We start from the raw sequence: 288358 nt of genomic DNA, 5'->3' as shown, positions 1-288358 counted from the left end.
TATCAATCAAAGCTACAAACCTTCATTTATTCCGCCATCTAAACTTCTTGAAGGGGCTGTCTTGTAGATGTAAAAATAAGCTTAATGGAACTTCCATAGCCCATCACAATTAGTAGCCTACAGGTACTTCCATAGCATCACAGCTAGTCCAGGTCTGTCTTACTTCCATAGCATCACAGCTAGTACAGGTCTGTCTTACTTCCATAGCATCACAGCTAGTCCAGGTCTGTCTTACTTCCATAGCATCACAGCTAGTCCAGGTCTGTCTTACTTCCATAGCATCACAGCTAGTACAGGTCTGTCTTACTTCCATAGCATCACAGCTAGTACAGGTCTGTCTTACTTCCATAGCATCACAGCTAGTACAGGTCTGTCTTACTTCCATAACATCACAGCTAGTACAGATACTGTCTTACTTCCATAACATCACAGCTAGTACAGATACTGTCTTACTTCCATAGCATCACAGCTAGTACAGATACTGTCTTACTTCCATAACATCACAGCTAGTACAGATACTGTCTTACTTCCATAGCATCACAGCTAGTACAGGTCTGTCTTACTTCCATAACATCACAGCTAGTCCAGGTCTGTCTTACTTCCATAGCATCACAGCTAGTGCCTTACAGTAGTCGAGTCGTCTTGAGATAAAGGCATGGATCCGTTTTTCACTGCCCTTTTGATTTATAAATGGTTGTACTTTAGCTATGTTTCTAAGGTGGAATAATTATATGTTTGTCACCTTGTTGATGTGTGATTTAAAGCTTAGGTCTGAGTGTATTATAACACTTGTAACTTTGGGTTGATCCAAGGATTAAGTTGCCCCATATTGCTCAGCAGCATTTCTCTTTTTGTTATAGGGCCGACTAGTATATTTCAGTTTTGTCCTCATTTCATTTTAGGAAGTTGTTGGTCATCCATTTGTTTATTGCTAAGAGACAGGCAGAAATGGAGTTAATAGCTGTGGGATAATTTGGTTCAGCGGAGATGTACAATTGTGTGTAATTTGCGTAGCTATGGAAACATATATTGTGTTTTCGAATGATGTCCCCAAGTGGCAGCATGTAGTGAAAATAATAATGGACCAAGGCAGCTCCCCTGTGGAACTTCGAAGTAGATGTCATGTTTCTCAGAAGCATTATCGTAGATGTCATGTTTCTCAGAAGCATTATCTCCAAGCCTGACATGATATTTTCTCCCTTTGATATATGTTCTGAACCAGTTTAATACATAGTCAGGCCAACTAACTTTTCTAAACAATAAATTAGGATATAGTCAATTGTGTCAAACGCTGTACTTAGATCTAATAGGACGATAATTTAGACTTTATTTGCATCTGAGTTTATTCTGAGGTCACTAATTATTTGAGTAAGAGCAGTTTCAGTGCTGTGGTGTGTTCTGAAGCCTGATTGAAATTCCTCCATGATGTTGTTTTCTTTGAGAAAGGAGTTTATTTGTATTGAGACTATTTGCCGGCATTTGCCAAATATGCCCCAAAACTATGGAACACGCTACCAACACACATCAGGAACGCTAGCTCCATACACATTTCTAAAGGAAAATTAAAAACGTACCTATACAGTCTAGTGTACCATGCCTTAGGGAAAGCGAGTATCTTATTGAAATGTTTTTATTATTATGTGTTTTTAATTTGATGTATTGATCTTTTACTGAAATGTGTTATTTTACTGTGCTTTGCCTATTTGCGGTACTTTTATTACTGTTGTCTTATTAATGTGATGCTTTACATATGCGTATGTTTGTGTACAGCACTTTGAGCTGCATGACATGTATGAACAGTGCTTTATAAATAAATCTTTACTTACTTACTTACTTACTTACTTACTTACTTACTTACTTACTTACTATTATAAGTATCTTGCTGATGAATGGAACGTTGGATATCGGCCTATAGTTGGTCAGTACATTACTGTCTAGTTTGGGTTTCTTTAGTAAGGGTTTTACGATGGCTGCAGGCAGAGGTCAGAACACATTATCCAAGCACGAGATCAGGGTGAAGAACCAGGTAACGAGAGACCATAGAGAGATGCCCGCTCAGCCAGTTGGTCCTGGGGCTCTGCTCACAAACACAAGCAGAGCCACCAGACAGAAACTACACTGGACTAAACCAAATTATAGGAAAACAAAAAGAAAACTATCTGACACATTGGAAAGAATCAACCCAAAACCAAAGCAAATTGAAATGCTATTTGGCCCTAAACAGAGAGTACACAGTGGCAGAATATCTGAGCACTGTGACTGATCCAAAACTAAAGACATCCTTGACTCTATAGGTATGACTGTGAGCACAGCCTAGCCATCGAGAAAGGCAGCCATAGGCAGACCTGGCTGCCTATTGCTTAATAACAGCGGAGCAGTGCTGCCGTTGCTTCCGCGTTTTCCCTGATTGGCTGCGACACGCCCCGCGGCAGGCGCTGCAACCGCAGAGCGGAGCGGAACGGCAGAGCTTGCGGAATTATGTAACCGCCCTAATCCGCCATGATTTTCATTCGGCGCTCAGCTCACCTGGCAGCGCAGCGGTCCTGCGGTCCCTTGTTGACGAGTTCGAATCCCATGACATTTTTTTTTTTAACATGATTTCTTTTTAACGTGTATTCTTTCGCCGGTTAAGGTTAGGCATGGTTAAGGTTAAGGTTAAGGTTAGGCATTGTTTCGGAGTTGGTTAAGGTTAGAACGGTTAAGTTTAGGCGCTGTTAAGGAGCTGGTTATGGTTAGAGTTTGTCTTAGAGAATGGCAATATTCTTTCTATGGTTAAGGTTAAGGTTAGGCATGGTTATGGTTAAGGTTAAGGTTAGGCATTGTTTCGGAGTTGGTTAAGGTTAGGCGCTGTTAAGGAGCTGGTTAAGGTTAGAGTTTGTCTTAGAGACAGCCTATTTCCGCACTGCCGCTCTCCCGCGTTGCCGCGGTCACATGGTCAAATTGTCACATTCTTGCACTGCTCCGCTGTTAAAAGACCTGCCCTCATTCATCAATGTGTGCGTAGAACTTGACCTATTTCCACACGTAAGCACGGAATGTAGAACTAGTGTACGCACAGGGAAGTCGGGATTCATCACACGGTGCGTACGCAGGCTCTATGCTCCTCCGTGTTGATGAATACCACTTTGTTCTACCGTCAATGCTCGTGCATGATTATCCATATATGGTCATGAAAATGAGGAAACACCCCCCATGGGATGTGAAATAATGGACGGACCCGAGCGGAACTCTGAGAAACTCCACGAAGATTGTTCACTGCTGTCGAACCAAGAAGACACTATCGCGTATTATGGGATAAATAAAAGGCGGACTTGTAAACGGTGATGTCAGATATCAACGGCTCCCTAAGACCATTGCTGCAATTCTGCCTGGACAGCTCAAAATACTAATAAAGACCGTTCGTTGACCACTGTTTGGCGTTGGTTGTGTGTCATTATAACCGTGCTGTAATATGAATGCCTTTATTAGTTGTGTTCGATTGGCTATATGATTTTTAGAGGCATCTATTTTGTTGTCGGCTAATAAAGACCGCGCTGGAATATGACTGCCTTTTCCCGTGTTGTTTGATTAATACCCAGGGATTAAAGTTCTCCTAAATTTTATTCCAAATCGCGATGGATCTCCCGTAAATTTTCTACCTGCTGCATATGATTTCTAGAGGCATACTAATCTTACACCCGCTAAGTTCCTAGCTTTAAGAAAGACACAAGAGTGTAGGTTAATTTAACCATAATATTTATTACATAAAAAGGAGTGGACAACATTACTATAAGCCCACTTCAACCTCATGCTCAGGAACCCCAATCAGTCTTGACCGGGCAGGGTTTTATTCACAGCAACCTGGTGACACTTCACACAATGAAGGAGAGTAATATCAATTGTCAATAAATAGCATGTCATACAATCAATTGTCAATAAATAGCACTTCATACGATATCGATTGTTAATAAATAGCACTTCACACAATGAAGGAAACTTTATCACACATCAATAAATACCACGTCAAGAACTGTATAAAAGGGGATGTCAAACTTCTCACAATGAAGTAGACAGACATCCTACCACTCTGTGATTCAACTTGTGCAAACTGTGCATAACCACGGCATCCATATGATAATGGCACACTAAGCCTGCCCGTGTTCACGTCTGAGAGAGGTACCTTGTACATGGGTTGGTGTTATGGTGGGGGGGAAACGGACACACAAATAAACATACATGTAAAGAAAACTAATCCGGCCCAAGGGCAAGACCCAATTCTTTTTGCCCGTCTACCGGCCCATTGGCCCGGGCGGATTAGACATTATATTAAACTACCAAACAATATACTAAAAGTGTTTCACGACAAGAGCAGCTGGACCACTGGTGCTCTGCCGGGAAACAAACACAACAGTATTAAAACACTTTATTATTAAAACAATAACACGCATAATTATTAAACAACATTACATGCTAAAACAAAGTACTACATTTAAAATACCTGGTTCGTCGGTGGTCCTATAATCCTACCGACTACTTTCAATCCCGCTGGGAACCAGGCAAGTGATCTGGAACAAACACTCCATGTCACACATATTGCCGAGCACCTTAAAACCTGCTATTCCTATACCATAATACTACCACTGCCTACCTTAGCGTGTAATGCTTGTTCCCGCATTCCGGAGTGAGGTGTGCACCTACCTCACTGCACCGGCCGCAACAAACAATTCCAACTAACGTTCCTCCCGCAGGTATCCCCCTATAACGGAACCTGGCTCATTGAGGCCCCTCCTCCTTTCTCATTAATGCCACCCGTCACATACACCCCCTCCAAATGTATCGGCGTCCCGACGATATACCAATACAATCTACTACTTGGGGAAAACCTTAAACTGCAGATTTAGGGAGTCTAAACGGATTATCGTGTTTGCCTGCAGTACTCCTATTAGACTTCCTGAGGCCTTCCACCACCACTGGGAAATCTGTCTCCAAGTCACCATCCCCTCCTTCCAACACATCATCCTCTGGACCAAGCTCGGATTCTGACATTGACCCCTCACTATACGACTCCAACGGCCGTCCTTCTGTCAATGTAACATCTGTATCCTCCACCCCATTGTCTCCTCCATCCCCCTGCTCCTCCTGCTCTTCCCCCAAATCATGGCCTGTATCAGGCCTCAACCCACCTATGGGCATACCTCTCATCTCAGTCCGGTGGACATGCCGTACCGGACCATCCTGAACTGCAGGGGTGATGGAGTAGACTACACCACGTTCTGCGGGGCACTGTACCACCCGGTAAGGGGTCGGTTCCCAGACATCCTGAATCTTGTTACGACCCTTCAGCCCATGGTTACGGACATATACAAGGTCTCCCTCCCCTATAAATGGATCTCTCACTTGCTCTTCCTGTTTCTTATCTCTGTACTCCCTCCTTGTAGCCAGGCGCTGTCGTACATGGCTATACGCTCCCTCCAGTGACTCCTGGTGCTCCTTTACCCAGTCCTCTAGACCCTGCTCTGCCTCCTCTAACCCCTCCCCTAGCAAAAAATCCACAGGGAGTCGGGGCTCCCGGCCAAACATTAAAAAGTAGGGAGTCATGCCAGTGGACTGATGCACGGTGGTGTTATAGGCATAGGTTAACTGAGGAAGGTGCCGCGGCCAATATCTCTTCTGGTCTGGGGGCAGTGTGCGCAACAAATCATGTAATGTGCGATTATATCTTTCACACTGACCATTTCCCTGAGGGTGGTAAGGGGTAGTACGAGACTTGCAAATCTTGTAGACCTTGCATAACTGCCTGACCAACCCACTCTCAAAGTTTCTTCCTTGATCTGAATGGATACGTTCTGGAGGACCAAACAAATTAAACCACTGTTTAACCAGAACATCAGCTACGGTACTGGCCCGCTGATCCTTAGTGGGAATGGCCTGGGTGTATTTGGAAAACACATCTGTTAAGACCAGCACATTTTCTCTTCCATTTGAAGCTAGTTCCAACATGGTGAAATCTATAGCCAGGATTTCATGTGGCCTAGAGGCCTGTAGAGTGTAGACTGCCCATAACTGGTTTAATTTTTGGCTGTACAGCTTTAGCCAACACACATCTCCCACACTGCAGACACCATTTCTCGACATCCCTGTACATATTTGGCCAGTAACACCGCGAACGCGCAAGCTGCAACGTCCGCTCCACCCCCTGATGCCCATGATTATCATGCAGCTGAGTGAGCACATCTTTATGTAAACACTGTGGTAGTACAAGCTGATAGATCTCCTTACCACCATCAGGAGATTTACACTGTCGATACAGCACTGTCCCTTCCTCTCTCAGGCGCCCCCATTGGCGTGCAAGCTCCTTGGTACCCTGGCCAAACCTCTCCCTCTCCTTTGCATCGGGTGGCCTGGCTTTTCTCCAACAGGCCAACAGTGGTCCAATAACTGGATCTTGTTCTTGCAACACGGCTAGACTCTCCTTGGAACAACCTGGAAGCACAGAAATGTCAGACTGGATGCCAAAGAGCCCTTCCTCCCAAACATCTTCCTCCTCCGAGGCCTCAGTCGTACTGGGCTCCCTGTACCGGCGAGACAAGGCATCCGCATTACCATTCCTAGTCCCAGGACGATATTTTAAAGTAAGGTTAAATGGAGCCAGCTCGCCTGCCCATCGTTGCTCTACTGCACCAAGTTTAGCTGTGTCTAGGTGGGTAAGTGGGTTGTTATCTGTATATACAGTGCAGGAACCCCCTAACAGATACCCTCTGAATTTCTCCGACACTGCCCACTTAAGAGCAAGAAACTCTAGTTTCATAGAGCTATAGTTCTGCATGTTCTTTTCTGTAGGTTTAAGTGCCCTACTAGCATAAGCGACAGGCCTGAGCTTCCCTCCATGTTCCTGGCAAAGTACTGCCCCCAACCCCGCATGACTAGCATCAATCTGTAACACAAATGGCCTATGAAAATCTGCATAGGCCAACACTGGTGCAGAGATCAGCGCCGTCTTTATCTGGCCAAAATTCTCTTCACACTCTGGTGTCCAGACCGGGGCCAGTGGCTTCCTGGGAGTCTTACCCTTTTTTATGCCTGGGGACAATTGTGCTGCTGCATGATTTAAAGGAGCAGCCATCTTTGCAAACCCAGCTATAAAGCGCCGATAGTAACTAGCAAACCCCAGAAAAGATTTGAGCTCGGCCAGGTTAGTGGGAGTCCGCCACTCCTTCACAATTGCTACCTTGTCCGGGTCTGTTGCCACTCCCTCAGCCGAAACTACATGGCCCAGATATTTCACTTGCCTCTGAAAGAAATGGCATTTAGAACCCTTTACCTTGAGCCCCTGCTTCTGTAGCCGAGAGAAAACTTCCTCCAGCCTCTCTATGTGCTGCTGAACAGAGGAAGAGAACACAATCACATCATCAAGGTACAGTAAAACAGACTGATAACGGCAATCTCCGAACATGCGCTCCATAAGGCGTTGAAAAGTGCTAGGAGCATTGCACAATCCAAATGGCATCCTATTAAATTCGAATAGACCGAATGGAGTACAGAATGCCGTCTTTGCCCTATCCTTTTCCACAACCTCCACTTGGTTGTAGCCACTGGCTAAGTCCAGAGTTGAAAACCATTTAGCTCCCACCAGTCCATCTAATGACTCCTCAATCCGTGGCAAAGGGTACGCATCTTTCCTAGTCTTAGCATTGAGGCGACGATAGTCTACACACATTCGGTTTCCGCCGTCTTTCTTCTGTACCATGACAATGGGTGATGCATAAGGGCTACAACTCTCTCTGATGATCTGGCTGTCCAGCAGTTGTTTTATGTGGGCCCTCACCATATCATATTGAGACGGGATGATGCGACGGTACGGCTGCCGTACAGGAGCATCATCTAGCAGGGGGATCTCATGCTGAATCAGATTGGTACAGCCCAAATCAGCTTCACTTTTTGCAAACAGACTGTTATATTTATTAATCAAAGCTGCCGCTTGTTGTTGCTCAGATGCATCTAATCCCTCAAAAGAATTAGGCAAAACCCAGTCAGCCCCCCCCCCAGCTTCAGTTCCTGGAAGGGACACAGATGCTGTGCACTCATTGTTAATCACATCCCTGCGAAACTCAACCTGAGGAGCTGGTTCTGATACTATAGTTACCATGCTCACCGTAGCGATGACCCTGCGTGGGGTTAGCCAAACATCAGAGTAGCCCACATTAGTGATTGGTACATATGTTATCCCTGCTTCAGCTGTCACTAGGGCAGGTGAAACCAACAGCCCTTCTGGAAGTACCCCCTCACCTGGCCGTAATGGCTCCACCAATAATTCCATGTGCTGCTGTGAATGGACCTTAGGACATGTTACAGGGACCATTATTAATGTACCGGCAGCTACACAAAATGGCCGCTTACCTCTCACTCTGACTCTGAAGGGCTCAGGGGAATTGGCCATGGTCTCCTCCACTTGGCAGTGTCTAAGGGCTCGTCTCCATTCCGGGGCCTCTGTCACTCTAGGATCCTCAAAAAGACTGGAGCCAGACTGTACAAACAACTCCTGATAAAACCCTTTGATTACATTCATACCCAGTACTCCCGGGGTTAACCTTTTTTTATGCTGCATTTGAGGGTCATCTGCATCTCTTACTACCAGGACACCCCTGCCCGTGATACATTTTCCCAAAATCGTGATGTCCAACTCCAAATAACCCAGGTATGGCAGCTCTAGACCATTTCCTGCCCGAAGATCTAACCATGCACACTCACGTAACTGAGCATCGGTGAGGTGACCAAAATGTTCTTTAAAAAAACTCTCAGTCATCGTTGTGACCATGGACCCAGTATCCAATAATGATGGAACCACAATTTCCCCCATCTTAACCTCCACTACTGGACATTCACTCACAAGTGTCGACATAACAGATGGATTTCGTCCTGAATTAAGCTTAGTCTCAGGGTTTATATGACTTTGCTCGGTAGTAGTGGGCTCTCGTCCCTCTGCTTGGCCTGGTCCCTTTTTGGGCTGGGATGTTTTTGGGAGAGCTGCAGTGCAGTAACGTGCTATATGGCCCCTTTGATCACACCGAAAACAGATAGGCTTTCCATCAGGAGCAGGAGCTCTTCTAAATCTAGATGGAGGTTGAGCCCCACCTTCCTGTTTGAAGGGCTGCAATGCTTTCATTAGCACATCCAATTGTCTCTGTTGAGCCTCAATGAGGGCTTTCAGTTCAGAATAACTTGATTTATTTTCAATTGGCTCGCAGGACACTTGTGCCTGGACTTCATTCGAAAATGGAGGGGAGTGATTATCCTTTTTAAATGACCGTTTTTCACACTGCGCTGTCCACTCAACAGCCTCCCTCCGTACATCCCTAATTTTCCAATTAGGGTTCACACAAATTTTGTCTCGTAATCTTATACTCAAACCATGGTCCTTGACCCCCTCACAAAATTGGTCACGCAGGTCTCTTTGGGACTTAGGATTAGCCTGTGCGTCTGTTTGAACAATCTGATCCATTTGGGACATAAGGGCATGGGAATAGTCCAACAATGACTCCCCCTCACGTTGTTTGCGGTTAAAAAACCTGCGCTGAAGAGAGATTAGAGAGTGTGAACATCCATACACTTCTCTCAATATCTGAATTATTCCACCAACAGTCTCTCTCTCTTGTTTGGGAAGATATTTAACCTCTACCCGGGCCGCCCCTTCTAAATGGTTATACACACAATTAGCTTTTTCTTTTTCAGATGATTTTAACTGGATATGGTTCTCAATCAGTTCAATCCATTCTTCCAGGGTAGGAGAGTCTGCGTTATCCAGATTGCCCGAGAATTTGGGTACCTTTTCACTCTGCTGGATGTACACCAACCGTGTTCCCCCTTGAGCTTCTGCAGCTGGCTCCACATTGTCCCCAGTGCTGCTCGAAGCTCCTGGTTGAACGTCTGGCTGCAGTCTCTGCAACTCCTGCTCCAAATCCTGTATGCGCTGCGCCATCGCGTCTGGCTCCATGGCCTATGAGAACTGATGAGAAGACCACAATGGCCCTGGATCCTCTCTGCTGCGTGGCCCTGGCCCACCGCTGCTCTTGCCGTTTCACGTGCTCAAAAATAAGGAAAAAAAACATGTAATCCGCTTCCCCCATGAAAAGATAAATGCTTACTTAGCTAGGACTACTGACTACGCCAAATGTTACACCCGCTAAGTTCCTAGCTTTAAGAAAGACACAAGAGTGTAGGTTAATTTAACCATAATATTTATTACATAAAAAGGAGTGGACAACATTACTATAAGCCCACTTCAACCTCATGCTCAGGAACCCCAATCAGTCTTGACCGGGCAGGGTTTTATTCACAGCAACCTGGTGACACTTCACACAATGAAGGAGAGTAATATCAATTGTCAATAAATAGCATGTCATACAATCAATTGTCAATAAATAGCACTTCATACGATATCGATTGTTAATAAATAGCACTTCACACAATGAAGGAAACTTTATCACACATCAATAAATACCACGTCAAGAACTGTATAAAAAGGGATGTCAAACTTCTCACAATGAAGTAAACAGACATCCTACCACTCTGTGATTCAACTTGTGCAAACTGTGCATAACCACGGCATCCATATGATAATGGCACACTAAGCCTGCCCGTGTTCACGTCTGAGAGAGGTACCTTGTACATGGGTTGGTGTTATGGTGGGGGGGGAAACGGACACACAAATAAACTTACATGTAAAGAAAACTAATCCGGCCCAAGGGCAAGACCCAATTCTTTTTGCCCGTCTACCGGCCCATTGGCCCGGGCGGATTAGACATTATATTAAACTACCAAACAATATACTAAAAGTGTTTCACGACAAGAGCAGCTGGACCACTGGTGCTCTGCCGGGAAACAAACACAACAGTATTAAAACACTTTATTATTAAAACAATAACACGCATAATTATTAAACAACATTACATGCTAAAACAAAAGTACTACATTTAAAATACCTGGTTCGTCGGTGGTCCTATAATCCTACCGACTACTTTCAATCCCGCTGGGAACCAGGCAAGTGATCTGGAACAAACACTCCATGTCACACATATTGCCGAGCACCTTAAAACCTGCTATTCCTATACCATAATACTACCACTGCCTACCTTAGCGTGTAATGCTTGTTCCCGCATTCCGGAGTGAGGTGTGCACCTACCTCACTGCACCGGCCGCAACAAACAATTCCAACTAACGTTCCTCCCGCAGGTATCCCCCTATAACGGAACCTGGCTCATTGAGGCCCCTCCTCCTTTCTCATTAATGCCACCCGTCACACTACAATCTATTTTGATGTCAGTATTGGGTAGCCTATATAAACAATAATAGAGAGCATATACAAGAACAATGAATCTCACTGCATGTATGATGTAGCCTGCCTTTCAATACATGAACTTGAATTCCATCACGTTTGTGTGCGGGACTCACAAGGCTGTTGTCACAATGGGTGGTACCGGTACAGTAATAAATACAGTCCACACAATATCACGATCCATGCCATAGCCTATGTTCTATTAGGACATGATCTGTGACGACAAATGTTCTAGAATGTTTGAAGATATCATACTCTGACAGCATGCCTATGATCAACAAAAACGCGAACTTGAATCCCATCATATACATAGTCTGTCCACTATCTGGTGGCATTGCAATGCGTTTTCTATTCTTTCTTATACAGTAAAAAGGGGGAAGAACACTATATTCATATGACTTGTATTCTGCTTACAGCTTCGAAATTCCACTTGTTTCGTTTAACGTAAAGCCTTTTAAATATAATCAAAACGTTCCCGTGTTTCTGCGGTCTGCGCAAAATAATAACGAGTTGAGCTTTATGATTTATGATGAATTGAAAATGGGGGACCCTGATGTAAACAAGACGAAAGTTGGTCTGCATCCCCAATTAACAATTGTATGTACTGAGCTGTACTGTACTGTACCCATTCTGCAATCTGTTAATAAACTTTTCAATCAATCAATCAATCAAGCTACGCGGAGCGCAGTCAGTCAGTAGCCTACACCCCGTATATTCCGATAACGCTATATAAACCATGCTGCATTCATTCTGAGAGAAAGATCTATTATTCCAAATGCTATTTATAGGGTTTTGACCATAATTACACTACTGTTGCTATTTTACAATGAACTATAATGAACTACGGTTCGTACAGAACATGCCAGTGTTATTATGCACAGAAGCTCATTTCCTTGTTGTAATAATATATTCTACCACTGGGCGCCAGGTACGCCTGGTCTGACCTGTGCGTAGATGTAAGCACGGAGTCAAGTTCAAATCGAAATTGATGAATCCCACTCTTTGCTTAGAAATGATCGTACGCACAGGGTAAGCACAGATCTGTGCGTAGAACACGTTGATGAATGAGGGCCCTGCTGGCTCCCAAGAGAAGACAGACTGTGCACCCACTGCACACAAGAAGAGTGCACTGCTCACTCAGATCTGCCGATCAGCACCTCCTGGTGGTCCCCAGGTCCAGGCTAAAAACAAGGGGTGATCGAGCCTTCGAGGTGACAGCACCAAGGCTCTGGAACGCTCTCCACCTGGACCTGCGAACTGCCCCCTCTGAAAACTCTTTTAAAAAACAACTAAAAACACATTTGTTTAGACATGCCTTTGGTCACATAGGCACTCTTTCTTGTCCTCACTGTTCCTATAGTTTTGTTTTTAATTATAGTGACTGATGATTTTATCTAAAATCTTTTATTCTACTTTTTATCTGGTTTCACTGCTGTCTGTTGTTGTTGTCATTTATTTCTGATTTTGTTTTTTATATACTAAGCTGTAGTGTAAAGCACCCTGTGCATTCGTACTGTGAAGGGTGCTATAAATAAAAGTAATTCATTCATTCATGCATTCATTCATTCAAGAGGTGGAAACCGAACTACACTTCTTAACAACCTGCCCACGATACCAAGACATCAGAGACATACTATACATCCAACGGAATACAACCACCATAAATTCCTTCCTTCTACCGATTTCTTCTGATTTATCTGTTTTGCTTTGTTTTAACACTGGCTTTGGCAATGTAAACGTATGTTTCCCATGTGAATAAAGCCCCTTTGAAGAGAGAGAGAGAGAGAGAGAGAGAGAGAGAGAGAGAGAGAGAGAGAGAGAGAGAGAGAGAGAGAGAGAGAGAGAGAGAGAGAGAGAGAGAGCTCTGATGGTCGTCCTTGTTAACGCGGCCCTTGGTCTTCCAAGGGGGGACCCTGGTGGAAACAAGACGAAAGTCTTTCTCTGGTCTGCATCCCCTTAACAATTGTATGTATTGAGCTGTACTGCACTGTACCCATTCTGCAATCTGTTAATAAAGTTTTCATTCATTCATTCATTCATTCATTCATTCATTCATTCATTCATACGGTAGGTGGCGCTGTCTCGAAAAAAACGATGGTCTCCGGGGCTGCAGCCACATGCTACGTTCCCTTGGTTCAAAAGAACCGGATCGTTTTTGAACCGTTGAACGTCGCGTTATTTCTAAACCTAGCCGCATTTCTGGCAGACGCTCTCTGATTGTCACTGACTGACGCTCTCTGATTGGCCACTGATGAATGAATGAATGAATGAAAACTTTATTTAACAGATTGCAGAATGGGTACAATACAGTACGGCTCAATACATACAATTGTTAAGGGGATGCAGACCTGAGAAAGACGTTTGTCTTGTTTCCATCAGGGTCCCCCATTTTCAATTCATATAGACATTTATGACATACACAACATACATGACATTTATGGCATAGGGACATATAGGTATTTAGTACTGATACATTTGTGACATAGGCGGTATTCAAATATACAGTACTGTTACCCCTAGATCCTGACAGAGTATATACATATGATGGGGAGGGGACTGTACATTAGGAGGGGGTGGGTGGGTGGGAGGGAAATATACATACGGTGGGGAGGGAATATATACATGCGGTGGGGAGGAGACTGTCTATTAGGAGGTGGTGGGGGTTTTGGGCATTTACGGTGGCCAGTTTCGAATTGCAGCCTCCCGTAGGTGCTCTTTAAGGGCGGTTTTGAATGTGGGCAGGGATTCACATTCCTTTACAGCTTTGGGTAGGGCGTTCCACATTGTTGTGGCATAATTGCGAAACGTGTTTAGTCCCTTGTTTGAGCCGAATCTGGGTTTAACATGATTTGTTGAGCTTCCTCTGGTGTAGTGGTTGTGGTATTCACTGACCTTTGGGAAGTATTTTGACATGTACATGGGCACCCCGGTCGTATAGTGTATCTTGTAGACCAGGCCCATTGCAAGTTGCTGTACTCTGTCGTCTACTCTAAGCCATCCTAGGTTGGCAAAGTGGGCAGGGGTGAGGTGGGTTCTGGGGTTCAGGTCAAGTAGTAGTCTGACCAGTTTGTTTTGTGATGTTTGTAATTTTGTTTTAAGCGCCTTTGAGGTGCTTTGGTACCATGAGGTGCACGCATAGTCATAGTACCCTTGAATGAGTGCTCCTGCCAGAGTCTTCAGGGTATTCTTGTTTACCAGAGAGGAGATCCGGTACAAGAATCTAGTTCGTTGGTTGACTTTTTTTATTACATTGGTTTGATGGTTACACGTTTGATGCGTTTGCCCAATCGCGTGACGAGCTGTGTCTTTGTAATTTCCACGTCCAACAGCCTGCAAACTACCTGGCGTTCTATCGCCATGCTCTAAGACAAACTCTAACCCTAACCAACTTCGAAAGAGTGCCTTAGCTTAACCGTCGAAATAACTTGCCGTCATGCTCTAAGACAAACTCTAACCTTAACCAACTTCGAAAGAGTGCCTAAGCTTAACCAGTGTAGAAACAGGCGTCGGCCAATCAGAGAGCGTCTCCGAGAAATGCTGCTACGGAAAAAAAATAACGCGTCTGGTCCTGTTGCTGCTGCTGCTGCTGCTGCTGCTCTCCTCTGTCCTGCTCATGTCCTCTAGTGGGACTGACATCTGAGCCCCGTCCTCCTGGTGATGGAGGCTCGTCAGGTAGTGACTGAAATGTGTTTTCTAGCTGTATGTCTTCAGTGTTTGAGGGGAGTTCTCCTCTTACTGTGTTGTTGTTAGCAGCGCCCACAGCTGCTTCTTATCGCTCGTGGTGGTTGATGTTGGCCTAGTTAGCATAGCCAGTCATTAGCACTCTCTCTCTCTCGTATTTGTTTTCGGTCTTGCTCCACGTTCATTCCAATAGTTATTTTCGTTACTGATAGTCGATTTCCTTCTGTAGCTGGAGCTAGTATTTTCTTAGCTGGTACCTCTGTATCTGGGGCTAGTGTTAGCTTAGCTTGGGGTAGTGTCGTCTGTAGATGTCCACAATAGTCTTTACAGGGGGGCATATCCGCGGCGTGATGTCCACTTAAAAAAGGAAACTAAAATATAATTTGACATTCTTATTTTTTAGCTCTTCCAGACATGTAAATGAAAAACAATCTTGTTTTTAATACAAATCGACCTCCTGTTCACTTCACTGTAAAGTGCCACGTTTTGATATATTGAGCTTATAAGGGGACATGCATTATAAATGGCTTTTTCCAGTATTTAGCATTGTATTATAGCAATAGGGGTTAGTTAGTATCAATGGGTCTATGTCTCTAATTACCATATTGGCTCATCAGTCTAGTCTCGAGTTCACGAGATCTTCCCTCACTCAACTAAGCTGTTCTGATTTGACGTTATTGCTGACGTGAATAGGGTACTGATTTGCATAACATCTATACATAGGTTGCTTCAAAGCATGCCATCTTTGTTAGCGGTTGTTATTGGAATGATTGATTGATTGAAAATTGTATTACCAGATTGCAGAATGGGTACAATACAGTACAGCTCAATACACACAATTGTTAAGGGGATGCAGACCAGGGCCCTATTCCCCGTACCTGGTTCAACTAAGTCGATCAAAAGTCCCATTATCCAGATTCAATTAACCCGATGTTTGAATCCGGGCTTTCCCTGTTCCTCGAACGCTGATTCAGTCTCGTTAATTCAAACCAGACTTGATACTCGGGATAAGTACGCGCGGCCGCCTCACCTGAAAAGACAGCAGGTGTTGATCGCAGAAATCCTGATTTTCTAACGGCATTGATTGAAAACTTTATTAACAGATTGCAGAATGGGTACAATACAGTAAGGCTCAATAGCCTCGCAGACAAGTTAAATGCATAATCTATAGGCTAATGTTAAGTCCCTCATTACCCCAATCAATCGGATTATATTTATTTAAATGTGCCTGCTGGCAATAGGCTTAATGGAATGAATAATCGAATGAGATCTTGCTAGCGAAAATAATTAGTTAAACTTTCAGAATAAGTAGATACAAACAAGCCAAAAGAGTATCTAATTGATACGAATTAATAGATACTTATGAGGTTATCTGTACTATATGCGCTCGGCTTAGGTATCATGTACTTTATATATAAACAGTTTTCAAGGCGCGACCCCCAAAATAACGGTGTCAGAGAGGCTTTGAGGGAGGCTATACAGTTTCACTATTCAGGTTTTAATCTGTTTCGGACATCATCCATACATGCATTGAATTGATTAACCTTTGGTTTATACCAGTGACACCTCATGTTCATCATCAGATAACAGTGCTTGAACAGATAAATGCATTTTCTCAAATTCATTTGTCAAAACGTCAACGGCTCATTCAATTTCTCAAATCCGTCAAACAGCGCATCTCATCAGACATTTTAATCCCAGTTACAATATCACAATAACGTGTGAGTGACAGTGATACAATTCAACAATCCACAGATTCAGATTCCTCGTAATTCATATTAGAGTTGTTCCGATACCAGTATCGGAAATGCCGCCGGTACTGCCTAAAAGTTTGACCATTTCTCAAAATTTGAAAATCATTATATAATAAAACACAGAAAAGGATCACCAAGTTACTCTGGATAAAAAAACCTTTACAGACAACATTGAGACAAATCTTCCTGACACATCTCCATCCAAACTCTTGGAAGAACTCATTGCAATCTCATCTGATACCACCCGGAGAGCTAGTTTCAGAGTGTGGTGCTGAGTACCAAGTATCTCATGATGCAGCAGTTAAGGTGTTGAGGGCTGTCTTAAATACTTCGAAGCTTCGTTCGATGGCACAAGCTTCGAACATTAAAAAAAAAATGTAAAAAAAATAAAAAATATAAATTCTTTTTCATTTTTTTTCAATTTAATTTTTTTCATTTTTACTTCGGTGTGTGTGTGTGTGTGTGTGTGTGTGTGCATGGGGCCATTGGGTGGGGCCGGGGGACAAATACACTGGAGGAAAGTAACCCAGCTCAGCACTGCCCAAATTATATCATCACTATTGCCTGTTTGAAGGATATCATCCTCAAACACATATACACCACCTACACGCCTATTCTCAGTCCTTGCCCCACAATGGTGGAATGAACTACCCACCCCAGTTAGGACAGCCGAATCCCGTCCAATCTTTCGCCGTCGACTAAAGACGCACTTCTTCAACCATTATCTGAAATAAAATAAAAAAAATAAAATAAAAAAAATCTAACCCTAACTAACCTTACTGTCATGCACTTGTCCTAATAAACTAACCTACACTGTAGCACTCAACACTTTGATGAACATTGTTGCTCAGCTGATAGAGTTGTATCCTTCCTGATGACCTGTCGTACAGAACTTGTAAGTCGCTTTGGATAAAAGCGTCAGCTAAATGACTAAATGTAAATGTGAATGTAAATGCCTTGTAGAATTCCACACATAAGAAAGAAAGATACTGGGATGAATAAACAAAATAGGAAATAAAATGTAGAAATGCATGCAATACATAAATAAATATGAATCTCCATATATGAAATAGAACATTTAGATAAGGTGCTACTGAGATGTTTTGGTGAGTTCTTTGTTTTTTTGTGGAAGTAGCCCTTCTTAAAAATGCATGAACATTCACTGATAATTGGTCTGTAGTGGAGTCTACAAGGTCTACATTGCCAGACCATGTAGAATCCGGACCTTGTAGACTGACATAATTCTGTGCATAGTTTAGTCTACACAGGCCATATTTCAAATAATCAAAATTGTAACTGAGGGGTACAATTCCCTGACTGTATTGATAAGTATGGTATCATTAAACTACTACCGCTTGATGTACTTTAACTTCTGGCCATACAGTACACGATATCTAAGTATGATGAACACTTTCCCACATATGAAATCAGGTCCACACAAATATAACAGTCGAAGGTTTAATATAGCAAAAGGTATATACAACATTCACTTAATTACATTTATGATTTGAATGCACTTGTAAGGCAAATGAGTATTCGTAGGCAAATCAACACTGAATGTCCAATCTCTGGTTACGCAGGAAGCAAGTATACAACCTGGTTCTTTAGGGAACTATAGCGATGGTACTTAAGGATTATAGCGGGATACTAAAGGGGTCCTGCTGGTTGTAAGTCAGTAGGGGGGGGGGTTTAGAGAGCCGTCAGCTGCATCCCATCTGGCCAACGATTCCTGGGGAGAATTCAGGTACAGAACACAGTGCCCGCAGGATCTTGATCCACAGATGAATACACTTGGGCCCTCTTGTAGACGGTAGCTGTAGGCTGTAGGTCCACAACGAAGGAGAAGCGAGGCGGCCTCGGTCTGGGTTGAACGCCGTCTCACCTGGGCTCCTCTCGGGGGTAATTCCAACACTCACCGGCGTTGGCTGTTATCCGCTCCACAAATCAAAGCACCCAAAGCAAATAGATATTCCATGCCGTATAGGCTCAGCAGTCGTCCGGGTAGGTAATCCAATGTGCAGGTCCACTCGTCCTCGCCCAGAACTCCTCGAATGAAAGTAGAGTTGTTCCGATACCGATACCAGTATCGGAAAAGCCGCCGATACTGGCTAAAATGCTGGTATCGGTATCGGCGAGTACCCTCTAATGCTGCGCTCCGATACCATATGACGTAATTTATCAACAACACTGTGGTCTGTTGAGTAAGCATTATAAAACAAACGTGTGCTTAATCGATTAAAGTGTCAATGCCATTTGTCATTTTAACAGCAGATACTTTCTTAAATGTCATCGTCCCGACAGAGCGGTGTTGACGGGGAGCTCATGGGTTCGCTTGGTGGCTGGTGTTATTAGCATTGAACAGCTAACCGAAAGCTAGCTTTAACATTACCTTGGCTAAAGTTGGGGCTATTCATATAATCCAGCAATAATGGCTGCAGACCTGCAAGCAAAGTACAGCAAGTTGGCAAAGGAGTATTCCAAGTTAAATCACAATGTCACCAGTAACGTTAGTCTTCTATGGTCTTCCCATATACTGGTAGCTCATGCTAGCTAACGGTAACGTCGTCATTGCACAATTGCACGTCGCGTACACAATTAATGACATGTTGCGGACAGCCATATCGGCGACAATGTTTAGCTTTTAGTGCCAAATGATAAGAGTCTGAGGCGGAGTCTCAAAAGAGAATGTTGAATATTTATTGTGCAAAAATCACAACAGATCCGACTGCTACTGAACGGAGCCTTGTAGACAGACTGAGTAGGGTATATCTGCAGAGCCAGTGGGTAGCGAGTGCAGCAACGTATAATGTCCGTGTGGATCATTGGAGTAGGGTATATCTGCAGTGCTGAAGCCCCATACTCATTGATTAATGATACTAATACAAATCTATACAATCACCTGTTGTTGAATAAATACCATTACTTTCTAGTTATGACTAAAAAACAGTATATATAAAACAGTATTTGTAAAAAAAAAAAAAAAAAATTATATTTATAAAAAATTTATATAATATCGTTTTTTTTTTTTTTTTTGTATGCACTGGTATCGGATAAGTATCGGTATCGGCCGATACCCAAAGCTTAGGTATCGGAATCGGATCGGAAAGGAAAAAATGGTATTGGAACATCTCTAAATGAAAGCACCACGCGTGGTCTGCCCAGCCTGGTTAAGACTCTAGATAACGCGAGGAAACGATGGGGGTGCTGCTCACTTTAGAACTCTAACCGAACGATGCACCATACATAATAGACTATTATTAACTTAATAGAAATACGTCCCACTCGACGGTACAGTGCCAAACTATGACAATTCAGCTATGAATTTACATGAGGTCTCAATGCCTATTCTGGGGCCAAATAGGCCATACTGCACCACACGTGGGTCGTGGGTGAGGCTTCACGTCTGTTACTAGGTTGGAGGGTAAAGGACTAATGGACTAAAAGAAAGTTCTACTTTACTTGCGCCATATTTATATGCACGGTGAACAAATAGTACCATTCGTATTTCGGTAGCCGTATTCCTACGCGGAACCGGGGCTAGTTGGGACATGTTCGTCGGCACTATTGAACTTGACTCAAGGGGCTTGTCTGCTGGCGCCAGGTTCTTGTCCAATAAGAGAATGAACTATTATGGGCTGTAGTAGACTAAAGGGATATTCAGTGTATATGTACAAAGAATATACAAGGGATATCAAACGATATACAAATACTATTAAATATATATCCATAAATAAATATATATATTCGGTTTAATCTGATCCTTCACAACAAAAATCTTACTTCATTCATCTTAAACATTCTTGATTTGGGGGATTGGTAGTTCCCATGAAATCTGAAGTTGTTCAAACGACAACAGCGATCCACCTTGAATTAAATCACACAGCCGTGTTGGCTGCGTCACAGTCACGAAAGGGGCTACTTAATTAATTAATCCAATCCACTTTATTTATAGAGCACATTTAAAAACAACAAAGTTTACCAAAGTGCTGTACAAGTCCCACAACATAAGATAAAAAAAATAAATATATATATATATAAAAAAGAAAAAATTAATACTTTTTTTTAAATTCGAAGCTTCGAATTAAAATCGAAGCTCGGCCCCGAAGCTTCGATTGCCAAAAAAAAATTAGAAGGTCAGCCCGCCCCTAGTTGATACCATTCAGCACCACATATCTGTGTGAAGCTGGCTTTTTATCCATGACAGCTCTGAAAACAAAATATAGGGCCAAGTTGAGCCTTGAGGATGACATGCGTGTTGCCTTGTCAAAGATCTCCCCACGTATTGACCATATTATTAGCCAGCAGCAGCAGACCTCGCATTGAGCTAGAAATGTCCACTGAGTGAACGAGTGCTTATTTTCTGTATTTATTTATATTTTTTGAGAAATGGTAACTTGGTGATCCTTTTCTGTAAAAAAATACATGATTTTCTTTTCTTGAGAAATGGTCAAACTTATCCAAATATGCTATTTTTATGGAGAACAGTGCAGCTGCAACAGATAGCACTTTAGTGATCCTTTTCTGTATTTAAAAAGAAATACATGATTTTCAGTTTTTGAGAAATGGTCACACTTATCCAAATATGCTATTTTTATGGAAAAGTGTGCAGCTGCAACAGATAGCACTTAAGTGATAATTTTCTGTAATTTTATTTAAAGAAATATGCTATTTGATTTACTACTACAAGCAGTGTAATGTCAACAGTACTAAGCCATTTAGACCTGAAACACCTGTTAATAATGCATTATATAGCCTGCATATACACACAAATGTGTTTCCCGGTTTCTTAAATAAACATTATTTTGAAAGCAAGCACCTTTGTCATCATTGTAGCAAAAAAGACAGGACCGGAAAAGTCTTTATCGTATGTAGGGGTTCCCTGGAATATTTTATTGAACACAGGGGTGACTTGGCAGCAGAAAGGTTGAGAACCCCTGCTATAGGCTACTCTTTGTTGACATGGATTAGGCTAATTAGCTTTAACAATCCTGATTCTTGAGCCTATTTTATTCAAAAGGAATATTTGATTGATTTAAATATGTTTATAGCCTATACAGGGCTCCAGAGTGCAACCATTTTAGTTGCACTGTGCGACCTGAAATCAGTTCAGTGCGACTTAATGTTTTCCCTTGTCGTACTGGTGCACCTCCCAGCAGGTCTGTCTGTGTGTATCTGTGTGTGTAGCGTCTTTCGCCCCGTGGCCATGTGCGTTCTCAAAAAAAAAATTAAAAATCTCTGCCTTTGATTGGCATAATGTGCATTCTGCAAAGACCAGCCCTGATCTGCCTCTGATTGGCTCTCATCATCACCCTGAAATTCGCATTCGCTGAATGACGGGCTAAACTAAATGAGCATCATACCATGTATGTACAGTGTACAGTTTCTATGCCTAATGTATATACTCTTTTCTTTCTGGACTCTTTTTGTATCACAAATACAGTACTGTAATTGCAAATCTGGTATGTCATAAATGTATAGATGTAGCAGTACTGTCTATCTGTATGTCATGTATGTCATATATGTTACGATGAATTGGAAATGGGGGACCCTGGTGTAAACAAGACGAAAGTCTTTCTCTGGTCTGCATCCCCTTAACAATTGTATGTATTGAGCTGTATTGAGCTGTACCCATTCTGCAATCTGTTAATAAAGTTTTCATTCATTCATTCATTCATTCATTCATTCATTCATCAACTTTCCGAATTGAAACGATAAATAAGCACATCGTCTCATACTGGTTTCATAATACAATGTTTCCGAATGGACGTTTGGATTAAACAAAGTGTATGCAGTGATGCTTTCCCAGCGGAACACAAGCTGCTTAGCGTTACACAGGTATGTTATGCACGTTAATTAAGCTTTGTAACATTAGAGCGCAGCTAACGTTAAGATAGCAGGAGCCGTCGGCCAACAAAGTTGTTTCAACAAATGTATTCACAAAATGGATTATCATTCAAGCCTCCCGTGACCGTAAAACGTTTATTTTGTACATTATCTAACGTTAACACGAACCTAAACTAACTTTAGGTTAGTTGTAACGTTAGTTTAGGTTCGTGTTAACGTTAGATAATGTACAAAATAAACGTTTTCCGCTGCTATAAACGTCGCACTTTTATTTTGAAAACCCCAGAAAGGAAGTCATTATATTTGCTTTACTGACCGTCCTGTTCTGTGTTAGCTCCGGTTAGCTACGTGCAGTAGTTAGTATTATATTATCAATACCAGCCATTGGATTACTGTTTTCTAAATTGGGGAGGCTTTTAATCGTCAAGGTAAGAGGATTTACTGTCATGGTATCCATAAACTTAAATCGGTTCGGATCCTTTGAATGAATGAGAATGTCCACAAACACGGCTTCACGTAGAAATAACTGGCTGCGCGCAGAGACGAGTGCTTAGGCAAAAAATAGTTCAGAGTATATTTGCTTAGAAAACGTAATTGTCTAATTCAATTATTTTTTATTTCTCCACGTGGTAAATACACAGGTCACAACATGTTTACATGAACGTTTTGGAGTTGTATTTGGAGTGTATTTGGTGACTGTATACACTGTAAGGAAACGTCAGGCTATTGTCCCCCCCCCCACTTCCAGTGATGAAGCTAAGCTACGCTAACGGAGCGACTGTTCCCAAAGCTAAATGCACGCACAGAGACAAAAAAGGTATGTATCTTCTTGTCTAACTTCAGGGAAGATGTTAAATAAGCTAATTTCCCAAAATGTTGGAGTTTTCCTTTAAAGTTCAAAGCTCAATTTATCAAAACGTGGCACTTTACAGTGAACAGGTGGTCTATTTATATGAAAAACAATAAATAGTTTTTCATTTAAATGTCTGCAAGAGCTCAAAAATAAAAATGTCAAATGATATTTCCGTTGCCTTTTTTGAGTTGATCTAAATGTTACTGATTGTGTTAAATGGGCATATAATATTGTCTCATATCGATCGCAGGCACCTGAATCTAATCGTATCGTATCGTGGCAGACTTTGTGATATCGGCAAATATCGTATCGTTGTCCAAATAATCGATATCGTATCGTATCGTGATGAAACTGGTGATTCCCACCCCTAGTATCGATACAGTATCGTGACGCAAAGTATCGCGATACTACTACGTATCGATATTTTCCACCACCACTAGTGTAGTGGTGTTATGATTGCTGTTTCCGGCCGGTCCACCATCTTGAAAACGCAATGTATTTGCCCATTTCTAAATTGTCTCGTTTAAAACAAATAAAGCATCAACATTTGCATGGTGTACCTTTCTGTGCATATTCATCCACAATCTATATCTCATCATGAAAATATTCGCAATTTTATTTTTATTTCAACCAAAAATGCTTAACAAATAATGTTAGTGATGGAAGGGAACTCATTTTGTATTTTTTTTGTATTATCTTTTTCCCCTTCCTTTTTCCATTTTTCTAATGTTGGACTACGTACCTGTCTGAGCGCAGTGGTTACCCTTTTTCTACTTACAATGACTCTGCTTTGGTCCAATCACATTCCCCCTGCGAATCAGAGGCAGAGTAGGGCGGGTCTTCACGACATGCTTGGTAGTCTCTCAGCGACCTGCACTGCAGATACACCCTACTCACCTGGGGCAGTGTAACGCATAATGTTTATATATATCTATGGTGTAGCGGGGCTCCATCCTCTCGAGTCTACTACACTTATTAGTAAGTAACTTACTCTCATGCTCGCCCGCACACAGTCTCACACACACACGCTCTCTCTCACGCTCGCACACACACACGCTCTCTCTCACACACTCGCATCTCTCATGCTCCGCTGAGAGTTGCGTTTCTGTTATGTTTTTCCGCTCGCGTCATCGATCGGTTTTCACAATCAGCGAGTAGGAATCGGAATTCCCCAATCTCATATTTATACTGATTATCGGCCGATACCGATTGCTGGCCGATCGATCGGCGCATCCCTAGTGGGTAGTTGAATTCCACCATTGTGGCGCAAGCACTGAGAAAAGGCAGGTTCTCCTTGATGACCCTCCCGGAGCTCGGATAGGAGTGGATCTGAGATAGGGTTGGGTACCTTCACATTTGAACCGGTACCTGTGAATCGATACCGGTACCCAACGGTACCTTTTTTTGGTACTTTAGTCTCTAAAATGTAATCTACCTACCTCAGTTATATTTAAAAAAAATCCAAACTCCAAATAACCACACTTTCGACCGTTTTCGGCTTGCCATTGCCCCGACTGCTTTGTTGTTGAATCAAGTCAAATCCTAGGTAAGCGTATATATTGTGCGTGTGAACGTTGGCGTGAAGATTTAAAAAAAAAAAATAAAGTAAAAATCGTTTTTTTTACAGTACCGAAATGTGACACCGACGGATCTCACGTGAATCGGTACTCGGTAGTACCGACGTGATTCGGTAGGTAAAAGTACCTAATTCGGTACCCATCCTTAGTCTGAGATGGCCAGAATATGCAGAGCGTAGGGGTCTTGAGGGTGTGTAGTTACTAGTTAGAGACCATTGACCGGAGGTAGGCGGGAGCGGTTCCCTTTGCCGCACGGTATGTCCGGTCGAGGGCCTTGACGCGGATTTGTGCAGCAATGGGGAGCCAGTGCAGGTCCCTAAGAAGTGGGGTGACATGGGCCGACATTGGTAGGTTTGAGTCTCAGGCGGGCCGCTGCGTTCTGAATGAGTTGAAGAGGCTTGGTGGCAGTGGCCGGGAGGCCAGCAAGCAGTGCGTTGCAGTAGTTGAGGCGGGAGATGACTGTTGATTGGACGAGCAGTTGGGTGGCTTCTTTTGTCAGGAAGGGGCGGATCCTTCTGATGTTGCTCAGCAGGAATCTGCAGGTTCTGGTTGTCGCTGCGATGTGAGCGGAGAAGTTCAACTGGTCGTCGAGGACAACACCAAGGTTCTTGACGGTCGGGGATGCGGTCACAGCTGCATTCTCGACTGTGATGGAAAGGTCGGTCAGGGGGGAGGATTTGGCCGGCAGGTGGAGATATTCTGTTTGGCTTAGGTTCAGTTTGAGGTGGTTGGTCGTCATCCAGGCGGAGATGTCGGACAGACCGGCCGAGATCCGCTCAGAGACGTGGATAATTGAGGGAGGGAAGGAGAGGAAGAGTTGAGTATCATCGGCATAACAATGATACGAGAAGGCATGAGACATGATAATGTTACCCAGTGATTTAGTGTAGAGGGAGAAGAGAAGGGGTCCTAGGACCGAGCCCTGAGGGACACCCGTCCGCAGGGGGCGGGTGGCCGACAGGGTCCCTCTCCATGACACTTGGTAGGAGCGGTCATTGAGGTATGATGTCAGCCATGTCAGCGCAGAGCCAGCCACTCCCATTCCTGCGAGGGACGCGAGGAGGATCTGATGGTTGACTGTGTCGAAGGCTGCAGACCACTGGGAGAAAATCCAGTTTGCGGTCCGTGAAGAGAGCGTTCTAGTTAAAGGCCTTGTTTGACAGCGAGCGAGACGAAGTGCCTTAATTTTTATTTAGTTTACACTCAGGATTATTATAAAGTAGTCATGGATTATGTGGTTATTTTGTAGACAAATGTTTCATCCAATTTACAGAAATTGTACTATATCATGATATATATTGTGAAATTTCCTTTTTTTTTTAATCCTTTTATTATTATTTTTTCCAACATGAAACAAAACATATCACAATACAATAATAATAATAATACATAAAAAGACATCCCAGGACAATAACTTAACACAATAATTAAGTAATAATAATAAAATAGACACTAATTGAGACAGACTGTACAGTGATCAGCCACGATCCCCAACCCTCGAGGACCCGGAGTCCGGCGCCCCAGCGAGTCAAAGCATCATGCCTCTTTAACACCACGACCCACCGAGGCCCCGAACCAGCCCCCCCACCCCGAGCCCGCGACCATCCGACCCAAAGCCAAAGGGGGCCCAGAACATACACATAATCAATTATACAAAAAACACAACAAAAAGGACGTAAGTAAATGGCGATAAAAGTCAGAAACGAAGCCTCTCGATGTCTCTTTGCAGGGCACGAAATTAACTTTTTGACTCACCGGCCAGTGGCGGGTAGATGGGCAAAATCTACCCGCCAAGCATATTTCTTACCAGCCAAAAAAAACGCATTTTTGTGTCACATATATATTAAAAAAATCAGTACATTTCAAGTAGATAGGGTATTATGTTGAAGAATACACTTAAATAAGAGGCCAGAGTAAAACTTTAAGCAAATTATTTTAATATATTTATTGATGATTGATTAATCAATACATGTCAATTCAATCTTAAGCTTAAATTGTAACCTACTGTTAAACATCATCAGACTCCTCACTCTACCCTCTTTGCAGGATTTAACAGAACATAATAAAATGTGAAGGTTTTATTATAAAACTAACTTAAACCTCCTCAATCATGTCCTCATCAGAGTCCTCTGGTTTTCTTTTTTACTTTGACTGTGAGAAAATAATAATCACACTGCTTATAGCAGACTTAATGATTTTAGAATATTTCAGATAATGAAATGAAATGGTCATCAACTATCCAGTTAGTATTTATAGTGTAAATACAATACAATACAATACAATAACGTTTGGCTTTAAATCATATTGAACGTAGAGAGAGAGAGAGATGCATAGGAGCCTCATATGGGTTCTGCGGCCCTGCAGCTGGACACTATTGGGAGAGAGAGAGAGAGCCCCCGTCTGAGCAATAGTATGCAGCCTCGTATGGGTTCTGCGGTCCTGCAGCTGGATGCATCTCCGTCTGAGTCGCGTAGTTGATGATGTCACACACACTAGACTAATATGTAAACAGAACACACAGAGCCTGGTGGATGCATGAAGCGATATAAATAAACCAATAGCCAATAAATGTGAAGTTATCTTTGAACCCCTGTTGTCAAGCCTTGTTAATATAACCCCTTTCCTCACTAATGGAACTGGTTTTGTGGACTCGCTGACGGTGCTTTGAGCGTTTCCAGGATTAGCAGCTAACGCTAATTAGCTTAGCTTAGTTAGCTCCCTACAGTGCAAGCAGGCGCCACGGGCAGTCAGGACAGAAGAGTAGTGGATGTGACATCGGTAAACAAGCCACAAATTAGGCCTGTCGTAAGACCAAAACACATGCAGTTTTAATTATTTTACATGACTATTTTGTGACTCGCCACATGGCGGACAGACCTCTCAGTGGCAGTCGCCAAACCTAAAATCTGGTCGCCAATGGCGGGTGGCGGGCTTTAATTTCGGGCCCTGTCTCTTTGTCATAAAATAATTTGTGAAAGCGGTGATGCACTAGTGGAACGTCCCATGGAACGCCATGCGCCTTCAGAGCTGCTCTTATTTGTAAATAAAAGAAAAAGGATGTTCCGGGGAGATCATATCCGTTGAATAGATCCTGGAAAGAGCGGAGACCAGAGTTATCGAAGATATCCCCCAACGTGTGGATGCCTTTCTTTTCCCATCTAGGGTACCTAATAGGTTGTTGTCCAATAAGGAGAAAATTGTTATTAAATAGAGGGGAATGCGTGTGCCATTGATGGCGGTTCGTTTTAAATCAAAACTCAAATCCCACCTATATCACCTGGCCTTCCCTGACTCACTTTGACTATTGCCTTACTTGTTGACGTGTTGTTCTGTTTCTCCTTTGTCTATCCGATTGTTTTTTTTTCTGTTTATTTTATACTTTTCTTTGTTCTTAGCTTAGCTATGTGAAGCACTTTGGTTGACAAGCGTCATGTTTAAACGTGCTATATAAATAAATTGTATTGATTGAGTACCCACTTTCTGGGTGTCACACCAAGTCTGGATCACATGTGTGATAAGAGGGCCAAATCGTAATTTGCATTGCTTAATTGATATGTTGGTTTACACAATATCCTGAAGTCTATATGGGGACCCCATCTTCTCCAATGGTCGCCAAGATACAGCTGCTTGAGCGTCAAACCAAGTGATCAGAGGTCTCAGAGAGAAAGCTTGAAAATAATATTTAAAGTCTTGAAATGCTATGCCCCCATCGAGTTTACTCCTTTGGGCAGTTGATCTCTTCAAGCGCGGGCATTTATTGTTCCAAGCGAATTTATATGAGGCAGAGTGCAATTTCTGCCAGTAACCAACAGGAGGAGGTAACGGGAGCATGGAGCTGGCTAATAGTGGGGAATATTTCAATCCCGAGACATTTAAAGTGCTCCACCATAAGTATGTTTGCAGGTAGGATGGTAGCCTTTGCAGGCTCATTAAGTAGAAGAAAAGCCAGTTGATCTCTATCATGCTGAGTAGATGAGGTAGAGAGACGGAGGGATTCTGCATAAACAGGAGTACATCATCTGCGTATAAGCTGATATGGTGATGTGTGCCCTGAATTGAAACAGGAGATATAATTTGGGATTGTCTTATGTATTGAGCTAGAGGTTCGAGGGATAAGGCGAAAAGTCCGGGACTAAGAGGACAACCCTGTATAGAAGAGTGCGAGACAGAGAAGAGTGGCGAACAGAACTTCCCAGTTAAGATCATGGCCGAAGGCCCTGTGTAGAGAACTTTGATCATATGAATGAAACCCTCACCCAACCCCATCCTTCTAAGAACTGCCCACAAGTAAGACCACTCCAATCTGTCAAATGCCTTCATTGCGTCCAAGGACATGACCGCTGTAGGAACCAGCGTTTCCGTTAGCCGGTAATTACCGGTATTTGACTGGCAAAATATGTTGAAGTCAGAATATTTAAATATCTCCGGTCATAATGTCCGGTGGAAATAATTCCTCTAAGCACAATTTTATTATTTGAATTGTATTAAAATAGGCTAAAATTAAATAGCCTATGCGATGAACGAAACAATCATTACATTTGTTTTATTGTGCTTCGCTCTAATAAAGCGCGGATGGCGCCGCTCGGATGTGAATCTTTTTTTTTCTTTTTTTGAGCCTGTCTGGCCACCATAATAACGACAAACAGCTATACGAGCGAGAGAGAGAGATGGCCAAACAAGCTAAACTTAACAAATATTTCATGAAACCAAGCACAAGCAGGTCTAATAATAATGACATTGACAACGAAGATGAGTCTTCTGAAGTCACAGAGACCGCCGATGCTCCCGCGGAAAATAAACAAATGTCGAGCGTTCAGGCGGCGGCCCGAGTGGAAAGTTAAATTCTCCTGGCTGAGGTACGACATTATAGTCTAGTAGTCTAGCGTCTATGATGTACGAGAGATAACATTGATTGAACGTACACAAAGTACACTTTATTGATTGAACCACAAAGAGCATCCCCAGTCTGCTGCTACCGTTGCAAGCCTCGCAGACGTCCACCTGTTCCAATGCAATGGGGATCTAGTCGCAGGTACAAAACGGATAGGCAGAACGAGACGGGGTGAGTAAGTGTTGACATTTTTTAATCATAATGCAACTGTTGGTTGACTGCCGTGTCACATAGTAATGCATATAATTGATTATAACTAAATGTAGGCTATAATGAAATCAACAAACGCATTACGAGCATGTGGCTCGTCCTCTCGCTCTCTGCATGCAAACGAGGCAATGTGATGATCAACTACAGTTTGCTGTGTGTGAAGTTGAACATTATGATATGCGTGACGTGTCTGATACAACGAGGTGAAGCGATGTCGACTCGAGATTCATTTGGGGGTGCGTGTGACAGCTGCTGCAGTGCGAGCCTGCGGCGCGGGAGCTTGATGCTGGATCAGCGTATCGCACTAACTTGGGAGGCGAGAGATAGTAATTTGATTCTGCAAATCAATTTCTCATTCTTCGCTTGATGTAATTAATACAAATGTCCAATATAACGGAATTCGTTAGCTCATAAAAATGTGATTATAACAGACTGCTGTTTAAAACTCTGACCGGAATTTCAGGAATATGTCCGGGGATAGAAATCTTGCAGGTCACCCAGACCGGCACGAATATGTTCTAACGGAAACGCTGGTAGGAACTGCAACATCCTTGCTGGCATCAATCACGTGCAGTAATCGTCTGATGTTGTCAGTAACCAGGCGGCCTCTTATGAAGCCGGTCTGATCAGGGTGAACTAGAGATGTCATATGCTTTTGAAGTCGGGTGGCTAGAACCTTGGCATATAGCTTTAGATCGGCTCCGAGGAGACTTAGGGGCCTGTAGCTGCAACATTCGGTGGGGTCCTTATCCTTCTTGAGTAAAACAGATATAAGCGCCATATTGACATCTTTGATTGAGTGTAAAATCATTGAGAGTAATAAGGGACAGAGTACATCCTAGAATGCAAGATAGAGTTCCGGTGGAATGCCGTCCCATCCGGGAGCCTTGCCCCGTTGCATATCCGCAATTGCCTCTAAGTTCAACTAGCATGATAGGTGCAGCTAACAGCTTAGCACTATCTTCCGAGATCTGTGGTAGGTTGATTTGATCAATAAAATCCTCCAGCTTGGTATGATCAAAGACCACCTCTGACTTGTACAGGTTGGAATAAAAAGAGTGAAATGTATCATTAATCTTTTTGGGGTTGGTGGTTACCTCCCCCTGTTGGTTCTTAATGGAAGGGATATCCGCAAATTGCTCACTGGCACGTATCTTCATAGCTAGTAGGTGACTAGGCCTGGAGCCGTGAAAGTAGTAGTGCTGTCTTGTTCTGTGCATCTGAAATTCAGATTGTTGTCTTAAAATGGAGTTCATCTCTTTTTTCATTACCTTAATTTGAAGCTCCAGTCGACTAGAGTAGTTGTGCTGCAATGAAGAGATCAACGTGGATTGAAGCTTTTCCAATTCCACCAGCTTGGAGAGACGTCCCTTGCGGAGAATAGATTCAAAGAGAGTAGTGTTACTTCTGATAAAAACCCTGTTACGACCCCTGTGAGTCTAAGGGTAAAGGGCTGTAACATAACAGTTGGTTGACAGAAAAGATGGACCAGGTTTGTAAACAACAATGATATTTATTGAATAGAGGCAAAGGAAGCACATGTAGCTCAGGGGTGAGCCCAGGCCAAAACAACAAACAAACACCACTATACTCCAAATAAACACAATCTAATCTATGGTAAAAGAGATTACATTACCTAAACTACTCTTACCTAACCAAAACAGGAGAAAACAATGTCCAAAGGAAATGGCAGCTCACCCCATCTGTGCTTCCTGAGAAAGAGAGAAAAACACATTAATTATACAGAAACAAAAGCAGAATATATACAAAAACAAACTATGGCTAACGATGCTCTCTCTGTGGCCATACACACACAAGGAAATTACTACTAAGCACCAAAGGCAATAAACAAAATGCAATACTGTCAAAGTTACAGGTTTACCAAAAACACAACATGCCTAGCCTCATGCCAGAGAGAGAGAAAGACTGAAGTGAGAAGCCATGTTTTAACAGGTGTGGGGTGATCCATGATTGGGTGGTGTGGATTGAGTGTTGGAGTCTGAAGCCATCCACCAATCGGTGCTGTATTGCAATAATGGAAGAATTGACCAATGGTGAAGGGAACAATGGCTGGAGGGAGGAAACAAACAAAATGGAGAACACACACACATGGAGACACACACTGGGGAATATATACATTGGGATGTAACACCCCCATACATAAGACAAAAAACATGCCTACATAAACTACCAACTAAACATGTTTTTATTTTTTTCTTTAACAACGAGATAACATCCCCGAGATAACATGCACTCCAAAACAAAGAGCTATGAAAAAACTAGCAGCAACATAAAACGAGTCCACAGCAACATAGACCGAGTAGACAGCAAAAATAGATCAAGTCGACAGCAATATACAGTAGAACGAGTCGACAGCACGAGAGATTTAACTCCGAGATAGAGCATCCGCCAACACATTCTCAGACCCCTTCTTATGCTTTATGCTGAGGTTATAATTTTGCACTATGAGCGCCCAACGCATGAGGCGCTGATTGTGGTTGTACATCCGCGACAGAAAAACCAATGGGTTGTGGTCGGTGTATACTACCACTGGTAATACGCTCGAACCGACATACACCTCAAAATGTTGCAACGCATACAACATAGCCAAAGTCTCCTTTTCAATAGTGGAATAGTTTAGTTGATGTTTGTTAAATTTCCGGGAGAAATAACAAACCGGGTGACTGACACCATCATGATCTTCCTGTAATAACACCCCTCCAGCTCCCACCCCGCTGGCATCCACCTCCAGCTGGAACGGCAGGGAGAAATCTGGAGCAGAGAGAACAGGGGAACTGCATAAGAGAGCTTTAACACTATCAAATGCATTTTGACAATCAGCTGTCCAAATGAATGGTTTGGACGGGCTACACAGGCTAGTGAGAGAAGTGACGACAGAAGAAAAGTTCCGGCAAAAACCACGGTAATACCCAGCCATCCCAAGGAATGTACGCAATTCCCGCCTAGTAGTAGGCACTGGAAAAGTTGTGATTGCAGATATTTTTGCATCCACCGGACGCACTTGGCCTTGTCCTACCTGCTTACCAAGATAGGTAACCGTAGCCTTGCCGAACTCACACTTGGCAAGGTTAAGGGTCAGGGAGGCTCCAGCTAAGCGGTCAAAGACAGTTTGCAAGGTTGTCATGTGGTCACGCCAGTTGGTCGAATAGACAACCAGGTCATCGAGATAGGCATTACAATTTGGAACACCAGCCAGGACTAGGGTCACCAGTCGCTGGAAAGTGGCCGGGGCATTACGCATTCCAAAAGGCATTACAGTATATTGCAAAAAATTGTCAGGAGTAACAAACGCCGAGATTTCCGAGGCACGGGGGGTCAAAGGGACCTGCCAGTAACCCTTTAACAAATCTAGTTTGCTAACATAGGTGGCAGATCCAAGGTTGTCAATACAATCTTCCATGCGGGGCAGTGGGAAGGAATCAGGCACGGTGACAGCATTTACCTTTCGGAAATCAGTACAAAATCTAGGAGTTCCATCCGATTTGGGAGCTAACAAGCAAGGTGAACCCAGGGACTGCAACTTGGCTTGGCTAAACCATGTTTTAACAAATAGTCAACCTCCTGTTGCATCATGGCCCTCTTGGTGATGTTAACACGGTATGCATGTTGCTTGATAGGCACAGCATTGTTAACTTTAATATCATGGGCCAATACAGAAGTACAGGAGGGAACATCACCAAACAGAGCCATGTAGGCCTGAATCAAATTTGTGATGTCCTCTCGCTGCTCCTCAGGTAAGTGTGCTAAGTGAGTGGGCAGGTTCAATAACATCTCAGTGTTGGACAATCTAGCACCCTGATGGGCTGCATTGCGCAACTCCAAGCCATCTACATCCTCACCACTAACGTCAGGAGAGTCCGGAACTATTGGAGTTGAGGCAACAGCAGAGACGGCCAGTCCGGCTGTCTGGTCTGAGGTCTTCACCTGCACACTATCTCTGGAAAAATATGGTTTAAGCATATTGATGTGGCAAACACGAGAGTGACGTTTACGATCAGGGGTGCGAACCACATAGTCTGTATCACTTATCTTCTTGTCTATTGCATACGGTCCGGAAAAACGAGCGGAAAGAGCAGAACCAAGGATAGGTAACAGGACTAGAACCTTATCACCTGGCTGGAAAGATCGAGAAACAGCTTTCTCGTCATAGTGCCGTTTCATAGTTCTCTGGGAAGAAGAGAGCGCTTCTTTTGCGAGAGAGCACGCCTGATGCAGTCGCTCTCGAAACTGGCTAACAAAATCTAGAACATTAGTGGGTGTGCTGGCACCCTTTGACATGAACCGTTCTTTAAGAACTTTCAGAGGCCCTCTAACAGTGTGCCCAAAAACGAGCTCAGCAGGACTGAAACCAAGAGACTCCTGTATGGTCTCTCGCGCAGCAAATAGAACAAGGGGGACACCCTCATCCCAATCTTTCTCTGTGTCTAAGCAATATTTACGCAGCATGGACTTTAAGGTCTGATGCCACGTTCTAGAGCCCCCTGAGTTTCAGGGTGGTAGGCACTGGACACTATATGTCGGATACCCAGGGACTGTAACACTTGCTCAAATAACCTAGACAGGAAGTTGGTGCCTTGGTCCGTTTGTACTACCTTAGGCAGTCCAAACGTGGAGAAGAACTTCGTCAAAGCCTTAATTATTACAGGCGCTGTAATTCTGCGAAGAGGGATAGCCTCAGGGAAACGGGTGGCGGTACACATTATTGTCAACAAAAACTGATTGCCGGCTTTGGTCCTTGGCAACGGACCAACACAGTCAACTATGACATGTTCAAATGGTTCACCGACCGCTGGTATAGGACAGAGGGGAGCAGGTGGAATTACCTGGTTTGGCTTTCCGGTGATCTGACAAGTACTACAGGTACGACAGTACTGTGCTACATCGGACTTCAAACCGGGCCAAAAGAAATGTTGAAGTATTCTGTTGTATGTTTTAGTGACTCCCAAGTGTCCAGACCAAGGGTGGTCATGGGCCAAGAACAGTACATGCTGACGATAAACTGCAGGGACAACAATCTGATAAACAGTGCTCCAGTCTGGTACCTGATCTGGTAGCCCTATCTCCGATTGTGCATGCTCTGCCAGTCTAGTACCATGGGACCTCCATGTACGCATCAAAACTCCTTCATCCACAAAATAAGAATGCAACTCTCTCCTCTGTTCTGTTTCAAGAGAAGAGAAACATTTTGCAAGAGAAGGGTCAGCCTTCTGGGCAGTAATTAGCATTTCACGAGTAACGGGTAACTTCAATGCGTCGGAACTAGTTACAGTTGTCTGTGGGGGTACCTTACTATGAGTCGGTGGTTTGTCAGCGGTATCAGAAGTTGGAGCCAGCAACTCCTCCCTGACAAAGGCTGAAGCAAAAACAGAGTCAGACAAATTAATTTCATCACCTTTTTTTTTCAATTGAGCCCGAGTGACAACACTTGCAGAAAAAACTTCAGGGAAGTTCTGTGACAAGTCATCAGGCAGAGAATCTGTGTCTGGGTGATCCAACACTTCCAGCACAGCGTTCACCTGTCCTCCAGCTAAATCATTTCCCATGATAAAGGAAATGCCTTTAACTGGCAAGGAAGGTCTCACCCCTATTTTAAAGAAACCAGTGACCAAATCAGATTGTACATGAATACAGTGTAACGGGGCTGGCACGAAACCCATCTCAATACCTTGAACTAGGACACTAGAACCACAGGAAGATTTCTCAGACAGAGGTAGTACATCAGAGAGGATAAAGGATTGTGAGGCTCCAGTATCTCGTAAGATCTGAACTGTACACTGATCTTTTGGATCCCCTGTCAAGGAAACTAAACCCTTGGAAGTAAATGGCCTGAAACAAGGATCGAGAACATTCTGATCATTGTGCATCTGTTGATCGGAATCAGGTGCCATTTTAATCAGACCAACCCCTTTGGGTTGTCTAAAGTTCTGAGAGGACGGTTGCTGCTTACGTTTCAATGTTAAACAGTCAGAAATAACATGACCAGATTTATGACAGTAGTAACATGTCCGCTCATCTTTTGAGCGTGGAGGTGACATTTTTGGTCGGGGGTGTGTGAATTCTGAATGGTTGGGGACAGAAGGTCTCTGAGAGAAATTATGGGGGGGAAACGAGTCACGCCTATCTACAAACACAGTTTTATGGGTTAGCGCAAACTCATCAGCTAATACAGCAGCTTGCTGCAGAGTGGACACTTTCTGCTCACTCAGGTAAATTACAATACGCTCTGGCAAACGATTCTTAAACTCTTCTAATAGAATGAGTTCTCTGAGAGAGTTAAGATCTGAGGCCTTGCTTGCTGCACACCATTTATCAAAGAGAGTTCCCTTCTCTCTAGCAAACTCTACAAAGGTCTGGTTGACAGCTCTCTTGTGACTGCGAAACCTCTGCCTATAAGCTTCGGGCACAAGCTCATATGCACGAAGGATGGCAGCCTTCACAGTATCATACAATAGACTATCTTCTAGGGAAAGTGTTGAACAAACCTCTTGGGCTTTACCAGTCAATTTGCATTGAAGCAACAAAGGCCAGACCTCTCTTGGCCAGCGCAATGAAGCAGCAATACGCTCAAACACATTAAAATAAGTATCAACTTCGGTCTCTCGGAACGGAGGCACCAAAGCAATGTGTTTACTTATATCAAAAGTGTGTGATGAATAAGCTGTGGAGGAGGACATACCCGGGCCTTGTGGAGGAGTCGGTGTAGCAGAGTTGGATCCACTCCTTTGGTCTCCCAGCTCCAACTCCCGCAGTCTGAGCTCTTTTTCCACCTCAAGCTCCAACCTACGGATGTTAATAGCCCTTTCATTTTCCGCCTCAAGCTCCATTTTACGAAGCCGATACTCCGCCTCACGTGCTTGTGCCTTCTCCTGAGCCCCCATCTGGAGACGGGCTATTCTAACCTTGACCTGGGCCCCTTCTCGAGACCCAGTTGACACAGGAGAGGTCAAGTGAAAATGTGGCAATGTGACGTTCACACCTGCCTTTTCAGCACCATGGGCTTGCTCCTCAGAAGGCGGTGCTTCTGTAAGTTCACCAGGAGGACTTGCATGTTCATCAGAGACCGCAGGTAAAACAAGCGTCCCCTGCTCCAACAGCTTATCTACCACAAGACACCTGATATCCTGCTTAAGATGCTTTTGTTGAACCGAGAGTTGAAAATGTGTGGCAATCTCCACTAAGTCTGCCTTGCGGCAGCTATCTAGCGCTTCCCAAGTAGGATTGCTCAAGAATTTCCCCAGATCAAAAGTACTAACTGCCATTATTTTTTTTTACACAAATGCCATTTTTACACAAATTAATTAATAACTATACAAGTGTAAACAAACACAGTTCACCAAATCCATCAACCAACAATTGAACACGGGTTACAAGATCCAGGCAGAGCCCCCATTTATGTTACGACCCCTGTGAGTCTAAGGGTAAAGGGCTGTAACATAACAGTTGGTTGACAGAAAAGATGGACCAGGTTTGTAAACAACAATGATATTTATTGAATAGAGGCAAAGGAAGCACATGTAGCTCAGGGGTGAGCCCAGGCCAAAACAACAAACAAACACCACTATACTCCAAATAAACACAATCTAATCTATGGTAAAAGAGATTACATTACCTAAACTACTCTTACCTAACCAAAACAGGAGAAAACAATGTCCAAAGGAAATGGCAGCTCACCCCATCTGTGCTTCCTGAGAAAGAGAGAAAAACACATTAATTATACAGAAACAAAAGCAGAATATATACAAAAACAAACTATGGCTAACGATGCTCTCTCTGTGGCCATACACACACAAGGAAATTACTACTAAGCACCAAAGGCAATAAACAAAATGCAATACTGTCAAAGTTACAGGTTTACCAAAAACACAACATGCCTAGCCTCATGCCAGAGAGAGAGAAAGACTGAAGTGAGAAGCCATGTTTTAACAGGTGTGGGGTGATCCACCAATCGGTGCTGTATTGCAATAATGGAAGAATTGACCAATGGTGAAGGGAACAATGGCTGGAGGGAGGAAACAAACAAAATGGAGAACACACACACATGGAGACACACACTGGGGAATATATACATTGGGATGTAACAAACCCTTAAAGGAAAACTCCAACATTTTGGGAAATTAGCTTATTTAACATCTTCCCTGGAGTTAGACAAGAAGATACATACCTTTTTTGTCTCTGTGCATGCATTAGGCTTAGGGAACAGCCGCTCCGTTAGCGTAGCTTAGCTTCATCACTGGAAGTGGGTCAGATTTGTACCCTGACGTTCCCTACAGTCACAAAATACACTCCAAATACAACTCCAAAACGTTCCTGTAAACATGTTGTGACCTGTGTATTTACCACGTGGAGAAATAAAAAATAATTGAATTAGACAATTACGTTTTCTAAGCAAATATACTCGGAATTTTTTTTTGCCTAACCACTCCTCTCTGGGCGCAGTCAGTGATTTCAACGTGAAGCCGTGTTTGTTGACACTCATTCATTCAAAAGATCCAAACCGATTGAAGTAAAGACTCGCTGGGTACTGTAAAGACGGTTTGTATCCCTGCTGGTAGAGGGGGCCCATAACATCACGGTAGCGGGAGCGTTGTTCCACCACTAGACTCCCGAATATAGTCTCCTTGGTTCTGAAGCGGTGTAGGCAGGCAATCACAGCCCTGGGCTTGGAGCCGGGGTCTGGCCGGCAGCGATCAAGCTCGGGCGGTGTAGCAAGCACTTCCTTGCCCAGAATTTCCACCAGCATCTCGGCAAAAAAAATCATTGGGTCAGTCACTTTGAATAGACTCGTCTAGTCCTATTATTCGTATGTTTGACCGACGGCCACGCGACTCAACATCGATTATCTTGGTCTTCACTTTGGCGTTGCCCTCCTCCAGAGCCACACACCTAGCCTCTAATTCCACCATCCTACCGGACCATGTATTTAGTCCATCCTCCATGGAGGTCAGACGCTCTGCATGGTCAGCTACAGACATCTGGAGGCTATCCAGTTTGGAGTCGACCGAGGCGGCGGAAACTCTGAATTCGAGCGTGAGGTTCTCTATTAATTTGGCAATGCTCAACAAATCCGTCGGTGCGTCGTCACCTTTAGTGTCCTTCCTTGGCCATTTCGATGCCATTATGCCTATCCCCTTTAGTGTCCTTCCTTGGCCATTTCGATGCCATTATGCCTATCACAGCCAAAATGAATGAGTAGAAAAATATCCAAAGAAAGTATCAAAATAATCAAATCAAATAGACAGTATCAAAAGAGGCTTTTAGCGTAAGTTTGAAAAGTAGGGGAGTTGCAGCGTGAAGAAGCGCTTCTACTACATCCTCAACCGGAACTCCATATGAAATTTCCTATAGCTTGATATAAGGTTTGATCCATAAGGTGACACTTAAATCTGTCATAACCCGAGCCTAAAGGGGCTTTAGTCCCGGACTAAATTTAAACCGATCTTAACCATAGCCATGATGTAACCACTCCTGCTCCAGAAACTGTTGACCAACTGGGGCTTGAAACAAAGTGGTTTAAGTCTAGAACTGTACCACTCAAATCATGATCCAATTCTTTAGCGGAGTTCTCACTCGCTGTCTCAGCAGACATGAAGCGCGCACCGCGCACTGCTGCTACCCCTCCCCACCTGTTTCTGTATGCCTGCATGTAAACAGAGGCTATTGCCTCCGAGTCACCGTGACGTTAGTTAGCACTGCTGCTCCTACCCCTGTATGCCTGCATGTAAACAGAGGCTATTGCCTCACCGTGACGTTAGTCTAGTCAGTGTGGGACCTTCGTGAGATAACGTTAGCTACCGTTACAAAATGACCCAGTCAACTATTCACTTAGTTTAATACACGAGGCATTGTGTAACGTTATCCAGCCGGCTAGCTACGGATAGCTCCCGACATCAACAAATCCTCCAGCAATAGTCCAGTGCATAATACCTCCGTTGGCTAGGTAACTAGTCACTACGAAATGTCGCAGTAAACTAAATAGTTCACTGAGGCGTTGTCCCAACGCCATCCAGCAGTAACTACAGATAGCTCTTGGCATCAATGTCCTACAACAACAACATGCGTATTCGAGTCCCTGGTTTACATCGCATGAGTGAGGGCTGCTGACTAGGGTCCAGGTGCAGCGCCGGAGAATTCTTTTGCATGCTGAATGTAGCGTTTAGGGTCCAGCTGCACCCCCGGAGAATCCTTGCTGGAGCTGGAGGCCACTCGAGTATACACACAGACAGTGGAGCTGTTTGCAGACAGCGAGGTGGCGATGTCTCGCAGATAACACAATCACAAGTATGATTATATAATATATATATTTTATTAAAAAAAAATCTATATAAAATAATAATAAAAAAAAATGTTATCAAAAAAAAGTTGGCGGGTAAGAAATATGCTTGGCGGGTAGATTCTTCCCATCTACCCGCCACTGGCCGGTGAGTCAAAAAGTTAATTTCGCTCCCTGATTGAAACTAACGCTGAATAAAATCACTAATTATCTTTCTCTCCTTCCTCTGACACTCTTCTCCATCCAGATAGCTGTCCTGTCAGGCCTGGGAAGAAACCAAGAGGCTTAGATGGAAGAAAAGGTCTCTCCTGTGACCAGTGTGGAAAAAGCTTCAGGTCAAAGATGAATCTCGATAAACACCAACGCATTCACACAGGAAAGAAACCCTACTCCTGTGACCAGTGTGGGAAGAGCTTTAGTCGGGGACATCATCTGAAATCACACCAGAGAATTCACACAGGAGAGAAGCCCTACTCCTGTGACCAGTGTGGGAAGAGTTTTAGTCGGGGAGATCCTCTGAAATCACACCAGAGAATTCACACAGGAGAGAAGCCCTACTCCTGTGACCAGTGTGAGAAGAGCTTTAGTCGACTGGATAATCTGCAAAAACACCAGAGAATTCACACAGGAGAGAAGCCCTACTCCTGTGACCAGTGTGAGAAGAGCTTTCGCCAACTGAGTCATCTGAAATCACACCAGAGAATTCACACAGGAGAGAAACCCTACTCATGTGACCAGTGTGGACGGGGCTTTACTCAGCAACATGATCTGAAATTACACCAGATAATTCACACAGGATGGAAGCCCTACTTTTGTGACCAGTGTGAGAAGAGCTTTAGTCGACTGTCTAGTCTGAAACAACACCAGCTAATTCACACAGGAGAAAAGCCCTACTCCTGTGACCAGTGTGAGAAGAGCTTTAGTCGACTGTCTCATCTAAAATCACACCAGAGATTTCACACAAGAGAGAAGCCCTACTCCTGTGACCAGTGTGAGAAGAGCTTTCGTCAACTGAGTCATCTGAGATCACACCAGAGAATTCACACAGGTGAGAAGCCCTACTCCTGTGACCAGTGTGAGAAGAGCTTTCGTCAACTGAGTCATCTGAAATCACACCAGAGAATTCACACAGGAGAGAACCCCTACTCATGTGTGACCAGTGTGGACAGGGCTTTACTCAGCAACATGATCTGAAAATACACCAGATAATTCACACAGGATGGAAGCCCTACTTTTGTGACCAGTGTGAGAAGAGCTTTAGTCAACTGTCTAGTCTGAAACAACACCAGAAGCGGCACGGTGGTGTAGTGGTTAACACTGTCGCCTCACAGGGTTCGATTCCCGCTTGAGGACCAGGTTTCCATGATGCCAGGTACTCAGGTGGGGTATCTCTCAGGCCTTTCTGTGTGGAGTTTGCATGTTCTCCCCGTGCTCGCAAGGGTTTCCCCCCCGATAAGATAAACCCAATGGAAAAACATGCACATCAGATCGCTAACGCTGTGACGTCCTTGACGAAGACAGACAGGAGCACTTGGATTGGTCCCCGGGGCGCAGCTCACGTTGACGCCCTATCTGCTCCCGGCTGCCCATGGGGGGAAGGACAACGGGATGGGAAAAGTGCAGAGACATTTCATCTGCGACTCAGTGCATGTGTGTGTGTGTTCCTGTGGGTCGCCCATCTCGCGCGTGTGTGTTAAACTGCATGACAAATAAAGACTTCTAGTCTAACAATTATTATTATTAACAACACCAGATAATTCACACAGGAGAAAAGCCCTACTCCTGTGACCAGTGTGAGAAGAGCTTTAGTCGACTGTCTCATCTAAAATCACACCAGAGAGTTCACACAGGAGAGAAGCCACATTGTGGTTTGTGTGATAAGAGATTCAGTACATTAGCATGTTTCAGAAAACATGAGAAAATTCACTTGAGAGAGAAGATTTTTTAATTTAATATAATCGATTAAAACATTTTCAAATCGATGCAGTTGAATCGTCACATTAGAATCGATGCATTGTTACACCCCTAACAACAACAACAGTTGTGTTTCTGTCGCTCTGAGTGAGACAGTGTGGATGTTCCTGGGACAATATGTCATTGATATATGACTGAACACACATTGTTCTATTGTTTTAAATACTGGGATCATAGGATCTTTCTGACCTCAGTATGGGGTGACCAGCCAAAAGCCAAGCTAGTTAACAAGCATGTGGTGTACACACTGGAGAACTGCTTCTGGTGTGGACTTATATTTTTATGTGGACACTAGTGATGTATTTAACTAATGTCACACATATTGTCAACATTCCTAGTAGGACTTTTTTTTTTACATTCATAAGAAGAAGTGTTTATTTTAGAGTAATGTTCCGTGTATTGTCTTTTTCTAGATGGTTTTTCTACATCTAACTGCTTGTGGGTTTATGGGAATTGCAGAGCAACCTGTTGCTAACTAACTATTTTGTCATTATTGTGTGTATATTGACAGAGTAATGGCTGTAGTATTGATGAAACTATGAAACATAGGGTTGGAATCAATTCACTTTAAATTCAATCAATTAACATCTAAACAAATTGTTTACTTTCTGATTATGGAACATCCATTCATATTTACTTGTCATTAGTTTGGATAGTAAAACCTTTTCATGACAGAACGTGTACAATATTTTAAATAAAATCTACATCTTCAATTAAAAAGTGAATTGATCCCAACTTTGAAACATTCTCATTAGAATATATGATATGCGGAGGCGGTTAGGTGGCCGAGCGGAGATTGCGTTCGTCACCAACCCCGGAGCTGTGAGCTGGGGTTGTCACCAGCTTGGCTGGCCGTCTGCACTAATACAATTGGCTGTATTAGAGGGTGGGAGAAGCTGGCGGGGTGGGTCCGGGTCGTTGTAAACAGCGACTCCTACAGTTCGGTCGGGGCGCCTGCTAAGCGCGGATAGGACTTGAGGGGGATAGTGTGATCCTCCCACACGCTACGCCCTCTCGATGAGAATCCGCGCTGCCAGGTGAAAAGAAGCGGTGATTGGCTGGACGTGTGTCGGAGGAAGCACGTGGTAGCTTCCACTCTCCCAGATGATCTGACTGTGGGGGGTAAGTGCGCAGCGACCAGGAAGGGACTGGGAATTGGCATACGACTAACATTGGGATGGGAGAAAATCGGAGGAAAAATGGAGGGGGAAAAAGACCAATAAAAAAAAATATATATATATATGATATGCAAATAATAGGGATGAATTGTAAGCGTCTAGATAAGTGGGACGTGGGAATTGATCTCTTAGAAGTAACTGTAACTCAGAAGTATGAAAATGAAATATTACATTTTAACCTACTTTGTATGAAAGGCTTAATCTTCGTGCAACAATGATCATTCTTAGAAAATGTTCTGCTGTTGACTAGAAACACCTTCAAACAATATCTGAAATAATAAAGAATTTAAATCTACTACCTATCTTGCTAATATGTCTATACTACTATGCACTCAGAGTGTAACACTCAAGCTTGATATTATTTGATGAACAATGCCACTGACCCTTGGCTGCCACAGATGTACCTCCTGGTGACATGCCTTTCACAAGTCGCTTTGGATAAAAGCCTCAGCTAAATTGTGAAATGTGAGAATTCAAAACTTCATTGTCATTGTTTATTTATCCTGATGAGTCACTGAGAAATTAATCTAATAACTTTTTTCTCCCTTTTTTATTTTGCCTGATGTACATTCATTCAGTTGAAAAGATTGCTCCAGGTGAAAAGTCTAGACCAAAAATACATGAAGCAAAAGTAGAATCCAGTAGAAAAGTAGAATCTAAAATCAGGTAAATCTTTTAGGAAAATAGTGTTAAAACGGTTCTGTTAAAACAGATAAGGAATTAGAGAGTCTCCCCAAATGTCCTTTACCCTCCAAGGGCTGTACCGACCACCAGACTCCAAAGCTATATTTTCTGACCAGCTGAACACCATACTTGGAGAGTGCAACTTTGATAAATAAGTACTTTCGATGGGAGATTTCAACATAAACTGGGAAGATAAACGTGGTAGAAAATCCCTAAAAAAATTATTTTGTTAAGGTGATTAAAGGGCCAACTAGGGTAAGACCCAAATCGACCTAGTGTTTAGTAACAAGCCAGAGAGGATTACTAAATCATTACATTTAGTCACTGGCCTATCTGACCTTAATGCTTGTATCTAGAAAACTGTTTTAAAGGGGACATGCATTGCTATTCCTAGCACTATTTGGGCAACTTTACACAATTCCTGTGAGTCTATGGAAGACATCTGTAAGGTTTATTAAAAAAAAAATCATTGTTTTATATTTCTAATGGAGTACTCAAAAGCATCATTTTCCAGCCTCAAGATTTCAGCCTGTTATTGGCTGGGCTCCGCCCATAAGCACTTTCATTAACACAGTCTGCGAGTGGCAGACAGAGAGAGAGACACGGAGCACTGTGTAAACAGCTGCGTGTGAGATACGCAGGTCCCCTTCTCTTTCTCTCTCTCCCTCTCCCGTTTGAGGAAGTCTTCCACTGTGCGCTATAGCTATAGACGGGGCGTTAGTTATGCTCCCGAATCGAGAGAGATAGACCGAGAGATGACAGCGCGACGTGCGTGTGTGTATGTGTGCTCTGTCGCGAGGGTCTATCTGTTTCTCCCTCTCTCTCGCTCGCTCTCTGTCAAACCCTGTTTGGTGCGCTACAACCACAGAGCCAATCGGATCACTATCCGCTCCATCCTCGCCACGTAACGTCACCATGCGAGTCAAATCAGAATGACCTGATTAAATGGAGCAGGAAATGAATAGGGCTGTCTTAAATGCTTCGAAGCTTCGAACGTTCGATTCGATGGCACAAGCTTCGAACATTAAAAAAAAAATCGAAGTTTAAAAAAAAATATATAATTTTTTTTTCGAAAAAAAAATTATTTTTATTTTTTTTTACTTCGATTTGTGTGTGTCTGTGTGTGTGTGTGTGTGTGTGTGAACTACCCATCCCAGTTATGACAGCCGAATCCCGTCCAATCTTTCGCCGTCGACTAAAGACTCACTTCTTCAACCATTATCTGAAATGATAAAAAAAAAAAAAAAAAAAATCTAACCGTGACTAACCTTACTGTCATGCACTTGTCCTAATAAACTAACCTGCACTGTAACACGCAACACTTTGATGAACATTGTTACTCAGCTGATAGAGTTGTACCCTTCTTGCTGTCTTGTCGTACAGAACTTGTAAGTCGCTTTGGATAAAAGCGTCAGCTAAATGACTAAATGTAAGTGTGTGTGTGTGTGTGTGTGTGTGTGTGTGTGTGTGTGTGTGTGTGTGTGTGTGTGTGTGTGTGTGCGCGCACCTTGTAGAATTCCACACATAAGAAAGAAAGATACTGGGATGAATAAACAAAATAGGAAATAAAATGTAGAAATGCATGCAATACATAAATAAATATGAATCTCCATATATGAAATATAACATTTAGATAAGGTGCTACTGAGATGTTTTGGTGAGTTCTTTGTTTTTTGTGGAAGTTGCCCTTCTTAAAAATGCATGAACATTCACTGATAATTGGTCTGTAGTGGAGTCTACAAGGTCTACATTGCCGGACCATGTAGAATCCGGACCTTGTAGACTGACATAATTCTGTGCATAGTTTAGTCTACACAGGCCATATTTCAAATAATCAAAATCTTACTTCATTCATCTTAAACATTCTTGATTTGGGGGATTGGTAGTTCCCATGAAATCTGAAGTTGTTCAAACGACAACAGCGATCCACCTTGAATTAAATCACACAGCCGAGTGAAACCTTGTTGGATGCGTCAGTCACGAAAGGGGCTACTTCATTAATTAATCCAACCCACTTTATTTATAGAGCACATTTAAAAACAACAACGTTTACGAAAGTACTGTACAAGTCCCACAACATAAGATAAAAAAAAAAAAAAAAACATTAATAATGGTCCCTGTAACATGTCCTAAGATCCATTCACAGCAGCACATGGAATTTTTGGTGGAGCCATTACGGCTAGTACACAGATATTTATATTTATACCTAGGGTAGGGTGGCCTTCACATATCTTGTAGTACAAGGGAGTCTGCATATTTCTGGAAAATACCCTTAAGTCTGCAATGTCACCGTAACTTGGTTACTGGTGTGATGGTTACTGGTGTGATGGTTACTGGTTGTGATGGTTACTGGTTGTCATGGTTACTCGGTGTGATGGTTACTGGCTGTCATGGTTACTGGTTGTCATGGTTACTGGCTGTCATGGTTACTGGTTGTGATGGTCACTGGTTGTCATGGTTACTGGGTGTGATGGTTACTGTTTGTGATAGTTACTGGTTGTGATGGTTACTGTTTGTGATAGTTACTGGTTGTGATGGTTACTGGGTGTGATGGTTACTGGTTGTCATGGTTACTAGTTGTCATGGTTACTGGTTACCCCATAAATGAGATGGGACTGATTTCAAAATCTCCTCTTTGTCAGTGAAGTACTGTCTGGGTCTGCTGGCTGGGACACCAAGGTACACTGGCAACTGCACCCCCTGGTGCCCCCACGGTTGAAAGGCGAGAGGGTGCGCCCTATTGGTGCTCTTCCAATGGTCTAAACTTGACCATGTGCCCCCATGGTTGAAAAACGTCACGCTAAAGTGCCCTATTGAGTGGAGAAAATGAGAGGACGTGCCCTATTGGCTGCCCTTCACATGGGAAAACATAGCAAGAAATTAAATAACGTGTCTTAATGAGTGCTGTTAGTGGATCAAATGTGATGCATCTTACCAGGGCAGGCTTTCCCAAAGTGGGTGCCATGATGACGACAGTCTAGGGGTGTTGCCAAATAGTTAAACCCTGCTTATATTCAAAACACATTATATGGCCATTAGCAAATACATTTTTGCAAGGGATGGATGGGCTAATATCTAGCTAATATTTTGATGTTTCTCGATCTGCACTGTCCCTATTTTTCATGTATTCTTTAGGTTAGGTTAAAGTAAGTTAGTTTAACTGTATTTGAAAGTAAGGGCGGCTACGTGGCGTAGTGGGCAAGGCGCTCGCCACGAAATCTGGAGACGCTGGGCTCGCCTGTTCGAGCCCAGCGCTCCACATTTGCTTTCAGTTTAGCTGGTCGTCCGTACTAATACAGTTCGAAACAAGGCGGACATTAATAATTAATAAAATAATAAAAATTAATCAAATGTTCAATCAATCGGGGAACATAGGACCCGGGGAACATAGGGATGACCCCTTCCGGTGTGTGTGTGTGTGCTAACCGCTAAACATTGAGGATAATTGCATGCCAATTAAAGACCTCTGAACAGGTCCTGCATTATATTGACCGCCTGGACAATTATTCTCAACAGAAAGTTACCACTGGGTTATAATAAAAACAACAACAAACTGCTGGCTAACACTAACACTCACTTTGTGTGGCAAGTTAACTACTACTGAATTCACACACTAGCTCCCCTAAGTAACGAGCTAGTTCTTTCATTAACGTAGTTATAGTAACTGTCAAGACTGAGTTAAACACACCGGCTTAAACCAATATGTGCCTTAATGGACATGCAGAGTGATTTTCAAATGACACTTTTCAGTTACAGTAACAGTCATGTAATCTAATGTTGGGTCAACCATATTTTTTCACATCATCTTCTTGAATAAAATGTAGCTTAACGTATAGCATGAAAATAACCAACATATTTTCTTTGGAGGTGTTTGTGAAATAAACATGGTTCCCTGTGTGTTTTTATCATAGAGGTGTGGTTATACTTTTAATATGGAATGCCTAGACTACATGTAATCTTAATCAAGGATGAACACATTACATACATGACGCATCATAGCTTTTTGCTCAGTGATGGGGTCCCATGTTGTGCAGTAGGTGCCCTTTTTTTTTTTCTTTTTGCCCTTCAAACAGCCTGAGTCTACCACTGCCAAGGTGCGTTATTTTTTTTCCTAGCCGCATTTCTCAGAGACGCTCTCTGATTGGCCGACGCCTGTTTCTACACTGGTTAAGCTTAGGCACTCTTTCGAAGTTGGTTAAGGTTAGAGTTCGTCTTAGAGCATGACAGCAAGTTCTTTCGACGGTTAAGCTTAGGCACTCTTTCAAAGTTGGTTAAGGTTAGACTTTGTCTTAGAGCATGGCGATAGAACGCCAGGTAGTTTGCAGGCTGTTTGACGTGGAAATGGGCAAAGACACAGCTCGTCACGCGATTGGGCAAACGCGTCAGTGGCCAATCAGAGAGCGTCAGTCAGTGCCAATCAGAGAGCGTCTCCGAGAAATGCGGCTAGGAAAAAAAATAACGCTGCCAAGGTATGTGTCACAGAGTCAGGAAGCACTTTCACAGAGTCAGGAAGCAGATCCACAGAGTCAGGAAGCACTTTCACAGAGTCAGGAAGCACGTTCAGAGTCAGGAAGCACATTCACAGAGTCAGGAAGGGTGTCCTGTAGTATATGCCACAAGTATCAAATCAAAATGTATTTGTATAGCCCAAAATCACATGGAATTGCCCCCATGGGCTTTACAGGTCAAGAAGAAATAGGTCACAATAGATCCAGAATAAAAACTAGGGATGCACCGAATGGGAAATTCTTGGCCGAAACCGATACCGAAAATAGAAAACAGTTGGCCGAAAACCGAAAGCCTGAAAATGATTAATAGAATAGATTTTTTTTACCAATGTTGTGGAACATTATGATTATGGAAAAATATATGATTATGGCAAAACTTAACTTAAATAATAAATAACCACCATAAAATCCACATATGCAACACCCCCAGACTTTCCCCAATAAGGAACGACTCACTAAAACCTAGCAATAGGAAAAGAAGCACCGCAGGCTGCATGGAGGAGAGAAACCTCAGATGGCTGTTCAAAGGGGGATCCCCCATCAGGATGTCTGTGATAATATAGTGTTGCTAATATGGATGATAGATGGATGGAGAATAGAACAAGTGAATAATTGGTATGTATATATACATGTAATGAAACACATACAAACAAACACACATATTTAGATTTGATGTTTTTTTTTTATAAATTTCTTTTATCCATGGGGGCTATTCCATGTGATCTCTGTTATGGGGGGTGTCGGGAGAACCCAAGAGCTGAACACAAGGCACATGAGAGTGAGGCGGTTTAGGTTATTTAATGAAAACCCAGGGAAGGACAAGGGGGCAGGTACGGAGAACAGAGGTCAATACGATATATCTGTGTTGAAAACAACAAGGACATGTGCAGCAGACATGTCGACGAAGAAGTCATCAGACGTGTGGTTACACTTTAAAATATGCAAAGACAATGCCCAAAAAGCCGAGTGCCAGATATGCCAGAAGAAAATGACATATCACAACTCTACAACAACTTTGTCAAATCACCTAAAAAACGTAAGTATCGTTGTACACGACGGCGACGCCACACAAAACATTAATAAGGCTATGCCTATGCTGCTATGACTAATGTGTTACCAAGTTGGCTAATTTAATTGTAATCATCTGCTTTTGTAGGTGCATTGTCTGATATAATTATAAATTATAAATTAAATATAATATAACTGTTTGCTTGATAGACGAAGGTTGCAACATAATTATGTAATGTCATGTCGTTGGCTGTGAGAGCAGCCCCACTGCACCCAGGCAGCGCAGCCGAGTGAAACCTTGTTGGCTGCGTCACAGTCACGAAAGGGGCTACTTAATTAATTAATCCAATCCACTTTATTTATAGAGCACATTTAAAAACAACAAAGTTTACCAAAGTGCTGTACAAGTCCCACAACATAAGATAATTTTTTTTAATTAATATATATATATATATATATATTTTTAAAGCTCCGAATTAAAATCGAAGCTCGGCCCCCCGAAGCTTCGATTGCCAAAAAAAGCTTCGAAGGTCAGCCCTATAAGCAATACACTAATGAAGTACAAGGTGTGCCTGCTCTGTAGTCTGTATTAAAACGAAAGGAACATGCCAACATTACGGGAAATGCGCCTACAGTCTTCTCCGGAGTCAGATGAAGAAGATGGATAGCTATTTATTTTCTGGGCAGGTTTCCATGAGAGGAGACGGGTAATCTGTCAGCTGGATGCATGGCCCTGGTACTAGTCAATAGTTCTCTATGTAGCTGCACTCCTGTCTCCCCCTTATATGAAGCGCTGTCACTCGAGTGAAAAGGTGTTTTTCATTAGGCACGCGCTCAGGCTGAGACTTGCTCGCTAAGCACTTACCGTATGTATGGGTATATGTGTGAAAAAAGTCTTAGTATGCACTCTGCTACAAAGGAATCTACCTTGCCTATATTATTACCTACTATGCAAGTCTGTAGCACTCAAGTTCGACACTGTTTGACGAACAATGTTACTTACCCTTAGCTGCCAGAGTTGTACCCTTCCCTTCCTGCTGACTTGTTGTACAGAACTTGTAAGTCACTGCTGGCGGGACAAAACCTCATAACTCATTTTTTTTTTATATAAATCAACTCCGTAGATCATCCTCCATATGTGTGTGTGGGTTTTACAAAGTTTAAACAATGGGAAAGCATTAAACCGATCATCCGTCTAAACCTCCTAACTCTATTCACCCTCAAATCTGTGTTCGTTTTTTTCATCTGCTGAAAAGTTGGGTTTTTGGAGTTATGAGGTTTTGTCCCGCCAGCAGCAAAGTGCTAAATGACTAAATGTAAATATAAATGTAGAAAATAAGACAATTTAAAGGCGTAAGAAATTCACAGAAATGTGGTTTATTCTTAAAAAAAACACACTAAAACATTGGTCCACAAGTAAGATACTAAAAAAATATCACTTAAAAATGTATTCTCCAAAAAATTCGATTATAAATTACATTCTACCTTTTGTAAGTTACATTCTACTTTTTGTACATGATCTTTAAAAAACACAAAACAAAAGCACAATTTGTTTAAAAATTGGATGCAGCCCATGAACCATTGAACAGAACATTATACAGTCTGACTGCCGTGTTACTTTGGTGTATGTTTTTTTTTTTTTTTTTTTTTTTTTTGGACCTGGCTGACACCACGGTTCTGTGTAGATTAGAACCAGACATGTGTGTAAGCCAGGGAGTAAGGCTGGTACTGGGAATGCTGCTCACCGAGTAACAGTATTGAGCTGTGAACTTACCCTGCGTCTTTCAGGTCCTCCTAATTCACACATCCATAACGTAGACACTGTCCTGTTATTTGGTCTAGAACTAGGTTACGGTACACGATTTCTCAGCCAGATCAAAAATATGTAAATAAAGTATGCATCAACCACAGGAAAAAGGTACGTAATGTACGTTATGTTATAGCCATAAGTAATATATTTACGTTTCGTATCGGCGACAGTTAAAAATAAATAAATACCGGTAAGCGTAATTATATTACTAGGGCTGTCAGTTTATCGCGTTAATTAGATTAATTAATTACACAGCAAATGATTGCGTTATGAAAATTAACTCAATTTATTAAAATAATAAAATGTATAATTTCTTTTTTTAATCTCATTCATTCCATAAGAACGTAGAATAAACATTTACAGACTTTTTTTTTTTAAATGGCCCATTTGCATGTTCTTGGTATCTGATTCTAGGGACATCTATGGATCTCAGGGAATGTATACCCAGTGTCAGAAATACTGTGTCTGTTACTAGGATTGAGTAAATTGTAATGAACCAAATGAGAATATCAATACAAAAAAAAATTCTTTGACTGTGAATAACACCATGCTAAAATGTACCAGACCTGAAAAATCTTAGCAAATGAATAAATGGAAGATGATTAAACAGAAGGTTTTGTAGATACAGTACTGAATTCTGCCATCCGGACACATGCAATTTGAAATATTATTTATTATATATATAGAATATTAGGCCTAAAATGGTTATGCGATTAATTAGATTAATTAATTACAAATCCTGTAATTAATTAGATACATTTTTTTAATCACCTGACAGCACTATATATTACTTGTATATATGTATATAGACTGCATTTATATAGCACTTTTATCCAAAGCACTTTACAACTTATGTCTCACATTCACCCATTCACTCACACATTCATACACCAACGGCGGAGAAGATCATGGAATGAGTCAACTTGCTCATCGGGAGCGGTCAGGGGTTAAGTGTCTTGCTCAAGGACACTTCAACACGCTGCCGGGAGGAGTGGGAATCTAACTGTGAACCTTCTGATTACCAGATGACCGCTCCATTTCCTGATGAACTGTCGCCATTATATAACACAATGTTCATTATGTAATTTTTTTGCTGTGGTCAATTTAGTACTTTATTTCAGTTTTCTGATGAGACCGTGTTGGATTTCTACAATGCTTCCAAACTCAAAACTTCAGTTCTGTTGTCAGGTAGATACAGTATTTGAGTCTGACTGTCAAGTTTAGCTTCACTGTCCTGTATATACCAATATGTTTCTGTTCTGTAGCACATTTTCTCTCAAACATCAGTCTGTGAGGCTTTGTGTAGCTATTTACGTTGTATTCTATGCGACTTGATTTTGCTTAGTTGTGTTACATCTTAAACAGTTAAAGTATTTCATTATTATTATTTAATTTTATTTTCTTTTTGCATACCATGTGGTAGCACTTCATATTACGGTACAAGAATTGCAGGAAAATTACTATGCAATAACGGAAATAACATAATTACTACAGGGTTAGTAATTGAGAAAGCACTCGTCCGTAATAACTCATTATCAGATCCTCCCAGAAATTACCTTCCATTTTTACAGTAATTACCCTGTAATTTGTGCACTGTAATATTACAGTAAGTGCTACCAAACAGTTCAATTGACCAATTGTTGCATTATCAGCCATTAGCAGGCATCGCTTATATACCGTGATGATGCTGCTACTGAGGAGGTATTTGCAGGGATTCTCACAGCTCAGTATAGTGACTCAGTGAGTCACCTTCCCTCTACCACAGTAGGCTTGGACACTCAGGTGTTATAGCAGGGTTTCATGGGTCGCAGGCCTGTCTCCTACGGGTCCGTACTAGAGGATGACATCTTTTCGGGATTCCCACGGGATGGGAGTCAATTTCACTTTGAATCGCGTGATTGGGCAGGACCGGGAGTAAAAGTCAACGGGAGCAGAAGGGAGTGGGAACTACGACAACAAAATCAACGGGATTTGGACAGGAGTGATCATTTGAACATATCTCACCCTCGTAGTTTTCATTCAGTCACAAAACACTGCAGCACAAGCCAAACAAACTACACCGGAAGTCTAGTACTGCATCCGGCATGCAACCTCAAGCCTGTTAGGTTGAGCAGAGCGAGAGTAATGGAGGTGCGTAATATTGCAATAAAAAAAAAAACGGGAGTGGGATGGGAGTGGGATTCTATAAATATTTGGCTCGGGATTGGGACGGGATTGAGATCAGTCCTCTGTGGGAGTGGGATTTTTTTTAAACTCATTTGGGATTGGGATGGGATTATTTCTGTGGGAGTGGGAAGGAGCGGGAGTCAAAATCCACTCACATGTCAGCCTCTAGTCCGTACCTGGTTAGACATATCGGTAGGTTTTAATGTGACTGGCTCCCAGGGTGAGGCCACTTTTCTCGGTTCAGGTCCCTCTGCTGGAAATGTTTTAAAGAACCCACAGGTTTTAAGGCTTTCACATTGTGATCTACAGTCTTGCGGCTTCACAGGGTCTGTGTGATCAGCACTGATCACTACCACGGTGTTCATCTGCCAAGCACACGATTGGTGATTATCTGGAAAAACAGAGAGAGGGTGTCGATTCACTAATTAGTCTCATCTGCCGTGGGATCTAGAGATTCCTCACAACCAAAGGAACTAGCAGGTACCTCAGATTCAGATTATTTTATTGTCACAGCTTTTTTAAATGTACATACATTCAGAAAAAACCGTGAGATGCTTATAACTATATAACTATAAATGTAAACTATAACTATAAACTAAATAAGCTATAAACTTAAATGGTAAATGGCTGCATTTATATAGCTTTTATCCAAAGCGCTTTACAATTTCTTCTTCACATTTTACCATTCACTCACACATTCACACACCGACGGCGGAGGCAACCATGCAAGGTGCCGACCTGCTCATCGGGAGCAGTTAGAGGTTAAGTGTCTTGCTCAAGGACACTTCGACACGCTGCCCGGGAGGAGCAAGAATCGAACCGGGAACCTCCGGATTACCACACGACTGCTCTACCTCCTGAGCCACTGTCGCCCCCTATAAACTAAACATAATACACAACGTATATTCTATCTATACAAACTATACTAACTGTATAAATAAACTATTAACTATAAACTAAAGATAATACACAATGTATATTCTATATACAAACTATACAATACAAGGTATATGTTAGCCACAGTGTGTGCTACCTACCTTATTGTAGAGCTGAGCGTTGAGTCTGTAAGAGCAGTACTGTACTTTCTTCCTCTCCTCGTCTCGCCTCCTCTGCACCTCAGGCAGCTGCTCGTAGATCCTGAAAGAGGACACGGTTAGATACTGACGGGAGCCGGCGTGTTTTCATGTAACCTTGGAAATCATATTCTGCACACGGCACACCTCGTCACCTACCCCTTCAGTCTGGTCTTGTTTGCTATCATCCTACAAGCACTACATTCACCTCTCTGACCTGACCGCCTGTGTGTGGGGGGGGGGGGGGGTTAGTTGTGGCAAAGAGTACATTCATGAATATTAGTATTTGTTAGCATCTTGCTAAGCGTGGAAGTGGAAGTCGTTAACACTTCCGGCGCCAACAGCAGAGGGCGCTGATGGCCCTTCAGCGTCAGTGCTTTATCCAATGTAGGATAGGACTTATTTGCAAGTGCTTAAAATATATCAAATATAATAGCAATAGATCTAAATAACACGGTGATCGTCAGTGAGTTGCTTCCAGTCAACATGCACGAAACAGATAATTTTTTCATACATACATTTCCGTTTTATACCGTGATGAATATGAATATATTTCTAGAGCGTTCTGTCTCATCTCAATAAACTCCAGCAAATCGAGCTTCAATGTATTTCGTTAGAAATCGTGCCATTTGTCGCTTGATTTATGAATAGTTTTCAAATAAACACTAGATTATCGATATTATATGTGTCATCATGGGCAAACAGAAGCGGGGTCTGAAAAATGTGCTTCTCCGTACTTTGGTCGGCGCGAACCACGCATGCACACACACACACACAGCGGTGAAAGGAACATCTGATTAACCCAAGATTGGTAACATAGATTCCTTACCTCACATCTGATGTAGTGCAAAAAGATTAATCCAATTCCTGATCGCCATTCCAAATATTGATCGTGTTTATTGATCCAACGTTATATGTCCAAAACACATAATCCACGCTGCTCCGAGTGTCCCCAGTCAATGTGTTATAACGATACTGCATGCCCGAGAAGGAAAACCGGCACCGGACTTCTTAGATTGATGCACAGCCCCAGCCAGAGGGATTCCAATGATGTGCAATACCATCCGGGAGACGTTAGGTGGCGGTATTTGCCCTTTGCGAGCTCAGACCCATTCCCAATGATAACGTCAGGCTGGATGGATGAAAAATTTATGGATATAGCGAATAAAAGAAATATTGATTAAAACCCGGGATTTCTCGGGTTTGGCGCCCAGAGCATGGCGAGTTAACCCGACTTATCTCAGGGTTGGCCTCCAAAGGGTTAAGAGGGCATGAAGCGTGAATATATATATTTATTTTTCATCTACTTTTTCTCCCCATTTTTCTATTTTTGGGGTTGGGTAGGTGTTAAAGGAAAACTCCAACATTTTGGGAAATTAGCTTATTTAACATCTTCCCTGGAGTTAGACAAGAAGATACATACCTTTTTTGTCTCTGTGCGTGCATTTAGCTTAGGGAACAGTCGCTCCGTTAGCGTAGCTTAGCTTCATCACTGGAAGTGGGGGGGTTTTAGAGCCTGACGTTCCTACAATGCCCTACAGTCACCAAATACACTCCAAATACAACTCCAAAACGTTCCTGTAAATATGTTGTGACCCGTGTATTTACCACGTGGAGAAATAAAAAATAATTGAATTCGACAATTACGTTTTCTAAGCAGATATACTCTGAACTATTTTTTGCCGAACGACTCGTCTCTGGGCGCAGTCAGTGATTTCTACGTGGAAGCCGTGTTTGTTTACATTCTCATTCATTCAAAGGATCCGAACCGATTGAAGTTTATGGATACCATGACTTAAAATCCTCTTACCTTAACGATTAAAAGCCTCCCCAATTTAGAAAACAGTAATCCAATGGCTGGTATTGATAATATACTACTAACTACTGTACGCTCGGAGCTAACCGGAGCTAACACTAAAGCTAATATAATGACTTCCTTTCTGGGGGGGTTTCAAAATAAAAGAGCGACGTCTATAGCAGCGGAATACGTTTATTTTGTACATTATCTAACGTTAACACGAACATAAACTAACTTTAGGTTAGTTGTAACGTTAGTTTAGGTTCGTGTTAACGTTAGATAATGTACAAAATAAACGTATTCCGCTGCTATAGACGTCGCTCTTTTATTTTGAAACCCCCCCAGAAAGGAAGTCATTATATTAGCTTTAGTGTTAGCTCCGGTTAGCTCCGAGCGTACAGTAGTTAGTAGTATATTATCAATACCAGCCATTGGATTACTGTTTTCTAAATTGGGGAGGCTTTTAATCGTCAATGTAAGAGGATTCCACGTAGAAATCACTGACTGCGCCCAGAGATGAGTCGTTCGGCAAAAGATTGTTCCGAGTATATCTGCTTAGAAAACGTAATTGTTGAATTAAATTATTTTGTATTTCTCCACGTGGTAAATACACAGGTCACAACATGTTTACAGGAACGTTTTGGAGTTGTATTTGGAGTGTATTTGGTGACTGTAGGGCACTGTAGGGAACGTCAGGCTCTAAAACCCCCCCACTTCCAGTGATGAAGCTAAGCTACGCTAACGGAGCGACTGTTCCCTAAGCTAAATGCACGCACAGAGACAAAAAAGGTATGCATCTTCTTGTCTAACTCCAGGGAAGATGTTAAATAAGCAAATTTCCCAAAATGTTGGAGTTTTCCTTTAAGCAACATAATATTAAAAGCTTCATGCCCCAATGAAAGCAGAGAGATGTTGAGTTTCCTCACAAAGGAAAACAGCTGAACTCCTCCCATCTTCTGCTTCCATGTTGGCTGAGCTCCAACACAGCAAACCAAACCATCAGACAGCTGTTCTAATCTAAAACCTAAAGTACATCTAGCTGTACTTAATGGATTGGTTGATAAGCCAACTTGCGGTAATACAAACACAAACCATCTGGTTAGTTTTCTCAGGACATGTATTGGTAGTTATAAATAATAATATAATAATATATATAAATAATAATAATAAATATATATATATATTTGTTCCTATTGTGATTTGGGTGCTTGGCCTAATACCTAGCCTATAATCACAGTAAATAATATCCTCCCGGGTATCGCTGCCATATTGTCTTCATTATTTACGTGTGCCTAATTATTTATTCAAAAGCATCCCTAAAGAAGCAAAACACAAACGCTAGTGAAAAAGTAAACAACATTCATCAAACGTACTGTTTTGACCTCTGAACCATCTCCTTCCTTGGGACGGCCCTCCTGAACACGCCTTGAGAGAGAAAGTACAAAATAATTAGTTCCAGTTGTTCCAGTGTACATTCTTCAAACCGGCTGTCATTATTATTAATTACGTCTTCATTGCATGCTTTATTAGGCTTTATTATTCTAATTATTATGCTATTGAGAGACAATGGCAAAATCGTGACTTCAAGATTATGACATATTTTTATCATCTTGTAATAAAATAATCATGGTCCTACTCCTATTTAATTCAAAATGGTATTTTCTTTTACTTTTTAATACTGCTGCAAGGAATCTTTTTTGATGAACTTAAAGAAACACGCTAACATTATGGGATGCTTAGGGCATTTTCACACCTAGCTCGTTTGGAGCTGTTGTTCCGCAACCTGGAGCGTTTACCCCCTATTTCGGTTCAGTTGGGCATATATGAACACAGCAATCACATTCTGTTGCGGAACAAAACAAGCGGGCCGAGACCACCTAGAGAGTGTGGTCTCGGCGCACTTCCAAACGAACCCGACGCGACTCGTACGCTGTGAGAATGCAATCGACTTAACAAACCAAAATAATAATAATAATAATGAGTCGTGGGTCAACGTGGAGCAGCGATGAGGTACACTGCCTCGTTGATATTTGGGCAGACGATCACATTCGTCAGATGCTGGAGAACACGCACAAGAACACTGAAGTGTACAGAAAGTTTAGTGACCGAATGAGGGAAAGGGGCTTTGAATGGTCTGTCGAACAGTGTCGCGCTGTTGCTGCTGCTGCTGCATGTTGTTACAGCGGAGATACAACAAGCAGAGCAGACCCTGAAATGGTGTTTGTGTTGCCGGGTGTCAGTCAGCTGTGTCCCCGCCGCCGCGCAGGAGAGGAGAGCCGGGGTCTGTAGTGACGCTGCAACAGCAGCACCGTGCGGGACAACGCCTCCTCTCTCTCTCTCACTGACTCTCTCTTTGTCCGCGGTCATCAGTAAAGTCAGGCTCGAGTCAGATTCAGGGTTAGGGGGGGGGGGGGGACACACCCCCCAAAATCTGACCAATGAGTGACAGTTTGCTCATGCATGCGTTTGTTTTGGTCCGCTGTTAACACAGCCGTGTGAACACAAACGAACTAAAGGACAAGTGCAACAATTGTATCATTATAGTCCCTGTGTCTCCCTGAATCGGAACAAAGCAAACGAACTACAGGTGTGAAAACACCCTTAGAGTCTTCTCCAGAGTCACACAAAAAGATAGATACCAATTTCCTGTTCAGTAGAAAGCTATCTTAGCATAAATTTATGGAAGTGGATATGGACCACTAGCCTAGCTTAAAACTCCGGGAGAGGTGTTTTGGGCCAACAGCTAGGCTCGCTGATCCGCTTCCATTCATTTGTGCTAAGCTAGGCTAGATTGCAGCCGGACAGCTTTCTACTGAACACACAGAGAGGACACAGAAATTGGTATCTATCTTCTACTCTGACTCTGGAGAAGATGGTAAGCGCATTTCCCATAATGTTGGCATGTTCCAAAATATACAGCATGTATGTATATACTGTATATATATATATATATATATATATATATATATATATACACCTTTTAACTATATTGATATATTGAGGATGACGGTATAGTAAAAATCCATACCTTTGCATGGATCCATGACGGTATACCTTCACACTCCTACTGTATCATCATCATCATCACCTACTGTACATTCCATGTCTTAACTGTACTCTAGACCTCCAGTCTCTCCTCCGTGTGTGTGGCTGTGTACCTGCGGGCTGAGGCAGCCTCCAATGGCCTCCAGGGTGGTTGAAGAGCTCCTCTTGCTCCCTGGCGAAGACGAGCCTCCTCTCCACCACCTGCAGGGCCAGGCGCTTCAGCCTCTGCCTGGACCGGGAGATGAACTCTGGCCGCCGCAGCTCCAAGGCCTCCTGCAGGAGGGAGAGAGGAGCCGGGGACTTTAGTGAAGTTCAACGTCACTTTATTTGTCACGCGCAAATCACGCAAATAGAATAGAATAGAAATACTTTATTCATCCCAAGGGAAATTTGGCACTACAAATCGCTCACAGTAAACAGTAAACATTTGGGTAGACAAAGACAAAAGTCACGAATAAGAATAAAAATAAGCCTAAGAATAAAATACGGTCCGGGATATACATTTCCTATGTTACATTTTAATATAAAATATACACTAAAATATACAGTAAGTGTCAAATTGTACAATGTCGGTTTAAAAGTAAAAGTCCAGGGCCCTCATTCATCAACGTGTTCTACGCACAGATCTGTGCTTACCCTGTGCGTACAATCATTTCTAAGCAAAGAGTGGGATTCATCAATTTCGATTTGAACTTGACTCCGTGCTTACATCTACGCACAGGTCGGACCTGGCGTACCTCGCGCCCAGTGGTAGAATATCGTTACTACGCATAAGCACTCCTCAGTCCTGCATTAGTTTCAAGGCGGAAATAAGCTTCCGTGCATTAGTGTTCAACTTCTGTATGACCCGTAATTCATTATAGTTCATTGTAAAATAGCGACAGTAGTGTAATTATAACGGGCTCACACGCGAACAAGAGGTTGGCCTGCTTGTTTGGCACGGGGGGGCAGACGCAAAACACCAACCTCCAAACGCGATTAGATATTGTTTCAAATAAAAAGCAAACTATTTTGTGTGTCATGTTTCCAAATAAGATTGGTCACGAAATGCTTTCTACTTCAATTTGTTGGTTAGAATAGATGACCTCCGTTGAAACTTCACTGAGACTAACAGTCTATTTGTGAGCTCCCGCACAGATGTGGTGATAATAATAATAATAATAGCTTAATTTTATATAGCGCCTTTCAAGAGAGCCAAGGTCGCTTTACATAGATAGGGGGGGGGGAATAACAAAGTAACAAACATAGTGGACAGACACACAACATATATATATGATGATGGAATTCATTCAAGATCCTCCACCCTCGGGTCTTTGCCACCGCGGCACGGTCCATCGTGATATTGGAGATGGATCGACCAATAGACTGTTACTGTAGCTGTCAAAGCTCCATCACAAATGCAGTTATGTGAATAGAAAGGGATTCCACTCAGTCAATGTTGCGATGCGCATTTGCCTGATACATGTTATTGCTGGATGCCGGGAGGAAGGCGATGCTGAATGTTTTCAATTCATTAAATAAAACGGATACTTTTTGCAAGGGTTTACTGACTGTCATACAAATGATCAACCAACTACATACTGTAACTTTTCAGTGCACGTTCTTATTTACATTGTGACAACAGCCTTGTGAGTTCCCGCAGTGACCCGCACACAGACATGATGGAATTCAAGTTCATGTTTGTATTGATCACATATAGGCAGGCTACACATGGCGTATCTGCTGCATACATGGCAGTAAGATTCATTGTTCTTGTATAGCTCTCGTATTATTGTTTATGTAGGCTACCCAATACTGACATCAAAATGGATTGTAGTATGCCTCTAGAAATCATATGCAGCAGGTAGAAAATTGACGGGAGATCCATCGCGATTTGGAATAAAATTGAGGAGAACTTTAATCCATGGGTATTAATCAAACAACACGGGAAAAGGCAGTCATATTCCAGCGCGGTCTTTATTAGCAGACAACAAAATAGATGCCTCTAAAAATCATATAGCCAATCGAACACAACTAATAAAGGCATTCATATTACAGCACGGTTATAATGACACACAACCAACGCCAAACAGTGGTCAACGAACGGTCTTTATTAGTATTTTGAGCTGTCCAGGCAGAATTGCAGCAATGGTCTTAGGGAGCCGTTGATATCTGACATCACCGTTTACGAGTCCGCCTTTTATTTATCACATAATACGCGATAGTGTCTTCTTGGTTCGACAGCAGTGAACAATCTTCGTGGAGTTTCTCAGAGTCCCGCTCGGGTCGGTCCATTATTTCACATCCCATGGGGGGTGTTTCCTCATTTTCATGACCATATATGGATAATCATGCACGAGCATTGACGGTAGAACAAAGTGGTATTCATCAACACGGCGGAGCATAGAGCCTGCGTACGCACCGTGTGATGAATCCCGACTTCCCTGTGCGTACACTAGTTCTACATTCCGTGCTTACGTGTGGAAATAGAAATGTTCTACGCACACTATTGATGAATGAGGGCCCAGGAAGATAGTAAAGTGCACATTAATCAACATATTCAGTTTCCACATCAATGTAAATGTGCCAGAGTTAGCTAATGAGCTAGTTTTCATCCGTAGTCCCTGCATGTCTTTACGGTGTGGGAGGAAACCAGAGTCCCTGCCTAACATGCATGTCTTTATGGTGTGGGAGGAAACCGGAGTCCCTGCCTAACATGCATGTCTTTATGGTGTGGGAGGAAACCAGAGTCCCTGCCTAACATGCATGTCTTTATGGTGTGGGAGGAAACCAGAGTCCCTGCCTAACATGATGTCTTTATGGTGTGGGAGGAAACCAGAGTCCCTGCCTAACATGATGTCTTTATGGTGTGGAGGAAACCAGAGTCCCTGCCTAACATGCATGTCTTTATGGTGTGGGAGGAAACCAGAGTCCCTGCCTAACATGATGTCTTTATGGTGTGGAGGAAACCAGAGTCCCTGCCTAACATGCATGTCTTTATGGTGTGGAGGAAACCAGAGTCCCTGCCTAACATGCATGTCTTTATGGTGTGGAGGAAACCAGAGTCCCTGTCTAACATGCATGTCTTTATGGTGTGGAGGAAACCAGAGTCCCTGCCTAACATGCATGTCTTTATGGTGTGGGAGGAAACCAGAGTCCCTGTCTAACATGCATGTCTTTATGGTGTGGGAGGAAACCAGAGTCCCCAAAGGAAACCCACGTGAACACAGGGAGAACATGCAAACTCCACACAGAAAGGCCCACTATACTAACTAAAAGCGATATAGTATTTTATAATATCGTCACCTTCTTGAAATAATGTCTTAAGTCATCTTTTCAAGTTTTGAAAAAACGGAATAAACTGAACCAAATATAGAATATACAGTATGATATTTATTAATCATTTCACAACTGGGTAGGAACAGCATGATCTTTTCAATTAAGGATGTAGGCAATTTTACCAGAGGTGGCCAGCATCATGAAGAGATGAAAACACAATCGTCCTCAAAAAGTGACATAAGCCATTATTTTGAGACGGTGTCGATGTCTTATTTCATTACTACTGGTCAAACTGTGGGAGTGTCTGAAGACTCAACCCACCTGGAGGGAGACGCGGACCAGACCAGAGGAGGACGTCTTGCCGCTGGACTCTGGTTCAGTGAGGATGATGCCGTGCCTGGAGGTCTGAGGCCTGTCGCTGGGCAGTGCGTCTTCCTGCACCCGTCTCTGTCTGAGGGGCTCTCTCCAGGGGTGGGTCCTCCTGTAGAGCTCAAACCAGACGGAGCTGGGCTTTGGATCCTCCTCTGGCTGGTTCTCCTTCCGGGCCTCTGCCCTCAGCTCCTCTGCAGGGACGAACCATGACACGCCTGGAGGGGAGTAATGGTGAGGTTTGAAAAGACTTTCAATAGTGTACGTTGAAGAAAAATAGGGTATCTGCAGGGTATTCAAACGTTTTTAAAAGTATTGAAAACATAATTATCAATTCAAGGCCTTAAAAAGGTATTAATTAATTTGCACAGGTAATACATTTTTCTCTTTTGGGGGGGGGGGGGGGGGGGGGGGCAGCCCAGCTGTCGGGAGATGAACCAATATTAAATGCATACTTTTTTTTTTATTATCAAAGTCGTTTTTTGCAGGGCTACTGGGAGCTTGGTAGCATTTGGACTGGCCTCTCTTGCTCTTGCTCTTCCTCTGGGATCTGGAAGGACTCCTCTCCAGGGTGGAGGAGGACGAGGCGTCGAGCCTCCTGGAGCCCCTGGCCAGGCTTGGGGAGGGGGAGGGGAAGGTGGTCCCGACGTCGCGGGTGTGGCGTCGCGTCGCGTTGCTGACGAACTCCAGGTCACCTGGGCAGAGAGATGGAACCATCAGCAAGTGCCTTTTCCTATCCTGGTTAAAGGTGGCGTCTGTAATGTCATCAAACGGCAACCTCTGGGCAAAAGCGCCCTGCTTGGTATTGCACTTGTTTATATATATTTTTTGTTTTGGTCTGATGTTTGGGTTAAGAGTAAGTTATTATACTGAGAATTTCTCCAGAACTGACAGAGCCCAAGGTGTAACATCAATACTTGATATTGTGTAATACAATTGTCATGGTGCCATTTCATTCAAAATGATCTATTTTCTTTTCATTTCTTTTCAATGTTTTGACTAATTAAAAAATATACAGTATGTACGTATATAAGATAAGATAATATATTCCTTTATTGATCCCCTTGGGGAAATTCAGGCATCATAGCAGCATGGGGAGGGGGGGGGGGAAGTAGAAGACATGATACAGGTCGTAAAATTATCGTACAGTGGAGAAGTAAAAATAGAAATAGAATAATAAATAGGCAGTGTAAACAATATAACAATATAATTTACTCTGGACATGCGCATAAGGGAAAGTAGGCAGTGTAAAAAGGTCAAGGTGCAAGATGAGGGTATGTATGCCCACTCTAATTATATTTACCCTACAATAAATATAGTTACCATATATATATATATCATCTAATAAACTAAAATTGAATCTAATATATAATCAAAATATGCTAAATAAAATGCTAAATATATTATAATATACATTTCTTTATAAATATGTAAACATTGTGGACGACGGCATGGTAAAAATCTAGGGATGCTCGATATTGGCTTTTTTACCGATATACCGATATTGTCCAACTCTTAATTTCCGATACCGATATCAACAGATATCACATTTTAATGCCGATATCGGCTGATAATATCGGACATCCCTATAAAAATCCATACATTTGCATGGATCCATGATGGTGTGCCTTCATAACTAGGTGTACCTCCCAGGCCCTGAGTCCACTATAACGTGTCCTGGTTTCCACTGACCTGCCTGGATGCCTCTGCTGACCTGCTTGACGCTCTTCTTGGAGGGCAGCGTGTAGGTGTTGGTCGACGAGTCAGAAAGGACCTGCAGAGCAACACAGTAGACTTCAGTGTATATATTCAATTTCAGAAAACATTTCCCCCCCACCAGCCACATTTAGGTAGTGGATTTGGAATTTCACCAGCACAGTTTAATCAGGGTGTCTGTCTGCAAGTTTCAACAAGTAAAATTTAATACTTTTAAAGAAATGTTTAACCTCTTTAGCCCGACGGGTACGGTACCAGACCCAAAATGACATCACGCCATAAATCCATCTCTACAGACTGTATGAATTAATGTTGCGTTTTCTTTTCAAATGTAAAGACCCTAACCCTGTCAAAACAGCAGTCATAGTGTATATTTTCAGCAATACGTTTGTTTACCAATAGGTTCAAGTGTTATTAGTAAGGCTGTCAAAGTTAACACGGTATTAACGCGTTATCGCCCGATTCTATTAACGCCACTATTTTTTTAAACTCAAGATTAACTTTTAAGAAAACCTTTTTTTTCTTTTTTTTCCTAGACTTCACTCAGGTGTATTATTGATGCTCTCATTGATACTATGTTTGTTTCTGAAGTGTGTGTGTGTGTGTGAGATATATAGAGAGAGAGGGGGGTGAGAGAGATGAGGAAGGGGCAAGAGCGAAAGAGAGCTGGGAGAGTGTGTGAGAGAGAGAGGGGGCGTCTGTGATTACTCAGCCCTTGTGTGGGTGAATGTAACAAGTTCCTAACGTTTTCTTTCCCCTATAATTTCATGCACACTTTATTCATTGTTTTAAATTATTATTTTCTTTTTTGAATTTGATGCAAATTTGCAATGCATGAGGGTCATCCTTTTGTGTTAAATGGCTGCATAAAGCAAGCATTTGTTGACTCGCATGTTGATAAGAGTATTAAAACTTGGAACTTGAAAAAGATCCGTTTAAGGTAGAAAAAAAAATAAAAAAATGTGATTAATTTGCGATTAATCACGAGTTAACTATGGACGACCATGCGATTAATCGAGTTAAATATTTTAATCGATTGACAGCACTAGTTATTAGTGAAATATGAGCTTTGGAAATGTATTCAGAAACTAGCGAATATCGATGGAAGGAAATGCGTGCCGCCATTTTGTTTGTAGTCATATGAGGAGAGGAGACACAGGGGTTTCGAATGACGTTGGAATTTCGAAAAACAACACTACCCAGCTCAAGCCAGCCCCTGTCAATCAAATTACTTATGGATAAACCTTTTTATTTATCTTATTTTTTGGGGATTATCTACCACAAACCTGAACGTTATTGTCATAAAGTAGAATGCAGTTCGTTTCGCTACCTTTCTGTGAAGGTATAGAAAAGAAAAAAAAAACGGCGTTGCAATCTGATGAAAATGGCGGAGGAATCTACAGTACATAATAAAAAAGTAACTGTACTTACAGTAGATTTCATTCACAGTTCTTGCTGCACGCCTGGTGATATTAAATCCAGATTGAACTCTGCCATTGGAAAGAAGAGAATTGGCCCGATCGATAGATGTGCGACTTGGCTATAATAAAGGTAATTTATAGGCCCGATATTCTATATTCTATAATAATATTTCAAATAGCAAATGTGTCCGGATGGCAGAATTCAGTACTGTATCTACAAAACCTTGTTTAATCATCTTCCCTTTATTCATTTGCCTAGATCTTTTGTACATGTGATCTCTGTGGCAGTTTTTCATGTCTGATCATTTTTAGCATGGTGTTATTCACTGGCAAAGATGAAAAAAAATATTATAATAATAATAAATATAATTGATATTCTCCTTTGGTTCATTACAATTTACTCAAGCCTAAAACAATATTTCTGACACTGGGAATACATTCCCTGAGATCCATAGATGTCCCTAGATACCAAGAACATGCAAATGGACCTTGTAGAAGTGGAGCAATCTTCCATTTACTTAGGTATGTATTTTTAGGCAGATTTTCGCACCAATTTAAATTCTTGCGCATCCCATACAAGCTCTCGCCAGAGGCACCAAAATGTAATGCCTGTGCAAATAATATGTTATGTGTATTATAAAAGACTTAATAATAATAATACCTTTTAAGGCCTTAAATTGTGAATTATGAATTTAATACTTTTTAATACCCCGCAGATACCCTGTTAATTCATCAACTATCAAAGTCGTTTTTAGATCAGAAAAAAAACTAATTGAACACAGGTTAGCTACCTGCCGGAGTGGCTAGTAGAGAGGAGCCACTGCCAAAATGTACTGGCATTTGGTTGGTGACTGGTCATTCCGCGTCAGTTAATAAGCAACATAATATAAAGAGGCGAATAATCTGTAAATCAACATCAGCAGCTCCATTACAGAATAGAAATGCGTTAAATAATCACATACGGAGTCATCGCTGCCGGCGGTCTCTGGGGGGGCCAGGGTGGGAGCGGTGTCTTTAGTTTTGCTCCTCCTGCTCCTCTGCTCCTTGCCCTCACGCTGCTTGTCGATGGCGCTGTACAGCTTACTGAGGCTGGCCCCCGTCTTCAGGCGTCGGACCCTGCCGGCACCGAAGGCCTGGATGAGCCGCGGCGTGTCCACGGTGGACATGGAGACGTCCGACTCGTCCCTCTCCGCGGGACAGAGGTGAGGGCTCTGGGAGCAGCTGTGTGTGGGGCTAGAGACATGGGCGGGGCCGGAGCTGTGGGAGGCGGGGCTGTCCTCCTCCGCTCGTACCTGGGTCTCCTGCGTCCACGCCTGGCGAGGGACGGCGGGTTCACCTTCAACCTCTCTACCTCCTCCATCCGCCTTCCTGCCTGCTCTCCCTCGCCTCTCCTCCCCCCCTGGGCTTTTCGCCGTCATATTCTCTTTCCTTTCTCTCCTCTTCAGCACATCCTCCTCCCTCCTCCCTCTGGGCTCCGGTTCCGAGGTGTGAGGATGTCGTCGCTCGCCACCGTCCTCCGGTTCCGACGCGACCCCCTGGATGCCGTGGATGTGGCGGCGGGACAGGCGCTCCAGTTGCTCCAGCAGCAGCGCCTCCTTCACGTTGCTCGGGTGGCCTTCCTCCAGGCTCCACCTCTCACTGTACAGGCGCCACAGCTGCTCCAGAGTGCCGCAGGTATGCCGGGACGCGGTCGCTTGTTCACGCTCCCTTCCCGCTGGGGGGACCGACCTTTGGATGAAGTGGGTACCGGAGTGTCGGCTGCGGTCCCTGTCCCCTGCGTGCACCGGTCGAAGCCCCTGGCTCTCCTCAGCTCGGTCGTAGCTGAGGAACTGGACTGGGCTGGTGCCCTGATCTCTCCTGGAGCCCAGCCGCCCCTGAGCGCTCGACAGAGGCCCCTGAGCGCTCGACAGAGGCCCCTGAGCGCTCGACAGAGGCCCCTGAGCGCTCGACAGAGGCCCCTGAGCGCTCGACAGAGGCCCCTGAGCGCTCGACAGAGGCCCCTGAGCGCTCGACAGAGGCCCCTGAGCGCTCGACAGAGGCCCTCTGGTGACGGAGGCGCCCGATGACTGAGAGGAAGGTTGTGGAGCTTGACTCACGCTTGTTTGAGAGCTCCCGTCTACTGCAGGGGAACCTATAGGGAGGGTGACACATAAGAATGTAAATAACTTGGAAACGTGTTCCAGACAATCAAATGCATGTCTAAAGAATGCAAACTATAATAATAATAACAAAATGGAAGTTGGAAGGCACTTGAATGCAAATGTTTATTAAATGCTCCAACAGGCGCAGGTCAAACATTTACACTATTCAAAGGCAAAAAACAAACACAATAAAGGGATATATTACATTTCAAGCTGAAAACTGTTCCTGGGCAGATGCGGCATGTAATATAGCCCTTTTTTGGTGTATTTTTTTGCCTTTGATGCAGATAAATTTTTTACCTGCACCTGTGGAGCATTTAATAAACTGTCACCTTTACACACAAGTGACTTCCTTTTTCGTCGCTTCTTTTTTGTCCAAACGGAAACCAACACATTTGAGGAAAGTAAAGACAGTCACTCTGCATGTCTCCTGCGCATGTGTGCCATGTTTGAAAATCAAAAACCCTTCAGGTCGTATCCAGCTGACCTCTGTGTCCGGGCGGCTGCATGGCGAAGGCAGCGGCCTTCAGCCTCTTGCTGTAGATGCCCTCAGGGTGTTTGATGGTGAACCCCCGGGCCAGGCCGGGGTCACGGCTCCCCAGCACCTCGCTGCTGAAGCGCGGGGGCACGGCGTCGTCCGAGCCTAGAGGAGCAACGGGAGGAACGGAGATGTCATCCGCCTGCTACTACTGACCCAAAACGATCCTTGCTCTGGGGAGAGCGGCCGCGTAGCCTGGACCCGCCTGGTCAAAGTGTGTTTCAGTCTGTTATGGAGATGGTCTGGTTACCCTGAGAGAGATCCCACTCTACCTCCTCTCCCTCCGAGAGGTTCACCGCTGCCTGGAGCCCAGTCACTCTCTCTCTCTCTCTATTCCTCCTTATCTCTCTCTATCCCTCTATCCCGGGGGCCTCAACTCCTGCCTTTGTCTCAACAACCCCTGAACGTGAATAATTAACGCGTGGCACGGTGCACGTTACAAAAGGAGCAGCTGCTACCCCGCACAGGCACAGGAGAGACGAGAGGAAAGTGCCTCCCATTCATCACGCATTCCGCTTTGCGACCACGTTAGATGGACTTTGTAATTACGATATGCTAATGAGTGCCTCTCCTCGGATTCCTTAACAATTAAGGAACTCCTTTCATCTGGGGAAATTATTCGAATGAAATCGTAATCATAAACGAATTGAATGAAATGAGTTGCATCGTGGCATTTCTTTTTAATGAGTCAGTTGTTTGAGAGTGAGGGCTGACTGGAAGGAACTCTCCAAGCCAAATTGACCTACAGAGACAGTTTCAACGCCTCAGTGATACCCGATGAAGGTATATAAATGCTGTTTGTTAAGTCAATAAAGTGACTGCAAGTAATAAGACAGTGTGTGGGCGGGATAGGGCTGGAAGAAGGTATACCAAATATGAAGGTATACCTTCATGGATCCATGCAAAGGTATGGATTTTTACTATACTGTCATCCACGATATATACATATCGTAAAATAGGTATACATACTGTATAATGTATATTTTTTTGTAAAAAAAAAGAAAAAAGATTGCTTGCAAAAAAAAGTTAAATAAAATAGACACTTTTCAATTAAATAGGGCCATGACAATTCTATTACAAGATATAGATATGAAACAGACGTCATATCACATTGTAATTTGTACTGGAAACCTATACTGTCAAATACCGTTACACAGTCAAAACTAAAAAGAATATTGTGATATGAAAAATATTGTGTCTTTATCTTGCAATACTTATTGTCATACGTGTGCTATTTGGTTTAAAATAGTCTATTTTATTTAACTTTCCAATACTGTTGCAGGATTATAATAAAAATACAATAGAAAATATAGAGTACCGGTATATCTTTTTGTTCCTTCTTTTATTTTTAACAGTATATATTGCAAAAATCTATACCTTTGCATGGATCCACGACGGTATGCTCTGTACATTCCCCAGGCCTAGTTTAAATTGAACGTTTATAAAATGGGCGACAGTGGCTCAGGAGGTAGAGCAGTCGTCTGGTAATCCGGAGGTTCCCAGTTTGATTCCCGCTCCTCCCGGGCAGCGTGTCGAAGTGTCCTTGAGCAAGACACTTAACCCCTAATTGCTTCCGATATGCAGGTTGTTGGTGTGTGAGTGAATGGGTAAAATGTTAGGAACAAATTGTAAAGCGCTTTGGATAAAAGCTGCTATATAAATGCACCATTTAAAAAGGGACAACATAACCACAACGTGTCAGAAACAGCTGTGTGGCTTCTCTCCTTCCTGAGATGCATTATAGATGAGTTGTGTGTTGAGTGTCAGGTGTACTGAGGTGTAGCTGACCGTCTCATACAGAACCCAACACTCCTTCTCTTCCCCAGGTCTCCCATCCCAGTTTAACTGGTGGTATGGTGGGGCTACTGCTATTAACATAATATTTAAGGCTCATTTTCATTTTCGAAAATAAAATTCATATTTGAGCCAAACCAAGTATATGAAAGTGTAGTCGTGTATATAATAATGGTGCATTTATATAGCACTTTTATCCAAAAACGCTTTCCAATTTTGTTCCTCACATTCACACAGCGACGTCGGAGGCAACCATGCAAGGTGCCGACCTGCTCATCAGGAGCAATTAGGGGTTAAGTGTCTTGCTCAAGGACACTTCGACATGCTGCCCGGGAGGAGCGGGAATCAAACCCTTCTGATTACCAGACAACCACTCTACCTCCGGAGCCACCGTCGGCCCTATATTTTCTAAATGAATATATTTTAACATCTACAAGTGAATCGGGTCGCGACCTCACAATCGAAATTAGCATTGAATGAACATTTGTGTATCGTTACACCCCTACCTGGGTGGGAGATGCTTTTTTATTTGTATTTTTTTTAACCGTCGTAAAACTGGAAAAGTTGTTATCATCCAATATGTTGATATAAGCGAAGTATCAAGATGATATAGATATATATATAAGCTGCATGGTGTCAGGTGTACCTGGGTGGGAGCTCTCCATGGTGCTGTCAGACCTGATAGTGGAGGCCAGAGACTCAGTCTGAGGGACGTAGAACAGCTCCTCGCTCCCGTAGGGTTTGTAAGGCAACAGGACAGGCACTGCTGTAGGGGAGAGAACACAAGAACACCTACAGTATCAACCAGGTGGACTTTAGGTTAACCACAACCAGAACTCTGAACTGACTCTGTAACGCTGTTGAAACAGCGACTTGTCTAAATACGATTTTCAGGCAGTTTACTAATCAGCACACATATTAGAGGTAATATTAGGGTAATATTCTACATTACCCTAACCCCTGACCCCCCTTAACCCTTGACCACCCCTGACTACCCCTAACCCTAACCCTTGACCACCTCTAATAATTTTCTTGAGAATAGCTTAGCCTACTTCTTTAGATTAAATATTATATAAAATATATTTTTTTAAATGTTTGTATGTTATGGTGATGAACCATATAATTATATACTGTAGAAGAACACTACCCAAAATTACCTTCCGGTCACACTAACAAATTGGTCACTCCTTAGAAAACGTGTTTCTGTCTCTCTCTTCAGAAAATGTGACATTTTGGTTAGCTCCACCAGGAGATCAATTTATGGCATGTTCATCACCATACCAGCATGGTCCTTTAACATGATTTCATTTTGATATGGCTTTCAGTGTCTATTTTAGCCCCTCCCGGTTTAGGTGCGACACAACGCGGACTCTCACTGGGAGAGTGTAACGTGTGGAAGGTCACACTACCTCTCTTAGATCCTTCCCTCGCTGTCCCCCGACGGAACTGTAGGAGTCGCCGTTTACAACGACCCGGACCCACCCACCGGCTTCCCTCCCGCTGACTCTGCCAATCGAGCCAGTATGACGGCCGGCCAAGCGGGAGGCAACGCTGACAGCTGGATTCGATACCAGTGTCTCTCGCGTTGGTGGCGAGCGCTTAGTCCACTAGGGGTGGCATTTTTAATACTACTACTTTTGTACATTGTACTTTTGTAGTAGTGTCTTTGTATTTATTTTTATCCTTTAGTATTATGAATATTAAACATGCTGGCAGAGTACATGCATCCATGTTGTCGTGAACATTTTAATTAAATAAAGAAATTCCCTATCCATAGTCGCCGTGGGAAAAAATAAAATAAAAGATAAAATAAATTCCCTACCTACCCATGGCCTTAACTGACAACCAACAGGAACCAAACAATTTATTTTGTTAGGCCCAATCAAGTACCTACCTGCTGTTTGAATGGCCAAAGGCCTGGGTAAAGCAGCGAGCCTCTGAGGTGGCAGGAAGGACTGTGGGAACGTGGAGGTCAGCTCTTCCCTCGGCACGATGGCTTTGAACAGCGTGGACGTGTCGGCTCTCTCGGGCACCGCTGTCGGCTCTCTGGTCTTGTGAGACTCGGCGGGACTGGTCAGCACGATGCCCTCGTCCGGACTGCTGTGTCTGAGCGGGGCAAACACTCTGGACTGCAGCCCGGACTGGACACCGGTGGCCAGGGGTTGCCCGCAGGCTTTAGGGGTCAGGGTGAGATTGAGCTGAGAGATGTGACCCGTCCTGTTCGGGAGGTCGACGGGAGACAAGCCCGTGGCTCTGGCGTCTATCCCCTGACCCGCGCTGCCGCTGTACCGACTGGGCGACGAGCCTGTGGCCCGGGCATCTACCCCCTGACCCACGCTGCCGCTGTACCGACTGGGCGCCTGGTCGTCTCCTCTGAAGGCCGGACTGGTGTCCTGCAGATCTCTCCTCCATGATGCATGCGTGTTATCGTCTCCCACGTTCACAGCCTCTCTCTCTCGGGTCAGTGAGGAAAAACTAGGCTGGTCCTGGTGGCCTCCTAAAGCGTCCCGTCTGCCCTCGGGCTCCGACTGGGGATCAAACGGGTGTTGGTCTCTGGCGTTCAGATGACCGCCAGGTCCAGATGTTGATCCCGGGTCTCTGGGTGTCGAGGCGCCGCTATCCTCCTCATCCACAGTGTCGGGAAACGGTCTGCTAGCTGTGGAGCGCTGATCCAGATGGAGAGACTCCGGGGCTGGACTGAGAGGAGGAGCAGGAGAGGGGGAGGGAGAGCGCCTGCAGGTGGCGATGGTGATGGAGGTGGGGCTCGAGTGTTTGGCCCTGGGGAGGGTCACCCCCTCTCTGAGGGCGATCTCCTGAATGCGAGCCTCCAGACCCAGGCTCGGGGGGCCGCGGAGCTGCGACACGTTCCAATCCCAGGGTTCCGTGGTCAGAGACTGATGGGGCAGGCGGTCCTCTGCGGCCCTGGTTTGGGCTGGCTGGGAGAGAGGGTGCGGCTGGTGGGACAGGCGGTCCTCAGCAGCCCTGGTTTGGGCTGGCTGGGAGAGAGGGTGCGGCTGGTGGGACAGGCGGTCCTCAGCAGCCCTGGTTTGGGCTGGCTGGGAGAGAGGGTGCGGCTGGTGGGACAGGCGGTCCTCAGCAGCCCTGGGAGCGGTGAAGGTCTGGGAGAGAGACTGGGGGAGAGGCTGCAGCTGGTGGAGAGGCTGGGAGAGAGACTGGGGGAGAGGCTGCGGCTCCGGGCCACCGAGGCTGGAGGACACAACACTGCTGTCCGTGTCGGTGCTCGTCTGGCTCTGAAAGGAGTGGACAGAACACGGTCAGGCTCTATTACCACTCCTAGGTTACTCTGCCTCTGCAGTGTTTAAAACACAGCAACACTTGAAACAGTTGGAACCACTGGTGTTCTGCAAGAGATATAATTTTTCCAGCTCATTAACGTCGCATTTTTGCCAGAAATCAAAGTTTCCCAGTCAAAACTTTGAATCTACAGAGCTTAAAGAAGCAAGGAGGAAGTAAAATAAAGTTTTTATGGGAGACCAGGCGAGGTGTCACTCAAAGAAGCCCAAGTCTTCCTTTGAATTAAATTTGACATACCAAGGTGTGACCTACATGCAAAACCCTTGTCTGTATACAGCATACACGAGAATAGCCTCAAGTTAAAGGTCGCTGTTTGACGACATTACAGATTCTACCTTTACATTTCTCATCATCACAGCACTCCATGCTTACCATCAACTGGATTTTAAAACCACATCTTGACACACCATGCCCTGTATTCAGCACGATACTTACCTTAAGCACCAGACCTCTACGGTCCAGAGATTGGAGGCAGACGTCAAAATAAAATAAATAAACAATTGAGATACTTTAAAAACAAATCCCTAAAACAATTATTTCAATGAAATATTACATTAACGGTGCTGTGAGCGATATTTATTTAGTTGAAATAGGTGTTAAATAGCTCTACATTCTGACAGCCATCAATCGCTGATATTATAGGGTTCGGTCAGTAACCTGGGTGTCCCAGTCCCTCCGGTCTGCAGTAAACAGGAAATACACCTTCTGGCATCCTGTTCCTACTTCGTCTATTCAGGAGAAAGAACCCTAGATATCTTTACTTATTTCAAGAATCTTAATGCCAAGCCAAATTTGATGGCAGATTATTTTACTTGTTTCAAGCACTTATTTGCTTAAAACTAGTTTTTATTTCTTATCTTTGTCAGACCATTTTTGCAGTGTGGAGTCCATTGGATAAAGTGGGAACGGGATACAAGAAAATGTGCGGAGTGACTGGGGAGACCCACATTTACTGACTAAACACTGTATCAGTGATGGCTGTCAGAATGTAGAGCTATTATTTGAACATGTAGACCACTTATTTTAATAAAGTAAATACCACTTACAAGCACATTTAACTATGCAACACAAGAGAAAACATCTGGTACAGGAATTGTAATGACGACGTGTTTGGTGAGTTTCTTGAATACAGTACCTTTAAGGGGTGTGTAAGTAGCAGCTCCCTCTTGATCTCCTCGATCCTCTTTCTGTCTTCAAGATCCAACTCCAGAGGCTCACACTGCCGCCCTGACACCTTCAGCTTGATCCACTCTGCAGGTTCAACATGAGCTCTATTTTCAAACCCGCCCTCTTTTCCTCCATCCTCCGAATCACAACTGTTGCCTGTCGAAGGGAAGCGACCGGCTGTGATTGGAGAATCAAGAAAAGAGGGCGGGGTTTGAGGTAGGTCAGTAGATGCTGGTGGGTCTGAATGATATGGAATAAAATATTGGCATGGTTTTAGAAGATATTGCAAACTTACAGGGGGAAAACATAAATGTAAGGTCTATTCGTAGAACAATAAAAAAATTCAACCCATCTGTGAAGAAATTATGGTATAATTTATCTGTCAACAATTGATCTCGAACCCCGCCCTATTTTCTCGATCTTCCAATCGCAACAGTCACTTCCTCGGACAAACAGTTGTGATTAGAGGATCAAGAAAGGAGGGTGGGGTTTGATATAGGTCCATACCACAATTTCCTCCTAGGGATAGTAACATCTCTCTCATCTCACAGTGTGTAGTATGAGCTTTCTACCTCTGGCTCTGCTCTGCACCGTGGACGCCACGGTGGACGGAGACTTGTTCTGCAGCATCATGACCACTCTGGCCTCCAGGGAGCTCTCGCTGCTGCTGTCCGTGTCGGTGCTCGTCTGGCTCTGAAAGGAGTGGACAGAACACGGTTAGGCTCTATTACCACCCCTAGGTTAGTCTGCCTCTGCAGTTGAATCTACAGAGCTTAAAAAGCCAGGAGGAAGTACAATAAAGTTTTTAAGGGAGACCAGGCGAGGTGTCACTCAAAGCAGCCCAAGTCTTCCTTTGAATTAAATGTGTCGTCCCAAGGTGCGACCTAGATGCAAAACCCTTGTCTGTATACAGCATACATGAGACTAGCCTCAAGTTAATGGTCGCCGTTTGACGACATTACAGATTCTACCTTTACATTTCTCATCATCACAGCACTCCATGCTTACCATCAATTGGATTTTAAAACCACATCTTGACACACCATGCCCTGTATTCAGCACGATACTTACCTTAAGGCGAGACACCCCAGGTGAATAGGCAAATATACTTTTTTTTGTTGATTTTGAGATTGTTATATTTTGCTTCCTAAACATGTCTTCTATGACACTAGTGACAATAAAACGTCAATAACACACATTTAGTTGTTTATTTTACTTTTGCCTTATTGCATCCATAAATGTGCACATATTTAACACATTCCCTGCCACGCAATTTGAGCATCTTATACCACTCTCTGCCACCACTCTAAGTCTATGGAGATGTTCACCTTCTTTGCAGGGCTATAACTTTTTAAATTGTATTGCTAAATTGACATTACTATGGCCCATTCAACATCGATTATCCATCGTTCAGGATGTGGGAACGTTATACTTTTTCATTCATACATTCATACGAAAATACCGTCTAGAATATAAATATGTTTTATCGTTTTCTGCAGTAATTCCTAGAATGCTAGTTATAGGCCTAAACGCATAATATAGATTATTGATTGCAGTTTATTCGTGATACACGCTATATTAAAAAATCCAACTGAATACGATCCTAAACGTTATGACTCATCATGCGCGGATGAACGGGGGGGGGGGGGGGGGGGGGGTCGTTTATAAGTCCATGATCGTCAGTAAATGCTTTATGTAGTATGGGTTGATTTATTGTTCAGTTGGTTTGTAAACAAGGAAATGTACAATGGCCTTGAAAATGACGTCAGCGTCCTCTTACCGTTGGCCGACGAGACTGGAGCAAAAAGATCACACTTATTTGATGGCGATCGAGTCGATCCATTTCCGGTTTGTATAATAATAATACACGCCCAAATCATGTCGATTATTGAGTTATGGCAGCGATCCATATACACAGTGTGTGTCTAGAGTCCCGCGACAATATGCGAGTGCCGGACGCATTTCCCAGACGCACCGAGATCGACTCGTCCATTTCCGGTTTGGTAACTCGCCGATCATCCACCAGGCGGCAGTATTGAAGCGTTGCAGAGTTGTGCAGGCTCCCACTGCATCAGACCAGGCTCCGTGAGGGAATTATGAATAACGTGGCGAAAAAATTAAATATGATCTCAATAACGTTGTACGCCGTGGAATGGCAGAATTAGCATGACCTTGAAACACGTTGTACGATGTTTATGGCGCAGGATGTGTTAATGGGGAAGTGCCTCATTTGCATATATAAATATAAAATTCAGAAAACTTGCAATATATATATTTTTTTTGTTTATATGTACATAAGAAAATGGGAACGTTTCATAGTGATATCTATTCAAATATTTGTTGCCTATTAGGGGGTACTACACTGTACTACACTGTTTGTAGCCTGTGTGTAGCTCTGTTCAGTTCAATAACATCATTATTATTATTATTCAGTTATCAGGCATGTGTTTAGGTTGTCAATTACTAATGGTTTGATTAGGTATTGTGTTTGTAAATAGCTGTTTCAAAAAAGAATTATGGCATTTTACAATAACGAACTTTGAAGGCGTTTTCCCAAAAATGAGTTTTAATGAGTTTTTCCTCATACTCTGAGCCAGAAATCTCCACTTCAGTAGCACTCACATACACCAAACCTTCCAGTTCTATTCATATCTATGTTCTGAAGGTATTTACAGAAGGGTTTGTTGATATCGCATTCATACCCTGATTTATACCACATTTTATTCCTAAAAACATGGCGAAATATGGAATTTTACCATAAGTATTTTCTGATTTATGGAGTGATAAAAAGAGATATCCAAAATCCCCTCTGTAAAAACCTTTGGCTCTAATATGTCAACAAAATGAAACTATAATTTTGAAAATGGCTTTATCCAATGTTCAGATTTCTGTCCTGGAATGATATGCAAATGAGTGCATATTTAAGTAGATCATGCCTCATTTGCATATTTAAACATACAATTTCAGAAAACTTGTAATACAAAAAAGTCTTGTCTTAATATAAGTAATCAACTGGGGAAGTTTCATTGTGATATCTATTAGTTAAATATTTTACCCTAGTCACCTGTAGTGTCTCGCCTTAACCCTTTCACTGCTGCACTACCAAACGGTTAACCCTTTCACTGCGACAATACACAGAAGGTTAACCCTTTCACTGCCACACAACAGCAGATTAACCCTTTCACTGCCACACTACAGAAGGTTAACCCTTTATTATCACACTACCGACGGTTGTGATAGTAAAGGGTTAACCTTCTGTAGTGTGGCAGTGAAAGGGTTCTACAGTCCAGAGATTGAAGGCAGACGTCAAAATTTAATAAATAAACAATTGAGATACTTTAAAACAATCCCTAAAACAATTATTTCAATGAAATATTACATTAACGGTGCTGTAAACAATATTTATTTAGTTAAAATAGGTGTTAAATAGCTCTACATTCTGACAGCCATAGCTGATAGTGTTCGGTCAGTCCCTCCGCTCTGCAGTAAACAGGAAATACACCTTCTGGCATCCTGTTCCTACTTCGTCTATTCAGGAGAAAGAACCCTAGATATCTTATTTCAAGAATCTTAATTCCAAGCCAAATTTGATGGCAGATTATTTTACTTGTTTCAAGCACATATTTGCTTAAAACTAGTTTTGATTTCTTATTTTTGTCAGACCATTTTTGCAGTGTGGAGTCCATTGGATAAAGTGGGAACGGGATACAAGAAAATGTGCGGAGGGACTGGGGAGACCCACATTTACTGACTCAACACTGTATCGGTGATGGCTGTCAGAATGTAGAGCTATTATTTGAACATGTAGACCACTTATTTTAACAAAGTAAATACAACTTACAAGCACATTTAACTCATTCTGTGCCATACCCAAGATAGGTTGGGTTATCTCGCCATGCGTTGAGTGCCAAAACCCGAGATTTCTCGGGTTTTGATCTTTTCCTTTGATCCCCGTTCTATACTGTCAGCTGGAGCCCTCTAGGTGTCCCCGATTCATCTGCCTACGTTGGAATTGCAATGAAGATCGAATCTCACCAGGTGGCAGTATCGCCTACCTTTTGAACTCTTGATAATCTAGTTCAGACAGTGTCTGTCCTGATCCCTTTCTGTCCTGACTCGCTCTAAGGGGGAGGAGCTCTTGCAGAGCAATCGCTAGGAGATCTTCTCGCCTCAAAACCTGTAGTTTCCCGTATACACGAGTACCGTAATTACATATAAACGAGTAATCGCGATCGCAGATGGAAGAAGACGTGTCCGGCCCATGGGGACATTAACGTGTGTTGTCGGGCCTTACAAATAAATTTGATTTGATTTGATTTGTAACGGGCTTCCAATACAAGGTCGCAAAAAAAAGTTTAAATTTTTCGTGCCGTGATATAGAATGAGATAAACTCTTGCCAATGCAAATTAAGTGCTGCCTCTCTCTACACTGACTACATTAACGTTTCCCTCGCGTTAGCATTAGCGTTAGCGAACGTTGTCATAGCTAGATCTGTGGTGTCGGCTGGATGACGTTGGCTTTGTTTGCAAACGTTGGTTAACGTTCGTTATCTATATGGCATTGGCAGGCGGGGCTGGCGTTGTCCAGTTGACATTACAGATCATGATGGCTATGATAGCGTTAGCTAAAGCTACTGCATGTTATCAATGCAACTCGATTCGACTGAGGTAGAGTCGAGAAGGTACCACACGCTAAATCTTCCCCGGACCCCGCAACCTATAGACATTTCCAACTTCAGTGTGTGAATTACGTTAATCCACCAGTTTCACCCTGACAAAGCAAATACTCATAATATAATAATCATGTGATCTGTATATGTTTATGTCTAAATAAAATCAATCAATCACAATTACAATTGGCCAGTTTGTGAAATTAAGGCCTGCCTCTAGTCTTATATAAGCCTCTCTCTAATAAAGGCCTGGTGCTCTTTGCAGCTGAGGTAAATACAAGACCCGTCCAATATTAGAGGATTTACGGTACATAGACTTTTTATATTTGTCCTTGCCTTTGCGATATTGAATACACAAGTTCCCCTAAGTCTATATCGGCTCTCTCTAGTCTGGAACAACTCCTGAATGCCACTTGGAAGTGAGTGCTTATGTGCTTTGTACATTATTATTGCAGTGCTAAGATTGACAAGATCTTCCCATTTTAAGGCATTTGATTTAATAAAGAGTGCGTTTGTCGGTTCATAGTAATCTGCTTGATTCACAATTCTTATGGCTTTCTTCTGCATTATGAAAATGTGGTTAGTGTTTGTTTTATATGTATTCCCCCATACCTCCACACAGTAGGTTATGTATGGAACTATGAGCGAACAGTACAACAAATGGAGTTAGTTCTTGTTTAAGATATATTTCATTTTATATAATATTGCAATGGTTTTGGATTTTTCTTTATATATATATATATGTGATTTCCAGTTTAATTTATCATCAATTGTCACTCCCAAAAATAAATTCATACACGTTCAATTTCAACATCATCAATCATTAGTTTCACGCATATATCTCGCAATCTATGGAAAAAGACTGGATTATTTTGGAAAGAGGCGATGTTTAGCGTGTAGCGTGTAACACTACAGTGTGTAGAAATGAACTGATTAGTCAGTAATGGACTATGAACAATGCCTGTAAAATTAGCCATACTACTGCAATAGGGCTGGGCGATTCTTGCTCAAATGTGAATCACGATTTTTCTCTCTAAGAATTGAGATCACGATTCTCTCACACGATTCTTATTTTTTCAATAAAATCATTTATTGCACTCTTTCTTAACACTTTGGTTGCCTAAGGTTAAATTCATGATATACCATAGATTGCCAGCGCTATTTGTCTATGGAGAAAGTCCCCTTCTTTGCAGGGCTATAACTTTTTAAATTCTATTGCTACATTGCCATTATTAGGGCCCATTCAAAGTCCTATATGTATTGTTCATTGTGTAGCAACGTTAAACTTTTTCATTCACATATTCATAGTAAAGTATGGTCTAATGTATAAGTATGTTTTCATCTCTTTCTGCAGCTTTCTCCAGAACGTGATCTATAGCCCCAAATACATTATATTGATGATGCAATACAGTTTTATGGCAATCAGTGCGATATAAAAAATTACAACTAGACGTACTTCTAGAAGTTACTACACGTCATCTGATGTTGACCGGATGGGCTAGGGGCCGTTTATAATTCTGTGGGCAGCGTTATACCAATCATCTAATGTGGGTCAAATGTTGATAATAGCAGTTAGTATCGAAGACGGTAACGTTACACGCTGAAACTCACCCCAGTCTCCGCGCGCCGTTGGGCGATCATCGTAGAGTTGAAATCTTATCATTATGGGATGTAAATTTACCCGGTCCATCTCCAGCTTGTATAATGGTATATACGTCCAAATCATGTTGTTTATCGAGTTATTGGCAATCGATCACTGTGTAGCGTGACGAGCCAGAGTCGCGGGACCTATAGCGAGCACCCGGAAGTACTACGGACGTAGCACAACCTCTATGCCACTTCCTGTTAAAGCGATTGCGCCGATCGGCCACCAGATGGCGCTCCTGAACCGCCAGAGAGCTCAGTGGGTCCTGCTGGTGGATCTCAGGCCAGCGGAGGGGACATATGAATCCGATCACAGATTTTTGAAATATTGATATAAGGACGCTGTACAGCGTCCCCCGGCAACTTGAGCATGGCCAGCAATGACGTCAAAACACGTTTCATGGCAGTCAAAGTGTTAAACAGACAACATAAAATATCAAAGTGCTTGACTTAAACTTAAACATAACATATATGAAAGTGCTTGACTTAAACTTAAGTCTCTTGTAACATACAAAATAACTCAAGTCAGAATCGTCATCATTTAAAAAAAAGTTAACTTAAGTTAAAAAATGTTTTATTTTTTTTATTAAAAAAATCGTCATCATTTAGAAATGAGATTGCATAGGTCTATGAATCGAGATCGAGATTTTATTTCGATTAATTGCCCTAGTCTACAAACTAGTCTACAAACATCGCTAAAATGGTCAATAATGCTGGCGCCAGCCAGTACAGATGGGGAAAGTCGTGGCAGTAAAAGAGTTAACTATGCAACACAAGAGAAAACGCCTGATACGTGAATTGTAATGATGACGTGTTTGGTGAGTTTCTTGAGTACGGTACCTTTAAGAGCAGCTCCCTCTTGATCTCCTCGATCCTCTTTCTGTCTTCAAGATCCAACTCCAAAGGCTCACACTGCTGCCCAGACACCTTCAGCTTGATCCACTCTGCAGGTTCAACATAGGGTTACACTGAGCTCTATTTTCAATTACACAATAGCATGCAAATTTCTTGATTCTGATTGGCTGTGGGCTCGTGATCCCAGAACCCACCCACAACCGAATTACAATCATTACAATCAATCATGATCATTACATCTCCGCCAGTTCGACTTTTTAGGAAAAACCAAAATGGCGGACAATAATCTTTATGAATGGATGTGTTGAAAGCGTCATAACGACTAATTCAAAAACGATTCTGTCACGTGGAATGTGTTAGTTTCTTACACAATGTTGGATTATGTAATTGGTGGGTCATGAGTCATTGTGGAACAAAATAAAAATCACGCGATGTCTGTTGTTAGATGCCATTCGTCAAAAGGACACTAATTTCAAACACTTTGGCTGCCAGGAAACGTGTTTAGACGTCATTGCCGGCCATGCTCAAGTTGCCGGAGGACGCTTTACAGCGTCCTTATATCAATATTTCAAAAATCTGCGATCGGATTCATATGTCCCCTCCGCTGGCCTGAGATCCACCAGGAGGACCCACTGAGCTCTCTGGCGGTTCAGGAGCGCCATCTGGTGGCCGATCGGCGCAATCGCTTAAACAGGAAGTGGCATAGAGGTTGTGCTGGACGTCCGTATTACTTCCGGGCACTCGCTATAGGTCCCGGCATTCTAGCTCGTCACAATACACAGTGATCGATTGCCAATAACTCGATAAACAACATGATTTGGACGTATATACCATTATACAAGCTGGAGATGGACCGGGTAAATCTACATCCCATAATGATAAGATTTCTACTCTACGATGATCGCCCAACGGCACGCGGAGACTGGGGTGAGTTTTAGCGTGTAACGTTACCGTCTTCGATACTAACTGCTATTATCAACATTTGACCCACATTAGATGATTGGTATAACGCTGCCCACAGAATTATAAACGCCCCCTAGCCCATCCGGTCAACATCAGATGACGTGTAGTAACTTCTAGAAGTACGTCTAGTTGGAATTTTTTATATCGCGCTGATTGCCATAAAACTGTATTGCATCATCAATATAATGCATTTGGGGCTATAGATCACGTTCTGGAGAAAGCTGCAGAAAGAGATGAAAACATACTTATACATTAGACCATACTTTACTATGAATATGTGAATGAAAAAGTTTAACGTTGCTACACAATGAACAATACATATAGGACTTTGAATGGGCCCTAATAATGGCAATGTAGCAATAGAATTTAAAAAGTTATAGCCATGCAAAGAAGGGGTACTTCTCCATAGACAAATAGAGCCGGCAACCTATGGTATATCATGAATTTAACCCAAGGCAACCAAAGTGTTAATAAAATTTCCAATCAATCAATCAATCAATCAATCGATCAAACCAATAACAACCGCTCACTTCACTGTTAGACGGCATTCACTGGATGTCCCGCACAGGTTTGTTTGTAAACACAAGTTGGTAAAAATGTCCGATTTCATTGCAAATTTTGATCTATTTGGTGGACTGACATTTGATGAATGGGATGCACAGCAGGAGAAGCCGGATAAAGAAAAAAGACATGGTGACATTGACGAGAACGAACTTATGAACCTTGAAGCGCATTGCAGAAGGTGCAGAAGGTTCTGAGAATTCTGTTCCAGCTATGAGGCAAAATAACGACCCAGATACTCTTTTCACAAACTGCACTATAACCGGTAATGTTACCATCAATGTAAATAAACCATAATCCTATCACCCTACAAAAACAGTACTGTATTTGTAAATCTGGTATGTCATAAATGTCTAGATGTAGTAGTACTGTCTATCTGTATGTCATGCATGTCATATATGTTATGATGAATTGAAAATGGGGGACCCTGATGTAAACAAGACGAAAGTCTTTCTCTGGTCTGCATCCCCTTAACAATTGTGTGCATTGAGCTGTACTGTATTGTACCCATTCTGCAATCTGGTAATAAAATGTTCAATCAAGCGGTCAGGTGGCGTAGCGGAGATTGTGCTCGTCACCAATGCAAGAGGCTGCGGTCTCGACTCCCGGAGAGTCAGCATTGCCTTGGCTCGGGCTGATCGCTATACTAACTCGTTTGGCTGAGTTAGGGGAGGGGAGCCGTGGGTGGGTTCTGGGCGTTGTGGACAGCGACCCCTACAGTTCGGTCGGGGCGCCTGCTCAGCGAAGGTAGGATCTGGTGAGAGGTAGTGCGGCCTCCCACACGTTACACTCTCCCAGTGAGAATCTGCGCGGCCAGACTGGCTGCCGGCTGGCTGCACATGCGTCGGAGGAAAGCATGCGACAGTCTCCGGCCTCTCGGACCAACAGTAGGGGAAAGTGTGCAACAACCAGGAAGGGGGTTGGGAATTGGCATAACGACTAACAGTGGGATGGGAGAAAAATCGGAAAAAGAAGGAGGGGGAAAAAGATAATAAAAAAAAATAAAATAAAAAAATGTCAATCAATCAATCAATCATTCCAATAACAACCGCTAACTTCATAATTCATCTGTATCGCAACCGAATCACGGATTTCGTCGAGGCAGGTAGCATTATGTCGGTAAAAATGAAATGAAATAAACAAATGTGAATTAAAGAAGTTAAAACGAAGTTTATAGCCCATGACGTATTATAAGCGACTAGAACTTTATTATTTTTTTATCTACTTTTTCCGCGGATGGTTTTGTGAATAAATCTCCATTATGCTTCAATTAATGTGTTTATTGTATAGCAATAAGGTTGGATGAATTCAGTAATTGTATAAAGATGTAAGCACTGTCTATCTGTAATAAAATGTTCAATCAATCAATCAATCAATCCCATAACACACGCTCACTTTAGATGGAATGCCTTGAAACAGCGCTGCTTCTACACACGGAGGCAACTTCTCTTCTTTTTTGTTTGGAACTACTTTTTCTGCGGATGGTTGTCAATAAATCTTCAATTAATATGTGTTTATTGTATAGCAATAAGGTTGGATGAATGCGCCAGTTGTATAAAAGCCATTACACCACGCGCAGTGTGGGTTATGATAATTAGACCTTGCCTAGGGGGGTCTAACGACCACCCCTAGGCATGGTCTAATTCACCCCTAGGCATGGTCTAATTATCATAACCCACTCCTGCGCGTGATTTAATGCTTAACCTGTTCCACCCGACGGGACCGGATCCGGTCCCAAAATGGCATCTGGTCATAAATCAATATTTTTCCTTATGCAAAAAATGTGCGATTTTAAAATCAAACGTATTCAAGTATTAACATCACTAATATGTCACAAAAGCATGTAGAATGTATATTATCATCAATATGTTAGTTTAACAATAGGTTTAAAGTGCCATTAGATAGTTTTAAGTTTTCGATTGCGAGACGGCAACCATTTTGGACATTTTGAACCATGGGAATTGTAGTTCTTTTGTGGCCATTTTGTGGAGGGCATCTATAGCTGCCGATCAGCGTTGGAATTTCTCCGAACTACACTTCCTGGCAGATTCTGTGGGGGTTCAAAGTTCAGCGTTCTGAATGAATTATATCAATAACTGTTATTATTCGGGATAATAAGCCACAAAAGGTAACGTTTTTGACAAATATTGAAACGCAGTTAGTTTCTCCTCCCTATTGTTAGCATGTAGCAACAATTAGATCTGAAATTAGTTTCAAAATGGTTGCACTGTGGTTAAAATAAAAAAGTACAGTACATTACAGTAGATATCATTATCTGTTCTTATGCATGCCTGGTGATACTAAATCCAAATTGAACTCTGGCATTTGAAAGATAATATATGTATATATAATATAAATGTGCGAATTGGCTATAATAAGGTAATTTATAAGCCTCCTATTCTATATTCTATAATAATATTTCAAATTGCATTGGTCCGGATGGGAGAATTCAGTAGTGTATCTACAGAACCTTCTGTTTAATCATCTTCCCTTTATTAATTTCCTTAGATTTTTTGTACACATGATCTCAAGAAGGTACTGAACGAGATCAGTGGCCGTTTTTTATGTTTGGTCATTATTAGCATGGTGTTATTCACTGTCAAAGATGCAAAGAAAAATCATAATTCATATTCTCCTTTGTTTCATCGCAATTTAAGCAAGCCTAGTAATAGACACAATATTTATGACACTGTGAATACATTCCCTGAGGTCCATAGATGTACCTAGATACCAAGAATATGCAAATGATGGTATAATTTATCTGTCAACAATTGATCTCGAACCCCGCCCTCTTTTCTCGATCCTCCAATCGCAACAGTCACTTCCTCGGACAAACAGTTGTGATTAGAGGATCAAGAAAGGAGGGTGGGGTTTGAGATAGGTCCATACGACAATTTCCTCCTAGGGATAGTAACATCTCTCTCATCTCAAAGTGTGTAGTATGAGCTTTCTACCTCTGGCTCTGCTCTCCTCCTGGTCAGCAGTGCTGGGTCTGCTGGACACCGACGAAGACTCGTTCAGCAGCATGAGCACTCTGGCCCCCAGGGAGCTCTCGCTGCTGCCGTCGCTCTGCGCCTCCTGCTCAGGATCCCTGGAGACGGGCAAGGAGGCGCTGCTCTCTGCCACACTGCCCGAGGTACCGCTAGCCGACTCCTCCGCGACCCCCGTCGCTTCTCTCGGACTGGGCTGGGGCGGCTGGGGTTTGTCAGCCGCCTGGGTGGGTTTGATGACCAGCTGCGGTGGGTGGGACAGGTGGTCCTCTGCGGCCCTGGGTTGGGCTGGCTGGGGGAGGGGGAGAGGCTGCGGCTGGTGGAGAGGCTGGTGGAGAGGCTGGGAGAGAGGCAGCGGCTGGTGGGACAGGCGGTCCTCCACGGCCCTGGGAGCTGTGAAGGTCTGGGCCGGCTGGGAGAGAGGCTGCAGCTGGTGGAGAGGCTGGTGGAGAGGCTGCAGCTGGTGGAGAGGCTGGGAGAGAGACTGGGGGAGAGGCTGCGGCTGGTGGAGAGGCTGCGGCTGGTGGAGAGGCTGCAGCTGGTGGAGAGGCTGGGAGAGAGACTGGGGGAGAGGCTGCAGCTGGTGGAGAGTCTGGGAGAGAGACTGGGGGAGAGGCTGCGGCTCCGGGCCACCGAGGCTGGAGGACACACCGCTGCTGTCCATGTCGGTGCTCGTCTGGCTCTGAAAGGAGTGGACAGAACACGGTTAGGCTCTATTACCACCCCTAGGTTACTCTGCCTCTGCAGTTGAATCTACAGAGCTTAAAAAGGCAGGAGGAAGTCAAATAAAGTTTTTAAGAGAGACCAGGCGAGGTGTCACTCAAAACAGCCCAAGTCTTCCTTTGAATTAAATGTGTCGTCCCAAGGTGCGACCTAGATGCAAAACCCTTGTCTGTATACAGCATACATGAGACTAGCCTTAAGTTAATGGTCGCCGTTTGACAACATTACAGATTCTACCTTTACATTTCTCATCATCACAGCAAAAAACAAATCCCTAAAACAATTATTTCAATGAAATATTACATTAACGGTGCTGTGAGCGATATTTATTTAGTTGAAATAGGTGTTAAATAGCTCTACATTCTGACAGCCATCAATCGCTGATATTATAGGGTTCGGTCAGTAACCTGGGTCTCCCAGTCCCTCCGGTCTGCAGTAAACAGGAAATACATCTTCTGGCATCCTGTTCCTACTTCGTCTATTCAGGAGAAAGAACCCTAGATATCTTTACTTATTTCAAGAATCTTAACACTATCAGTGCCGGCCTTGTTTTCCTTTTTACCCCCTTGAATGCCATCATCCACTTCAATGTTAGCGTTAAAAACGCATAATCTATGTTTTAAATTATGGCTAATGTGTCTAATCTGCCCGTCGCTTATCAATGACTTGTTTGCAGTCAACATTGTCAAAACGGATTGTTTTTTTTTAATCGGTTCATATCCTTTTTATAGCATTTCGAAAAGCTATCGTTCTCTCGAAAACTTCAGGAAAATAGAAAGATTCCCCCATAAACGGCATTTATTGGAATATTCTCGAATACACTAGACACGTTGTCATTTGTCGGCCTATTTATGAATCGTTTTCAAATAAACGCTATAGTATATGTGTACTTATGCACGCTATAGAAGCGGGCTGAAAAATCTATTCTCTCATTTCCTCAACATCACACACACACACACACACGGCACATGCTGATATCTCAGTGAATACAGCTCTGATTATCCTAAAACTGGTAACATAGACTCCTTACCTTAGATCAGATGTTCTCCAAAAAGATTATTCCAATTCCTGATCGCCATTCCAAATATCGATCGCGTTTATTGATTGATTATTGGCTGCTGTAAATATATATTCCACGCTGCTTTCCAACTTGTGATCACTTCCCTCTACATCAGACAGCTCGCCAGCATAATGAAGCCAGTTGGCTCCCCCCACAGGGATCCAGCAGTATAATCGAATGGGCTGCAGTTACACAGGGATAGACGATAGGGGGCGGTATTTTCCCATCTTTAGAGCAGGGCGATAGACCACCAGCCCTGATTCCAAACTCTAACCTTAAAGGGGAACTCCAACATTTTGGGAAATTAGCTTATTTAACATCTTCCCTGGAGTTAGACAAGAAGATACATACCTTTTTTGTCTCTGTGCGTGCATTTAGCTTTGGGAATAGACGCTCCGTTAGCATAGCTTAGCTTCATCACTGGAAGTGAGGCAGATCCGTAGCCTTACAGTGCCTTACAGTGTATTGTAAGGTCTGACATTGACCAAATTTGATATGCATGACCTTGGTGGGCTCTAGGTCAACTCCTGAAAAGGGGGTCAATGTCAGACCTTGCAATCAAAAGTTAGGGGGCGCACTGAAATTATGGCAAAGCCCCCCTAACTTTTCTAACGACCACCCCTAGGCATGGTTTAATTCTCACAACCCACTGCTGCGCGTGATGTAATGCTTTAATAAACGAGTACCGGTAATCGCGATCGCCGATGGAAGAAGACGTGTCCGGCCCATGGGGACATTAACGTGTGTTGTCGGGCCTTACAAATAAATTTGATTTGATTTGATTTGTAACGGGTACGACTACCCCCCCCCCCCCCCCCACTCCCCCTTGATGATTTTGTGAAGGCACATTATGTACATGACATATACCTTTGATTTGGGAGTATTTGGGTCTTCAGGCGATCAACCAGAACGATTTGGGCTTATTGCATATGAATGAATGAATGATTTTATTTCTGTCTTTTTTTTTTACAAAGCATAGTAGTAGAACTTCCAAAAAAACTAAAAATGAAATGACCGAAAAGGTGTAGGCTGAAGCCAAGGCTTAGTTTAGTTTAGTTTATTTATTTAGCACATTATTTAAAAAAAAAAAAACAGTGCTAGGAGGGAACGAAGCCCAAAGGGCTTGTACAAAGTTCCACTCCCATCATTGTCCATAAACAATATGGACGAATTACATGTAAACATGGACTACAAAATAAACTACAAAACAGGATCAGAGACATAAGGCAGACACTAATGCAAAAACATGGAACATTTACACGAGTCAGTAACCAGAACAATTTTTATTTATTTTTTTGTACAAGAGGGCAAAGACAGAGGAGAATAGCATATTAACGGTATATAATGAGTAAAAGGAAACAAGCAGTCATACTAACAGAAGATGTAACACTGATGACACAGGAGTAACTTTTATATTTATTTTTATTATTATCTTTTTCCCCCTCCTTCTTTTTCCGATTTTTCTCCCATCCCACTGTTAGTCGTTATGCCAATTCCCAACCCCCTTCCTGGTTGTTGCGCACTTTCCCCTACTGTTGGTCCGAGAGGTCGGAGACTGTCACATGCTTTCCTCCGACGCATGTGCAGCCAGCCGGCAGCCAGCCTGGCCGCGCAGATTCTCACTGGGAGATTGTAACGTGTGGGAGGCCGCACTACCTCTCACCAGATCCTACCTTCGCTGAGCAGGCGCCCCGACCAAACTGTAGGGGTCGCTGTCCACAACGCCCAAGACCCACCCACGTCTCCCCTCCCCCTAACTCAGCCAAACGAGTTAGTATAGCGATCAGCTCAAGCCAAGGCAATGCCGACTCTCCGGGAGTCGAGACCGCAGCCTCTTGCATTGGTGACTAGCACAATCTCCGCTACGCCACCTGACCGCTCTGACACAGGAGTAACTTAATGTGACAGTGATTTATGATGAAATTAAATTAGATTTTAATTGTTTTTTGAATATGGATAAGGAGGTTGTTGACCTCAATGATGAATTTAGAGTGTTCCAGAGTTTAGGGCCTCTAAAGCTAAGCCGAGGCTTATAATTTCCTACCCTTTTTACATTACATTACACTATCTACATTACATTACACTATTTACACAAAGAAATAAAATACAAAAAATAAACATGATAAAGGGGCGGCTAGGTGGTGCAGTGGGCAAGGCACTCACCACCAATGCAGGAGACGCTGGGTTTGAGCCCAGCTCTCCACATTGTTTTCAGTTTGGCTGGTCGTCCGTACTAATACAATTGGCAGTATTAGGGAGAGGGAAAACTGAGGGGTGGGGATCGGACGTTGTGGACAGCGACTCCTACAGGTCGGTTGGTGCGCCTGCGCAGTAGAATCAAGAAGCGATGGGGGCGGCGCCCCTCCAAAGCGCAGACCCCTGACGCTGAAAGATCGCGCCGTGCAGGTGAAAAGATGCGACGGCTGCTACCTCGAGTATCGGAGGGGACTCGTGCTATGTATGGCTTCGTCCACATTGCAGCCTGCTTGTGGGAGGCAAGAAACAGCGTTCGAGACAGGGGAGGGTTGAATTGGACGATACGAAATTGGGATGGGAGAAAAATAGAAAATGGGAGAAAAAGTGGATAAAAAAAAGAAAAAACATAATTCAGTATCATTTAGTAAAGGTTACAAACGTTTCATCGTTTTTTTTTAAAGGTTTATTTTTTTGGCGTTTTATCGCTTTATTTCTACTGGGCAGTCCAGTAGATAGAGATAGAGGAGGAATGGGATACAGAGTGGGGGGAAGACATTCGGCAAATAACGACGGGTTCGGGAATCGAACCCGGGTCGGCCGTGTCGCGGCTGAGCGCGCTATGTGGTTCGCCACTGGGGCGCCACGTTTCATAGTTTTATGTACAAAACGTACACATTTATCTATGTTTTATTTATTTTTTAAATACTTTTTCTTTTTTTTTATATATATATATATATATATATATATATATATATATATATATATATATATATATGTTTTTCTTTTTCTTTTTCCCTTTGTCACTATTTGAACACAGCTATGTTATAGATGAAATATAACTAGGATAATAATGAGGTTTTATATTTATGTATCACCTTATATTTGAATAATTTCTTAAAAGTATGTAGCGAACTACACATTTATACTTCTTTGTCAAAGCTATTCCATAATTTTGCCCCTTTAACAGATATACCGTAAATCATCTAAGAGTGGCGGGTACTCAAATAGAGGACGGGCCTCTTATAATGGCCGGGGGTTTGATACATGCAGACAAATACAGGCTGGCTTCCAATACAAGGTCGCAAAAAAAAGTTTTATTAAATGTTTCGTGCCGTGATATAGAATGAGATAAACTCTTGCCAATGCAAATTAAGTGCTGCCTCTCTCTACACTGACTACATTAATGTTTCCCTCGCGTTAGCTAACGTTGTCATAGCTAGATCTGTGGTGTCGGCTGGATGACGTTGGCTTTGTTTGCAAACGTTGGTTAACGTTCGCTATCTATATGGCGTTGGCAGGCGGGGCTGGCGTTGTCCAGTTGACATTACAGATCATGATGGCTATGATAGCGTTAGCTAAAGCTACTGCATGTTATCAATGCAACTCGATTCAACTGAGGTAGAGTCGAGAAGGTACCACACGCTAAATCGTCCCTGGACCCCGCAACCTAACTTCAGTGTGTGAATTACGTTAATCCACCAGTTTCACCCTGACAAAGCAAATACTCATGTGATCTGTATATGTTTATGTCTAAATCAAATCAATCAATCAATCACAATTATAATAGGCCAGTTTGTGAAATTAAGGCCTGCCTCTAGTCTTATATAAGCCTCTCTCTAATAAAGGCCTGGTGCTCTTTGCAGCGGAGGTAAATACAAGACCCGTCCAATATTAGAGGATTTACGGTACATCGACTTTTTATATTTGTCCTTGCCTTTGCGATATTGAATACACAAGTTCCCCTAAGTCTATATCGGCTCTCTCTAGTCTGGAACAACTCCTGAATGCCACTTGGAAGTGAGTGCTTATGTGCTTTGTACATTATTATTGCAGTGCTAAGATTGACAAGATCTTCCCATTTTAAGGCATTTGATTTAATAAAGAGTGCGTTTTTCGGTTCATAGTAATCAGCTTGATTCACAATTCTTATGGCTTTCTTCTGCATTATGAAAATTTGGTTAGTGTTTGTTATATATGTATTCCCCCATACCTCCACACAGTAGGTTATGTATGGAACTATGAGCGAACAGTACAACAAATAGAGTGAGTTCTTGTTTAAGATATATTTCATTTTATATAATATTTAGGGATGTCCGATATTATCGGCCGACCGATATTATCGGCAGTAAAATGTGATATCGGAAAATATCGGTATCGGTAAAAAAAAAAAAAAAAAAAAAAAAAAAATTTACATTTATTTAACCTTTATTTACCCAGGCAAGGAAGTAAGAACCAATTCTTATTTTATTTATTGTCAAAAGTATGCATGTTGGTTTAATTCAACAACAAGAGATATGTAATGTTAATTTTTACTTTTTTAATTATCATATTTTGCACAGATAATGCTTACATTTAGAAAGCCTTTTGAATGCATCCAGTGAAATTATTAGTTACCTGAAATTATTCCGTTTTTTTGGGGAGAAACCCTGCATATATCGGTATCGGTTGATATCGGTATCGGTATCGGTATCGAAATTAAGAGTTGGACAATATCGGAATATCGGTATCGGTAAAAAAGCCAATATCGAGCATCCCTAATAATATTGCAATGGTTTTGGATACTTTTCTTTTTTTAGTCTAGTAGGCGCCGAGGTGAGTGGCAGCCTTTCATAGCAGCTCCCACCCCCCTATACTTCTTATCCCGTTTTACTACTTTTTACTTATTTCTTTTTGTGATTCTACTTACATTAATAGGTGTCTAAGTGACTGTGCGTTGCTTTACACCAAGTTAAGGCAATTGTTAACAACTTCTGTGAAGTTAGCCGAGTTAGGCAAGTTTGGTCGAGCACAGCTGAACAATGGACAACAACGACAACAACACTGGCGGGCTGGTGTACTCTCGGGAGGCTTTCGAGGCAGAGTTGTAGCGCCACAGAGGAATCTACCAGCCAACATAAGGATACGCAGACGGGGGAATCAAGCTGGCACGATCGTGAGGGACAGGGGAAAGGATAGCAGGAGATTCAAGCCTTACCTGCCCTCTGTCGTTATGGGGAACGTGCGATCGCTGGCCAACAAGACGGACGAGGTCTCAGCCCTGATGAACAGCCAGCGCGAGTACAAGGAGGCAAGCCTACTGTGCTTTACAAAATCCTGGCTGAACGATAACATCCTGGACAGTGTAATCGAACAAGAGGGCTTCACGGTGGTGCGCGCCGACAGGACTAAACAGAGCGGCAAGAGGAGAGGCAGAGGGCTTGTTGTCTTTGTTAACTCCAAATGGTGCCACCCTGGGCACATCACCATTAAGGAACGCATCTGTTCCCCCGACATTGAACTATTGGCACCGAGTCTGCGGCCATACTATTTACCGTGAGAAATAACACATGTTCTGGCTCTGACTGTTTACATCCCACCGAGTGCGGTGGCGGCGCAGGCGAGTGACGTCATACACTCCACAGTCGCGGGGCTCCAGACAAAACACCTGGATGCATTTCTTTTTATCAATGGGGACTTCAACCATGTCAGACTGAACAAGACCCTGACAAACTTCACCCAGTATGTCACCTGCAAGACCAGGGGGCCTGTAGCTGTTCCGCAACCGTTCCTACTTCCGGGGTAGGCCTGATTGGCCCCGACAGGCACGTGACCCGCCGCGGCCACGCCCCGCGGCAGCCCCAGGAGCAAGCACGCTACTGCTGGAGTTCGCTTCGCCTTTCACATCGCTGCCGTTGGCGAAAGCAGGATGAGAGCAGGATGAGAGGCGAGAGCGTAGATTTAGCTGTGTATCATTTAATCATTTAACATTTGAAAGGCATACATTGTTGTCATACAGAAGTACAGAATACTTTTATTCAGAATATATATATACTTTTATTCAGAATATAAAGGCGAAGCGAACTCCAGCAGTAGCGCGCTTGCTCCAGCAGTCGCCCCGCGGCAGCCCCAGGAGCAAGCGCGCTACTGCTGGAGTTCGCTTCGCCTTTCACATCGCTGCCGTTGGCGAAAGCAGACAAATGAATGACTAATTCGGTCAGAAATAACGTAACTAATAACGTTAGTAAGCACTGCTTATATGCTTATTATGTCTGCGGGGTACAGTAAACGTTTCTCCCGGGAACATTCTGAAGAGCACACCACTGTATGTTGGAGAACCAGCGGGCTGTATGTGCCAGAACCAGCGGTCATATTATGTCTGCGGGGTACAGTAAACGTTTCTCCCGGTACATTCTGAAGAGCACACCGCTGTATGTTGGAGAACCAGCGGGCTGTATGTGCCAGAACCAGCGGTCTTATTATGTCTGCGGGGTACAGTAAACGTTTCTCCCGGTACATTCTGAAGAGCACACCGCTGTATGTTGGAGAACCAGCGGTCTTCCTCACTCGAGTGAGACTAAAGCCGTGCACTGCACAGTCTCTAACAGTGTAACAGTAAGAAGCATTTTGGATAAAAGTATTCTGTACTTCTGTATGACAACAATGTATGCCTTTCAAATGTTAAATGATTAAATGATACACAGCGAAATCTACGCTCTCGCCTCTCATCCTGCTCTCATCCTGCTTTCGCCAACGGCAGCGATGTGAAAGGCGAAGCGAACTCCAGCAGTAGCGCGCTTGCTCCTGGGGCTGCCGCGGGGCGTGGCCGCAGCGGGTCACGTGCCTGTCGGGGCCAATCAGGCCTACCCCGGAAGTAGGAACGGTTGCGGAACAGCTACAGGCGACCAGGGGAGACAAAACACTGGACCTCCTGTATGCTAACGTGAAGGAGGCTTTCAGTGCGACTTCCCTGCCCCCCCTTGGCCAGTCAGACCACAACCTAGTGAGGCTTGTATCTACATACAGGCCTCTCATTAAGAGACAGCCACCGACCACCATGTCTGTCCCACAGTGGTCTGACGACGTCGAGGAGGAGCTACGGGAGTGTTTCAGGTCGACAGACTGGGACATGTTTGAGAGGGTCCATGGAGATGACATTGATGGACTATCCCACTGCATCACAGACTACATCAGGTTCTGTGAGGAGAGCATCGTACCCACAAAGAAGGTACGCTGCTTTTCAAACAATAAACCCTGGATTAGCAAGGACATTAAACACCTGCTAAACAGGAAAAAGAGGGCCTTCATGGCAAGGGACACTGAGCAGGCCAGGGCTGTCCAAAGGGAGCTCAAAAAAGAGCTACGGGCAGCCAAGGACAGCTACAAGGACAGGCTGGAGGGCAGACTACAGGCCAACAACACCAGGGAGGTGTGGGCGGGTGTCCGGAAGATTACTGGGTTCAAACAGCAGGGCACAGCTGTTGAGGGCCCCCAAGAGCGTGCAAACGAGTTCAACACGTTCTTCAACCGATTCGACCAGAGTGGCCTCCCCACACCCCTCCCCCCACCCATCGACACCAGCACCAGTTCACACCTACCAAGCACCCCCCCACCCACCCACACCCATCAGCACCGGCACCCCACCCCCAACAGCAGCAGCAGACTGCCCACCACCCCCAACCCTGACCATCACTAACAGCCAGGTCAGTAGGCAGCTCTCCAGGATTAGTGTGAATAAGGCCAGAGGACCGGACAACACCAATCCCAGGGTGCTCAAAGCATGTGCGGAGCAGCTGGCAGCACCGCTCCAACATCTTTTCAACCGCTCCCTGAGGCTGGAGAGGGTGCTCCAGCTCTGGAAGACCTCCTGCATTGTCCCGGTGCCCAAGAAGGGACGACCCAGCACCCTCAACGACTACAGGCCAGTCGCTCTGACGTCACACGTCATGAAGACGTTTGAGAGACTGGTCCTGCAACACCTCAAGCCCCTGGTGCGTGACTCACTCGACCCCCTGCAGTTTGCATACCAGGCAAACATCGGGGTGGAGGACGCCATCATCTACATGCTCCACAGAGCATACACGCACCTGGAGAAGCCGCGCAGCTCAGTGAGAATTATGTTCTTTGATTTCTCCAGCGCCTTCAACACCATCCAGCCGTCACTGCTAGCGGAGAAGCTCTCTGCGATGCAGCTGGAGCACGGCTTGGTGGCCTGGATCAAGGACTACCTCACTGAGAGACCGCAGAGAGACGTACTGGTGAGCAACACCGGCGCCCCCCAAGGAACTGTGCTGTCACCCTTCCTCTTCACCCTCTATACCTCAGACTTCTGCCGCAACTCAAGCGGGTGCCACCTGCAGAAGTTCTCAGACGACTCCTCCATCGTAAGCTACATCACCGACGATGATGAGGAGGAGTACAGAGCCCTGGTGGAGAGCTTTGTGGGGTGGAGCGACAGCAACCACCTCCAACTCAACACCAGTAAGACCAAGGAGCTGGTGGTGGACTTCCGGAGTGGCAAGAAGAGGCCCCCCCCCCCCCCGATTCCCATCACCATCCGAGGGGTGGAGGTGGAGGTGGTGGACTCATATAAGTTCCTTGGGGTACACCTGAACAATAAACTGGACTGGTCGGATAACAGAGGCCCTCTACAGGAAGGGACAGAGCAGGCTGTTCTTCCTGAGGAGACTCAGGTCCTTCAACGTGTGCAATAGACTGCTGCAGTCATTTTACCAGTCTGTAGTGGCCAGCGTCCTCTTCTATGCTGTGGCATGCTGGGGAGGCTACATCAACTCAAGGGACACCAACAAGCTCAACAAGCTGGTGAGGAAGGCTAGCTCCGTGGTGGGAGTCGAGCTACCTAGACTAGAGGTGATGGCAAAGAGGGGGATGAGAAGGAAGCTGGCTGCCATCATGGAGAACCCCTACCACCCCCTCTACGACGAGCTAGTCAAGATGAGAAGCTCGTTCAGCCACAGACTCATACCCCCCCGACACTCAACTAACCGCCTCGGACAGTCCTTCATACCAGCGGCCATCAGGCTCCACAACAGTGGGCAGCGACTAGCGGCCTCCAGGCTCCACAACAGGGGGCAGCGACTGCTGCCAGACATTGACCTGGGACTAATAGGAACCCAAGGAGGACAATAACACTACCTTAGGCATACTGCACCTTATGTGGATACTGTGAATAATGTATATTTCAGTGGATACTGTGATACTGTGAATAATGTATATTTCAGTAGATAGTAAATTATAACACTACCGTATGCATACTGCACCTTATGTGACACTGTGAATACTGTGAATATATTTTTCAGCTAGTTAGATAGTAAATTATATTGACCTATTTGTTTACACTGCTTGTGTTGTTTTTACTACCTGTACCCCCCCCCCCCCTTCCCCCATGCTGCTATGATGCCTGAATTTCCCCAAGGGGATCAATAAAGGAATATCTTATCTTATCTTATGTGATTTCCAGGTTAATTTATCATCAATTGTCACTCCCAAAAATTTATTTTCATACACACGTTCAATTTCAACATCATCAATCATTAGTTTCACGCGTCATATCTCGCAATCTATGGAAAAAGACTGGATTATTTTGGAAAGGGGCGATGTTTAGCGTGTAGTGTAGAAATGAACTGATGTCAGTAATGGACTATGAACAATGCCTGTAAAATTAGCCATACTATTGTCTCCATAGCTAAAATACAGAACACACAATGGGTCTGCAATAGGGTTGGGCGATTCTTGCTCAAATGTGAATCACGATTTTTCTCTCTAAAAATTGAGATCACGATTCTCTCACACGATTCTTATTTTTTCAATAAAATCATTTATTGCACTCTTTCTTAAACAGACAATATAACATATCAAAGTGCTTGACTTAAACATAACATATATAAAAGTGCTTGACTTAAACTTAAGTCTCTTGTAACATACAAAATAACTCAAGTCAGAATCGTCATCATTTAAAAAAAGTTAAAAAAAAATTGTATTAAAAAAATCATCATAATTTAGAAATGAGATTGCATAGGTCTATGAATCGAGATCGAGATTTTATTTCGATTAATTGCCCTAGTCTACAAACTAGTCTACAAACATCGCTAAAATGGTCAATAATGCTGGCGCCAGCCAGTACAGATGGGGAAAGTCGTGGCAGTAAAAGAGTTAACTATGCAACACAAGAGAAAACGCCTGATACGTGAATTGTAATGATGACGTGTTTGGTGAGTTTCTTGAGTACGGTACCTTGAAGAGCAGCTCCCTCTTGATCTCCTCGATCCTCTTTCTGTCTTCAAGATCCAACTCCAGAGGCTCACACTGCCGCCCCGACACCTTCAGCTTGATCCACTCTGCAGGTTCAACATAGGGTTACACTGAGCTCTATTTTCAATTATACAACGGCATGCAAATGTCTCGATTCTGATTGGCTGAAACAATCAACTTAGACGTGGTTATTTATCATAACCCACGCTCGTGATCCCAGAACCCGCCCACAACCAAATTACAGTCACTCCGCCAGTTCGACTTTTTAGGAAAAACCAAGATGGCGGACAATAATCTTTATGAATGGATGTGTTGAAAGCGTCATAACGACTAATTCAAAAACGATTCTGTCACGTGGAATGTGTTAGTTTCTTACACAATGTTGGATTATGTAATTGGTGGGTCATGAAGTCATTGTGGAACAAAATAAAAATTGCGCGAAGTCTGTTAGATGCCATTCGTCAAAAGGACACTAATTTCACTGTTAACACATTAACTGCCACAGAGTTTGCCCGTCTCATGCACTCTCTGCCACCACTCTAAACCTATGGAGATGTTCACCTTCTTTGCAGGGTTATAACTTTTTTAATTGTATTGCTAAATTGACATTACTATGGCCCATTCAACATCGATTATCTATCGTTCAGGATGTAGGAACGTTATACTTTTTCATTCATAGGAAAATACCGTCTAGAATATAAATATGTTTTTATCGTTTTCTGCAGTAATTCCTAGAACGCGAGTTATAGGCATAAACGCATATATAGATTATCAACTGCCGTTTGTTGCCTATTCAAAATATAAATCGCGGGAAGTGTGGTGTTAGATGGCATTCGTTGTAAAATCTCCCTCTCCTTCAAAAGGACAGTAATTTCACTGGATGTCCCGCACAAGTTAGTGTGTAAACACAAGTTGGTAAAAATGTCCGATTTCATTGCAAATTTTGATCTATTTGGTGGACTGACATTCCCATTGGATGCACAGCAGGAGAAGCCGGATAAAGAAAAAAGACATGGTGACATTGACGAGAACGAACTTATGAACCTTGAAGCGCATTGCAGAAGGTGCAGAAGGTTCTGATAATTCTGTTCCAGCTAAGAGGCAAAATAACGACCCAGATACTCTTTTCACAAACTGCACTATAACCGGGAATGTTACCATCAATGTAAATAAACCATAATCACCCTACAAAAACAGTACTGTATTTGTAAATCTGGTATGTCATAAATGTCTAGATCAGGGGTCAGCAACCTTTTTGACATGAAGTACCTGTTTGAAATATAGTTGTAACTAGTGTGCCATATCAACAATATTCCATGCATCGTATTTTCTCATAATCAAGTATTTTTAATGATAATTTTTACATTATTACATCATTATTGTTATTGTTATTATTAACAATATTATTATGATGGTTGTATCAACCCTAAATCTGAGTTGGGGCGGGGGTGCAATGCAGACAAACAGTTTTGCTTTACTGAGCTTCGTTATCTGGGGGCTGTAGTTTGTCACTTTAAGCTGCACACCGGAGCATCTTTTAATCCAGCTGTTTGCTGTTCTCTGATATTTTCTGACATTTCGTTGATGCGTCGCTCGACACTTCAAGCTGACATGGGGATATCTTTTATCCTTGATTTGATTGTCTCTTTGTTTGGCAAGCCTTCAAACAAAACATCTGAGCTACAGAGAAAAACCTCCTTGATATACTCGACTTACAAAAAAGAACCTGTGGGAGGATTTCAACAAGATAAATGCGACAACAGTGCAAAATATTTCACTAAAATATTTCAAGGCAAAAAATAAATAAAAAATAAAGTATAAAAGAAAATTAAAGAATTTATACTGCCCCCTGTGCCAATGAAAATGTCCCTGCGTGCCTATGCGGGCACGCGTGCCTAGGGTTGCCTACCCCTGGTCTAGATGTAGCAGTACTGTCTATCTGTATGTCATGTATGTCATATATGTTATGATGAATTGAAAATGGGGGACCCTGATGTAAACAAGACGAAAGTCTTTCTCTGGTCTGCATCCCCTTAACACTTTGCCGCCCGACCACGTATAAATACGGGTTTTGAATCCATGTGTTGTGGACAGAATCACGTATAAAGCCGTGACAAGTTGTTATTGCTTTTATTCCATTTTAATAACCGGGTCAAGGTTGCGGATCGGCACTGCATATATTCCCTAGTCTGTGAAATCGAGAACGTGCAATACCGGCCAGATCCTCTTAGGGGCGCCATCGCTCCACTGCAGTATGCCCTGTGGGCGAATGGAAAACTTAATTTTTTCCCTTTCAATGGAGTATTTTAGTACTCGGATCCTGGATCTGCAGCATGTACCGTGGATTACGTTTCGAATCGCAGATTTCACCATGGAATAAGGGGATTTATCATCAGCCAATGGACATATCGATCTACCAGATGCCGATCGATAACGGGGAAATGCTCGGGGGTATCCCACCGGCTTATGGTAAGCTCTTTTTCACATAAATTACAGCCGGATCAGAGCTTGCTATGATACGCAACCAGCCGATCGGCGTATGTGGCTAGTTACACGGACACGGTTATTGGTAATCAATAATACTAAACGACGTCCCCCGCCCCCCCCCCCCCCCCTTTGATGCATACATGCTTTGGGACAGTACCGATGATATGCAGTTTGAGTTATTTCTTTAGCATATGTAAAACGGAAATGCCGTTGAATATAACGTTAGCAGCTATTAGCCCTATAACTAGCTTTCCAGAAAATATACGAGACAAAACCCACTATAATGCTCATATTCACGGCGCTATAAAATGACAACCTATTGATGCATTTATTTTTCTTTAAGCGATTTTGAAGGGACGGTTTATGAACTCAATTGACAATGAGAATGGACAGATAGCAATACTATAAAGTATAGATTTAGCTGTACAAAAAGACACCGGTCTGTTGACAAAAGCTGGTCCTCAACCACTATATTAGACGCATCCCAGCGGTCACCAATGTGTTAACAATTGTGTGTATTGAGCTGTACTGTGTATTGTACCCATTCTGCAATCTGGTAATACAATTTTCAATCAATCAATCAATCATTCCAATAACAACCGCTAACTTCATAATTCATCTGTATCGCAACCGAATCATGGATTTCGTAGAGGCAGGTAGCATTATGTCGGGAAAAATGAAATGAATTAAAGAAGTTTAGCCTATTAAATTGTTTTAAAAGCCTATAGCCCATGACGTATTTTAATGCGACTAGAAACTTTTTTTTTTCTTATCTACTTTTTCTGCGGATGGTTGTGAATAAATCTCCATTATGCTTCAATTAATGTGTGTTTATTGTATAGCAATAAGGTTGGATGAATTCAGCAATTGTATAAAGATGTAAGCACTGTCTATCTGTAATAAAATGTTGCAAACTTACAGGGGGGAAAACATAAATGTATGGTCTATCCATAGAACAATACAAAAATTCAACCCATCTGTGAAAGAATTATGGTATAATTTATCTGTCAACAATTGATCTCGAACCCGCCCTCTTTTCTCGATCCTCCAATCGCAACAGTCACTTCCTCGGACAAACAGTTGTGATTAGAGGATCAAGAAAGGAGGGTGGGGTTTGAGATAGGTCCATACCACAATTTCCTCCTAGGGATAGTAACATCTCTCATCTCACAGTGTGTAGTATGAGCTTTCTACCTCTGGCTCTGCTCTCCTCCTGGTCAGCAGTGCTGGGTCTGCTGGACGCGGACGAAGACTCGTTCAGCAGCATGAGCACTCTGGCCTCCAGGGATCTCTCGTTGCTGCCGTCGTTCTGCGCCTCCTGCTCAGGATCCCTGGAGACGGGCAAGGAGGCGCTGCTCTCTGCCACACTGCCCGAGGTACCGCTAGCCGGCTCCTCCGCGACCCCCGTCGCTTCTCTCGGACTGGGCTGGGCCGGCTGGGGTTTGTCCGCCGCCTGGGTGGGTTTGATGACCGGCGGCTGCGGCGGGTGGGACAGGTGGTCCTCTGCGGCCCTGGGTTGGGCTGGCTGGGGGAGGGGGAGAGGCTGCGGCTGGTGGAGAGGCTGGTGGAGAGACTGGGGGAGAGGCTGGGAGAGAGGCAGCGGCTGGTGGGACAGGCGGTCCTCCACGGCCCTGGGAGCTGTGAAGGTCTGGGCCGGCTGGGAGAGAGGCTGCAGCTGGTGGAGAGGCTGGTGGAGAGGCTGCAGCTGGTGGAGAGGCTGGTGGAGAGGCTGCAGCTGGTGGAGAGGCTGGTGGAGAGGCTGCAGCTGGTGGAGAGGCTGCAGCTGGTGGAGAGGCTGGTGGAGAGGCTGCAGCTGGTGGAGAGGCTGGGAGAGAGACTGGGGGAGAGGCTGCGGCTCCGGGTCACCGAGGCTGGAGGACACACCGCTGCTGTCCATGTCGGTGCTCGTCTGGCTCTGAAAGGAGTGGACAGAACACGGTTAGGCTCTATTACCACCCCTAGGTTACTCTGCCTCTGCAGTTGAATCTACAGAGCTTAAAAAGGCAGGAGGAAGTCAAATAAAGTTTTTAAGAGAGACCAGGCGAGGTGTCACTCAAAACAGCCCAAGTCTTCCTTTGAATTAAATGTGTCGTCCCAAGGTGCGACCTAGATGCAAAACCCTTGTCTGTATACAGCATACATGAGACTAGCCTCAAGTTAATGGTCGCCGTTTGACGACATTACAGATTCTACCTTTACATTTCTCATCATCACAGCAAAAAACAAATCCCTAAAACAATTATTTCAATGAAATATTACATTAACGGTGCTGTGAGTAGGGATGGGTACCTTTCACATTTGAACCGATACCGGTACCTGTGAATCGATACCGGTACCCAACGGTACCTTTTTTCGGTACTTTAGTCTGAAGAAATTTAATTTACCTACCTCAGTCGTAAAAAAAATAAAATCCAAACTTCAAATAACTACAATTTCGACAGTTTTCGGCTTGTCATTGCTCCGACTGCTTTGTTGTTGAATCAAGTCAAATCCTAGGTAAGCATATATTGTGCGTGTGAACGTTGACATGAAAAGAAAAAAGTAAAAAAAAAAATGTATAAAATTTTTTTTTTTTTTCGGTTTCTCACTTGATTCGATACTCGGTAGTACCGACGTGTTTCGGTTCGGTACCTCAAAAGTACCGAATTCGGTACCCATCCCTAGCTGTGAGCGATATTTATTTAGTTGAAATAGGTGTTAAATAGCTCTACATTCTGACAGCCATCAATCGCTGATATTATAGGGTTCGGTCAGTAACCTGGGTCTCCCAGTCCCTCCGGTCTGCAGTAAACAGGAAATACATCTTCTGGCATCCTGTTCCTACTTCGTCTATTCAGGAGAAAGAACCCTAGATATCTTTACTTATTTCAAGAATCTTAACACTATCAGTGCCGGCCTTGTTTTCCTTTTTACCCCCTTGAATGCCATCATCCACTTCAATGTTAGCGTTAAAAACGCATAATCTATGTTTTAAATTATGGCTAATGTGTCTAATCTGCCCGTCGCTTATCAATGACTTGTTTGCAGTCAACATTGTCAAAACGGATTGTTTTTTTTTTTAATCGGTTCATATCCTTTTTATAGCATTTCGAAAAGCTATCGTTCTCTCGAAAACTTCAGGAAAATAGAAAGATTCCCCCATAAACGGCATTTATTGGAATATTCTCGAATACACTAGACACGTTGTCATTTGTCGGCCTATTTATGAATCGTTTTCAAATAAACGCTATAGTATATGTGTACTTATGCACGCTATAGAAGCGGGCTGAAAAATCTATTCTCTCATTTCCTCAACATCACACACACACGGCACATGCTGATATCTCAGTGAATACAGCTCTGATTATCCTAAAACTGGTAACATAGACTCCTTACCTTAGATCAGATGTTCTCCAAAAAGATTATTCCAATTCCTGATCGCCATTCCAAATATCGATCGCGTTTATTGATTGATTATTGGCTGCTGTAAATATATATTCCACGCTGCTTTCCAACTTGTGATCACTTCCCTCTACATCAGACAGCTCGCCAGCATAATGAAGCCAGTTGGCTCCCCCCACAGGGATCCAGCAGTATAATCGAATGGGCTGCAGTTACACAGGGATAGACGATAGGGGGCGGTATTTTCCCATCTTTAGAGCAGGGCGATAGACCACCAGCCCTGATTCCAAACTCTAACCTTAACCAACTTCGAAAGAGGGCCTAAACTTAACCAGTTGGAAACAAGGTGCTGCCACTGCATGTTAGGCAGGCCCCCACTCTGCAGGTGTTTAAATCACGCCTCAAAACACATTTATTTGCTCTGGCTTTTGTTTTTTAAACAGTTTCTGAGAGACTGGCCTTTTTTATGTGACACATTGTACTGCTTTTATTGTGTGCTTTTATTCAATTTTTTATGTTTTATCTTTTATCTTATCTTACAGCACTTTGGTCAACTTTGTTGTTTTAAATGTGCTTTATAAATAAAGTGGATTGGATTGAAGGCGGACAGTATTAAAATTAGCAATCAATCAATCAATCAATTCAATAATCCACGCACACTTAAAACAGCACACCTCCCAGCTGCTTCTATAGAAAGAAAAAAAAACTCTTATAGGGAAAAGAACCCCCCCCCCCCCCCCGCTATATAGGGCAAAGAAAACTTTTTTTTGTTGTTTTACCTACTTTCTATAGAAGCATCTAAGAATGAAATTCTATAGAAAGTAGGTAAGAAAAGAAAAGTTGGATGTGTTAGTTTGTTGGATGTCTAGTTGAAAGACAGTTGGATGTCTTAGTTTGTTGGATGTCTAGTTGAAAGACAGATGGATGTCTTAGTTTGTTGGATGTCTAGTTGAAAGACAGTTGGATATCTTAGTTTGTTGGATGCCTAGTTGAAAGACAGTTGGATGTCTTAGTTTGTTGGATGTCTTAGTTGAGAGACAGTTGGATGTATTAGTTTGTTGGATGTCTTACTGAGAACAGTTGGATGCACTTCCGAGCTGCTTCCACATGGAGGCAACTTCTTTTTTTTTTTTTGGGAACAACATTTTCTGGCGGATGGTTTTTTCAATAAATCTTCAATTAATGTGTGTTTATTGTATAGCAATACGGTTGGATGAATGCGCCAGTTGTATAAAAGCCATTATACCACATGGAGTCGTGGGTTGTGAGAATTAGACCATGCCTAGGGGGTCTAACGACCACCCCTAGGCATGGTTTAATTCTCACAACCCACTCCTGCACGTGATGTAATGCTTTAATAAACAAGTACCGGTAATCGCGATCGCCGATGGTTAGAAGACGTGTCCGGCCCATGGGGACATTAACGTGTGTTGTCGGGCCTTACAAATAAATTTGATTTGATTTGATTTGTAACGGGTACGACTACCCCCCCACCCCCCCCCCCCCCCCCCCCCCCCTTTGTGAAGGCACATTATGTACATGGCATATACCTTTGATTTGGGAGTATTTGGGTCTTCAGGCGATCAACCAGAACGATTTGGGCTTATTGCATATGAATGAATGAATGATTTTATTTCTGTCTTTTTTTTTTTTACAAAGCATAGTAGTAGAACTTCCAAAAAAACTAAAAATGAAATGACCGAAAAGGTGTAGGCTGAAGCCGAGGCTTAGTTTAGTTTAGTTTATTTATTTAGCACATTATTTAAAAAGAAACAGTGCTAGGAGGGAACGAAGCCCAAAGGGCTTGTACAAAGTTCCACTCCCATCATTGTCCATAAACAATATGGACGAATTACATGTAAACATGGACTACAAAATAAACTACAAAACAGGATCAGAGACATAAGGCAGACACTAATGCGAAAACATGGAACATTTACACGAGTCAGTAACCAGAACAATTTTTATTTATTTTTTTGTACAAGAGGGCAAAGACAGAGGAGAATTGCATATTAACGGTATATAATGAGGAAATGCTTTCCTCCGACGCATGTGCAGCCAGCCGGCAGCCAGCCTGGCCGCGCAGATTCTCACTGGGAGATTGTAACGTGTGGGAGGCCGCACTACCTCTCACCAGATCCTACCTTCGCTGAGCAGGCGCCCCGACCAAACTGTAGGGGTCGCTGTCCACAACGCCCAAGACCCACCCACGGCTCCCCTCCCCCTAACTCAGCCAAACTAGTTAGTATAGCGATCAGCTCAAGCCAAGGCAATGCTGACTCTCCGGGAGTCGAGACCGCAGCCTCTTGCATTGGTGACTAGCACAATCTCCGCTACGCCACCTGACCGCTCTGACACAGGAGTAACTTAATGTGACAGTGATTTATGATGAAATTAAATTAGATTTTAATAGTTTTTTGAATATGGATAAGGAGGTTGTTGACCTCAATGATGAATTTAGAGTGTTCCAGAGTTTAGGGCCTCTAAAGCTAAGCCGAGGCTTATAATTTCCTACCCTTTTTACATTACATTACACTATCTACATTACATTACACTATTTACACAAAGAAAGAAAATACAAAAAATAAACATGATAAAGGGGCGGCTAGGTGGTGCAGTGGGCAAGGCACTCACCACCAATGCTGGAGACGCTGGGTTTGAGCCCAGCTCTCCACATTGTTTTCAGTTTGGCTGGTCGTCCGTACTAATACAATTGGCAGTATTAGGGAGAGGGAAAACTGAGGGGTGGGGATCGGACGTTGTGGACAGCGACTCCTACAGGTCGGTTGGTGCGCCTGCGCAGTAGAATCAAGAAGCGATGGGGGCGGCGCCCCTCCAAAGCGCAGACCCCTGACGCTGAAAGATCGCGCCGGGCAGGTGAAAAGATGCGACGGCTGCTACCTCGAGTATCGGAGGGGACTCGTGCTATGTATGGCTTCGTCCACATTGCAGCCGGCTTGTGGGAGGCAAGAAACAGCGTTCGAGACAGGGGAGGGTTGAATTGGACGATACGAAATTGGGATGAGAGAAAAATAGAAAATGGGAGAAAAAGTGGATAAAAAAAATAAAAAACATAATTCAGTATAATTTAGTAAAGGTTACAAACGTTTCATGTTTTTTTTTTTAAAGATTTCTTTTTGGCGTTTTATAGCTTTATTTCTACTGGGCAGTCCAGTAGATAGAGATAGAGGAGGAATGGGATACAGAGTGGGGGGAAGACATTCGGCAAATTACGACGGGTTCGGGAATCGAACCCGGGTCGGCCGTGTCGCGGCTGGGCGCGCTATGTGGTTCGCCACTGGGGCGCCACGTTTCATAGTTTTATGTACAAAACGTATACACATTTACCGGTATCTATGTTTTATTTATTTTTTAAATACTTTTTCTTTTTTATATATATCTTTTTCTTTTTCTTTTTTCTTTTTTCCTTTGTCACTATTTGAACACAGCTATGTTATAGATGAAATATAACTAGGATAATAATGAGGTTTTATATTTATGTATCACCTTATATTTGAATAATTTCTTAAAAGTATGTAGCGAACTACACATTTTTACTTCTTTGTCAAAGCTATTCCATAATTTTGCCCCTTTAACAGATATACCGTAAATCATCTAAGAGTGGCGGGTACTCAAATAGAGGACGGGCCTCTTATAATGGCCGGGGGTTTGATACATGCAAACAAATACAGGCAGGCTTCCAATACAAGGTCGCAAAAAAAAGTTTTTTTAAATGTTTCGCGCCGTGAAATAGAATGAGATAAACTCTTGCCAATGCAAATTAAGTGCTGCCTCTCTCTACACTGACTACATTAATGTTTCCCTCGCGTTAGCATTAGCGTTAGCTAACGTTGTCATAGCTAGATCTGTGGTGTCGGCTGGATGACGTTGGCTTTGTTTGCAAACGTTGGTTAACGTTCGCTATCTATATGGCGTTGGCAGGCGGGGCTGGCGTTGTCCAGTTGACATTACAGATCATGATGGCTATGATAGCGTTAGCTAAAGCTACTGCATGTTATCAATGCAACTCGATTCGACTGAGGTAGAGTCGAGAAGGTACCACACGCTAAATCGTCCCTGGACCCCGCAACCTAACTTCAGTGTGTGAATTACGTTAATCCACAGGTTTCACCCTGACAAAGCAAATACTCATGTGATCTGTATATGTTTATGTCTAAATCAAATCAATCAATCAATCAATCACAATTATAATAGGCCAGTTTGTGAAATTAAGGCCTGCCTCTAGTCTTATATAAGCCTCTCTCTAATAAAGGCCTGGTGCTCTTTGCAGCGGAGGTAAATACAAGACCCGTCCAATATTAGAGGATTTACGGTACATCGACTTTTTATATTTGTCCTTGCCTTTGCGATATTGAATACACAAGTTCCCCTAAGTCTATATCGGCTCTCGTCTGGAACAACTCCTGAATGCCACTTGGAAGTGAGTGCTTATGTGCTTTGTACATTATTATTGCAGTGCTAAGATTGACAAGATCTTCCCATTTTAAGGCATTTGATTTAATAAAGAGTGCGTTTGTCGGTTCATAGTAATCAGCTTGATTCACAATTCTTATGGCTTTCTTCTGCATTATGAAAATTTGGTTAGTGTTTGTTATGTATTCCCCCATACCTCCACACAGTAGGTTATGTATGGAACTATGAGCGAACAGTACAACAAATAGAGTGAGTTCTTGTTTAAGATATATTTCATTTTATATAATATTGCAATGGTTTTGGATATTTTTCTTTTTTTAGTCTAGTAGGCGCCGAGGTGAGTGGCAGCCTTTCATAGCAGCTCCCACCCCCCTATACTTCTTATCCCGTTTGACTACTTTTTACTTATTTCTTTTTGTGATTCTACTTACATTAATAGGTGTCTAAGTGACTGTGCGTTGCTTTACACCAAGTTAAGGCAATTGTTAACTTCTGTGAAGTTAGCCGAGTTAGGCAAGTTTGGTCGAGCACAGCTGAACAATGGACAACAACGACAACAACACTGGCGGGCTGGTGTACTCTCGGGAGGCTTTCGAGGCAGAGTTGTAGCGCCACAGAGGAATCTACCAGCCAACATAAGGATACGCAGATGGGGGAATCAAGCTGGCACGATCGTGAGGGACAGGGGAAAGGATAGCAGGAGATTCAAGCCTTACCTGCCCTCTGTCGTTATGGGGAACGTGCGATCGCTGGCCAACAAGACGGACGAGGTCTCAGCCCTGATGAACAGCCAGCGCGAGTACAAGGAGGCAAGCCTACTGTGCTTTACAAAATCCTGGCTGAACGATAACATCCCGGACAGTGTAATCGAACAAGAGGGCTTCACGGTGGTGCGCGCCGACAGGACTAAACAAAGCGGCAAGAGGAGAGGCAGAGGGCTTGTTGTCTTTGTTAACTCCAAATGGTGCCACCCTGGGCACATCACCATTAAGGAACGCATCTGTTCCCCCGACATTGAACTATTGGCACTGAGTCTGCGGCCATACTATTTACCGCGAGAAATAACACATGTTCTGGCTCTGACTGTTTACATCCCACCGAGTGCGGTGGCGGCGCAGGCGAGTGACGTCATACACTCCACAGTCGCGGGGCTCCAGACAAAACACCTGGATGCATTTCTTTTTATCAATGGGGACTTCAACCATGTCAGACTGAACAAGACCCTGACAAACTTCAACCAGTATGTCACCTGCAAGACCAGGGGAGACAAAACACTGGACCTCCTGTATGCTAACGTGAAGGAGGCTTTCAGTGCGACTTCCCTGCCCCGCCTTGGCCAGTCAGACCACAACCTAGTGAGGCTGGTATCTACATACAGGCCTCTCATTAAGAGACAGCCACCGACCACCATGTCTGTCCCACAGTGGTCTGACGACGTCGAGGAGGAGCTACGGGAGTGTTTCAGGTCGACAGACTGGGACATGTTTGAGAGGGTCCATGGAGATGACATTGATGGACTATCCCACTGCATCACAGACTACATCAGGTTCTGTGAGGAGAGCATCGTACCCACAAAGAAGGTACGCTGCTTTTCAAACAATAAACCCTGGATTAGCAAGGACATTAAACACCTGCTAAACAGGAAAAAGAGGGCCTTCATGGCAAGGGACACTGAGCAGGCCAGGGCTGTCCAAAGGGAGCTCAAAAAAGAGCTACGGGCAGCCAAGGACAGCTACAAGGACAGGCTGGAGGGCAGACTACAGGCCAACAACACCAGGGAGGTGTGGGAGGGTGTCCGGAAGATTACTGGGTTCAAACAGCAGGGCACAGCTGATGAGGGCCCCCAAGAGCGTGCAAACTAGTTCAACACGTTCTTCAACCAATTCGACCAGAGTGGCCTCCCCACACCCCTCCCCCCACCCATCGACACCAGCACCAGTTCACACCTACCAAGCACACCCCCCACCCACCCACACCCATCAGCACCGGCACCCCACCCCCAACAGCAGCAGCAGCAGCAGACTGCCCACCACCCCCAACCCTGACCATCACTAACAGCCAGGTCAGTAGGCAGCTCTCCAGGATTAGTGTGAATAAGGCCAGAGGACCGGACAACACCAATCCCAGGGTGCTCAAAGCATGTGCGGAGCAGCTGGCAGCACCGCTCCAACATCTTTTCAACCTCTCCCTGAGGCTGGAGAGGGTGCTCCAGCTCTGGAAGACCTCCTGCATTGTCCCGGTGCCCAAGAAGGGACGACCCAGCACCCTCAACGACTACAGGCCAGTCGCTCTGACGTCACACGTCATGAAGACGTTTGAGAGACTGGTCCTGCAACACCTCAAGCCCCTGGTGCGTGACTCACTCGACCCCCTGCAGTTTGCATACCAGGCAAACATCGGGGTGGAGGACGCCATCATCTACATGCTCCACAGAGCGTACACGCACCTGGAGAAGCCGCGCAGCTCAGTGAGAATTATGTTCTTTGATTTCTCCAGCGCCTTCAACACCATCCAGCCGTCACTGCTAGCGGAGAAGCTCTCTGCGATGCAGCTGGAGCACGGCTTGGTGGCCTGGATCAAGGACTACCTCACTGAGAGACCGCAGAGAGACGTACTGGTGAGCAACACCGGCGCCCCCCAAGGAACTGTGCTGTCACCCTTCCTCTTCACCCTCTATACCTCAGACTTCTGCCGCAACTCAAGCGGGTGCCACCTGCAGAAGTTCTCAGACGACTCCTCCACCGTAAGCTACATCACCGACGATGATGAGGAGGAGTACAGAGCCCTGGTGGAGAGCTTTGTGGGGTGGAGCGACAGCAACCACCTCCAACTCAACACCAGTAAGACCAAGGAGCTGGTGGTGGACTTCCGGAGGGGCAAGAAGAGGCCCCCCCCCCGATTCCCATCACCATCCGAGGGGTGGAGGTGGAGGTGGTGGACTCATATAAGTTCCTTGGGGTACACCTGAACAATAAACTGGACTGGTCGGATAACACAGAGGCCCTCTACAGGAAGGGACAGAGCAGGCTGTTCTTCCTGAGGAGACTCAGGTCCTTCAACGTGTGCAATAGACTGCTGCAGTCATTTTACCAGTCTGTAGTGGCCAGCGTCCTCTTCTATGCTGTGGCATGCTGGGGAGGCTACATCAACTCAAGGGACACCAACAAGCTCAACAAGCTGGTGAGGAAGGCTAGCTCCGTGGTGGGAGTCGAGCTACCTAGACTAGAGGTGATGGCAAAGAGGGGGATGAGAAGGAAGCTGGCTCCCATCATGGAGAACCCCTACCACCCCCTCTACGACGAGCTAGTCATGATGAGAAGCTCGTTCAGCCACAGACTCATACCCCCCCCGACACTCAACTAACCGCCTCGGACAGTCCTTCATACCAGCGGCCATCAGGCTCCACAACAGTGGGCAGCGACTAGCGGCCTCCAGGCTCCACAACAGGGGGCAGCGACTGCTGCCAGACATTGACCTGGGACTAATAGGAACCCAAGGAGGACAATAACACTACCTTAGGCATACTGCACCTTATGTGGATACTGTGATACTGTGAATAATGTATATTTCAGTGGATACTGTGATACTGTGAATAATGTATATTTCAGTAGATAGTAAATTATAACACTACCGTATGCATACTGCACCTTATGTGACACTGTGAATATATTTTTCAGCTAGTTAGATAGTAAATTATATTGACCTATTTGTTTACACTGCTTGTGTTGTTTTTACTACCTGTACCCCCCCCCCCCCTTCCCCCATGCTGCTATGATGCCTGAATTTCCCCAAGGGGATCAATAAAGGAATATCTTATCTTATGTGATTTCCATTTTAATTTATCATCAATTGTCACTCCCAAAAATTTATTTTCATACACACGTTCAATTTCAACATCATCAATCATTAGTTTCACGCGTCATATCTCGCAATCTATGGAAAAAGACTGGATTATTTTGGAAAGGGGCGATGTTTAGCGTGTAGCGTGTAACAAACTACAGTGTGTAGAAATGAACTGATGTCAGTAATGGACTATGAACAATGCCTCTAAAATTAGCCATACTATTGTCTCCATAGCTAAAATACAGAACACACAATGGGTCTGCAATAGGGCTGGGCGATTCTTGCTCAAATGTGAATCACGATTTTTCTCTCTAAGAATTGAGATCACGATTCTCTCACACAATTCTTATTTTTTCAATAAAATAATTTATTGCACTTTCTTAAACAGACAATATAACATATCAAAGTGCTTGACTTAAACTTAAACATAACATATATAAAAGTGCTTGACTTAAACTTAAGTCTCTTGTAACATACAAAATAACTCAAGTCAGAATCGTCATCATTTAAAAAAAGTTAAATAAATTTTTTTTTTTTTAAATCATCATAATTTAGAAATGAGATTGCATAGGTCTATGAATCGAGATCGAGATTTTATTTCGATTAATTGCCCTAGTCTACAAACTAGTCTACAAACATCGCTAAAATGGTCAATAATGCTGGCGCCAGCCAGTACAGATGGGGAAAGTCGTGGCAGTAAAAGAGTTAACTATGCAACACAAGAGAAAACGCCTGATACGTGAATTGTAATGATGACGTGTTTGGTGAGTTTCTTGAGTACGGTACCTTGAAGAGCAGCTCCCTCTTGATCTCCTCGATCCTCTTTCTGTCTTCAAGATCCAACTCCAGAGGCTCACACTGCTGCCCCGACACCTTCAGCTTGATCCACTCTGCAGGTTCAACATAGGGTTACACTGAGCTCTATTTTCAATTATACAACGGCATGCAAATTTCTCGATTCTGATTGGCTGAAACAGTCAACTTAGACGTGGTTATTTATCATAACCCACGCTCGTGATCCCAGAACCCGCCCACAACCGAATTACAGTCACTCCGCCAGTTCGACTTTTTAGGAAAAACCAAGATGGCGGACAATACGTGGAATGTGTTAGTTTCTTACACAATGTTGGATTATGTAATTGGTGGGTCATGAAGTCATTGTGGAACAAAATAAAAATTGCGCGAAGTCTGTTGTTAGATGCCATTGGTCAAAAGGACACTAATTTCACTGTTTTTTTTTTGAACTTTCTTTTATTTTGTGTCATAATGAACATCACATTGCAATAATCATACAGTATAATATACTTGATTCACATATTCAATGACATTTGTTACTCAGGCTGTTCCCTCTTATTCAATTTGTTTTCAAAGTATTCAGCATAATCAAAATAAGCTGTATAATCCGAGTACGCCTCTTAAACAACCCAGTGGGGAGGGATTTTTACAATTTTTTTTTTGATTTTTTGTAGGATAAGAAACGAAAAAATAAATAGAAAAATAAATTTAGCAAAAGAAAAAAAAAAGAAAAAAGAACAACAAAAAAAGAAAAAAAGAGAGAGAGGGCGTCAGACTCATGCTAGTGTATCTCCAGGTACAAGGTTACATGTGACCATCTCTGCATAAACATATCTTTTTTCAGTTGCAATTGTGCAGTCATTTCTTCCATTGTATACATCTGTCTCAGTCTCTTGGTCCATTGTTTGATTGACGGTGGTTGATTTTGTAGCCATGCCATAGTTATCATTTTCCTTGCTATTAACAGTATCACTCTCAAGATGTATAACGTATCTCCATAGTATGTGCCTTTCGGTATACATCCCAAGATATAGTACGATGGATTCAGAGGTAAGTCAAGATCTAGAATGGTTTTAATCTCATTTTTGATATTCACCCAAAATGTCTGCACCCTTGGACAGTCCCAGAAAATATGTGTATGATCTCCGATCAATCCACATCCTCTCCAACATAGTGGTGAGGACCCACCAGCAAATCCGGAGAGAACTTGAGGAGTCCTAAAGTACCTGACCTTGACCTTCCAGTCAAACTCCTTCCACATTGGACTATTTGTGATTTTATGATTGCTTGAATGGCTGTCCTCCCATTCTTCATTTTCTATGATCACATTAGCTTCCAACTCCCATTTTTCTTTAATATAGGTGGTGTCTCCTGGATCGTCTAGTTGTAACATGTTGTAAATATTGGATATCTGCTTTCTTTCCATCAAGTTTTTTTCTATTGTGTTAATAAAGTACCGCTCCACATTTGTTGGTGGTCTCTTAATTGCTTCCCACTCACTGTGAGTCATTACATAGTGTCTTATTTGAAAGTATCTAAACATGTCTTTCGAAGGTAGATCAAAACATTGCTGTAGCTGTGCAAACGATTTAAAACAGTCTCCTTCCATTAATTGATTGATAGTAACCAGGCCCAAATCCGCCCATTTTTTAAAACCCCCATCCTCCATAGCTGGTCGGAATTCTGTATTGTCTGCTATTGGCATGGCCCTAGATATTGATCGTGGACCTCCCCCCTTTTTCCTTACACTTTCCCATACCTTTAATGTATTTGTAATCCATTTGTTACCAATCTTAATTTTTTTCCAGTATGCTTTCCCCAGGAATATTATGGATCTGAGAGGGGTCTTTAGAATTGAGTTTTGCTCAATCTGTACCCATCCTGAATCTAGGTCCTTTTGTATCCAATGCACAAGTATGCGTAATTGAGCTGCCCAGTAGTAGTTTCTTAGGTTTGGTAGACCAAGACCACCCTTGTTCTTTGGCAAACATAGTGTTTTAAGCCTTACTCTAGGTTTTTTCCTCTGCCAGATAAATTTGGATAGGAGTTTATCTAACATTTTAAAGGTAGTGGCAGGTATTGGTATAGGTAGAGACTGGAAGAGAAAAATAAGTCTAGGTAGCACATTCATTCGAATTGATTCTATTCTTCCCACTAGGGAGAGAGGTAAAATGTCCCATCTGGCCATGTCTGATTTGATTTGTACAATCAACTTTTCGTAGTTTGCTTGATATAACTGATTGCTGCTGGGAGTCAAAATGATTCCTAAATACCTGAATCCGTCTCTAGCCCAATGGAAGGGTGCTATACTATTCAGATGTGTTGGCCATGTTCCCACTATCATCATGGCTTCTGATTTGGTCTCATTTATCTTATAACCCGACAGTTCGCCGTAATTTCTTAAATCCATCATTATGTTTGGAATTGATTCTAACGGGTTTTTGATATAAAGTAAAATGTCATCAGCAAATAGCGAGATCTTGTGTGTAATGCCTTTTTGGTCATCTATTCCCTGTATCTGAGGGTTTGATCTAATCATCTCCGCTAGTGGCTCTATGCCAATCGCGAATAGTAACGGAGACAAAACGTCTCCTTGGCGTGTCCCTCTCTGTATCTCAAAGAAGTGAGAGCAGTGACCATTCACCCTTACTCTAGACTTAGGATTTTTATATAAACATTTTATCCAATCTATAAATGTGTTATTGAATCCCATACCTTTCAATGTTAGTTCAAGGTACAGCCAATCAATTTCACTGTTAACACATTAACTGCCACGGAGTTTGCCCGTCTCATGCACTCTCTGCCACCACTCTAAACCTATGGAGATGTTCACCTTCTTTGCAGGGTTATAACTTTTTTAATTGTATTGCTAAATTGACATTACTATGGCCCATTCAACATCGATTATCTATCGTTCAGGATGTAGGAACGTTATACTTTTTCATTCATAGATTCATACGAAAATATCGTCTAGAATATAAATATGTTTTTATCGTTTTCTGCAGTAATTCCTAGAACGTGAGTTATAGGCATAAACGCATATATAGATTATCAACTGCCGTTTGTTGCCTATTCAAAATATAAATCGCGGGAAGTGTGGTGTTAGATGGCATTCGTTGTAAAATCTCCCTCTCCTTCAAAAGGACAGTAATTTCACTGGATGTCCCGCACAAGTTAGTGTGTAAACACAAGTTGGTAAAAATGTCCGATTTCATTGCAAATTTTGATCTATTTGGTGGACTGACATTCCCATTGGATGCACAGCAGGAGAAGCCGGATAAAGAAAAAAGACATGGTGACATTGACGAGAACGAACTTATGAACCTTGAAGCGCATTGCAGAAGGTGCAGAAGGTTCTGAGAATTCTGTTCCAGCTAAGAGGCAAAATAACGACCCAGATACTCTTTTCACAAACTGCACTATAACCGGGAATGTTACCATCAATGTAAATAAACCATAATCACCCTACAAAAACAGTACTGTATTTGTAAATCTGGTATGTCATAAATGTCTAGATCAGGGGTCAGCAACCTTTTTGACATGAAGTACCTGTTTGAAATATAGTTGTAACTAGTGTGCCATATCAACAATATTCCATGCATGGTATTTTCTTTTCTCATAATCAAGTATTTTTAATGATAATTTTTACATTATTACATCATTATTGTTATTGTTATTATTAACAATATTATTATGATGGTTGTATCAACCCTAAATCTGAGTTGGGGCGGGGGTGCAATGCAGACAAACAGTTTTGCTTTACTGAGCTCCGTTATCTGGGGGCTGTAGTTTGTCACTTTAAGCTGCACACCGGAGCATCTTTTAATCCAGCCGTTTGCTGTTCTCTGATATTTTCTGACATTTCGTTGATGCGTCGCTCGACACTTCAAGCTGACATGGGGATATCTTTTATCCTTGATTTGATTGTCTCTTTGTTTGGCAAGCCTTCAAACTAAGCTACATCTCTGAGCTACAGAGAAAAACCTCCTTGATATACTCGACTTACAAAAAAGAACCTGTGGGAGGATTTCAACAAGATAAATGCGACAACAGTGCAAAATATTTCACTAAAATATTTCAAGGCGAAAAAATAAAGTATAAAAAAAAGAAAATGTATACTGCCCCCTGTGCCAATGAAAATGTCCCTGCGTGCCTATGCAGGCACGCGTGCCTAGGGTTGCCTACCCCTGGTCTAGATGTAGCAGTACTGTGTATCTGTATGTCATGTATGTCATATATGTTATGATGAATTGAAAATGGGGGACCCTGATGTAAACAAGACGAAAGTCTTTCTCTGGTCTGCATCCCCTTAACACTTTGCCGCCCGACCACGTATAAATACGGGTTTCGAATCCATGTGTTGTGGACAGAATCACGTATAAAGCCGCGGCAAGTTGTTATTGCTTTTATTCCATTTTAATAACCGGGTCAAGGTTGCGGGTCGGCACTGCATATATTCCCTAGTCTGTGAAATCGAGAACGTGCAATACCGGCCAGATCCTCTTAGGGGCGCCATCGCTCCACTGCAGTATGCCCTGTGGGCGAATGGAAAACTTAATTTTTTTCCTTTCAATGGAGTATTTTAGTACTTGGATCCTGGATCTGCAGCATGTACCGTGGATTACGTTTCGAATCGCAGATTTCACCATGGAATAAGGGGATTTATCATCAGCCAATGGACATATCGATCTACCAGATGCCGATCGATAACGGGGAAATGCTCGGGGGTATCCCACCGGCTTATGGTAAGATCTTTCTCACATAAATTACAGCCGGATCAGAGCTTGCTATGATACGCAACCAGCCGATCGGCGTATGTGGCTAGTTACACGGACACTGTTATTGGTAATCAATAATACTAAACAACGTCCCCCGCCCCCCCCCCCCCCCCCTTTGATGCATACATGCTTTGGGACAGTACCGATGATATGCAGTTTGAGTTATTTCTTTAGCATATGTAAAACGGAAATGCCGTTGAATATTTTTTTTCTTTAAGCGATTTTGAAGGGACGGTTTATGAACTCAATTGACAATGAGAATGGACAGATAGCAATACTATAAAGTATAGATTTAGCTGTACAAAAAGACACCGGTCTGTTGACAAAAGCTGGTCCTCAACCACTATATTAGACGCATCCCAGCGGTCACCAATGTGTTAACAATTGTGTGTATTGAGCTGTACTGTGTATTGTACCCATTCTGCAATCTGGTAATACAATTTTCAATCAATCAATCAATCATTCCAATAACAACCGCTAACTTCATAATTCATCTGTATCGATTCGCAACCGAATCATTTCGTAGAGGCAGGTAGCATTATGTCGGGAAAAATGAAATGAATTAAAGAAGTTTAGCCTATTAAATTGTTTTAAAAGCCTATAGCCCATGACGTATTTTAATGCGACTAGAAACCTTTTTTTTTTCGTATCTACTTTTTCTGCGGATGGTTGTGAATAAATCTCCATTATGCTTCAATTAATGTGTGTTTATTGTATAGCAATAAGGTTGGATGAATTCAGCAATTGTATAAAGATGTAAGCACTGTCTATCTGTAATAAAATGTTGCAAACTTACAGGGGGGAAAACATAAATGTATGGTCTATCCGTAGAACAATACAAAAATTCAACCCATCTGTGAAAGAATTATGGTATAATTTATCTGTCAACAATTGATCTCGAACCCCGCCCTCTTTTCTCGATCCTCCAATCGCAACAGTCACTTCCTCGGACAAACAGTTGTGATTAGAGGATCAAGAAAGGAGGGTGGGGTTTGATATAGGTCCATACCACAATTTCCTCCTAGGGATAGTAACATCTCTCATCTCACAGTGTGTAGTATGAGCTTTCTACCTCTGGCTCTGCTCTCCTCCTGGTCAGCAGTGCTGGGTCTGCTGGACGCGGACGAAGACTCGTTCAGCAGCATGAGCAGTCTGGCCTCCAGGGATCTCTCGTTGCTGCCGTCGTTCTGCGCCTCCTGCTCAGGATCCCTGGAGACGGGCAAGGAGGTGCTGCTCTCTGCCACACTGCCCGAGGTACCGCTAGCCGGCTCCTCCGCGACCCCCGTCGCTTCTCTCGGACTGGGCTGGGCCGTCTGGGGTTTGTCCGCCGCCTGGGTGGGTTTGATGACCGGCGGCTGCGGCGGGTGGGACAGGTGGTCCTCTGCGGCCCTGGGTTGGGCTGGCTGGGGGAGGGGGAGAGGCTGCGGCTGGTGGAGAGACTGGTGGAGAGACTGGGGGAGAGGCTGGGAGAGAGGCAGCGGCTGGTGAGACAGGCGGTCCTCCACGGCCCTGGGAGCTGTGAAGGTCTGGGCCGGCTGGGAGAGAGGCTGCAGCTGGTGGAGAGGCTGGTGGAGAGGCTGCAGCTGGTGGAGAGGCCGAGAAAGAGACTGGGGGAAAGGCTGCAGCTGCTGGAGAGGCTGGGAGAGAGACTGGGGGAGAGGCTGCGGCTCCGGGTCACCGAGGCTGGAGGACACACCGCTGCTGTCCATGTCGGTGCTCGTCTGGCTCTGAAAGGAGTGGACAGAACACGGTTAGGCTCTATTATTACATGGCGTTTTCACATTCGCCGAAATGCTTGCTTGTGATTGGTCAACAGCCCCCCGATTTTTCAATAATGACCGCAGAGCGCAGCTGTTCGCAATCAAGCCCACTGACACACTGTTTCAGTGCAATTAGACACTGCCGTGCCGGCGATGACAGGGGGCGGAGCGACGAGCGCAGCCAGAACACAGCGGAGCCAGAACACAGAGGCTGCCCGCGATAATAATAATCACTTTATTTGGGCTGACAGAGCCACAGAACAACTGCGATTTGTCAAATGAATTAGGTATATTGTTAGTAAGTTAGCCATGTAATAAGCGGGATAATGTATAGCCTACTCGGTCATTGTCGCAAAATAATTGACCTTCACTACGTTTAAAACACCTCGGCGCGGCGCCTCTGTATTTTAAACTCTGTGTCGGTCAATTATTTTGCGACAATGACCTCGTAGCCATACATTATCCCTTACTTAACACCCCTAGGTTACTCTGCCTCTGCAGTTGAATCTACAGAGCTTAAAAAGCCAGGAGGAAGTAAAATAAAGTTTTTAAGGGAGACCAGGCGAGGTGTCACTCAAAGCAGCCCAAGTCTTCTTTTGAATTAAATGTGTCGTCCAAAGGTGCGACCTAGATGCAAAACCCGTCTGTATACAGTATACATGAGACTAGCCTCAAATTAATGGTCGCCGTTTGACGACATTACAGATTCTACCTTTACATTTCTCATCATCACAGCACTCCATGCTTACCATCAATTGGATTTTAAAACCACATCTTGACACACCATGCCCTGTATTCAGCACGATACTTACCTTAAGCACCAGACCTCTACAGTCCAGAGATTGAAGGCAGACGTCAAAATAAAATAAATAAACAATTGATACTTAAAAAAATCCCTAAAACAATTATTTCAATGAAATATTACATTAACGGAGCTGTAAGCAATATTTATTTAGTTAAAATAGGTGTTAACACTTTCAGTGCCACCAGGGGGCGCACGATTTAGTGCTTGAATGCCACCATCGGCGCCAATGTGAACGTTAACCCTTTGATCGCCGGAGACGCCGAAACTCGTCATTCCCCGCCATGCTCATTCTGCCGAAGACGCCGTAGCACGTCTTTGATATGAATATTTCAAAAATCTGTGATCGAAATCATATTTCTCCCCCGGAGACATTATATGTACTGGTGAGTCCCTCTCAACTCTCTAACGGTTCAAGAGCGCCATCTGGTGGCCGATCAGCAGATCGCCCAACAGGAAGTGATCTGTGGATGAAGTGGTGCTCACCCATATTTCGTCCGGGCACTCGCTATCGTTAGAGGAACACCGATCGGTGCAAATAACTCGATAAACAACATGATTTGGACGTATATACTATTATACAACCTGGAAATGGATCGGATATTTCGACATCCCATAATAGAAAAAATTCTGTTCCACGCTCATCGCCCAACGCCGCGAGGAAGGTACGGTGAGTTTCAGCGATATTTTTTAATGTCTTCGATATTAACTGCTCTGATGATCATATGACCCACACTAGATGAATGATATAACGTTGCCCACGGAATTATAAACGACCCCGCCCCATCCGGTCATCATCAGATCATACGTAGTAACTTCTAGAAGCATCTCCAGTTGAAATTTTTATCTCGCACAGATTCCTACCAAACTGTATTTGATCATCAATATAATGCATTTAGGGCTATAAATCAAGTTCTGGAGAAAGCTGCAGAAAACGATAAAAACATACTTATACTTTAGACCGTATTTTAGTATGAATATGTGAATGAAAAAGTATAACGTTGCTACACCCTGAACAATAGATATAAGACGTTGAATGGGCCATAATAATGTCAATTTAGCAATACAATTTAAAAGGTTATAGCCCTGCAAAGAAGGGGAACTTCTCCATGTTAAATAGGGCTGGCGAGGGATGGTAAATTATGAATTTAACCCCAGCGAGCAAAGGGTTAATATCGCCTAATCTATGTTTTAAATTATGGCTATGTGTCTAATCTGCCCGTCGCTTATGAAAGAATCATTTTCCAGTCAATGTTGTCAAGGCAGATTGGTTTTTTATCGCTTCACTTCCGTTTGATAGCATTTTGAAAAGCACCCGTTTTCAGGTGAAAAACAGCCCATTCTGTGATAATCGCCTTTTACTAGAATATTCCAGAACGTTGATATTTGTCGGCCTATTTATGAATTGTTTTCAAATAAACGCTAGATGATCGATAGTATATGTGCACGCACGCACGTTCAAGGCGCGCGCTGATAATAGCTGCTTTCATTTCCTCATGGCTTTTACAGTGAAAACAGATAGAGCACATATCACAAAAAAGCTTATATCTTCATGAAAACGAGTCTGATTATCCTAACACTGATAACATAGATTCCTTACCTGACATCAGATGGTATCCAACTGGTATATTCCAATTCCTGATCACCATTAGAAAAAATCGATAAGTGTATAGATCTAACGTGTATACAGTAGAACTCATAATCCGCGGGGCTCAGAGCCCCCTGAATGAACTCTGGTACTCCGGCTGCATGGGTGAGAAGTGAAATGTGCACTGGAATATTTTTTTTCCCATCCATTTTCATTGAGTCCATTCCAAAAGGGTGATTTACCATATGGGAGACGATAGGGGGCGCTTTTTTCACATCTGATCGCCGGCGGCCCCTGGGTAGGCTCGCGTGATGAAATATGATTTCAGATCGCTAAAAAATAAAAAAAATACAGAGAAAAGCCGTGAGTGGCTTTCAACGTCACAATCGTAAACCCGAGATTATCCGTGAGTGGCAGTCAAAGTGTTAAATAGCTCTACATTCTGACAGCCATCGCTGATATATAGTGTTCGGTCAGTCCCTCCGCTCTGCAGTAAACAGGAAATACACCTTCTGGCATCATGTTCCTACTTCGTCTATTCAGGAGAAAGAACCCTAGATATCTTTACTTATTTCAAGAATCTTAATGCCAAGCCAAATTTGATGGCAGATTATTTTACTTGTTTCAAGCACATATTTGCTTAAAGTCCATTGGATAAAGTGGGAACGGGATACAAGAAAATGTGCGGAAAGACTGGGGAGACCCACATTTACTGACTCAACACTGTATCAGTGATGGCTGTCAGAATGTAGAGATATTATTTGAACATGTAGACCACTTATTTTAACAAAGTAAACACAACTTACAAGCACATTTAACTCATTCTGTGCCATACCCAAGATAAGTTGGGTTATCTCACCATGCGTTGAGTGCCAAAACCCGAGATACCTCGGTTTTTATCTTTTCCTTTGATCCCCCTTCTATACGGTCAGCCGGAGCCCTCTAGGTGTCCCTGATTCATCTGCCTATGTTGGAATTGCAATGACGATCTAATCTCACCAGGTGGCAGTATCGCCTACCTTTTGAACTCTGATAGTCTAGTTCAGACAGTGTCTGTCCTGATCCCTTTCTGTCCTGACTCGCTCTGAGGGGGAGGAGCTCTTGCAGAGCAATCGCTAGGAGATCTTCTCGCCTCAAAACCTATAGTTTCCCGTATACACAAGTAATTACATATAAACGGAAGAAGACGTGTCCGGCCCATAGGGACATTAACGTGTGTTGTCGGGCCTTACAAATTAATGCCTAGTGGCGGATAGTCCGGACTTTCTGGTGGACCAAATGTGAAAATGATACATTGTTTGATTTTGGTCTGCGTTCACACTACCCTTTTTGGTGCGGATCTAATTTGTAAACAAAGGACATACAGTCGCATCTATTGAACTATAGCACTCACAAATGTAAACAGTTGCTGGCAGCGTAATGAGAGAGATACTATTACGAGCACGGCGCAAGTCGACTAAAGAGTAGAGAGAGAAAGAGAGAGAGGAAGACTGTCCGCGCGCGGCGCAAGTCTAGAGTAGAGAGGGAAGAGAGAGACTGTCCGAGTCTAGAGGAGAGAGAGAGAGAGAGAGAGAGAGAGAGAGAGAGAGAGAGAGAGAGAGAGAGAGAGAGAGAGAGAGACTGTCCGCGCGCCTGTCATTCATTTGAGTTGGGTCGCGCGCAAGCTGTCACTTGGCGCTGTCAAGTTGGGTCACGCGCCAGCCGCCACTAGGCGTCTGTCACTCATTTGCTCTAGATTAGGTACTATATGAAGTTCGATCGCGTTCACACCAACAGCAAACGCACCATGGTCCACTTTGAAACTAACCGAGTCCCAACTTTTCAAGAGGACCATGGTTCGGTTGTTTGGTCCTCAAAATAGTTCGGTTTGTGTTCACACCTGTACAAACCAAACAGACTATTGATCTAAAGCAGGGGTCAGCAACCTTTTTGACATGGAGTGCCTGTTTGAAATATAGTTGTAACTAGTGTGCCTCAACAATATTCCATGCATCGTAATTTTCTTTTCTCATAATCAAGTCTTTTTAATGATAATTTTTACATTATTACATCATTATTGTTATTGTTATTATTAACAATATTATTATGATGGTTGTATCAACCCTAAATCTGAGTTGGGGGGGGGAATGCAATGCAGACAAACAGCTGCATACAGTGCGACCATTTCACTCACATTTGCCCATACATTTTTGGACACATCACACACCATCGGTGTGTGTACTGTACGTGTGCTGTCATAGCTCCACCTACAGGCCTAATGGAGAACACCAGGAGAACACAAGGATGTGAATGGAGGGTGAATGTGAGGTATATCATATAAATACGTTTTGATTGATCGCAAGACTACACTGTAAAAAAATAAATAATAATAAGTTACCAGAACTTAAAAATATTGAGTTCAGTTACTGTGCATTAAGGTATTCAGTTTTCAATCCATAATAAGTTAACAGAAAAATAAGTACACAACCACATTATTTCAACCTAATAAAACGATGTTTATTGTCATTGTTTTAAGAACACAAGTTGACTTGGTAATACTCACATTTTGAGTAAAAAAAATTGCTTTTAACATGTGCAATGTTCAATGAAATAGAAAAATAAATAATAAAATGTGTTGATTAATCCCACTGGTCACAATGGTGACCGTAATAATGTTTTTGTTATAAGGCTCTGCAAATGTTACTGAATGATGTAGCAATGTATTTCCAGCTAAATTGAAATAATAAACAAATAAAGGGTCTCAATTAAATATGTGGTAGTAAAAAGAACCTGTGGGAGGATTCGAACAAGATAAATGCGACAACAGTGCAAAATATTTCACTATAATATTTCAAAGCAAAAGAAAAAAGAAATAAAATAAATTATAATATTTTTTTTAATTTAAATTTTATTTTAATCCTGCCCCCTGTGCCTATGAAAATGCCTATGCAGGCACGCGTGCCTAGGGTTGCCTACCCCTGATGTAAAGGGACCATGGTCCACTTAAAGTGTACCAAACAGGGTAGGTGTGAACGCGCCCTTATACACATTTATTTATGTTTTATTTATTTTTTAAATACTTTTTCTTTTTTTATATATATATGTTTTTCTTTTTTCTTTTTCCCTTTGTCACTATTTGAACACAGCTATGTTATAGATTAAATATAACTAGGATAATAATGAGGTTTTATATTTATGTATCACCTTATATTTGAATAATTTCTTAAAAGTATGTAGCGAACTACACATTTTACTTCTTTGTCAAAGCTATTCCATAATTTTGCCCCTTTAACAACTATACCGTAAATCCTCTAATAGTGGAGGGTACTCAAATAAAGGACAGGCCTCTTATAATGGCCGGGGGTTTGATACATGCAGACAAATACAGGCCGGCTTCCAATACAAGGTAGCAAAAAAATACGTTTTTTAAATTTTTCGTGCCGTGATATAGAATGAGATAAACTCTTGCCAATGCAAATTAAGTGCTGCCCCTCTCTACACTGACTACATTAATGTTTCCTTCGCGTTAGCATTAGCGTTAGCTAACGTTGTCATAGCTAGATCTGTGGTGTCGGCTGGATGACGTTGGCTTTGTTTGCAAACGTTGGTTAACACTTTAATCGCCATGGGTTAAATTCATAATTTACCATCCCTCGCCAGCTCTATTTGTCTATGGAGAAGTTCCCCTTCTTTGCAGGGCTATAACTTTTTAAATTCTATTGCTAAATTGCCATTATTATGGCCCATTCAATGTCCTATATGTATTGTTCAGGGTGTAGCAACGTTAAACTTTTTCATTCACATATTCATACTAAAATATGGTCTAAAGTATAAGTATATTTTTATCGTTTTCTGCAGCTTTCTTCAGAACGTGATTTATAGCCCTAAATGCATTATATTGATGATCAAATACAGTTTGGTAGGAATCTGTGCGAGATAAAAAATGTCAACTGGACGTGGTTCTAGAAGTTTCTACGCATCATCTGATGATGACCGGATGGGCGGGGGATCGTTTATAATTCCGTGGGCAGCGTTAGATGATTCATCCAGAGTGGGTCATATGTTCATCAGATCAGTTAGTATAGAAGACGTTAGAATATAACGCTGAATCTTACCGTGGCTTCCTCGCGCAGCTGGCAGATGAGCGTGGAACAGAATTTTTTCTATTATGGGATGGAGAAATGCCCGATCCATTTCCAGGTTGTATAATAGTATATACGTCCAAATCATGTTGTTTTTTCGAGTTATTTGCACCGATCGATGTTCACTGTGTCAATACGGAGTCTCTCTAACGATAGCGAGTGCCCGGACCACATATGGATGAGCACTACCGGTTCAAAGGTTAATTTCCGGCTGGCGATCTGCCGATCGGCCACCAGATGGCGCTCTTGAACCGCTAGAGAGTTGAGTGGAGCTTTGCACTGTGTCTCAGGGCTCCGGAAAGGAAATATGATTTCGATGACAGATTTTTTAAATATTGACATCAAAGACGAGTTACGGCGTCTTCGGCAGAATGAGCATGGCTAGGAATGACGTGTAAACTTGTCCACGGCGATCATAGTGTTAACGTTCGCTATCTATATGTCGTTGGCAGTTGCCGTTGTCCAGTTGACATTACAGGTCATGATGGTCATGATGGCTATGATAGCGTTAGCTAAAGCTACTGCATGTTATCAATGCAACTCGATTCGACTGAGGTAGAGTCGAGAAGGTACCACACGCTAAATCGTCCCTGGACCCCGCAACCTATAGACAGTTCCAACTTCAGTGTGTGAATTACGTTAATCCACAAGTTTCACCCTGACAAAGCAAATACTCATGTGATCTGTATATGTTTATGTCTAAATAAAATCAATCAATCACAATTACAATTGGCCAGTTTGTGAAATTAAGGCCTGCCTCTAGTCTTATATAAGCCTCTCTCTAATAAAGGCCTGGTGCTCTTTGCAGCTGAGGTAAATACAAGACCCGTCCAATATTAGAGGATTTATGGTACATCGACCTTTTATATTTGTCCTTGCCTTTGCGATATTGAATACACAAGTTCCCCTAAGTCTATATCGGCTCTCTCTAGTCTGGAACAACTCCTGAATGCCACTTGGAAGTGAGTGCTTATGTGCTTTGTACATTATTATTGCAGTGCTAAGATTGACAAGATCTTCCCATTTTAAGGCATTTGATTTAATAAAGTGTGCGTTTGTCGGTTCATAGAAATCGGCTTGATTCACAATTCTTATGGCTTTCTTCTGCATTATGAAAATTTGGTTAGTGTTTGTTTTATATGTATTCCCCCATACCTCCACGCAGTAGGTTATGTATGAAACTATGAGCGAACAGTACAACAAATGGAATGAGTTCTTGTTTAAGATATATTTCATTTTATATAATATTGCAATGGTTTTGGATATTTTTCTTTTTTTATATGTGATTTCCAGTTTAATTTATCATCAATTGTCACTCTCAAACATTTATTTTCATACACACGTTCAATTTCAACATAATCATCATTAGTTTCACGCGTCATATCTCGCAATCTATGGAAAAAGACTGGATTATTTTGGAAAGGGGCGATGTTTAGCGTGTAGCGTGTAACAAACTACAGTGTGTAGAAATTAACTGATTAGTCAGTAATGGACTATGAACAATGCCTGTAAAATTAGCCATACTATTGTCTCCATAGCTATAATACAGAACACACAATGGGTCTGCAATAGGGCTGGGCGATTCTTGCTCAAATGTGAATCACGATTTTTCTCTCTAAGAATTGAGATCACGATTCTCTCACACGATTCTTATTTTTTCAATAAAATCATTTATTGCACTCTCTTAAACAGACAACATAACATATCAAAGTGCTTGACTTAAACTTAAACATAACATATAGGAAAGTGCTTGACTTAAACTTAAGTCTCTTGTAACATACAAAATAAGTCAGAATAATAAAAAAAAAAAAAAAAAAAAAAAAAAGTCAGAATCGTCATCATTTAAAAAAAGTTAACTTAAGTTTTTTTAATAAAAGAAATTGTCATAATTTAGAAATGAGATTGCATAGGTCTATGAATCAAGATCGAGATTTTATTTCGATTAATTGCCCAGCCATAGTCTGCAAACATCGCTAAAATGGTCAATAACGCTGGCGCCAGCCAGTACAGATGGGGAAAGTGGTGGCAGTCAAAAAGTGAACTATGTAACACAAGAGAAAACGTCTGATACGTGAATTGTAATGATGACGTGTTTGGTGAGTTTCTTGAGTACGGTACCTTTAAGAGCAGCTCCCTCTTGATCTCCTCAATCCTCTTTCGGTCTTCAAGATCCAACTCCAGAGGCTCACACTGCTGCCCCGACACCTTCAGCTTGATCCACTCTGCAGGTTCAACATAGGGTTACACTGAGCTCTATTTTCAATTATACAATGGCATGCCTAATTTCTCGATTCTGATTGGCTGAAACAGTCAAGTTAGACGTGGTTATTTCTCATAAACCCACACTCGTGATCCCAGAACCCGCCCACAACCAAATTACAATCACTCCACCAGTTCGACTTTTTAGGAAAAACCAAGATGGCAGACAATAATCTTTATGAATGGATGTGTTGAAAGCATCATAACGACTAATTCAAAAACGATTCTGTCACATGGAATGTGTTAGTTTCTTACACAATGTTGGATTATGTAATTGGTGGGTCATGAGTCATTGTGGAACAAAATAAAAATCGTGCAAAGTCTGTTCTTAGATGCCATTCGTCAAAAGGACACTAATTTCACTGTTAATAAAATTTCCAATCAATCAATCAATCAAACCAATAACAACCGCTCACTTCACTATTAGACGGCATTCACTGGATGTCCCGCACAGGTTTGTTTGTAAACACAAGTTGGTAAAAATGTCCGATTTCATTGCAAATTTTGATCTATTTGGTGGACTGACATTTGATGAATGGGATGCACAGCAGGAGAAGCCGGATAAAGAAAAAAGTAGTGCTGTCAATCGATTAAAATATTTAACTCGATTAATCGCATATTTGTCCATAGTTAACTCACGATTAATCGCAAATTAATCGCATACCTTAAACAGATCTTTTTCAAGTTCCAAGTTTTAATACTCTTATCAACATGCGAGTCAACAAATGCTTGCTTTATGCAGCCATTTAACACAAAAGGATGACCCTCATGCATTGCAAATTTGCATCAAATTCAAAACAGAGTGATGCACAAAATAACTTAAGAAAATAATAATTTAAAACAATGAATAAAGTGTGCATGAAATTATAGGGGAAAGAAAACGTTAGGAACTTGTTACATTCACCCACACAAGGGCTGAGTAATCACACACCCCCCCCCCCCTCTCTCTCACACACTCTCCCAGATCTCTTTCTCTCTTGCCCCTTCCTCATCTCTCTCACCCCCCTCTCTCTCTATATCTCACACACACACACTTCAGAAACAAACATAGTATCAATGAGAGCATCAATAATACACCCGAGTGATGTCTAGTAAAAAAAATATATATATAAAATAAAAAAAATGTGAAAGTTAATCGTGAGTTAAAAAAAAAGAGTGGCGTTAATAGAATCGGGCGATAACGCATTAATAGCGCGCTAACTTTGAGAGCCTTAGAAAAAAGACATGGTGACATTAACGAGAACGAACTTATGAACCTTGAAGCGCATTGCAGAAGGTGCAGAAGGTTCTGAGAATTCTGTACCAGCTAAGAGGCAAAATAACGACCCAGATACTCTTTTCACAAACTGCACTATAACCGGGAATGTTACCATCAATGTAAATAAACCATAATCACCCTAGAACAGGGGTCTCAAACTCGATATTTTGCGGCCCCCTACTGGACATCAAAGTTTATTGTTAATGCGGCCCGCGCGCAACTGTTTGCCGAGTCGTTGCGCGAGAGTTGGAAGTTTTATTTATTTTATCACTTGTAGGCTACCATAGCGCTGGCTCATGACAGCAACGTTATGTTAGTGACTTGGTTGAAACGTGATTCCGGAGTGATATCAAGTAAAGTGGAAGCAAATGCATCCTCGCTATATCCTCTGACTGCGAGCAGTGCTCTGCATGTCCGGCTGCACTAGGGCTGGGCGATATAACGATAACGATAAATATCGCGATATATTTTAATATTCGATATCGAATATCTAAATAAAAAAAAAATCGAAAAATCGTTTTTTTTTTTACCTGCAACAGGGCAGTTTTAAAACCAGAGACAGTGGACAGACTTGTCTTTCTTGCCTGCAACTTAAAGTAATGGCTTTGCTTGTCCAAATGACAATACTGACCAAATTGAGATTTATTTTTCTCTTGTCCATTTATTTTGTTTGCTTTCTAATTTAAAATACAGTTTGAAACCGTCTGTACACAGTAGGCTATGTGTGCTAGCAGAACTAGACTCCAGTCACGAGTCACGGTGCACATGTGCGGTGGTTTGTCCACCAAAAAAGCGCCAAAAGATCGAAAATAAACTAGCCAGAACTGTTCAACTCCCCTGGAGCCACAGCCAGCAGAGAAGCCGGTTTACTTTCGCTTTTAAACCAGCTGCAGCCTGAGAACTGGAGTGTGAGGGGATGTAACACTAAAGATGGCGGCAATGACAAAGAATTGCTGCAAAATAAACATACATATGTTGTTAAAAAAATAAAATAAAAAATTATACTTATAACAATTAGATAATTATCGATATCGAGAAATATGATAACATTATCATATCGTTATCGCGATATGATTTTTTTCCATATCGCCCAGCCCTAGGCTGCACTGCCACTGTCTGTCTGTGTACGAGTCTGGTCCAATCACATACGCGTCCCGTCAGCGTTTTTCCCCCTCACCCACAGTCTGCGAATCAGAGGCAGAGTAGGGGAGTAGGGCGGGTCTTCACGGACTGCATGTCGTCTCTCTCTTTCAGTTCAAGTCGGAGCAGAGTTGGCAGCGCATCTACAGTAAACTCGCTCCCAGTTTTATCTCTGTGAGATAAATGTAGCTATTCTCCACTTGCACAATCTGAATGTAGCCATTTCCGGCTGACTTCCGGTTGCCAATAGCACTTCCTGTCCCATCCAAATACATTGGTTTTAGCTACTTTTCTCCCCTTATTTAAACAACTTTGTCGTCACAGAGAGGCAATGAAACGTTTGTATTATTATAGTATAGAATGTATTTAATAAGCAAATGTTTGTCAGCAGGGTTTTTGGGCTGTATTTCATGTAAAAACGTGTACTGTTAGTTTCCTTGCTCAGCCAGCATTAGCTAACCGAAGCTAGTGGTTAAACAGGCCGGATTAGCTTTGAGCTAACTATCTTTCCCGACCCATGTATTCATTCCATTCTAAACATAACGTTAGTTTACAAAACATGACCCGTCTATATAACGTTGAGGAACAAATTATATAGACGGGTAATGTTTTGAACAACTAACGTTACGTTTAGAATGGAATGCATCGGCAAAGATCCGTTAGCTCAAAGCTATTCCGGCCAGTTTATCAACTTCCTGTCATTTAGAAATATGATTTTATAGTGAAAATCATTACCAAAACGTCCGGAAAAACCTAACGGGAGCATTATAGACGGTCATACAAATGTACAAATGCTATAAGGTGGCAAGAAATGCACTATAAACAATACTTTATGCATCGGCAAAGATCCTTAGCTCAAAGCTATTAAGGCTAATGCTGGCTAACAAGAGGCTAGCGCAAGAAACGACGCCGCAAAGTATCGTTTATAGTGCATTTCTTGCCACCTTATAGCATTTGTACATTTGTATGACCGTCTATAATGCTCCCGTTAGGTTTTTCCGGACGTTTTGGTAATGATTTTCACTATAAAATCATATTTCTAAATGACAGGAAGTTGATAAACTGGCCGGAATAGCTTTGAGCTAACTATCTTTCCCGACCCATGTATTCATTCCATTCTAAACATAACGTTAGTTTACAAAACATGGCCTGTCTATATAACATTGAGGAACAAATTATATAGACGGGTAATGTTTTGAACAACTAACGTTACGTTTAGAATGGAATGAATACATGGGTCGGGAAAGATAGTTAGCTCAAAGCTATTCCGGCCAGTTTATCAACTTCCTGTCATTTAGAAATATGATTTTATAGTGAAAATCATTACCAAAACGTCCGGAAAAACCTAACGGGAGCATTATAGACGGTCATACAAATGTACAAATGCTATAAGGTGGCAAGAAATGCCACTTGGATGTTAAGAGGTCAATGTTTTTAAATATATTTTTTTTGTAACCAAGAGTAAAGACCATAACCCTATCAAAAACACTAGTCAAAGTGTATATTTAAATTTTTACCGATGTTTTATAAGATTTATCGGAAATACAAATTCATCGGAAAATGCTCATTATCGTAAAAACCGCAAGGAAATGACTAAATCCAGATTCAACCCTGCCATTGGAAAGAGGAGCATTTTCCCTATCCATAGATGTATGATTTGGCCATAATAAGGTCAAGTTCAAGGTCAAATATGAATTTATAATTAAAATTGATTATCATTAATTACTGTATCTACAAATCCTTCTGTTTAATCATCTTCCCGCGGTTCATTTGCTTAGATTTTTTGTACACATGATCTCAATAAGGTGGTGAATGAGCTCAGTGAGCATTTTATCCTACCGTATCAATTTTTGATCAAAGATGCAAAAATCATAAATCATAATTTATATTCTCCTTTTCTTCATTACAATTTACTCAAGCCTAGTAACAGACACAATAATAAACAGCCATGGTGATACCTTATGTAGCCAGCATGCTAATGAACAGCATATACCCTAACAGGATAAGCTAACCCAACGAACGCTAGCCACAGACGACAACGTCTGCGAACAGGGTTTATAACAAGGCCAAGGTTTATGTGTGAACACGACACCCGTGTTTTATGTTTCAAGAACACAGAAGATCGATAGAGAGAGAGGTCTATAAGACCGTGGCACAACTACACACACATGAGTACTTCTGTAGGCCAACACTACAGTGTTGTGGCTCAATACCACTGTTTCAAGTAACAGAACACACAACTAAACCTCTACCTTCATAGGAAGAACATAAGTCTTCAGGACGAGGAAAGAAAAACACTTTTCAACCGAGTGTTAGCTACAGGCCTTGCTAAGCACACATATACATGTAGCGACCAGCCAAGACTAAAAGTCTAGCTCTCCTATCAACCCCACACTAGGCGAAGGATCTACACATCGTATCCCCAACATATGTAGTGAATAAACACTACACAGCAGTGGCGGTGGTAGTGGCGGTGGTCGCGGGCCCGCGACGACGAGGCCTCCTTCGAACTCCACCGGCAACATCGGGCGGGGGGAAATGGGGCTGGAGCACCGCACGGCGCACGCTCCTCCTCCATATCCCTGCAGGCTGCTGTCATGAGCTGCATCGCCGACCCGAAGAGCCCAGCATGGGAGAGGGGTGCCGTAAGCAGGGGAAGCCTCTTCCTGTCCGGTACTCTCGCCTGCTCCAGCCAAAGATGGCGCTGGGACAGAGTGGCCAGGGCGCGTATCTTCCCGGCGGCTATGGCCTGCAGCTGGATCAGATGCAGGATGGCTCCGGCCGCCTGGGCGTGCTGAACATGTTGATGGTCGGTCAGCATCGTACCGCCCGTCATCATCCCGGACATAAACCACGCTAGCTGCACGATGTTAGATGTCGCAGCTAGGGTTTGGGTTCCGGCGATGAACGACTGGTCACTCCAGTTGGCCAACTGCCTAGCCGATTTCCCTTGGGGAACCGGCTTCCGCAACGGCTCCCACACCACCTCAGGACAAAGGAGAGACGCCATCGGTCTATCAAGCCGAGGCACCCCTTCCTTCATTCCATCGACCAAACCCGCCAACCGCGTGACTTGCACGTAGGCGGGGGTGAGGCCAGTGATGTGGGAGACCACCTGTCCCTGACGCACGTAGGCCTCCATTGAGGGGAAAAATGGGAAGACGACGCCCGTCTCCCTCACAGGACAACATTGCCATAGATGACCTATCAAGTCATCGGGGACAGGGGCAGGCAGTGGCTGCGGCAGCGGCACGCCGTTTGCGACGGCTGCTGCCGCCATGAGCTACGGGAACAAGGCACGTAATTCCCCATGCGCACCTTCCTCCACTAAGCTCGCATCCCTCACATACGAGAGGCTACCGCTCATTGCAGAGCCACCATCCGATGTGGCTGATAGCAGGGCATCTCGTCGCTGAGTTGGAGGTTCTAACCCAACACCAGAATACGAGGGACCCCAAGGAGACATACCACCCCCTGCCACATCCTGAGGGGGAGAGTGATGCGTCCCCACCGTGGCGTCAAATAAGAGTGCATCTGCTTCCACCATGTAATCCTCCGTTTCCATCGGCCACGGAGAAGCAGAAGCACCCTCATCTGGCTCCAGCAGCTCACCAAAACCAGGCCGTTCGCCCCTGCAAGCCACCCTCCTACGACGGGAGCGAGCAGAAGCGAAAAGTTTCTCAAATCCACGAGAGGAGCCGTCTGCCCATCGGCCGATGGCCCCCCGGCGGCGGAGGAACCAGAGCAGGAACCAGGCCATCTCACGGGAGATGCCGCTGGTGCACCAGCTCCTCTGAGAGGCAAGCTACCTCGCGAGTGACTTCCACGACCGCAGAGTCAATCCCGCCCCAAGACGCACGATGGAGGCGGCAACGGAGAACCGCTGGTGAAGGGTGACGTTGCTAGCGCGACCCCCCGAAGAAAACATTATAACTTAGCTTTTTTTCTATTGAAATTATGAGAGAAAGAAAAAAAAAAGGGAGATAATGTTAACGCTGTGATGTCTCAACTTTCTTCAAACGAATCAACCAACTCAAGCGATTGGTATACAGGCACTGAAGGGGCACACTCGCAGGCAGACGAGGTCAAGCCCGGCCTAACCCGAGAGTTGACTCCGCTATCAACACACCGGGGAACCAACCACCTCCCTATGTTTAGTTTAACAGGAGGCGGTTGTTCCCTTAACCCCCCAAGAAAAAAACTCAGAAAACACAACATGGTGAAAATTGAAGGGAATGAGGGTATGGCCACACCCCTGCTTATGTAGGTAGCGGATGGGGGTGTGGCCAGACAGATGACGGTATGTAAAGGTACATGTGGAAATTTATTCAGTGCAAGTACTAAAGTGAAGAGTATTGCCACTATGACGCTGAGCAGAGCTATACGAGATATGTAAGGGATAATGTATAGCTACGAGGTCATTGTCGCAAAATAATTGGCCGACACAGAGTTTAAAATACAGAGGCGCAGCGCCGAGGTGTTTTAAACGTCAGTAAAGGTCAATTATTTTGCGACAATGATCGAGTATAGCTATACATTATCCCGCTTATTACATGGCTAACTTACTAACAAATATACCTAATTCATTGTACACCATCGACAAGACGAGATCAAATGCAAACGCAGTTGTTCTGTGGCTCTGTCAGCCCAAATAAAGTGATTATTATTATCGGCAGTCGGCAGGTCTGTGGTCTGATTGCACTGATGACTGAGTGCAGCTGTGCATATGCTGAGCAGCACTGATACAGTGTTGTAGTGGGCTTGATTGCGAACAGCTGCGCACAGCGGTCATTATTGCTTGGCAGAGGTCCGTTATCATGTGATAACGGACCTCTGACGCGCGCTATTGACCAATCACAAGCAAGCATTTCGGCGATTGTGAAAACGCCATGTAATAAAACTTCATAATTCATCTGTATCGCAACCGAATCACGGATTTCGTCGAGGCAGGTAGCATTATGTCGGGAAAAATTTTATGAAATAAACAAATGTGAATTAAAGAAGTTAAAACGAGGTTTAGCCTATTAAATTGTTTTAAAAGCCTATAGCCCATGACGTATTTTAAGCGACTAGAATTTTTTTTTTGTGGATCTACTTTTTCTGCGGATGGTTGTGAATAAATCTCCATTATGCTTCAATTAATGTGTGTTTATTGTATAGCAATAAGGTTGGATGAATTCGGCAATTGTATAAAGATGTAAGCACTGTATCTGTAATAAAATGTTCAATCAATCAATCCCATAACACACGCTCACTTTAGATGGAATGCCTTGAAACAGCACTGCTTCTACACGCGGAGGGAACTTCTCTTCTTTTTTTTTGGAACTACTTTTTCTGCGGATGGTTGTCAATAAATCTTCAATTAATGTGTGTTTATTGTATAGCAATAAGGTTGGATGAATGCGCCAGTTGTATAAAAGCCAATACACCACGCGCAGTCGTGGGTTATGAGAATTAGACCATGCCTAGGGGGGTCTAACGACCACCCCTAGGCATGGTCTAATTCTCATAACCCACTCTTGCGTGTGATGTAATGCTTAAACACGCCCTCCTTTATACCATCCTCCGAATCACAACCGTTGCCTGTCGAAGGGAAGCGACTAGAAGATATTGCAAACTTACAGGGGGGAAAACATAAATGTAAGGTCTATTCGCAGAACAATACAAAAATTCAACCCATCTGTGAAATAATTATGGTATAATTTATCTGTCAACAATTGATCTCGAACCCCGCCCTCTTTTCTCGATCCTCCAATCGCAACAGTCACTTCCTCGGACAAACAGTTGTGATTAGAGGATCAAGAAAGGAGGGTGGGGTTTGATATAGGTCCATACCACAATTTCCTCCTAGGGATAGTAACATCTCTCTCATCTCAAAGTGTGTAGTATGAGCTTTCTACCTCTGGCTCTGCTCTCCTCCTGGTCAGCAGTGCTGGGTCTGCTGGACGCGGACGAAGACTCGTTCAGCAGCATGAACACTCTGGCCTCCAGGGATCTCTCATTGCTGCCGCCGTCGTTCTGCGCCTCCTGCTCAGGATCCCTGAAGAGGGGCAAGGAGGCGCTGCTCTCTGCCACACTGCCCGAGGTACCGCTAGCCGTCTCCTCCGCGACCCCCGTCGCTTCTCTCGGACTTGGCTGGGCCGGCTGGGGTTTGTCCGCCGCCTGGGTGGGTTTGATGACCGGCGGCTGTGGCGGAGGGCGCGTGTTGGCGGGGGGCGCAGCACTGCAGCCCTCGGGCTCCGCCCTCCGGGACAATTTGGCAAGGAGGGAGGAACCCGCGGCCACCGAGCCTTCCTCCGGCCTGGCATAGGTGTCTGTGGTGGGCGTGGTGCTCAGGGCTTGTGTCGACTGGTAAACAGCCTGGCGCGGAGAGCTCAGGCTCTCTCTGCCGACCGAGCTCTCTCTCAGTCTCTCCAAGGTCCGCATGGAGTCGGAGGAGGACCGGGCCCACAGCAAGGAGGAGTGAGTCACGGAGCCGCTGGCGGCAGAGGAGGAGGTGAAGGAGTCTTGGAATCCGCCCGCTTTCCTCCTCAGAGAGAGGAGCGCGTCGTCGTCGGAGTGCAGGTGCGACCTGCCAGAGGAGGAGGAGGGCGAGTCCGTGGAGGTCCTGCCCGAGACCGTGTTCTCTGCCTGGTCAAGTAACTTCCGGATGTGCTTCACGGTCTTGGAGATGACAAATGATTCCTCATTGCTTTGCTTTGCTTTGCTGTGGCTGGATTGCGAGCGTGACTCCAAGTCCCTGTCCTTGTAGCCGGTCCCAGGGAGCGACGAGCTGCCGGACTCGACCCTGAGCTGTTGCTGGTCGGGCTGCGGCACAGGGAGAGAGGTGACGTCTTGGGGCTGAGAGATGGGCACCATTCTCAGGCCGCCCTGACTTCCTGCCGTGTCTGATGAAGGAGAGGCCCTGGTCTGCTCTGGGAAGGGCAGTGCTGGGTAGAGGCTGTCCACACTGCAGGGTATGGACATGCTGGAGTCCACGGACAGCAGGCTACACCTAGAAAACTCCCCTTTACTGGGACTGCCACCTAGAGAAACGACAAGGAAAGGAACGATAAGAAACGACAACTGCGCTCAGGGGACGGTACACCCGAGTTACAGCACACGCCCACCTCTGTAAGCGCACCCTCAAACACAACAATATCTTGACTGAATAATACCTTTAAGAAACCTTAAGAATCTTTGTTTTTAGTTGTTAAGTAATTCACCTAACCATATAAGGCTTCCAGGGAGACGACAAAGGCCAAAACGAATTATCAAAAATTATCTTAAGTAGGAATTTGTGCTAAAAGCAGCCAAAGATCCTTTGCTCTCCATTCATTCAGGGTACATTGTTAAGTGTTGACATGTCTTTACGAGCTAAAGCGTGCTGTGCTGCAGGCTCGTTTCCAAGGTAACATGTAAACAAACCTCTGGTGGCTCATCTCCAACTACGATTAACATGGCGGCGCTTGCGATACTCCTAGTTACAGTTAAGTGATAAGAATCAGTTTGACTACAATAATCTGCTTCTTGAGATACACCCCACACAGGCAGCTATGGGACTAGTTACCTTCAGAGAGCTGGGTGCTCTTGGTTGGTGTGCCGATGGACCCCTTGATGGTGCAGAGATCAGTGGGAGAGAATTCGGGCTCCCTGATGGGCCCTCTGGGTGCAAATGGAGTCAAGATCGTCGAGGGAGACTGATCAATTCCCAGATTACGGAGATATAACTGTAAGAAAAATAAATATCATAGAAGCATCAGTATGTGTCTAATAATGGGTATAACTACTTAGGGTACAAACTACAAAGCCAACATCATTTCAGTCTTTCCCGCTGGTTATCAGGTTATTTGTGGTGGTGGCAGGCTAGATGCTAAAAACAAAACAATAACCGGTTTTCTTTTGGTTACTTACAGGAATTCTTTCTTCGATGTTCAGCTCTGGCGCTTTGGGCAGCGGCGACAAGGGTTTGTAGCTCCAGTAGGGGGCGTAGTTGTCGACCTCTAGACTGACCACGGAGGAAGCTCCCATGGAGGCCCCCAGGTTCTGCCCGCTGTAGTAGCTGTTTGGGGAAATTGTGTCTCTGTTGAAGGACACGTCGCTCGGCGGCGGCGGAGGAGGGCCGTGCTCCTTCGTCGGGCCGCTCTCGTGTTCCGCCGGTCTCTGCGTCTGCTGGACCTGTTGGAACGACACGATCACCGTGCTGAGAGAGGAGTGGGACTGCGACCGGCCGAGGGGAGACGCAGAGGGTGCGGCCAAAGCGCTGTCGTTAGGAGCACTGCCCACCGTTACCCCTCTTTGTGGGGTGGAGTGACCGGAATGGGCCGCGCCCGGGCCGAGCGTGAGGTTCTGGTTGGCAGTGCTCGAGAAGGGAAGCTGTGGCGCATCCTGTCCCTGTTGAGTTAGCTCGCGATGAAGGGACTCGGATACCGCGTCGTAAGCCCTCAGTTTAGGCGACACACCGGAGAGGCCGTGAAGAGCCAGGTTATCAAAAAGGGAGGTCTTTCCCGAGCTCTGAATCGTCCTCCATGCATCTACTTTCTGCATGTAGTTGAGACTTGGCAGAGCTTGGACTTTCTCTGTGGTGGCTTCCCAGTGTGGCGTTTCGGAGCCACACTGAGCAGCGTGTGGATCGGTAGCATCAATGTCAACCATGGCTATAGGTGACCTCGCCAAGGTTCTCGAGCCTGAGCCCGAGGTCTCCGCGTTGGACTCTATGGCAGAGAGGCGTCCTAATGGAGCCCTGGCGCTGGACCTCTTCGGTGCGTTGAAAACACCCGGGGTGGACTGAGACTGAGGGAGGTAACCCAGGAAGGACCCCTCAATCCCGGTCTGATTTCCAGAGGACCAGTGGTCCCTCTCCCACTGTCCCCGCTCCTCGCTGTAACCCGCAGAGGGCTGCGGCGCCGTCCCGAACACACCAGCCAGGATCGACTGGTACCCACTCTGCTTTCCCGTGTACATCCCAGTGGGATGAACGTCAGGTGTGACAGACTCCCGTTCGAGTGTAGCACCTCCTTGCTGCCGGGCTTCAGATCCAGCTTCACAGCTCCTACTCCTCTCTATCTCAGAAAGCAGCTCTCTGCGCAGCACTTCGCTACTGTCGTCCGCCTGCGTGGAGTGGGAGCGGACAGTGATGTTCGAGATCTCCGACATCCGCGGCCGCGATTTCCCTTTCGGTCGCCGCGTCTCCCGACCGGATGTGCTTTCTTCCACATCCGGTCGGAAGACGCCGGCGATTTTAGACTCGCCCCGGAAAGACTCCACCCTCTTCAGCGAAGTCTCCGAGGCGGAGGAGACAGCACTGCTCCTGCCGCTCGGCATGCCGATGTCTTTCTGCAGGAGCTCCAGCAGTTGCCGGGCCGGGTCGCTCAGGAAGGAGGTGCCGTCCTCGGCGCCCACTCCCGCCGGCCCGTGCGGAGGACCGGTGGGTTTTTGACCGTCCCTTTCTTTGCTCTCCCCCGTCGTGTCTCTGGCGCAGTGGCCTCCCCGTTCGTCATCGGCCGGGGAGCGAGCCGTTCCCGCGTGTCCTCCGCCCTCGTCCCCCGGTGACATGCTGTGCTGGGAGAGAGAGTAGTAGCTGCCATCCTCCAACAGGCCGGTGGCGTGGGCTAGCGGGTGCTGGGACAGTGACCCGTGGTCGGAGGCTTGGGAAGTCCGCTCCTGGGGTGGAATGTGAAACCGCTCAGATGCAACAGAAATGTCTGGAGATGCTCTGGGGGAGGGTAATAACATGTAAATATGAGTTATTTTCCATATGAGGTAATTTGCGATAATTACATTTAATCTGTTCAAACTAAAGGTGCTGTAAGTGGTATTTTTTTGTTTGTTAAAATAAGTGGTCTACATGTTAAAAGAATAGCTCTACACTCCGACAGCCATCACTGATATAGATTGTCTGGTCAGTAACGTGAGTCTCACACTGCCTGACAAGAGTCTGACAAAAATAAGAAATAAAAACTAGGTTTAAGCAAATGTGTCCTTGAAACAAGTCAAATAATCTATCAGTGCAGTAAGAAAATTAGCATTGGCAAGATTTCTTGAAATAAGTTTTTATATATATCTAGGGTTCTCGCTCCTGATTGTATAAAGTGGGAATGGGATACCAGAAAATATATTTTCTGTTTACTGCAGAGCGGAGGGACTGAGAGACCCATGTTACTGACCAAACACTCAATCAGTGATGGCTGTTTGAAATGTGAAATGAAAAACTACTTAACACTTATTTTAACAAAGAAAAATACCACTTACAGCAGCAATCTCTTATGGACTACAATGTTTGATTTACCTTAAAGGTGCAAATTCCAGGTCAGTTTGTTGGAACAGAGAAAACGCAGTGAAGTTGTGTTGTACTCCTGAATTTGAAGGCAACAGAGAAAGGGCCGGTGACAGACGACTATCCTGAAATTCTGACAAGGAGAAATTGAGAGAAGTCAATTGACATACTAGCAGTACACTCCTAAGACTTTCAGAAAAACACATGGACCTGTTGTTTCAGGTGCAAAAATGAAACTGTTGCCCTTAGGAGCACTGCCAATCATATACTGTAGTGGTACCACTACAAACACCAACAATGGGAATGATTTCATGCCCTTATATTATAGTGAAATGCACTCCATTTATATAGTGCTTTACAACGTATACCTCACATTCACCCATTCACACACCAACGGCAGAGGCAACCATGCAAGGTGCCAACCCGCTCACTGGGAGCAGTTATGGGTTAAGCATTTTTCTCAAAGACACTTCGACACACTGCTGCAGAGGAGTCGGAATCTAACCGTGAACCTTCCGATTACCTCCTGAGCCTAATGAGAAATCTCACATAAATCTAGCTAAAGATGTAACCTTACCCCCAAGTTGTTGAAGCTCCCAATTGCCTATGGTGAGCCTCTGATCCTGACTGCTACCACGGCTTTGATCTTCCACTGGAAGTGTTGACGTTTGTACAACGGGCTGACTCATATTCTCTTCTGTCGGAAATTGAGTGAATAACTCTGATCTCTGTGAGACAACAACAAAGCAAAATGCCATATGTAATACTAATATAATCCAGCATACAACATAAATATTAGACAGTGAACACAGCAAGGCGAAGTTTGATTCAATTGCAATTCTTTGGGATGATTTATCCCCAAGCCTCACCTGTCTTCGCGATTATGAGCAAAGGTTTATGGTCCTCCTAAGTCATCTGATCTCATCACACACACATTCAACAACTTATTCCAGTGAGAAACGTATGACAGTGCACTGTGTCAACGTGTGGATGAATGAATGAAAACTTTATTTAACAGATTGCAGAATGGGTACAATACAGTACGGCTCAATACACACAATTGTTAAGGGGATGCAGACCAGAGAAAGAAGTTTGTCTCGTTTACATCAGGGTCCCCATTTTCAATTCATAGTGACTAGTGGAACATAGTGTGGCTAATGGAGCTGTGACGTTGAGTAACGTTTGCTAACCACATTAACCAACCAAAGATAGATAAATTGAGCATATATTTATTTCCGTACCGCTGACGATAATAACAAGCATTACGTTAAACTGAAAGCAACACATTTGACGCGTTGTTTGCTACCATATGTACCAATGTATGTCATATATGTTACGATGAATTGAAAATGGGGGACCCTGATGTAAACAAGACGAAAGTCTTTCTCTGGTCTGCATCCCCTTAACAATTGTATGTATTGAGCTGTACTGTACTGTACCCATTCTGCAATCTGTTAATAAAGTTTTCAATCAATCAATCAAACCATGTAACCAACGTAAATTAGCATTAGCAGCTAGCTGACAGGATTAGCTAACCTGGCTGTGCTGAAATGCACACCAGCTCATTATAAAGCACGCCGATGGTGTATACAAAATCGTAGACAATGCTATGCTGCATGTGTCGCTTTTAATATGTTCACGACTGTCTCCGAAGCAATAACCGTTTACTTATGGTTAACATTAACGTTACCTTTTGAAGCTCCATGTTTTGTTGTTATTGTGTCCAACCATCCCGCCAGAGTGGGCGCCCTTCCTCTTCCTCCAAGACGCGTTGCTAGGAAATGTAGAAGCCCGGAACTCGCGCGAGACATGAAATTGCAACAGCGACACGCGTTATTTCTAAACCTAGCCGCATTTCTGGCAGACGCTCTCTGATTGGCCACTGACGCGTTTGCCCCCCCCATTTCCACGTCAAACAGCCTGCAAACTACCTGGCGTTCTATCGCCATGAAGACAAACTCTAACCTTAACCAACTTCGAAAGAGTGCCTGCTTAACCAGTGTTAGAAACAGGCGTCGGCCAATCAGAGAGCGTCTTGCCAGAAATGCGGCTAGGTTTAGAAATAACGCCAGCGACACTCATAGCTTCACCTCCTGCACTACAACTGGGGGACCCTGATGGAAACAAGACAAACGTCTTTCTCAGGTCTGCATCCCCTTAACAATTGTATGTATTGAGCCGTACTGTATTGTACCCATTCTGCAATCTGTTAAATAAAGTTTTCATTCATTCATTCATTCAACTAGTTAAAGTTTTGTTTTATTTGTCACTATAATAAGGTACATTATACTCTACATGTACATTACAGTGAAATGCTTGGCCCCATGCGAATGTGCTTCATACAGTATGTAAATCACTACCCACCTTCAAAAACACTCTCAAAGAACACCTACGGGAGACTGCAATTCAAAACTGGCCCCTACAAATGTCCTAACCCAGTTGTACAATAAAGACCAAGCATGGCTATTCCAATGTACAGCCCCACCCAACCCCACCCCACCTACCCAACCTCCTCCAATGTACAGTTTCCATGTCAAATGTATGTCAGTATTCCAATGTACAGTGTGTCCCCCCCCCCTACCCAACCCCCCCCCCCCCCCCCCCCCCCCTCCAATGTACAGCCCCACCCCACCTACCCAACCTCCCCCAATGCACAGTTTCTATGTCAAATGTATATACTCTTCTTCTGGATTTTTTTAGTATCACAAACAGTACTGTATTTGAAAATCTGGTATGTCATAAATGTATAGATGTAGCAGTACTGTCTATCTGTATGTCATGTGTGTCATATGATGAATTGAAAATGGGGGACCCTGATGGAAACAAGACGAAAGTCTTTCTCAGGTCTGCATCCTCTTAACAATTGTATGTATTGAGCTGTACTGTACTGTACCCATTCTGCAATCTGTTAATAAACTTTTCAATCAATCAATCAATCAATCAACAGTAAAAATTGTAAAGAATAAAGTCCAAACACTAAACACAAAATATACATTATACAAACTAAAGTACAAAATGCATACAATGAGGTACAAAATGCAAACTTTTTTAGAATGCAAAAATTAGGTATGGGTGTGGTGCAAATGGTTTTGTAATAAATAGATACAAATAAGGTGTAGTGTTAAAAAGTGTCTAAAGTGAACTATAGACTGAAGTGAAGTTGGGCAAAATTACAATATTTGGGTCAATAGAAATGTGGTTGTCTCTGTGTAAATTTGAGAGTAGATCATATATAGATTATATATATACACAGTACACCTATATGTCCTTAATTATGCCATAAATGTCATGTATGTTGTGTATGTCATAAATGTCTATATGAATTGAAAATGGGGGACCCTGATGTAAACAAGACAAACGTCTTTCTCTGGTCTGTGTATTGAGCCGTACTGTATTGTACCCATTCTGCAATCTGTTAAAATAAAAATCATTCATTCATTCATTCATTCATTCATTCATTCATTCATTCATACATACACACACACACACACACGACCACTGCACAATTCGGGAGTAGGTGTGGGAAAGTGACTATAGCTCGGCCGAGAAAGTGCAGATCGATTTGGGATTGGTCGCTCCGTGTTCGGGAGACTCAGGCGTATAAAAGTATATTGGATCATGTTTCCAGCAAGCACAGCTGTAGCTACAACCACTTAATGTCAAGGCTCTCATCCACATGGGACAAGTTGCAGGTTGAAAAAGCCCTCAGCTCTGAACTCGGCATAATCTGCATCTGGCTCGCTAATAACAAACTATCATTACACCTGGGTAAAACAGAGTCCATTCTCTTTGGATCAAATAACAAACTCAGCAAGGCCAACGGCTTCTCTGTTACAGTGTGTGACAATATTGTCACAAGGAAAGATGAAATTACCTACCTGGTAGTGGGTTCCATCCTAGAGGCAAATCTTTCCTGTGACAAAATGGCAACCAATGTAATCAAAGAAGTCAACCAACAAACAAGATTCTTGTACCGGATCTCCTCTCTGGTAAACAAGAATACCTTGAAGACTCTAACAGGAGCACTCATTCAAGGGTACTACGACTATGCATTGGCAATTATCCCTCAAACAAGGGACTAAACACGTTTCGCAATTATCCCACAACAATGTGGAACGGCACGCCCTACCCACAGCCGTAAAATAATGTCAATCCCTACCCACCTTCAAAACCGCTCTAAAAAAGCACTGTCTGTATGTCGTGTATGTCATAAATGTTATGAATTGAAAATGGGGGACCCTGATGTAAACAAGACGAAAGTCTTTCTCTGGTCTGCATCCCCTTAAAAATTCCGTGTATTGAGCCGTACTGTATTGTACACATTCTGCAATCTGTTAATAAAATGTTCAATCAATCAATCAATCAATCAAATGCTTGCACCTCATGGTACCAAAGCACCTCAAACTTAAAGGCACTAAAAAAAAGATTACAAACATCACAAAACAAACTGGTCAGACTACTGCTTGACCTTACTCCTAAAACCCACCTCACCCCTGCCCATTTTGACAACCTAGGATGGCTTATAGTAGACCACAGAGTACAGCAACTTGCAATGGGCCTGGTCTACAAGATACACTTGACTACACCACTAAGGTACCCATGTACATGTCGAAATACTTCCCAAAAACTAAAACTGAAATGGCCACTTTTTGGGGCGCCTGTTAAGAGTTTTTTAAAAGTTATTTATATTTTGAACGTGATTCATTGCGCACTAGTTAGATTACACGTTGCGAATGTTATGACTTTGAACGTCTGCCATTTCCACCACAAAAGGCATACAAGAAACAACAATTCGATGCGTCGATCATGAATATGCAAATCAATGAAATTTCATGGTCGATGAATCGTGACAGCCCTAGTAAATTGTAATGAACCAAAGGAGAATATAATTTTTTTTCATCTTTAACACAATCTGCACCAGAAACGAGTTGACTCGTTATTGCCCGCCATGCGTTCAGCGCCAGAAACGAGTTAACTCGTTTTTGGGATCGTTATTTAGTTTATTCGCTATATCTATTCATAATTCATAGCTGCAGCCTCTGGTATACCCTTCAGACCCTGTCTGAGCTGGCAGACAGTCAACACCGCCCTCTACTGCCATGCTGAGCTATTGCATCTCATTGGAAATAGGCTGGTGTGTTTTAGGAGCCGATCTGAGCCGGGCGGGCGGGGTTTAAATACTCAGGCGAGCCAACAATGATGGCATCGAACAGTAACCCCGCCCGCCCGCCCATATGTAACGTCGGTAGTGTGGTACGGACCTCCACAAGCAGTATTTGGAATGGCGAGCAGATAATTGGATTATTTCTTTTGCATTACATCAGATACAAGGTAAGAACACTATATAAATTTGATCGTTGATCTGATATTTATTTCTACCGCGATCACAGCTATCTGTGTAAGTGTATGTGCTGTGTAATGTTGCAGTCTAAAACTATATCCATTGAATAAAGACCTTGCGATGAAGGGGGATCAGCGCCCCCTGCTGCTGGCGGTCAATGTGTTAACGGTGAATAACCATGCTGACAATGACTAAAAGCTAAAAGATGCCACTGAGCTCATTCAGCTACTTCTTAAGATCAAGTATAGTCAATATCTAAACAAATGAACAATGGGCAGATCATTTACATTTACATTTAGTCATTTAGCTGACGCTTTTATCCAAGGGGCTTTTGTAGATGCAGTACTGAATTTTGCCATCCGGACACATGCAATATGAATGTAGAATAATAAAATGCCATGCCTATAATAGGCTTTATAGGGTCAAGTGAGGCATCATTTGAAAGGCCAGAATCTCCTTCTATTATACTAGTTAAATCTGTAACCCTCTTGCATAGAAACTTTAGAGCAGTTTTGAAGGTGGGTAGGGATTAGGGATGGGTACCGAATTCTGTACTTTTAAAGGTACTTACCGAAACACGTCGGTACTACCGAGTATCGATTCACGTGAGATACCCAAAAAAATGTAAACAATTATTATAATTTTTTTTTTTACACTTAAAAAAAAATTTAACCTTTTTTCTTTTCATGTCAACGTTCACACTCACAATATACGCTTACCTAGGATTTGACTTGATTCAACAACAAAGCAGTCGGGGCAATGGCAAGCCGATAACAAACTATCATTACACCTGGGTAAAACAGAGTCCATTCTCTTTGGATCAAATAACAAACTCAGCAAGGCCAAAGGCTTCTCTGTTACAGTGGGTGACAATATTGTCACAAGGAAAGATGAAATTACTAGGGATGCACGATAATTATCGAGTCGATAATTATCGGGCCGATATCAGCAATTATGACGTCATCCCGATAAAATTATTGAGAGCTCCGATAATATATAATATATTTGATAATCTCAAAGCAGTACAGTAGGTTGATAATCTCACAACTGTCCAGTAGGTTGATAATCTCACAACTGTCCAGTAGGTTGATAATCTCAAAGCAGTCCAGTAGGTTGATAATCTCAAAACTGTCCAGTAGGTTGATAATCTCAAAGCAGTCCAGTAGGTTGATAATCTCAAAGCAGTCCAGTAGGTTGATAATCTCAAAGCTGTCCAGTAGGTTGATAAATTAAATCGCCTTGGGGTCGTTCTTATTAATATGAATATTCAGATCTCCATAATATTTCACATCTAATAAACCCAACTGAGATCAGCTCTGAGAATTCCTGCAGAAATACTGATGAGTATTTTGGTGGTCTGTATAATGTGATGATGAGCAAAGACAGTTCAGCTTTGAGCTCAATGGCAAGATATTCAAATGATGTAAATTCACCAGGTCAATGTCATTACATACAAACGATGTAGATACAATAGCGGCAACCCCTCCCCCTTTCCTGCTTTGTCTGACCGATAATATTTATATTTCGGAGGACAGGCTTCTATCAGCGGTGTCTCACCAGTAATGTCGTTTAGCCAGCTCTCGACTAGGAACATGCATTGTAATAAAAAAGAAAGAAATTGTCAGTGATTTTGTGATGGGGGGTGAGGCCAGCCTTAGCTAAGCGATGATAGGTCTGAGGTTAGGTGTTACAGAGCGTGTTGAGTATTTCTTCTTGAGTCTGACTCTGATAGTAGTGAAAACAGGAACAGCATGGTTTGTTATTGGAACAGACTGAACAGCAGTTGTTTGGGGGAGAGGTGGGGGGCGTGGTGGACGTTTCGTGGGTTGCAGTTGCGGGCTGTCGAGGAAAGAGGGCGGAATAGTTATTTTCTGGGGTTTTGGAGATTGTGCCTGTCTGTAAATCAAACCAGCCTTTATCAGATTGTCCATTCTGGGTGTGAATGGCAGATGGGGGGGGGGGGGGGGGGAGAGCAGGGAGGGGGCTAGTGACTGTTCACTCTCCAGGAACCTAGTAGGACGGGGTGGGGGGCCTGGTATTTTGGTGATGACCTGGGAAGAGGGAGAGGGGATGAGGAGGAGAGTGATACAAGATACAAGATACAAGATACAAGAGTTTTATTTGTCACGGCATACAGGTATACAGTGAAATGCGGGGGGTCTCGCCCGCAACGATGTGCAATAGTACAAGTAATAATAATAAGAGTCCAACCAATAGAGCGACATAGTGCAATAAACAAGTAAACAAAGTAGGCATATCGGTATCTGTACATGAGCTATTTACAGAGCATGGTAGGACATGCTAGGTCCTGTGGCAGTGCAGTACACTGTTAGCTACGGATGAGGCATTGGGTCTTTATGTACACTGCTATACAATGCTATATTATACGATCTCAAGCTACACTATTCTTAAAGTCATCTTTCCTTCTGTAAAGTGTCCATAGTGTGAGCGTGTGCAGCATGAGTAATAATAATAATAATAATAATAAATCAAATTTATATAGCGCCTTTCATAGAACCCAAGGTCGCTTTACAATCAGGACAAAAAATAGGGCAAGGAAAGTAGGGAGGGAGGGGGAAGAGGGGATGAGGGAAAGTAGGGGATAATGGACCTAATTTAATCTAAAACTAACTGATGGGGAAAGCCTTGGTGAAGAGGTGTGTTTTTAGAGCGGATTTGAAGGTGTCCAGGGTTGGGGCGTTGCGGATTTCGGGGGGGAGAGAGTTCCAGAGGGTAGGGGACGCCACGCTGAAGGCTCTGTCCCCAAAAGTCCGTAACCTGGTGCGAGGGATGGAGAGGAGACCTAGATCAGAGGATCGTAGGTTCCGGGATGGAGTGTACTGGTGGAGGAGATCAGACAGGTACCGTAGGTACCGAGTGAGTGTGTGTTCATGTTAAAGTGGCTGCTAGTGTGTGAGCGTGTACAGTGTGTGTGTTGTGTGTGTGCTCATGTGTGCTTGTGCGTGGAGAGTTCAGTGTTCAAGGCTCTGATGGCCTGGGGGAAGAAGCTGAGCCTAAGTCTCTCTGTCCTCGTTACTGGTGCTCGCAGGCGTTTGCCTGACCGCAGCAGCGTGAACAGGCTGTTGTTGGGGTGGTGAGGGTCTTTCATTATCCTGCAGGCTCTGGATTTGCACCTCTTGTTGTATAGGACCTGCAGGGTTGGTAGTGCAATACCCGTGGTACGCTCGGCTGAGCGCACCACTCACTGTAGGGCCTTCTTGTCCTGTGCCCTGCTGTTGCCATACCAGGCAGTGATGTTTCCAGTCAAGATGCTCTCTACAGCTCCGGAGTAGAAGGACTGGAGTATCTTCCCAGATACTCTGAACTTCCTAACTGTCTCAGGTGGTAGAGGCGCTGCTTCGCCGTTTTACGACTGAGTCTATGTGTGTTGTCCATGTCAGGTCCTCTGAGATGTGGACCCCCAGGTACTTGAAGCTGCTCACCCTGTCCACGGTAGCCCCGTTTATCCTCAGTGGTGTGTCTGTCTCCTGCTGTTTCCTCCTAAAATCCACGATCAGCTCCTTGGTTTTACCAATGTTCAGGAGCAGGCTGTTGTCCTGGCACCAGCGTTCCAGTACCTCAACCTCCTCCCGGTAGGCCTTCTCGTCGTTGTCCGAGATCAGCCCCACCACCACTGTGTCGTCCGCAAACTTCACTATGGAGTTGGAGCTGAACTTGGCCACACAGTCGTGTGTGTATAGTGAGTACAGCAGGGGGCTCAGAACACAGCCCTGCGGGGACCCGATGCTCAGGGTGATGGTGTTGGAGGTCTGACCCCCCACCCTGACCGCCTGGGGCCTTTCACTCAGAAAATCCAGTATCCAGGCGCTCAGAGCGGAGCTCAGACCCAGCTCAATCAGCTTCTGGTGACACAAGGGAAGAGAGATGGGGGGGCTGGGCGCCCTGTGTTTTAGGGTCATTGGTGGCGAGGGGGCTGATAGTTCCATGGTCTCTTCTGTCCTGCTGTGGATGTCCTCTGACCCAGTTGATAGCGATCCTCGATCGATCTTCCATCTATCATCTTGACGTCATCAGAGTTAGGTTGTGTTATGTACCATCTGTCGCCTTGGCAGTGACTGCCTCAAGCTTGTTGTCTGGGTATGGAGTTGTTGGGTGGTCCATGGAGTAGAATATATGTGAAGTGTACATTTTTCCTCCAGATCTGTTTAGAGAAAATCCATTATTTTGGAAACATTTTCCACGTCTCCAAAACACATCAAAGTTTGCAATATAATAGACATTGTGTAGCACACAAGCAGTTGAGAGCCATTGTTTCGCTGAAGGAGTCTGCTGTTCGGTCCTCTCAGTGATTATTGGTAAGGGGCCACTGATGTTGGCCTTGATAATTGTGGAATCCAGCATTTTCAGCAATTCATTCAAGTCATGTTTCAGGTTTTGAGACTGTCGATTTAGGATGTCATTCGCTCCTACATGAATGATTAATTTCTTGGCTGCTATGTTTTCAGATAGGATCATTGGAATTTGCTTTGTTATTTCACAAACAGTTTCTTCAGGGTAGCAGTATATCTTGGCATTTCTTTTATCATCATCATTGATGATACAGCAGAGTCAGTATTATCAGCGTTGTAGTGTTTTCATGTTTTCAAATAAAGCTACTAGTGTTCATGATCAAGGACTCAACTCATCATTTAACTACCGAACAAAACATGGTACCAGGAGTGAAAACTACATTGTGACAAGTGACATGGATTCCTTAAAGCCACCAGTTTGAAACTAACTGTTCTACGAGGGCAGAAACAGCCAGAAGAGCCCGGCGACCAGAGCTACCAGAACCACCAGAATCACCGGCAGGACCCTCAGGAGAGACGACTTTGTCTGAACGACCCGGCGGGGAACGAGAGAATGACTTAAAAGGCCAAAGACTCCAGTGCCTCAGCGCCTAAATCACAGTATAGCATCACCTCCAGTCTATTATTGCTATTACACCAGTTTTATAATTCTATAAAACAAATGCTCACTTTAGCTGTTGTGGGATGGAGGTGTAGCAGTAAGCAAAAGGCATCACTAGGTCATGAGTGCATTATTAGGAGATGTTGGCGCTCGTCAGAATGTGAGTGTGAAGTCAGTTGTTATAGGAGGTAGTGTACACAAAGGAACAAAAAAATTATAACTATTTGATACCAAAAGGAACATATTTTTCTGGTTAAACTCCTAGACATTTCCCCCATTTTAGAATTCCATAATTTTATCAGATTTAATACTCTACCAGTGGTAGAGCAGGTAAAACACTGGAAAAGCACAATATTACTGTTCCACTGTGACTTGTTTACAAGACCGAGTAAGTAGTAAGACACCAAATTATTATATTTTTGTTGATATATATCTCACATATCAACACATAGCAACCATTTCTCCATTCCAAAACAATGGCTGCTACGTATGTTACAGGCAGCCATGTTGGAAGACAGAGAACTACACGTACATTCCCTGTAAGGCGTCTATTGTTAAAAGAAAAACTACATAAAATGTGCATTCTTGTGTATCTGGACTGGACAGCAATATTTTTCAATATTTTCCCAGACTCCGACAGATTGTTTAAGTTTGCCATTATTTTATAGACCTGTATTGAACCATATGACAAATAAAAATTTGAGAGGAAACTTAATTTGCATTTGTGTCTGCATTTGAACACGTGCCTTGACTGTAACACTGGCATGTATCTCATGTGTACTTTTCTACTTCAAAGAACGACTTAATCAGTATGAATTCCATGATTTTTTTTCTTTTTTATTGCTTATATAAATATTTTCGATACAAACTCACTTATTCCTCTCAAACGACACAGAAAGGCATTTAGAAATTCCATGTACAGAATTTGACACAAGCTACATACGGTAAACCTCAAACAGTACCTCACTCGGAAGTGCAATGACACATTTCATTAAACAGAAAAGATCGGAGATTACGTTCGTCACCAACACCGGGAGACACTAGGATTCGCCTGTTCGAATCCAGCTCCCGGCGTTGCTATCAGCTTGGCTGTCCTCTCACGCTGATACAATTGGCTGTATCAGGGGGTGGGAAGCTGAAGGGTGGGTCCTGGGCGTTGTGGACAGCGACCCCTACAGTTCGGTCGGGGCGCCTGCTCAGCGAGGGTTGGATCTGAGGAGAGATAGTGTGGCCTCCCACACGCTACACTCTCCCCGGTGAGAACCTGCGCGGCCAGGTTGGCCTGCCCCAGGCTGCACATGCGTCGGAGGAAAGCATGTGACAGTCTCCGGTCTCCCGGACCAACAGTAGGGGAAAGTACGCAACAACCAGGAAGGGTGGGATGGGAGAAAAATCGGGAAAAAGGAGGGAAAGAAAGATAAAAAAAAAAAAAAAAAAAATTAAACAGAAAAGATGAGAGAAGCGGCGTCTAGAAGAAAGAATACTGAAAGCTGAAGGCGCAAGATAAGAACACGGATTGGCACGAAGGCACACAGTGAAACTGAAAACGTACAGTTTAGAGTCAGTCGACGGCATCGTTTCACCTAAATTCACAGACCTTCGGTCTAGAAAGTCCTACACACAGAGCATTTGTATTGACCTCTGAGCAGAGGTCAACGTCTCGTATTAACGTGTCCCTTCATACATTTCATCATGTTAAGAAAATGCCTTCAAGAATGTCACATGGATATTAAACTTGGCTTTTGGGCGGGCTGATATCTCAGCTAATATAGGTGGAGGTCTTTGTGGTTCTGTTGAATGCTATCCCTTTGTAGAGTGTATATACAGTATATATATATATTATATATATAGAGATAAATTGCTAAATGTCGTCAGAGTCACTGAAGTCGCTCAGGCTGCTCTTCAGAGTGCTTCCTGTTCGAGCTTCAGTCAGACCTGGGAGGAACAAAACAACAGCGGCGGGTTACATTACAGAAGTACTTACCACACACGGCATGTCCTTCTAATATGACACACATTTTGGGAAATTAGCTTACCGTCTTCTCCAGAGAGAGACAAGAAGATAGATACCAGTTTCCTCTCTTTCTTTTTTTTTTATTGATATTTTTGCACAAATCTTTACATTATTTACAGAGTACCTTTTCACAGCATAATATGCAACATCCAAGATTCGCCTTTTTCATTTTTTGTGACAACATACAAAACATGCAAGAGACTCATACAAATACACTAATAACTGACATGGAAATTAAAGAAGCACTTACAAAAAAAAAACATACTATACATTGTGCATATACATCCCTGATATATATATATATATATATACGTCATACGTTACATGTAGACCGATCTACCTGCGAGCAGGTATGTGCTGCATCTTTTCTTTTCTTTTCTCTTTTTTTTTTTATTTTTTTACGTTTCAGCTACGCATGTGTGTGTCTCCTATATACTTGTGTATCCCCCTATGTGTCAGTGAAAGCCTATATCTCAACTATGTGTATATGTAGGTGTATGTATGTCTATTTCCTATATATGAGTATGTGCATGTATGTGTGCCCCTGACGTGTATACCTTATCCTTGTGTATATGAGTGCGTGTAAACCTATTATGTACACATATGAATATGTGTATCCTAGATACTTGTATGTGGCTATATCTGCGCACATGTGAGTGTGATAGAGACAGTGACCGTTCCATAGACACACCATCCGGACATAAAATATATGTACATATATACATAATATATTATAGAGCACAAGTACCATCAGATCAAATCCCCTTTTTCATATTCATCCTTGATAATATTGTAATCCCATTTTACTCATTTGTCCTCAGATCGTTCAGTCAGGTGTAGAAAACTGTCCCATATCTCAGCGAAAATATCCTCTCTCCCTGCGACTCTATATGTCACCCTTTCATATGATGCTGTCCGAAACATTAGTTCCATCCATTCTTTAAAAGTAATATCAACAGGTGATTTCCAATGTCGTAATGCAATTCTACATCCTGATATCATGGCCATTCTATACCACATTCCCCGGTATTTAGGCAGTTTAATCCCTTTCGGTACTATACCCAAAACACATGCCATTGGGGCGTTATTTATCTTCACATTCAGGACCTTACTTAGGAATATCACAATTTGATCCCACATTTTCCGGACCTTCTCACATTCGTACAACATGTGCAGTAAAGTGCCTGTCTCCTTCTCACATCTCCAGCAGATGTCACTGTCCCTTAATTTCAGTCTGGCCAGTTTACTAGGCGTCCAATAGCTTCTGTTCAGTACTTTGTAAAAAATAAGTTGTGATTGCGCCTCCCTAGAGAATTTACTCCATTTGGATACCAGTTTCTCCCACATTTCCTCAGTAATCTCCTCATGTACATCGTTCTCCCAGCTCAATCTCAAACCCGCCAATTTGGGTGCATTGTATTCTCTTATAACATCATAAAATCTTGACGCACCGCCTTTCCTGCGCCATCCTTTATAGAATATTTCTTGAATTGCAGTAATTGGGCCGCACTTTGGTCCTCCTATTGATGACGATATACAATGTCTAATCTGTAGGAATTTATAAAAGTTTTTATTATCTATATCAAAATCCTCCTTAATATCCTCAAAAGGCAAAACCCCATCCTCCCCGGCTATATCACCTAGTACATGTATCCCCCTTTTAACCCAATCGTCCCATATGACTGATTTCTTCCCAATCTTTAGTTTCTTATTATACCATATAGAGGCTCTCGTAGTTAAGTATGGGCTATCACCAGTCATTTTGTGTGATTGATTCCAAGTTTCCCTGATAAATGCCATCAAAGGGTTTTTAAGAGGTATAGGTCTGTCTGATTGTGTCAGGAAGGATTCCAGAGATGAGGGATATATCATTTCCTCCTCCATCCTGACCCAAGCAGGTGCCTCCTCAGACGAGTGATTCAGTTTGGAGAGCTGGGAGAGCGAGAATGCATAGTGATACCAGTCTAGTTTAGGCAGGGATAAACCGCCATTTTCCTTTTACCAGTTTCCTCTCTGTGCGTTCAGTAGAAAGCTATCTGGCTGCACGTTAGCCTAGCTTAGCACAACGAATGGAAGCAGACAGTGCCGGTTAGTTAGTTGGACAATGCCCAGGCTAACCGGCACTGTCCGCTTCCATTCATTGTGCTAAGCTAGGCTAACGTGCAGCCAGATAGCCAGAGAGGAAACTCAGGGGGTTTCCGAGCTTTTCTGGCAGGTGACATATAGTAGAACATGCAGGCGGTTTCAGTGGAACTGCGTTGCTATAGGGAACGGCTTGGAACCGGTGTTCACTTCTCGTTGTGTGGTGTTTGCTAATAGAAGCACATTAGGAAATTCCAGGAAGTGGATCCGGGAACAGTCTGGGTTGAATGTTTTGCTTTTAAAATGTTTGCTTTGAAATGTAAACCGTTTGAATCCCAAGGTGGTTGTCCTCATGTAGCAGGCAGTCAGTTAAAATTACGAGGGCTGTATTTTGCGCAGCAATTTTCTATGTTAAAACATATAGATTTTCTTTGCCTTTTAACTTATTGCTCCCATATCCCCCAATCTAGTCGTCATGCTAATTCCCTTCCTGGTCATTGCACTGCCCTACTGTAGGTCTGGGGAGGATGTAGACTAGACCGCCACATGCCTCCCCCGATACACACGTGGAGTCGCCAGCCGCTTCTCTTCACCCCGACAGCGAGGAGTTCCACTGGGAGAGAGTGACATGTGCAGAGGTTCGTTCACACTATCTCCCCCCTGATCCCCTTCCTGCTGATCTGGGACCAGTAGAAGACTCATACCCTCACCGGCCTCCCACTCACCTACACTGACAACAACTGTACGGCTGCTGGGAATTGAACCAGAGTCTCTCTGCTTTAAAATACATCTATATGAACCATGACACTGACCGTGACTAACATGACTTTTTCTAGGGACGTCATCTACCTCAAAGTTGTGAAAGCTGTCAGTTCAGAGATTTCATGTTTGATTCAGGGCGCGATATATATCCAGAATATCATATCACAATATTTATTGTTTTTTTGTGATGGTCCAAAGATTTTGGGCGGTATTTGTTTTCTTCTAATACAAATTGTGATGTTGTGACGATATTTCCTTTATTTAATAAAGCAATTGTCGTGTGGTTTGCTTTCATTCAGAACGATGTACTTTAATCCAACATTCGTAGATTTATCGGACGACAACATAGTGTGGCTCCATAACGTTCCACCTCAGAGTCAGAGCCACCGTCTGATCCACACGTCCGGCGCCGCTACGCTCCCAGGACGGGCTCACTGACCCGATTTCTGCCGGTTGCCGGTGCTGGGGGAGTCTACGCTCTTCCTGAGGGTGAGGGGGCCCGGCCCGCGGTCCGGTTTAGACAGCTCCAGTACGCCGGCGCCGTCCTCCAGGGAGGACACCAGCCACTCGCTGCTCCCCTCCAGGTCTGTGTACTGAGAGGCCCCACGGGGGGAGAGGAACACAGAGGTTAGAGACGGGGCAGCGGAGCAACGACAGACGGGGGTACAGCATCGTGCAGAACACATCCCCAGAGTAACAGAGGCTCTCAGGCAACATAGCTGAAGCACTTGACCCATCTCAACCCCCCCCCCCCGCGACAGCTGTGGTCGGAGGATCAAGATACGTTTATTTGGATCCCCAATAGCAATAGCCACAGCAGTGCTATTCTTCCTGGGGTCCATAACATGTCAAATACAGTTACAGACTTACATTATACACTCACACAAACATTCACATGGCATACAGACAAATTAAAACAACGATACATACTCCTAATCAATTCACAATACAATACAACAATAAATACTCCTAATCAATTCACAATACAATACAACAATAAATACTCCTAATCAATTCATAATACAATACAGAATATAATACAATTTAGCTTTTTCATACATTCTCTATGTTTATATCAACCACTTATTCAATATAAACAAACCAAACACTATTTCTGAATAGAGTTACTCTGCTATATCTGAACGAACACCATGACATCTTGAAGGATCATCTTCCCCATGGAGGTAAAACCAAAGCCTCTCACCGTCAGATCCTGCACCATGTCTTTGCTCTCTGGTAAGACGCTCACGCCCCCTGCTGGCCGCCCGGCCGCCCTCTCTGCCAGCTGCTTCTCCAGTTGTCTGGTTATCTCACTTATTTTGCTACCTAAAACGGGAAAAGATTTAAAATATATAAATAATTTTTAACAAATTGTCAAATCTTTTTCTTTTCAAGTGAAATAATTTAACAAATTGACAACATTTCAGTCATTAATCATTTCAATCAAACTGACTTGTCACTGCATGAGATTACTCTGAATAGAGTTAGAATTAGCCAGGCTGTCACTGTCAATAAGAATTAGTTTGACTCGCCTGGTTAACTGAATAGAAAGGAACATTTCCCCCTGTGGTGTCTTGTGTGTACTGCACTGTTGTACTACATGAAAGAAAGAACCCTAACCTGATGCACCAGATGCATCGTGAGGTAAGGAGAACCCACATTAAGTACTGTTGTTCTACATGAAAGAAAGGCTGGAGAACCAGAACCCAGCTTTAGTACTGTTGTTCTACATGAAAGAAAGGCTAGAGAACCAGGACCCAGCTTTAGTACTGTTGTTCTACATGAAAGAAAGACTAGAGAACCAGGACCCAGCTTTAGTACTGTTGTACTACATGAAAGAAAGGCTGGATAACCAGAACTCACCTTTAGTACTGTTGTTCTACATGAAAGAAAGACTAGAGAACCAGGACCCAGCTTTAGTACTGTTGTTCTACATGAAAGAAAGGCTGGATAACCAGAACTCACCTTTAGTACTGTTGTACTACATGAAAGAAAGGCTGGATAACCAGAACTCACCTTTAGTACTGTTGTACTACATGAAAGAAAGGCTGGATAACCAGAACTCACCTTTAGTACTGTTGTACTACATGAAAGAAAGGCTGGATAACCAGAACTCACCTTTAGTATTGTTGTTCTACATGAAAGAAAGGCTGGATAACCAGAACTCACCTTTAGTACTGTTGTACTACATGAAAGAAAGGCTGGAGAACCAGAACCCACCTTTAGTACTGTTGTACTACATGAAAGAAATGTTGGAGAACCAGAAGACCCACCTTTAGCGGTGTTCTTCCTCTCCATGTTGCCGCTCTGGTCCCTGTAGCCCAGCAGCTGTTTGGGGTCGATCTCCTGCATCTCGCTGACCTCCGACCAGCCCTCGTCGCTGTCCACCTCGGTGACCGCTGTCCTGGTCACCACACCACCAGGTCCCCTGTGCTGCTGGGGCCTGGGGCCTGGCAGGGGCTTGGCCTGGGTCTGCCTCGCCAGGACCGGACTGGCCTTGCGCGTTCTGGCCGGGGTCGGTTTGGGCTGGGGGGACTTGCCCCTCTGGTCCTGACGGAGCTTTACGGGCCGCTCCTCTTCCTCCTCGTCAGACTCTTCGTCTGAACTGAACGGGGGAGTCCTGAGCGAACAAGACACAACCGCCGGTGAACACAATGAATGAAGAAAATAAACGAAAATGAGGGAAGTCTATGTTTAGGCAGAGGTCAAGATCTTACTTGGGAGTGGAGGTCTTGGCGTTGGGAGTGGAGGTCTTGGGCAGGGTGCTGGTCTTGGTCCGAGGGGCAGGCTGGGGGGTCTTAGTCCGTTTAGCTGGAGCTGGGCCAGACACCACCTGGGTCACCCTGGAGGGCAGACTGCTGGACCGGGGTCTGTTCTGAGTCACTACACACACACACACATTATGACGTCAATGACGCAATCGCAATCAGTCACTATTCATGTGTAAGTGGAAATCTGAAAGCATAAGTTGCCGTTGAACAAGACACTGCACTCCCAAGTTCAATCTATCCCTTTAACCATCACAAAACAAAATAATTACTTTATTCATCCCGAGGGAAATTTGGCACTACAGATCGCTCATAGTAAACATTTAGGTAGACAAAAACAAAAGTCCAGAATAAGAATAAAAATAAGCCTAAGAATTAAATACGGTCCGGGATATACATTCCCTATGTTATGTATATATTACATTCTAATATTAAATACAGTAAAAATATAAAGAAATATACAGTAAGTGTACAGTAAAGTGTAATATTGTACAATGTTGGTTTAAAGTTAAAGTAAAGGTCCAGGAAGATGGTACTGTCACCCTGTGCTCAGTGATGCAGTGAGGCACAGTGATGCATTGTAAAGTCTGATGGCTGTCGGAATGAAGGACTTCCTGTGCCAACATGACTCAGGTAGCGAGCAGCTTAGGGTTTACAAGTAAAGGTTTATGTAGATTAAGTTAACATGTTTGAAACAAGCAAAGTAATGTGATTAGCGATGCGTCAACAATACTGATCTTAGACATCAGGCTGATACCAGGCTAACAGGGTATTGGTATGTTGACCAATTTCACCAATACAAAGAAATCCGATATCTCAATCTTTGTCCAATGATCCCAAACGAATGGTCTATATACTGTTCACTAAAAGTAGAAAATGCTTAAAGGAACACGCCAACATTATGGGGAAATGCACTTAGTGTCCTCTCCAGAGTCAGACAAGAAGATGGATACCAATTTCCTCTCTGTGCGTTCATAGATAGAATAGAAATAGAATAGAAATACTTTTATTATCCCGTGGGAAATTTGACACTGCAAATCGCTCAACATTTAAACATTTAGACAGAACAGGTCACGAATTAGAATAATAAAACAAATCAAATCAAGTTGCCTAGGATAAGAGTAGAGTAAAATAGAATAAAATGGAATAAAATATACAGTAAATAAATACAGTAAAAATATACTGAGGTCTACAGTAGGTGTAGTATTGCACAGTGCTGTTTCAAACTAAGTCCAGGAAGATGGTAACTGCCACTCTGTGCTCAGTGATGCAGTAAGGCACAGTGATGCATTGTATAGTCTGATGGCTGTTGGAATGAAGGACTTCCTGTGCCGTTCAGTGCTGCATTTGGGTAGTGTGAGCCTAGCACTGAACATGCTCCTCCTGTCAGCCAAGTCTGTGTATAGTGGGTGGGAGGGGTTTTCCCTGATGGCCTGGAGCTTAGCAAGGCTCCTCCTCTCCGCCACCCTCGCTAGGGAGTCCAGCTCCACCCCAACCACGCTACTGGCCTTCCTGACCAGCTTATACAGCCTGGTTGTGTTCCCTGCTCTCAGTCCGCTGCCCCAGCAGGTCACAGCGTACAAATAGGCGCCCGCCACCACCGACTCATAGAACATCCTCAACATCCTTGTACAGACATTCAAGTTCAGTAGAAAGCTATCCGGGGGGAGCTCCAGTAGCTCACCACGTACCTCGAGCGCTATTTCGGCGCCGGGGACAACCGTGCTCGTCACGGATCTGGGGTTTAGCGAGTTCGAATCCCGGACTGCAGCCGTGCCTTTCCCAGAGTGTCTTCCCCCCCATCTGAACCCTTTCAGCCTGTTTCTGTCGGTCATCCTTGACCAGAATAAATGCGATAAACGTATAAAAGAGCCAGGGGAATGGCCAAAGTTTAAAAAAAATTAAAATAAAAAATCTATCCGGCGGCTACAAGCTAGCCTAGTTTAGCACAAATTAATGGAAGCGGATACGGACCAGCTAGCCTAGCCGTTGGCCAAAAACACCCCTCCTGGGGTATTACAGTAAGATAGGTTAGGTCCGTATCCACTTCCACTAATTTGTGCTAAGCTACAGTAGATTCGCTTGCAGCTGGAAATTTCTACTGAACGCACAGAGAGGAAATTGGTATCTATCTTCTCGTCTGACTCTGGAGAAGACGGTAAGCTAATTTCCCATAATGTTGGTGTGTTCCTTTAAGTATCAGAACCTAATTTGAAGTATCGGTAATGGTATCAATACTGAACATTCTTCAGTGATGCCAAGCCCCTTGACAATGACACAGAGATGATCCCGAGACTGATCCCTTGGTAGGTACCTTGTGTTGAGTGCTTGGTTGTGTCACAGGGTTCCAGGGCCGAGTCGCTGCCTCTCCTCCTCCTCCCTCTCAGCCTCTGCTCCAGGACGGAGGCCACCTCCTCCCGGTGACGCCAGTAGTCCGGCACCTCCCGCGCCACGCTCTCCCGCTCCGCGCGCACCTTGGCCTCGAGGGCACTGTACTCCTTGTTCCTCAGACCGCTCTGACCCTGAAGAGAGGTGCAGAGAATAGCAATGTCCTGGTTTGTACAAAATGTAATATTAGCCCTCGTTTTGACCATTTATTTCTATACTTGAATAATGTAGGAATGGACCAATATCAGAATCTCAAAGCTTTTTGTCCAATGACCCTAAAACTGGTCTAAGTCTACACTTGTTCAGTGAAAGTAATGGATGCAATGGGTAATTTACTCTGTACTGGATGATAATCTCAGTTTAGGACTCTGCATCTCAGTTTAGGACTCTGCATCTCAGTTTAGGACTCTGCATCTCAGTTTAGGACTCTGCATCTCAGTTTAGGACTCTGCATCTCAGTTGAGGACTCTGCATCTCAGTTTAGTACTCTGCATCTCAGTTTAGGACTCTGCATCTCAGTTTAGGACTCTGCATCTCAGTTTAGGACTCTGCATCTCAGTTTAGGACTCTGCATCTCAGTTTAGGACTCTGGATCACAGTTTAGGACTCTGCATCTCAGTTTAGGACTCTGCATCTCAGTTTAGGACTCTGCATCTCAGTTTAGGACTCTGCATCTCAGTTTAGGACTCTGCATCTCAGTTTAGTACTCTGCATCTCAGTTTAGGACTCTGCATCTCAGTTTAGGACTCTGCATCTCAGTTTAGGACTCTGCATCTCAGTTTAGGACTCTGCATCTCAGTTTAGGACTCTGCATCTGAATCTCAGTTTAGGACTCTGAATCTCAGTTTAGGACTCTGAATCTGAGTTTAGGACTCTGCATCTCAGTTTAGGACTCTGCATTTCAGTTTAGGACTCTGCATCTCAGTTTAGTACTCTGCATCTCAGTTTAGGACACTGAAATTAATCACAGTTTAGTACTCTGAATCTGAGTTTAAGAGTCTGAACCTGAGTTTAGGACTCCCTACTTTTATGGCATTTTTTCCCTTTGAGATCTAACATACCAAAAAGGTCAGAATCTCACAGATAATCACCAAAGTAAACACTGGTTACATACAGGGTTGACCCCGAGCTCCTCCAGCTTCTCCAGGAGAGCCTGCTCCAGCGCCGGGCGCAGCTCCCTCTTGAGGTGGGGGTTGTTCCTGAGGCTGCGGGTGGTGGAGGGGGCGGCGGCCACCGGCTGCTTCTTCGCCTCCGGCCTGACCTCTGGCCTCCTGACCTCCGGCCTCCTCTCGGAAAGGCTGCTCGAGTCTGGAGAGGAAACATACACACACACACGCGTGCGCGTTCCTTTCATCCACCACTTATTACAAGGGTTCGAGCGCAAGGAGACACGGGCAAGTGTGACGAGGATGAAAATGGGGATGAGGAAGGCAACATGCACGCCGCGCGTGACGTTCAGCACTAGTAGCGACATGCTGCAGATTCAGGCCGAGGCATAATGGAGGCTAGAGGGGAGAGGCTGGACTGCAGAGGCAGGAGGCAGAAGAGGCTCGGTGCTTATTTGCAACAAGAACAGTTGAACGGTGGCTGATGGACTCCAGAGAATGATGACCACTGTGCTGACATGGCAGGATTCACAGACCGTCACAGACCAGGGCCTGGGTTTCCCGAAAAACATCTCCGTACTAAGATTATTTTAGTTCCGTTGCTAGCGGGGGTCGGGATCCATTCACTCTCGATTTAATGAATACGGGGAGTGGATTTTCTTTTAAATTCAAATACTGAAAAAGAATTGGCACTAAAAGGTTGCATTATCCAACCTATTGATGAAGAAATGAGAATGAAGCAAGCGTGTACACAGCAATATTCTCTATTCACATTTTTTAAATCAATTGAATTGAGTGAATTGATCCCAACCCTGGTTGCTAGGGAGACTAGGATGATCTTATTCCCGAGACGATTTAGGGAATCCCAGCCCAAGAGCAGAGCGCTACATCCATGCAGAGGAGCTGATAGGGAGGGGACTAAAATACACATGTTCTATTTGGTTCTCGTGGTGCCGTTTTAAATGACTCACGGCGTCCAGTGTTTCCCATGCGCTCTTCGCTCCCAAGTGGCTTTGTGGGGGTTAGGGGGCCGGGACGGGCAAGGCGACACGGAGCCCAACAGCGGTGGAGAATGTGTGCGGAAGCAATGCAATTTTAATGCGTTATTGATCAGTTTCGGGAGTCTATTTGTGGTGGGACTGGTGAGCCCGTGAGCCACCACAAATAAGTCTAATGCACGGGAAACACGTTGTTTATCGAGCTCCCGCGAGTCGACGTGTAAATCTGCTGTTTCGAGTACTTAATGATGCCACACGGCTGCCAGGAACCTGCGTGATGACATAGTGCAGTCGGGGAGTCGGGGAGGTCAAAGGCTCTGCTGTAATGGCATCACAATGGGAGCTCCGCCCACTGCTATTCAGAAATGCAGTTTTTGGCCCAAAGGTTTCAGCCACTCTCCTCACAAAAAGCCAAAGTCTAAAACCATACTTTCAATTGGTAGATCAAACAATCACTCAAATTGGGCGGCCGGGTAGCGCAGCGGACTAAGCGCCTTGTCTACCACCGCAGAGACAGTGGGATCGAATCCGGCTGCCGCGGTACCTCCGGCTTGGTCGGTCGTCCATACTGACACAATTGGCAGTGTCAGCGGGTGGAAAGCCAGTGGGTCCTGGTCGTTGTAAACAGCGACTCCTACAGGTCGGTCAGGGCGCCTGCACAGCGAGGGAGGTAACTGGGGAAGGTAGTGTGAGCCTCCCACGCGTTACACTTCCCCAGTGAGAGTCCTCGCTGTCAGGTGAAAAGAGGCTGCTGGCTGTCTCCACATGTATTGGAGGAAGCATGTGATAGACTTCAGGGCTCCCTAGACCGGCAAGTGGGGGCAAATGCGCACAACGACCAGGAAGGGGAGGGGGGAATTGGCATAACGACTAAAATTGGGATGGGAGAAAAATACAGAAAAAATAGGAGGAGAAAAAGTAGATAAAAGAAAAATAGAAAATCACTCAAATTGTAGCCAACCCCTGTGTGCAAACCGTGGCGGTTGTGGGCTGATGATTAGTTGGAGAAATGTCTGTCATTCAAGTGGCCACTCCCCTCAAATAGGTCTTTGCATCCAAACGTTGCCCCAAGTCTGGACTACAACCCTGTGGGATCTGATTATTCTTTCCGTTTGGGACTTGAGTTTTTAATCAAAAAGTGATGGATGCGCCGTCAAGTATTCTGAATCCAGTGCGGCCAAAACGTCAGAGTCAAGGCACAAGCATTCTCGCGCTGCTATTGATTGATTATTGCCGAGTCAAGTGATTACAGGAAGTTCTGGTAACAAAATTATTCTCTTTTTTTCTTTTTACAAAATTGTATATATTTTTTCTAAATTCTTTTTCATGTTGTAGACCATCTTACAGAGGTGGAATATCCCATTAAAATACACATCGGACTACCACCGATAAAAAAATAAAAATAAATAAAGAATATTTTCTGTGAGGGCAGAAACATGTTTGGCCTCCCCAGTACAGTAGTATTGTAGACTAAACTACACACCGTGTAGTATTGTAGACTAAACTACGCAGTAGTCATGATAGCTTTCTACAAACTTACCAAGTTGAACTTTCTTTGATTTGGGCTCTGGTGCTGGTGCAGTGACAATCACTGAAACACAGGGAGTAGGAACAGTACATTCAGCTCATTCTGGACTGTAGATGTAGAACTTTACAAACTAATCTTTACCCAATTTAGTCTATTTAGAATACTGATGCCATTGTCTATTTCGAAACATTTGTATTCACATACAACCAAGCATGAAAGCTGACTTTAAAAAAGAATCCATACCTGGAACTTCAACCACTTTGGTAGGCGGATTCGAGGAAATGTTCTTTATCTGCAAGACAAAAAGACAAAAGAAGATCATGAAATGTATATTTTTTGTAGTTTTAATGCGTGTCTGCGTGTCTCTGATCAATGCCAGCAAACCAATGTCAGTGTCCAACCACTACATTGTATGGTATGTACAAAGACGAAAGGGTGACTTTTCTTGGATACATAATTTTGGCTTCCTATGCAGGAGGACCAGGACACACATGTACAGTATTATAGTGAGTCACGATCGCATAACACAATCACAGCCAGCGGAGCAAATACTTAACAAGGGCTGACCTTTCCTCTCACTTCCTCTCCATCAAGTCCTTCTGGGCCGTGCTGTGTGTATGTATTCAGGCTTACTACCCATTTACCATCTAACTATAAAGGAAGTCATCGCCGTCTGCATGTGCGTGTCCGTCTGTCCTTTCCACAGGGTTCCCACAGACATTGCAAAATGAAATTCAAGGACTTTTAAGTACTTTTCCAAGCACTATTTTTGCTTTTCAAGGATGTCACTCAAAGGATACAATTCACTTTTAAATGCTGTTTTTTTAAGCATCTTCTTGGCCTGCTTGCCAGCTAGAGAATCACACGCGAAGAAATGAGGGAAAGCAGTTTTTTTATCTATTTTTTCTCCCCATTTTTCTATTTTTCTCCCATCCCAATTTCGTATTATCCAATTCTTCCCTCCCCTGTCTCGAACGTTGCTAGACCATGCCTCCCACTGGTCGGCTGCAATGTGGACCAAGCCTTGCATCACGTGTCCCCTCTGGTACACGAGGAGGCAGCCTGTCACATCTTTTCACCTGTACAGCGCGATCTCTCAGTGGCGAGGAGTAACGAGTGGGAGGCTCACGCTGCCCCCGATACTTCCTGATTCTGCTGTACAGGCGCACCAACCGACCTGTAGGAGTCGCTGTCCACAACGTCCGATCCCCACCCACCGGCTTTCCCACCCCCTAATACTGCCAATTGTATTAGTATGAACGACCAGCCAAGCCGGAAGCAACGCCGAGAGCTGGGCTCGAACCCAGCATCTCCTGCGTTAGTGGCGAGCGCCTTGCCCACTGCGCCACTTAGCCGCCCTGCGACTCAGATTTTATTAAAAGTTTAAACAGAACACAAATTGAATTTCAAAGACCTTTTAAGCACCTTGTTAAAAAATTTGCTGTTTTCAAGGAATTCCTGGCCTTGACTCAAGAACCTTGTACCTGTTTCCATATTTTTTTTAAGATTGTCTGTACTGAATGTTTGTTAGTGTTTGATATTTTTTGTTGGGTTTTAGTACTTTTAAACATTCAATTTTGGTAAGTAGTAGTTTTCATTTGATCCTATAATTTTTTCATTCACCGATTTGTGGACTTTTTTTTATTTATTTTTTTTTGACTTTTTTTTGGTGTCCTGAAAGGCGCCTTATAAATAAAATGAATTATTATTTTTATTATCATCCTGGAGGGAAAAGACACTTTGGATCGTAGGGACTGCATCTCTGCCTGTCCTGGCCAGGAAACACTTTGCAACTGTGATCTCCTCTGGCAGTAGTTGGATATTGTAATGTGTGGCGAGGGGTTGCAGCAATTCCACTGAGAGAAACTGGTCTGAGGCTGGATAACATGCCTGTATGCCTCTCATAAGTTGTTCTCCAACTCATGAGAACCTGCTCTCAAGCTCTTGCAGCATTCTGTCGAGGACTGGATAGAACAGTCTGTCTCAGCTGATCTCCTGAGCTGAGGTCTGAGCTGAGGTCTGAGTTTGTGCCACAAGATGACTCGTCCATCCTTTTCTGCTTCCTCCTTTGGCTGGTAGTATGTTCCTCAATCCCAAGGTCATTACATATGGCCTTTGTCCTGTCATACATGTCCACTGCCATCTCTGAGGTGCGATAACCTTTGAGTGTGTCCTGCACTGTGCTTTTAAATAGTACAGAGCTAGAGCTAGGTGGTCTGTAGGTACTGTATTTTTATTTCATAAATAGTGTTATTTATTTCATTAATAGTGTTATTATTTATTTCCTGACTTTTTTTTCTGTGAAGATCCCAGAAAGGGTTATTAATATTTGGTTATGTGTGGCTTTCTGGAAAACAATAAATGTTTACGTTTAGGCACCCCTGTGATCGTCACACTTTTTCTGTTACAAACTGACCCCGGCCCCCACCAGAGAAGGGAAAGGTTATGTGGCCCTCACAGGAAAAAGTTTGGGGACCCCTGATATAGATGATAGGGCATACACAGACCCTCGTCTGCACCTTTGTTAACACATATTTTTACATTCAGAGTTAATTATATTGTTCAGTTTATTTTTATATTCAGAGTTAATTATATTGTTCACACTGTTTATTTTTATATTCAGAGTTAATTATATTGTTCAGTTTATTTTTATATTCAGAGTTAATTATATTGTTCACTGTTTTATTTTTATATTCAGAGTTAATTATATTGTTCAGTTTATTTTTATATTCAGAGTTAATTATATTGGTCACCGTTTATTTTTATATTCAGAGTTAATTATATTGTTCACAGTTTATTTTTATATTCAGAGTTAATTATATTGTTCAGTTTATTTTTATATTCATAGTTACGTAATTATATTGACTACAGAGTTAATTATATTGTTCACACTGTTTATTTTGTCCTCATATCTTTATAATCAGATCGAATTGTATTGCCTATATATGTATTATATATCTTTCTACTATTACCCTGCCCGTACCTGTACCTCCCCTCCCCCATGCTGCTATGACACCCGCATTTCCCCAAGGGGATCAATAAAGGAATATCTTATCTTATTACATGGCGTTTTCACATTCGCCGAAATGCTTGCTTGTGATTGGTCAATATCGCTCGTCAGAGGTCCGATATTACTCAATAACGGACCTCTGCCGAACAATAATGACCGCTGTGCGCAGCTGGACCAAATCAAGCCCACTACACACACACTGTATCAGTGCTGCTCAGCATATGCACAGCTGCACTCAGTCATGCAATCAGACCACAGACCTGCCGGCTGCCGATAATAATAATCACTTTATTTGGGCTGACAGAGCCACAGAACAACTGCGTCTGCATTTGATCTCGTCTTGTCGATGAATTAGGTATATTTTTTGTTTATTTATTTAACCTTTATTTTACCAGGTAGTCACTTGAGATCAAAGATCTCTTTTTCGAGCAAGACCTGGGTGTGTGTGTGTGTGTACTGTACAGACCTGTTCTCTCTGAGCGATGATTGTGTGCTCCCTCTCCTGCAGCCTCCTCCCCATCTCCTGCTTCAGCCGGTGGCTGCGCTCCTTGCTCTCAGACACAGACGACCGCACGCCGCTCAGCTCGCTCAGCAGCTGGAGGAACGCGGGACGAAACAACATTCGCGGCTCGGCGAGTTCATATTTCTCTGGCTGGCTGGCGGTGTTGTTGTGTAAATGGACATTTATCTCTGCTCACCGATACTAATAACGAGGGTTAGACTTAAAGGAACACGCCAACATTATGGGAAATACGCTTACCGTCTTCTCCAGAGTAAGAAGATAAATACCGATTTCCTCTCTGTGCGTTCAGTAGAAAGCTATCCGACTGCTAGCTAGCCTAGCTTAGCACAAATTAATGGAAGCGGATAAGGACCACTAGGCTGGCCTAGCTTAAAACTCCGGAAGGTGTTTTTGGCCAACAGCTAGGCTAGGTGGTCCGTATCCACCCTCAGAATCCTTTGTATATAAAAATGGTACAATTTCTGTTCCTCACATTCACCCATTCACTCACACATCCACACACCCCAACGGCAGAGTCAACAATACAAGGTGCCAACCTGCACATCTGGAGCAATTGGGGGTGAAGTGATTTGCTCAAGGACACTTCAACACGCTGCCTGGGAGGAGTGGGAATCGAGCCAGGAACCTTCCGACTACCAGACGACCGCTCTACCTCCTGAGCCACTGTCGCCCCTGTATATACATACAAAGCTTGTCAATAGAGCTAGCCTCCTCCCGACCATTTTGCGGGTAGACCACCGCGTGGACCTTTGCTTCCCCGCATGAACGCTGCTTTAATGACATAATAACAACAGAAATACATACCAGCTTCTTTTCAGACTCGTGCTGAGCCTTGACTTCGTCAATTCTGGATTCCCACTTTTTATCCTGGGAAGGAGTGAAGTCCACTGTCAAATATCTTCGACATTCTGAATAGTTAAATGTAGCCTATATGTACATACTTACCAACTGCTCGCCTGTTTTATAGCAACACTACTATCACCGACATCTAGGAATGGAGATCCCCCCTTGAACGGCCCTTCTAAGGTTTCTCCCCTCCACATTGCCTGTGGTGCTTTTTTCCTATTGCTAGGTTATTAGTGAGTTTTTCCTTACCTTCGCGTGGGGTATGTCTGGGAGTGTTGCATTTATTTATTTTACATTTTATTTCGGATTTCATGGTCTTTTTTGTTTTGTTCTTGATGTATTGTGATGTTTCTTCTTGACTTGTTTAACCTCTTAAAGGCACCCAGAAAATAGGCAATTTTTTTTACTAGAACTTGAGGACTCCATACTTTTTTTGCAAAGCTTATCTTTATACTTTATACTTATAGCACATGCTTGAGCCTGGTCTCTTTTGAAAGAAAAAAATCACTTTTAGTGCTAATGAAATAGAGTAACAGAGGTCTGAACTTGAGTTGAACTTGAACTTGTGTACAAAAATTTTTCTGTAGTTGTTGCAATATCCCCCAAAGAAAACACTGTGGATCCATAGCCTGAAGACTTATGTAGTACAGGTCCAAATTTGATAAAGATCCGTTCAGAAATGGGTCTTTGGGAGAGATCCGGGTAAACCGTGTGCCAAAGAAAAGCTCTCCAGAATTCCATTTCCTCGTCCATGGCCATTCATTGGAAATGTTTTTCACTTCTGGTTTTCGCTTGACAACTTTCACCTAGATCCCGTATTCGCACCCCCCCCACATGTGGTATCATTGGAAAGCTACACTCATTGGCTACAACGCTGACCAATCATTTTCACCATCAGCGGATGATTGGCAGTTCTGGAGCGGTGGGAGTCCGGGGTGGTCATCTGACGCCTGACATATCGTCATGTAACTCGAGAACTGAGGCACGGATTTGGTCGAGTGAGGTGGCGTTCGAATGGCAACAAATAGATCTTTAATTCTGTAATTTATATGTTCTGCGAAAAATACTGCCGCGAGCCGGTAGATGCTCGCAAAGTGCTGTGACTTTGTGCGTATATGACCCGGTGCATGTTAAGATGTTAAAGAAGACGTGTCCATCCCATGGGGACATTAACATGTGTTGTCGGGCCTTACAAATAAATTAGATTTGATTTGAAATGTTTACATAAAGACACCGACCTGCTTCCTGAGCTGTTGCTCCAGCTTCTGGATGGCTTGTGTCTGGATCTCCTTGTAGTTGTCCAGGTCTCTCTCTGCCTGCCGGTGGACTGGACTGGCCGGCACGTCGCGCTGCGATATCTGGACCTGATTCAGATCCTAGGAACGAATGGGTAGAGTAGAAAGGTCACTAACTAACTAAGAAGCAACTGGCAAATAACGGCCACAGAAGATACAAATAAAAGACCATTTACAATTATGTGAATGTCAATGAGTGAATTTGACATTTGAATTTTCTATTTCAATAAAAATAATTAAAACATATGAACCCCCAAGAACAGGGTTCCTACACATTTTTCCATTTCAAAATTCCATAACTTTTTCCAGACCTAAATTTATTTTTTAGTGTGTATCGCTTTATTCTACTGGGTAGTCCAGTAGAGAGAGAAAGAGAGGTGAAACGGGAGACAGAGTGGGGGGAAGACATTCGACAAATAAAGATTCTCGAACCCGGGTCGGCCGTGCCGCGACTCAGCGCGTTATGTGGTTCGCCACTGGGGCGCCCGAGACTAGACATTTTTGCTTATTGCTTTCATATTTTTGTGTGATGGGACTTTTTGTCCTAAACTTTTCAATATCTGTAAATGAACAAATTCCTTTTCCACACTTTCCCCACCTTCCTAGACCGGCATAACAACTCCACAAGAGCCTTCACACATGAGAGCCTTCACACACACCCAGAAGGACCATAAACAATCTTCACATCAGTGATTTACACGTTCCAAAAAAAACCTGACATAAGTTGTGAAAGCGTCTGGGAATTACATGCCTGGAGGTTCTTGCTGTATAAGAATTCCATCTCCCTGTGAATTCCGTCTCTGCTGTCCTCAATCTTCCTGTCCATGCGCACCATGTCCTCAGCCCTGAAGCGATCCAGCTCCCTCATCATGTCCTTAAACATGGACTGCTGCTCCTTCTCCTGGAGGTAGAAGAAACACAGGGACCGTCAGAAACCATGAGGATGCCGCCTAGTGGCCATTAGAGGAGCGGTTTAACATGTCGTTTCTGTCAGTCAACTGGTCGCTTGTTTACGGTCTTAGATACAACTTTTTAGTTCTTTTTTTACGTTATTATATTATCACAATAATTTTCACAAAGTGCTTAATAATCACTAGATATAAAGAGGTATTTTTGCATGATTTCATTAAATCGCAGGACAATAATGGGTAAACATAATCATATAAATGAATAGGCTATTTCCACAAATCCAATAACTGTTTGAAACAAGGATTACTTTAGTCAAGAAGACTTGAGACCAGTGGTTTTCTGTTGTAATAAAACATAATCCATCATGCTTTGGCAATTATTCAAAATGTAAATTTCAAACATGTGATGGAAATAATTAATTGCATTAAAAATAAATCACAATTAAATCTTAAGGAATAAAATTCCATAACAAACTATGGAAATGTTTTATACATTAGAAAAAGCGCCATAACTCACCCACCCAGCATGAACCCTTGGCTTACACTACCAAAGGGTTAACCCTTTCACTGCAACAATACAGAAGGTTAACCATTTCACTGCCACACGACAAAGGGTTAACCCTTTCACAACCACACTACAGAAGGTTAACCATTTCACTACCACACTACAGAAGGTTAACCCTTTCACTACCACACTACAGAAGGTTAACCCTTTCACTACCACACTATAGACGGTTAACCATTTCACAACCACACTACAGAAGGTTAACCCTTTCACTACCACACTACAGAAGGTTAACCCTTTCACTACCACATTACAGACGGTTAACCATTTCACTACCACACTACAGAAGGTTAACCCTTTCACTACCACACTACAGAAGGTTAACCATTTCACAACCACACTAAAGAAGGTTAACCCTTTCACTACCACACTACAGAAGGTTAACCCTTTCACTACCTTCTGTAGTGTGTTAGTGAAAGGGTTAAACAAGGCCAGAAAAACAAAAGCGGTGCAGAATGAGTCCCACCTGGACCACCTTGGCCTGCAGGGTCTGCTGCTGCTGAACCAGCTGCTGCCTCAGACCGCTGATCTCCTGCTTGAAGCCGTCCACCTGACCCTTCTTATCGCCGTCTATTCGTAACTCTGGAAAACAAGACGATTGAAAAGAAGAAAAGAAGAGAAGCTGAGATCAGGTGCTTTGGTGACGCGGCAGGGTACAGCCACCAGGCTCAAATGTAGACTTAATGTTATACTCATCACCGTTAAGGATGGTTGACTTATAGATCTCATACTAATCACCGCTAAGGATGGTTGACTTATAGATCTCATACTAATCACCACTAAGGATGGTTGACTTATAGATCTCATACTAATCACCGCTAAGGATGGTTGACTTATAGATCTCATACTAATCACCACTAAGGATGGTTGACTTATAGATCTCATACTAATCACCGCTAAGGATGGTTGACTTATAGATCTCATACTAATCACCGCTAAGGATGGTTGACTTATATATCTCATACTAATCACCGCTAAGGATGGTTGACTTATAGATCTCATACTAATCACCACTAAGGATGGTTGACTTATAGATCTCATACTAATCACCGCTAAGGATGGTTGACTTATAGATCTCATACTCATCACCGCTAAGGATGGTTGACTTATAGATCTCATACTCATCACCGCTAAGGATGGTTGCCGCTAAGGATGGTTGACTTATAGATCTCATACTAATCACCGCTAAGGATGGTTGACTTATAGATCTCATACTAATCACCACTAAGGATGGTTGACTTATAGATCTCATACTAATCACCGCTAAGGATGGTTGACTTATAGATCTCATACTAATCACCACTAAGGATGGTTGACTTATAGATCTCATACTAATCACCGCTAAGGATGGTTGACTTATAGATCTCATACTAATCACCGCTAAGGATGGTTGACTTATATATCTCATACTAATCACCGCTAAGGATGGTTGACTTATAGATCTCATACTAATCACCACTAAGGATGGTTGACTTATAGATCTCATACTAATCACCGCTAAGGATGGTTGACTTATAGATCTCATACTCATCACCGCTAAGGATGGTTGACTTATAGATCTCATACTCATCACCGCTAAGGATGGTTGCCGCTAAGGATGGTTGACTTATAGATCTCATACTAATCACCGCTAAGGATGGTTGACTTATAGATCTCATACTAATCACCGCTAAGGATGGTTGACTTATAGATCTCATACTAATCACTGCTAAGGATGGTTGACTTATAGGTCTAATACTCATCACCACTAAGGATGGTTGACTTATAGATCTCATACTAATCACTGCTAAGGATGGTTGACTTATAGGTCTAATACTCATCACCGCTAAGGATGGTTGACTTATAGATCTCATACTAATCACCGCTAAGGATGGTTGACTTATAGATCTCATACTAATCACCGCTAAGGATGGTTGACTTATAGATCTCATACTAATCACGCTAAGGATGGTTGACTTATAGATCTCATACTCATCACCGCTAAGGATGGTTGACTTACGGATCTCATACTCATCGGGGTGGCGGTGCTGCATGTGGTTCTGCAGGAAGGAGGAATTCATGAAGGCTTTTTCACAACATGGACACTAAAGGGGAAAATAAAAAGATGGGTTTTAATATGCAGGCTTTTATTTTTAAAGGTGCACTATGCCGTTTCGAGGGAAAGGGATTTGTCCACGTTTGCATAACCTGCAATTAGTGCACAAAACACATTTACTGTACATGTAATCCTTAGAATGATTGTATCTTATTTCATCATAAATCAAAACAAAATCCTTTTGAGGCACCGTGAACCAACCATGAGCCTTCTTTGAATGTTTGTAAACAACCGCAGTGAAACTTTTCAGGCAGATTTTCTAGCTTCAAACAGTGTTCCAGGGACCCAGTTTTCCGCTGACCGTTTGTTTATTGAGTTATGAAAACACACCATATAGCATCAGCTCCCTCCTCAAGAAAGCACAGCAGAGGATGTACTTCCTGTGGCAGCTGAAGAAATTCAACCTGCCAAAGACGATGATGCCTGGTGCACTTTTACACAGCCGTCATTGAGTCCATCCTCACCTCCTCCATCACAGTGTATGGTACGCTGCAGCCACGGCCAAAGGCAGGCTGCAGCGTGTCATCCACTCTGCTGAGAAGGTGATCGGCTGCAATCTGCCATCCCTCCAGGACCTGTACGCCTCCAGAACTCTGAAGCGTGCATGTAAGATTGTGGCCGACCCCTGCCACCCCGGTCACAACCTGTTTGAGTCACTCCCCTCTGGCAGGAGGCTGCGGTCCATTAGGGCCAAAACATCACGCCACAAGAACAGTTTCTTCCCCTCTGCAGTGAGCCTCATTAACAAGGCTTGGGACCCTCACTGACACCCCCCCCCCCCCCCCCACATTAACACACCCTACTGGACTTTATACAACGGCATGCAAATTTCTCGATTCTGATTGGCTGAAACAGTCATTTTACACGTCTTTATTGGCAACAATCCACGCTGCTGGCCCAGGACCCGCCCACAACCGACCCACATCACATCACTCCGCCGGATCACAAGAAGGTGGCCAATAATATTTACAAATGGATATGTTAATGGCGACTAAACGACTAAATATGAAGCGATTCTGTCAAGGGGAATGTGTTAGCCCTTTAAACAATGTTGGATGATGTAATTGATGGGTCTTGAGGCAATCTAGAACAAAAGAAAAATCGCGGTTTGATTGATAGATTAATTGATTGATTTAAATTTCTACTTCCTTCTTGCTACTGACTGCAGCGTTCTCTCTCACTGTCCGACGCTGGCGTACCCACAAACACACACACACACATACACACACACACACACACACACACACACACACACACACACACACACATACACACACACACGCACACACACACTGTGACACACACACACACACACACACACGCACACACACACACACACACTCCTGTCTGCAACAGCGGGGGAGTCAGACTGAGAGAGAAGCAGCGCTGTTTTAAGTGAGCATGGTCTATTGAATTGATTGATTGGTTGATTGCTAATTTTATTACTGTACCCCTGGTTTCCAACTGGTTAAGTTTAGGCTAAAAGAAATAAATAAAAAAATAGGGCGAAGAAAACGTTTTTTTCCTATGCATTCCCTTAACAATTGTGTGTATTGAGCCGTACTGTATTGTACCCATTCTGCATCTGGTAATAAAATTTTCAATCAATCATTCCAATAATACACAGTTGGATGTGTTAGTTGGTTGGATGCACTTCAAGCTGCTTCCACATGAGGCAACTTCTCTCAATCATTCCAATAATACACAGTTGGATGTGTTAGTTTGGTTGGATGCACTTCAAGCTGCTTCCACATGGAGTTGTGGGAACTACTTTTTCTGGCGGATGGTTTTTTCAATAAATCTTCGATTAATGTGTGTTTATTGTATAGAAATAAGGTTGGATGAATCTGGCAGTTGTATAAAAGCTTTACACCACGTGCAGTCGTGATTTGTGACCAATAAACCATGCCTAGGGGGGTCTAACGACCCTCGGCTGCGCCTCGGGCCTAACAACCACCCCTAGGCATGGTTTATTGGTCACAAACCACTCCTGCGTGTGATGTAATGCTTAAATATACTTGCCCACTGTATTGTTACTTCATTCTAACTGTGTATATAATTGTATAATTGAACACATCTGCCCAGTCTCATTTTCTACTTCTAATTTACATGCTATACTATGTTTAAGCATTACATCACACGCAGGAGTGGTTTGTGACCAATAAACCATGCCTAGGGGTGGTTGTTAGGCCCGAGGCGCAGCCGAGGGTCGTTAGACCCCCCTAGGCATGGTTTATTGGTCACAAATCACGACTGCACGTGGTGTAAAGCTTTTATACAACTGCCAGATTCATCCAACCTTATTTCTATACAATAAACACACATTAATCGAAGATTTATTGAAAAAACCATCCGCCAGAAAAAGTAGTTCCCACAACTCCATGTGGAAGCAGCTTGAAGTGCATCCAACCAAACTAACACATCCAACTGTGTATTATTGGAATGATTGAGAGAAGTTGCTTCATGTGGAAGCAGCTTGAAGTGCATCCAACCAACTAACACATCCAACTGTGTATTATTGGAATGATTGATTGAAAATTTTATTACCAGATGCAGAATGGGTACAATACAGTACGGCTCAATACACACAATTGTTAAGGGAATGCATAGGAAAAAAACGTTTTCTTCGCCCTATTTTTTTATTTATTTCTTTTAGCCTAAACTTAACCAGTTGGAAACCAGGGGTACAGTAATAAAATTAGCAATCAACCAATCAATCAATTCAATAGACCATGCTCACTTAAAACAGCGCTGCTTCTCTCTCAGTCTGACTCCCCCGCTGTTGCAGACAGGAGTGTGTGTGTGTGTGTGTGCGTGCGTGTGTGTGTGTGTGTGTGTGTGTCACAGTGTGTGTGTGCGTGTGTGTGTGTATGTGTGTGTGTGTGTGTGTGTGTGTGTGTGTGTGTGTATGTGTGTGTGTGTGTTTGTGGGTACGCCAGCGTCGGACAGTGAGAGAGAACGCTGCAGTCAGTAGCAAGAAGGAAGTAGAAATTTAAATCAATCAATTAATCTATCAATCAAACCGCGATTTTTCTTTTGTTCTAGATTGCCTCAAGACCCATCAATTACATCATCCAACATTGTTTAAAGGGCTAACACATTCCCCTTGACAGAATCGCTTCATATTTAGTCGTTTAGTCGCCATTAACATATCCATTTGTAAATATTATTGGCCACCTTCTTGTGATCCGGCGGAGTGATGTGATGTGGGTCGGTTGTGGGCGGGTCCTGGGCCAGCAGCGTGGATTGTTGCCAATAAAGACGTGTAAAATGACTGTTTCAGCCAATCAGAATCGAGAAATTTGCATGCCGTTGTATAATATTTGATACTATCTTGTCTAGCACAGTCTCTGGAGCGTAACAGTAAGAAGCATTTTGTATGAAAGTATTCTGTACTTCTGTATGACAACTATTAAAGAAACTTGAAACTTGCACAGCCCTGGCCTACTCCTATTTTATTTTTTACTTATAATTGTACTATATCTATATATTGAGCTATATTTAATTTAGTTTATATCCCACATCATTTTATTCAACCTCTTATACAGTCGTACAGCCCTGGCCTATATTTTATTTCATAAATATATTATTCTATTGTGCTTAACTTAGCTCATATTTCATTTTATTTTACTCCACCACTTTATTGTATTATCGGTCTGTTAATGTCTGTCCGCTAATGTCGCACCAGTAACGTCCAAAGCAAATTCCTTGTATGTGAAAAGTATACTTGGCAATAAAGACCTTTCTGATTCTGAGAGGACGCACACCGCATAGTCGCAACGTCCTGGGTTTGAATTGGGCCCAGGGCCTTTGTTGCGTGTCACCCCCTTTCTCTCTACCCCTGACTTCCTGTCACTAGTGGTAGTGGTCCCATCTAATAAAGCAGAAATGCCCACAGAAATGAAGATAATTAAGTAACACTCGCATGTTTATTTTTAAGGGGACATATTATGGTTGACTTTTGCTCAGTCTTTGTATGGTCTTCACTATCTTCACAGTCTTCACTATGAATTGAAAATGGGGGACCCTGATGTAAACAAGGCAAACGTCTTTCTCTGGTCTGCATCCCCTTAACAATTGTATGTATTGAGCCGTACTGTATTGTACCCATTCTGCAATCTGTTAAATAAAGTTTTCATTCATGGATTTGGCTTCAGTCTGAAGTGTTATTTAGGTGCTGGGGGGGGGGGGGGGATTACACGTGTACATTAACTACATTTATGTACACAATGAAGTTTTCAGATTAACAAGCCTAAACAAGCTGTTCAGAATTGCTCATTTCGCTTTAATTAGCTGCAGCCGGAACACTGTTGAAAAGATGCACAATAGGTCCCCTTTAATCAACAAACCAGCACGGTCTGAATGTGACAGCAATAGTAAATCAAGTTTCAAGTTTCAAGTTTCTTTAATAGTTGTCATACAGAAGTACAGAATACTTTCATACAAAATGCTTCTTACTGTTACGCTCCAGAGACTGTGCTAGACAAGATAGTATCAAATAGCATAGTATAGCATGTAATTTAGAAGTAGAAAATGAGGTCACAGTGTTCAGTATAGACATATGTACAATGTTCGATGCAGAATAGACGTAACTGAGTTACCATATAATATATATAATACTATGCAGTGTACTAATGTACAGTACTATATAGTGCAAAGCAGAAATGGGATGAGGTACAATTTAGGTACAATTTACAGTAAGGTGTACGAGTTGTAGTGCAATCCTTCATCAATAAATATAAAGTGTGGGGAGTGGGTGCTACAGTGTGTTTGTTTAAAGTGGGTGTGTGCTATAAAGTGTGTGGAGTGGGTGCTACAGTGTGTTTGTTTAAAGTGAGTGTGTGCGTGTGGATGTGTGTGCTATGTGCGTTTGATGGTTGTTGTTGTGTAGTGTTCATTGTTCGTTTAGCAGCCTGATGGCCTGGGGATAGAAGCTTCTTCTGAGTCTTTCTGTGCTCGCCTTGAGACTCCGGTATCGCTTGCCTGACCGCAGCAGTTCAAAGAGGCAGTTGTTCGGGTGACTGGAGTCTTTAATGATTCTCTTAGCCTTGCCCCTGCAATGCTTGTTGTAAATGTTCTGGAGGGTGGGGAGCCCCCCTCCAATTGTGCGTTCGGCTGAACGTGTCACTCTTTGTAGTCTGCTTCGGTCTTGTGCAGTGCTATTCCCAAACCAGGAGGTGATGTTGCCAGTCAAGATGCTCTCTATTGTACATGAGTAGAAGTTCTTAAGGATCTTCTGACTGACTTGGAACTTCCTCAGGCGCCTGAGGAAGTAGAGGCGTTGTCGTGCCTTCTTCACAACACTGTCAATGTGTGTGGTCCATGTCAAGTCCTCGGATATGTAGGCTCCGAGGTACTTAAAGCTGTTGACTCTCTCAACCGGTGCCCCGTCGATGCTGAGGGGGCTGTAGTCCTTGACCCCCGACCTCCTGAAGTCCACAATCATCTCCTTTGTTTTGCTGACGTTCAGGGAGAGGCTGTTTTCCTGGCACCATCCCGCCAGGACCTTGACCTCTTCCAGGTAGGCCCTCTCGTCGTTGGCAGAGATCAGGCCCACCACCACTGTGTCGTCAGCAAATTTGACACACAGAGATGTCTTCCATGGCAACCTAACCTGAACCTGTATTGTGTGACTCTGGTGGTAAAAGAAAACTGACTTCGTCATGTCATATTTGAACTCTGAGTTGAGCTATACGTTTCCTAGGCGACACCATTGATTCCCTCCCTGCGCATAAACTCACCCTACTATCTCAGGGAGACGGTCACAAGCCAGAAGAGACCCGGCTCTGACAAACACACACACACTTACACACATACTTACACGCCACCACTGACTGCGATCGTAACCTTATTACATTTTAAACGCGTTGCTATTGATATCCTGTAGCGCCATATGCTCGCAGTGCAAGAGTGTGACACTATAATAAGCAGCTCTTTGAGTGATAGAATCGCACTGTTGCTCTGCAATAACTTTGGGAATCAGGAGTGAAATCAAATTAGCCAAGGTCTGGTCACTCAAAGAAAGGGGTCTCTGTGTGTTTGTGTGTGTTGCACTCTGGGGAATTTTTTTTTTATTGAGAGTTCTAGGAACAACTTGCCGTGGTTCAGTGTTTCCCGTGAGTAGATGGATTGTTTTGTGGCAGCCCATCACAATATCACAGATACAAATAAACTTCCCCGGGGTTATGTAATAACAGATTATCAGCACTCTGTATATGATTACATATTTTTCCTGCTGCTCGGTTATGTGTACCTCCCCCTCCCAAGCCTATGCTAACAACACAAGAACACATAATAATAACCTGTGGTTAATACCGCCGCAAATGCCAATATCACCACGAGATGCAACAAAAACCAAAGGATCTGGAGGGACACCGGTGCCACGGACGCTATCAATTATTGAGCTGCCGAGAGCTCAGTTATCAACGCGGTTGTTAGCCCGAGCCACTAGTGCACACCTAGCAACCGCGCTCTGTCATAAAACACTGGAGCTGTTGCCTTGGCAACCAGCTGGGCCAGGTCAGTAGCCATATACACTTGAAGAAAACGTGGGCCGGTCTCTCTCTTTTGGAGATATAAATAGCCCACTGGCCGCCGGTGGACCATGCACGCTACACATCCCCAGCTATATCTATAGACAAATAGATCCATAAGATGAAAAGAGAGAGCGCGTAGCTGCTAAGACACCCCCCCCCCCTCCCCCAGCAATGCTGACTATGCGTGGAGGGATGTCTGTATGTATGACTGAGGGTGGGGGAGGTGTGAGCTCTCGTCACCCTTTTGTAAGTGGATTAAAAACACTAATTGTCCCTGTCAGACACCATCTGCCCAGCAGCTCCCAATCCAGTTATTTTGAGTCGGAAAACAAGGCTGATTATAATGGGTTCTAATGTTAGTTCTTTGACCGTTTCCTTGCTAAGAAGGAACCAACCAACCACCCAGGTGTCGAATGCAGCCAGCGGTAGTAGCTGTGAATGAAGGCAGGGAAAATGACTTATAGGGGGGGCCCCCCGAAGAGGACTGAGGGGGGCGGGGGGCAAACGGGGGGCCAACTGCCTGCTTGCCATACGCCCACACAATGCAAATGGTAACCAGATCCCTTCTGTACAGAGAGCGGTGGCGGTGTCAGCGGTACCTTCTGGCTGGTGACGCGCCGCGGAGCGAACATGGACTGCTGGTTGCGTATGATCTTCTTCCTCTGCTTGAGCTCGGCGCCCAGCGCCTGCATCTTCTCCTGCTGCTTCTTCTGCCGGGCCAGGAGGTGCTCACGGTCCCTGCCGGCCGCCGCCAGCCGCTCCTCTGTGCCGCGCAGGTTGAGGGTCAGGTAGCCCTGGCAGTGGAGCAGCCACTCCACGGTGAGCTGCGCCAGGAGGAAGAGCTTCACCAGGGCCGGGTCCACCGGGGTCTGGCACCGCTGGCACCGCTCGCCCGCCACGCTGCAGAACGTGACGGCGTTCACGTGCTCCTGGAGGGCGTCCACGTCCAGCTCGCTCGCCAGCCGCTCCACGTCCACGGCGCCGATGCGCCGCCAGTCCACGCTCTCGCGGCGCGGCCGGAACTTGAAGGGGGGGAGGGCGGAGGTCATGCTGCCGTTGGAGGAGGGCTGGCTGAGGGGGGAGTTCAGTAGGGAGGTGATCCCCGCTGACGAGTGGGTCCCCTGGGTCTCGCCGGAGAAGGGGAAATATACGCCGTCTTGAAATGGCTGGAAAACAGAGGGGAATGGCAGGTCTTTGACTGAGACACAGAATATAGATTCTACCATTCCAATCTACTCATTCAAGGGTACTACGACTATGCTTGCACCTCATGGTACCTGTTGTGAAGGGCCAGATTAAACCGAATATATATATTTATTATATATATATATTTAATTGTATTTGTATATTCTCTAATATTCCCTGATATCCCTTGTATATTCCTTGTACAATATGCATTGAATATCCATTCTAGCCTACTGAACATCCCATAATAGTCTCCATTCTACTATTGGTCGAGACCTTGGTGCCAGGCTGCCATACCCCCCAGACCCAGTTCAAACGTACCGCTCAACATGTACGAACAAGTCCTAGTTCCGCGTAGGAATCTGGCTACCGCACCACTAATGGGACTATTTGTTCATAGTGCGTATATATACTGCGCTACTAAAGTAGGACTTCCCTTTTCAGTCCAGTTTCTTACCCTCCAATAGAGTGACAGACGTAAAGCCTCCCCGCGACGCCACGTGTGGGAGTAAGGCCAAGTTCGGCCTACCATCGGTATTGAGACATTGTGTATATTAATATTTGAATAGTCATATTTGGCACTATATCGTCGAGTTGGACGTAGTCTATTAAGCTAATAATAGTCTGTTAATATATAGTGCTTCGTGCGGTGAGAATACTACCGTAGTCAGCACCCCATCGTTTCGGGCAGAAAACTGGTTGCTTATCCAGGATGATCGACCCCATGTGAGATTGCACCCGAGGAGCCCCAGAGCCGACGAGCGAGTGGACCTGTATACCGGATTATTCTACCGACGACAGCCCGCCTTCCCAGGCACGGATTATGCTTTGTATACGTTGATTATTCCATGGATAAAGACCCCCGACACTGCCGTGTGTTGGAACCCCCCCCCCTGGAGAGGACGCAAGGTGAGGAGACGCTCTGCAAGACGAGGTCGCTTCACGTCTCTCCTCCGTGGACCGGAGGACGCCGGCCCACAAAGAGTCCATCTGCTTTCATCTGCGGTCCAAGGATCGCCGGCGCATTGAACGGCACTACAGTGGGTTCACCTGGGATACCCTTGGCCGGATGAGGCAGCCGGATTCTACCCCCCCCCCCCTTCCTACTCCTGTCGGTTTACAAGCGACCGGATTAACCCCCCCTAGTGTATCCAGTCTATAATCATTAAAGTATCATTGCTGTTATTCCTTAACTATTCCAGGTCGTATATGTACCACCTGCGCCTTCAGAGATTGGACATTCTCTATTGATATACCGACGAATACTCTTGCCATAAAAGTGCATACTAATTCCCATTCATAAATGTGATTGATTTGATTAAGTGCTTGCTCTACACACCATCGCTGTGTAGAAATAAAGACCTATTTCTAATTCGTACATTTGTGTTGGATCCGTTTCATCTACGTGACAGTGTTCATCATAATATATTTATGCCGAGTACTGGGTGGCCGAATATTAAGTACAAAGGTAGTGGTAGTAAGTATCATATCTAGTAATACAGTCAGGGAATTGTACCCCTCAGTTACAATTGGTCCTTCGAACCGGATGGTAATTAGTGTAATATTAATATAGTGTTATTAATATTGAAATGGCCTATGATGAACACTCCACGAAACGATCCTCCTAACCAACGCCCGCAGCGCGAACGACGGCTCCCTCAGTACTTAGAGGCTTACGCTGTCAGTCAACAACCTAGTCTTCTACTAACAGTAAACGCGGTAAAACTAGAAAGTAAAAGTATGTCTAACCCCAACGCCCAGACTACCCCGACCATAGAGGCCCCTACGGGCTCTAATGTAACTGACCAAGTTCACGGTGGGGACCAGTGGGAACCAGACATGACTTCACACCCCGCCAGTACTGAAGAAGTAGTCCCCGACGAGTCCCGGGAGGAATACAACGCTACCGAGAGAGAACTCGGCACGGAAGAAGACGGGGAGAGCACCGTGGAGATAGAGCTCCAAGGCTCCGCAAGGAGTACCCCGAGGGAAGGCTCCCCTATACAACCGCCTTCTCCCAGCGAGGCAGAGAGGACCCTACAGCAGGCCTTCCTCATCAGCCTGAACGCCGCTGCTGAACGCGACCGACTGCAGATCCAGCAGCGGAGCGAAGAAGAGCATATACGTCTAGAAATAAGACGCATTCAGAGGGAAGAGAATGTGGCCCGAGACCGAGCAGACAGCCAGCGAGCAGCTGCTGGTGCTCTACGGGACGCAGAGCGCGACAGACAGCAAGCGCAACTAATAGAACAGCTGATCAGACGGACAACACCCTCTCCCTCCGCCAGAGGCTCCAGGAACTCGTCTAGACACACCTCCAGGGCGGCATCCCCTAGCCGAGTAAACAACCCTGAACTTGACCAACAGACGAGGTCTATACCCCCCACAGACCACCTCCCCCCACCGGTCCAAGCGAGACCTAGCAACCGGGAAGGAGCAGCATATCCTGTGGAGAGGCTAAACCAGAGACTACAAGCACTGGATGACCTAACTGAAGACGAAGAGGAAGAGGAGGAGAACCACGCCCGACGACAGCACAGTACTCTACCGGACCAGGAGGTCCGGTACAGCCCAGGCTATACTCCCGCGGAGCTGCGCTACAGACCCCCGACTCTATACCCGGGTGAGCACGACGCACGACCCGCACCGAGGAACAGCACCTGGACAAGCGGGCCATGGTACACTGCCGGTACCAGCCCATACCAAGGAGCGGGAGGAGACTCGCCTAGGAGGCCTCTCCCCCAACGCTCGCCGATGTATCCACAGTCAGCGTCATACATTGGCACGCCTATGGTACCCGACTTCACCCAAGAGAACCGGGCCCAGTATACAGAACTCCGCATGTGTCTGGAGACCATGTTGGTGGATGTATTGGATGAACGCCACAAATACGCCATCCTACTGAAGCACTTAAAGGTACCCCGCGCACATAATATAGCGCTCGCCTACGCGACTTCCACCACCCCATACACAGCAGCGCTGGTAGCATTGGACCAGAGGTATGGGCGCATATGGGATTACGTGATCCAGGAGATCCGACACATCGACCGCTTACCCCCAGCAATAGACAATCGAGCACTGGACGACCTATCCATCAGAGTGCAGTCCCTGGTAGGGATGTTGGGAGCGCAGAGAGAGAAGGGGAGGCATGAACTTTACGCCAACTCAAATGTGGAAAGGATCTTGGAGAAGCTGCCGCCCGCTCGACAGGAGCGTTTTAGGCGGCAGAGAGACCACCGAGACCCGAATGGCCCCGAACCGAACCTCCTCGATCTAGCAGACTTCCTGGCGAGAGAAGTCAGCAGCCTACGGCTAGATACATTCGGACGGAGCACCCCTGGCTCCAGAGAAGGAACCAGACGACTAAATGATGGAAGAAGATCGGTGACTGTGATGCACCAATCGGAGTCAGTACCGAGCAGCAGGAGCCACAGTACCCCCTCCAGAACGGAGAAGTGGAAGATAGTGTGCCCCTACTGTGAGAAAGAACACTGGCTAGCGCAATGTGACTCCTTCCCCAAGCTGAACGCGGAGGAAGCAAGTCAATGGATAAAGTCCAACAAGCGCTGCTTTCGCTGTGCGCGCTCACACATGGCAGCCGAATGCCACTTAAAGAAAAGGTGCACCAAGTGCGATGGAGCCCATCTGGACATACTTCACGACAGTAACAGACGGCGCCCTTCACCCGCACCATCCAGCAGCAAAGCGAGCGTCATGTACATCGATCCCGCCAGCAGCAGTGGAGCCCGAGTACTCCTAAAAGTAGTGCGTGTGACACTAAGCTACCAGAATAAAGTCCTGGACACTTACGCCGTCCTCGATGACGGGTCAGAGAAGACCCTTCTGCTCGCCTCCGCTGCGGCCCAGCTAGGGCTGCGGGGAAGCGAAACCCAAATGACAATTCGGACAATAAGACGAGATTTGAAGACGATAAAGGGCGAGAATGTCTCATTCTCTATCGCAGCAAGCGGCCAGCCTGAGCGACGGTACCAGATTACAGACGCTTTCACCAGCCAAGAAATAGGACTGTCGCGGTACACATACCCCGTCGCCAAGCTGATGGAGAAATATGCACATCTGCGCAAGTTACCGATCCCGCTCATAGACAATGCTATGCCGACCCTGTTGATAGGCTCCGACCATGCAGACCTCATTGTCCCGATAGACCGGGTTCATACCGGACCCCGAGGCTGTCCTGCAGCAGTCGAGACCCGTTTGGGATGGACTCTCCAAGGCCCGCTCGCCAAATCTCTCAACCGAAGTACAGCCACTAGATGTCTCCACTCCCGAGTCACGGAGGGAGAAACCGCACTCCTGCAACACGTAGAGCGGTTATGGACCTTGGAACAAATGCCCTTTAAGAACGGAAAGAAAGACATTCGCTCTAAAGATGACATTTACGCCATTCACCTCCTCGAGACAGGGACCAAGAGAGTCCCGGTCAACGGCGTGTTGAGATACGCCACGCCACTCCTGCGGCGAGAAGGAATGCCTACTTTCCACGCCAAGACAGACGCCACAGAACGGCACCTGCTGAACACGGAGCGGCGCTTAGCCAAGAACCCCGCCCAAGAGAGTGTATACCGCGCTGAGATTGAGAAGCTCATCACAGCGGGACACGTCACAAAGATGGACATAAAAGAGGCTGACCAGACCACTGAATCGTGGTACGTGCCTCACCACAAGGTCCATCACAACGGTAAAGACCGCATAGTATTTAACTGCAGCTACCAGATCGGATCCCAAAATCTGAATAAAGAGTTACTGCCCGGTCCCACACTCGGCCCCTCCTTACTCGGCGTTCTACTCCGCTTCCGCCAGGAAAAGGTGGCCATCAGCGGGGACATTAAAGGAATGTTCCTGCAGGTGAGATTAGTAGAGGAGGACAAGCCCCTGTTACGGTTCCTATGGAGAGAGAAGCCAGGAGATGAGCACCCAGCCATCTACCAATGGGAAGTCCTCCCCTTCGGAACGACGTGCAGCCCCTGCTGTGCTACATTTGCACTACAGAAACATGTAGCAGAGGACCCAGCAGCGGACGAAGAGGTCCGACACAGCGTAAAGAACAGCTTCTACGTAGACAACTGTCTACAAAGCCTTTCAACCCAGGAAGAAGCCGAGGCTCTCCTGATTAAACTCCGCGCCTCATTGATCAAAGGCGGCTTTGATCTCAGGCAGTGGGCCAGCAGCGATCCGCAAGTACTGCGCAGCCTCTCCTCCGAGGACAAGGCAGCCAGCAGCGAGACCTGGATGGCTACAATCCCGGGAGAAGCCCAGGAGATGACCCTGGGATTGGTGTGGCGATTCAAAACAGATTCGCTTCACTACAGACACAAGCCCCTGACTACGGAGCAGGGAAGGCCGGCGGCGGCGCCGACCACCAGACGGAGTGTGTACACAACACTCGCCCGACAATATGACCCGCTAGGATGTATTCTACCGTACACCACCAGGGCAAAAATGATTGTACGAGCATTGTGGGACAAGGACCAGGGCTGGGACGACCCCATTCCCGCACACCTTGCATCCACCTGGAGAGAGTGGGAGATGGAGCTCCACTCACTCCCAGGCGTTAATATGCGCCGAAGCTACTTCCCACCCACGGTGAGGCCAGAGACATGTAAAATGGACTTACACGTCTTCAGTGACGCCTCAGAGGTCGCATACGGATCAGTAGCCTACTTGCGGGCCCAAGAAAAGGGGGGAGAGATCTACACAGCATTTGTCCTCGCCCGCTCGAGAATAGCCCCACGCAAGCAACAATCTATCCCACGTCTAGAGCTCTGCGCAGCCCTAGCCGGAGCGCACCTAGCCACGCTCATCCAACGTGAGCTCACCATACCGGTGTCTAGAACAATCCTGTGGTCAGATTCCACGACAGTACTCGCCTGGATCAAATCGGACTCATGCAAGTACAAAGTCTTCGTGGGAGTCAGAGTCACCGAGATTCAAGACTTAACCGAAGAGTTAACCGGAGAAACAGAGTGGCGCTACGTTGATACAAAACAGAACCCAGCTGACGTCATCACCCGGGGGATCCCCCTAGATGACCTCACCCGTCACAATGCTTACAGTGACGGCCCCGCATTCCTAAGACTCCCGGAAGGACAGTGGCCCATGCCTATCCCGAGGGAAGCAAGTCCAGAGGAGGTGGAAAATAAGAAGTCTGTGTTCTGTGGATTGAGCACCGTAGCCTCCACCGACCTTAACATAGACGATTGCACGTCCATAGAGAGTGCACAACAAAGAACATTCCTGCGGTACCACCCGGAGTGCAAGTCCCCCGCTGATATGTCAGCAGCTAACTAAATTGCTTCTACTGCAGCGAGCCCAGAGAGACTCGTTCCCCGATGAATTGGCCTGTCTACAGGGAGGAAAGCCTGTCCCATCCGACAGCAGATTAATTCATCTGGCCCCCGAGAGCGACGCTCATACCCTCATCAGAGTGGGTGGTCGCCTACGCAGAGCCCCCAATCTACCGGATGACATTAAATACCCGATCGTATTGAACAGCCGACACAAGGTCACAGAGCTGATTATAAAGAAATACGATGAGGATGTACATCACGCAGGAGCAGAAAGAGTCTTCGCGGAAATCAGACGTCGTTACTGGATCCTACAAGGAAGAGAGGCGGTACGACGCTTCCAGCGAACATGTCTAGACTGCCGCAAGTGGCGTGCGCAGCCCAGCATACCAAGGATGGCTGACCTTCCTCCATGTCGCCTCCGAATCGGTGACAAGCCATTCCACTCAACGGGTATGGACTGCTTTGGCCCGCTGCACATAAAGAAAGGAAGAGGAACCGAGAAGCGGTGGGGTATTGTATTCAAATGCATGACCACCAGAGCGATACACATCGAGCTTCTCCCGACCATGAGCACAGACTCATTCCTTATGGCCTTCCGTAGATTCACATCACGGAAAGGAAGACCGTCTACCCTATTGTCCGATCATGGGACAAACTTCAAAGGCGGCGAAAGAGAGCTGAGAGAGAGCTTCCAAACTATGGGCCCAGAACTTAAGACCCACCTCGCTCCAGCACAGGTTGATTTCCAATTCAACCCCCCAAACGCACCCCACTTCGGTGGCACTTGGGAACGAGAAGTGCGCTCCATAAAGACAGCCCTGTACGCAGTACTTGGGGCCCAGACTGTGGCGGAAGAAGTCCTAATGACAGTCCTCACGGAGATTGAGGGAGTACTTAACTCGAAGCCCCTCGGATATGTCTCCAGTGATGTGGCGGATATCGACCCAGTTACCCCCAACACACTCCTGATGGGGCGGCTAGATCCCGCGTTACCCCAGACAATGTACCGGCCTGAAGAAGCGAACGGCCGACGGATGTGGAGGTACAGTCAAGTATTAGCCGACAAGTTTTGGAGCAGTTTCCTACTGCACTACCTACCGTCTCTACAGACCCGCCAGAAGTGGGTAAAGGAGAGAGACAATTTGACAGAAGGAACAGTCGTCATGATTATTGATCAATCACTGCCCAGAGCTATGTGGCCGGCCGGCCGCGTAAGCAAAGTGATCACCGGTGCCGACGGCAAGGTCCGAGCAGCTGAAGTGCTTGTCCAGGGTCGCACTTACACCCGTCCCGTGGCGAGGCTCATAGAACTGCCCCGACTCCCAGACCCAATCGATGATGACCATGACCCTATAACCCTATGACTTTGTGAAGTTGACTGACCCCTACAGCAAACCCTTATGTGTAAATAGACAACGCGATTAATCTGTCTCTGCTTAACTGATTAGGTCTGGGACCAATCAGGGGGTGGCTGTTGTGAAGGGCCAGATTAAACCGAATATATATATTTATTATATATATATATTTAATTGTATTTGTATATTCTCTAATATTCCCTGATATCCCTTGTATATTCCTTGTACAATATGCATTGAATATCCATTCTAGCCTACTGAACATCCCATAATAGTCTCCATTCTACTATTGGTCGAGACCTTGGTGCCAGGCTGCCATACCCCCCAGACCCAGTTCAAACGTACCGCTCAACATGTACGAACAAGTCCTAGTTCCGCGTAGGAATCTGGCTACCGCACCACTAATGGGACTATTTGTTCATAGTGCGTATATATACTGCGCTACTAAAGTAGGACTTCCCTTTTCAGTCCAGTTTCTTACCCTCCAATAGAGTGACAGACGTAAAGCCTCCCCGCGACGCCACGTGTGGGAGTAAGGCCAAGTTCGGCCTACCATCGGTATTGAGACATCGTGTATATTAATATTTGAATAGTCATATTTGGCACTATATCGTCGAGTTGGACGTAGTCTATTAAGCTAATAATAGTCTGTTAATATATAGTGCTTCGTGCGGTGAGAATACTACCGTAGTCAGCACCCCATCGTTTCGGGCAGAAAACTGGTTGCTTATCCAGGATGATCGACCCCATGTGAGATTGCACCCGAGGAGCCCCAGAGCCGACGAGCGAGTGGACCTGTATACCGGATTATTCTACCGACGACAGCCCGCCTTCCCAGGCACGGATTATGCTTTGTATACGTTGATTATTCCATGGATAAAGACCCCCGACACTGCCGTGTGTTGGAACCCCCCCCCCCTGGAGAGGACGCAAGGTGAGGAGACGCTCTGCAAGACGAGGTCGCTTCACGTCTCTCCTCCGTGGACCGGAGGACGCCGGCCCACAAAGAGTCCATCTGCTTTCATCTGCGGTCCAAGGATCGCCGGCGCATTGAACGGCACTACAGTGGGTTCACCTGGGATACCCTTGGCCGGATGAGGCAGCCGGATTCTACCCCCCCCCCCCCTTCCTACTCCTGTCGGCTTACAAGCGACCGGATTAACCCCTCCTAGTGTATCCAGTCTATAATCATTAAAGTATCATTGCTGTTATTCCTTAACTATTCCAGGTCGTATATGTACCACCTGCGCCTTCAGAGATTGGACATTCTCTATTGATATACCGATGAATACTCTTGCCATAAAAGTGCATACTAATTCCCATTCATAAATGTGATTGATTTGATTAAGTGCTTGCTCTACACACCATCGCTGTGTAGAAATAAAGACCTATTTCTAATTCGTACATTTGTGTTGGATCCGTTTCATCTACGTGACAGTGTTCATCATAATATATTTATGCCAAGTACTGGGTGGCCGAATATTAAGTACAAAGGTAGTGGTAGTAAGTATCATATCTAGTAATACAGTCAGGGAATTGTACCCCTCAGTTACAGTACCAAAGCACCTCAAAGGCGCTAAAAACAAAATTACAAACATCTCAAAACAAACTGGTCAGACTACTGCTTGACCTTACTCCTAGAACCCACCTCACCCCTGCACACTTTGACAACCTAGGATGGCTTAGAGTAGACGACAGAGTACAGCAACTTGCAATGGGCCTGGTCTACAAGATACACTACACGACCAAGGTACCCATGTACATGTCAAAATACTTCCCAAAGGTCAGTGAATACCACGATCACAACACCAGAGGGAGCGCCACAAATCATGTTAAACCCAGATTCGGCTCAAATAGGGGACTAAACACGTTTCGCAATTATGCCACATCAATGTGGAACGCCCTACCCAAAGCTGTAAAGGAATGTGGATCACTACCCACTTTCAAAACCACTCTCAAGGGACACCTACGGGAGACTGCAATTCAAAACTGGCCCCTGTAAATGTCCTAACCCAACCCCCTCCAATGTACAGTCACTTACCTAGTATGGTTGTCAACAGTCCAATGTACAATTTTGCTTGTTTGTACAGTGTCTCCCCCCCCCCCCTCAATGTACAGTTTTGCTTGTTTATACAGTGTTTCTCCCCCCCCCCCCCCCCAACCACCTCCAATGTAAATTACCCAGTATGGTTGACAATATCCCAATGTACCCAACCCCCCCCCACACAACCCCACCCAACCTCCTCCAATGTACAGTTTCTACGTCAAATGTATATACTCCCTTTTCTTAACTCCTTCTGAATCACAAACAGTACTGTATTTGCAAATCTGGTATGTCATAAATGTAGCAGTACTGAATATCTGTATGTCATGTATGTCATATATGTCCTGATGAATTGAAAATGGGGGACCCTGATGTAAACAAGACGAAAGTCTTTCTCTGGTCTGCATCCCCTTAACAATTGTGTGTATTGAGCTGTACTGTATTGTACCCATTCTGCAATCTGTTAATAAAGTTTTCAATCAATCAATCAAACCAACATATATATGTGCTTCACTCTATCTGACATCACATGCCTCTCACACACACTACACAATAAAAAGAAAATAAACAATTCATATGACACCAAAACAGCACAGAAGCAAGGCAGCACAGTCAGTAACACAACACAGCACAGATTCCACCACTCAGCTCATTTTGCACTGGAAGCTCGTTTCAAACGGGGAGACGACATGCAATGTTTTCATGCTCGACGACAAATCTACCTATTTTCTGCTGATTTCCCGACGAAACCGCGTTCTCCTTACCATCATGGATTCATTCGATCGCCCCTTTCAACGGAATGAAATCTAGAACCGGGGATCGTTCCCCGTTAGTTCCGCTGTGTCCCCTTTCAGATGAACGCGACATCACCATGGAGACGGAAACGAGCGTCCCAGTTCACCGGGGAGGAGGAGGACGACCTGAGGGAGACAAATGTTATCAAAACACTGTCAGTAATCACCAGCAAACAAATGGTTCCATGTGTGGGGAGCTGTACGTGTCTTTAGGGGAAAGTATTGCAACTCGCGTGTGGATAACAGCCAACAAGTTCATAAGACGCTGGTGGTTTCCTTGCTAACGGCAGAATAATACAAATGATTAAATATCACAGCAGCTTCCGAAACAACGCTTTCACGTCGGGACAGGTTCTCTCAGGTCAACAATAAACACACGTTGAGACTTGTCTCGGGGGGGGGGGGGGGGGGTGAGGTGGGCATGAAGTCTTTTGAAAAAATGCAGATGTTTTAACAATAGAAAGTGTTGCGTTGCATGTGTGATGCCCACTAGAAGTGGTATCATGTTAATATCTTTAGATTATGTGTCAAAACAGTGTGAACATATGGGTACAGGATTACCTCCATCAGAAACAAGTTAGAAGAGTCATTTATATGTAATGGGAGACATTAACATAATCTGGTCAATAGGTGGCGGTATAGGACTGGTGTTTAGTGACTTCGCCTTCCAGGGACCCGTTACTGTGTGCTTAGGAACGCACGAGGCAATCTCAGCCTCACAACCGGGAGGAGCCAGAGTCAATAACATCGTGTCTGTTATGGTTTGACACCGACCCCAAACGCAACGACACAAGAGAGTAGGATTCAGAGTTGCCAAATACGAGGGCTTGTTTATTTGGTACTAAGAATAAGAGAAACAGGGAAAGCAAGTCAAACAAGACAGGTACAATGATCAAGGGGCAAAGTTCTGCTGCTCTGCAGCTTCTCCCGTGAGGGTTGTCTTGGGAAGCAGGTATTGACTTCTGAACCGCTCTGCAGAATCCTCTCGGCGGGTTCTCAGATGTTGTGGCGAGACCGAGAGAGGGAGAGAGGGAACGAGTCAGTGACAGAGCAGTCTTAAACGAGCAGGAGAACAGGGTGTACAATTCTTCGTGTTAACAACACAGTGAGCACAGTTCCAAACACAGCCCAAGTGAATCTCTTCGTGTTAACAACACAGAGAGCACATTTCCAAAAACAGCCCAAGTGAAACTCTTCGTGTTAACAACACAGTGAGCTAAATCCAAACACAGTCCCAGTGAATATCTTCATGTAAACACACAGTGAATATCTTCATGTAAACACACAGTGAATATCTTCATGTAAACACACAGTCCAATTGTGAAATAATATCTTCGGTGTGAACAAACACACAGTGAATATCTTCATGTAAACACACAGTCCAATTGTGAAATAATATCTTCGGTGTGAGCAAGCACACAGAGGGAGATGGTTGATCCCAAAATATTATTCCATAAAGGAATACGCAAAAATAGATAATGGCTGGGTGAGTGACTGTTTGACAAAAAGGTGGTAGTCTTCAGTGTAAGTTTACACACGAAAAATGGAATAGGTCAAGAACAGTCAAAAAGATAACTCACCCAGACGAGATGCGTAATTGGAACTGGAACAACAGTGGAGGCGAGCGCGCGCCACGGGAGCAGGTATCCAAGCGAAGGCTTCTAGGAATTCCTGGAGAACAGCACAGAGAAAAAGGCAGCAGCAGCAGCGACGGGGAAAAACATCCAGAGACAAATCAAGGCGACAAAACAAGACGATCCAACAACTTAGGGTGGGGAAAAACGGGGTATAAATAATGAGGGATCGATTGATTGAAAAGCGTGGGGAAGTGAGAGAACCAATCAGCGACGTCTCTGATGACGTCAACGGGGAGAAAGCAGTGACAGCTGGGGAATGTGATTGAAAAGCGTGGGGAAGTGAGAGAACCAATCAGCGACGTCTCTGATGACGTCAACGGGGAGAAACGTGTGAACGAGGGGATAGAACCAATTGACAGAAGATGAATGAAAACAAAGCGAGGGTGGTTAAAGGAACAGAACGAGTGAGAGCGCAAGGACAGAAACCTCACAGTACCCCCCCCTCCACGGGAGCCACCCGGCGACCAGGCCGACCCGGCTCGTCAGGATGGGCCCGATGGAAGTCGGTGATCAAGCCGGGATCCACGATGAGCTGCCGGGAGACCCAGCTACGCTCCTCAGGGCCGTAACCCTCCCAGTCCACCAGGTATTGGAACCCCCGGCCCCGCCGACGAACGCCCATCAACCGGCGGACCTGCCACTGGGGGTGACCATCCACTAGCACAGGAGGCGGCGGATCAGGAGCTGGAGGCATAAGGGGACAGAGGGAGACGGGCTTAACCCGGGAGACATGGAACACGGGGTGGATGTGCATGGATGCAGGAAGCTTCAGGCGCAGGGCCGCCGGACTGAGTACTTTCAGGACCTCGAAAGGCCCGACGAAGCGGGGGTTGAGCTTCTTGGCCGAGGACCGTAGCGGGAGGTCCTTCGCGGAGAGCCACACCCTCTGCCCAGGGCGGTAAGTCGGCGCGGGAACCCGGCGCCGGTCGGCACCACGACAGGCGCGCTCAGACGTTCGGAGCAGCGCGGTCCTGGTGATCTCCCAAACTCGACGGCAGCGGTCGAGGTGGACCTGCACGGAGGGAACTGCCACTTCCGTCTCCTGTGCGGGAAAAAGAGGGGGCTGGTAGCCCAGGGAGGCCTCAAAAGGGGAGAGGCCGGTGGCGGAACTGACCATTGAGTTGATGGAGTACTCAACCCAGGGAAGGAAACGGCTCCAGGATGCCGGCCTCTCGGCTGCCACACACCGAAGAGCAGACTCCACGCTCTGGTTCATCCTCTCCGTCTGCCCGTTTGTCTGGGGATGATAGCCAGAGGAGAGACTGACCGTTGCCCCCAATCCCTTGCAGAAAGCCCGCCATACCTGGGAGGTGAACTGGGGCCCCCGGTCAGAGACGATGTCCTGGGGAAAGCCGTGAAGGCGGAACACGTGGTGCGTCAGGAGGTCCGCCGTCTCGGCTGCTGAGGGAAGCTTGGAGAGGGCCACGAGGTGGACCCCCTTGCTGAATCGATCCACCACGGTCAGAAGGCAGGTGTTCCCCTGGGAGGAGGGTAGTCCAGTGACGAAGTCGAGCGCCACATGTGACCATGGACGGCTTGGAACGGGAAGGGGCTGCAAGAGCCCGGAGGGTGCCTGGTGAGAGGCCTTGCTGCGGGCACAGACCGCGCAGGCCAATACGAACTCCTTGACGTCGTTCCGCATGGTGGGCCACCAGAAACGACGAGCCAGGAAGGAGAACGTGCGATGGACGCCTGGGTGGCAGGCGAACCGGCTGGTATGGCCCCACAGCAGTACCTGGGACCGGACAGAGTCGGGGACGAAGAGACGGCTCCTAGGGACGTTGCTTGGAGCACGTTGGAAGCGAAGGGCACGCCTCACCACACCCTCGATGCCCAAGGTGATGGCTCCAACCACTCGGGCCTCCGGGATGATGGGAGATGGGACCTCAGAGGGTGGAGCCCCCTTGGAGTGCATCCGGGACAGAGAGTCGGCCTTCGTGTTGCGGGAACCGGGGCGGAAGGTCAGCGAGAAGTCGAACCGACTGAGGAAACTGGCCCATCTCGCCTGCCGACCGTTGAGGCGCCTGGAAGCGCGGATGAACGTTAGGTTCTTGTGGTCCGTCCAGATGGTAAAAGGCTCCTCGGCACCCTCTAGCCAATGACGCCACTCCTCCAGCGCAGCCACAACCGCCAGTAGCTCCCGATTGCCGGTGTCGTAGTTCCTCTCGGCGGGGAGGAAGCGACGCGAGTAGAAGGCGCAAGGATGTACCTTCTGGTCGGAAGGAGAACGTTGGGATAGGACAGCGCCCAGACCAGAATCCGAGGCGTCCACCTCCACGATGAACTGTCTCTTGGGGTCAGGGTGGAGCAGGATAGGGGCGGAAGTGAACCTTCTCTTGAGGGAGCGGAACGCAGCGCATGCCGCTGGGGACCAGTCGAACGGCAGAGCGGGGGAGGTCAGCTTGGTAAGAGGCTCCGCCACTTGACTGTAGTTCCGGATGAACCTTCGGTAGAAGTTGGCGAACCCGAGGAAACTCTGTAACTCCTTCCGAGTGGTGGGTTCCGGCCAATCCTCCACAGCCTGGATCTTGCGAGGATCCGCTCGGGTCAAGCCCTTCTCAACGATGAAGCCCAGGTACTCGACGGAGTTGGAGTGGAAACGGCACTTCTCCGCCTTGACGAAGAGCCGATTGTGGAGGAGGCGCTCCAGCACCCGGCGAACATGCAGGATGTGTTCCTCGAGGGTCCTGGAAAAGATAAGAATGTCGTCCAGGTACACCACCACGAACACCTCCAGCATGTCACGGAGGACATCGTTCATGAGTGCCTGGAATACCGCCGGGGCGTTGGTGAGGCCGAACGGCATCACAAGGTACTCATAGTGGCCCCTGGGGGTCTTGAAGGCGGTCTTCCATTCATCGCCCTCACGGATACGGACAAGATGGTAGGCACTTCGGAGATCCAGCTTGGTGAAGAACGAGGCCTGGGTCAGTGGCTCGAAGGTGGAGCTCATGAGAGGTAGGGGGTATTTGTTCTTGATGGTGATCTCGTTGAGCTGACGATAGTCGATGCAGGGCCGCAGGTCTCCATCCTTCTTACCAACAAAGAAGAACCCGGCTGCCACCGGGGAGGAGGAAGGCCGAATGAGTCCTGCTTCCAATGACTCAGAGATGTAGAGATCCATCGCCTTCTTCTCCGGGACAGTCAGACTGTAGAGGCGGCTGCCGGGAAGGGGAGCCCCTTGGCGGAGGTCGATGGCGCAGTCATAGGGGCGGTGAGGTGGAAGGGCCTGAGCCCTGGTCTTGCTGAATACCTCCATGAGGTCGTGGTACTCGGGAGGAATGGACGAGGGGTCCGGGGGCAACTCACCAGCCGGTCTCCGGGGCGGGGGACAGGACGCCGCCTGCAGACAGCGGGCGTGACAGGAGGAGCTCCAGCCCCTGATGGTACCGGAGGACCAGGCGATGTGGGGCTTGTGCAGCGCGAGCCAGGGCCTACCCAGGACCACCGGGACAAGGGGGGATTGAGTAATGAGGAACTGGATTCTCTCGACGTGGTTCCCAGCGATGGTCAGCACGACTGGGCCGGTGCGTTGAGAGATGTCGGCCAGGCGGTGTTGGTCCAACGAAAAGATCTCCAAGGGCCTCACAAGGGCCTCAAGAGGTATGTTGGCTTGGGTGGCAAACTCGAAGTCGAGGAAGTTCTCGTCTGCCCCAGAGTCGATGAGGGCCTCCACCGTGGCACGTTGGTCCCCCCAGGCCAGGGTGACGCTCATCAGATGGTCAGGTGGTGCGCGGCGCTGGGACTGGGAAAAACGGCTCACCAGGATCTCCCGGGGTCTTGGTGAGCCCGATCTTTTGGCCGGATAGGGCAGTCGGCGAGAAAGTGTCCCGTACCTCCGCAGTAGAGGCAGAGACCGGACCTGAGCCTTGCCTGACGCTCCACCTGGCTCAGACGAGAGCGTCCCAGTGGTATGGGTTCCTCCTTGCGCACCGGACGGGGAAGCCTGTTACCATCAGTAGTGTTGGGGACGGGGCGTCCAGGAGTCCGGGGTGCCTCAGGAGGTGACAGTCGGGTCCTCTCGTGCCTTCTCTCCAGGAGGCGTCCGTCAATACGGATGACAAGGCTAAACAGCTCCTCGAGGGAGTCGGGCACCTCCCTGGTAGCGAGCTGGTCCCGAACTGCGTCACTGAGCCCCCTTATGAAGGTTAGGCGAAGAGCAGGCTCGTTCCATCCGCTCTCCACCGCCGCCAATCGGAACTCCATGACATAGTCCGTCACCCTGCTGCTCCCTTGTCGGAAGGTCCCCAACCGGGCTCCAGGGTCCAGACCTCGGGCTGGATGGTGGAACACTCTGCGGAGCTCCGCCACGAAGTCTGGGTAGGAGAACAAAAAATCTGCCTCCATTGCCCAGGAGGAAGTGACCCACTGGGCAGCATGGCCTGAAAGTAGGTTGGTTATATAAGCCACTCGGGACCCATGAGCAGAAAAACGGCTTGGTTGATGACGGAAAACCAACTCACATTGCATGATGAATGTGGCACACTCCTCGGGATTACCGTCGAACAGCCGTGGGACGGAGAGATGGGGTTCCCGAGGTGCGAGATCTGCTGGGGCTGCGGGGAATGTTCCTGAAGGGTATGAGAGATGAAAAGTGTTAACGGCGTTGCCCAGCGAGTTAAGCTGAGCGAGAATCTCGGACTGTTGTCCCGCCATAGCGGTCATAGAACCCTGCATAGGCAAGACCTGGTCCCTGAGGTCTTGCACCGCAGCCGCAGCCCGCTCTAATTGGAGACCGTGATCCCTGGTCAACTCGACTTGAATAGCAAGTGCGGTCTTGACCCTCTCTGTGTCGGCTGGGGTCGTCATATTGTTGGTTGGATCGTAATGTTATGGTTTGACACCGACCCCAAACGCAACGACACAAGAGAGTAGGATTCAGAGTTGCCAAATACGAGGGCTTGTTTATTTGGTACTAAGAATAAGAGAAACAGGGAAAGCAAGTCAAACAAGACAGGTACAATGATCAAGGGGCAAAGTTCTGCTGCTCTGCAGCTTCTCCCGTGAGGGTTGTCTTGGGAAGCAGGTGTTGACTTCTGAACCGCTCTGCAGAATCCTCTCGGCGGGTTCTCAGATGTTGTGGCGAGACCGAGAGAGGGAGAGAGGGAACGAGTCAGTGACAGAGCAGTCTTAAACGAGCAGGAGAACAGGGTGTACAATTCTTCGTGTTAACAACACAGTGAGCACAGTTCCAAACACAGCCCAAGTGAATCTCTTCGTGTTAACAACACAGAGAGCACATTTCCAAAAACAGCCCAAGTGAAACTCTTCGTGTTAACAACACAGTGAGCTAAATCCAAACACAGTCCCAGTGAATATCTTCATGTAAACACACAGTGAATATCTTCATGTAAACACACAGTGAATATCTTCATGTAAACACACAGTCCAATTGTGAAATAATATCTTCGGTGTGAACAAACACACAGTGAATATCTTCATGTAAACACACAGTCCAATTGTGAAATAATATCTTCGGTGTGAGCAAGCACACAGAGGGAGATGGTTGATCCCAAAATATTATTCCATAAAGGAATACGCAAAAATAGATAATGGCTGGGTGAGTGACTGTTTGACAAAAAGGTGGTAGTCTTCAGTGTAAGTTTACACACGAAAAATGGAATAGGTCAAGAACAGTCAAAAAGATAACTCACCCAGACGAGATGCGTAATTGGAACTGGAACAACAGTGGAGGCGAGCGCGCGCCACGGGAGCAGGTATCCAAGCGAAGGCTTCTAGGAATTCCTGGAGAACAGCACAGAGAAAAAGGCAGCAGCAGCAGCGACGGGGAAAAACATCCAGAGACAAATCAAGGCGACAAAACAAGACGATCCAACAACTTAGGGTGGGGAAAAACGGGGTATAAATAATGAGGGATCGATTGATTGAAAAGCGTGGGGAAGTGAGAGAACCAATCAGCGACGTCTCTGATGACGTCAACGGGGAGAAAGCAGTGACAGCTGGGGAATGTGATTGAAAAGCGTGGGGAAGTGAGAGAACCAATCAGCGACGTCTCTGATGACGTCAACGGGGAGAAACGTGTGAACGAGGGGATAGAACCAATTGACAGAAGATGAATGAAAACAAAGCGAGGGTGGTTAAAGGAACAGAACGAGTGAGAGCGCAAGGACAGAAACCTCACAGTGTCTGCACCTTTCCTTTGTCAAATGATTAACTACAACCTGTTTCATAGGTGGGTAATATACTACAAAACACACATAAAGGTTAACAAGGATACATGCAATGTCGAGGGTTCAAATGAAGTAACTATTGTCGATGTTTGAGTCAAGTTTAAGAAGTTTAAGACGACAGGTAATGTGGTTGAGAAGCAGACCGTCTATTGATGGCGCCACGTTTCGTTGGTACATTTAAATAGTGTTGGAACACAATTGTCCATTTAAGCACTAACGTGTCGAAGTTAAGTATCTCCAAGGGGATTATAAAGGTTTATGTTTTGAAATACATACTGTGTTGGGTTGAATTGCTGTGTAGTAAATGTGTATATTGTGTACAAGATGGTTAGAGGGAAAGTACTTTAGCTTACCCTACCAAGAAGGTAGCTAAACACCGGGGCTGTACCACATGCTCTCTCTCTCTCTCTCTCTCTCTCTCTCTCTCTCTCTCTCTCTCTCTCTCTCTCTCTCTCTCTCTCTCTCTCTCTCTCTCTCTCTCTCTCTCTCTCTCTCTATTGCGCCCTCAGTTAAATGTAAATATAAATCTATTCCCTTGAGTTATACCATGGTCACGGTTTAGCAAATTCCTAGTAGGGTTGAGAACGGCCCGATACAAATATATATATAAATGTACTTTCAGTGCACATTTGAGTTTCAATAGAACTTGAGACAGGAACACAACTATGGATAACACTGAGGTGTGGAGGTATTTCGGTATACTAGAGAATAGTGGATATGACTGATGATAAGTGACTGATGATAAAGGTAACACTTATTGGTGATTTAAGGAATTGTTTGACAGACAATGAGAATGACAGTGTTGGTTAAAAGACATACTATGGTCCCTTCCAACATGCCTAGACATGTCTAGACAGAGGTTAACAGGATAATGTTTCTCTTCTCACGTGCTTATATTTAAGACGCCAAATATGTATAAAGACATAAGTAATCACAATGTACAGTATATAATACTGGATAACTACATTTAAAAGGAAAATGCTATTGAAGTGAACCAGGGTATCCTAAAAGGGTAGAATGTGTGTTGCAATGATGAAGATGCTTTTGAATTAATAACAAGTATGGGATTATAATTGAATGTATTGAAGTAATGTAACTAATTGAACTGGATGATGATACAATGATGATACAATGATTATACAATGATGATACAATGATGATACAATGATGATACAATGATGATGATGATTGATTGATTATTCTATTGAATGAATAAATGTTGTTGAAATATACAACCGGGAGGAGCCAGAGTCAATAACATCGTGTCTGCACCTTTCCTTTGTCAAATGATTAACTACAACCTGTTTCATAGGTTGAACATATATCTGCTATCAGGTGCCATATCCTGGTACCTGTAACAGTTTATTGGGGGCTCGTCCGGGATCAGCGCCACCTGCTGGATGGGAGCTGATCCAGATATCTTGACACCTGGACCAACCGCGACCCGATGAACCAGGAACCAACGCCCGGTGTAAAGGTCGTCGAATGAGGGATTGATCTGCGCAGTATCGACAGCAGTGAAGTGCCTCATCTGATGCCAGATGACAACGAGACTACGTCCACTACTCTACCTGACGAGAAGGAAGGCCGGTGTCGTGTAGAGGAGATCCACCCACCACGGAAAGTCGTCACAGTGATCCTGAACTGAGAGCCAAGTGCGAGGAATCGGGAAGCAGCCATGGGGGACAGCGAGAGGAAAAGCTTGGTGTGGGACATCAAGAAGAGCCTGCTCACTCTACCTGCGGATGAACTGTTTCGCATTGCCGAGGCATTGGAACTGATACCAGGACTGGAGACGTCTGACCGAACCCACCTTACCGTAGACGACGTGGAGGGGTGCTTCAACTTTATCAACGACTACCTGTACAGTAAGGTTTTACTGGAGTTAGAGGATACAGGGTTGTCTTATTTATTACAGATAAAAGATGTAACTGATGGACTTATGCAGAGTGAGGTGGTGGGTCTAGAAGAGGGTAAAACCGAGGGCCTACGGTCCACCAGTCAAAGTGATGCAGTACCAGTCGACCCCGTTAGCGTCTTTTATGATGTAAGTGAAACCATTGAGGGTGTGCCCACTCCAAAAGTAAGCAACCAGGTTTTACAGTGCCTGCCCAGTGTACCACCACCCACAGCTCAGGCTGTGCCATTGAATAAGAGTGTAACAGACACCGAAAGTAAACAGGAAACCCCTGGTGTGTCGCCAGATAAACTAATATCTTTACGAGAACTGTCGTACCTTCACCGCAGGGAGTTTAAGCTCCAGGGAGGTCAGATAGGAGACCAGGGATCAGACATTAGTTACAACAGTGTCTGCAAACAGATCGACGAAGGTCTGAAGGAGCAATTCAGCGATGCAGAGGTTGTTAGAGCAGTCTTGAGAGTGATCAAAGCTGGCAGCTTTAAGGATATGTTAATGGTAAAAGACGATTTGACTATCGATGAGCTGAAGGGTTTTCTCCATTCTCACCTCGGTGAACAAAGTAATACCGAGTTGTTTCAAGAACTCATGTGTACAAAGCAAAAGGATAGTGAAACACCACAGCAGTTTTTGTATAGAGTCATAGGACTCAAGCAGAAGATTTTACTAGCATCAAAATATGCTGCTACTGACGTTAAGTACAACGAACGAACCGTTCAGGATGTCTTTCTCCACACTGTATATCAAGGTTTAGGACACAAACATGATGACATTCGTAGGGAACTCAAACCCTTACTTGAAGACAGAGTACCTGATGAGGCCATTCTCAGACAGATGAAAAAGGTCATGAGCGATGAGAGTGAAAGACAGCGACGGTTAGGGCCTACCAATCGCAATAGACCCCCCCATGTACATAGTGCAGGTGCTGAGGTGAAGGGAGCACAGTGCCCCCCCCCCCCCACTAGGGAAGAAAATACAGGAAAGAAACTTAAACTAGACCCGATCCAGCAGTTAACAGAGAAAGTAGAGAAACTTACCAATCTAGTGGATCTCCTGCAACAACCACCCCAGGTCAGAACAGGGAGGATAAATAGGCAGAGGGACAGGCCATATGGCTGTAGCAAATGTGTAGCACAGAATTTACCTAATTGCCCTCACTGTTTCCATTGTGGCGAAGAAGGCCATAGAGCGTTAGGCTGTCAAAAGAGACCACCGCGTCAGGGAAACTGAGGCCGGTCACTGCAAGAGGACAACCAGTGACCGGTTCCCCTTTACTGTCCCAACCTGACAACCGTCGTACTAGTGAGCCTGAGAAGGAAAGAGTAAGAGAGGAGAAAACTGCACCTAGAACAGGAACCAAGACGGTAAACCAGATACAGAAGCACACAGACCCCCCTAATTTACCAAACACTAAGAGTGAATGCCTCGCCAAGCTCGTAGGGAGAAGAGCTCTCACCCATTGTAACCTAAACGGTTTAGCAGTCCAAGCCCTGCTTGATACAGGGGCCCAAGTAAGCATGATTGACAGAACTTGGAAGAATAGATACTTACCTGACATGCCAGTCAGACCCCTTAGCGAAATCATCGAAGAAGAAGAGGAGTTGAAAGTCTACGCGGTAAACGGTGAGGTCCTCCCATTTGATGGTTGGGTGGCCCTTACGGTGAACTTAAAGGGGAATGAAGATCCTAACCTGTCAATCACTGTGCCTTTCCTTGTAAGCAGCCTTGTCCTTGAGAGACCCCTACTGGGTTTTAATGTGCTGGAAGTGATGATACAAGAACAACCTGGAAGACTGATCCCAACTCTCACCAGCCTGCTCTGTAACGCCATGGTGATACCAGCCGAGAAGGCAGAACTCCTGGTGAGTTATATCCAGACTGACAGACCCCCTATCCAGGTTGGTCGCCTACGAACAGGTAAACAAGCCACTGTCATCCCCGCCGGTCAAGTGGCCTGGGTCAAGTGCCAAATCCCCCCCCACGTGGACCTGTCTGACCCCACCTTCCTGTTCGAACCAGATGACAGCAGTTTAGCGCTGGCAGAACTGGATGTTGGAGAAGGCCTGCTGCAAGCGCAAAACCCCAGGAAGCCGTATGTCACCGTGCCTGTGGGAAACAACACAAGGCATAACGTCACTCTCTCCAGGAAGACAGCTCTGGGCAGCATCCATTGTGTTGGGAAAGTCATCACGACAGACTCCCCACGGCAAACCCCCATCCCAACCTACTCACCTGAAATCTCCCAGCCCACGGTACCCCCCAACCGTGCTGCTACAACGTCGGCTGTGCCCAGCTCCATCCTGTTCAAACCCCCCGTCGATCTCAGTCACCTCGACGACGAACAACAGACAATAGTCAACCGGATGCTTTGTGAAGAGGCTGGGTCCTTTGCACAAGACAGTGGTGACATTGGGTGCATCCCGAGCCTGCAGATGACAATCGCTCTCCATGATACTGTCCCGGTCCAGAAGACGTACTCATCAGTACCAAAGCCACTGTTTAAAGAAGTAAAAGAGTACATACAGGAACTGTTAATGAAAGGTTGGATAGTCAAGTCAAAGTCTCCATATTCTGCCCCAGTAGTCTGCGTCAGAAAGAAGGACGGCAGCCTACGGCTATGCATCGACTACCGCCTCCTGAACAAAAAGACTGTGCCCGATCGTCATCCACTACCTAGAATACAAGACCTGACTGACACGCTTGGAGGCTATACCTGGTTTAGTATCCTAGACCAAGGGAAAGCCTACCACCAGGGCTTCGTCGCCGAGGGTTCACGACCCTTCACCGCCTTCATCACTCCTTGGGGTCTTTACGAGTGGGTGCGCATCCCATTTGGACTCTCGAATGCCCCTGCAACGTTCCAACGGAGCATGGAGGAGATGCTAGGTCCCCTCAGGGACGAATGCTGTATCCCGTATCTTGATCTTACGCAAAGACATTTGAAGAACATGTAGAGACCCTCCGCAAGGTTCTCCAAGCCCTTCAACGTCACGGAGTGAAATTGAGACCTGAGAAGTGTGACCTCTTCAAGCAAGAAGTCAGATACGTGGGTCGCCTTGTGTCAGCAGAAGGGGTCAAGATAGACCCACGAGACATTGAAGCCGTGAAAGCCCTGTCAAGTAAGACACCCAGAACTGTCGGCGAAGTGAGGAAAATAACAGGATTCCTGGGATATTTCCGTTCATACATTCAGGATTTTTCCCGAATTGCCAGACCCATCTACGAGCTACTCCAAATCAAGCCAGGAAAGACCCCAGCCCCAGCGCGGAGTAAGAACATCAAACGCCCCCAGTTGCCCTCCAGAGAGCCCATAGAGTGGACCACGGAACAGCAGAGAGCACTTGAACAACTAATTGACCTTCTCACAAACCCCCCTGTCTTGGCATATCCTGATTTCAACCTACCCTTCAGGTTGCACACGGATGCCTCCGACCAAGGCCTGGGAGCTGTTCTGTATCAACATCAAGATGGAAAACTGAGAGTCATCGGGTACGGGTCAAGAACATTGTCACCAGCCGAACGAAATTACCATATGCACAGTGGGAAACTGGAGTTCCTTGCATTGAAATGGGCTGTGTGTGTGAAATTCCGTGACTACCTGTATTATGCCCCACACTTTACTATCTACACCGACAACAACCCGTTGACCTATGTAATGAGTACGGCCAAGCTCAATGCAGTCGGTCATCGGTGGGTTGGAGAACTGGCAGACTTCCGGTTTGACATCAAATACAGACCCGGAAAGTCCAACATAGATGCAGACACACTTTCCCGCCTTCCCCTGGATATGGAGAGATATGAAAGGACCTGCACAGAAGAGCTCTCTAATGAAGCAGTACGAGCAACGTGGGAAGGAAGCCAAGCAGCTGAAAGGAAAGACGTGGCATGGGTTGCGGCGCTCAACATCGCGTCCCCAGACTCAAACCAGCAGTCTCACCCACACCTACAAACAATCAGTCACGATGAACTGGTGAAGGCCCAAAAAGAGGACCAAGCCATCAACACGATCAGGGAGTTGAAAGAGTCGAACACGAAATTGTCAGACGACGTACGAAGAACCGTAAGCGCAGCAACCCGAAAGCTACTTCATGAATGGAGCAGATTACATATTGAAAATGATCTCCTTTACAGAAAGACCAATCAATACCAACAGTTGGTCCTCCCTGTAAAATATAGAACACTTGCCCTGAAACATCTACATAATGAGATGGGTCATGTTGGAACAGAAAGAGTGATCCACCTCGCAAGAGAAAGATTCTACTGGCCTTTCATGTCCAGAGAGATTGAAGAATATGTGACCCGAAGATGTCCTTGTATCAAGTCTAAGAAGCCGGTCACCCATGTCCGAGCTCCCATGGGCAGCATTACCTCCAACTTCCCATTAGAACTTGTGTGTATCGACTATCTACATCTGGAAACCAGTCGTGGAGGGTATGAATATATCCTAGTGGTGATCGACCATTTCACAAGGTTTGCCCAGGCATACCCCACCAAGAACAAGAGTGGGAAAACAGCTGCAGAGCGTATCTTTAATGACTTTATACCCAAATTCGGTTATCCCTCGAAATTACATCACGACCAGGGTCGAGAATTTGAGAATAAACTGTTCCAAGCACTGCAACGGCTGTCTGGGGTCGGCCACTCTAGAACATCACCCTACCATCCACAGAGCAACCCAGCGGAGCGGCTCAATCGGACCATACTACAGATGTTGAGGACATTGACTGAAAATGAGAAATTGCGGTGGAAGGACCACCTCCCGCATGTGTTACACGCGTACAACTGTACCAAACATGAATCAACGGGTTACTCACCCTTTTTCCTCCTCTACGGTCGTCATCCACACCTCCCCGTTGACCTGTTGTTTGGGTTAACGAAGAAAGAGGAACCGTACTCACCCAGAGGATACGCGGAGCAATGGGCTGAGAAGATGTCTGAAGCCTATCGGATTGCTTGCGAACATAGCAAAAAGTCCAGTGCAAGAGGAAAAGTAACTTATGACAAGAAAACAAAAGGAGTAGTGCTGCAGTCAGGAGACAGAGTTCTGGTGAGAAACCTCAATCAGCGTGGAGGACCAGGCAAGTTGAGATCGTACTGGGAGAAGGCGATCTACGTGGTCAAAAGCCAGCTCGCTGAGAGTCCAGTATACATTGTCTGCCTTGAACATGGAGACCAGAAAAAGACCAGAACACTACACCGAAATCTCTTACTGCTGGTAAATGATTTGCCCGTGGAAATGACTCCACCACCAGCCAGAACTGTCCCTGCGAAGAAAACGAATGACAGACCAAGACAAGGAAGAATGTCAGACACACAAAGACAAGTAGAGACAAGGGACAGCAATGACAGTGATTCGGATGATGACAGTGACAGAGGATACTGGCTAAGGATACCTGTTGAAAGGACAGAGGAAAGATCACTTGGACACCGTGAACGACGACCTGAAGTCATGCCAGGCCTGCGCCCTGAGAGTGAAGACGACAGGGGAGGAAACATGGATGGGAATTTGCCTGTCTTGGCCAGACCGGAGGGAGATGTTAGTGAATCAGGGGAAGAAGAAGAAAGGGAGACCCCCCGAGCTCACTCTCCAATACCCCAAGCTCACTCTCCAATACCCCAACCCCACTTCCAAGCTCACTCTCCAATAGCCCAACCCCAACCCCAAGCTCACTCCCCCGTAGCCCAGCTCAATCTCCGAACCCCTCCACTCTCGCCGGTAGAACAGGTCCAGTCAGAGGTTAGGAGGTCTGCCCGTGACAGAAGGCCTAAACAATGTCTCACGTATGATATGCTAGGTGAACCGTCAGTGCAGAACAAGGTGACCGTGAATTCAGTAGTACAGTGGCCACCGATGGTGCCCGCACCACACCACAGTCCACTACCACGTCAATTGATACCCTTCGTAATGCCATGGTTGCATTCAATTTTTTACAGCCTTCCACAACATGGCCAGTATGCTTACCGTCCAGCCGTCACCCACGGTCCGCCCATGGGAAGTTTGTTAGGGGTTCACGCCTGAGGGTGATATTGGATGGGTGTATTTAGTGATTTTCGGAAATGTCAGGAGCCATTTTTTTAAGGTCAGGGAGTGTGTGATGCCCACTAGAAGTGGTATCATGTTAATATCTTTAGATTATGTGTCAAAACAGTGTGAACATATGGGTACAGGATTACCTCCATCAGAAACAAGTTAGAAGAGTCATTTATATGTAATGGGAGACATTAACATAATCTGGTCAATAGGTGGCGGTATAGGACTGGTGTTTAGTGACTTCGCCTTCCAGGGACCCGTTACTGTGTGCTTAGGAACGCACGAGGCAATCTCAGCCTCACAACCGGGAGGAGCCAGAGTCAATAACATCGTGTCTGCACCTTTCCTTTGTCAAATGATTAACTACAACCTGTTTCATAGGTGGGTAATATACTACAAAACACACATAAAGGTTAACAAGGATACATGCAATGTCGAGGGTTCAAATGAAGTAACTATTGTCGATGTTTGAGTCAAGTTTAAGAAGTTTAAGACGACAGGTAACGTGGTTGAGAAGCAGACCGTCTATTGATGGCGCCACGTTTCGTTGGTACATTTAAATAGTGTTGGAACACAATTGTCCATTTAAGCACTAACGTGTCGAAGTTAAGTATCTCCAAGGGGATTATAAAGGTTTATGTTTTGAAATACATACTGTGTTGGGTTGAATTGCTGTGTAGTAAATGTGTATATTGTGTACAAGATGGTTAGAGGGAAAGTACTTTAGCTTACCCTACCAAGAAGGTAGCTAAACACCAGGGCTGTACCACATGCTCTCTCTCTCTCTCTCTCTCTCTCTCTCTCTCTCTTTCTCTCTCTCTCTCTCTCTCTCTCTCTCTCTCTCTCTCTCTCTCTCTCTCTCTCTCTCTCTCTCTCTCTCTCTCTCTCTCTCTCTCTCTCTCTATTGCGCCCTCAGTTAAATGTAAATATAAATCTATTCCCTTGAGTTATACCATGGTCACGGTTTAGCAAATTCCTAGTAGGGTTGAGAACGGCCCGATACAAATATATATATAAATGTACTTTCAGTGCACATTTGAGTTTCAATAGAACTTGAGACAGGAACACAACTATGGATAACACTGAGGTGTGGAGGTATTTCGGTATACTAGAGAATAGTGGATATGACTGATGATAAGTGACTGATGATAAAGGTAACACTTATTGGTGATTTAAGGAATTGTTTGACAGACAATGAGAATGACAGTGTTGGTTAAAAGACATACTATGGTCCCTTCCAACATGCCTAGACATGTCTAGACAGAGGTTAACAGGATAATGTTTCTCTTCTCACGTGCTTATATTTAAGACGCCAAATATGTATAAAGACATAAGTAATCACAATGTACAGTATATAATACTGGATAACTACATTTAAAAGGAAAATGCTATTGAAGTGAACCAGGGTATCCTAAAAGGGTAGAATGTGTGTTGCAATGATGAAGATGCTTTTGAATTAATAACAAGTATGGGATTATAATTGAATGTATTGAAGTAATGTAACTAATTGAACTGGATGATGATACAATGATGATACAATGATTATACAGTGATGATACAATGATGATACAATGATGATACAATGATGATGATGATTGATTGATTATTCTATTGAATGAATAAATGTTGTTGAAATATACAACCGGGAGGAGCCAGAGTCAATAACATCGTGTCTGCACCTTTCCTTTGTCAAATGATTAACTACAACCTGTTTCATAGGTTGAACATATATCTGCTATCAGGTGCCATATCCTGGTACCTGTAACACATGCATAGACATTATAATTTCTTGCAAGTTTATTGTCCAAATGTCCACTAGTAGCAACTAGCAGGCGAACAGACACCGCCTCTCTCTCTCCCCCCCAAGGATAGTTCGTTTTTCGTTTCAAAAGGAAAAACGAAAAAACGAAAAAAAACGGAAATACGAGGTGTTTCCTATTTCCGTTTGAAACCAAAATCGAAAAAACGGGGGAAAAACTGAAATACGGGCCTGTTTTTCGTATTTTGGTATCAGAATCAAATGAAAAAAATGAGTCAATAATGGGCCGTGTACGTTTTGATAGTTCGTTTTTCGTTTTTGATGTAAAGAATGGAGAACGGAACCACGTGACAAGTACATTTTTCAATGTAAAAGCCATGCACAATCTAACGTTAACGAATATGTATAACGTTATGAATAAATACATAAATACATGCATACAGATCTATACCAGGGTAACGTTATGATACATACATTTTTTGTTTTGTGCATTTCATTTAGACATGATATTTTATGTGAAGTAATAGCCTAATACGTAATATGGAAATAGCCTGTGTGGTCTGTATCCTAGTTCAGTGCAGTGGTCGGCAATAGGCGGCTCGCAGACCGAAATAGGTCCGCCAGCAATAATATCTGCCGATCAGATTATTTTGAGAATATGATTTGTGATGAAGACTCGCTTTATTGTATCGGAATCGGGAGACTTAGGTAAAGTTAGAAAGATATTCACAGATTCGAATTTCCGCGTCAATAATTCTTAAGCGAAATGTTTTTAAAACACAAAGGACACCAGCTCTTTCCTATCGTAGTAAGGTAGACAATGAGCTACAACCTTACTTTCACCTAAACGAGGCGAGCCGGCCTCGGAGCTGTACATTTAATAACTAATAATAATAAATTGATCTATATGTGCAGTCGGCCTTGACGAGGCAAGTTCGCAGCCAGGGACCGTCTAAAAAGTGCAACACCGAAAAGAGGCACTGCAAAAAGATTGATTGATTGATTGATTGATTGAAAAGTTTATTAACAGATTGCAGAATGGGTACAGTACAGTACAGCTCAATACATACAATTGTTAAGGGGATGCAGACCAGAGAAAGACTTTCGTCTTGTTTACATCAGGGTCCCCCATTTTCAATTCATCATAACATATATGACATACATGACATACAGATAGACAGTACTGCTACATCTATACATTTATGACATATCAGATTTGCAAATACAGTACTGTTTGTGATACAAAAATTTCCAGAAAAAGAGTGTATATACATTTGGCGTAGAAACTGTTGGGTGGGTGAGGGCTGTACATTGGAGGTGGGGGGGGGGGGGTGGGGTTGGGTAGGGGACACACACACATTTTACACTGTACATTGGAATACTGACAAAGCCTTACTTGGTCATTTACTGGACAACTAGGTTAGGACATTTGTAGGGGCCAGTTTCGAATTGCAGTCTCACGTAGGTGTTTTTTGAGAGTGTTTTTGAAAGTGGGTAGTGATTCACATTCCTTTACAGCTTTAGGTAGGGCGTTCCACATTGATGTGGCATAATTGCGAAACGTGTTTAGTCCCTTGTTTGAGCCAAATCTGGGTTTTACATGATTTGTGGAGCTCCCTCTGGTGTTGTGATCGTGGTATTCACTGACCTTTGGGAAGTATTTTGACATGTACATGGGTACCTTGGTCGCGTAGTGTATCTTGTAGACCAGGCCCATTGCAAGTTGCTGTACTCTGTCGTCTACTCTAAGCCAGTGTTTCTCAACTGGTGGGTCGCGACCCAAAAGTGGGTCGCGGGGCCATTTTGAGTGGGTCGCGGATGTGATTTTTTTTTTTTTTGTTTTTTAATAACTTTTTTGTGGCAGAATATTGTAGTGAACGATTGTGGGTCATGCGCATGCGTGCGCAAGCACAGGAGCGCTGTCAGCAGAATTCAGCAGAGTAGTTGTTTTTAATCTAATTGTTAATACATATGTATCGCTATCAAAGAATGCTCCCACTACAGAATCATTTTATATGACCTCACTACTCACTCCATGTATACTGTATGCATATGGTGAGCATATTTTTATACTCTATCATAACATTTTTATGTAAGATTTCTGGGGTAAGGTATTTCAATACACCAATATATCGCTATCAAATAAACTCAGAATTCAGGGAACAAAACTGTTGCTTTTAACCATGGATTTATTTATATACACTCCATGTATACTGTATGCATATGTTGAACAAAAAAAACATTGAACAACATGTTATCAGTTATCAACATTCAAACTTATTTACAGTATTTATTTACAGTTTTGATTGTACAGTTGTACAGTTCCCCCCCCCCCCCCACCCACCCAACCACCTCCAATGTACAATTCCCCCCCCCCACCCAACCTCCTCCAATGTACAGTTTCTACGTCAAATGTATATATACTCTCTTTTCTGGACTCTTTTGGTATCACAAACAGTACTCAAATTTGAACATCTGGTATGTCATAAATGTCTAGATGTAGCAGTACTGTCTATCTGTATGTCATGTATGTCATATATGTCCTGATTAATTGAAAATGGGGGACCCTGATGTAAACTCTCTGGTCTGCATCCCCTTATTATTGTGTGTATTGAGCCGTACTGTACTGTAGTCTGTACCCATTCTGCAATATACTGTATCTTAGTCAGGTACAAGCCTAGTGTACAATTACATGCAAATATTTACATGCTTATACAGTAATAAGTTATGTATGTACAAATATGCGGTCCACCTGTTCTCCATTGCTATACAGACCAGGGTCGGGATAAGTATTATTAACACACAAGTGATTTTTGATGCATAAAAAGTGATATTATTAACACACAAGTGATTTTTGATGCATACAAAAGTGATTTTAAAACAAGATAACGCTAAACTCAGGCCTATATCTTTTTACAGCTGCGTGTTACAGCTGGATGTCGTCAGCTGGGAGTCACATCGTCACATTTTGGTGTACGACATTTTATCATCTACTTTATACATGCTTTATACATTCTGCTGCAAAGCCAATTACATGCGAATATTTACATGCTTATACAGTAATAAGTCATGTATGTACAAATATGTTTTAAGATATTGCTCACCATCAAAATCTGCATATGGCTCGCCGACAACAAACTATCATTACACATGGGCAAAACAGAGTCCATTCTCTTCGGTTCAAATAACAAACTGAGCAAGACCGACGGCTTCTCGGTTACAGTGGGTGACAATATTATCACAAGGAAAGATGAAATTACCTACCTGGGTTCCATCCTAGAGGCTAATCTTTCCTGTGACAAAATGGCATCCAATGTAATAAAAAAAGTCAACCAACGAACGCGATTCTTGTACCAGATCTCCTCTCTGGTAAACAAGAATACCCTGAAGACTCTGGCAGGAGCACTCATTCAAGGGTACTACGACTATGCTTGCACCTCATGGTACCAAAGCACCTCAAAGGCACTAAAAAACAAATTACAAACATCTCAAAACAAGCTAGTCAGACTACTGCTTGACCTGACTCCTAGAACCCACCTCACCCCTGCCCACTTTGACAACCTAGGATGGCTTAGAGCAGTGGTTCTCAACTGGTCTAGCCTCGGGACCCAACATTTTCCTTAGTCATTAAGTCGCGACCCAAATTGTTTAACCACTATGATTTATTTCATTTTTTTTGCAGTAATACACAATATTTCATGCACTGTTAAAAACATGAAATAAACACAAAGTGCAACAAAAGTGCAACTAGGGCTAAAAACGCAATGAAATAAAATAATAATAAATAATATGCTTCTTAGCAGATTTCTTAGCTTAACATAACAGACCTAAGTTTGGGGGAACTAATGGGATAACTGGGGTTGCAACAAAAGTGCAACTAGGGCTAAAAACACAATGAAGTAAAATAATAATAATAATAATAATAATAATAATAATAATAATAATAATAATAATAATAATAATAATAATAATAATAATAATAATAATAATAATAATAATAATAATAATAATAATAATAATAATAATAATAATAATAATAATAATAATAATAATAATAATAATAATAATAATAATAATAATAAATAATATATCCTTCTTAGCAGACTTCTTAGCTTAACATCCCAGGGAACTAATGGGATAAATGGGGATGTTTGCTCCTGACAAGAGTCTCAAAGTCTGGGGTGATGGTAGACAAAGCAACTCTGAGGTCATGCTCAATGTCCAATCTGTTCCTCTGCTTTGTCTTCAGCTGGACCAGAGCTGAGAAGCCACTTTCACAAAGATAGGTAGTGGGTAAAAAAAAAATCACATCCGCGACCCACTCAAAATGGCCCCGCGACCCACTTTTGGGTCGCGACCCACCAGTTGAGAAACACTGGCTTAGAGTAGACGACAGAGTACAGCAACTTGCAATGGGCCTGGTCTACAAAATACACTACGCGACCAAGGTACCCATGTACATGTCAAAATACTTCCCAAAGGTCAGTGAATACCACGATCACAACACCAGAGGGAGCTCCACAAATCATGTAAAACCCAGATTCGGCTCAAACAAGGGACTAAACACGTTTTGCAATTATGCCACATCAATGTGGAACGCCCTACCTAAAGCTGTAAAGGAATGTGAATCACTACCCACTTTCAAAAACACTCTCAAAAAACACCTACGTGAGACTGCAATTCGAAACTGGCCCCTACAAATGTCCTAACCTAGTTGTACAGTAAATGACCAAGTAAGGCTTTGTCAGTATTCCAATGTACAGTGTAAAATGTGTGTGTGTCCCCTACCCAACCCCACCCCCCCCCCCCACCTCCAATGTACAGCCCTCACCCACCCAACCCCACCCCACCCACCCAACCTCCTCCAATGTACAGTTTCTACGCCAAATGTATATACACTCTTTTTCTGGAAATTTTTGTATCACAAACAATACTGTATTTGCAAATCTGATATGTCATAAATGTATAGATGTAGCAGTACTGTCTATCTGTATGTCATGTATGTCATATATGTTATGATGAATTGAAAATGGGGGACCCTGATGTAAACAAGACGAAAGTCTTTCTCTGATTGATTGATTGATTGATTGATTGATTGATTGAAAACTTTATTAACAGATTTCAGAATGGGTACAATACAGTACAGCTCAATACACACAATTGTTAAGGGGATGCAGACCAGAGAAAGACTTTTGTCTTGTTTACATCAGGGTCCCCTCTGGTCTGCATCCCCTTAACAATTGTATGTATTGAGCTGTACTGTACTGTACCCATTCTGCAATCTGTTAATAAACTTTTCAATCAATCAATCAATCAATCAATCTTTTTGCAGTGCCTCTTTTCGGTGTTGCACTTTTTAGACGGTCCCTGGCTGCGCACTTGCCTCGTCAAGGCCGACTGCACATATAGATCAATTTATTATTATTAGTTATTAAATGTACAGCTCCGAGGCCGGCTCGCCTCGTTTAGGTGAAAGTAAGGTTGTAGCTCATTGTCTACCTTACTACGATAGGAAAGAGCTGGTGTCCTTTGTGTTTTAAAAACATTTCGCTTAAGAATTATTGACGCGGAAATTCGAATCTGTGAATATCTTTCTAACTTTACCTAAGTCTCCCGATTCCGATACAATAAAGCGAGTCTTCATCACAAATCATATTCTCAAAATAATCTGATCGGCAGATATTATTGCTGGCGGACCTATTTCGGTCTGCGAGCCGCCTATTGCCGACCACTGCACTGAACTAGGATACAGACCACACAGGCTATTTCCATATTATTAGGCTATTACTTCACATAAAATATCATGTCTAAATGAAATGCACAAAACAAAAAATGTATGTATCATAACGTTACCCTGGTATAGATCTGTATTCATGTATTTATGTATTTATTCATGACGTTATACATATTCGTTAACGTTAGATCGTGCATGGCTTTTACATTGAAAAATGTACTTGTCACGTGGTTCCGTTCTCCATTCTTCACATCAAAAACGAAAAACGAACTATCAAAACGTACACGGCCCATTATTGACTCCTTTTTTTCATTTGATTCTGATACCAAAATACGAAAAACAGGCCCGTATTTCAATTTTTCCCCGATTTTGGTTTCAAACGGAAATAGGAAACACCTCGTATTTCCGTTTTTTTTTCGTTTTTTCGTTTTTCCTTTTGAAACTAAAAACGAACTATCAAAACGTACACGGACCGATCAGGATGCTGGCTGCTAAGCTAACGGACATTTGTTCAAAGCAACATAAGGGGCGGACCTAGCACATTTGGCGCCCTAGGCGAGATTCACCACTGCGCCGCCGCCCCCCCCCCCCCCCCCCCAAAAAAAGATTTATTTTTTATTTTTTTATAATCTTTTTATTTTTTTTTATGGCTTTTGCCTCTTCATAGTTCTCTAACGTTAGTCTTTCTTTCCTCAACGCTCAATTCTATAAACACTTGACCGATACCCATCAATGCACAGCGCTCTAGCATGTTCTGACTGTGAACACCTAAAGCTGAGGCTCAGACCGACCGACCGTTTTAGATTTTTGGCTCATTTTCCCTTATGTTAGAATTTTTTTTATGTAAAAATAATGGTTGCAGATATAGAGGGGGGCGCCAAAACTGCACAGAGAAAAGAAAATTAAAAAAAAAAGTTAAAAAAAAAGTTTTTTTTTAATTTTTTTTTTTTTTTTTTTTTTGGCACCCCCCTCTGGGTGGCGCTCTAGGCGACCGCCTATATCGCCTGTAGGAAGGTCCGCCCCTAGTAGAGCCAAAAACCTTGCTGGATAATTCACCAGCTGAACCAAAACTGGAGATAAAGCTGGGAACGAGGTTACCATCGCCCGCAAGCATTAAATGCGACGTATTTGGTTGAGCAACCGGAGTTGTATTAAACTTACCGAAGTGTTGTGGTTTGAAGTTATCCGAAGTTATCGGCTCAGCCTCTTCCCCCCAGGCCATCAGAGTCTTGAACACTGAACTCTCCACACACATGAGCACACACATGAGCACACACACACACACACGCCACTCACACACTAGCAGTCACTTTAGCATGAACACACACACACGCATGCTGCACCCACACTCCCTTACACCCGCCACCTTACACAATGAAAAAATTGCATCTAGGGACATCTATGGATCTCAGGGAATGTATTACCAGTGTCAGAAATATTGTGTCTGTTACTAGGCTTGAGTAAATTGTAATGAACCAAAGGAGAATATCAATTATATATATATATATAATTTTTTTAATAATATACCATGGTAACATTTGACCATACCTGAACAATTGCCACTGAGCTCATTCAGCACCTTCTTAAAAGATAAGATAATGTAGCACCCTGAAAATATGGCTATTATTCAGAAGTGATGACTTGCCTTTTATCTCCCCTTTGTGTGTAACGGAGGTACCGCAGTCTATCCACAGTCACGAGGTACAGTAAGTGAAGTGACTGTGGACGTTAAGCGGTACTGCAAGTAAACTCACTCCCCAGAGGCATCCAGACCCAGTAGCAAGAAGTGAATTCACCTCTTGGTACAGTGGTCTGTGATGCCGCCCGCGACGCGGGAGATCGGGGTTCAACTCCCACTCAGGGCGATCCCTTAACAGGGGTCGAATCGACAAAAACACAACGCACTAAGATCACACCGGCTACACGTGGTGCCGTGACCCGGATGCCCTGGGTGGAGTGAGTTTAGGGGGGTGAGTGTAACGTAGGTACCGCAGTCTATCCACAGTCACGAGGTACAGTAAGTGAAGTGACTGTGGACGTTAAGCGGTACTGCAAGTAAACTCACTCCCCAGAGGCATCCAGACCCAGTAGCAAGAAGTGAATTCACCTCTTGGTACAGTGGTCTGTGATGCCGCCCGCAACGCGGGAGATCGGGGTTCAACTCCCACTCAGGGCGATCCCTTAACAGGGGTCGAATCGACAAAAACACAACGCACTAAGATCACACCGGCTACATGTGCACAAAGACATGTTGACTAGTTTCCATTGATATTCTCACGAACAATGACGCAGGTGTCTCCTTCTTCTACCGGCTGGAATATGGATTATAAACAGAAATTGGTTCATATTCGATCCACCCAGTTCTCTTCCTGTGGGGCTAGGTGACAGCAGGGGGCGGCAGGTGGCAGGCGGAGCGTGGAGAGAGGCAGGCAACGAGGAAGAGGGAATCACCTGGAGGTGAGGGGAACAGGAAGACCTCTTCGGCGTGGGATGTAGCCGTGAACGGTTGCAGCTACGACGGGAGGTGCTTTGGAATAGCCCCGTTAAAGAAGTGAGCCAGAGAGCCCCGCCGGAGCGAGCGACGGGTGACGAGACATACTTGCTAGTGACGGGTTATTCTAGAAGTATCCGTGATAGTGCGTGAGTAAGAGAAACTGAACCCAAGGACTAACGTCCATAGATAGCGTGTTATAGTAGCAGTGTGTGCAGTATATTTAGCATGCTGCTAACGGCTATATTGACTCCAGTACACCGGGCACGAGACGCTGAAGAGACCGGTGGTGTAGCCAGCCACGTTGCGCAACAGTATAACCGTGTAGCAGGTGGGCTGTTTGGGACCCAGAGAGTAGCTTCAGTGTAAGGTAGGGCAAGTGTATGGATGCGCGTCGACCCAGCACCGGCCGTCTACAACCAGCGCCTGCGTTTCGACGTCTGCTCTGTCCCGGCGGTCGACAGCCCAGCACGGGAGTTCTTCCGTCCAGCAGAGATCGCCATCACCCAGCACACGCTCTCAGCCAGCTACTGCCCCTCTGCTTCAGCCCCGCTTGCTAGCGTCTGCGACGAGAGCGTTCGACGGCATCTTGCTACCTGGACGGTGGTGGCATGACGAGGCCGCCATTTTGGTTGAGTACAAATAGAGCGTCGATGCTCCGGATCTATTACACAGTACACAGTGTGGTGCGGCCTACGGGCGAAGCTAATGGTTGCTATCTACAGTTCATAGGGGTACCCCATATACATTCTATGCCGGCATTAGTATAGGACTACGTTTTTGATTTCCTTTGAGTGTGATAACGTGTTGGTTCTTTAATAATAATTCCCATTTAATTAACCCTTTCTCTGTGGGGAGGTTACAGACCTGGTGCATCATAAGTAAAGCCTTAGAGAGGTATTATTCTTGCCATATAATTAAAGCCTGTTAGAGGTATTATACATGCTCCCCAGACCTGGAGTTTATCACGATAAAATGTCGACCCTTCTTCCTCCCAAGAGAGTTAACGTCCATCATCCTCATCGGAGTGTACATTCCACCACACGCGAACACTGGGGTCGCACTTTCAAAACTTCACGACGAGGTAAACAAACTCCAGGCAGCTAATGTTGACGCTGCCATTTTGGTCTTGGGGGATTTCAACAGCGCGCGTCTTAAAAAGGTGCTGCCGAATTTCTATCAGCATGTGACCTGTCCCACCAGAGGCGAGAACATATTAGACCATGTATACTCGCAATTTAAGAATGGGTACAAGTCACAGGCTCTTAGTCCATTCGGTAAAAGCGATCACGCCGCCATTTTCCTTTTGCCAAAGTACAGACAGAGTCTCAAGCGAACGCCGGTGGTCTCGCGAGAGGTTAAGCGTTGGGCCGTGACGTCAGTGGAGTCACTCCAAGCAGTGCTGGGAAGCACAGAATGGAGTGTATTCCGTGATAACACAGCCAATATTAACGAATACACCGAAACGGTGATTGACTATGTCTGTACTCAGGTAGAAGTAATAATCCCCAACACCAAAATTAATATCTACCCAAATCAAAAGCCCTGGGTAGACAAATCCGTCCGTGAGGCTCTGAAAGTGCGCACATCAGCATACAACACCGGGCTGGTGACAGGCAACATGGAAGAACACAAGATGGCAAGATACAACGTCAGGAGAGCAGTAATAGAGGCAAAACGGCGTTACAGGGATAAAGTTGAACTTCAGTTTGAACAGGCTGACTCTAGAGGCATGTGGCAGGGCCTCAGAACAATGACAGACTACAAAGGAACCCCCCTCAAACTGAACAGTGACATCTCCTTAGCAAATGATCTCAACTCCTTCTATGCGAGGTTTGAGGCTGTGAATAACAACACCAGCCTACAAACCACGGCAATGGGGGGGGGGGGGGGTCTGCTGATGGAGACTCAGTGTTCAGGGTAACAGAGCATGAGGTGAGACGGATCTTTAAAAAAGTGGATATCAGGAAGGCAGCAGGACCGGACGGCATCCCCGGCCGCGTCCTAAAAGTCTGTGCCGACAAACTGGCCCCGGTATTCACTGACATCTTCAACCTGTCCTTGGAACAGGCCGTCATCCCCACCTGTCTGAAGAAGTCCACCATCATCCCTGTACCCAAAAAATCTACGCCCGCTTGCCTCAACGACTACCGCCCTGTAGCCCTCACCTCCATAGCCATGAAGTGCTTTGAGAAGCTAGTGAAGGGCTACATCTGTTCCTCCCTCCCCATCAACCTGGACCCTCTGCAATTTGCATATCGCCCCAACAGGTCCACGGAGGACGCCATAGCCCATGTGCTGCACACAGCAGCATCACATCTGGACAAGAGGCAGGGGAACTATGTGAGAATGCTGTTCATCGACTACAGCTCAGCATTCAATACCATAGTCCCCTCCAAACTCATAGCCAAGCTCAGGGACCTGGGCTTGAACTATGACCTGTGCCAGTGGGTCCTGGACTTCCTGACGGGCAGACCCCAGGTGGTAAGAGCCGGCAACTGCACCTCCTCATCCATCACGCTCAACATAGGGGCCCCCCAGGGCTGTGTTCTGAGCCCCCTCCTCTACTCCCTGTACACACATGACTGCGTAGCACAGCGGAACAACAACACCATCATCAAATTTGCTGATGACACAGTAGTGGTGGGCCTGATCTCTGCCAACGACGAAAGGGCCTACCTGGAAGAGGTAGAGAACCTGTCACAGTGGTGTCAGGAGAACTGCCTCTCCCTGAACGTCAGCAAAACAAAAGAGATGATTGTGGACTTCAGGAGGTCGGGGGTCAAGGACTACAGCCCCCTCAGCATCGACGGGGCACCAGTTGAGAGAGTGAACAGTTTCAAGTACCTCGGAGCCCACATATCCGAGGACTTGACATGGACCACACACATTGACAGTGTTGTGAAGAAGGCACGACAACGCCTCTACTTCCTCAGGCGCCTAAGGAAGTTCCAAGTCAGTCAGAAGATCCTTAGGAACTTCTACTCATGTACAATAGAGAGCATCCTGACCGGCAACATCACCTCCTGGTTTGGGAATAGCACTGCACAAGACCGTAGCAGACTACAAAGAGTGACACGTTCAGCCGAACGCACAATTAGAGGGGGGCTTCCCACCCTCCAGAACATTTACAACAAGCGGTGCAAGGGGAAGGCTAAGAGAATTATTAAGGACTCGAGCCACCCGAACAACTGCCTCTTTGAACTGCTGCCGTCAGGCAAGCGATACCGGAGTCTTAAGGCGAGCACAGAAAGACTCAGAAGGAGCTTCTATCCCCAGGCCATCAGGCTGCTAAACGAACAATAATCGCTAAACGAACAATAATCACTATGCAACAACCATCAAATGCACACAGCACACACACCCACACGCACACACTCACTCAAACAAACAACACACTGCAGCACCCACTCTCCACACTTTAGATCACACAAACACACTTACACTTTATATTTATTGATAAAGGATTTGCACTACAACTCGTACACCAACTGTGAATTGTACCTAAACTGCACCTCGTCCATTTATGCCTTGCACTATATAGTATTGTATATTAGTACACTGCACAGTATTGTATATTGTATGGTAACTACGTCTACGAACATTGTACATATGTCTAAACTGAACACTGTGACCTCTTTTTTTACTTCTAATTTTTACTATGTTTTTATTTCATACTTATCTTGTCATGCACAGTCTCTGGAGCGCAACAGTAAGAAGCATTTTGTACAAAAGTATTCTGTACTTCTGTATGACAACTATTAAAGAAACTTGAAACTTGAAAACTTGGTACTGACCCAGACGTGGGTGATGAGTCAAACACATTGAAGTATATTATTCCTGATACTAACCCAGAGGTGGGTGTATAATATACGTGTCTATAAGGTATTGAGTTACACACGGAGCTATAGTAGGACTACAGTCCATTCGAGCACTCCTATTAATCATTGTAACTGAACAGTACAATTAATATAAAGACTTAAATGGGGTTCTGTGTGCGTGTCCATTCCTGTGCCCAGCATTAACTCTTTTGGTGTGGGTAACTGTAGGAAAGCCTGTTAATAGACTACTTTGTTCTGTAATAGCCCTTTAATATGTTGTTGTTGACAGGAAAGGGTAATTGATTTATGCCAGTGTAATCGTTCAGCGTGATGTGCCCGACCAAGTGTTGCACTCTAGTCTTCTGATAACGTTACTGCCCCTTTAAGAGTTCTCTCCCTTTAACATGAGCAAGCCGGTCTCCGTGTTACTGTCTGACGACTACTTCGTTCTGTACCTGCCCTTTAAGAGTTCCTCCCCTTTAACGTGAGCAAGCTGGTCTCTGTGCTACTGTCCGACGACGTGCTGTAGTAGTTTACTCCTGTCCCCTTGGGATAACGTGTGCGTCAATGAACATGAGTACAGTACCTGTGCTTAGTTCTGCCTAATTCATCCCTTCAGCTTACTCTACCTTTATAGTGTGTCTCCGCTTTTCTTTTCCTGTCGACGTTGTTCCCTCTGTTATTGAAACACTGCGCCGTTAGCTTAGCTACACGTTAGCCAACCTACGTTGCCTGCAAGTGATGCTGCGTGGTTAGCTTAGCCGCACGTGAGCTAGCTTAGGCTATATAACTCACTCACTACTTCTAGTGAATAGAATGTATCGTTACACCTGGTTTACAGTCCACCTACCTATACTGTTTACATGCACTGAAGGAGTAATTCCCTGCATAGGTGTCGTATATTTATCTAAATAAAACCTGTAAATTAAACAATAGAAATTATGCACATATATGAAATAGCAAAGAACTAGGTTATTTTCTCTTAGAAAAATAGAGACTCACAGCCATGCCAAATCACCTGTTAGGTTAACCATACATTTGAGTCAACAAGAAGGCTGTTAACTGGCCTCAGTCGAAATTGATCAAAATGACCCGTATAAGCATTACAGGAGGGATTAAAATCATCTAGCGGTTTCTGGAAAAGGCCACAGGAGAATTCAGTCAAAAGCTAATAGTGCAACCCTTCACCCTTCACCTAGCAGCTATAGGAAAAAGCCCAGAGTGCCATAAAAATAAGAACAGATCAAATGGCAAACAGATGACACATCTTCCTCCACAACGAACAGGGATGGTGCGCCAAATAACTAAACTTTTAAGTCAAGAAGTGACGGCCTGAAGGCCAACATCCGAGTTCTGTTTACTTTAGCTAAGCAGACCAAACAGGCCATTCTGTGATACCCACTGTTAGGTTGAATGGGTACTATATTTCCATCTGTATGAGGGTCGCATTCAGGGACACTTGGGTAAATCATTCTAAAAGGAAACTAGTTCATATCCCCTCTGTAAGGTCACCTTGTAACGCTGTTTCGCAAGACCCAAATCACTGAGAGGGGAGACCTTCTAGCCAATAGGAAAGCAGGCTCTCTGGGGTGACGGCACTGGATGGCGCAAGGGCTGGGGGGGGTTCTCTCTTCCCTATAAAACCTACAGGTTGAATGATGGAGGTGAGACAGAGACACGGAGACACCGAGACGCAGAGAGACACGCAGAGAGAACGGAAAAGCAGAGACGGAGAATCCACCCCACCAGTTCGAGAATAAGAGACGCCACTAAGAAGCCCTCCGGGAAAAGCTGATTAGAGATAGAAAATAATTGATGCTGTGAACCAGATAATTTAAGCTGTTGGATATTCCAATAAAACAACGGTCAGAACCGTTTTCACCCGCAGCGCTGTCTCCGCCTCCACGTGATTTCCAAAGGACCACATTTGAATGAACTGTTACTTTAACGGGAAACACAACGAGCAGAGTAAGCTATTCCACTATACATTAGAGAAAGATCATATAGCTATAACATAGAATCATTGAGAAGATACATTAATCTGGCGCCGTGACTACCGGTCTGTACATCCGAACGGGACCCAGGACAAGGACAACAGAACTTCAAAAACTCTCAGAGCAGAGCAGCGACGCCTGACTACACCATCCTCGAGCAACAACAACCAGCAGAGGCCAAACGGTGAGTTGAAGATGTGTCTGTATTGTCGGGGTTTGTTTGGGCAGATTTCGAACAGGGGTAGAGAATGGTTGCATTGGCGCGATCGAATTAAAACGATTGAGCGCACAGCCGTATCGGCACTAATGAAATGAAGGGGATTGGCGCGATCGGGTTGGACAATAAAATAGTTCAGGTCGCGCACTGCTGAGGGGCTAGAGGATTGCGCCAGGTTAGGCGACAGATACTCTTGTTTAGAATCGTAGGTTCAAATGCAATGACAATAACTGGAGACGTCTGGTTTGTACGTTGCTAAAGACAAATCGACGTCGTACGAATCCGTTTAATTCTTACGGAACAAGAGATCTGGAGCGCGTAAGGTAGTCCTCTTAAACCTCGGAAAAATTAGCACTTGTGCACTGGGGGGTTATAAAGAACTGCGCTTATGTTCGAACTAAAAAACTGCACTTAGAAGCGATGAGGCATTATATAAGGACTTTGGTATGTAACAATGTATATATGTTGTTTAGATGAAATAGGATGACACATGCATGGTATCATAGCTATGATCAAACGTACGTCATCATAACGCTAAACGTCGCGGATTACTATATTGTTGCAGTATACGGAATAGAGCCGTTTTATACCCGGGAAGCTACTGCTATACAAAGCAGGGCTAATACATGCTAAGCTACGTTGCAAGCTAACGGGGAATGCTTGGGGTTATTAATGTTTAGTACGACTGTTGTGTTGAGATGACGAAACTTATAGCTTCATCCATGGTGGCTGAAAAAGGCTACCAAATGATGCTACATGATGTGCAAGGTTGACCAGTGCTAAAAATGATGATGTTGCTGAATGGAAGTATGAGTGTAACCGTGTGGATGAGAGAGGATGTGTGTGAATGAGTCTGCTAGAGGTTATGGAGTGGATGCCGGTATTTTTTGTATCATTATGATAACTCTAGGGACGCAATCTGTTAAATAAAGTTTTCATTCATTCATTTATTCACGGGTACGGCCGCGGGGACACCATAGCACTGTCCGCAAAAACGTCGTACATACCGTATGGACGCTGCGTTGCGATATCGAATGAATTGAGTGAATGACGAGTGAGATGGAACCAAAAGGATGTGTCACGTTATTTGAATTTTTTTTAAATCAGTGGTAATGAGGTCGTGGTTTAATGTGGTAAAGATCAAAGAAAGCAGGGTTCTTCTTCTGCTACAATGATTTAATGGCAGATCGCGGCCACCACTGATGACGTCACTAGGAGCATCTGCTTGGTGGGGGCCTAGAGGGGGTGCGTTAGATTTAAAATGCGGGGCTGGATCGGGAGCGCTAGATTTAAAATACGGAGCCGGCCGGGGCCGGACGGGCGTACAAACGAGAAAATGATACTGTAAGGTTTATGAACGAATGCTTAATAAATTTAAAATTATGTTATAAAGTATGACTGGGTTGTGCAAAACGTCGCGATGTGTTGTGCTGCTCAAATCAACAGGATGGTGGGCCGTATAGGAAACGCTATTGTAAGGGGCTAGGCTAAGCTAACTAGCCGTGCTAGGCTGATCAAGCGATAGCAACATTGAGCTAAGCTAAACGGTATTAAGCTAACGGTGTTGGCAGTGGACAGCTAACTATGCTAAAAATGCTAAGCTAACTATGCTAAAAATGCTAAGCTAACTATGCTAACATGCTAAAGCTACCTGTGCTAACAATGTTGCATGCTGGGAGTCTCGGGGAATATCGCGTGATGCTATTTTGGCTGACAGCGGGACCTTGTGTGTGTAAACGTGACGTAAGCCTGTGGCGACGTCTCGCGGGAAGCCATCCTTAATGCCGGACTACGATTCGGTACAGGGAATTCTGGGAATTGGGGTTCATGTTGTGTGAGCACGTCGGCTGACGTCATGGGAGGAGTGGCTGCGTGATGACGCACTTGTCGAATAGAGACAGCAGGGGGCGGTGTTGTCTTTGAAATGGATACACCTCTGCTGTTGCTTCGCCCTCTCTCCCTAGGTTGCCCCCCTCCCTTCCTCCATCCCTCCCTCCCTCCCTCCCTCCCTCCCTCTCTCCCTCTCTCTCTCTCTCTCTCTCCCTCCCTCCTTCTCCTCTCCTCTCCTCTCTCTCTCTCCCTCCCTCACCTCCTTTTCTTCCTCCATCCCTCCCTCCCATTTCCACTCCCTCCCTCCTTTTTCCCCCTTTTATGGCTAAAATGGTACAGTATATGAGAGGATACTAGGAGTTTCATCAGGGCCCCCCCTCCCCACTGTAGCCTTCCCTATAGGGTGTGCCCCCTCCTGCACTATTATAATGGGTGCCATCCTGCACTATTATAATGGGTGCCATCCTGCACTATTATAATGGGTGCCATCCTGCACTATTATAATGGGTGCCATCCTGCATTATCATAGTGTGTGCCCCCTTCCCCTCCCCCCTTCCATCAATCCTGCACTATCATAGTGGGTCCATTCCATCCTTCCATTTATTATATGGTGTGAGCTCCCTATGGTACAGCTCCTTCCCTGGAATGCTTCCTTTCTCCCTTCATAGTTTCTATGGTGTGTGCCCCCCCCCCCCCCCCGCCCCACTGTAGAGATGAGATATCATCTCCCTCTATACCATAGTGTGTGCCCCCCCATGCAGATATAGTACTCTTTTCCCTCCCTCCCTCCCTCCCTCCCTCCCTCCCTCCCTCCCTCCCTCCCTCCCTCCCTCCCTCCCTCCCTCCCTCCCTCTCCTCTCTCTCCCTCCCTCCCTCCCTCCCTGCCACCCTCTCTCCCTCCCTCTCTCCCTCCCTCCCTCTCTCCCGTTCCTGTGTGCGTATGAGTCACGTGCCTGTTCTAATGTTTGCAAACAATGCACCTTTAGATATAGTTGTGATGCGCTCTGCTCACGGGGACAAGTTTGTAACATGAGACGCACAGGAGGTCTTGTTTCGCATTTAATTTAACCAGGTGTGTGGAGGCTTATTTCCTGATACGGGTTCGAAGATAACTTCACAGTTATTGGCAATTTGTTTCCTTATGTCGCTTCCTCCAGGGTTCCAACTTGTGTTGACAGACGGCAACCCTGCTCAAATACGGAGCGTCGGCGCTCTCGCTGGACTAGAAGGGTGCACTCGGTAGAGCACAGATGTCCGCCAGGACGGCAGCCACACATGATAGTGATAATAATGGATTGGATTTGTGATGCGCTTTTTGTTCGATAGGATCCCAGAGTGCTACGCTACAGGTTTAAAACAGTTATAGGGAAGAAATAGAACATGGTTAATTAGAAACATAGAATAAACGGAGGATTTAAAAAACGAGGGCGATAAAGTTAAAGTAGGAGGCTGGCAGTCGAAGGCCTTTTTGAACAGGTGGAGTTTCGGCCTGCCTTCTCCCTCCCCCGTCCCCCCCTCCTCCCTTCGTCTCGCCGTCTCTCTTCTTCTTTCCCTCTCTCCCTCCCTCCCTCCCTCTCTCCCTGCATCCCTCCCTCCCCCATTCCCTTCTCCCTCTCTCCGTCCCTTGGGGTATAGTGGTGGCTTTTAGGAACTCCATGCAAAGACCATTAGTTGTATTAAGCTGTGGGTTAACTGGACCAGGCTATACGGTGAAGTCTGCTGGTTGATTCTGGAAATAGAAAGGTAATAAATAAATCTCCCGTCATAGCTCCCCCCCTCCCTTCATCTGTCTGTGCCCCCCCTCCCTCCATCTGTCCTCCCTCTCTCCCTCCCTGTCTTCCTCCCGCTCTCCCTCCCTCCCTCCCTCCCGGTATCTCCCCTTCCCTCAGTCTGTCCCTCTCTCCCAGATGGACTTTGTTGGTTGATTGGTGGATTAGAAACTTTATCAGAATGGGTAATACAGTACGGCTCAATACACACGATTGTTAAGGGGATGCAGACCGGGAAAGACTTTCGTCTTGTTTACATCAGGGTCCCCCATTTTCGGTTCATCAGGACATACATGGCATGCAGTTAGTTAGAGTATTCGAGTTAGGTTGCCCTTATGGTGGGCTTGAGGCAGTGGTTGTATTTAAAATAGTGTTTACTTTACGGAAGGATAGGGTAATATTCATGGTCGTTTGGGAACTCCTCTTCCGTATGTATGTCTCTCCTTCTCTCCCTCCCTTCATTTCTCCACGTGCGCCCCCCCTCGATGCCTTGCCTTCAAATGGATTGTGGGTACGTTACGGACCGTTTCTAGTTGGGGTCCCTCCAACCCCCAGACTGGCCCTCTTGAGAGTGGCGTGTGTGTTTGGGCTGGGGGCAAGGAGTTGGAGCATTTGTTATAAGGGAGATGGGTTTTACATTAGATTGGTTTTGGTTAGAGACGGTTGTGGCGTGTTTTTTGTTTTTCGTTTTAGGGAAAGTGCCAGTCCCCTGGTTTCCCCCTTCGGTTGGGGTCCTTGGAGGCAGGGTTGGCTTTGCGTCTTGTTGTGTGTTATTGGTTGGGTGGTTGTTTTAAACTATGTAGCTGTTATGTATGTGAAATAGGTGCCGGTACAGGTGGTGGTTGGACGAGTTGTGATATTCCTTGGAAGGGGGCTTGGGGTGTTTTCATTCAGGTTCGAACCTGAGGGAAGATGCTTTGGGCTGTGAGAAGACGGGTCTCGGTGGATTCAGGGATCATGGGAAATGTTGCGGTGGGTATAGTACTGGGGTTCATGAATTTAATAACGTGGACAACTGGGCTATGTAACGGTCAGGGGTTTAGTGACCTAAGTTGCTAAAGATAAATTTTTTCCCGTGATAGTGGTTGGAAGCAGTGACGCCACCAAAAGTTTTTTTTTGGTGGTGTGAGGGGGTATGTGTGGAAAAATAATGTAGAATGGTGTTGTATGAAGAATGTGATGAAGGCGTGAGATGTAAATGTGGTGAGAAATGTAGGAAGAAGTATAGTTTTTGATTTTCATAGTAGAAAGCAAGTAGGGAAGTTAATATTACATTTATACATAGTTAATACGCGGAGCAGTCATTTAAAGTATAAATTATGACAATTTCAACAAGGCAAAAAGAAATTGGAACAGATGGCTAACCAAGTTTACCATTTGTTAGAATTGATAGGTTGTGTGGAACTTAATGATTATGTTCCCCAGAGAACCAAAGGTGAAGGGAACACACAAAGGATTGGAACCTCCAGTTTCCGGTTGGACAAATGGACAAAAACAAGTAAAGCCGTATCGTTATATTCAAGTAGATCACACCGAATCTCTCTAGAAGAATTAGTATAGGAATGCCCGACATTTCCAATGCATAAATATTGAGGAAATGACAAGGGAAATGCCACTGTATTAAGTGTTATGTTTTTGCTTTCTTTTTGCACAGGCTCGGCGAGGACTAGGGCTCTGGCGATTTCAATACCAATTGGGGAAATGGCTATATGAGCCTTGGTATAGTATGAATGATAAGAAAATTGTCAATCCCTGTCTGCACCGGTATAAATCTGATAGTGTGGGTGAATTTTAACTCAAGTAGCGAAAAATAGGTTTGGACACAGAGAAACTTGTTCTTCCAAACGGTGATTTCAGGTGTGTTTGGAAGTGGTGAGAATGTCGGGTACATAGGAAGTTCACCTTAGTGGAACATTGATAGGAACAACTGAAGGTTTAGAAGCAATAACAATAGCAAAAGTAGACAATCTGTCTATGTCAAAGACTGGAAATATTACAATAGAAGTGAAGAAGCCATGGCCAAAGAGATTCAGGCCTTTACAAGACCTTGTATTTAAGTATAAAAAAGGAGGCTGTTATAGATTGAGAAACAAAAATAAAAAACAGAAAAGGAGAGCACGAAAAGCGATGAAAAGAAGTAATGCCGACAATAGCAATAGGCTGACAACCTTTGCAGACACTCCCGTAGAAAGATTGATATCTGAAGTTAATCTGATTGAGTGGGATGTGATGGAATTTCCTCAGGTGACCAGTATAACAGAGGGACTGGAAATAATGACTTTGATTCCAATACAGGAGGTCTTACAGGAGAGAGAACCAGAGACAACGGTTTTACTCCAACCAGAACCGAGCCACACTGGGGTGTCCATTGCAGGCGACTGCAGTTTAACCAAGGGACAGAGAAAGAGACTGAGAAGAGCGGCATTGTTACAGCAGTCCCACGAAGTCTATTCTGGTCGTACGGCTGGTACAGAGACCAACAGCAGGTATGGAACTATACATGAACAGTTTCTACAGCCCACCCGTTTCCCATGTCCAGTCGTCCCTCGAGACCAAAGCCGGGATGAGAGGCGTGGGCCGGTGACGAGGAGCCAGCCAGCGGGGGCCAGGGGGGAGGTAGAGAGGATGACGTGCCTCTCTCCAGAAAGACAAAGAGCATTCACGGAAGCGTCCGAAAGACATGAGACAGTCCGTAGAAAACTGGTGGAGAAGCAGCTGGCGGTTGACCAAGTCACACGCGAGAGGGAGGTGCTAGAACAAGAGCTGGCGAAACAGACTGTGATCATGAGTGATGTAATTTTGGAAATCATGTTTCGTACTGCAGAACAAGGACTCAGTGAACAAGAGAAGTCACCTGCCCTGTTACCTGAACAGGAAGCGGAGCAGCGAGGGAATGATGACAGCCGCAGGGGGGGTGAGTTTCCAGGCCCCTCCCAACAACAAAAGGCCCAAGGTGCGGCGGCTGGGAAGAACAGGTATGTCCCTCTCTCATCCAGACAACAGAACTGGCAGCCCCAAGGAGGGAATGGACGACAAAGAGGGGGACCGCTTGGATGGCCGGCATCAACTGAGTGCTGGAAATGTGGAGAAATCGGCCATCTCGCTCGATCATGTGGCAAAGGGTGGCGAGCTCAGCAAGAGTCCAATAGACAGCAAGAGTCCATCAGAACACAGAGTTGCTGGACATGTGGAATGTTGGGACATTTTCAGAAGGGGTGTAAAGAGGGTGTGTCTGCAAAGGCCATAGGTTGAATAAGAACGAGGCAGGAATGCACAAGCGAAGCTAATAGTGCTCGGGAAAATAGAGTTATTAATAAGTTAAAATGGGAAAAAGGACTGATTGGAATAAAAATAGAATAAAAAATATATAGAAGCGTTGGTACATTAGGTTATGAGTGGAAGCGACTAAGATGGATGTGCAACTAACAGGGAGAGATGAAATGACTGACAGATGCATAAGCCAATCGTACTAACAGTTAATTAATAGACCAATCATGGGTTTTCCTTTTTGCTACAGTGTGTCTGATCAACTCTTGCTGTGGCAGTGAGGAAAACGTAAGGGAGAAGGGTATGGTGGACGATTTTTGGTATCTCCCACCTGTACAGCCTGGCCCGGCTGCACAGATTGGAGAGAGAGAGAAAAATGGTCACCGCAATGGCTCTTGTGGTCATGTGAACTCTGAACCAGACGGTGTCAGAGAAGGGTTAAACAGTTGATATTTAGACATAATATTAAACAGAGTTAATAACAAAGGACTATTTTAGTAGTGATTATACATACTTGATCCAAGGGTGGTCAAGGAGATTTAAAAAAAAAAAAAAAAAAAAAATAATAATAAAAATTAATTTCTTTACCTAATTTCTTTTTAATTTTTAATTTTTATTTCTTAGTGGTTATGCGGGGGTATTTATGCCTCTAGCTGATAGTTTAGTTCTGTTGATGGGTGTGTTGCATGAAGGCACTCACGAATTTTTGTTTATGTTTGTTTGCAATTTTCTTTGTTTTTGTTTGACACTCTATTTTTTTTAGGAACTGACTGGCTGGGAGGGATCTCTCGCCGGTCAGGGATAGCAGGTGGTGGTGACACAGCGGGACTGGTAGGAATGTCTAAAATAATGGGCTGGAAACTAAGGGTGGACGGGAGCTGGTTCATGATTTAGTTTTCCGCTCATTGAGAGTCCAGGAGTAGTATCTGGGGAGTTGTGTCACGTTTTTGGGTTTGGTAAGTGTTGGGCGAACGTGTTTCTCTGTTTATAGGTAAGCTCTGTAGATTTTGGTCACCATTGGCCAAATAGTTTACAAGTAGGGTGCAGACGTGTGAAATTGATAATTGGCTTATGGGAGACTCTGCACCGGCTTGTTGAAGGCTGGCAGAGTGTGTGGGATGTGTGTTTAAAGGGACTGTGGTTTGTTACCATGCACATAGGTTCTGTTGGTGGTTGGCCTCGTCTAGAGCTGGCTGTCCGGACCGAGGAGGCTGTCTGGAAACAAGGTATTGATAGTGTAATAAATGGTTATTCCACTTTCAAGGGTGGAAGTGGTGATTGTGTTGAACTTGAGATAATTGATCTAGTAAGATAGTACAGCACAAAAATGAATGAGACAAAGGTGATTTGATTGAATATTAACAATTGAAGCTGTGGAATATATAGATAACGAATTTGGAAAAAGAGTGTTGTCAAATACAGAACAGTAAAGATGTATCTGTGCGGAAAAGAGAACTTCCAATCCATTGTGTGTTTGTAAATAACAATCCAAAATGCAAAAAAGGACAGAGGGAAAATCGTTTCCTTCTGTGGAAAATCGGAGCAGTACCAAAAACTGCATACAACAAAGAAGAGGCTGTGGTTAGCACAAAATACAACAAGAAGAAAACAGTCAAAACGAGGTAGCCGTAAAGACCTCAGGAGGTTTAAACAGGGATAACTGACAGGGATGAAAGCGAAGAATAATTGAGGCCTCAGTGGTATTTTCAAGGAGAAGAGATGATTTATGTTTGCTTGTTTGAATCTCCCTCGATGTTTAGAGTGTTAATCTTTTGGGTAGGATGTATTAATCTTTTCTTGCAGAGTCAATTACACAAAACAGACACATTGAAGATAAGTAAACATGGATAAAATAGTCTAAACAAAAAAGCTGTTATTGAAAGAGTGTTTCCTTGTAAAAACAGGAACAGCTTTCTTAGTCTAGAGTCATAGTAATAACTGATATTGTGTGTGACTGGGGAAGAAGCCAACGGAAAGAGTGAATGATGATTTTGTAACTGTACAGACGGAAATGGGTTTGGTAGTTCGATTTGTGTAAATTTTGGATTTTTGAATTTTTTGAAAATATTAGCAAAAATGATAATTATGGTTTAACATATTTAATTTAGAACATATTGGTGCTATATAGTGGGTTATGAAACCCACTAAGGGTGGATTGTCGTATATTTATCTAAATAAAACCTGTAAATTAAACAATAGAAATTATGCACATATATGAAATAGCAAAGAACTAGGTTATTTTCTCTTAGAAAAATAGAGACTCACAGCCATGCCAAATCACCTGTTAGGTTAACCATACATTTGAGTCAACAAGAAGGCTGTTAACTGGCCTCAGTCGAAATTGATCAAAATGACCCGTATAAGCATTACAGGAGGGATTAAAATCATCTAGCGGTTTCTGGAAAAGGCCACAGGAGAATTCAGTCAAAAGCTAATAGTGCAACCCTTCACCCTTCACCTAGCAGCTATAGGAAAAAGCCCAGAGTGCCATAAAAATAAGAACAGATCAAATGGCAAACAGATGACACATCTTCCTCCACAACGAACAGGGATGGTGCGCCAAATAACTAAACTTTTAAGTCAAGAAGTGACGGCCTGAAGGCCAACATCCGAGTTCTGTTTACTTTAGCTAAGCAGACCAAACAGGCCATTCTGTGATACCCACTGTTAGGTTGAATGGGTACTATATTTCCATCTGTATGAGGGTCGCATTCAGGGACACTTGGGTAAATCATTCTAAAAGGAAACTAGTTCATATCCCCTCTGTAAGGTCACCTTGTAACGCTGTTTCGCAAGACCCAAATCACTGAGAGGGGAGACCTTCTAGCCAATAGGAAAGCAGGCTCTCTGGGGTGACGGCACTGAATGGCGCAAGGGCTGGGGGGGGTTCTCTCTTCTCTATAAAACCTACAGGTTGAATGATGGAGGTGAGACAGAGACACGGAGACACCGAGACGCAGAGAGACACGCAGAGAGAACGGAAAAGCAGAGACGGAGAATCCACCCCACCAGTTCGAGAATAAGAGACGCCACTAAGAAGCCCTCCGGGAAAAGCTGATTAGAGATAGAAAATAATTGATGCTGTGAACCAGATAATTTAAGCTGTTGGATATTCCAATAAAACAACGGTCAGAACCGTTTTCACCCGCAGCGCTGTCTCCGCCTCCACGTGATTTCCAAAGGACCACATTTGAATGAACTGTTACTTTAACGGGAAACACAACGAGCAGAGTAAGCTATTCCACTATACATTAGAGAAAGATCATATAGCTATAACATAGAATCATTGAGAAGATACATTATAGGTTATGTAGGTTATATATACTAACTCTGGTTAAGTGAATGCCCTAGTTCAGGGAGGGGCAACTGGCGGCCCGCGGGCCGCATGCGGCCCTCACCGACGTTCCATGCGGCCCCAGGCCAATATTAAAAAAAAAAAAAAAAAAAAAAAAATCTTTTTATTTATTTATTTTTTTATTTTTTTATTTTTTTTATTTAAATTTTTTTTGTATTGTATTCGACTAAGAAGAGTTGGCAGTCGACTATGGCTCCTTTCAATCGATTAGTCGACTATTTGACTAATAGGGGTCAGCCCTAGTGTGGACATATGAAACGCTGTTGAAAGTGCCGTGCAGCAATATGGGGGTTTTGATAAACTGTCGGCTGTTGTTACCGATGGAGCACCGGCAATGAAAGGAAAACGCACAGGATTCGCCGGGCTTCTAAGGCAGAGTGGCGTTAAGTGTCCAATGCTGCACTGCATTATACATCAGGTACGTTCGCTAACATAATTTCCATCTATTGTGGGTCACTAATAATGACCAATGCGAGTCGAGTGTAGTAAAATTATATGCAAGAGTCGTTAAATCGTTTTTCTTTTTTTTTATCTGATATAGGAGGCTCTCTGTGCCAAGAAGCTTGACTACTACAGCCATGTTATGGATTTGGTTACCAAGGTTACCAATCTAATTCGTGGAGGCAACAGGTCACTAAACCATAGAAAGTTTGTCTCCTTTTTGGAAGAGATGGACACTGATTATGGCGACTTGCAGCTACACACAGAAATCCGATGGCTGAGCCGTCGGAAAGTACAGGAGCGACATTGAAACACTGCAAATGCAATTCAATGATCGGTTTGAAGATTTCAACGGCATGCAGTCACGGATAGCGCTGTTTGCCGGCCCCCTCACCGCTACGGTGTCAGAGCAGCCCCCACCGTTGCAGCTTGAACTGTGCGAGCTACAGTCAGATCCTTTTTTTCAAGCAAAGAGAAATGAGAGGGGAATTTCGTTTTGGAAACTGCTACCTGAGCCCCGCTTCCCACTCCTCAGGGACTTTGCCCTCTCTATGGCCAGTATGTTTGGGAGCACATACATATGTGAGAGCAATTTCTCAAACATGAAGCATATCAAGTCAAAGGAGAGAAACAGGCTGTCGGATGAAACATTATTTCATCTGATGCAGATTGCATGCACAAACATTGAAGTTGACATTCCTGCCATTGTGCGCCAACAAGAGAGACCACAAGTGTCTCATTAAAGACAGGGGGGGAGGAGATGATGAAGAGGTGTAGAGGGGGGGGGGGGGAAGGAGATGATGAAGAGGTGTAGAGAGGGGGGAAGTGTTATGGTTTGACACCGACCCCAAACGCTAACGACACAAGAGAGTAGGATTCAGAGTTGCCAAATACGAGGGCTTGTTTATTTGGTAATAAGAATAAGTGAAACAGGGAAAGCAGGTCAACAAGAACAGGTACAATGAACAAGGGGCAAAGTTCTGCTGCTCTGCAGCTTCTCCCGGAAGGGTAGTCTTGGGAAGCAGGAGCAGACCTCTGTACCGCTCTGCAGAATTCTCACGGCGGATCTCTCAGATGTTGTGCAAGACCGAGAGAGGGAGAGAGGGAACGAGTCAGTGACAGAGCAGACTTGAAACGAGCAGGAGGACAGGGTGTAATATTCTTCGTGTTAACAACACAGTGATGTGCAATATTCCAAAAACAGCCCAAGTGAATATCTTCATGTAAACACACAGTGAGCAAAAATCCAAACACTGTCCAAATGTGAAATAATATCTTCGTGTAAACACACAGTGAGCAAAAATCCAAACACTGTCCAAATGTGAAATAATATCTTCGGCGTGAGCAAACACACAGAGGGAGGTGGAAGATCCCAAAAAATATTATTCCATAAAGGAAAGAGCAAAATCGATAATGGCTGGGTGAGTGACTGTTTGACAAAAAGGTGGTAGACTTCAGTGTAAAGGTTACACACGAAAATCGGAAATAGGTCAAGACAGTCAATCTAGAAAACTCACCCAGACGAGCTGCGTAAAAGGAACAGGAACAACAGAGGAGGCGAGCGCGCGCCACGGAGCAGGTATCCAAGCGAAGGCTTCTAGGAATTCCTGGAGAACAGCACAGTGAAACAGCAGCAACGGGGAAAAACATCCAGCGACAAATCAAGACGATCCAACAACTTAGGGTGGGGAAAACGGGGTATAAATAATGAGGGATCGATTGATTGAAAAGCAGTGACAGCTGGGGAATGTGATTGACAAGCGTGGGGAAGTGAGAGAACCAATCAGCGACGTCTCAGATGACGTCAACGGGGAGAAACGTGTGAACGAGGGAATTGAAATACTTGACAGAAAAAATGAATGAAAACAAAGCGAGGGTGGTTAAAGGAACAGAACGAGTGAGAAAGCAAGGACAGAAACCTCACAGTACCCCCCCCTCCACGGGAGCCACCCGGCGACCAGGCCGACCCGGCTCGTCAGGATGGGCCCGATGGAAGTCGGTGATCAAGCCGGGATCCACGATGAGCTGCCGGGAGACCCAGCTACGCTCCTCAGGGCCGTAACCCTCCCAGTCCACCAGGTATTGGAACCCCCGGCCCCGCCGACGAACGCCCATCAACCGGCGGACCTGCCACTGGGGGTGACCATCCACTAGCACAGGAGGCGGTGGATCAGGAGCTGGAGGCATAAGGGGACTGAGGGAGACGGGCTTAACCCGGGAGACATGGAACACGGGGTGGATGTGCATGGATGCAGGAAGCTTCAGGCGCAGGGCCGCCGGACTGAGTACCTTCAGGACCTCGAAAGGACCGACGAAGCGAGGGTTGAGCTTCTTGGCCGAGGACCGTAGCGGGAGGTCCTTCGCGGAGAGCCACACCCTCTGCCCAGGGCGGTAAGTCGGCGCGGGAACCCGGCGCCGGTCGGCACCACGACAGGCGCGCTCAGATGTCCGGAGCAGCGCGGTCCTGGTGATCTCCCAAACGCGACGGCAGCGGTCGAGGTGGACCTGCACGGAGGGAACTGCCACTTCCGTCTCCAGTGCGGGAAAAAGAGGGGGCTGGTAGCCCAGGGAGGCCTCAAAAGGGGAGAGGCCGGTGGCGGAACTGACCATTGAGTTGATCGAGTATTCAACCCAGGGAAGGAAACGACTCCAGGATGCCGGCCTCTCGGCTGCCACACACCGAAGAGCAGACTCCACGCTCTGGTTCATCCTCTCCGTCTGCCCGTTTGTCTGGGGATGGTAGCCAGAGGAGAGACTGACCGTTGCCCCCAATCCCTTGCAGAAAGCCCGCCATACCTGGGAGGTGAACTGGGGCCCCCGGTCAGAGACGATGTCCTGGGGAAAACCGTGAAGGCGGAACACGTGGTGCGTCAGGAGGTCCGCCGTCTTGGCTGCTGAGGGAAGCTTGGAGAGGGCCACGAGGTGGACCCCCTTGCTGAATCGATCCACCACGGTCAGAAGGCAGGTGTTCCCCTGGGAGGAGGGTAGACCAGTGACGAAGTCGAGCGCCACATGTGACCACGGACGGCTTGGAACGGGAAGTGGCTGCAAGAGCCCGGAGGGTGCCTGGTGAGAGGCCTTGCTGCGGGCACAGACCGCGCAGGCCAATACGAACTCCTTGACGTCGTTCCGCATGGTGGGCCACCAGAAACGACGAGCCAGGAAGGAGAACGTGCGATGGACGCCTGGGTGGCAGGCGAACCGGCTGGTATGGCCCCACAGCAGTACCTGGGACCGGACAGAGTCAGGGACGAAGAGACGGCTCCTAGGGACGTTGCTTGGAGCACGTTGGAAGCGTAGGGCACGCCTCACCACACCCTCGATGCCCAAGGTGATGGCTCCAACCACTCGGGCCTCCGGGATGATGGGAGATGGGTCCTCAGAGGGTGGAGCCCCCTTGGAGTGCATCCGGGACAGGGAGTCGGCCTTCGTGTTGCGGGAACCGGGGCGGAAGGTCAGCGAGAAGTCGAACCGACTGAGGAAACTGGCCCATCTCGCCTGCCGACCGTTGAGGCGCCTGGAAGCGCGGATGAACGTTAGGTTCTTGTGGTCCGTCCAGATGGTAAAAGGCTCCTCGGCACCCTCTAGCCAATGACGCCACTCCTCCAGAGCAGCCACGACCGCCAGTAGCTCCCGATTGCCGGTGTCGTAGTTCCTCTCGGCGGGGAGGAAGCGACGCGAGTAGAAGGCGCAAGGATGTACCTTCTGGTCGGAAGGAGAACGCTGGGATAGGACAGCGCCCAGGCCAGAATCCGAGGCGTCCACCTCCACGATGAACTGTCTCTTGGGGTCAGGGTGGAGCAGGATAGGAGCGGAAGTGAACCTTCTCTTGAGGGAGCGGAACGCAGCGCATGCCGCTGGGGACCAGTCGAACGGCAGAGCGGGGGAGGTCAGCTTGGTAAGAGGCTCCGCCACTTGGCTGTAGTTCCGGATGAACCTTCGGTAGAAGTTTGCGAACCCGAGGAAACTCTGTAACTCCTTCCGAGTGGTGGGTTCCGGCCAATCCTCCACAGCCTGGATCTTGCGAGGATCCGCTCGGGTCAAGCCCTTCTCCACGATGAAGCCCAGGTAGTCGACGGAGTTGGAGTGGAAACGGCACTTCTCCGCCTTGACGAAGAGCCGATTGTGGAGGAGGCGCTCCAGCACCCGGCGGACATGCAGGATGTGTTCCTCGAGGGTCCTGGAAAAGATAAGAATGTCGTCCAGGTACACCACCACGAACACCTCCAGCATGTCACGGAGGACATCGTTCATGAGTGCCTGGAATACCGCCGGGGCGTTGGTGAGGCCGAACGGCATCACAAGGTACTCATAGTGGCCCCTGGGGGTCTTGAAGGCGGTCTTCCATTCATCGCCCTCACGGATACGGACAAGATGATAGGCACTTCGGAGATCCAGCTTGGTGAAGAACGAGGCCTGGGTCAGTGGCTCGAAGGTGGAGCTCATGAGAGGTAGGGGGTATTTGTTCTTGATGGTGATCTCGTTGAGCTGACGATAGTCGATGCAGGGTCGCAGGTCCCCATCCTTCTTACCAACAAAGAAGAACCCGGCCGCCACCGGGGAGGAGGAAGGCCGAATGAGTCCTGCTTCCAATGACTCAGAGATGTAGAGATCCATCGCCTTCTTCTCCGGGACAGTCAGACTGTAGAGGCGGCTGCCGGGAAGGGGAGCCCCTTGGCGGAGGTCGATGGCGCAGTCATAGGGGCGGTGAGGTGGAAGGGACTGAGCCCTGGTCTTACTGAATACCTCCATGAGGTCGTGGTACTCGGGAGGAATGGACGAGGGATCCGGGGGCAACTCACCAGCCGGTCTCCGGGGCGGGGGACAAGACGCCGCCTGTAGACAGCGGGCGTGACAGGAGGAGCTCCAGCCCCTGATGGTACCGGAGGACCAGGCGATGTGGGGCTCGTGCAGCGCGAGCCAGGGCCTACCCAGGACCACCGGGACAAGGGGGGATTGGGTAATGAGGAACTGGATCCTCTCTACGTGGTTCCCAGCAATGGTCAGCAAGACTGGGCCGGTCCGTTGAGAGATGTCGGCCAGGCGGTGTTGGTCCAACGAAAAGATCTCCAAGGGCCTCACAAGGGCCTCAAGAGGTATGTTGGCTTGGGTGGCAAACTCGAAGTCGAGGAAGTTCTCGTCTGCCCCAGAGTCGATGAGGGCCTCCACCGTGGCACGTTGGTCCCCCCAGGCCAGGGTGACGCTCATCAGGTGGTCAGGTGGTGCGCGGCGCTGGGAATGGGAAAAACGGCTCACCAGGATCTCCCGGGGTCTTGGTGAGCCCGATCTTTTGGCCGGGTAGGGCAGTCGGCGATACGGTGTCCCGCACCTCCGCAGTAGAGACAGAGACCGGACCTGAGCCTTGCCTGACGCTCCGCCTGGCTCAGATGAGAGCGTCCCAGCTGCATGGGTTCCTCCTCGCGCACCGGACGGGGAAGCCTGTTACCATCAGTAGTGTTGGGGACGGGGCGTCCAGGAGTCCGGGGTGCTTCAGGAGGTGACAGTCGGGTCCTCTCGCGCCTTCTCTCCAGGAGGCGTCCGTCAATACGGATGACAAGGCTAAACAGCTCCTCGAGGGAGTCGGGCACCTCCCTGGTAGCGAGCTGGTCCCGGACTGCGTCACTGAGCCCCCTTATGAAGGTTAGGCGAAGAGCAGGTTCGTTCCATCCACTCTCCACCGCCGCCAGTCGAAACTCCATGACATAGTCCGTCACCCTGCTGCTCCCTTGTCGGAAGGTCCCCAACCGGGCTCCAGGGTCCAGACCTCGGGCTGGATGGTGGAACACTCTGCGGAGCTCCGCCACGAAGTCTGGGTAGGAGAACAAAAAATCTGCTTCCATTGCCCAGGAGGAAGTGACCCACTGGGCAGCATGGCCTGAAAGTAGGTTGGTTATATAAGCCACTCGGGACCCATGAGCAGAAAAACGGCTTGGTTGATGACGGAAAACCAACTCACATTGCATGATGAATGTGGCACACTCCTCGGGATTACCGTCGAACAGCCGTGGGACGGAGAGAAGGGGTTCCCGAGGTGCGAGATCTGCTGGGGCTGCGGGGAATGTTCCTGAAGGGTGTGAGAGATGAAAAGTATTAACGGCGTCGCCCAGCGAGTTAAGCTGGGCGAGAATCTCGGACTGTTGTCCCGCCATAGCGGCCATTGAACCCTGCATAGGCAGGACCTGGTCCCTGAGGTCCTGCACCGCAGCCGCAGCCCGCTCTAGTTGGAGACCGTGATCCCTGGTCAACTCGACTTGAATTGCAAGTGCGGTTCTGACCCCCTCTGTGTCGGCTGGGGTCGTCATAGAATAGAATAGAATAGAATAGATCTTTATTTGTCATTGTTGGTACAACGAAATTTGTTAGGAACATCACCACTGGCATACAACATAAGATATAACATGTGCAAAATAATAATGTCAATAATAGTAGTAATATAGTAATAAGTAATAAAGTATCAATGTCCCAATGTCCCAATATATAACATACCATCATTGTCCCAAGTGCATTTAGTGCTTGTGCAAATAAATTAATAAATATAAATATTTCAGTCCAGTGAGTTGATGGAAGGAGGGGGGGGGGGGGCGTTGACTTGCAAAGGATGAAGTATTGTATAGTGCAGCATAGTGGTTGGATCGTAATGTTATGGTTTGACACCGACCCCAAACGCTAACGACACAAGAGAGTAGGATTCAGAGTTGCCAAATACGAGGGCTTGTTTATTTGGTAATAAGAATAAGTGAAACAGGGAAAGCAGGTCAACAAGAACAGGTACAATGAACAAGGGGCAAAGTTCTGCTGCTCTGCAGCTTCTCCCGGAAGGGTAGTCTTGGGAAGCAGGAGCAGACCTCTGTACCGCTCTGCAGAATTCTCACGGCGGATCTCTCAGATGTTGTGCAAGACCGAGAGAGGGAGAGAGGGAACGAGTCAGTGACAGAGCAGACTTGAAACGAGCAGGAGGACAGGGTGTAATATTCTTCGTGTTAACAACACAGTGATGTGCAATATTCCAAAAACAGCCCAAGTGAATATCTTCATGTAAACACACAGTGAGCAAAAATCCAAACACTGTCCAAATGTGAAATAATATCTTCGTGTAAACACACAGTGAGCAAAAATCCAAACACTGTCCAAATGTGAAATAATATCTTCGGCGTGAGCAAACACACAGAGGGAGGTGGAAGATCCCAAAAAATATTATTCCATAAAGGAAAGAGCAAAATCGATAATGGCTGGGTGAGTGACTGTTTGACAAAAAGGTGGTAGACTTCAGTGTAAAGGTTACACACGAAAATCGGAAATAGGTCAAGACAGTCAATCTAGAAAACTCACCCAGACGAGCTGCGTAAAAGGAACAGGAACAACAGAGGAGGCGAGCGCGCGCCACGGAGCAGGTATCCAAGCGAAGGCTTCTAGGAATTCCTGGAGAACAGCACAGTGAAACAGCAGCAACGGGGAAAAACATCCAGCGACAAATCAAGACGATCCAACAACTTAGGGTGGGGAAAACGGGGTATAAATAATGAGGGATCGATTGATTGAAAAGCAGTGACAGCTGGGGAATGTGATTGACAAGCGTGGGGAAGTGAGAGAACCAATCAGCGACGTCTCAGATGACGTCAACGGGGAGAAACGTGTGAACGAGGGAATTGAAATACTTGACAGAAAAAATGAATGAAAACAAAGCGAGGGTGGTTAAAGGAACAGAACGAGTGAGAAAGCAAGGACAGAAACCTCACAGGAAGAGATGATGAAGAGGTGTAGAGAGGGGGGGGAGATGATGGAGAGGTGTAGAGAGGGGACCATTATTATTATTATTATTATTATTATTATTATTATTATTATTATTATTATTATTATTATTATTATTATTATTATTATTATTATTATTATTATTATTATTATTATTATTATTATTATTATTATTATTATTATTATTATTATAACCATTATTGACCCACTGTGGGGCGAGGGTGAATGTCATGCCAGTTTGATAAAGGGTCAATGGGAGGCATGTAGTATTGCACTTTACTTTACTTGCACTTTACTTGTTTACTTTTGTAGTGTTCAGATAACACTAATAACACAAACACAAAGCAGCATTCCTGCTGCATTTCACTACAACAGTAAATCAAAAGTGCAATAATAAATGATTTAGTTAAATGTATACACTTTTATCCTGCTACTAAACAAAACATTCCTGAGTGCGTCATATCCATAACATGCATTTCAGTGTTATAATGTTTTGTTTAGTAGCAGGATAAAAGTTTATACATTTAACAAAATCATTTATTATTGCACTTTTGATTTACTGTTGTAGTGAAATGCAGCAGGAATGCTGCTTTGTGTTTGTTGAGCAGTGGGCTTTAAGTTCATACATTTATTTTATTATTGTATATATTCGGGGTTACACAGCAATACTTTTAAATTCAGCTGTTTATAAATTCATAAAGTTGAAATTGCATTACTAAATGCATTTGAAATGGAATAAAAACAAAGTTACAACAAATTATAATTGTTTATATACCTTGTGACTATTAGGGCTATTTGAGTGATGGGGTACTACTGGCGGGACTGCCGATAAACAATGCGGCCCCCCAGATTGATTGTGGACATTTTGTGGCCCTCACCATATACAAAGTTGCCCACCCCTGCCCTAGTTAGTAGTTGCACTATACTACTAATGGATATTCTTGTTTATGTACATCACTACTGTGTTATTAATGTATACTGTATTGTATTCCTCTGTAGACAACCACACATGGAAATATCCCAAACACCACACACACCTTTGTTCCCAAATAAAAGACAATACCTGCAGCACGCCTCTGTGTGACTCTCTAATAGGAGTTAAAACGCCATAGTGTCCGCCAGCTCTATTAAACGCAACCCGTGGAGGCCCTAGCCCTCCATTTCAGTAACGTATATATGATTAACCCCTTCCTACCCAACTCTCCCCTTTTCATTATAAGGTTTCTAGTGGTCATCAAGGGAGAGTACTGCTTGCGGGAGGAACAAATCCATTTATGCATATCAGTCACTAGGTGTGGGAGGGTTAACGGAGGTAAACAGGGAAGTGAGAGCAAGTGGGGAAGTACTGCTGACCGCCCCGGAGAGGCGAGGAAGACCAGAGTACCAAACCAGGTTGGTAAACCCCGGGCCCCATTCACTCCCACTACCGGGTCCCAGTTTGACGCTCCAGGCCCAGACGAGGGTGCAGTCAGACGGAGCTCTACTGTGTCCAGCTACCTTGTGACTGCCAGCAACCGTTCCCACTAAGCAGGGATAATCCACCCTGCTACAATAAGATAAGATATTCCTTTATCAATCCCCTTGGGGAAATTCCAGTGACACACACATACAGCTCATCGTCTCATTAATAACAACATATCACAATCATTACATTTTTACAGTAACAACGGCACAACATAAATTCACACAGACATGTACATTTGTTGACACATGTCATCTACAGAATGCCTGAGACGCCATATGCGATAGTCGGCTGCAACAACAACAAAGTGTCTGAAACAAAGTGTCGTCGCGCCAGGTGGCGGGAGGGAGGGCGGAAAAGATTGTCCAGAGGGAAGGGGCATGGACTGGGGGATAGGACTTTGGTGATGAAACAGTCTTAGGCCCCCCCCCCCTCCAGCATGCGTACTAGTCGGCTGCCGTCACCATCACGTGGGAGTGGCGCCGGGGGGGATTGGGTAGGGATTGGGGGTGGGGGAAGCCGCTCGCCACTCTTATCTCCCAGAGGGCCTTCGACTCCACAGCTTTCTGGTTCGACCTTGGTCCAGGAATTTGTTTTGGCTGACTGACTGGCACATTTATCCCAGCCACGTCACTTTAAATTTGATTTGAATAGAGTGAAATATAACTCTATTGATTTGAGTGGAGTGAGTTTTAACAACTCCGTCCAAATGACTGAATGCATTATTAGTCCAAGTGTCTTAATCAGTTCATTTTGGTAGGTCCTAAACAGATCCAAAATCTTCTTATTGCAGTCCAAAAGCTTCGATAATCCAAAAATGACCACGTCTTCAAGTTGGTAGCCCGATTATGATGAGATCATGTGTACAACGTGTTGATTTCCCCATCCCCCTCTGGAACGTTGAATTTGAATGCAAATGAGAGCAATTGTGTGATGCAGACGGCTGTAAATGTTCGGTGACGTGGGGCGGGCCGTCGGAATTTTAAGAGGTTCAAACATGAATGTAAGATGAATAGATCTGGAGGCCAGGGCTACACATTTTTTTTAAATAAATAAATTCAACCTGCTTTATTGTAAGAGCTCAGTCAGTCAACTACAGAATGGCACCATTCAAGTCAAGTCAAGAGTTTTATTTGTCACGGCATACGAGTATACAATGAAATGCGGGTGGTCTTGCCCGCAACGATGTGCATAATACAATAGTAATAACATATAATAGAATCCAATAGAACGACATTGTGCAATAAAACAAGTAAACAGAGTAGGGCATATCGGTATATGTACATAAGTTATTTACAGAGCATGGTAGGACATGCTAGGTCCTGTGGTAGTGCAATACACTGTTAGCTACGGATGAGGCACTGGGTCTTTCTGTACATGCTATATTATACAATCTCAAGTTATACTATACTATTCTTAAAGTGACCTTTCCTTAGTGGCCATAAGTGTTTGGGCGTGTGCAGCATGAGTGTGTGCTTGCTCATGTTAAAGTGGCTGCTAGTGTGTGAGCAGGCACGTGCACACATAGAGGCCAAGGGGTGCCTGAGCACCTGCCTTTTTGAGCCTCATCAAAAAAGTGCCCTTTTTGAAAAAAAAAAAAAATTTATTTATTTTTTTTTTTTTTACTGTTACGCCATATAGACTGCCCTTCCAACTGAAAAATGTCAGGATAGAATAAAAAATATTAGGTAAAGAGAGAGATGCCCCATATTCCATTGCAGTTTGCACGGCCTCCTCAGCATGCCTCTCCGCGGACCTATATATTTTATGCATAGCGTGGGTGGTGATGATGATCATGATAGAAACCGCTGTTGAATGCTGGTATTACACTCATTGAGGGACACAAAGAAGTCAAGTCCGATGGGATTTGGGAACCTCAAATACAAATCGGGATTGGAATAAAAAATGCATTTATATTAAACAATACAGAATATACAGCACTTCTTGGGGTCTGTAGGGTAAGCACTTATTCCCTCCCCCCTGAACATTTATGGAGATGTATGGGCCTTTTAAGTCAGTGATAAAAGTGTCTTTCAAGGATAAGTGAGCTCCTGCACTGATTATTATAGTTCAATATTCAATATTTGATCACCAAAACCCCCCAAAAAGCATAAAAAGGGGGCCCCCCGCCCGAAAAGGGCCCTTAAAAATCGTGCTCGCACGCTACGCGCGCTCGCTTAATAAATACACACAAGTGTTGTGCCCTTTTCAGCCTTTGAGCACCTGCCCCTCTAAAGTCCTGTGCACGTCCCTGTGTGTGAGCATGTATACAGTGTGTGTGTCGTGTGTGTGCTCATGTGTGCTTGTGTGTGGAGAGTTCAGTGTTCAAGGCTCTGATGGCCTGGGGGAAGAAGCTGAGCCGAAGTCTCTCTGTCCTATATGTTCGCAGGCGTCTGCCTGACCTCAGCAGCATGAACAGGCTGTTGTTGGGGTGGTGAGGGTCTTTCATTATTCTGCAGGCTCTGGATTTGCACCTCTTGTTGTATAGAACCTGCAGGGGTGGTAGTGCAATACCCGTGGTACGCTCGGCTGAGCGCACCACTCTCTGTAGGGCCTTCTTGTCCTGTGCCGTGCTGTTTCCATACCAGGCAGTGATGTTTCCAGTCAAGATGCTCTCTACAACCATTATTGTCTAGTTTTAGTCCTTGTATGAAGAGCTCAGTCAGTCAACTAGAGAATGACAGCATGTTGTCTAGTGGTAGTCCTTGTACCAATTAAGCTCAGTCAGTCAACTAGGGAATGAGTCTGACAACATGTCTCCATTCTTATCTATTGTTTTTTTGTTGGTGGGGATACTCATTTGTTTATGTTTGAATCACTGTTTGGGGCTTTAATGCAGCACTGTCTGGCACCAAGGTAACATCCTGTTGTTGAGACATTATGCTGTTTGAACCGGTCGTACCCTGAGGAACTTTATTTCAAATACCTGCCCCCCCCCCCCCCCCCCCCCTCTCAACGTCTAAAACAGCGTCTTTCTGCACATTACACACAGTCCTCATATCCCTCTAGTTACACACAGTCCTCATATCCCTCCTAGTTACACACAGTCCTTATATCCCTCCTAGTTACACACACAGTCCTCATATCCCTCCTAGTTACACACAGTCCTCATATCCCTCCTATACAGTCCTCATATCCCTCCTAGTTACACACAGTCCTCATATCCCTCCTAGTTACACACAGTCCTCATATCCCTCCTAGTTACACAGTCCTCATATCCCTCCTATACAGTCCTCATATCCCTCCTAGTTACACACAGTCCTCATATCCCTCCTAGTTACACAGTCCTCATATCCCTCCTAGTTACACACAGTCCTCATATCCCTCCTAGTTACACACAGTCCTCATATCCCTCCTAGTTACACAGTCCTCATATCCCTGTTACACAGTCATCATATCCCTCCTAGTTACACACACAGTCCTATACTCGTATGCATTTTTCCAGAGAGGTCAGAGGTCGCCTGTAATGCAGAGCTCCTGGAGCAGTTTATGGGTTCAGTGCCTGTCTCAAGAGCATGTTGGCAGAGATGGTGGGCAGTAAATGTAATACTGTGGCAGCCCTTCAGTTCCAACTGGAATACACCCTACTGTCAACACCCCAGGGATTGAACTAGCAACCTTTACTACGTGACTCAGCCTCTCCACCTCTTGGCCATCCTAACATTGAATATAAATGTAAATAAAACTGGATGCACCTGTAAATACTCTGCATCCACACAGATCGACCAAGAGTCTGTGTGATTCTCACAGAATGGGCTGATCATGGATCCCTGTGGCCAATCGTATTCATCATGTCACTGGGCCAAAACTGATTCTAGACCAGCACGCGTGAATCCATCCGTCTAAAACATCATCACATAAAATAATCATGTCCAAGCCACGCACGCTTTTCCACATTCCTTCAGTGAAGTAAAAGCAAAATGCTAATTTGGTTCAATGGATGGAGTGGATAACTGAGTCTTTTCTCCTACTTAGTGGTGGAGGGCGCCATCTAGTGGGCGACTAACATATCCACTTGACCTCCTGTGGTTGGACAGGCTGAGTATTCCCCCATGCTGAACCTTGTAACTCTGTTTTAAACTGTTCTAAACAGTTTTGCACACATTAATTTAGTTTGATAGTTATTGAGTGTAAATATATATGGCCACCAGTGATGTCATCAGGGACATTGAATCCTTGTGTTGTGTTCATTACAGGACCATGAAATGACATTGTAGATGGTAAAGAAAATAGCAATACATTTACATTTTGTCATTTAGCTGACGCTTTTATCCAAAGCGACTTATACGTTTTGTACAACAAGACAGCAGGAAGGGTACAACTCTATCAGCTGAGTAACAATGTTCATCAAAGTGTTGAGTGCTACAGTGTAGATTAGTATATTAGGACAAGTGCATGACAGTAAGGTTAGTTAGGGTTAGCGTTTATTAAAAAAAATAAATCAGATAATGATTGAAGAAGTGCGTCTTTAGTCGACGGCGAAAGGTTGGATGGGTTTCGGCTGTCCTAACTGTGGTGGGAAGTTCATTCCACCATTGTGGGGCAAGGACCGAGAATAGGCGACTTCTCTCCGATGACCCTCCCGGAGCTCGGATAGGAGTAGGTCTGAGGCGGCCAGAAGATGCAGAGCGTAGGGGTCTTGAGGGTGTGTAGTTAGAGACCATTGACCGGGAGGTAGGCAGCAATACCTGGTCTTATAGCGAACTGTTACCTTATCATTTCATGGAGCTGTATTTTACACAACATACTGATTCAATGTCCCAGATTACATCACATGTGGCCATATTCAAACTTTTTTACTCTCAATAACTTGTCAAATTACATGAACGTGTGCAAAACTGTTTAGAGCTTTTGGACATGTGTGAGATTATGTGCAAAATAAATCAACATGGTTTGGTTTATGGTGAACTGCCCCTTTACAGTAAATATATATTTTTAGTTAGTGTTGTGTTCATTCATAGTTAGACAGTAGAGGTTTGAGTACTTTTAATATCTAAAGATGGTAAGTTAAGAGTGTTGTGTTCATTTTACTTGTTGTAGTGTTAGTCCTTGTATCTAGAGCTCAGTCAACTAGAAAATTACAGCATGTTGTCTAGTGTTAGTCCTTGTATGAAGAGCTCAGTCAACTAGAAAATGACAGCATGTTGATTGATTGATGACTTTATTAACAGATTGCAGAATAGGTACAATACAGTATGGCTCAATACAAACAATTGTTAAGGGGATACAGACCAGAAAAAGACTCGTCTTGTTTACATCAGGGTCCCCCATTTTCAATTAATCAATACATTTATGATATACAGTACTGTTTCATCAAGACATTTATGACATACAAATATACAGTACTGTTTAAGAGAAAGCGACCATAAAAAAATATATACATTCGAAGGGGAAAAAACTGTATATTGGAGGGGGTTGGGACATGTACCAGGGCCAGTGTCTAATTGCAGCCACCCATAGGTGCTATTTGAGAGAGGTTTTGAAGGAGGGTAGGGATCCTCATTATTTTACGGCTGTGGGTAGGGCGTTCCACATTGTTGTGGCATAATTGCGAAACGTGTTTAGTCCCTTGTTTGAGCCGAATCTGGGTTTAACATGATTTGTGGAACTCCCTCTGGTGTTGTGGTCGTGGTATTCACTGACCTTTGGGAAGTATTTCGACATGTAGGCTACATGGGTATCTTAGTGGTGTTGTAGTGTATCTTGTAGACCAGGCCCATTGCAAGTTGCTGTAGTCTGTCGTCTACGCCAAGCCATCCTAGGTTGTCTAAATGGGCATTAACACCCGGGGGCAGTACTGGATCTCAGGCTCATTTACTGGCAATATGTGTGACACACATCAGATGTACAAGGTTGGTGTGCAGTTGCTTGGTTTCACCTTCTGACAAACACAATAATGCACAAAAGCGTCAGCTGTGTGTGGCGACAGACTGGGCTCCACTCATATAGGAAGAACCAAATTAATACAGACTGGGGTCCCCTCATATAGGAAGAACCAAATTAATACAGTAATGAAGTTAATTAATACAGTAATGATGAAGAGAGACTGTTAATGTTGTGGGACTTGTACAGCACTTTGTTCAACTTCGTCAGTGCTGTAAAGTTTAAACCTTTTTAAATCTTAGACAAACTAAACACTTTGCTTCCATGAAATATTGTAAGCAGTCATTTGAGGCTTTATAAAAGCAGCACAATGAACACAAATCTGTCAGTGCCGAGTCCGACCTCATCTTAAATAACAAACAGCATTGCTTGTTGTAGTTAACAAAGAGAGGCAGAGTTTATTTAGCAAAAAAAAAAAAAAAAAAAAAAATTTCATATTCGAATCCCATGCCCATCGAACGAAGCTTCGAAGTATTTAAGACAGCCCTATGTTGAGCTATAGATTGTGGATGAATACACCTTGCCAATGTTTATGCTTTTATTCGTTTTAAAAGCAACGACTTAGATATTCGTGCAGGGTTAATCCAGCTTCATTTCTTTCTTCTCCATCATCTCTGGCAGGCTGTGCAGAGGAGGGTTGGGCCAGCCTCGGTGTTAGACAACGGACTGAACGGAGGACACCGCGGCAGCCAGCAGTAGTAGTCTTGTAACAGGCGGGGCATGACGGGGTCCTCAAAAGTTTATCGACCCCTTTACGAACTGCATCCCAGCTGGGCGCGTTGCCAACACCATACCGTGCAAGAACTCTATTAATCAACTCGTTTGAGAGGTTTCGAGGCAACCCATCTTTACCCCCCCGGCTTCTCCAGTTTACTTTGTTGTGAACCCACTGTTGGAAGGTCGGAAAGTCAATAAGCATCATAAACATTTGCACTGCGTACAAATCAGGCAGCGGGGTGCCTTGCGCGTTACGAGCCCGGTCGAAAGCCTTTTGCTCTCTCACTTCTGAAACACTCTGCAGGTGTATGTCGGGCAAGACTGGACGCTTTGCTTGAGCGACTTGTCCCTGGTGTGTAGCCACTGGAGCCACTGGAGCTGCAAGTGAGACTGCATCCTCATCTCTTGACGGTGTGAACATCTGGCGATTTGAAGTCTCAGCGGTGACAGATCCGGCAGGCTGTGGAGAGGCGGGTTCGGCCAGCCTCTCTGCCAGCCTCACAAGACCACTTAAAAAGCGGTCACAGCCGCAGCCAGTAGTAGTAGTCTGGTAACAGGCGAGGCAACACGGGCTCCTCAAACGTTTATTGATCCGATCATGAACTGCCCTCCAGCCGGCCTCGTGGCACCATCTCGTACTATACCGTGCAGAAACTCTGCCAATCAACGCATTTCTGAGGTTTAGAGGCAACCCATTTTTACCCTCCTGGCCGCTCCAGTTTACTTTGTGAACCCACTGCTGGAAGGTCGGAAAGCCAATAAGCATCATGAACATGCGCACTGCGTAACCCTCAGGCCGCGGGATCGCCAGGCGCGTTAGGGACACGGTGGAAGCAAAAGCCTTTATCTCGTCCTCTTTTGAAACACTCTGCAGGTGTATGTCGGGCAAGGCTCGAGAAGGTGAGAGAGCCAAGCATTGAGAGACTAGATCCGTCATCTCTACACAGTCCACATCTCTTGACGGTGTGGAAAGCTGGCGATTTGAAGTCCGAGCGGTGACAGGTCTGTCATCCTGTCGTTTAGGCAGCCTGGTGGTACTTACAGCCTTTCTTTTCACCATACGGCGCTTGCTTTTTGGCTGGGCAGGATTTTGCGCTGCAGGACTTCCAATTCTCTTTCGCCCTCGATTTTCTTTCGCCTTTACCGGAGCCGCCATCAAACCTGGCCGGTCAACAGTAGTGATAAGTCTCTGAATGAAAGGAAATAGATGCATAAATCAGTGAATGAAACACATTTATAATATGCTCCTAGTTACACACAGTCCTAATATATTTATTATAAATATAACGTCTTCATTAAATGATAAACAAATGAGTTTGAGAAGGAGCAGAAGGAAGCAAATTCCTTCCTCACAATATCATACATACAACAAAATCTTACAAACCTAAAATAAACATCAATAAAAAATAAAACATTTAGATTAGATTAAAATATATTTAGTTTTTAAGGATTTGTAAAGGATAGGGGCGAAAATAAGCATGTGCTTCAGCCTATTCCTTTTTTTCGGTTGTTGATTTGTGTGTGAGCTTGCCTTGTACATTAGCGATTTTTGTAAGTCCACATGGGTGTGTTTGATTTGTCTGTAAACAAGACCGAAAAATAAACTTCATTCATTCATATATGATATATATAGTTAGCAATTTTAGAGCTCCTCGTTTTTGTGCTCATCAATGAGTTTTCCTATACCTATTTCTGAACAGTACAATGTTCTTTCCACCACAAACTGAAACACACAAACCTGTATTAAAAAAATAGTAGTGCGGAGATCCCTACATTTTACCGTTACATTACCTGGCAGTAGTACATTATTTATTGCTTTGAACATAATTTGTGCAGTTCTGAATTTCACTATGTCCATACATTTCAATGTTTGTGTCTTAAAAAAATAAATGATAGTATGTGCAACCCGTGTGTTACGGCTGCGTTGTGCTCTGGTGCGTGTGGTGCCAACCTGTGTGACGCACATCAGATGTACAAACGTTAGGTTTGGTGTGCAGTTGCTTGGTTTCACATGCGACACAATAATGCACAAAAGCGTCAGCTGTGTGTGAGATACAGACTGGGGTCGCCTCATATAGGAAGAACCAAATTAATACAGTACAGCTCAATACACACAATTGTTAAGGGGATGCAGACCAGAGAAAGACTTTAGTATTGTTTACATCAGGGTCCCCCATTTTTTATTCATCAGGAGATATATGACATACAGATAGACAGTACTGCTACATCTATACATTTATGACATACCAGATTTGCAAATACAGTACCGTTTGTGATACAAAAATAGTCTAGAAAAGAATATAAACATTTGACGTAAAAACTATACATTGGGGAGGTTGGGGAGGCGGGGGGGCTGTACATTGGAGGTGGTTCGGTGGGTGGGGTGGGGTTGGGCAGGAGGGTGGGGGGGAACACTGTACAAGCAAAACTGTACATTGGAGGGGGTTGGGTTAGGACATTTACATGGGCCAGTTTAGAATTGCAGTCTCCCGTAGGTGTTCTTTGAAAGTGGGTAGTGATTCACATTCCTTTACAGCTTTGGGTAGGGTGTTCCACATTGATGTGGCATAATTGCGAAACGTGTTTAGTCCCTTGTTTGAGCCGAATCTGGGTTTAACATGATTTGTGGAGCTCCCTCTGGTGTTGTGATTGTGGTATTCACTGACCTTTGGGAAGTATTTTGACATGTACAATCCTCCATGAGCTCAATGTAACGCGGAAGTGCAGTCACGTAGTCTATAGATTCAAACTAAACAGTAAACACGATACCCAACAGGGTGCTCTTATAGGTATTTCCCCAAACTTCCACACAGTACATTAAATATGGCAATACAAGTGCGCATATTTCGTATATCATGAAGCTGTTGAATAAAAACATACCTTGGATCTAGTGTTGTAAACGTTGTTGTCCATTCTGTCATCAACAGTCTAGCAGCTGCAGTAAGAACCTCGGAGCAGAAGTTGAATGAAGTGTGACGTTTCACACACCACTTATATATTCAAAGGTGAGTCTCCCATTGGTGCGTCAATGTCCTCCATTCAGGAGACAACGATCCCGGGAGGTGGAGTCTGGCGTCACTTTAGTTTCGGTCCACCCTATTATTATGTTTCCAAAAACGCACCGGACTACTACGACGTAACGTTAGACGTTTTTATGATTGCATGCTCCACCAACAGTGCACAACAACACACCAACTCAACTCCCGTTACCACAACAACACTTGACAGTCAGGCTGATCTCTCCGTAGGACACCGTCTATCTATGAGCTACAGTGATGATTTTAACAAGACGTATCTACGTGATCATAGTTGTATATAATGTACAAAACGAACTAGTAACACCTTAGCGATTGCGAGAGGGTACAAACTATGACCGGATCAACACGCTGGTTTTTCCTAAACTTGGGACGATAACCTGCGATCCGTCCACAAAGGGGTCTGTGAACCAGTGGCTGGGTAAGAAAATAACACATTTAACACGTTCAAAATGTGTGCTGCGAGCGTTGATTGGTGGTAACGCCGTAGCCTCACGTCACTTCCTCTCTGTACAACTTCCGCCACTAGATGGCGCTAAAACACACGGTCATCTCAGACATAGATATCTATGATCTCAGAGAGGAGTGAATGAATGAATGAATGAATGAATGAATGAATGAATGAATGAAAACTTTATTAACAGATTGCAGAATGGGTACAGTGCAGTACAGCTCAATACATACAATTGTTAAGGGGATGCAGACCAGAGAAAGACTTTCGTCTTGTTTACACCAGGGTCCCCCATTTCCAATTCATCGTAACATATATGACATACATGACATACAGATAGACAGTACTGCTACATCTATACATTTATGACATACCAGATTTGCAATTACAGTACTGTATTTGTGATACAAAAAGAGTCCAGAAAGAAAAGAGTATATACATTAGGCGTAGAAACTGTACATTGGATTGGGTAGGTGGGACTGTACATTGGAGGTGGTTGGGGGGGGGGGGGGGGGGTAGGAGTGGGGGGGGGGGGGGGGGGGGGTTGGGTAGGAGTGGGGGGGGGGGGGGGTTGGGTAGGAGGGGTGGGTGGGGGACACTGTATAACTGTACAAACAACACTGTACATTGGATTATGGGACTGTACATTGGACTGTACATTGGAGGTGGTTGGGTGGGTGGGGGGGGGGGGGTGGGTAGGAGGGGTGGGTGGGGGACACTGTACAACTGTACAAACTATGTATGTACTGAATGAATGAATGAATGAATGAAAACTTTATTTAACAGATTGCAGAATGGGTACAATACAGTACGGCTCAATACATACAATTGTTAAGGGGATGCAGACCTGAGAAAGACGTTTGTCTTGTTTCCATCAGGGTCCCCCATTTTCAATTCATATAGACATTTATGACATACACAACATACATGACATTTATGGCATAGGGACATATAGGTATTTAGTACTGATACATTTGTGACATAACGGTATTCAAATATACAGTACTGTTACCCCTAGATCCTGACAGAGTATATACATATGATGGGGAGGGAACTGTACATTAGGAGGGGGTGGGTGGGTGGGAGGGAAATATACATACGTCGGGGAGGGAATATATACATGCGGTGGTGAGGAGACTGTCTATTAGGAGGTGGTGGGGGTTTTGGGCATTTACGGTGGCCAGTTTCGAATTGCAGCCTCCCGTAGGTGCTCTTTAAGAGCGGTTTTGAATGTGGGCAGGGATTCACATTCCTTTACAGCTTTGGGTAGGGCGTTCCACATTGTTGTGGCATAATTGCGAAACGTGTTTAGTCCCTTGTTTGAGCCGAATCTGGGTTTAACATGATTTGTTGAGCTTCCTCTGGTGTAGTGGTTGTGGTATTCACTGACCTTTGGGAAGTATTTTGACATGTACATGGGCACCCCGGTCGTATAGTGTATCTTGTAGACCAGGCCCATTGCAAGTTGCTGTACTCTGTCGTCTACTCTAAGCCATCCTAGGTTGGCAAAGTGGGCAGGGGTGAGGTGGGTTCTGGGGTTCAGGTCAAGTAGTAGTCTGACCAGTTTGTTTTGTGATGTTTGTAATTTTGTTTTAAGCGCCTTTGAGGTGCTTTGGTACCATGAGGTGCACGCATAGTCATAGTACCCTTGAATGAGTGCTCCTGCCAGAGTCTTCAGGGTATTCTTGTTTACCAGAGAGGAGATCCGGTACAAGAATCTAGTTCGTTGGTTGACTTTTTTTATTACATTGGATGCCATTTTGTCACAGGAAAGATTTGCCTCTAGGATGGAACCCAGGTAGGTAATTTCGTCTTTCCTTGTGACAATATTGTCACCCACTGTAACTGAGAATCCGTCGGTCTTGCTGAGTTTGTTATTTGAACCGAAGAGAATGGACTCTGTTTTGCCCATGTGTAATGATAGTTTGTTATTAGCGAGCCATATGCAGATTTTGCCTAGTTCCGTGCTGAGGGTTTTTTCAACCTGCAATTTGTTCTTGTCAGAGACCAGCAGGGCTGAGTCGTTCGCAAACAGGAACAAGTTGCAGTCACAGGCTGACGACATGTCATTTGCATAAATTAGGAAGAGTAGCGGTCCTAGTATGCTTCCTTGTGGAACACCACAGCTCACTGTGAGGGGGGGGGGATAGAGTACCGTTTACCTCTACCATCTGTTCTCTCCCCTCCAGGTAGGATTGCATCCAGCTCACTGATAAGCTATCAAAACCAATTGCTTTTAGCTTGTCCATTAGAATGGAGTGATTGACAGTGTCGAAGGCCTTTTGTAGGTCCAGCATGACCATGCCGCAGTATTTGCCCGCGTCCACCTCTTGTTTGATGTGGTCGTTCAAATAGAGGAGGCATGTGTCAGTGGAGTGGGACGTTCTGAAGCCAGATTGGAATTCGTAGATTAGATTTTTTTCCGCCAAGTACTTTTCGACCTGTTCATAGACTATTTTCTCCATGACTTTCGAGATGGAGGTAAGAATAGAAACAGGGCGGTAGTTGCCTGGGTCTAATTTGCTGCCCTTTTTGTGTAGAGGGGTCACTCTCGCAATTTTGAAGTCCTTGGGGACGTGCCCCTGTTTTATAGAGAGGTTTATTATGTGTGTGATGACTGGGGTGATGGCGGCTGCTGCGTCTCTGAGGAATTTGGAGGGGATGTTGTCATGGCCAGTGGCCTTGTTAGGTTGGAGGGCGCTCAATTTTTTGAGTACCTCATCGGTTGTTACCATTTCAAGTTTGAAGTCGTCTTTGTGGACCCCTAGGTTTTTGTAGTATGCTACTATGTGTTCTACCCCATAATGCCCTGAGTGGGAGGGTAGTTTGTTTACCAGTGTTGTGGCTATGTTTGTGAAGAAGATGTTTAAGTAATTGGCTACATCCAGCTTGTCTGTGATGAGCGTGTTGTCCGTCTTTATGTTTATGTTTGAGAATCTGGTTTTAAGTTTTTTACTGCAGCCTAGTTGATTATTGAGTAATTTCCAAAGTTCGCGGGGTTTGTTTTTGTTTTCCTCAGTTTTGTCGTTGATGAAATTTCTTTTTGCGGTTCTGATCGTGGTGTTTACGTCATTTCTTAGTCTGTTTCTTTGGATTTTTAGTTCAACCACGTGGGCTTGGAGTTCACTGTTTGAGCTTTTGGAAAGCTTTGTCTGACTTTTATGAAGTTCAGAGCATTTTTTGTCTCTGGTTTTCATAGCGGCCAGTATTTCAGTGTGCATCCATGCCTCAGCGCGATTTTTAACCCTGGTGGTTCTTATCGGTGCCATGTTGTTGAGTATTGCTGTGAATTTGGTTTTGAATCCAAGCCATGTTTCTTCAACCTGTGTACCACTGAGTTCATCTGACCAGTCCAAGCTCCCCAGTTCTAGGTTAAAGGCCTCTCTAGAGTAAGTTTTGAGGTCTCTAGATGTGACTGTTTTGTGACAGCCGGCCTTCTGTTTTAGCTTTTTGCGGGTACAGAAAATCATATAATGATCACTTAACCCGCATGCTATCACCCCTTTACTGGAGATCATTGACTTGTCAGTGGTCAAAATGAGGTCAATGGTGGTTTGTGTCGAATCGCATACCCTTGTGGGTTGGGTGATTAGCTGGCTGAAACCGTGCAGATCAGAAAACCTACTGAAGGCCTTGAAGACGGGTGCTGATTTACGCAGCATATCCGTGTTCCAGTCCCCAATAAGAATTTTTTCTACCCCCTCCACCCCAGCTAAACACCCATCAAGTGTGTCATAAAAGCCACTCTGTTCTGGTGGTCTATAGATTGTGCCTACTAGTACTGGTTTCGCCCTGTCTGTATGTAGCCTGCCAAATTTTAGTACAGATAGGCACAACTTGTGTTACCTTTTCGTGTCCAATGTTACTATGAACGTCAATGGAGAAATTGGGCAGGAAAAAGTCACAGAGACATTGCATTTGTACATAATGTACTTGAAGTTATAGTGACAGGAGGGATCTAGGCATCATGTATTATTAATTGAAAATGGGGGACCCTGATGTAAACAAAATGAAAGTCTTTCTCTGGTCTGCATCCCCTACCCCAGTGCTTCTCAAACTTTTTCTGTCAGGCCCCCCTTTGGCGGACCAAAATATCTTGGGGCCCCCCCCCCTCGCCCCAACAAAATAGTCATGAAATGGGCCATGTTTAAATTTATTGAAATAACACCAATATCGTGACCTTTCAAATTGACAACACCTTCCCTCGCGAGAGCCACCTTGCCTCACTGTGAAACAGCACTGCAGAATGGTCAGCTCCCATCTCCTCACACAGCGCAGAGAACAGGCGCGCTTTCAGGGCTCGGGTTTTGATGAAATTTACCACGATTATAACTTCTGTCAAAACCTCATTCAGTTCAGGGCTAAGCTGTCTTGACGCTGGCGCCTCTCTGTGAATTTACAGTGCGTCCATTGCGCGTTTGGCGAGACCCCCTTGATGAGCGCCTGTAGCCCCCTCCTTTTCCCTGCCATGGCCTGCGCACCGTCAGAGCAAAAGCCCACACAGTTCTCCCATTTCAGTCCATGTTCTGTCAGGTAACTGTCAATAATTTTGAAGAGCTCATCAGCTGTCGCTCTGTTTTTGACATATTTGCAAAACAGCAGATCTTCACTCAGTGACTGGGAATTTACAAAGCGAACATAGGAAATAAGCAAACAGTCTTTATTGCTGTCAGTCTTTGACATGGCAACACGCATGTCATCCTCAAGGCTCAACTTGGCCCTATATTTTGTTTTCAGAGCTGTCATGGATGAAAAGCCAGCTTCACACAGATATGTGGTGCTTTGATTGATTGATTGAAAACTTTATTAACAGATTGCAGAATGGGTACAGTACAGTACAGCTCAATACATACAATTGTTAAGGGGATGCAGACCAGAGAAAGACTTTCGTCTTGTTTACATCAGGGTCCCCCATTTTCAATTCATGGTAACATATATGACATACATGACATACAGATAGACAGTACTGCATCTATACATTTATGACATACCAGATTTGCAAATACAGTACTGTTTGTGATACAGAAAGAGTCCAGAAGAAAAAGTATATACATTTGACGTAGAAACTGTACATCGGAGGAGGTTGGGGGGGGGGGGGGGGCTGTACATTGGAGGTGGTTGGGTGGGTGGGGGGGAGGTTGGGTAGGAGTGGGGGGGAGGTTGGGTAGGAGGGGTGGGTGGGGGACACTGTACAACTGTACAAACAAAACTGTACATTGGAATATTGACAAGACCATACTTGGTAATTTACTGTACATTGGAGGGGGTTGGAGGGGGTTGCTGAATGGTATCAACACCTTAACTGCTGCATCATGAGATACTTGGTACTCAGCACCACACTCTGAAACTAGCTCTCCAGGTGGTATCAGATGAGATTTCAATGAGTTCTTCCAAGAGTTTGGATGGAGATGTGTCAGGAAGCTTTGTCTCAATGTTGTCTGTAAAGTTTTTTTTTATCGAGAGTAACTTGGTGATCCTTTTCTGTGTTTTATTAAATAATGATTTTCAGATTTTGAGAAATGGTCAAACTTATCCAAATATGGTATTTTCATGGAGAACAGTGCAGCTGCAACAGATAGCACTTTAGTGATAATTTTCTGTAATCCAATATTTTTTTTTTTATATAAATCTCAAGGCCCCCCGTCATGCCTCTGCGCCCCCCCTGGGGGCGCGCCCCCCACTTTGAGAAACACTGCCCTACCCCAGCAACCTACCCTAACCCTACCCAGATGCATACACAACATACCCCCAACCTGGCGCCCTGGCAGGGTACCGCTGCCCGGGACCCTCAGCCGATCCAGGGGAAGCTGTGGCTCGCGTCCTATCATCAGGAGGGCTTGGGATTCATAGGGATGTATTATCATTTACATTTTCACATTTAGTCATTTAGCTGACGCTTTTATTTATTATCGGCTATTGAAATAATTCTACATTGGCAAGCTTTCCATTTTTGCACACAATGAGTTCCCTTCTATCACTAACAACATTATTGTTTAAGCATTTTTGGTTTAAATACAATTATACGTAATTATTTTATGATTAATTGCTAATTGTTTCATGTTGAGCTATAGATTGTGGATGAATACACACAGAAAGGTACACCTTGCCAATGTCCATGCTTTATTTGTTTTAAACAAGACGTATAGGGATTTATCATTGGGAAAATGGATTATGAAAATGTCATTATTATGTATTTATCCCCAAATGAACGACGGCCCATCAGTGCACTTCGCAACACAGAATAGCCGCCTGTCGGCAGGGTTCGACCCCCCCCCCTCTGGAATGTTAAGTGATCATTTTGGCAACTTCTCCATGCAGGAATCTGGGGGGCAATCATGCTGCCAAGATGGAGGCAACGGTCTGATGTTTTCAAAATAAAAAGCACAGATGTGGGGGAGGAAATGTTCTTTGTGGTGTCTGTACTAGTAATATCATTTAATTGTTTAATTTAGAATTTTGCGTCTGTATTTATTATCTTTGTTATTCTATTGTCATTATTATTATTTGTATCACAAACAGTACTGTATTTGCAAATCTGGTATGTCATAAATGTATAGATGTAGCAGTACTGTCTAATCTGTATGTCGTGTATGTATATGTTATGATGAATTGAAAATGGGGGACCCTGATGTAAACAAGACGAAAGTCTTTCTCTGGTCTGCATCCCCTTAACAATTGTATGTATTGAACTGTACTGTACCCATTCTGCAATCTGTTAATAAAGTAATACAAATAGATTTTTTTTGTGACTAGGGGGTCATAAAAGGTCATAGATTCCTGTTCGGGTGGCATATCAAAAAAATCCTCTAGCAAAAAGTTTGGTATTTAATGTAGTAGGCCTAACATGAAAAACCATGAGAAAATATCTATATGTCATCAATTTTTTCTAAATTTTGTTTGGGGTAACATGCAAAAATGGGCCATTTTGAATAGACCGAGCCACTTTTTGGGTAATAAAATTATGCGACCAAAAAAATTGTAATAATTTTTTTTTCTTTTTTTGACTATTCTAAACAATTAAGATGTTTGCAAATGATTTCATCCTTTATTATACCACCCCCTCTATCTAGGTGGGTGGTCTCCCCTTAAATAAATAAATTCAACCTGCTTTATTGTAAGAGCTCAGTCAGTCAACTAGGGAATGGCACCATTATTAATTGTTTTCAATCAATCAATCAAAACAACATGTCTCCATTCTTATCTATTGTTTTTTGTTGGTTTGTTTATGTTTTGAATCACTGTTTGGGGTGAGGTGGGTTCTAGGAGTCAGGTCAAGCAGTAGTCTGACTAGTTTGTTTTGAGATGTTTGTAATTTAGTTTTTAGTGCCTTTGAGGTGCTTTGGTACCATGAGGTGCAAGCATAGTCGTAGTACCCTTGAATGAGTGCTCCTGCCAGAGTCTTCAGGGTATTCTTGTTTACCAGGGAGGTATCCCCGCACCAACAAAAAACAATAGATAAGAATGGAGACATGTTGTTTTGATTGATTGATTGAAAACTGTATTAACAGATTGCAGAATGGGTACAATACAGTACTGTTAAACAGAGATCCTGACAGAAAATATATACATACGAGGGGGAGGATACTGTACATTAGGAGGGGGTGGGTGGGAGGGGTGCCAGTTTCTAATTGCAGCCTCCCATAATATAGGTGCTCTTTGAGAGCGGTTTTGAAGGTGGGTATAGCTAGTGATTCACTCTAGTTTGTCTCTAGATTATCATTCTCTAGTTGACTGACTGAGCTCTAACACTAGACAACATGCTGTCATTCTCTAGTTGACTGAGCTCTTCACAAGGACTAACACTAGACAACATGCTGTCATTCTCTAGTTGACTGAGCTCTTCACAAGGACTAACACTAGACAACATGCTGTCATTCTCTAGTTGACTGAGCTCTTCACAAGGACTAACACTAGACAACATGCTGTCATTCTCTAGTTGACTGAGCTCTTCACAAGGACTAACACTATAGACAACATGCTGTCATTCTCTAGTTGACTGAGCTCTTCACAAGGACTAACACTAGACAACATGCTGTCATTCTCTAGTTGACTGAGCTCTTCACAAGGACTAACACTAGACAACATGCTGTCATTCTCTAGTTGACTGAGCTCTTCACAAGGACTAACACTAGACAACATGCTGTCATTCTCTAGTTGACTGAGCTCTTCACAAGGACTAACAAGACAACATGCTGTTATTCTCTAGTTGACTGACTGAGCTCTTCATACAAGGACTAACACTAGACAACATGCTGTCATTCTCTAGTTGACTGAGCTCTTCACAAGGACTAACACTAGACAACATGCTGTCATTCTCTAGTTGACTGACTGAGCTCTTATACTAACACTAGACAACATGCTGTCATTCCCTAGTTGACTGACTGAGCTCTTACAATAAAGCAGGTTGAATTTATTTATTTAAAAGAAAAATGCGTAGCCCTGGCCTCCAGATCTATTCATCTTACATTCATGTTTGAACCTCTTAAAATTCCGACGGCCCACCCCACGTCACCACACATTTACAGCCGTCTGCATCACACAATTGCTTTAATTTGCATTTAAATTCAACGTTCCAGCGGGGGATGGGGAGATCAAACCGTTGTACACATGATCTCAAGAAGGTGCTGAATGAGCTCAGTGGCAATTGTTCAGGTCTGGTCAAATGTTACCATGGTGTTATTCAGTCAAAGATGACAAATAATTTAAAAAAATATATATATAATTGATATTCTCCTTTGGTTCATTACAATTTACTCAAGGCTAGTAACAGACACAATATTTCTGACACTGGGAATACATTCCCTGAGATCCATAGATGTCCCTAGATACCAAGAACATGCAAATGGTCCTTGTAGAAGTGGAGCAATCTTCCATTTACCTCATTGGACCTCATTCACATGATTGCCCCCCAGATTCCTGCATGGAGAAGTTGCCAAAATGATCACTTAACATTCCAGAGGGGGGGGGTCGAACCCTGCCGACAGGCGGCTATTAAATGTGTTGCGAAGTGCACTGATGGGCCGTCGTTCATTTGGGGATAAATACATAATAATGACTTTATCTGTGCCCACAAAAAAAAATGCATTACAAAGCAATTCAGCATTCCAGACCAGCATTTCCATCATTGTTATTCAACAAGCACATTGACCAAACGTCCTCTTTTTCACGGGACCATTATGATGTACTTAAATTGACTAATTGATACGGTACTCTCTGTTGCGTCACGTGTGTGACGTATTCCCAGAGAAGACTTGCTTTTGTGGAAGGCTCTACTATAATATATACGCTCACAGTTTGGTGGCAAAGTTGACCCAATTGATTGAAGTATGCAGCTATACAGAGAGAAAGAAAATAATTTAAAACTATTTTGATGCCTCAACATTTGTTTTGGTTTGATTCATGACGATATAAGATGCTTATTATGACGTATGTAATAAATGCGTTCTGTACACTTAATGGCAAGTTATGCAAATGTGACAAATCTGAAACTATGCATATGTGCTCTTTTAAATTATTATCTTTGTGCGGTTACTGTTTTATCATTTCCATTACATTGAAAAGATACAAAGATATATTTTTTAAAGCTGGATTTTGTAATAGCTACAAAAGGGGTATTATTAATTCATATTTTTTTTGTTATTTATTTTGTCCAGTAAGACTAATTTGAATCAAGTTGAAAAGTTATTAGTTATTTTCGTGAGATTTGTCATGAGATTACTTTAGGCATAATAAAGCATGTTGAATAACTTTGGTTATAGAGAGGCATACTTTAAATATTAAAATGATAAGGCATCTTTGAGTAAACTTCTAGTATCATTTAAGGATCTTGAGACTGGGGGCAGACTGTCCTCTTTTTGGAAATCTCCACTTATGACCGAGCAGATCGAGAACGTTTTCAAATGTCCAATCTAACACATTTTCTTTGCTCATATTAACCTGCTGCTGAAGAAAAGTACTAGGACAATTACAGTATGTTTCTATGATTTGATTAAAACTCACAAAAAAACACAATTATTAAAACACAATACAGTACAATAGTTGTTTTTTCTATTTGCAGCTTTGACCACCTATTATTCTCTACAATTAATGGCAAAACCTTTGCCAAACCACTTATAAGGTTGTTGCATTTTTCTATATGGTCAGTTTCTTTAACAAAAAAAACTGTATGGCAGCCAACGCATCCTTGGTTTGGCTTCTCTCTGAATGTATAATGTAACAAACTATCTGGATGGGGTACAGATCTGTAGATGCAGCGTTTTGACCCAATTGACCCCCTCATATATAGGTGTAGTGGTTAAGTCATTGTTGTTGTTTCCGGCCGGTCCACCTCGCTTGAGATTACAATGTATTTCCAATGGACACATTTCTAAATCGTCTTGTTTAAAACAAATAAAGCATGAACATTGGCAAGGTGTACCTTTCTGTGTGTATTCATCCACAATCTATAGCTCAACATGAAACCATTCGCAATTAATTGTAAAATAATTACGTATAATTGTATTTAAACCAAAAATGCTTAAACAATAATGTTGTTAGTGATAGATCATAGAAGGGAACTCATTGTGTGCAAAAATGGAAAGCTTGCCAATGCAGAATTGAATACTACATTTTTTGTAAAAAAGGGAAAATAGAGATGTGATATATGTTTTTTTTCAGCGTTTTTTGCCTTTTCTGTCCTGAAATTTAATTAAGATGTGTTTGAATCTTACAAATAACTATTTTACTGAATTCCTTGGGTCAAACTTGTTTGTTTAATTTGTCTCTATATGTTGTTAACTTCAAAAGTTATGCTGTTTTCTTTTTCTTATTTTTCAGGTTTTGGTTCAGGATAGGTGTAATAAAGGGTTAAAAATAAACCCCATGGGACATTATTCCAACCTGTTACCTGTCAGAATCTTAAAATAGACACTTCAAGGATTAAGAAAAAACAGGTGGTGAAAAAAATCCACCCATATGCAGGTGGACCTATATGTTTCCATCTAGACTAATAATTTTCCCAATAATAAATCCCTATCCGGGTGGACCAAAACTAAAGTGACGTCAGACTCCACCTACCGGGATCGTTGTCCGATGGTGTCTCCTGAATGGAGGACATTATTGACGCACCAATGGGAGACCACCTTTGCATATGAAAGTGGTGTGAAACATCACACTTCATTCTGCTCTGAGGTTCTTACTGCAGCTGCTAGACTGTTGATGACAGAATGGACAACAACGTTTACAGCACTAGACAATCCAAGGTATGTTTTTATTCAACAGCTTTATGATATACGAGAAATATGCACACTTGTATTGCCATATTTAATGTACTGTGTGGACGTTTGGGGAAATACCTATAAGAGCACCCTATACAGTTTTTTTGTACACTGCAAAAAAAAGCAATACGAATAGTAAATCATGTTGGGTATCGTGAGAAAATGTAACGGGTTAATATGGTATATGTTTTGGTTGAGGTAAGAGAGGCTTGAGTAGTCCATTGGAAAGATACCTTGCACTTTAGTTCTGGGTGATGTGCTATAAGTTAATATTGAGTATTGATTTTTATACTGTGCGTTTATGTGAATATTAATAAGTGGTAGTTGAGCTATTGATTAACTATTATTTAATTTCGGATGTATGGAGAAATGCTGTTTATAATTCTCACGGAGGAGATAAAACTGGGAACGAGGTTATAATTAACGTGTGATCTAACCTCGTTCCCAGTTTTATCTCCTCCTTCTGCAATCTGTTAATAAAATCAATCAATCAATCCTGTCCATCCCTTCACCCCAGCTGCGGGATAGTAAAGTAGCATTGATTGATTGATTGATTGAACATTTTATTAACAGATTGCAGAATGGGTACAATACAGTGCGGCTCAATACACACAATTGTTAAGGGGATGCAGACCAGAGAAATACTTTCATCTTGTTTACATCAGGGTCCCCCATTTTCAATTAATCATAACATAATATGACATACATGACATACAGGTAGACAGTACTGCTACATCTATACATTTATGACATACCAGATCTACAAATACAGTACAGTACAAAAAAATAGTCTAAAAAGAGAGTATATACATTTGACGAAGAAACTGTACATTGGAGGAGGTTGGGTAGTAGGTTGGGTGGAGGGGTGGTGGGAAACTGTACATTGGTGGTGGTGGGGGTGTGTGTAACTGTGCATTGGATTATCAACAAAACCTTACTTGGTCCCAAGAAGAGGGTCTCATGTATTATTGGGTTAGGACATTTACTGTATATTGGAGGGGGTTGTGTTATGACATTTACAGGGCCCAGTTTTGAATTGCAGTCTCCTGTAGGTGTCCTTAGAGAGTGGTTTTGAAAGTGGGTAGTGATTCACATTCCTTTACAGCTGTGGGTAGGGCGTTCCACATTGATGTGGCATAATTGCTAAACGTGTTTAGTCCCTTTTTTGAGCCGAATCTGGGTTTAACATGATTTGTGGAGCTCCCTCTGGTGTTGTGATCGTGGTATTCACTGACCTTTGGGAAGTATTTTGACATGTACATGGGTACCTTAGTCGTATAGTGTATCTTGTAGACCAGGCCCATTGCAAGTTGCTGTACTCTGCCCAAAACACCCCCGTTTCATTGTTTTGTTTGAATGTGTTGTGGTGGGTGGGTGGGGGGGCTGTACATTGTGTAATGTTTCTATTCTGCCGGTCACTCCTAGTGCGTAGCAGAAAGAACTGAATGTCCACACAATGACATTATAGCTGAAGGTTTGTTTACTTCCACTTGGGGTTGCATACATGAACTGACAGGCACCGTATCTGACGTCATTATCAAGAGTCTGGGCTAAACCAACTTAACCATTACTTCAGGATACCACACATTGGAGGGGGTTGGGTTTGGACATTTACCGGGGCCAGTTTCTAATTGCAGTCTCCCGTAGGTGCGCTTTGAGAGTGGTTTTGAAAGTGGGTAGTGATTCGCATTCCTTTACAGCTGTGGGTAGGGCGTTCTACATTGATGAAATAACCAACGCCAATGGACTGAACATTTTTCACATTAACATTAACAGCTTAAAAAACAAATTGGATGAAATCAAACAATTATTCATAAATGGTAAGGCAAACATACTGTGCTTCTCAGAAACTAAGCTTGACGATTCTGTAAAAGATCCAGAGATAGAGATTGAGAACTACTCAATAATCAGGAATGATAGGAACAAACATGGAGGTGGTGTCTGTGTGTACATACACAAGGACACCAAATTCATCAACAGAAATGACCTGAATCATAAATCAATTGAAACTGTATGGGTGGAAATCCTATTCAAAAGGGCGAAATCCCTACTGGTTGGCACAGTCTACAGGCCGCCAGATCATAGTGGCTTTTATGATACACTGGATGGGTGTTTAGCTGGAGTTGAGGATGTAGACAAAATTCTTATTGGAGACTGGAACACGGATATGCAACGAAAAGATGCACCCGTCTTCAAGTCATTCAGTAGGTTTTGTGATCTGCACGGCCTCAGCCAGCTAATCACCCAACCCACACGTGTATGTGAATCAACTCAGACTACCATTGACCTCATTCTGACCTCCGACAAGTCCAAGATCTCCAATAAAGGGGTTATAGCATGCGGGTTAAGTGATCATTATATGATATTCTGTACCCGCAAAAAACTAAAACAAAAGGCTGGCTGCCACAAAACAGTCACATCTAGAGACCTAAAAACCTACTCTAGCGAGGCCTTCAACCTTGAACTGGAGAGCCTGGACTGGTCAGATGAACTCAATGGTACACTGGTTGAAGAAACATGGCTTGGTTTCAAAACCAAATTCTCAACAATACTAAACGACATGGCCCCCCTAAGAACCACCAGGGTAAAAAATCGCGCTGAGCCGTGGATGCACTCCGAAATACTGGCCGCTATGAAAACCAGAGACAAAAAATGCTCTGAGTTTCGTAAAAGTCAGTCAAAGCTTACTAAAAGCACGAGCAGTGAACTCCAAGCCCACGTGACTGAACTCAAACTAGAAAGAAACAGACTAAGAAACGACGTAAACTCCATGATCAAAACGGCAAAAAAGAATTTCATCAATGACAAAACTGAGGAAAACAAAAACAAACCACGTGAACTTTGGAAATTACTCAATAATCAACTAGGATGCAGTAAAAAACTTAAAACCAGATTCTCAAACATAAACATAAAAACGGACAACACGCTCATCACAGACAAGCTGGATGTAGCCAATTACTTAAACATTTTCTTCACAACATAGCCACAACACTGGTAAACAAACTACCCTCCCACTCAGGGCTTTATGGGGTAGAACACATAGTAGCTTACTACAAAAACCTAGGGGTCCGCAAGGACGACTTCAAGCTGGAAATGGTAACAACAGATGAGGTACTCAATAAACTGAGCGCCCTCCAACCTAACAAGGCCACTGGCCACGACAACATCCCTTCCAAATTCCTCAGAGACTCAGCAGCCGCCATCACCCCAATCATCACACACATAATAAACCTCTCCATAAAACAGGGACACGTCCCCAAGGACTTCAAAATTGCGAGCGTAACCCCTCTGCACAAAAAGGGCAGCAAATTAGACCCAGGCAACTACCGCCCTGTTTCTATTCTCACCTCCATCTCGAAAGTCATGGAAAAAATAGTCTACGAACAGGTCGAAAAGTACCTAGCGGAAAAAAATCTAATCTACGAATTCCAATCTGGCTTCAGAACATCCCACTCCACTGACACATGCCTTCTCTATTTGAATGACCACATCAAACAAGAGGTGGACGCAGGCAAATACTGCGGCATGGTCATGCTGGACCTACAAAAGGCCTTTGACACGGTCAATCACTCCATTCTGATTGACAAGCTAAAAGCAATTGGTTTTGATAGTCTATCAGTGAGCTGGATGCAATCCTACCTTGAGGGGAGGGAACAGATGGTGGACGTAAACGGTACCCTATCCCCCCCCCTCACAGTGAGCTGTGGTGTTCCACAAGGAAGCATACTAGGACCGCTACTGTTCCTAATTTATGCAAATGACATGTCGTCAGCTTGTGACTGCAACTTGTTCCTGTTTGCGGACGACTCAGCCCTGCTGGTCTCTGACAAGAACAAGTTACAGGTTGAAAAAACCCTCAGCTCGGAACTAGGCAGAATCTGCATATGGCTCGCTGATAACAAACTATCATTACACATGGGCAAAACAGAGTCCATTCTCTTCGGTTCAAATAACAAACTCAGCAAGACCGACGGCTTCTCAGTTACAGTGGGTGACAATATTGTCACAAGGAAAGATGAAATTACCTACCTGGGTTCCATCCTAGAGGCTAATCTCTCCTGTGACAAAATGGCATCCAATGTAATAAAAAAAGTCAACCAACGAACTCGATTCTTGTACCGGATCTCCTCTCTGGTAAACAAGAATACCCTGAAGACTCTGGCAGGAGCACTCATTCAGGGGTACTACGACTATGCTTGCACCTCATGGTACCAAAGCACCTCAAAGGCGCTAAAAACAAAATTACAAACATCTCAAAACAAACTGGTCAGACTACTGCTTGACCTTACTCCTAGAACCCACCTCACCCCTGCCCACTTCGACAACCTAGGATGGCTTAGAGTAGACGACAGAGTACAGCAACTTGCAATGGGCCTGGTCTACAAGATACACTACACGACCAAGGTACCCATGTACATGTCAAAATACTTCCCAAAGGTCAGTGAATACCACGATCACAACACCAGAGGGAGCTCCACAAATCATGTTAAACCCAGATTCGGCTCAAATAAGGGACTAAACACGTTTCGCAATTATGCCACATCAATGTGGAACGCCCTACCCAAAGCTGTAAAGGAATGTGGATCACTACCCACTTTCAAAACCTCTCTCAAGGGACACCTACGGGAGACTGCAATTCAACACTGGCCCCTGTAAATATCCTAACCCAACCCCCTCCAATGTACAGTCATTTACCTAGTATGGTTTTGTCAATAGTCCAATGTACAATTTTGTTTGTTTGTACAGTGTGTCCCCCCCCCCCCCAATGTACAGTTTTGCTTGTATATACAGTGTGCCCCCCCCCCCCCCAACCACCTCCAATGTAGATTACCCAGTATGGTTGTCAATATCCCAGTGTACCCAACCCCCCCCCACCCAACCTCCTCCAATGTACAGTTTCTACGTCAAATGTATATACTCCCTTTTCCTGACTCCTTCTGTATCACAAACAGTACTGTATTTGCAAATCTGGTATGTCATAAATGTATAGATGTAGCAGTACTGACTATCTGTATGTCATGTATGTCATATATGTCCTGATGAATTGAAATGGGGGACCCTGATGTAAACAAGACGAAAGTCTTTCTCTGGTCTGCATCCCCTTAACAATTGTGTGTATTGAGCTGTACTGTATTGTACCCATTCTGCAATCTGTTAATAAAGTTTTCAATCAATCAATCAATCAATCAATGTGGCATAATTGCAAAAACGTGTTTAGTCCCTTGTTTGAGCCGAATCTGGGTTGAACATGATTTGTGGAGCTCCCTCTGGTGTTGTGGTTGTGGTATTCACTGACCTTTGGGAAGTATTTTGACATGTACATGTGGTGTAATCCTGTGGAATGGCTTATAAGCAAGAACATTGTATAGTTCAGAAATAGGTATAGGGAAACTCTTTGAGCTCAAAAACGAGGGGCTCTAAAATTGTTTTATGTTATTTTTATTTATACTAAATGTTTGTTATTTTTTTATTGATGTTTATTTTGTTTGTTATTTTAGGTTTGTAAGATATTTTGTTTCGTGTATGATATTGTGAGGAAGGGGCAGGACTAGATAATCATTTGCTTCCTTCCTCTTTTCTTTATTTTTTTCTTTTTATTCTGTTTTTTTATATGGCCGAGATAAAATAAACTCAACTCAAATGTATTCTTTTAAATATGTGTGTATTATTCATTCACTGATATCATTCACTGATTTATGCATCTATTTCCTTTCATTCAGAGACTTATCACTACGGTAAAGACGAAAGAAAATCGAGGTCGAAAGAGAATTGGAAGTCCTGCAGCGCAAAATCCTGCCCAGCCAAAAAGCAAGCGCCGTATGGTGAAAAGAAAGGCTGTAAGTAAATTAACGTTAAGCAGTTTCAGACTAAATCACATGCATTTTACTTACACTTACAATTACACATTTACATATACTGTACAGTGTATACACTACAATAACTTTGCCTCCCTTTCCTGCGCAGGCCACAGTTATTTCCTCTCACAGTTATGTGGGAACGCCAGCAACAGAGGCAACCAATCTTGAAACTTGTCGTACAATTGTCACATCGATATTGGAGGCGGTGGTCGAACACAAAATGATAAATGGAGACATTGCCAGGCTGCTTAAACGACAGGATGACAAGGAGAAAGAGGTGGCCAGGCTGTTTAAACGACAGGATGACAATGAGAAAAAGCTGGCCAGGCTGCTTAAACGACAGGAGGACAACGAGAAAGAGGTGGCCATGCTGCTTAAACGACAGGAGGACAACGAGAACCGACAGGATGCAGTCTCACTATGCTTGGCTCTTTCACCTTCTCCCTTCCAAACCCCCCAGCTTGGAGCTCCAGTGGCCACACACCAGAGACGAGTCGCTCAAGCAAAGCGTCCAGCCTTGCCCGACATACACCTGCAGAGTGTTTCAGAAGAGGATGAACAAAGGGCTTTTGACTGTGCTCGTGATTTCCAGAGTAATGTGGAAGGCACCCCACGGCCTGATGATTATGCAGCGCAAATGTTTATGATGCTTATTGACTTTCCGACCTACCAACAGTGGGCTCACAAAGTAAACTGGAGCGGCCAGTGGGGTAAACATGCGTTGCCTCTAAACCTCAGAAAGGCGTTGGTTGAGAGAGTTAAAGGACGGTATAGTGTTCACAACTGGGGGGCAGTTCGTGATCGGATCAATGAACGTTTGAGGAACCCGCGGTCAAAGGATCCGAGGGCCAAGTTCGTGGTGTATTAAGCTTTTAGCTTTTTTTTCTTTTTTTAACATAAAAAGTGAAATGTGTTTGTGTACATTTTTGCACCAATAAACTCTGAAAATTATTTACTGTGAGTTGTGATTTTATTTTTCTTCTATTTTTGCAACATAAGAACTCCCACATTTAAATGAATTTGTGCTAAACCTGTTAAATATGTGAATGTTTGATAAAGAGAGATGATTGTAGATGGAGCTTGAATTTACAATAATGTAATAAATACGTGAGTTATACCAGTAGCAGGAGAAACTACTACTTAGCAGGGAAACTGCTATTTGTCCAAATGCCTGAAATAACCAACCGTACAACCGATTTACAAGGAATACCACTTTATTTCTTTAAGGTCCTATGCTAACAATAATATGAGATATATTATTTAAAACCTATGAGCCATGAAGCCGATACGCATTTCCCCTCTGCGACAGGACAGGGTTTAACAGAAAAGAGAATGCAGCAGGTAAAGACAGACGTCCCCTAGGTAAATTATATCACCTCTACGTTAATCACTCTATACATTACAGCACTATCACATATAGGTAAACCCTTCACCTTTAGGTAGAGTACATCTCACAGCACACTTTTATATGGGCAACAACCCTTAGTTTAAATGAGGTACGGTACATACACAATGCACAACAATAGTCACACACACACTCTTTATCTGACTAGCGGGTCCATGTGAATATCTAGGGCATCGCCGTCCGCTATCAGCCCACGCTCTCGCTGTAAATCCTCCCGCCACCTCTCTCTCTTGGTACGGCCTCAGGTCCAATAGGACACTTTATTACAACACCTAAGTAATTCATACAGGGGACGAGGGGTCCCTAATTGGGCGGACTAATCGAACCCCGTAAAGGTCGTCTGCAACCGTAACTCAGTCACCCTCGATATGAGGCACGCAATTATGAAACATGTATATGTCCTAGCACAGTAACACACGTCAAAACACCCTCTTTAAGAGGCACGCACGTTATACAAAGGAGATGCCAATCACACACCCGGCCCGCTAATCACACTCTCAAATAGGCATTGATAGATAATGGATCAATTGTACACACTACTTATGGCAGACTCCCCAGGTCCGAATTACCCCTCCCGCTTGCTTCCCCTGTTCCCCTGCAATGGGTCATACAATATCTATACAACATATACCAGCCTGGGCTATATAATAAATAGGGCATATAAAAGGACTAGTCAAATATGCAGGTTAATTAAGGGCACGATATCATACAGATAAGGTAACTAGAAAATACACAATATCCCATATACAATATATATATATATACAGTAGGGATGTGCATCTCCTCACTGAGGCCGATGCGATGTGCATCTCGATACGGTGCCAACGATACGATACATTAACGATACATTTGAAGCACCGGGCGATGCGATGCGATATGATTCACCCCCTGTTGAGATACGATACGATTCGATACGATTTGATTCAACATAATGCGATTCGGGGCGATACGATGCGATTCAACATGATGCAAAATAATAATAATAATAAATAATACAATTTTATGGTATGACAGAGGATTTGGTTGTATTCCTTATATGCAGCTTATATTATTATTAAAAATAAAATAATCTACTGTAAGACAATTTATATAAAAACTATTGGGTGCCTAAGAAGACTTTTGCATAAACTGTCTTTTCTATCCACTTTAGCTAAAAAACACACGAGAGAGAGAGAGAGAGAGAGAGAGAGAGAGAGAGAGAGAGAGAGAGAGAGAGAGAGAGAGAGAGAGAGAGAGAGAGAGAGAGAGAGAGAGAGAGAGAGAGAGAGAGCCCCTCCCCGTCTGAGCTGTCGTCGACAGTTGATGATGTCACACACTAGACTAGGTCACTAGGATGCGTCGTCTATACTTTCCGACCGTAGCTCCATTATGTCAACAACACGGAGCCAGACTGGATGGATTGCATGAAGCGATATAATTAAGAAATGAATAACCAATAAATGTGAAGTTATCTTTGAACCCCTGTTGTCAAGCGTCTTCAATATACCCCCCCCCCCCTCCTCACTAATGGTACTGGTGTTGCAGAGTCACTTTAGTTAGACACTAGTTTAGTGTTAGCTGAACGGCTAACTGGCGTTAGCCAGAGGCTACTAGCGTTAGCATGTTGAGCAATTCTATTCATGTCTCCTCTCCGGGCACTGTTTGTTGATAACTGTGATGCGGCTCTTGCCTTATATGTAGTAGCGAAGCAATAGTATCTGCTGTGTGTGTGTGCAGTCACAGTGCACTGCTGACAAGTGGATGAGAGGAAATTATATCAATGCATCGGTTTTTGACGATGCAAAGACGCTACAACAAGATGCATCGCGAGTTCAGCCTGACATTTTGCCGACGCAGACTTATTCCACCGGTGCACTTGCATCGTGAACGTGTATGCCGGCGCACCGATGCAAATCGATGAATCGTCACATCACTAATATACTGTAGGCCTACACAGTTATAAAAATAGACTGTAATACAAAATCCTATACTAAGTGCAAATGTGGGTAACAGTGGACTTAACTCGCCGCACGGCGCGACCCCCCCGAGGGTCGACGCTTTGGACCCGTCCAACTCTCCGGACGAATGTTCCGGCACACGGTGGTCCTCCAGGTTGCAGTTGGATGTGTAACCTGGTAACGTACTCGGTGTCCGCGAGGACGAGCCAAGTATAAAGTCTTTTGGGAGCGATGTAACTCAGACCCTCTATGTCCCGTCCCTACCTGTCTCCAGGAGGGTAAGCCTCCCCTCCTCTCGCGCTACCGGTAACTATGGACGGCTATCTAACTTCTCTTCATCACCGGCGGATAACTCTCCACGATCGACCCCACCCCCCGGGCCCTACCAGAGTCTGGTTACTGCTTGCGTGCTCCAACCTCGATCTCTGAGTCCCACAGGCTTATCAAACAGTCTCAGCGTCTCATCCCCGCACACAATCAGCAACACCCGCGTTCAATAATGAAGCCACTTGAGTCCCTGCTCCTGACGTCATCACTTCGGCCCATTCACATCACACTTCCCCCCCCCCCTTAAAGAAAGGACTCGTCCTCGAGTCCTACGCCGACATGTCGTAGTCTAAAGACCAACGGGGTGCCCTCCGCTGGCGTACTGGACGTCCCTCCTCGACAGACCCTGCAGGCCGACCTTCCTGCAGCCCCGGACTGGACACCACCACCTCCGACTGGGGCGCAGCTTCAGTCGCCGCAGGAGCCCCCTGTGTTCCCTCTGCCTCCTCCGGCCCCCGATCACTGGCGGTCTGGTCTCCTGGGGCCTCCTGTGCTCCTTCTGCATCCTCCGGTCCACCCTCACCGCCAATCCGGTCCACTGGCCCCTCCTGTGCTCCATCTGCGTCCTCCGGCCCCCGATCAACGCCTGTCTGGTCCTCCGGTGGTGGCCTCCCCCCCGCAGAGCCATCCCGGCTGGAAGATCGATGGCTGACCCAACTGGCACCAAACGGGGACCCCGAGGACTGACGCCGGCTAGCCAGGTTTGGCCCACTCCTCGGATTAGCTCTCCTGGATGCTGGGACTGGATTTAACAGGGCTGTCAAAGAAGAGGTGAAAGGTTTGAGTCGGTTGAAGTGAACCACACTCTCTGGCCCTCCCTCCACTAGCACTAGCCTATAAAGCACATCGGTCACCCTCTCCACCACTCTAAAGGGACCTTTGTACCGCCTCTGGAGCTTGGGACACACCCCACGCTTCCTGGCTTTATTCTGAACCCAAACCAATTCCCCCTCGGAATAGTATTGAAAATTGGCCCTAAAGTCATAGGACTTTTTCTGCTGTTCCGAGGCCCTGGCCTGGTGCCTTTTAACTGCTTCCACCACCGTGGACAATGTATCCCGCAACCTAGACACATAATTGTCCACCGAGTCACAGGACTCCTGATTGCCCACCTTCAGCATAATATCTACTGGCAGAACAATTTCCTGTCCAAACAGTACTTTATATGGGGTGAAGGAGGTGCTAGCATGCACACTACTACGATAGGCCAACATAACATAAGGCAACAGTGTGTCCCAGTTTAACTGATTGTCCTCCACAAAGAGAGACAACATGGACAAAAGGGTTCGATTAAAGCGCTCCACCAGGCCATCTGACTGGGGGTGGTAGGGGGATGTCCTTGTTTTCTGCATGTGCAGAAGCCTACATAACTCCCTGAATAGATTTGACTCGAAGTTACGACCTTGGTCGGAGTGGATACTCCTTGGCGCCCCAAAACGACACACCCACTCCTCAGTCAAGACTTTGGCAATTGTCCGTGCTTCCTGGTTAGGCAATGGAAAAGACTCTGTCCACTTGGAAAAATAGTCCCCCACAACCAAAATATCCTTATTTTTCCCAGGGGTCTCGGGGAGGGGGCCAAGAATGTCGAGTGCCACCCGTTCAAAAGGCCTAGATACCCTGGATGTCTGTAAGGGTGCACATGGCCGCTTCCCCTGACTCTTCCTTGAACCACAATCGACACATTCTCTAACCCATCTCTTGACATCGCCAAACCAGCCTGGCCAATAGAACCGGTCTTTAACTTTCCCTTGCAGCTTCTGCACCCCCAAGTGCCCCCCGGTGGAGACATTGTGCAGCTGCTCTAAAACCCCAGGCACCATTGACTGCGGGAGCACCACCTGTACCTGAGAGGCTGCATCGGAATTTGCAGGAGGAATCCGCACCAGCCTATCCCCCTGCACCTGGAGCTGACTCCACACAGTAGCATAATTCTGCAGGCCAGCGTCTACCGGTATTGCACCAGAACCAACCTGATTTTTAAAGTGAATTATTTGTCTTAACTCACTATCGGCCATCTGTGCATCGGCTAACTCATCAGTCTCTTTTTCCCCACTGGACACTACAGAAGGCAGAGCTTCCTGTACTGCGCACATCCTTACAGCAGCCCTGTCTGTTATTGCCTGAGAGGCCTTCTGGTCAGATATTTCTTTTTCCAAAAAAGCCGGCAGCCTAGAAAGGGCATCAGCATTGCTGTGTAGCTTGCCTGGACGATGCACAATTTTATACTGGAAATTGGCCAATTGTTCAAGCCAACGAGCCAACTGCCCCTCCAAGTCCTGAAAGTTATGAAGCCAACGGAGAGAATTGTGGTCAGTTCGCAACACAAACTCCCTACCCAACAAATAGTGCTTGAAGTATTTGGTAAACGCTACCATACTCAGCAGTTCTTTCTTAGTGGTGGCATATTTACGTTCCTGTTTTGTAAGAGCCCTGCTAGCATATGCTATTACTCTCTCGAGTCCTCCCTCCTCTTGAGACAATACTGCCCCAATCCCCACGTCACTTGCATCCGTATCCAGGATAAATGGTTTACTGGGGTCGGGATAAGCCAAAACAGGGGTGGTAATCAAACTACACTTGAGCTGCTCAAAGGCTCCCTGACAGTCCTCACTCCAGCGAAAGTGCCTCCCCTTTTCTGTCAACTGATGCAGAGGCCGGGCAATGTCAGCAAACCCTTTCACAAAGCGCCTATAATATGAGGCTAATCCCAAAAAACTCTTAACCTCAGTCTGGCTGGTAGGAACAGGCCACTCTCTGACTGCCTCCACTTTAGCAGCATCTGGCTTCACTCCCTCACTAGAGATTACATGTCCGAGGTACTGGACTCTCGTTGAAAACAAGTCACACTTGGATGGTTTAACCTTAAGGTTGGCCTGCTGAAGTTTTTCCAGCACACCACTCAGGCGTGTTAGATGTTCATGGAAAGTGCGCCCAAATACAATTATATCATCCAAATACACTAAGCAGGTAGTCCACTGCAGATCAGCCAGAATTAGGTCCATCAACCTCTGAAAAGTGCTGGGTGCATTGCAAAGGCCAAAACTCATCACATTGAACTCAAATAGCCCCTGACGGGTGGTGAATGCAGTTTTATGGCGGTCTTTCGGGTCTACTTCCACCTGCCAATAGCCGCTCGCTAAATCCAGGGTGGAAAACCAACAAGCATGACAAAGGCTATCCAGGGCATCATCAATCCTAGGGAGGGGGTATGCGTCCTTTCTAGTAACCTCATTGAGTTTCCTATAATCAACACAGAACCAGAGCCCACCCCCTTTCTTTTTTACCAGTACAATGGGAGACGCCCATGGGCTACAAGATGGCCGAACTATCCCACTATCGAGCATTTACTTCAAGTGGCTTGTCACCTCTTGCTGTAAATGGAGGGGAACCCTTCTGGGGTGCATCTTTATTGGCTTTCCATCCCCTGTATCAATCTCATGCGGGGTCAGAAGAGTCCTGCCTAAGTCAGTCTCCCCCTGACTAAACACAGTGAGGTTCTTATGCAGTATCTCCCTGACTGCCTTTAACTCATCAGGGGCAAGACCCCTCTCCTCCACGCCAAACTGACGCATGAGTGTATCAACTGTCCAAGGCTGCAAGGTTTTTTCCCCCTCCCTCTCGTCATGCAGCTCCGCCCCCCCTTCCTCTATTTCAATATCAGTGAATAGGGTGCCTACTTTCATGCCACGTTTTAACATAATATCCTCATTAGTGACATTAATAACCCTCACTGGAAGTGGAAGTGGAGGGTTCCAGCATTGCTGCTGCATAATCTCCCCATCTGCTCTGGACCTGACCCAAAATAATAATTTCACTGCGTGGGGGCACCAGGGTGTCAGACAGCACTATCACAGCCTGAGGCTCTAATGAGGGGTTAGGGTCAACCAGGGGAAATTTCCTGCCCATTATCTGACATTGTTTCTTTCCCAAATCAACCACCGCACCATATGTTGAAAGAAAATCAAATCCAAGCAAAATCTCATCAGAGGGAATGTCAGCAACCAAAAATGTTGCTACCAGCGCGAGTGACTCCAGTTGACATACCGTCTGCCAGCATCCCAGAATGCTCATCCCCCCCCCCATTAGCTGCTGTAGCCTGCCCAACATAATCTAACAGATCACATCCCCCTTTTGTAGCAGAGAGCCACAGTTGTTTAGGAATGACAGAGCTAGAAGCTCCAGTATCTACAAGTACATGACAGTCTAACCCACCTATCTTAGCTTGGAGATATCCCGAACCACCCTTCAAGCTGTCAGGGGCCACAGTAGACTCAGAAATGGGGGCGGGCATTGGACCCTCTGTGCACACCCCCTCTAGTTTCCCTGTAAATAAGGACAGTCGCGTCTGAAGTGACGATTACACCCACATTCCCAGCAACCCCTCTCTCTTTCTCCCTCACATCTAGTCGGGGGAGTGGGGGCACTAACAGAGTATGGAAGGGGAGCAGACACGGTAGGTGTAGGTTTAGGAACAGATTGGCTTGAATTGGCTATAGTCTGTACAGTGGTTTTCAGAGACTTAACTTCCTGCCGCAGGCCCTCTACGACCCCAAGCAGCGTATCCATTTGTTTGTCACGCCCAGATTGCTCAGTGACTCCACGCACCTGTGCATCAGAGGCCAATTTACTGCCCTATTAACTCCCTAATCAGCTCCAATTCTGCAGCAAGATTAATGGCATCCTCTAAGGTTGTAGGTTTGGCACTGCGAAGGCTAACTCGCAATTCCCCATTCCCAACATTGGAAATAAAATGATCCTTAGCCAATAAATCTTGGGTGTGGGCGTCCGCTGAGGGGTACGCTTTAACAACCAGCCTCCGAAGCGCAATACCAAATTCTCTGATATTCTCCTTATGTAACCTCTTACGAGAAGAGAAGGTGGCCCTGCTCCAATCATCACTATCACATGGTTCTAAGCATCTACCCATTGCTTCTTTGAGTAAGGCATAATTAGCTTTAGCTGCGGCAGATAACCCACCATATACCTCTCGGGCTCGACCTGACAAGAGAAGACTCATAAATTTTAGTCTCAATGATTCGCTCCAATTATTAACCCCAGCGGCCATTTCAAACTGTTCAGCCCAATCAGACCATTCCCGGCCGGCACCAGTGAAAGTCTCAGGCATAAAAATGGGTCGGGACACATCACAATAAGAACTCCCACATTTAAATGAATTTGTGCTAAACCTGTTAAATATGTGAATGTTTGATAAAGAGAGATGATTATAGATGGAGCTTGAATTTACAATAATAACATTGATTATATGATAATAATACTGCGACGTGCACTGCCTGCAGATGGGCCGTTGGAGCGTTCATGATAAATAATTTATAATAATAATGACTGAATTTGTCTTACTTGATTTTGTCACTATTATTTCAGACAGCGATGTGCACAGGGTGACATTAATTATTATTAAATAAATAATAATGACAGACACAAAGTTTAACGAATTCCATATTAAGATGCAGGCTGCCCTCTGAGCACACACACACTTGTGCTTATTCTCTTATAATTATAATAATAAATAAGACCATATATGTTTGTATTGGTGTGCATCTGTGTTTTTAACGGCTTAATTTGGAAGAAATCATTGGTGATCGCCAGTGATTCTACAGACAGGGTTTCGGACAGAGATACGGGCTGGCTTGAAAGCTCTGCGTTGCTAATAAACATTTTAAATATTTTTATAAACTGCTCAAAACTGCGTTATTTTCGTATTTGGCTGCCTGGTGCGCCTGTGCTGTGATCACAGCGCATGCACATCATGCACCCAACGCCGGAAATAATGCAGTGTTGACCAGTTTATAAAAATTATTTTAAATGTTTATTAGCAACGCAGAGCTTTCAAACCATCCCGTATCTCTGTCCGAAACCCTCCTGCAACTGTGAGTACCTTTGAAATTGATCTGTGATACTTGTATAACAAACGGTTCGGCCAGAACCAGTCCTTCATGGTAAATCTAGGTTGGTTTCCTATTGAGGAGCAAGTGACTGTGGATTCACTCCGTGCATCACAGTCACGAAAGGGGCTAGCTATAAGGCTTAAGCCTACTGCGAGGGGCAAGTGGGTTGAATTGAGTTAGACGCGTGCTTGAGGAATTCAATGTCCAGAGTGCTCGTATAAACATCGATATGCCAATCCATTTATTGACCATAAACCGAAAAATATATACAAAAACTCTTTAAACTAATAACACTGAACGCCAACCTTGTACCAAGAGCTCAGTCAGTCAACTAGGGGGAATGAGTCTGACAACATGTCTCCATTCTTATTGTTTTTTGTTGGTGGGGATCCTCATCCTCATCCTCATATCCCTCTATAGTTACACACAGTCATCATATCCCTCTAGTTACACACAGTCCTTATATCCCTCCTAGTTACACACACAGTCCTCATATCCCTCCTAGTTACACACAGTCCTCATATCCCTCCTGTGACGTACGTGGGTTGGTCATTATCATTATTACTGTGTTTGGAAGACCATGTGAACATTAGATTAGTATCGTTTGTGTGTGTGTGTGTGTGAACATGAGAGCTAATGATGTCTCTTCTTCTCTTCCTGTCAGGTGCTGCCCGTCCCTATACTGAAGGGTGCTGATTGCTTAATGAACTACAGCTGATGGCAGTCACATCAGGAAGGGGCGGGTGCACAAGTAGCTGACAGCACACGCACGTCGGGATTCCTGTTGTGTGTCATGTTCCAGTGACCTCAGTGTATGAGGTTGCCTTTGTTTGCCACTGCGTGGATATAGATATATGTGTGTATGTTCATATAATATGGATATGCAGTTAGCCCTAGTCCATAGACCTGAGGGACTGATGATGGTGCCAGCCTGTTTCTGCACCTTGTGTATGGAACCGTGTGCTCTCTGATGTTCACACGGCCACATAGTACGGTAGCCTCAAGGTTTGTCTATCTGGGTTGAGTTGCCTTATATGTATGTCTTGTATGTCCTCCCCTACCTTTTCCCCTGTGCACCATGGAGGAGGTTTAAACTCCTACCTCCATTCAATATATAATTTACGATTTGGAAAACGTGTTGTGTCTTTTTTTCACCTACACCTGGGACCTTGATTTTGAACATATTTACTGAGAGGGGCTGCTTTTGCTCATGTGCCGCCCTCCAGTTGTTATTATCAGACCTTCGTACATGACATGGGGGCTCGTTAAGTTTGCGCAATTGTATGGTTCCTTGTTGGTAAAATAACGGGGTAACTTGTCGATTGAAGCATATCAGGTGTAATAAGATAGCGTTTTCTAAATTGGTATTGGTAGGGGTCCATTGTCCGTGCACACGCATAAAAACATAATATGGCTGTGTCGGCATTTGTTTTTGAAGCCTTTATAGCGGATCCGACAGAGGGTCAAGTGGAAGGTTGCACTAAGGCGGAATTAGGCCTTATTGCTAGGCATTATGCTATTGCTGTGCAAAATTCCCAATCCAAGGCGGATATGAAGGCAGCTGTTATAGCGGGGTTGGTGGAGCAACAGGTGTTTAGCCCGGCTCAGGGAGTAGTGAGTATAGTGATCAGGAGGTTGCACACACTGGCGAATGGGTTAACTCTCCCTTACGTGATCTTAACATGGATGGTGGTGCTATTAGGAAGGATGGTAGTACGGCCGGAGCTGAAAGTGAGGCCGCGGGCGATTCGGATAAAGACTCCACGTCTTCTGGCCATGCGCGCTCTAGTCTGCGTTTGGTTCGTCTCCAGATGGAGGAGAGAGCGCTGTTGCGCAGAGAGGACAGAGACAGGGAGGACAGAGCAGCTGACAGAGAGGACAGAGCAGCTGAGAGAGATAGACGGGACAGAGCTGACAGAGAGGACAAAGCAGCTGAGAGAGATAGACAGGACAGAGCAGCTGAGAGAGACAGGGAAGCTGTACGAGATAGGGAGGACAGAGCAGCTGAGAGAAACAGGGAAGAGAAGGAGAGACGCCCTACCCAAAGCTGTAAAGGAATGTGGATCACTACCCACTTTCAAAACCTCTCTCAAGAGACACCTACGGGAGACTGCAATTCAACACTGGCCCCTGTAAATATCCTAACCCAACCCCCTCCAATGTACAGTCATTTACCTAGTATGGTTTTGTCAATAGTCCAATGTACAATTTTGTTTGTTTGTACAGAGTCTCCCCCCCCTCAATGTACAGTTTTGCTTGCTTATACAGTGTGCCCCCCCCCCCCCCCAACCACCTCCAATGTAAATTACCCAGTATGGTTGTCAATATCCCAGTGTACCCAACCCCCCCCACCCAACCTCCTCCAATGTACAGTTTCTACGTCAAATGTATATACTCCCTTTTCTTGACTCCTTCTGTATCACAAACAGTACTGTATTTGCAAATCTGGTATGTCATAAATGTATAGATGTAGCAGTACTGACTATCTGTATGTCATGTATGTCATATATGTCCTGATGAATTGAAAATGGGGGACCCTGGTGGAAACAAGACGAAAGTCTTTCTCTGGTCTGCATCCCCTTAACAATTGTGTGTATTGAGCTGTACTGTATTGTACCCATTCTGCAATCTGTTAATAAAGTTTTCAATCAATCAATCAATCAATCAGAGATAGAGAGCTCCAGATTACACTGAAGAGGATGGAGCTGGGGAGCTCTTCTTCACCCTCATCTGAAGGTGGCCATGGCAGTTTTAATGTTGGGCAACATATTGCTATGGTTCCTGTTTTTCGAGAATCTGAGGTGGAGACATTTTTTTTGAATTTTGAGCGGGTAGCGGGGGCTGCGAATTGGCCGGAGGATCAGTGGGCACTGTTAGTGCAATATAGGCTCACGGGTAGGGCTCAAGACGCATGCCAGTTTTTATCAAAGGAGGACAGCATGGTATATGAGAAAGTGAAGGGTGCTGTCTTGCGCGTATATGAACTGGTGCCGGAGGCTTATAGGCAGCGGTTTAGGGGACTAAGTAAAGCACCCTCGCAAACACATGTCGCATTTTCCCATGAACAACGGATGGTGTTCACTCGTTGGTGAAGCGTGTAAGGTGGATGGACTCGCGGCTTTGAGCGAGTTAATCCTCATGGAACAATTTAAAAAATTTGTGCCCGAACACATGATAATACAGTTGGAGGAGCGAAAGGTTTCTACCCTCCAGGAAGCTGCAGTTTTGTGTGACGAGTTGGCAATGATCCACAAAAATGTTTCTGCATCACATGTTTCTGTACGAAATGGTGTGTATGTAGGAGGGGGCGCGTTCTCTCCGTCGGGGCCGCCGTATCGCGGAGGTGACGAGCGACCATTCCGATCACGCTCTCCGCCGTCTGAAAGGGTGTGTCATTATTGTAAAAAAGAAGGGCATTTTGTGAAGGACTGTCATGCGCTAAGGGATCGACAGGAGACCAGGGAGTCAGCCCAGGAACCGAAAGGGGTGGGGTTGATTGGTACGGTGTCATGTCCTGACCAGCGTAGCTCTTTTGAGCCCTTTTTGTTTGATGGTTGTGTGTCCCTGTCGGGTAAAGTTGGGGACTACCATCGGGTGAGAATACTCCGTGATACAGGAGCCTCTCAATCGTTCATCCTGGCTGATGTATTACCATTGGATGTGGACTCCTGTCGGTCGAGCGGATTGGTGAGAGGTATTGGCATGGGGTGTGTGCGCGTGCCGTTGCATCAGGTGCATGTACAGTCTGCACTGATCACAGGTTGTTTTCCGGTCGCGGTTCGCCCATGTTTTCCCGTAAAGGGCGTGGATTTCGTCATGGGAAATGATATTGCTGGGGATAAGGTCGTCCCTGTGTTGGAGGTTGGAGACGCTCCGTTTACTAACTTGTTGTGTGATGCATTGATTAATAATCACCCCAATGTCCCTTCTATTTGTGCTGTCCCTAGGGATTTTGAGGTGGGGGATGAGGTGTTTATTGTGCTGCCCACGCCTAGTACGGTGCTCACTGCCCGGTTCTCAGGACCTTATGTGGTAAGCGGAAAGGTCTCTGCCACTAAGTATATGTTGCATACGCTCGGGCGGCGGAGGAGGACACGCTGGTGTCATGTGAATAGACTAATGAAAAATCCTGCCCGCGTCTCGTCTGATTTGAGATGTGACAGGACTGTGGTTTCACGTGCTGTGTTGTGTTCAAATGTGCCTTACAGGACGCACGGGGTTGATGTTGGGAGTGCGAACACCATTGAGCAATTTGCGTATGGTTGACTATAGGATACCGTCGTGGCCTAGGTATGAGGAAGGTGCCAGCCACGTCCGGCGGCTGATGCGTCTGGTATTGGGTGGGGTGGTGGTTGACCGTGTGGGCCCAGAATAGGGGCATGTGGTCTATATGGAGTGTGATTTCTATTTATTTTTGTTCTGTTGGTACTAATCGGATGTTGGTTCGCATGTGCCGCCCTCCAGTTGTTATTATCAGACCTTCATACATGACACCTCCTATACAGTCCTCATATCCCTCCTAGTTACACACAGTCCTCATATCCATCCTACTTACACACAGTCCTCATATCCCTCCTAGTTACGCACAGTCCTCATATCACTCCTAGTTACACACAGTCCTCATATCCATCCTACTTACACACAGTCCTCATATCCCTCCTAGTTACGCACAGTCCCCATATCACTCCTAGTTACACACAGTCCTCATATCCATCCTACTTACACACAGTCCTCATATCCCTCCTAGTTACACACAGTCCTCATATCCCTCCTAGTTACACACAGTCCTCATATCCCTCCTAGTTACACACAGTCATCATATCCCTCCTAGTTACACACAGTCCTCATATCCCTCCTAGTTACACACAGTCATCATATCCCTCCTAGTTACACACAGTCCTCATATCCCTCCTAGTTACGCACAGTCCTCATATCACTCCTAGTTACACACAGTCCTCATATCCATCCTACTTACACACAGTCCTCATATCCCTCCTAGTTACACACAGTCCTCATATCCCTCCTAGTTACACACAGTCCTCATATCCCTCCTAGTTACACACAGTCCTCATATCCCTCCTATACAGTCCTCATATCCCTCCTAGTTACACACAGTCCTCATATCCCTCTAGTTACACACAGTCCTCATATCACTCCTAGTTACACACAGTCCTCATATCCCTCCTAGTTACACACAGTCCTTATATCCCTCCGAGTTACACACACAGTCCTCATATCCCTCCTAGTTACACACAGTCCTCATATCCCTCCTATACAGTCCTCATATCCCTCCTAGTTACACACAGTCCTCATATCCCTCCTAGTTACACACAGTCCTCATATCCCTCCTAGTTACACAGTCCTCATATCCCTGTTACACAGTCATCATATCCCTCCTAGTTAAACACACAGTCTACTCATATGCATTTTTCCAGAGAGGTCAGAGGTCGCCTGTAATGCAGAGCTCCTGGAGCAGTTTATGGGTTCAGTGCCTGTCTCAAGAGCATGTTGGCAGAGATGGTGGGCAGTAAATGTAATACTGTGGCAGCCCTTCAGTTCCAACTGGAATACACCCTACTGTCAACACCTCAAGGATTGAACTAGCAACCTTTACTACGTGACTCAGCCTCTCCACCTCTTGGCCATCCTAACATTGAATATAAATGTAAATAAAACTGGATGCACCTGTAAATACTCTGCATCCACACAGATCCACCGAGAGTCTGTGTGATTCTCACAGAATGGGCTGATCTGGGATCCCTGTGCCAATCGTATTCATCATGTCACTGGGCCAAAACTGATTCTAGACCAGCACGCGTGAATCCATCCGTCTAAATCATCATCACATAAAATAATCATGTCCAAGCCACGCCCGCTTTTCCACATTCCTTCAGTGAAGCAAAAGCAAAATGCTAAATTTGGTTCAATGGATGGAGTGGATGACTGAGTCTTTTCTCCTACTTAGTGGTGGAGGGCGCCATCTAGTGGGCGACTAACATATCCACTTGACCTCCTGTGGTTGGACAGGCTGAGTATTCCCCCCTGCTGAACCTTGTAACTCTGTTTTAAAGGAGCACTTCACCAAAAAACAACGCCGATATATTTTGCACATAATCTCACAAACTCTAAACAGTTTTGCACACATTAATTTAGTTTGATAGTTATTGAGTGTAAATATATATGGCCACCAGTGATGTCATCAGGGACATTGAATCCTTGTGTTGTGTTCATTACAGGACCATGAAATGATGTAGATGGTAAAGAAAATAGCAAACATTTACATTTAGTCATTTAGCTGACGCTTTTATCCAAAGCGACTTATACGTTTTGTACAACAAGACAGCAGGAAGGGTACAACTCTATCAGCTGAGTAACAATGTTCATCAAAGTGTTGAGTGCTACAGTGTAGATTAGTATATTAGGACAAGTGCATGACAGTAAGGTTAGTTAGGGTTAGTGTTTAAAAAAAAAAAAAAAAAAAAATCAGATAATGATTGAAGAAGTGCATCTTTAGTCGACGGCGAAAGATTGGATGGGTTTCGGCTGTCCTAACTGTGGTGGGAAGTTCATTCCACCATTGTGGGGCA

General features: G+C 44.6%; 2 protein-coding genes across 2 annotated transcripts; both read right to left on the bottom strand.

Moving 5' to 3' along the window:
- Nucleotides 1-51382: 51382 nt before the first annotated feature.
- Nucleotides 51383-143697, bottom strand: alms1 (ALMS1 centrosome and basal body associated protein; the record flags this gene model as incomplete). The annotated part of the gene is made up of 24 exons (XM_084320550.1): nt 51383-54131; nt 54778-54877; nt 57985-58036; nt 59770-59929; nt 63236-63501; nt 63739-63978; nt 64976-65057; nt 67383-68551; nt 69049-69204; nt 71540-71659; nt 72788-74144; nt 75344-75552; nt 75948-76068; nt 82530-82633; nt 87023-87740; nt 99048-99151; nt 102747-103467; nt 113997-114100; nt 119856-120510; nt 129173-129276; nt 137612-138736; nt 139261-139420; nt 139605-141405; nt 143657-143697. The coding sequence occupies 24 exons, from the start codon at nt 143695-143697 to the stop codon at nt 54102-54104; spliced, it is 9699 nt and encodes a 3232-aa protein (XP_084176676.1). The 3' UTR covers nt 51383-54101.
- A 10037-nt stretch (nt 143698-153734) lies between these two features.
- On the bottom strand, nt 153735-193405 carry LOC311233582 (cilium assembly protein DZIP1-like). The gene is made up of 17 exons (XM_084320549.1): nt 193299-193405; nt 182242-182808; nt 175011-175095; nt 173478-173593; nt 172290-172439; nt 171482-171619; nt 170202-170264; nt 169341-169469; nt 166108-166156; nt 165877-165927; nt 163347-163540; nt 162159-162366; nt 159794-159959; nt 159350-159696; nt 158281-158402; nt 157516-157669; nt 153735-154153 (listed from the first exon to the last, which is right to left on the bottom strand). The coding sequence occupies exons 1-17, from the start codon at nt 193302-193304 to the stop codon at nt 154080-154082; spliced, it is 2619 nt and encodes an 872-aa protein (XP_084176675.1). The 5' UTR covers nt 193305-193405; the 3' UTR covers nt 153735-154079.
- Between the last annotated feature and the right edge of the window lie 94953 nt (nt 193406-288358).

This window comes from Notolepis coatsorum (assembly GCF_963971535.1).
Source record: "Notolepis coatsorum genome assembly, chromosome: 8".
NCBI lineage: Eukaryota > Metazoa > Chordata > Actinopteri > Aulopiformes > Paralepididae > Notolepis > Notolepis coatsorum.
This window is presented reverse-complemented; position numbering and strand designations above follow the sequence as displayed.

What these genes read in the sequence shown, in the direction of transcription:
- LOC311233582 (XM_084320549.1), bottom strand. An exon ending in TGCAGGCCAAGGTGGTCCAG is followed by an intron (nt 172,440 to 173,477) that starts GTGGGACTCATT and finishes TTCTACCTCCAG; the next exon opens with GAGAAGGAGCAGCAGTCCAT. An exon ending in GAGGAAGAACACCGCTAAAG is followed by an intron (nt 158,403 to 159,349) that starts GTGGGTCTTCTG and finishes TTCCCGTTTTAG; the next exon opens with GTAGCAAAATAAGTGAGATA.